Consider the following 246788-nt stretch of genomic DNA (forward strand, 5'->3'; position numbering starts at 1 on the left):
GCATATGGATTATATAAAACCTCAAAAAAGTGGGAGGTGTAACTTTTGCTTGAAATAAGGAAAGCCCTGGGATATAATGGGACTTTGGTTTCTTGAGATCTTTTCAAACACTCATAGATAGTAATAGGGAATTGTTTTCCTGCGACTTGTGAAAAACTTTTTCAGTGTGGAGTGTACATTATTGTTAGCAAGAAAAAAAATGTTCTAACAGTTAATTCTTTACTAAATATTTCTGAAAGCTGCATTTAAGCAACATTCAAAAAATATTAAACACTCCCTGAGTGGTGTGTTCATTTTAAACAACTTTTAGTTTATATATGCACAGGATGAGCAAGCAAAGACTAGCAAGTAAACTGAGAGAGAAGCTACTTGCCTGTGCTTAAAGTAAAGAACCAGAGTGCAGGGTACAGCTCATTAGGATTCCTCTGAATAAGCATTGAAAATTTGACGTTGGACAAGCCACTCAAATTACCTCTCAAGTTATTTAAAAATTGGCCCTAAAAGAGCTTTTGTGGGCCCCAGAAACTCCTATTTTTGAAACTTTCTTTTAAAACATTTTCATTGGGATCCTAAGTTTAAAGTCGCTTGTGACAAAGTAAAGAAAAACATTCATACATAAAACTTCTTTGTTAGGACTGAGGCTCTTCCCCATGTACAAGTTCTAATTGTTTAATTGACGTATCACATTTAAAAAAAATTTCTTTATTGATTAAGTTATGACATATTTGTCATCATCCCCCCATTCCCATCCCAAACCCTGCCCCACGCATGCCCCCAGACCCCTGTTGTCTGTGACCCCTGGTTAGGCTTATATGCATTCATACAAGTTCTCTCACCCTCCCCTACCTTCCCTCTGAGGTTTGACAGGATGTATTACATTTTTTAAATAAACTGGAAGGTTTTAAAAGCAGTTATATAGTCAGTTATGTCAAAAGGATTGTTGTTGATTATAGTTTTCCAGTGAAAATGAAAACAGTTGTAGATTGACTAGGAAGCAGTGATGGCTTTCCTTCAAGAATCTCTTGCGAAGCAGAATAATTACATGATTTAAAAAAAAAAAAAGTCTGTCTAGCTCCTGTTTAAGAAAGACAACTAGAATTGACTAGGACTCCTAACTTGACATCCCCAAAAGTTTCTTGATTGAAAGTGTAATCTGAGCCGAAACTGGCCGAAACAGGCCTGTGGTCTGAAAGGTCCCAGGTTTGATTCTGGTCAAGGCCATGTACCTTGGTTGCAGGCACATCCCCAGTAGGGGGTGTGCAAGAGGTAGATGATCGATGTTTCTCTCTCATCGATGTTTCTAACTCTATCCCTCTCTCTTCCTCTGTAAAAAAATCAATAAAATATATATATATTTTAAAAGAAAGTGTAATCTGAAAACTGAGTAACATGCAAAGTTGCAAGAACAACTTTAGAGAGCCAAGGGAATAATTCTATTGAAAACTGCAAAGGAAACAAAGCAAAACAGACCCAAACCAGCCACGACGGCCTCTGTGTTGAGTTGTTTAATTGGGTCTCTCAGGCTGTGGAACATCTTTCAGCAACCTGCCCTACCCTCCTTGTGTACTGGCTTTGTCTTCAGCTGGCCCCTGCCTTAGCAGCCTCCCTCTGCAGGGTAAGGCATCTTCAGAAGATGTAAATATGCCTAGAAAAGAAGGACTCTGTTCCCAAACACCTTTTTATGCCTGTTTTTATTGGGAAAACAGTACATACAGAGTACACAGAGCATGCACAGCTTACTGAATCTATATAAAGTTAGTATCTCTGTAAAAATAAAGAGAAAAGCAGCCAGAAATCCTCTACTCTGACTGTGAGGCCCCTTCCTAATCACAATTTTCTTTCCCAACGGAAGATAACCACTAGATTTATGTGGTGAATACTTTATTTTTAGTTTTTTTTTTTTTTAATGTTTTGCTACCTACGTGTGCATTATTAAACACCATAGTTTCACTTTGCCTGATTTTGAACTTTACAGAAATGAAATCATTCATTTTGCCTCTGGCTTCCTTCAACCTGATTTGTGAGATTTGTTCATGATGTTGCCTTTGCTATAGTTCACTTATTTTCATGCTGTCTAATATTCTATTATAGGACCATAATATATTTATACATTCTAAAGTTGACATAGATTTAGGCTGTTTCCAATTTTGTTTTTTATAATGCTGCTGCTATATTTAATCCTGTGTAGGTCTCCTGTGCTCCTTTGCTGACATTTCTCTCAGCATATTCCTGGAAGGGGTTTTGCTGGATGACAGGGTAGGTGTAACTTCAACTGTACTAGATAATGCCAAAGAGTTTCAAAAGCAGCCATAACACTTATTTTGTTACCATCAGCAGGATGTGAGAACTTCTGTAATTACATGTTCCCTTCAATAGTTGATATTTTCAATCATTTTAAGTTTTGTCAATCCTATGAACGCGTAGTGGTTATTTTCTGCATTCTCCTGATTACTAATGAATTTGAGCACCTTTTCATATATTGTCTATTTAAAATTCCTCTTTTGACACAGTGGAAAGAATACACAGAATATTATGGGATGCCAAGGATCAGATCAGTGAATTAGAAGACAGGGCAGAAAATAATCACTCAATCAGAGAACCAAAAAGAAAAAAAAAATTAAAAACAAGAGGGCGGCTTTTGGAAGCTGTGGGAACTGTAACAATTCTACATTATAGGCATGCCAGAAGGGGAAGAAAGGGAGCAAGGGACAGAGGATGTGTTTGAAGAAATAATGGCAGAAAACTTCCCTAACCTGATGAAGGAAAAAGTCGCACAAGTTCAGGAGGCCCAAGAACCTAGCAAGAAGCCACACAGGCCAAGACCAGACACATCATAATTACAATGCCAAAAATTAAGGACAGAGAGAATCTTAAAGGCAGCAAAGAAAAAAAAAAAACAAAACACAACACAATTTATTATCTACAAAGGAGTTTCTTTAAGTCTGTTAGCTGGTTTCTCATTAGAAACTCTACAGGCCGGAAGCGAAGGGCATGATGTATTCAAGGTAATCAAAAGCAAGGATCTGAAACCAAGATTACTAGATCCAGCAAGGCTATCCTTCAAATAGAAAGTGAAATAAAAAGCTTCCCAGAACCCCACCCCTCAAAAAAGGCTAACACAATTTACCACCCAAACCAGCCTTGTAAGAAGTGTGAAAGGAACTGCTATAATGAGAAGAAAGAGAGAGGGAAATACAGGCATAAAGAATTAAAACGGTAACAAACAGGTGGCTATTGATGACTTTAAATGTAATGGGTTAAATGCTCCAATCAAAAGACACAGGGTAGCTGAATGGATACAAAAACAGGACCCAACCATATACTGTCTACAAGAGACCCACCTCAGAACAAAAGACTCACTCAGGATGAGAATGAAGGGATGGATTTTTTTTTCCCCAATGCACATGGAAAGGAAAAAAGAAGCTGGGATAGCAATACTCATATTTGACAAAATAGACTTCACAATGGAGGGGAAGTTCCTTTGGAAGTCACTTGTCCACATCACAGAGATCTCCGGGCTGACACTCTCCTGCTACAGCCTCTGCTCCGGATGCCATAGCCATATTCGCCTGCTCACTGTGTAGTGTGTGCCCTTCAGGACAGTTCCTTTTCCTTCCTGTGCCCTCCCTGTGCCAGGGCCACCTCCCAGCCGCCTGCGGAATGGGGCTCTTGGCTGATGGTGCCTTTGATCAGGCCCTGCCTGCAGCCTGCATTGTTCTCTCCGATTGGGGTGGGGCCTTGCGCTGTGACTGTACTTGACAATGAACCAAAAGTGCCTGTTAGCCCTCAAACCGAGGCACATCTTCTGGCCTGCCCCACGGAGTTCTGTCTCCTCCCTCCAGGTCCACATCCCCGAGCTACCATCCCATGACTTCCAGGCCAGCCCGTAGCCTCTCTTGGCCCCACCAGGTAACCCGGGGTGGCCTCAGGGAAGTCACACCCGCTCCCTGCACCTCGGTTACCGCCTTTGCAAAACGGAGATCCGAGGATCTGGACCCTTCAGTCTGCAGGCCAACACTCTATCCACTGAGCCAAACCAGTCAGAGCAAGTCTATCCACATTTTAAAGCACTGGAGGACCCTGGCTGATGTGGTTCAGTTGGTTAGGCTTTGTCCCTTGCACCAAGAGGTTGTGGGTTCAATTCCCGGTCAGGACACATGCCCGGGTTGTGGGCTGGATCCCTGGTGGCAGGGTGTGGGGAAGCAGCTAATGGATGTTTCGCTCTCATATCTTCCTCTTTCTCCCTCTTCCTTTCTCTCTAAAAATCAATAAAAATAACTCTTAAATAAATAACGGCACTGGAGGAAAACCACTGTAAAGGTAATGTACACTGAATCCTTAAAAAGAAAATAATATTTTTAAAAAGGGTATTTTAGTAGAACCATCACCCTTCCCTTTGCCCCGTTCCTTTATTAATGTGTTTGGCATTTTAAACTTTTTATATATTGAATCTTCTTAAAGCAAAACCCACAATTACAGAAAATTCACCAGGGAGGTGGAGGGGGGTAGCTGCATTTGGCCTCCTCAGGGTGTGTTTTTAAATACCAAACGGAAGGGCAGGAGGGAAAAAAAATTACATGGCTTCTGGTGCCAAAAAAAAAAGAGGTTGAGAAACAAAAAGGCTTTTTGCAGTTGGATTGAGAAAAGAGGTACAAAGAGAAAACAGTCTGTTAATGAATGAGCAGAAGCCTGCCATTAATGACGATGGCACAGGTTTCAAATGACAAGTCCATTTTCAAAGCTCATTAAAAAACCTTAAATAAAAATAATCAAAGAAAGAAATACGAGCACTAGGATGCTCTGGAGGCCTCGCAAAAACAGTTGTGGCTTTAATTGATTAGTTAAATGTATTAAGTATATATGTTATTTGTATCAGTATAGTGCCTGCTCTGTCCCAGGCTCTGTTAGACGCACTGGGGATAACACAGTGAACAAAACAGATCAAAATTCCTGCTCTCACAGGGCTTATATTCTGGTGAGGGGGACAAGTGAGAAATACAATAATTAAAACACATAATGTGACAGATAAGTGCTAAGGAACTAAATATAGCAGGAAAGATACAAATTAAGTATGTGGGGTAGAGAGAGATGACATTTTACATAAAGTGTTAAGGGAGACTGTTCTGGGCTTAACTGTGTCTCTCTCTCCCTACTCCACCCCCCTCCCACAATTCATATATTAAAGTCCTATCCCCTAGTATCTGAGTTAGAGCTACATTTTATTTATTTTATTTTATTAAAAATATATTTTATTGATTTTTCACAGAGAGGAAGGGAGAGAGATAGAGAGCTAGAAACGTCGATGAGACAGAAACATCAACAAGCAGCCTCCTGCACACCCCCTACCGGGAATGTGCCCGCAACCAATGTATATGCCCTTGATTGGAATCGAACCCAGGACCTTTCAGTCCGCAGAATGACGCTCTACCACTGAGCCAAACCGGCTTCGGCCAGAGCTACATTTTTAACAAGATCCTTACGTGATCTGAATGCACATTCACATTTGAGAACTACCGTGTTTCTCCGAAAATAAAACATCCTCCGAAAATAAGACTTACTTACAGGTTTCCTTCTGAGTGAACTATAAAGCACCCCCCTGAAAATAAGCCCCTCCTCCCCAGGCTCTGTCTCAGAATGAAAATTAATTTACCATAAACTGGTCGCTAGGGCCGCCCCGACTGGCATCTAGCAACCAGTGACATTATGCGGAGTCCTGACGTCACTGCTGTGTGGAGGTGGAGCGGAGGTCGGAGCGAGCGGTGAGCGTGGGGCGGGAGAGAGGAGGAGACTTTCGCAGATGCGTGTAGAAGAGCAGGAGGATTAGAGCAGACGAGATGCGGGAAGGTGGTGAGTGCTGGTCTGTCTCTGGTGACACTACCTGATGCTCGCGGCCGCCCTCATGATGACTGAAGGTTCTCAGTCAGTGGCAGACCCTGCTCCAGTCCAGATCCAGGCCCCAGCAAGCCCAGTGACAGTCCCCAGGCAGGCCCCAGGGGGTAAATGTCTGATAAAGGTGTAGGGGGGATGTCTGGTGAAGGTGTTCAGTGGCACAGGGGTATGGGGAGAGGGATCACTTAAAATGACACAGGAGGACCAGAGGGGGCAATCAAAATGACACAGGAGGATCAAAAGGGGTTACTAAAATGATAATCCCCCCTCTGATTCTCCTGTGCCATTTTGATTTCCCCCTCTGATCCTCCCTGTGTCATTTTAAGTGATCCCCCTCCCCACACCTTGATACTCCAATTCCTTTTTTTTTTTTTTTTTTTTAACCCCTAGAAATAAGCGCAAAAAGAAAAAGCTACTCTGTGGAGTATAAGAAAGGAATCGTGGAAGACTCTTGAGGCCAAAATCTTACTGCTTTTTGCAAAGAGAAGATGTTGAGTATCTGATTGGTCCAAAAATGGTGAGCAGCGTATGGTAACCTCATTGAAAAAGTGGACAAGGGAAATGCTAAAAAGCGCAAGTGTGGATCAGGTTGGCAACCATTATTTTCCGAGCTGGAAGACCTGATCTGTGAATGGGTTGTTGACAGGAGAGCAGAGGCTTTGGTTGTGAATAGGGCTCAGATTCAAGAGTTTGCCCTTGCAATGGCACCACAGTTTGACATAGCTCCCGAAGACTTCAAAGCATCACAACACTGGCTGGATAATTTCCTTCAGCGACGTAAACTGTCTTTAAGAAGATCTACTGGTACAACATTGTTTAGGTTGGAAGGTACTCAAGTTATTAAGCAAGCACTTGTATTCAAGTCCTTTATTGATGATGCTGACTTCTCTAAATACAATCTTTCCAACATGATTGCTATGGATGAAACTGCAGTGTTTATGGGCCAATCATCTCAAACAACAATTGAACAGCAGGGAGCCTCCTTAGTGTACATTCCCTCCACTGCTTACAAAGTGCATGTGTTTCCTTTATTTTGGCAATTTTTCTGGATCACACTAAAATTCCACCTTTAATCATGTCTAAGGGCAAGAAGGAAAAGATTGAACGTGTTTTGGGCACTTTTATTCTTGAAACTGAAAAAGCCTGGGCCACACTAGCAATTATAAGGAAGTGGGTCGATTTAATGCTGCTGCTTGTTATGCGAGGGAGCCAAAGAGGTCTACTAGTCTGGGATGCAGCCAGCACTCACTGCGCTAAAGACATGAAGACATTTCTTCATGAAAGAAAAATAGATCAGATAATGATTCCCGCAGGAATGACGGCCTATCTCCAGACTCTTGATATTGCAATAAAAAGCCATTCAAAGACAATTTGTGCATGGAAATTAATGACTACATTGAAAATAGAATGTAGAGAAATCAGCGTGAAAACTTTGTGAAACCTAAACTGCAAGAAGTTGTGACTTGGCTGAAGAATTCATGGGAGAAGGGAGAAAATCACTGACAGTTGCATTGTAAATGCACTGTGAGCAGGCTACCTTGACAAGAAGTACTCATTTAAAGACAGTGCTATTGCTAAACATGAGAGATTTGGTCCACTGATTCTGGAAGAAATGGAGTCACAAGAAATTCACCAGGAAATTCAGGAATTGGATTGTTATGATGATGTTCCAGAAGATGATGTCATTGAATAAATGAGTCAATTCTTGATACTGTAGGATTCACAGTTTGTCTGGTTTGTGTTGACAACTACCGTACTACCGTACCATATACAGGTAATAAGTTTCCTTTATTTTCATTTAACAATAAATGTGTACCGTATTCTTCTTCATGGAAAAATAAGACATCCCCTGAAAATAAGACCTAGCGCATCTTTGGGAGCAAAAATTAATATAAGACACTGTCTTATTTTCGGGGAAACAGGGTAGCTTTGAAAAAAGACTCTGGAACCTAGTGGGCAGCAGAACGGGGGTATAAAGAGGAAGTGGGGAGTTTATGGCCCTGGCGAGTGGGTGGGTGGTAGTGCCATTAAGTGGGGGCATTGGGATGCCTGTGACTTCTGATGGTGCTGCTAGGAGGCCTTCGGTTCACTGCTTGTCTCGGACTTAGGGGAGAGGTCAAGCCGGAGTTACAGACTCAGTGTCATTGATATTTGGGTGCTAGTTGTAGCCAAGTTTAAGATCACAGAGGGAGAATCGACAAACTGAAAAAGGGCCAGGGTAGAAGTTTTTATTAATTAGCCCCAAAGAGAACATTCAGGAGACAGGAGGGCAAGGAGAGAGTTGGGTATCAGAAACCAGAACCCTATACAACCAGGTAAAATGCACCAGGGAGTTAAATTGAAAACACAAATGAAGCTACGGGTTCTGTGGTGTGGGGACAGAATTCAGGGTGAGGAACGAGGGGGCTGCTACTCTTCCTGGTAGCTTAGCTGTGGAGGGGAGTGGGAGGATCCTGGCATAATCATGGCTGTGGAGGGTCTGCAGGCCGAGGGGGAGGAGCTGGTGGAGAGGCATGCCGTAATCTGGGAGGAGGAGAGACATAATGGCAGCACTTTCTGAGGAAGTGAGGGGATGAGATCTAGAGGAACAAGCATTGGCAAGTGCGAGATGTACACAAGTATGAATGTTGAGAATGAGGAAGAAGCATTTGACCTGGTGGCCTGCATTTCTCTATGAAGTGGGAGACAATGGCACCTGTTTAGGATGACAAAGGAGAGAGGAAGGGGCAGGGCTTGAGGTATCCAAGAACAGCTGGGAGAGCAGCAGGCAGAGCTACCATGGGGCTCTGAGGGTCCTGGTCGGGTGGAGTGAATAAATGAATCTCATTCCAGCATTTTCTAAGAATCTAAAAATAAAGCATTTTCTTGTTTTCCTGTGTTCTCCGAACACCTTGGCATATGTACTCTTTTACCTCTTCAAATTCCATCCTGGAAAAGGCAGTGATTAAAATGATATGCTGCCTTCATTTGTGAACCTTGAACAGGAAATGAGGAATTCTATTGAATTCAATATTCAAGTGTGACATTATTTTGGACAAATATAGGGGAGACATGAAAGCTCTCCTCAAATATTTGAAGGTATATCACACAGCGGACGGGTGTGAATAATTTATGCGTCTCGCCAGAGGGCAGAGCACAGGCTGATGTGTGTGCACTCCAAGGAGCAGAGAGTCAGCCCTCTTGGGCAGGCTGTCTGGATGCGATTTGACCTGGGAACGTGAGAGTCAGTAGAGGGATCCAATTATCCCATTGGCTGGGAAATAGAAAGGCAGTTCCTCTGGATTCTGAGAGTCTCTGATTTTCCATTGGCTTTCCTGTCCCAGCCTCCACAGTCAGGCATTGCAATGACCTTTCCCCGTTCAAACTTGAACTGAATACCTCCAGGGTGTGACACTAGGCTGGGGGTTAGGGCCCGCAGGTGACAGGGGCAGCCTCTGCCTCAGGGAGCTCAGGTGTTGGCGGACAGTCCTTCTTTTCCAAAAGAGATCAAGGGCCCAGAGACAGACCAACCTCAATTTAGGATGTTAGCTCTAGTAAAAGCATAGACTCTAAACACTGACTTTTTGTTTCAAATCCTAAACCCCATGACTTCCTAGCCAACGACCTTGACCAAGCTATTCATTCTCTCTGTGCCTCAGTTTCCTCATCTGTAAAATGATGATGATGATTATAAAGGCACCTCTCTCATGGAGCTGTTATTAGGGTTACATATTCTCAGAAGAATGTCTGGTACACTCAATATATTTAGCTATTTATATTATTTAGTGCACAGACAGCTTTTATCTTGGGAAGTTTTATTAATAATTGATAACGTTTCTTTTAAGAACGCAAATAGGTCTAGTTGCATAAATGCATGATAGCAGAATGGGGTTGAGGTAACCAGCTGGAAATTTTAGGGAAGAAAGCAAAAATGTGAAAATGAATCCCCTTTCCTTTATTTAACAGCTAAGTCAAAGGAACCCCGCTGAAATACAGAATTTATTTGAGTAACAATGGCCCCAAAGGGAGGAAGAAAGAGGAGGGGTTTCTAGGGAATGTCTTCTGTTTGGGGGGGGGGTGTGTGTGTGGAGGTGGGGGTGGAGGTGTTCAACTTTCATTCCATAGCCTCCACAGCCCCTCCCTGTAGGTATGAGTGAGCAGCTGTCCTCGGCGTGGGTGCACACAGGACTCTGGGTGCAAGAATAAAAGGCAAGCCCAGACTGGATAGCTCAGTTGGTTGGAGCGTTGTTCCCAGGTGCCAGGGTTTCGGGTTTGATCTCCAATCAGGGCACATGCAGGAAATAGCCAATGAATGAATAAACAGCAGGTCGATGTTCCTCTCTCTCTCTCAGAAAAAGAAGACGAAGAAGAAGAAAGAAAGAGTAGGAGGTCGAGGAGGAAGAGGAGGAAGGGGAAGGGGTAGGGGAAGGGGAAGGGGAAGGAGTAGGGGAAGGGGAAGGGGAAGGGGAAGAGGTAGGGGAAGGGGAAGAGGTAGGGGAAGGGGAAGAGGTAGGAGAAGGGGAAGGGGAAAGGGAAAAAAGGAAAGGAAAGGAAAGGAAAGGAAAGGAAAGGAAAGGAAGGAAAGGAAGGAGGAAAGGAGGGGAGGGGAGGGGAGAGGAGGGGAAGGGAGGGGAGGGGAGGGAAGGGAAGGGAAGGAGGGAAGGGAAGGGAAGGGAGGGAAGGAAAGGGAAGGGAGGGGAGGGAGGAGGGGAGGGGAGAGGAGGGGGGGGAGGGGAGGGGAGGGGGGGGAGAGGAGGGGAGGGGAGGGAGGGGAGGGGAGGGAGGGGAGGAAAAGTCAAGGTGAGCCCTACAGGCAAGGCTCAGTGGTTGAGTGTCGACCTATGAACCAGAAGGTCATGGTTTGATTCCCAGTCAGGGCACATGCCCGGGTTTTGGGCTTGATCCCCAGAAAGGGTTCTTCAGAAGGCAGCTGGTCAGTGATTCTCTCTAATCATTGATGTTTCTATCTCTCTCTTCATCTCCCTTCCTCTCTGAAATAAATAAAAATATATTTAAAAAAAAGAAAAAGAAAGAAAGAAAAAAGGCAAGGAGAGCCGGAGGGCCCCAACACCTCCACCTGGTGCAGTGGCTGTGGCAGCAGCAGAGGTGGCACTGACACCTTCAGAGGGGCTGCTTCTTTGACTTTGATGCTATGCAGGGCGCTGTGAGTTCTGCTCCTACAACTTCAGAGGAGTGAGCTGGCCCTTCTGTTGCCTGCCCCGGGATACTATTTCAGTATTTAACTCCAGCAATGACCACCACTTCTGCACTGCAGGAGGCCTCTTTCGGTCAGGCTTCCAGTTAGGCAGCTTGGCTCTGAATTCTGACTCCATCCCATTAGATGTGTGACCTGAGGGAAGCCAGGTAAACAAACTCAGCTTCCTCATGTAAAAACAAGGAACACAAGGCTTTTGTTGTGAGACATAAATGTTACCTAAACGATTAGCAGTGCCTGGGGCATAGCAAACTGTCAATACTGTAAACGGTGAGTATTATTATCTCTTGACAGAAGAGCATCTAGAGTGATTATCTTCTGAGCCTCATAGATGCCCACCATTGCCTGTCCTCTGCTGGGAGAGAGGAAGCCCCTGTAGCTGCTGAGATGGCCAGTCATCTGCGGAGGAACTCAGCTGGAGCCGCTGCCATCCCTCATCCCCCTCCCCCCACCCTGTGTCCAGATCAGCTTGTTGGAGCAAGTGCCTTCAGAGAGCACAGTCCCATGTTCTCTTTCTCAGCTTGCAGGCTCCCTAACATGTAATAGGATCCAAAAGAACTACCGTATTTTTCGGACCATAAGACGCACTTTTTTCCCCCCAGAAGTGGGGGGAAAAAGTCCCTGCATCTTATGGTCCAAATATAGCCTACACATATACTTTAAAAAAAAAGTTTTTTTACTTGCCCGGCTCTGTGTGGTCTTTGTGTGCTTGCCCGGCTCTAAAATGGATCTAAATGCTGCTGTTTACTTTACAGTAGGGGTGTCGAACTCAATCAGAGAAGGGGCCAAAATCTAAAATCCAGCCTAAATCGCGGGCCGAATGGTTTACTGAACAGTCATAAACTGTCATTGTGATGGAAACACAGTGGAGTGCAGTGATGACAGCGCGGTGTGGGCCACATTGCAAGGCCTGGCAGGACGGATTTGGCCCGCGGGCCTTGTGTTTGACACGTGCTTTACAGGGTTGATTACATGTGTTTATGACTGTGATGTTGGGTTTTAATGCACATAAAATATTTTAGGACACTATTTGTTTCAGAATTTTTTTTCTTCATTTCCCTTCTCTAAAAACTGGTTCGTCTTATGGTCCGATGCGTCTTATGGTCCGAAAAATATGGTATCTTACGAGTGAATCCGGGACGTGGGCAGGACTTTCTTCTTGCCCCCGCTTGAGTTTTGGGAAATCCAGAGCCAGAGCTACCACAATTAATTAGGTGTGATGGGTACAGGACCTTGGTACCCATTGCTTACTGATCATTAATGATAATGTTTCCCCTTTGCATTTACAAGACTTGATTGATCTCTAGAAGGACAAGAAATCAGGGTTGTGAAGCTAAAAGGGGTCTTAGACGCCAACTTGTCCAACCTCTTCACTCCTCATCAAGAAACTGAATCTTGGGGAGGGAGGGTATGTACGGAAGGGGAGGGGCATTGGTATATGTACAAAAATAACAATTTAATAAAAAAAAATATATTAAAAAAAAAGAAACTGAATCTTGCCGAAACCGGATTGGCCCAATGGATAGAGCGTCAGCCTTCGGACTCAAGGGTCCCAGGTTCGATTCTGGTCAAGGGCATGTACCTTGGTTGCGGGCACAGCCCCAGTGTGGGGTGAGCAGGAGGCAGCTGATCAATGTTCCTCTCTCATCGATGTTTCTGACTTTCTATCCCTCACCCTTCCTCTCTGTAAAGAATCAATAAAATATATTAAGGAAAAAAAAAAAAAAAAAGAAACTGAATCTTGGTACTACACTTTGTGTTGGTGAATTATTCCACATTCACTCTCTCCCCTGGCCTTCCTGACAGTCCTGTAAGGGAGGTTATCAGTATCCGTGTTCATAGATATGGAAATTGACTAGTGTAGTAGCAGTGTGATGTTAAAAGTATATACTCTGGAGCCAGAGTGCTAGGGTTCAAATTCTGGCTCCACGATTAACTAGAGTTCAAATTTCTAACCATCTCCCTTCCTCTTTGTAAAAAATCAATAAAATATATATTAAAAAAAAAAAAAAAGAAAGAAACTGAATCTTGGTACCACACTTTGTGTTGGTAAATTATTCCACATTCACTCTCTCCCCTGGCCTTCCTGACAGTCAGTCATTAAGGGAGGTTATCAGTGTGCTTGTTCATAGATATGGAAATTGACTGATTTAGTAGCAGTGTAGTGTTAAAAGTATATACTCTGGAGCCAGAGTGCTAGGGTTCAAATGACTAGCTGTGTGACCTGGAGCAAGTTACTTCACCCCCTTGCATCCCGTCTCCCCATCTGTAAAATGTTGCTAATGCCTGGGGCAGTGGAAGTGCTGAATGAGTGTCAGCTAGAATGATATTCCTTAAGCCAGAACACAGCAGACATGCTGATTCCTTCCACGTATGTTCATTGAACCCCTACTATGTGCCAGGCACCATGCAAGGTCCTGAAGGCAGAGGGTGAGCTAGACCAGTGGTGGAAGAACTGATCATTCGGGGCCTTAGAAGAGTTTGCGCTCCATCCCAGAGCGAGAAGGAATGGTGAATTGAGAAGGGACTGATCAGACAGATCTGTGTTTTGAAAAGCCTAGTGTGACTGCAGTGTCGGGGACAGATTGGTGGATGGCAAGAGGATGCAGGCATGAGGGCAGGAGGCTGAGGAGCACAGGTGCCTGGGCCTGGAGCTCAGAGGGGAGGCCGATCATGAGATAAAAATGTGTGCCTTGTGTGTGTGTGAGTGTGTGTGTGTGTGTGTGCAGGCCAATGACAGCCAGCATGGTGAGCTGGCCTGGGAGAGAGTCTAGAAATGTGTCGTCCAGCACCGTAATCACAAATCCCCTATGGCTCATAAGCCACTAAGTGTGCAGCATCTGAATTGAGATGTGCTATTTAAGTATAGACTACACACTGGATTTTGAAGCCTTAGTATAAAAGAATATGCGATATCTCACTAGTAGTTTATTTATTTATTTTGAACTTGTTGAATGAAAGAAAATATATTCTTAAAATTAATTTGACAGTTTAGCGTTTTTAAAATGTGGCTACTTGAAAACTGAAATGGGGCTGGCATTGTGGTTCTCAGTGTGTCAGTGGATCTAGCGTGGGAAGAGCAGCAGGCACAGACCTTACCCTGGGAAAGGACAATGTTCAAAGCAAAGTTTCCACCAGCAACTTAATTACTGGCTCACTTCTAGGTGGAGAGGACTGTGTCTGATAGGGGCATGGGGACAGAGGGTATGTTCGGGTAAGAGGAAAGCAGGAGAGAGAGGAGGTGGGTGATTCATCCACTCCCCGAGTTTGTGCCCAGCTCAGAGCCCTTGGAGAGTCATTTCCGCACAGCAGAGCAGAGATGTAATAGTTTCTAGGCCCTAGTCTGTGGCTGGTTTCCTGTATGCACCAAGCCCCTAGCTTAGGAAGGCAGGAGGTAGCCGACTGTTTTGTAGGCTTCACCAATTCTTTTTATTTTTTATTTTTTATTTCTTTGTTGATTTGAGAGAAGGGAGGAGAGAGAGGTAGAAACATCAATGATGAGAGAGAATCATTGATCAGCTGCCTCCTGCATGCCCCCCACTGGGGATCAAGCCCGCAACCCAGGCATGTGTCCTTGGCCTGAATTGAACCCAGGACCCCTCAGTCCGCAGGCTAACGCTCTATTCATTGAGCCAAGCCGGCCAGGACTCACCAATTCTTAAATATTGTTTTCCCCAAACCCCTCTTTAGCTCTCCGTGGACGAACAGGTCTGACTCACCGGATGGGGGTGGGAGCGGCACCAGACCTCAGGGGCCGTGGTTCCCTGGCCCTGGCCTCAGTTTTCCTGTCTGTTACTCCAGGAGTTGACTAGATGACCTTAAGACCCCCCCTTTCCACCGAAACCGGTTTGGCTCAGTGGATGGAGCTTCGGCCTGCAGACTGAAAGGTCCCAGGTTCTATTCCGGTCAAGGGCATGTACCTTGGGTGGGGGATGTGCAAGAGGCAGCTGGTCGATGATTCTCGCTCATCAATGTTTCTGACTCTCTATCCTTCTCTCTTCCTCTCTGTAAAAAAAAAAAAAAAAAATCAATAAAAAAAATACTGTATATAAAAAAAGACCCAGTCCCCTTCCCGCAGTTTGCTACCCAAACAGACAGGTGTGCACTCTGTACAGCCGAGCGCCCTGCAGGCGGCGCTGCGGAGCGAGGGTGTGTGAGGCTGTTGGGAACGGGGGTGGGCGGGCCGCCGTGCAGAAACCTAGCTGCACGGCCTTCCGCGAGCATCCGAGGAAACTGCTCACTTCATCTTGGACACGTTTTCTATCTATAATTGGTAACTATGCAAATGAAAGGCCCACACGGTCTGACAGGGGCACATCCAGCTCTGAGCGAACGGCAAGGACCGGGCCCTTCCCCGGGGAGCCCTGGCACTCCTCGCGCCCCTCGGCGGCGAGCGCCCTGGGCGGGAAGGAGACGCAGGCTCGAGGCTGGCTGATTGCTGCCCCACAGCGGCCGTCGCCCGGGGGCGCCCCAGGCCGATCCAGCCCCCTTCCACTCCCCCCCCCACCCCCCCGCAAGGCACCCGGGTCCTGCCTCCGTGGCTTCCGCCGCCGCCGCCTCCAGGCGCGCCGGACCGCGGGGTCTCCCAGGCGCGGGGCCCGCCGCATCCTCCCCTCGCCCCCAGGCACGCGAAGCTGCCCGCCGCAGGGGGGTCCCCGGCGGCTCCCCAGGGCTCCGGGGGGCGGGGGGAGCGGCCGGCTTTGTTCCCCCCGGCCCGACGGCGCGGAGCCCGTGCGCCTGGCGGCAGCGGCGGCGGCGGCACTGCAGAGGTGGGAGCGCGGCGGCCTCCCGCCTGCAGCCCGGCGCTCGCAATGCACCAGCGCGGGCGCCGAGCCTCGCCGGGCCGCCCGGGACCCCGGGGGGCGGGCTGCGGCCGCGCCCTCCTGCGCTAACGGCTGGGATCCGTCCCCTCCCCGGCCCGCCCGCCCGCCTGCCCGCCGCCGGGCGCTCGCCGCAGTACCAGCCGCCTCCCGCTCCCGCCGCCACCCCCCTCCCCGCGCCGCCGCCGCAGGAGAGCGGGAGGGGGGGCCGGAGGGAGGGAGGGAGGTGGCGGGGCCGAGCCCAGAGCCCGTCCCGGGCGCTGGCAAGCGAGCGAGCTCTGGCCGCGGCGGGAGGCGCCATCCGGGGACCGCCGGCAGGGCTGCCGCGGCGCGCCTAGCCCTCCGCGCGGCTCGCAGCCACCTCCCCGCCGGCCGGCCGCATCCTCCCCGCGGCAGGGAGAGCAGCTCCCCGCTCCTCGCCGCGCAGAGACTCTTCCTTGCTTCCTCCACGGGAAGCGGCCGCCACCTGCATTGCCACGCGTGAGGGGTCCGGGAGGCGGGGACCCGGGCGGTACCGCGACCCACCATGGCTCAAGCGGCCAAACAGCTGAAGAAAATCAAAGACATCGAGGCGCAGGCCCTCCAGGAGCAGAAGGAGAGGGAGGAAAACAGGAAGCGGAGGAACCGCTCCCGCGACCGAAAGAAGAAGGTAGGAGGGGGCGGCGGCGGCGGCGGTCCGGCGGCGGCACCGGCGCCCGGAGGTGGCTGCTGGGGAAGGGGCTCGTCCGACCCGAGCGAGGTCGGGGGCGCGGGGCCGGGCGCCGGCGGAGTTGGTGCCGCCGGAGCGCGGAGGGCACGGGCGGAGGAGCGGAGGGAGGAGGAAGAGGCGGAGGTGCGGCGGCAGGAGGACAGGGCAGGAGTCTGGAGGGCAGAGCGGGCGGCCGGGAGGCTGAAGGCGCGCAGGAGCCGGGGGCGCTCCGGTGCCCTCGGAGACGTTTCAGCACCACGGACAGCGGCCGCCCGCCCCGTTCTCCAGGGGAGGAACTTTTCTGGCCTCCCTGCCTGCCACCCTCGGGTTTGGTGGGCTCACTCCTTTGGGCTCGTCGCCTCCCTGGCTTTCCAAGGAAGCTGGTTTGGGTAAATGGGGCTCCGGACTCCGGAGGTTCCTCTGCTCGGCGCTCCCCCCCATAACTCACTCTCTCGCGTGGAGAGAGCATCGTTCCCAGGTCTCTGGACAAGTGGGGCTCCTGCCTTTCCCTGTCCCTTCTGGAGCCCGGGAAGCGCCTCTGGGACACGCAGAAAGGCATGAATGACCCTGGGGCATTTGGCAACGTCTTCTGTGCAGTGGTCACTTCAGATTAGCAACCTATGGCCTGGGGGGGAGGGAAGTTCCTTTGGAAGCAGACACGGGTGCTGTCCAGCATGGCCCGCGCGCGGCCTGGTCAGAGAACAGGTTGGCCTTTTTGTGGACACAAGCTATGTCCCCACCGTGACCGGACGGACCTCTTAGGTAACTGTTGATGTGTTCAGCACTTCCCATCTGGGTCTGGGGTCTTCCTATCTCTGACTCAAAGCACCTTTAGAAAATACCTTTGGTGAGAAAAGCTGTTTGGTGGGAAACACCTTGGTTTTGGAGGGAAGGGGCAGTTCCCTTGGGCAGAGGGCTCCAGACCAGAGGTGCGGAAGGCCGCCCCCCACCCCGGGAAGTCAGGAGTTTGCAGTGCAGTTCTGAGGATGGGAGGCAGGGCTGAGCTCCAGCTTCAGGAGAGACATTTTAACAGGAAGAAGTCGAGGGGAAGCATGGCCTGCCAGCCTCCCTGCTGGGGAGAAGGGCCCCTTGGGCTCCAGGGCAGAGGCATTGGTCTTGGTGAAGAAGGAAATACTTTTTTTCCTGAAATTGTCTCACCCTGAGAAAAAAAAATGGGACCTTGTGGTCGACAGCGGATTGTGGGGAACTGGCTGCCTGTGGGTCCCACTCCACTGGCCAGTTGGTCAGCAGGACCAGCACCCAGTCTTTTCCTAAAAAGGAGGTGCCCAGGGCAGAGATATGCTCTGATTGTAACCAAAGTAACCAGTATGCCTAGGCTTTGCTGTACCCTTTCAAAAGGCAGCCCCTCCTCCCTCAGGGATTGCCATCTTGTGTGTAAATAGTAGTTTCACAAAAGTACCACCCCTTTAGCGGGCCAAAAAAGAGGCCTTCCCCAAACCGATGGTGAATCAGAGTTTGGGTTGGTGCCATGGAGACTCTCCTCTCCGCCCCGCCCCCCCCCGGCCTGCTGCTGGGTCGGATGTACCCGAGCCCATCCTGTGAGTCAGGCAGGGGGGAGTCTGGGTATAGCGGTGATCACCCACTGTCTTGGCATGAATGTAAACTTCTTGCTAGGAAGCGTGCTCTCGGTTTCCATTCCTGCCTATTGCGTTAGGAGCTGTGCCAATCCTCTCTCCAAACTGCTCACTCGGTGTTTTTATCCCACTTCTCACTCTCAAGCTTCTTCCTTGATGCTCCTCATACCATAAATATATATTTTTTTGAGCAGTAGTCCAAAGAGAACTCTCCTTCACTCTCTCCTTTGGTTTCTTTTCCTTCTACGAAAAACCCTTTAATGTAGCTCTGAATCATGACTGCATGTAACACACGCATACGAAAGTGCAGTCTCAATGTTCTTTTTTCCCCCTCTGGTCTTTTTCTTCACATTTTTTTTTTTACTCAACTTTACTTCCACGTTCAGTGCTGGATGATGATATACTCCCATCCCCCTTGGGTTGCGTTATGTTGTTTTACTAGCTGGTCACAGCATACTGCGTCAGTAAGCATTCAGAGCTCTTCCATAGGTTTTCATTGTTTTATGCAATATCCTGGGTGCTATGATTGATATTAACAACAAAGTTAATTCTTAGCAATGTCATAAACTCTTAAGGCTGATTCTTTGGGTCAAAAGGAATATGGCACATTGGTATTTTATGATTTTGAGTTACAATATTTTAGCCATTGGCCTGGCCTTGAGAGAATATTCCATAGAATAGCGTTAAAATGTATAGCAAAATACAAAACCACAAGAAGAAGGAAGGCCCAGAGGGAAAGATGAGGGAGGCAGGGAAATGCAGAGAAGGGTGTTCAGAGTAGGTGGAGGAAGCACATAGAGGGGCTGGGTAAAGGGGGGAGGAGGGCTCTAAATCAAAGGTTCATAGAAGGTGAAGCCTAAGACCCATTTTTCACAAACGAAGTCAGTCATTTTTTAACATACTTTAAAACCAAGCAGCTGAGGACTTTGTGGTTGGTCACAGACTCTGGGGATGCTATGGAACCATCAGCATGAAGAAAGAACCTCACCCATGCAGATAAACATGTTATTCCAGTGAACTGGTAAATCCTATGAACATATCGCTAAGCCATGAGCACTCTGAATTCGCTAAAAGAGAAGGGGCTTGTCCTGTGGGGAACCTGCTTCATGGGGACTGGCTGAGCAGAGCCACAGCCCTCCCCATGTGTACATACCATCACAGTTGTAACATCGATGGAGGTTGCAGTTTTACAGTTGATGAGACTGTGTGGGAAGGCGCTTGCTAAGGGGGGCTGTGCCACGGGGGGTGGAGGCTGGTGTTGTGACGCACACTGACTGACACAGATAGAAACCACCTTGACACCGGGAACTGAGCTGAAACTCCGGCGCTCTGAAACGCCCGCATTCTTCTGGGGCTTCATTCAGTTTTCTGCTTGTGTAGCACTGACCTCGTCTGATGCTTGCTGGGGGAGCTGCAGCTTTAAGAAAAAAAAAAAAAAAAAGAAAAGAAAAAAGAAAAAGAAAGAATAAAATCCAGTATTTATGACATGTACCGATAAGTCCCCCTGCTTCTGAAAGGTTGGATGGAAATAAATAAATTGCAAAGCACGAGGAAAGCATGCATTTGCATTAAGAACGGCAGCTTTCTAGGGCTGAGGAAGCCTTGGGCATCAGAAAGCGTGTGCTTTTTATGTTTCCCCAGAGCTTGGGGTTAGGAGAGGAGGACAGGGAGGTTGGGGCGGAAAGTGAATGGGAGGAAGAGGAGCAGAATTAAAGAAAGGAGGAGAGGATGAAGAGGTGAAGGAGCAGAGAGGGAAGAAAGGTAGCTGGCACCTCAGCCCTGCTTTATTCTATTTTAAGAATGTTTTTTATTGATGTTTTAAAGAGAGAGGAAGGGAGAGAGGGCGAGGAACATCAATGTGAGAAACGTTGATTGATTGCCTGCATGTGGCCCCACCAGGGATCAAACCCACAATCTGGGTATGGGCCCTGACTTGGAATCCAACCAGCAACGTTTTGGTGCACAGGACAGTGATCAACCAACTGAGCCACACAGGCCAGGGCTCAGGTATATTAAGGTTAACTACCTGCAGGTCGGGTTAAGTACCTTGGGATAGGTTTACCAAGCTCTCTGTCCCTCGCTGTCTCCATGTATGTCATCTTCGGATGTTGGTGAAGGAAAAGATCATATCCTGTTCGTAGCTGGGCACTCAACACCTAGCTCAGTACCTGCCAAACAGTGGGCATGCCGTAAATGAACCTGTGTACAATGCATGCAAGTATATTTGATGCTTGGATGTTGTTTTGGTCATAGGCATGTGTTCAGGTGAACACTCTTTGATTGGCTGCATTGGGGGGGTGGGTCTGAAGAAAGCCCGATATTGCCTTCTTTTGTAATCATTTGCAATGCAATAGAAATTTGTAGGCAGGCAGCGGAACCATCTAATTTTTTTGGTGCAGTGAATTCTACCACTGAGCATGCAGTGAGTTCCTTGCAGGGTCTCCTGCACTAAATGTCAAGTGGTTTTAGCCATTTGGAACAACAGCAGTGTTTGCCCAAGGCCTCGGGCAGCCAAGCTGAGGAGGCACAGAAAGGAAAAAGCAAGCCCCAGAGTGGGAAGTGACCATCACCACGTTGCTGTGTGCGGTGCTGGCAGCCCTTCCACTGTGTGCAGCGCTCCCAGAGGGCCCTCAGCCTTCCTCGCACAGCTGGACAAGGCCCTGCTCCTGGACCGCAGAGATGGCTTTGGTTGATTCAGTGATTGGAACCTCGGAGGAGACAGGGGGTACCTGCATGAGACTGGAGTGGTTGGCCAGCCTTATCACTTATCACCAGGATGGTGATGGAGGGTTATATAGGCCCATGTTGCCCATTTGTAAAGGTCCTCAAATTTACACTTCTATTGTTATCTCCAAATGAGTTTATACATTTAACACAAGAAAAAACTGACAAGACTCAAATATAATGTTTGGTCTGGTAAGGCTCAGTGCTTGAGTGTTAACCCATGCACCAAGAGGTCACAGGTTTCAGTTCCTGGTCTGGGCGCATGCCGAGATTGTGGGCTCGCTCCCCAGAAGGGGGTATGCAGGGAGCAACCTATCCGCTGTTTCTCTCTTATCGATGTTTCTTTCTCTTTCTCTTTCTCTCTCCCTCTCCCTTCCTCTCTCTGAAATCAATAAATACATATTTAAAAAAGAGAGAATGGTGTTCATCACACATCTTTAAGCCCAGGTTCCATTGCTAAATGACATCACTCGTATATGTTGCAATGTGAATTGATATTCGTTTGGCTTTTGAATACGGTAGTATAATTCTGTTACATTGCATGTTCATTACTAAATGTGTTAATTTATTAGTTGCAAGCTTTAAAAATACAACTTTGGTAACCCTGCTTTGGTGTCTCTTCTTATTTTAGTACCTTGGGAACCTCAAAAAGTGTGGCCCTGTCCCTCCTGAGCTCTGGAGGTGCTTGCAGTGGCTGAAGATGTGGGAATATTCCAAGCCTGCTGTATGTCCATCTTCCAACCCAGTGTCCCCTCCCTGCTGCAGAGGCAGTGAGGAGGGAGGATGTTGTTTCTGGGTGCTTCTGTCATCCCCCCCCCACCCCCCGCCCCAACAACCATCCACCAGACCAGGAGAGCAGGTTTTTGAGGGCAGAGATGTTATGCCCTTAATTATGTCCATAACTATATGGTTTGCACATCATTTGCTTCCCAAAGCCACTGTTTAAAGTGGGGCAGTAGCTGAAATTCAGAGCCTGAAGCAAGTGACCTCTCTGTCAAGGGGACCTCGAGCCAGCCTCTGGGACCTCTCTCTTCTCTTGCTCACCCCAGCAAACTAGCAAACTGCTTGCTCACCAGTTCTGCCTGTCTCCTCTCAATATAGCAATGCCTTTTTTTTTTTTTTTTTTTTTTTTTTTTACTCAGTCTCAGGCCTCCTTCTCCCATCTTCCAATAAAAATGAGCAAGCATTGGGGAATGGATACTGTGTGCCAGGCACTTTTCACACATGTTAACTCATTCCGATGCTTTGCCTTAACCATGCCTTTGTAAGGCTGATCTGTTAGCCATTTCTTCCTCCATCGATGCCAAATATCATTCTCTTCTTTAAGACACCTTTCTGAATGTCCCTCCTCACTTCCACCCCAGTCAGTCTTATTCTACACTCTGCTATTTGTCGAACTGTCCTTTGTTCCAGTGTGTGTGTGTGTGTGTGTGTGTGTGTGTGTGTGTGTCACACCCATTCTTGTTTCCTCCCTTCTACTAAATTGTATGGTCCATGAGGCCAAAGCCTAAGTCTTTGTACATAACCATCAGTGAATATTTATGGCTTGAATGGACTTAGAAGCTACATTTAATAGGTTCAGACTTTTTTTTTTTTTTTAATATATTTTATTGATTTTTTACAGAGAGGAGGAGAGAGGGATAGAGAGCTAGAAACGTCGATGAGAGAGAAACATCGACCAGCTGCCTCTTGCACACCCCCTACCGGGGATGTGCCCGCAACTAAGGTACATGCCCTTGACCGGAATCGAACCCGGGACCTTTCAGTCCGCAGACTGATGCTCTACCACTGAGCCAAACCGGTTTCGGCTAGGTTCAGACTTTTTTCTTGGTCTCTCTATTTGATGTTGGAAGACTTGGTTCTCCCTCCCCACCCCCACCCCCCAAATTCTTCTGACCAAAGCAAAGTCTGCCACCATCATAAAGTTTTTGTAAAAAGGCTGATAAGCTTTGCTTGGCTCCATATCTGCATTTTTGGTTCTTGAAAAAAAAAACAAACAAAAAAAAAAACCAGTTCAGCTCAGTTGGTTGGGCGTCATCCTGTGCACCAAAAGGTTCCCGGTTCAATTCCTGACCAGGGCTTAATCCTCTCAGTAGGGGGAGTACAGGAGGCAACAGATCGATATTTCATTCTCCCATCGATGTTTCTCTCGCTGTCTTTGCCTCTCCCTTCCTCTCTCTCTAAAAATGAATACAAAATATTAAAAAAAAGAAAAACTTAAAAGTCTGCGTCTTACAGAGCATTAGGCCAGGAGTCAGATGGTTCTAGTTTCAGCTCTTGCATTTATCAGCTACGGGTAGTGAACAAGCTCTGAATTTCTCTGAGCATGAAATCTCAGTGCTCGCCTGGGAATGCCAGCACGCTATTATTGCAGTGCTGGTAAATGAGAAAAGGGTACTTTCAGCCAGACCTTCATTTTATTTTCAGGAATGGAATGAGTTTTCTGTTTTGACGAGATTTACAATCGTAGACTTCGTTATCTATGTGATTCCAGTCCATAACTTTGAGATGGGCTTTATTAAAGTCCTGCCTGACAATTGTACCTGTATGTCAAAAGGGGAACATAAAAGTGGTTCCTAGCCCTGGGTGGGTAGCTCAGTTGGTTAGTGTCTCCTGATACACCAAGGTTGTGAGTTTGATCTCTGGTCAGGGCACATACAAGAAGCAAACAATGAGTGCATAAATAAGTGGAATGACAAATTGAGGTCTCTCTCTCTCTCTAAAAAAAAAAAAAAAAAAAAAAAAAAAAAAAGTGGTTCCTAAATTTTCCGAGAATACCATTGCTCTGAGGGCCATGACCGACAAATCAGGAGTGTGGAATATCACAGATAATGGAACACATGGTGCTATGGGCAGTCACACTCCTCCAGGGAGAATCTGTGCATCTTAGTGCAAGCATGATGCATCTTGCAAGAAAGGAGAACTTGTGTTACGGATACCCAGAGCTAAAGCAGAGAAGAGGTACTGGCCAGCCAGTTATTATTATTCTTTCAACAACTTTAAAAAATGTGACTAGATGCTTCCCCTCAGAGAATATTTCTCTGAGTTTTTGCTAAGGTGCTAATATACTAGTAGCTTAAGTTAATCCATTTCAATCCATTTCAGCTGCAAAGCAACCTTCTATGTTGACCAAAGGTGGGGTCTGTATTTACTGAGAGCCAGCACGCCCTAGAGCCATTACCTCATTGGATCCCTCAAAGGGCCATTGGAAGGTTATGATCAGGTCAGAGCTGGGCTCAAACCCAGACCCACCTGACTTCAAAGCTTATTCACCGACCTCTGCACTAGGCCGCCTTCTTAGGCATTTTGTTGGACCCTCAGGAGAGTCAAGGCCGTGCTAGGCATGGCAGGGGAGTCTGCATTGATGCTATTTATTTCTTCTGTCTTCATGTGAAGATCTTTCAGGTTCGTGGGAAAGCTGCCAGAGGAGGAGATGATGAGAACTCAGGACAGAGCGCTGGCATCTGGATTCCAGTGGGAACAGGGCTGTCCACAGGCTCTTCTGTGGCTTCAGGATTGGCCCAGGTGATGGGCAGGACCTTGTCCAGGCACATGGGTAAAGACAAGAGGCCAGATAAAAGAGCCACTGAAAACTGAGTCTTTGTGGTCACCTGCTCTGTGTCTGGCTCCCCTGCCTCACAATACGGCTCTTTCCCCATACTGTCTGTTTTGGGGATTTCTCTACCTATCATATCATCAGCATCTCCTCCAATATAATTGTTGAATACTGTTCTGATATTACACACATAGATACTGAGTAGATGCTGGGACTTTTGCTTGGTATGGAGAGGAACCTCTGGGCCACTGAGGTCCCGGGATTTATGTGACGTGCTTGCCAGGAGCCGGCCTTGGGGTTGGGTGTGTCAGGGGCAGATGGGAGTAGAAGATGAACACAGCCCAGCTCTTGCCCGAAGTTCTCTCGTTCAACTCCTGGATCCCTGAGTCTCATTTCCTGCCCCATGAAGTCAAATGGGTTCAGTAGTAACCATGAAGAACAGTGCAGTCAGGCAGGGATTAGAAGGCACAGAATACCACTAGCACAGGGGATTAGAAGGCACAGAATACCACTAAAGTAGAATTGGGAGAGGAGCGGGTGGATGAAAGGAAGCATTTAAGGAAAAGGGAAGGAGGCGCTTAATTATGGACTGGCCAGAGCCAGAACTCCTAGATCCAATTCTGAAACGGAAGGGACAGCCCCAAATACCAAGTGAGACCTGCAGGAAGAGGACTCTGCAGGGTCGGTCCCAGCGGGCCCTCAGCATTGCTAGTGTCAGAACCACCTGGGAGGGAGGGCTTCTTACAAGCAGATCCGCCCCACCTTCCACCGCAGAGCCTGCTGGGAGCTCCTGGAAAGCCTCTGTGCTGATTGACAGGAACACGTTGATGGGAACAAGTAAGGAAGAAACAAACCCGGAGATGAAGGAAAGAGGTGAGAAAGTAGAAGATTTGCATTCACTTGTTATTTATTCTGCATCCAGTTCTCCAAAGGAAGTAGGCTGTTGATTTTAGTGCTGAGGCCAGTCCCATGGGGGAAGTCAACTTGGCCAGAGCCCCTGGAGTGGGCCTGGGACGGGATGGACTGGAGAGGTTTTTGGGATGGAGGCTGGGTCTTCATAGATTGCTAGTGGTCAGCCTGGTGGACGAGGGGCAGGTCATTTAGCTGAGGCTTGTGTGGAGGGTGAGCAAATGAGGTCTGGAAGAGGAGGTGGTCCAGAAACTGTGGGCCCAAGAGCTGGAGCAAAGTGAGCAGAGCGAGGGAGGGCAGGACGAGGCTGCAGAAGGAGCCGAGACAGAGGCCCAGGCTGGGTCCAAAGGGCAGAGGCAGCCCTGAGGGGCTCCAGGCAGAAGGTTACTTGCCTTCCATGAAGACATGGGCTGGGTGGGGGTCATGCAGTGGTGAGCTGGGCATCTGGATGCTGAGGGGCGATAACCCAGGTAAGGGATTGGCTGGTTTGATCTGGGGTGGCTGGTGGGGATGGAGAGCATGTAACAAACTGAAGCTATTGGGTGGCTGAGAAAGTTGGTCTTTCTGGGTAATAAAGTGGGTGCAAGTAAGTAGTCCAGCACGAAGCTGTAGGTTTCATTTTGACATGTTAACGCGGTGTGTGTGTATGTCTGTGTGTGTATAATTAAGTTTCTACAGGGTCTCATTTCTGACTTGGTACTAGGTAGTTAGTTGGTGGAAAGAGGAGGGGAAACAGGTGAGGAAGAAAATAATTCCTTTTTTGGGGAATATATAGTTAGGTAGCTTCTTGGGGCTCTGACTTGATAGATGGAGAGAGTAATAGCCATGTTTGTAAATATCGGGGAGCCCATCAGGTGGACAGGAGAGGCAGTCAGTGCAAGCCCGAACTCTTCTGGAGTGCAGATCTTTTATTTTTAAAAATATTTTTATTAATATCAGAGAGGAAGGGAGAGGTAGAGAGAGATAGGAACATCAATGATGAGAGAGAATCTTTGATTGGCTGCCTCCTGCACACCCCCCACTGGGGATTGAGCCTGCAACTCAGGCATGTGGTCTTGATTAGAATTGAACCCAGGACTCTTCAGTCTGCAGGCTGATGCTCTACCTACTGAGCAAAACTGGCTAAGGCATTTATTTTTTTATAAATATATTTTTATTGATTTCAGAGAGGAAGGGAGAGAGAGAGAGAGATAGAAACATTAATGATGAGAGAAAATCATTAATGGGCTGCCTCCTATATGTCCCTACTAGGGATTGATTCCTGGCCAGGCATATGCCCTGGCCAGGAATCAAACCGTGATCTCCTGGCTCATAGGTCAATGCTCAACCACTGAACCATGCATGCTGGGCTAGTGATGGCTTTAAAGAGGGCACATGCACGTGACAAAGCTTCCAGGGTCCTGTGGGAGGGCAGAAATCTGACTGGTGGATGCTCACGCTGGCAGGGAGGGCTAGCCCTTGGGGCAGGAGATGGCTGTTAGGAGGCAGGGCGGCCCTACCTCCTAAACAAATGACTTTGACTCCATCACCCTTATGGTGAAATGCTATGCCATTACTCAATGTGATGCTTGAAAAAAAATATGTTTTTAAGAATATGCTTCTAATAAACACACACACACACACACACACACACACACACACACTAGGAATGCACTTAGAGACAATGTAATTTAAAAATGTAACGTAATGTAATTAAAAGATGAGATAGGGATGCCCTGCTGTCCAAGGGCGGAGCTGGGTGCTCCCTGCCTGTGGGTCCTCTGGAGATGAAAGCTGGGATTTATCGATAATATCCCTCCCCCAGGAAAGAATTCCAAGGTGACGTGGACTAGCGCCAAGTAGGTCCTGGCTCCCAGTGGAGCTGGAGTGTGGTCCCGAAAGTCTGGGCAGCCAGGCCTTGGCATGTGGAGCTGTCCATTGTAAACCAACCCGAAAATGTGTGTGTCTGGGTCTGACACTCCACTCTGCCGCCAGAGTGACCTTCCAGAAATGCAAATCAGATCTCGCCAGTCCTTCCTTTAAACCCTCCAGTGGTTTCCTAACTGCCCTTAGAATAAAGTCCAGGCTCATCCCTTCCCTGGCGCCCCTGTGGAGCCCACAGCTGCCTTTCCCATCGCCTCTCGTTCTTCCTGGCGTGCTACACTCTGCTGTGTTCTGAACTTGTTCCAGTGCTTAGAGTACGCGTGCTTTCTCTGCCCTCAGAGATCCCCAGCTGCTGGATCTTTCACTTCAAACCCTGCACTTGCGTTTAAACATTGCCTCCTAACTCCCAGGTGAGGTTCGGCCGCCCTCCCCTGTATTACGCTTGGCGTGCTTGTAGGCAAGGTGACCAGAAAATTAAGAGGACTTTTGTGTGTCATGAGGTCATCTTTGATGGTGATGTCGAGCAGCCATGAAGAGATGGGGGCTTTGGAATGAGGTGGGGTCAGGTGGTCCTGGGCTGGCGTCCTGGCTCAGATGTTACAGCTGGGTGACTTTGGGCTAATTGTTCAGTTACTCTCCCCAAGCCTTCATTTTGCCTTTTTGTAAAGTTGGGAGAATATCTACCACACCAGCATGCAGGATTATTGGAAGGATGATACGAATTAACACACGGGAAGCACCTGGGATGTAGTAAGTACTGAATAAATACCTGGTCCAACCAAGGCCTCAGTTCCCACCCATGCCCGTCTCCTACCCTGGAGCAACCAATAAAATCAAGATATGGGAATTAATAAGCTGTGGATGCGGTGGTGATGGGGGTGTGTGTGTGTGACAGAAACACACATCTTCACCCAGAGCACTGAATGGATAAAAAATATTTAAAAACATGTGACCACCAGAGCTTTCCTTTTGAAAGTTAACTCAGATTTAAAAGGTGAAAGACTGGGCCCACTTAGCTAAATTCTCGGTTTGTATTTAATTTAAACATAGCGAGTCCCTTTCCATCAAGGTTACGTCTCAAGGTTGAGCATACTCATCTGGTATTGCTGCCAATTTCTTAAACGAATTATGAGAGACTGTGGAGGAACGTGAGCCTGATGTAAAATTCCAATTAACGTGAAGAATCGGAAACAGCCCAAGTCAGAAAAGCTTCAAAGTCCGAGATGTCTGTTGAGTCGTATTGAATTTATGGCGATGGTAGATTCTCCGTTGGCGCGGCAATTGGCAAGTTCACTCTGATGCCGTTTGGAGGAGCTGCTTTGGCGTCTGCCACTGTGAAATGAGCACGCCACCCGGCTGGTCTTGGGTGATGCCCCGCCCTGCCAGGGGTGCCTCGGGAGGGGCCAGGCCTGCGATGGATTCAGTCCGAGAGTCTTCTCTGCTTTAGGACAGCACGCGTCACTGAGCGATGCCGAGGGAGCCCTGTGAGGGCAGAGTTCTCCAGCGGGCGTGCCCCACTATCTGCTTTAGGCTTGTCTTTCTGTCAACATTGTCTTATTGCTTGTTGTATGTGTCACAGCCTTTTGACCTCCTTCTTGAACGGATCTGCATTTATTTGAAGGACATCTGGGCTACACACCGTGTGGTTGAATCTTAGCACTTTCACCCACAGGCTTTCAATATTGTCCCACACATGACCGGGCAGAAGAGAGGCAGACAGGGAAAGTGTTCTTTATGATTCTGTGCCGAGGGAAAAGCCAGACCATCATTAGGTTCTTCAGGAAGAACGCTGACCATCTCTCCCTCGAACTCACCTGTCCCCACCCTGCGTGCATCACCTGCTTGCATTGGCGCTGTTCTTGCTGAGCTTCAGTCCTGCCATCACCTCCTCTGGTCTTGCCCCCGCAACCCAGCCTTTCTCTTGCAGCAAGAGTCATGGTTTTTCAGATGCACCTTGGTAGTGGTCACTTCCCTTCATAAGTCCTTCCTGTTACTTCCCATTGCTTTTAGGTCTTTTTTTTTTTTTAAAATTTAATATATTTTATTGATTTTTTACAGAGAGTAAGAGAGAGGGACAGAGAGTTAGAAACATCAATGAGAGAGAATCATCTATCAGCTGCCTCTTGCACACCCCCTACTGGGGATGTGCCCGCAACCAAGGTACATGCCCTTGACCGGAATCGAACCCGGGACCTTTCGGTCCACAGGCTGACGCTCTATCCACTGAGCCAAACCGGTTTCGGCACTTCACATTGCTTTTAGATTCATGCCAATGGCTTTCAAGGACATCAGGATCTGCCTACCCCTGGGCCCTTCTCCCCGCTCCCAGCGTCTGTGTTGCTCTGCACCTCCTGCACCTTCTCCTGCGGCTCCCTTCTCTCTGGAGCTCAGTCCAATCCCTGCTCATCCTTTGCAGCCCAGCTTCCCCTCCTCCAAGAAGCTCTCTCGAGTCTGGGTCAGAGATCCTACAGAAGGGGCGCCTACCCTGAAGGGAGGCTGGTAAGGTGGTGTTCCTGCGTGGGTCCTAGGCATTTCCCAGGCCTTTTAAAGCAAATGACATTCTCAACGGACCCAGTCAGGAGACGACACTAATGCATTGTCTTGTATTTCTCAGTTACCAGAGCCTCAGTGTGATCTGGGTTGTAGGAGCCTCTCCTTTCCCGCCTCAGGTCTGTGATCACTGACTACGTGTGGTTGTGGATGAAAAGAACAGACCCTGGATCGAGAGAGCTGGGCTCGAGTTCCAGATCTTTTCATCTTCTTGTGTAGCTTCGGACGCTTCTCTGAGCCTCAGTTTTCCTACCTCTCAAGTATAAGGGGATTCTAAACCTCTGCTGGGGTACCCGTAATTCTGTAGAGACTCCTCTTTTAGAGGTGAATTTACAAGGCCACAGGGCAAAATGGCTCCCGAGGCCAGCTAGCTTCCTCTGGCCTAAGGTGTGCTGGAGGGGGAGTCTGGGTGGAAGAGGCCGTCCTGGGGTCCAGATCTAACGGGTACCAGACTGGAGGGCCCAGGGAAATCAGCAAAAAATATGAAAGGCCATCAAGGATAGAGTTTGGGTTCAGCTCCTTTATACTCATCCTATCTAACTAATTACTTCCACAACACTGACCCTGGGCAGACCAAGGAGAGGAAGCCATCCTGGTCAAGCTCAGGGGCTGTTTGTTAGAGGTCACTGTGCTCAAGGCACGGCGTGTTTTTCTAGGCCTGTGTAACCAGCACCCCTGTGACTCCCCAAACCTCTTGTGGAGGCCAGGAGGGTGCCTCCTTCCACGCTTGTCACAAAGAGCGGCCTCTGAGAGGGCAGAGCGGACCTGCCCCAGGTGAACAGGGAAAGCAGGAGGCACTGCCCCTTCTATTTTCAGTGCAAGGTGACTGGGCCTGTCACACTCAGAGCTGCTTTCAAGGTCACGAGCACGGCGAGCCTCCTGCTGTGGAGCTTGGCGGCCTTGACTCCAGCGGGGGAGGGGCTGGAGCAGCCCGTTCTCCAGTGTTTTCTTGGAAAGCCAGGCCCAGGCAAACCCACAGCCCGGAGCACGGGCGCCAGCTGTGGGATATATGGTGCGGCCTGTCAGACAAGCCTGGCTCTGCAGAGACTCCTCCTGTAGAGGTGAATCGCCCACGTTGGGGAAATCTCAGCTTTGCCACGTACTGAGCTTCTGAGGAGCCAGTGTTCTCGGGAGAGGTCCGTGCTCCAAGCTGAGGTGCTTTTTCAGGGCCAGTCTCCTGCCCACCGGCCTGTTCTCCCAGAATGCAGCGCTCACTGCCTCAAGGGAAGCCCAGGTGCTGCACACACACCTGTCCCGTCTTCTCAGGCGGCTGCTCTGGGGTCTAGGGAGAGGAAGGCGAGGACTGTCCCCGTGAGGGGCCTCTAGGTCTGGGCTGTTGTTGAACTAGAACCCTCTCCAGGGGTCACAGGGGAATTAGGCCCCATGGAGCCCTGGGAGCAGGGCAGTGGGTGCCAGAGGACAGGAGCCCTCGCTGCGTGGAGCTCGGATGGCCACGTGTGTCCTCCCAGCAGCCCGTGGAGCAGCGGGGGCCGGTCCCCGGCTCAGGCAGACTCAGGAAGACTGAGGGTGCTTCACTCTACCACAAAGCACTGGAGCTGGAGCCGGGAGCTTGGACCGCCTCTCTCCAAAGTCCCGGTGTTTACAACAAGCAGGCGGTAGCAGATGCAGGGTGTTGTGGATTAAAATTCCTGTTGTTTCCTGTTTTTCTCGTCTATCGACTGCCTCCCCAGCTACCAGCAGGGAAACAGCGAGGCCCAGCCAAGGGTGGCTGATGTTCTCTCCACTAAGAGAGAGAGAGAGAGAGAGAGAGAGAGAGAGAGAGAGAGAGAGAGAGAGAGAGAGAGAGAGAGAGAGAGAGAGAGAGAGAGAGAGAGAGAGAGAGAGAGAGAAGGGAAGGCAAGGGCAACAGTGACCCACATGGGGGCCGCAGACCAGCCTGCTGTCCAGGGGAGGACCTTGGAGAGCTCAGCAGGGTTAAGTCACTTGCCCAAGGCCATCCATTGGCTCAGAGCCAGGGCTGGGGGTCATGCTGGCGGCCTGATTTGAAATCCTCCACCTTACTGTCTCTGGGGCTACTGTGAGGGTTAAGCAAAATCAAGTAGATAAAGTGCCTAAGTGGGGAAGAATGAGGAGCAAACAGTAACAGCACTTAACACAGAGCCTAACGCTGCAGTCAGTTGCCTGGACTCTGTGAGATAAGACACCCCTCCCACTTGGGGGGAGGCAGGCTTGCCTCCTAACAGAGCCAGCACCAGAGGTGGGGGAGAGAGAGAGAGAGATGGACACACAGATAGACAGACACATAACAGACTGTGCAGCCAGGGCCTTAGAAAGGGGACATGGGGAACTAAGGACGGCCCTGACTTTGTCCCTAGGAAGTGTCTGGGTGAGCCCGGCGTGGGGTGGAGGGAGTGGGGGGGGGACGGAGGGGGTGCGGGTGGGGGAAGGTGTCTCCACTCTCCGGGCCTGTTTCCCCGCCTGCCTTGTGGAGGGCCTGGAGGAGGCCAGCTGACACAGCATCTGGGAAGGGACCTTGGAGATCTCACCCCCCAGCCCCTTCATGGGGAAACTGTCAGGGACTGACAGAAAGGGACTGACTTGTCCGGGTCGCATAGCTCTTTTCAGTGGCCAAGCAAATACTAAATGCGGGCCCCCAGGCTTGGCTCTTCCGGCCCTGGTAAGACATTCTAGCCCTTAGGAGCTGTGATTTTTTATTTTATTTTTGTTTTTTAGCACAATCTGGTGGGAGGGACTCAGAGAAGGGAAGAGGGCCTGTGGAAACAGCCCTGCCAAGTAAGGGCGGAACGAGGAAGAGTGTGCAGCCGTTGGCTGTGGCCCCGGCTGCGGGCGGAGGGCCTCAGTGATTCGGGACCCTCCAGCTCCTCCGAGAGGGATGAGGCTGCCAGGGAGCGTGGTTTGGGTGCAGAAGCCTGAGCCTTCCCCGGCCCCGGCCCCGGTGGAAGGAACCGTGCCCTGGATAGATTATCGCAAACTGGTCCTCGTCCCACTGCCCTAATTAGTGCTCTTCGGAGCCACGTGTGGCTCTGGGTGTGTTCAGGGCCCGATGGGCTGCGAGTGGCCTGGAGTGGACACAGCTTATTCCATACATCTCTGGCCTTTGGGCCGCATCCATCAAGTGCAGCTGCTCCTTCCACAGTGGGAACCAAGTCCTGCGCGGCAGGAGGGACCACCCCAAGGTTATGGCTGAGTGAGGCCTGAACCTCAGACTTCTGAGTGCTCTTTGGGTGCAAGGTCTGGTTGCCCCTTGAGTGATGGAATGTGTCTGTCTATCTGTCTGTCTATCTAATCTGAGTTGTCTACTATTCTGTCCTGCTTCTTCCTTGGGGAAAGAAGGAATAAGAAATGCTCTTTTGCCTTAGCTCAGTGTTTCCCAAACTTTTGACATATGTGTACCCCTTCTATAATTTTCGTAACGCTGAGTACCCCTCGTACTCATGAGAACGCAGAATTAGGCGCAGCTAAGCATGGTGCAGTGCATATCCCCACCAAACTCCGGTGCAACGCGTACCCTCACCAAACTCTTCCCGTACCCCTGGGAAACACTGCCCCAGCTGGTGTGGCTCAGTGGATAGAGCCTTGGCTCAGGAACTAAATTAGGGTCTCTGGTTTCATTCCGATCAAGGGCATGAACCTTGGTTGCAGACTCAATCCCTGGCCCCGGTGGGGGCTTATGTAGGAGGCAACCAATCGATGTGTTTCTCTCACGTCAATGTTTCTCTCTCCCTGTCTTTCCCTCTCCCTTCCACTCTCTCTAAAAATCAATGGAAAAAATATCCTTAGGTGAGGATTGATAAACAAAGCCTCATCGTAGGTACACTGCACTTTTCATATTTGACTTAAGCCCATCTTTTCAGCTTTAACTCCTTCCTTCCTTTCCTTCCTCTCCTCTAAATTTGTGTTGGGCCATTTCCTACACACTTTCATATCTCCTCCCAGAACCCCTCACTCCCCATGCTCTACTGTCCTGCCTGCCAATGCTGGACACAACCCCCCAAACCCCTCTCCCCTTGGCTACCTGGTAAGCTCCTATTAATCTTTGAAATCCAGAATAAATGTCACCTCTTCCGGGAAGCCTTCCCTGACTTCACTGAGTAGAAGTAATTGCCCCCTCTGTTGTGTTCCATTAGCACTGCTCACCTCGCTCTCACAGCACTCATTTGTTTAAGTCAGAGCTGGATGAGCTTTTTGTGGTCAAAGGCCAGATGGTCAGTATTCTTAAGTCTCTGTTGCAAGTCTTCGGCTCTGTCGTCGTGGCACAAAGGTACCGTAGGCAGCGCACAAACGGATGCGCATGGCTGTATGCCAATAAAACTTTATTTATGGACGCTGACATTTGAGTTTTATTTCATCTCTACGTTACGAAATGTTATTTATTTATTTATTTTGTTTCCTGCAACCATTTGAAAATGTGAAAACTATTCTTAGCTTGTGGGTTATACAGAAATGGGCAGCAGGCTGGATCTGGCCCTGAGTGCAGTGTGTCAACCCTGGGCTCAATGCTTGCTCTCCTTGGTAGACCATGCACAAGAGCTGGACCTCGGTCATCTCTGCATCCCCAGAACCTGGTGATTCATTAAACTCACGTCCGGAGAACAATCATGGCTGGTTTTTTAAACAAACCTGTGAAGGAGGGAGGGAGGCAACATAGGCACGACTGCTTCTATTTCACAGCCGGGAAGACGGAGGCTGTGGGCCTGGTGCCCTGGAAGAACCTCGCTTCTGATTTCCACTCCAGCAGGGGAGCTGCTGCATCCGGTCCTGGGGGAGCTGTGGTTGCTGCGCCCTCCTCAGCCGCTGGGGGCGCTGTGAGGAGGGATGGTTAGGCTGCTGGGTGCAGGAGTAGCCGGCCGCCTGGAGCACCTCTTCCTGCTGTGAAAATAGTTGCCTGCCTGGGGAATAGGGCTGTCAGTGTGGCTTGGTTTCCTGCCTGCGTCTCTGGCGTGGCGCTGCTCACGTGAGAGGCAGCCCCCTGGATGCTATTGAGGGGGAATTGTTACACACGGCTAAAATTAGATGCTTTGTTTGAATTATGTTAATTCGACTTAATTGCCGGGGAATGTCAGTGTTCTTCAGAAATCCCAGGGCTCTGCAGGTCTGGGAGAACAATAGCCCGTGTATTTGTGTCAGGCCTCCCTGTTCCCAGTACTTCCACCTTCATTTTCTCATTTGCTCTCTCACAACAAACTCAGGAGGGCAAGCAGCGGCCCAGACGCGATCCCCTTTTTCCTGGACCAGGAGCTGAGGCCTGGGTGGTGAGATTACATTCCCCAGGCCACAGCGCTGCTTTCTAGGTGGCTTCCATTCTACTGTCGTTTAAAAATGCTGTGGTCTTCCCCCGCCCCCCTTTTTAATTTAATATATTTTATTGATTTTTACAGAGAGGAAGGGAGAGGGAAAGAGAGTTAGAAACATCAATGAGAGAGAAATATTATCAGCTGCCTCCTGCACACCTCCTTCTGGGGATGTGCCTGCAACCAAGGTATATGCCCTTGACCGGAATCGAACCTGGGACCTTTCAGTCCACAGGCCGATGCTCTATCCACTGAGCCAAACCAGTTAGGGCCCCCCTGCTTTTTGAGCTGTGGGCAAGGCTGGCTTCATGCACGGGCAGTTAGTTGCACAGGGTCCTGCCCTTAGAAGGCTTCCAAGTTGTTTTCAATGCTCTGCAAAGGCCATTTGGAGATTATTCATCATTAAAAACAATCCTACTAAAAATATCTTTTAATTGATTTCAGAGGGAGGAAGGGAGAGGGATAGAGATAGAAACATTGATGAGAGAGAAACATCCATCGGCTGCCTCCTGCATGACCCCCACTGGGGATCGAGCCTGAAACCCAGGCATGAGCCCTGACTGGGACTCGAACCGGGATCTCCTAGTTCATAGGTCGACACTCAACCACTGAGTCACGCTGGCTGGGCAAGGTGGGATTCTGCTGTGGCTTTGGTGCGAAGGCCAGCAGGTCAGCCTCCAGCTCCTCCTCCGCCAGAAGCACAGGCATGCCGCCAGGAACAGGCTGACCTGCCTCTCAGCGACCCTGGCCCCGCCCCAGCCTAGCGTTCATGTCGGAGGGTGTGTGTGCTTCCGCAGCTGGGGTCTCATTTTTCTGACCTCAGCTGTGCCTAGTGATGCTCTTCCTGGGTCCTGTGACAGCATGGAGGTTCTGTAACATAGCTTTTTCTTAATAAATAAATAAATAAATAAATAAATAAAATAGACATAGAAATGATTTTGATTTGCTAATTTGTAAATACAAATCTTTCCACTCAATCAGATTTAGGTTTTACATTGATCAAATGGCCTTTATATTAAAAAAAAAAGATATTTTATTGATTTTTTTTGGTCTTTTAACAGAGAGAAAGGGACAGGGATAGAGAGTTGATAGAAACATCAATCAGTTGCCTCCAGCACACCCCCTATTGGGGATGTGCCCAAAACCAGATACATGCCCTTGACTGGAATCAAACCTGGTACCCTTCAGTTCCAAGGCCTCTCTGTCCACTGAGCCAAACCAGTTAGAACCAGATGGCCTTTATTGGGAAAAAAAAAAAAAAATTTCCATGAGGCCTGTCTGAGGCCTTGACGGATTGTTCCTGTAAACACAAGGATGCAGAATTGCTCGGAAAAGTTAAACGTGGTGCAGGAGGGGGGAGATTTCCATTGCCCACACATCTCTCACGTTGGTTTCTAAATAGGATCCATCCATCCGACGAGGACCAGGTAAGGGGACATGAGAGGTTTTCCTCTGGACCTTCCGCGTTCAGGTCGGCAGTCAGGCCTCTCAGTGGGGTCAAAGAAAGTGTATAGGTTGTAAGTGTTGGACAGACCGTGGCTGGATCGGAGCTGTACCACATGCTGAATTAGCTCCTCTGAATCTCACTTTTTAAACCTGCAAAACAGGTCCCCTGTCCGTCCCCCACCTCTCCAGGCTGAAAGGAGATATTAGATGTCTGTCCTCGCCATCCCCCTGGCATGCACACTCAGTGTCAGTCCCTTTCCCTGGCGGGGTCGGCTGAGCACACGGGTGTGAGGACACGGACAGGGAACTGGGGTGGGGAAGCATTGCTGCAGAGGGGGCCGCCCGCCTTTTAGGCCTGGTGGCGGCGCTGGTGGACCTGCAGGCAGCTGGGAACCACCGGTGGGATCCGGGTCTTCCCTGCAGACAAGACCAGGAGCGGGGCTGGGGCAGCCGCTTGCAGCCTGCGGGTTAGAGGAAATGGGATTTTGGATTTGGGCAGCAAGTGCCAGGTGAGGGCGATGACTTAGAAAGATCTGGAAGGCCCAGGGCCGGGCGGGAAGGAGCCTGCCTGCATGTGTGACTGCCCAAATGCAGGGGTTCATATCGCCTTGAGCAGGAGCCTAGAATGCAACCAGGAACTGAAAGCCAAGCAGGCGTCCTTGGGCCTCCTTTCTCTTGCCTGGCAGCCACTCTGCCCTGGGGACTTGCAACATTAGATCATCTAAACACACAGCAAAAAGAACAAAGGACGGTGTTACTGTCCCTGGAGGGAAAGGGCCCCCAGTGAGTGGGGGATCTAGGGAACTCGTCCTCGCCCTGGAACCTCTTAGCTTTCCAGCGTGTGGCTGTGCTCCCCACGGGCTTGGAACAGAGGGCCTGGGAGCAGCTATTCGTTCCGTCAGCAGTGGGTGGTTGAACACCTGGCACAAGAGATCGAGGGAACGTGACGTGGAAAGTGCCTACTAGGTGTTCAGAGAGATGCGTCCTACTGTGGAGCCTTGGCATGGAACCTGGGTGGCCCGTTGGGAAGAGCCGGGTTTTGGAGGCGGATAGATTTGGGGTCAAGGCTAGGCTCCGCCTGGCCACGTCACGGGTGGCTTTCCTCACCTTGTCCGTTCTCCAGGGTCAGTGTTTAGGTCACGCATCCATCTCGTGGTGTGGAGAGGGCCGTGGCCGCTCTCTCCAGGGCACCAGAGTGCAGGATTCGAGCTACATCCTGCCATGCATGCTGGAAATGTGAAGCCAGAGCCCCTTCTGCCAGCCCTGAGCTGGGGCCTGAGTGTTGGGGCCTGGCGTGGCCGTCACCCTGCACTACGGGTTGCAGAGGCCATGCCTGTGGGCCACCCCGGCCTGGAGGGGCAGGAGAGGAGGGCTTGTGGGCAAGGATGGGAGGGCGAAGGAGTAGGAAGGTGGGGACCTGGTCACCCCCATGTCCCTTCCAGAGCAGCTCTGTGCCCTCCCACCTACCACCTTAAGCTCCCTAAATGGCAGGATGAAAGATGACTCCCGTGCGGACCACCACCGACGCCCACCGCCTCTCCCGAGAATGGTGCTGGGACAGAGCGTTTTGTCTTACGTCATGCGGGGAGGGTCCGTCCCACGGGAGAAAGGTGACATTTAAAGGCGGGAAGTCATGGCCGGGAAGGGGAAGCAGAGGGAAACGAGGCCAGAGCTCGGGAAGCAAAATCCTCAGCTGGAAGTTTCCCCTGTGCCTGTGCCGGAGAGTGGACAGCTGTGCCCGGGGCACTTCTGGTGAGGGCCCCGCCGCCTCCTGGTTAGCGCACGGTGCCTGGGGGCACAGAAAGGGGGCGCCCTCCTGCACTCCCCCCGTGCCTCTGCGCCAGCTCACTGAGGGACGGGTATTTACCCGGCACCATGACAGGCCTGCTGGGGCCGGGGGCGCAGGAGCCTGGTGTGCCACCAAGAGCAGCAGGTGAACCTGAGGCAACGGGGACTTGGCTAAACTGTTCTTACCAAAATGCCCTGGCCCTCTTCTGGCCCCCCCAACCCCCCACAACCTTGTACGTTAGTGGAAACAAATGATGGCGGAAATGAAAGAAAGAAAAGATCTGAAATAGAGGCACTTCCCACACCCTGCTGGTCCTTGAACCTGCTGGTCCTCTGAAAGTAGCCACGCAATGCTCCGTCTCTGCAGCTGCTGCTGTCCGATGCTGAGGTGCCCCTGGGAAAAAACTCATGCCTCCTCCACCCAGAATGCAGTTTCCCTTCCCCTTCCTTCGGGATTCCTGAAATCTGAGCTGCTTCAAGGCCCCACGTCACTAGTGTGTCTTAGTACTTATGAGCTGAGCCGTGTGTGTGTGTGTGTGTGTGTGTGTGTGTGTAGGGGAAAGTGTTGGTGTTCTGGCTGCCGTGTCCAGGGCCTCAGAGGCCCCTCACTGTCCAGCTGTGAAGCAGGTGAGGCACAGGACTCCCCTCCAGAGCCGCCCGATCGGTGGTAGCCCCTCACACCCTTGGACTTATTCGTGAACCTCAGCCTGACCTTTGCCAGTTTACAGAGAACTCTGGTCTGCACTAATTTAATCCTTAAAGGGGCATTGCGATCCCAGCTCAAGTTGTGGAGTAGGGTAGCTTGGATAGAAATCCCAGCTTCACCACCAGTCACCTTGAGCCAGTTAACCTCCTTAAGCCTCAGTGTCTTGTCTGTAAAGTGGGAATGAGGCTAACCATGCCTGCCTCATATGGGCACGGTGAGGATCAGGTGAGATCATGAATGTAATTCGCCTGGTTCGTGGTAAGTGCTCAGCGTGTGATGCGCGGATGTTGCTATCACCATCTCCACTGTGCCAGTGAGGAGGGCGGAGAGAGGAGCTGCTCCAGAGGGATGCTGTCAGGCGGTGACGGATCAGATGGGCCTTTAAGAAGCGTTCTCAGAGAGGCGCTCAACACACGGAGGGAGATAATGAGACCAGATGAAACTTGGAGGCGATGGGGGAAAATGTAGGCACGTGTTTCCTTGCAGGTGAAATCAATCAAGTCTTTTAACTAGAAGTGGTTTTTTTTCCTTGGGAAGGTGAACTCCAACGGAGGGGGCAGCCTGAGGTAGAATGAGCAGGTGCAGAAACAAGCTCCTTCACTCGGATGGCTCCAGGCTCTGGCCCTCTGCGGTGTGCTTGCTTTGTCTTCCGTGGAAAAGCGTTGAGAGTTTAATGCTGTTTCCATAAACCCTGTTTCCGGTGGTGCTGCCACAGACGGCTCTAGCTTGGTCACTAGGCCCTGCAGAGGCCCCGTCACGGAGGTGGATGGGGCGGTGGAGGTGCTTAGGGATGCGGGGATCTCAGTCAGCTTTCTCAGGTCAGGACAGTGTGGAGCCAAGATCATTCCAGGGAAAGACCTGGGCAAGCCTCTCGTCTTTCAGAGGCTTTATTAAGCCTTTCTGCAGGCATGCCACCTTTTAAAAAAAATACATACTTTTTATTGACTTATATAAAAAAAATCAATAAATCCTGTGGCTGGAAGAGAAAGTGAGCCACATTGGACAGATTCTTTTTAAAAAACAAAAATCTTTACTCTCCCTGTATAATCCAGAGGGAGGAAGGGAGAAGGAGAGAGAGAGAAGCATCAATGATGAAAGAGAATCGTAGATTGGCTGCCTCCTGCATGCCCCTAACTGGGGATTGAACCCCCCAACTCACAACCTGGGCATATTGTGCCCTGACCTGGAATTGAACCTTGACCTCCTGGTACGTGGGTCAATGCTCAACCACAGAGCCACACTGGACAGGCACCTTTTGTCTTATTAAATCTTTAATCACCTTTAATAATCCAGGTTGAGAATACAGGGAGTGCCCTGGAGGCTTCAGCCCCTCCAAACAGAGCTTGAACGTGGCAGTCAAGAGCGGCATGGCCACAGCTGCGAGCCTGGCCTCTGTGAGCCCAAACATGGCCCCTCCGTCCACCTCTCACCCGCCCCGCCTGCCACCGCCCCATGCTCATTTGCCTGGAGGAGCAGGAGAGGAGGGCTTGCCGTCAAGGATAGGAGGACGAAGGAGTAGGAAGATGGGAACCTGGTCACCCCCATGTCCCTTCCAGAGCAGCTCTGTGCCCTCCCACCTGCCACCCTAAGCTCCCTGAATGGCAGGATGAATGATGCCTCCTGTCAGAACCACTACCGACGCCCACCGCCTCTCCCGAGAATCGTGCTGGGACGGAGCGTTTTGTCTTACGTCAAGCCGGGAGGGTCCGTCGCACGGGAGAAAGGGGACATTTAAAGGCGGAAGTCATGGCTGGGAAGGGGAAGCAGAGGGAAATGAGGCCAGAGCTCGGGAAGCAAAATCCTCAGCTGGAAATTTCCCCTGTGCCTGTGCCGGAGAGTGGACAGCTGTGCCCGAGGCACTTCTGGTGAGTGAGGGCCCCGCCGCCTTCTTGTTAGCACCCAGCCCTCGGTGCACGTTGTCCCATGGCTGCTAGTTCTTCCATTTCAGAGAAACTCAGGTCCACAGAAGCCCGTGACAGGCCAGAAGCCCCCGCACCCGTGGTAATCTGCAGCCAGGATTCTAACGCACGTCTAGTGCCAGAGCCCCAGCCTCTCCCGAGGAACTAAGCCCTGTTTCTGGAAGGTCGTTCCAGGCGAAGGTGACAGGGAGAGCAGAGGCCCAGAGCCACAGACCTGACAGCCACGGGGGCACATCTAGCCGCGGGTGAGTGATCAGTGCCTCTGGGGTGCGTGCCAAGCAGGCTGGGGGGCGGCTCCTTCCCCCGCCGCCCGGTGAGATGTCGGCCGGAGTCATCCTGCAGCATCCTCCCGGAGGAAGTGTTTGGGATGACTAAGATGACGCATCGCCGGGCGATGCTGGGCTCGTCTGTTTCTGAAATATTAAAAACACTCTCAAGTGAGTTAGGCTGAGCAGAGTGATGACAGCGGCTTATAAATAATGAACCAGTCTGGGGCTGCCGAGGCCCTGTCACCTGGGGTGTGGGTGCTGCTGGGACTCCCCCCTCCCTCACCCGGGGGGCTCTCCTCCCAGGCCAGGGGAGGGCTTCCGGCGCTGCTTGTGCTGGGCTTTCCAAGAGCTATGGACCCACAGCCAGCACAGCCCCTGCCCCAGCCCCTGCCCCAGGCCCTGCCCCTGTCCCTGCCCCTGCCCCTGCCCCCTGGCAGCTCCTGTCCCTGCCCCCGCCCCTGCCCCTGCCCCTGCCCCTGCCCCCCTGGCAGCTCCTGCCGCTTTTTGAAACTCAGATTCCAAACACACGTTTCTACCAGGGCTTCACACGCAGGGTGTGTTAGCATGCTGGGCAGAAGTGTGCAGTCTCACAGCTCTGGAGGCTGGAAGCCCAGGATCAAGGCCTGGGCAGGCCGGCTGGTTCCTTCTGAGGCTGTGAGGGAGACTCTGCTCTCTCCGGGCTTCTGGAGTCTGCTGGGAGCCTCCGGCTTCCCCTGGTTTGTAGATGCATCCCCCCCGATCTCTGCCTTCGCATCCCCATGGCCTCCTCCCTGTGCGCGTATCTGCGCCGTGCCCACATGTCTGCCTTGTGGAAAGGACACCCACCCTATTGGGGGAGAGCCCACCTGAATGACCTCACATTAACTCAGTTTTCTCTGTGAAGACCCTAATTTCAGAAAAGGTCACATCCGGGTACTGGGGGTTAGGACGTCAATGCATCTGTTTTTTTTCCTGGGAGAAACACAAGTCAATGCAGAAGTCACAAGCTGTGAACATGTCATCCTGAAACCTGTGACTGACCTTGGAGAGGGCCTCTGGGCTCTGAACCCCTGACTCTCAGAGCTCGTAGGGGCCCCCTCTCGGGACAGGGGAGCTCTAAAAGGGGGCCAGTGGCAGAACGCCAGCTGCCCGAGCCAGGCCAACAGACCTGTCTCCACACTCTGCCTCCCCTGCTGGAACTGTTAGGTGTGGACGCATATATTTCTACCGTCGGAGGAAGGGAAGGAAACGTGCATGTGCCAGAAACTCTCACACCTCATTTGATTTCTGTGAGAGCATCTATGTTGGATATGACCATCCTCATTTCCCTCCTTTTTTAAAATTGTGGTAAAATACATGTGACATGAAATGTACCACCTGGACCATGTTTAAGTGCACACGTCAGTGGCATAAGTGCATTCATAATGTTGCACAACCATCACCACCCTTCATTCCCCAGAGCTCTTTTCATCTTGCAAAACGGAAACTCTATCCTAGTAAACAATCACTCCCCATTCTCCTCTCCCCCCAGCCCCTGGCAACACCATCCTACTTTCTGTCTCTATTGACTATTCGAGGTGCATCTTGTAAATGGAATCATACAGTATTTTTCTTTTTGTGACTGGTTTATTTCACATAGCACAACGTCCTCCGAGTTCATTCATGCAGTAACTTGGGTCACAATTTCATTTCTTTTCAAGACTGAGTGCTGTTCCATTGTATGAACATGCACCATCTTGCTTATCCATCAATCTATCCATGGACACTGGGGTTGCTTCCACATTTTAGCAAATGTGAATAATGCTTCTATGAACATTGTGTACAACTATCTGTTCAAGTTTCTACTTTCAATTTTCTTACATACACAAGAGTAGAATTACTGTATCAGCCCAGCTAGCGTGGCTCAGTGGTTGACCATTGACCTGTGAACCAGGAGGTCCTGGTTTGGTTCTGGTCTGAGTATATGCCTGGGTTGCAGGCTCAGTCCCCAGTGTGGAATGTGCAGGAAGCAGCCAATCAGTGATCCTCTTTCATTGTTGATGTTCCTCTCTCTCTCCTTTCCCCTCTGATATCAATAAAAATATATTTTAAAAAAAGAATTACTGGATCATATGGTAATTATATGTTTAATTTTCTGGGAAATTGCCATACTGTTTTTTTTTACAGTGGTTATGCTATTGTACATTCTCCCCAGCAGTGCACAAGGGTCCCAATTTTTTTCATGTCCTCACCAATACTTGCTTTCTTGATAGTAGCCATCCTAATGGGTGTGAGGTATATCATTGTAATTTTGATTGCATTTCCTTTATGATTTGTGATGTTGAGCATCTTTTCATATGCATATTGGCCATATTTGTGTATCTTTTTTTGGGAGAAATGTCTATTCAAGTCCTTTGCCCATTTTTGAATTGGATTTTTTTTTGTTGTTGTTGTTGTTGAGATTCAATACATCCCCATTTTAAGGATGAATAAAGAAAGGCTCTCAACAGTTAGGTAACTGGCCAAAGAGTGCACTGCATAGGTAATGGAAGAGCTGGAATTAGGACCCCAGCTGGCCCAGAGCAAAGTTCCTTCCCTTTTCACTTTCCACTGTGTGCTGCCTTAGAAGAGGTTGTCGCTAATGATTGCTTGGAAAGAGGGGAAGGAGAGCAAGTCAAACCAATAGGATTTGTTGAAGCACCTCGTGTGGATCCAGCCCCGGCCTAGATTCGATGGAGATGTCAGGAGGGCATGTCCTTCAATGGCTTCCAATCCACTGAAGGAGGCGAAGATTCAGATCCATAGAATCAGAGAACAATAGAGTTGTAGTAAGGTCCACATTGGTCTGAGTAGACAAGTGGTGGTCTTGACTGATGTTCCCTGGGGTAGATAATGCTGGCTGAGGGCCTCTTAGATCAGGACCCAACCTGATGGGAAGGGCTGGCCTGGATGGGTACATAGTCTGGGCGGGGGATCGATGGACTTGCTCCTTTGGCCGTGGAAGCTTCGGGAGGGCCACTTCCTGAGGACAGTTGACTACCTTGGGCATGAGTTTGGAGGACAATAGGAGAAAAGAATGGGAAGGGACAGACAGGTCATGTGATCATGCGAGAGCCTGGAGGGCAGGGAAGGAGCTTGTCCTTGATTCTAGAAGGAGTTTTATCAAGTTTTGCTATATGCACCACGGGGATGCAGAACCTAGATGCCCCCATCAGAACGTCACTGGCAGGACTGAGAGCTCTGTGGCTGTAAGCTTGGGTTGCTGCTTCTAAAGCCCCAGGGATTTGGCTGGTGTGTATATACCAGCCCCAGCCCTAGCCCCAGCCTCTTTCAGCTCAACCCTGGGTGGGCTCAGGATTTATTTCATAGACTTCCTTTAGAACTTGCGTCTGTTCATCTTCCCTAAGGAACATGATGGCCACATGTTTCTCAGGCCTCTGGCAGCCTTGACGAGTTCCTAGATTTCTGTGTGCAGCTCCTTCCATGATCCATGGAGCTAGGGGTTAGCAAGAGGCTCCTTGATATTGTGGGGTCAAGAATCCCCAGCTAACAATGGTGAAGATATAGGGAGTTCTTTAGGATGGAGTGACCCTCATGTCCCTGGTGCCCAGCAGAGGGCATGAATCATGTCTGGAGCTCAGTGTATGTGGTTTGAATGAGTAAAGGTGAGTGAATGATGGAGAAGGTGACTCTGCCTTGTTTTCACAAGTGACTGGGGCCATATTTCATTAAAAAGTGCCCATAAAATTCTTTCCCCCCCTTTTTTTTTTTAGCAGCAAATTTAGCTCAGCCTTTGTTCTTATGATCTTGTTCATGCTCATGATCTCAGGATCTGGTGAATCTTCTCCTTTCTTAGATGACCTTCTACAGGAAACAGAGAGAGGACCTTCTCAGGTGGCTGTGTGTGTGTGTTTCTTGCAGGGTGGTCTCTGGACCACCTGAACCCCAGTCACCTAGCACGGGTTCCTATCACCCCGTCCTACCCTCCTCAACCTATGGAACTGGATTCCCTCAGGGTGGACCTCCAGAAACTCGTTCTTTTTATCCCTTCTCCTCAAGGAAGTCTTTTGTACACTCAAGTTTGAGAGCTACTGCACCAAAAGATCAACATTTGGGCTAGTAGCAATACAGAAAATACATGGAACTCCTAGTTGCCATTTTGACTGAACATCAGCTTTTTGGGGTCCAGTGTCAACAACTCAAATGTGAGCTGCCCGTAGCCTGCAGAGCGTCCAGGTGTTAGAGTGCACCCACCCCCAGGCCTCCGAGGGTGCAGCCTCTGCAGGTTCTCGGGCTTCCCTCCTTCTTGGGGGAGCATTTCACATCACAGTCCTTCACTTACCCCTGTCGGTGTGCAGGGCCTGTCGCAAAAACGCAGCCTCTGGTCCTGCTGCAGAAGGACTGAATGAAGGTCTGACGGTGGGGTCCAGCTCTCTGCATTTTAAACATGATCCCTAATGATTCTTCTGCTCAGGAAAGTTCTAAGAACCACAGCCGTCACCTCCCTGCCTGGGAGCTTAAAGGTGGCCTGGTGAGTGTTAGAGCGCTAACACTGCGGGCTCCTGCTGGTCTGGAGAGACTGGAGGGGCTGGGGACGTAATCTCGTCCAACCACCCCGTTTCAGAGATTAGGGAGAACTCACTGTCCATGATCTTGCCACTCTGGATTTGTGATTGATTTTTTTCCTCCCTCCTCTTCCTTCTCAGCATAGGGGATTCACAAGGGGAGCCATTACGTATCGAGCATCTCCCATGTGTTCTCGTGCTAAGCTCCTCTCTTCTCATTTAATCTCTCCAAAGAAGGTGACGTGTTTTCGGGGGAGTACTTCCCCTGCCCCTTTCTGATCAGGATGTGCTTTCCCTGGGCGCTGACATCCTGGCCAGCCCTCTCCTTTCTCCCCTCCCCGAGCCTCACCCTTTCCATGTCTCTCCCCTTCGCTAATCAGGCCTTCCTTCACTCTGGAAGCCTGACTGGCCACGATAAACTTGTTGCAGGGACTTCGCTAAGCTCTTCAGGAAAGGTTTGGAACAGAGCACTTGTGACGCAGCGTTTCCTCCGCCCGGCCCTCAGCGAGGTTTGTAAATAATGGATCCGTTTTAGAGATCAGGGATCAATACCTGATGGCAAATGATGTCAGGTCCCCACCAGATGATCTGTTGGAAGGGGTTCGCAGGTACACTTCTCAATTATTCACAAGAGATATCAAGGTATAAAGCATTCACGAGATGGTAATAGAAGCGACTGATGAGATGCTGTCCATGGTCCAGAACCTTCCTCCGGGCCCTGCGCTTTCAAAGGTCCCCGAGAGGACGCACTTCGCCTGAAGAATGGCACGCCATCTTGGTGCAGTGGCTCTGAACGGGGACTGGTTTTGGCCCCCACCTGCCAGGGAACATTTGGAAAAGTCTGGAAGCTTTTTTAAGTGGTTGCAACGGGGAGGAAGGGTGCTACTGGCAACCAGTGGTGGAGGCCAGAGATGCCGCTTGAGCATCCTACAGCGCAGCCTGCACAACAAAGTTTTATCCAGGCCCAAATGTCACTGGTGCCAAGGGAAAGAGCCCTTTCTCAATACTATTAACCCCTCCACCCCCACAAATTAAACAGTGTTAGCACATGATCCAATTACTGTCACCAAAACTTGCTTTAGAAAGATCACTCGCCGTCCATTAATATTTGCAGAGATTCAACTGTGTGCCTGGACCTGGGCTAGGTATTGGGGATACAGAGATGAGAAACACAAAGGAACACAGTTTTTTTGGGGGATAATGGAAAAGAAAACCAAGCAGCATCACGGAGGAGAGGTGCCATGCTGCTAGCAGCACAGGTTTCCTTGAGGAGGTCATGCTTGCATGGAATCCTCAAGCATAATCAGGGGCTGAAGAGTGGCTGCAGGGGGTGGGGGACAGCCTGGGTGCAGGTGCTCCAGGTGTGGGAACAGCACATACAAAGGCTGGAGGGAGGCCATGGCATGCTTAGGAGCTGTGAGCCGTTCACTCTGGCTGCAATGGGGAGTAGCGGGAGGAGAGGACGAGGGTGGGAGGGTGGGGGGGGGGAGAGAGAGAGAGGAACTGCCAGGGGCAGAATCCCCCTTTTCACAAGCTTTGTTCCCTAGGCCTGGCTGTCAGCATTTGAAGGCAATCCTGTGGGTGTCACAATATCAGCTAGACACCCCGGGAAGCAGGGATGGGCGTCATTCCTAGTGGCTTATTGATGAGAAAGGCTCTCATCAATAAGCCACTTGGAATGATGAAGAAGGCATGATATATGCACAATTTCCCAGCTCCTCCCAGTTTCCACCCCCTTCAACCCCGGAGCAAGCCCATCACTAGAAAGGTGGGGAGCCGAAACTGGTTTGGCTCAGTGGATAGAGCATCGGCCTGTGGACTGAAAAGTCCCAGGTTCGATTCTGGTCAAGGGCATGTACATTGGTTGCAGGCATATCCCCAGTGGGGGGTGTGCAGGAGACAGCTGGTCGATGCTTCTCTCTCATCCATGTTTCTAGCTCTATATCCCTGTCCCTTCCTCTTTGTAAAAAATCAATAAAATATATTAAAAAAAAAAAGTGAGGAGAGGAGCATCCTACCAGCTGGGGGCTAGCCTGGCACCGACCTTCCCTTGGAAACTCTTGTCCTGAGAGGGCTTCTCCGAGACCTCTTCATGAACTTGGAGCAACGTGCGCCTTAGCTGCTTCTCAGGATGTTGGGGTCTGCTGTCCTCCATGCTTGGACTCCATTTGTGAGGCAGATATAAAAAATGATATTTGGATAGAAAACAGTATGGAGGTTCCTGAAACAAAATGAAGCAAAATCTGCACATGATCCAACAATTCCACTTCTGGGTGTAGGAAAGAATGGGAAGCAGGAAACTCCATGTTCACAGCAGCCAAAACACAGAAGCAGCCCATGGACGAATGCATGGATACACAACACATGGTCTATCTATACAATGGCATATGGATGAGCCTTGAGGACATTACGCTAAGGGAAACAAGCTAGTCATAAAGGGACAGTATTGCATGATTCTGCTTATATGAGGTCTACCTAGAGTAATCCAGTTCATGGAGGTAGGAAGTAGAATGGTAGTTGTCAGGGGCTGGCGGTGGGAGGGATGGGGAGTTGTTGAATGGATGCTAAGTTTTAGTTTTTCAAGATGAGAGGGAGAGGATGGTGGTGATGGCTGCACAATGGTGTGAATGTGCTTAATGCACTGAACTGTGCACTCAAAAATGGTTCAGATGGTAAATTTTAAATCACGTTTTACCAACAATAGGAAGAAAGAAAAGAATTACATTTTGGAAAAGGTGAAGAAGGCATGATATCTCTTTTTTTAAAATTTAATAGAATGACTTGCAAAGTTGTTTTTAAAAAAATATATTTTATGATTTTTTTTTACAGAGAGGAAGGGAGAGGGATAGAGAGAAACATCGATGAGAGAGAAACATCTATCAGCTGCCCCCACCCCCCGCACACCTCCTACTGGGGATGTGCCCGTAACCAAGGTACATGCCCTTGACTGGAATCGAACCTGGGACCTTTCAGTCTGCAGACTGACGCTCTATCCACTGAGCCAAACCCATTAGGGCAAGAAGGCATGATATCTTAAAACAAGAGAGAATGCAGGTTGTTGTTGGGTGGCCCTGTGTATCTGCACTGTGGGTTTTGCAGTGTAGAAGAGAGGGCAGGCTCCAGACCCCTCCGCCCAACTGTGTGAGCAGCGTTCCCTCAGGTTCCAATGAAGCGGCTGCGGCTGTGAGGAGGGGTGAGAGCTGGTGCAGAGAGCCTGGTAGCTGGTAGGTTTTGGCCACGAGGCAACGCTCAGCCAGGGACACTGGAGACCCATGGGGTGGCCCTTTCCACACTTGCATTTTGGAAAGATGTTCTGGGGTTGCTGTGGGCAGTGGTTTTGGAGGCTGGTGCAGGGACAGGAGGGAGAGAGTGGGAAGGAGGAGCCTGGGCGCAATTAGGAGGTGATTAAATGATCCAGCTGGGAAGTGATGAATGCCTGAGGGAAGCTGCGGAGGTGGATGGAGAAGAGGGAATTGATTTGGAGAAATATTTCCAAGGCCCCACACGGGGAGGAGGCGAAGTGTGTAGGCGGCGGTGAGAAAGTTAATGAGTTCCGTTTCGGATGTGTCCGGCCGAGGTGTCGCTGGGTCACCTGCACTGGCTGCCAGTGTGTGGATTTGGCACCGGAGAGGCAGAGCCGGGCCAGAGATACAGATTTGGGAGGCACCAAAGCACAGATAACAGCCGAGCAGTACGTGAAGAAGCCATTCGTGCATTCATTCCGCAAGCATTCATCGAGCTCCGGCTCCGAGTTAAACACTGCTGGGTGGAGCAGGTGCACACACTCGGCTGGTTATGTGCTCAGGTGAGACGGGTTGAGTAGTCGCTTGTGTGGACCAGGAATGAAGACAATGGAAGGCCCAGTTTGGCCCCGTGCAGGCTTGCATAACTGTTGTTGCAAGGAGACTGTTATCTTGGGATGGTGGTTGAAAGTCCCTCCTCAGACTCACTCAGAGAAGGTAGGCCTGGGGCACCTGCAGAGTTAACAGAGCCCCAAAGCATGTGAGGCTTATAACAATTTAAATAAGTAGTGGCTTGATGAAGCCGGTTTGGCTCAGTGGAAAGAGCGTTGGCCTGCATACTGAAAGGTCCCGGGTTCGATTCCGGTCAAGGGCATGTACCTTGGTTGCAGGCACATCCCTGGTAGCGGGTGTGCAGGAGGCAGCTGGTCAATATTTCTAACTCTCTATCCCTCTTTCTTGCTCTCTGTAAAAAAAAAACCAATAAAATATATTTAAAAATAAATAAACAAGTAGTGGCTCCTTCATTCTACCCGATGCTGTTCCTATAAGTGAGCAAAACCGTCCAGGGCTCTCGGCCAGCTATTTAATGCTTTAATCCGTGGGAGTGGAATCGCTAACCCCTCGCAAGCGCAGGGCAAGGCTGCCTCGTGAGTCTGTCTCTTTGCCAAGACTACGGTGGAAGGCTGGCCCCGGCGAAGGCCAACTCAGGCGTTTGGGCTCGTGTTTCCAAACTGGACGCTTTAGGCTCTTTGTGCCTATTGATCCCGGGCTTCTGGAGCCTTTGGGAGGCCAGAGGATCTCAGGAAGTCAGCCCAGGTCATGTCTGCAGCCAGCCTCACCAGCGAGAGCTCCAGGTCCAGCCACAGTGGGGTTGGCAGGAGTGGGGATGATGTGCTGGAGCTCTGAGGGCACAAGGCCTCGTGATAAGGGCGAGTGGATGGAGGGGGGCTGCTAGTCACCACTGGGTTCCCTTCTTTTCACCTCGTTATCAGGCTGGTCACACTCCAGCCACAGACAGCTCTCCCAGGCTGCATAGCGTTCACTAGGAAACAGCACAAACATCCAGGGGTTTGGCTTCGTGAGCACCCAGCTTTGGGCAGGGGAGCTCTGGGCCCCCCGAAGAAGCAGAGAGAGAGGGGTGATCAGGCTTCCGGTCCTGGATGGCTCTGTGCACCCCACCATCCTGGTTCAATGGCAGGCAGCAGTTACGCTGATGAGGTGGCTGAAGTGATCATTTCTCCTTTCTGATCATGTTCACCCTCTCTGTGCTAATCTCTCTTCAGGGCTTAATTTCCCTTAAATTCTCCCATTTATTTTATTGATGATACAGTTACTGTGGCAGAAGCGGATGAGGTTTGCTGTTGTTTACAATGCAGCCCGCAGCCCCTCGCGGTTACCAGACCGTAAATTGTGTGGCTCTGCTACGAGGCGGTTTCACAAGCCAGGAGGAGCGATTGGTGGGGGGCCGGGGAGGGTTAGGCGGTTCCTTCAGCCGCCGGAACTGACCGCCTCCAATGCTCTCATGCGCAGTCGCCAGCAGCTCCCCTCTGCAGAAGAGATTGTCTGCGGGCCCATATGGCCACCACTAAGTGTCCACGGTGTTTCAGGAAACCCAAGTCTGGGCTTTTTCGTTTGTAACCCAATAGGAGAAGTAATATTCCATTCGGCTTCTGGAGGAAATGGTGCATGAAGCCGACTCGTTCCTGGCACCTAATGTTACATAATAAGAGCAAATATGAACTGACTCTGATGCTTTTTCAGTCCCTGGACTCACAGGAACAGCCTGAAAGAAAGAATTTTTTTTTTTATTATTCCAGAAGTAGCACCTCAGTTCATCTTGTACAATTTGTGTGACATTTCCTATGGCACTTTTCTGGCCTCAGTTGCTTCATTTGCAAAATGGAGTGAGCAAAACCTCCCGGACAAGGTTACTACTTAGAATATTTTTCAGCTAGTCCAGCTGGGTCCCTAACTCACCCATAACTAAGATTCTGTGAACATTATCAAAAGCAAACAAGGTTCACGTTCATTATGTGTTAATATGCATAATAAAATGCATGTGTTCGTATGCATTAACGAAAAAGCAAACTGCCAAGCAGAACAGATCCTATTATGCCACTTTGGTCAGAAAATAAGTATTTGCATGCCAAAAACTGCCTGACAGGACAGCCACCAGGTTGAACACAGTTTTGGAATGACCTTCAACGGGTGAGGTTACGATTTTTCTAAGAAGGCATGCTAAGAAAGTAATCTATGAGTCTCCTGTAAGATTTAGCAAGGAGAGCAGTCATCCAGGGGGAGGCTGAGGAACTCCTCGCCCTCCGGTCCTCCCAGATGCCAGTTCTGGAGCACCTCCCCTGTGTGGCCATCTGTCTGGAGGGCTGGAGCGTGCTCCTGCGTTCATTTCCACCGCAGTGTTGGGCGTAGGCCTGGCTGTCTCTGATGCACTCAGCCAGGTCTGGTATACCAGAAGCATGGAGTCCTGGAGACAGGGAAAATCAAGGCACCGAGTAAGAACTAACAGCCAAATTAGCAGAAGAGTGGGGATGCCCAACCACGCTTTTTCTTCTGTAGCTGAGCTCTAAAGTGGGCTTCCCAAAGTGTGTTTCACGGTGTTCCACCAAAAAGCAAAACGCAGTTCTACACTCCAACCAGTTTGACATTTCTTTACTGCAGAGCCTATATTCTGCGCATTGCAAAAGTACAAGAGCGGTTATGTTCTGCTTTGTTGCCAAACACTTTGACCATGGAACGCTTTATTTATTTATTTAAATATATTTTTTTCATTGATTTTTAAGAGGAAGGGAGAGGGAGAGAGAGATAGAAACATCAATGATGAGAGAGAACCATCAATTGGCTGCCTCCTGCATGGTCCCCACTGGGGATCAAGCCAACACCTTGGGCATGTGCCCTTGGCCGGAATCGAACCTGGGATCCTTCAGTCCGCAGGCTGACGCTCTATCCACCGAGCCAAACTGGCCAGGGTGCCATGGAACCCTTTAAGAATGGAGCATGTCATTGAACTAGTTTCCACAGAACACACTTTGGGAAATGCTATTCTCTAGGATTATGCAATACTCTGTCAAACTCTGCATCCTAGCACACAGGGTCATCAGCTACCACCTTGTTGGAAGAGAGCTTTATCCAGTCCACGTGACTGTGCTTTTGAGAGTTAATTCCCACGGAGGGTTGGTATCGTCAGTCTGTCTGTTCCAACAGTCTGTTGTCCAATCAGCTCTTCTCCTCAGCCACACGGAAGCCTTGCCTCCTAGTGATGATCTTCCTGCTGAGCGATGGTTCAGGGGACCTTGCTGGGATTCTCACCACTCTTGCCTGGGTTTCGAGGATGAAGCATTCCTGAGGCTGTGGAAACAGCAGAGGGGTTTCTGGAAGCAGCAGCCACTCTGTGCACAAACTGCTTGAGACTATTTGACTTGCTTTCCATCGTTTCTGTGCATTTGATGTTAGATGTTGCCCTGTGCCTGTCAGGAGAGGTGCTCTCGGGCCTGCTTTATCCCTTACAGGCTCCCATTGGCAACCCTGGAAGGACCCTCCTGGAGAATGCTCTTGTTTACTTATAGACGCCTTCTCTTACTTTATTTGGCCCACACGTGGGCGAGATGCTTATCTTAACAACAATTCCTGTTGGATACCTATTTGGCTCCTGCACTGTTCTGTGAGCATTCCCTGTGTTAATCCTCACAGTGGGCATATGAGGTAGGAGGCACTTTTATTACTCCCGTTTTCACAGATGAGGAACCTGAGGCTCAGAGAGGTTCAGTAACCTGCTCATGTCACACAACTGGAGTTCCCTCCTGCAGCCCACAGCCATGAGTGGAAACCCTTAGCATCTGCGTGTCTCGTGAGTGGATCTGGAGTTCCTCATTTCATCCAGGCTACGGTTTTACAAAGGGTGTTAGGACTGTCCCTTGGTGGCCCCCTTTCCTTGGACAGGGCTGATCTGGCTCGTGTACAGATTGGGGTGCTTTGCCTGTGAACACCTGCAATGGCGCTTGTCTAAGCCCCGGCGAGGTTGCACCTCTTGCTCAGAGGCAGCACGCAGGCAGAGCAGGGCGCTCCAACGTGAGGCATAAATCTTGAGCTATTCTTGGCCCGCAGAGATGAGACTTTAATGATCTGGCTCCTCTGGGCCTTGGAGCCTTAGCAGAATTTTAAAGTGTCTATCTAGAATTAGGCTCCCTCCTCCCCTGCCCCCAGCTGTCTCCTCCCTCTTTTAAGTCATAAATGTTTGAGCAGATTCTGTCTGTATTGGTCTTGGCTTATTTGCTGATAGTGGGTGTCAGGAGGGAGATTGACTTGTCCCAGGTCCTTCTCTCTGACCGTGCTCCCCTCCTCATTTCCCCTTCTTTAAGAGTGGGATCATGCTGAAACCGGTTTGGCTCAGTGGATAGAGCGTCAGCCTGCGGACTGAAAGGTCCCAGGTTCAATTCCAGTCAAGGGCATGTACGTTGGTTGCAGGCACATCCCCGGGGGTGAGGGTGTGTGTGCGTGCAAGAGGCAGCTGATCGATGATTCTTTCTCATCGATGTTTCTAACTCTCTATCCCTCTCTCTTCCTCTCTGTAAAAAAAAATAAATAAAAATAATAATAATAATTAAAAAAAAGGAGCGGGATTAAACTCTCGGTGGCAGAGGCCAGAGGATTGACTTTCTTGAGAATCTGTGCTGTGGACGCGTAGATGCTTCTAGTGGTTGGGGGCCAGGGTTGCCTGTCAAGCTTCCCTTTGTGGTTGTGGCCACCCCCCGTACCGCAGATGGGACTTGTAACACTCTAGTCCCTTAGAGGTCGGGAGACGGACGGCTCCTAACCCTGTGCTTGAGACTCTGCACCAATAGTTTCATTCCTGGAAACATTAGCCAAGGAAGAAATCAATCCGTCAATAAGTATTTATTGAGCACACAGTCTGTATCTGCCCCCAAAGTAGCCACTAAAGCAATATGGACTTAAGAAAGTGAACTCCTGTCAGAGGGTCAGGCCCCAGCACATTTCTGTAGGTGCCGATGGGCTCACTGTCTTCACCTCCCAGCCTGAGGGAGCTTGCTTCCCCATGGTGGCCCCTGTCTGCTCTCCATTCTGGGTGCACCCTGGGGCCTCAGAGACCCCCATGTGGGGCCACCCAAGCCTGCCCTCTTTGGGTGGATAACCCCTTAGGATTTGATTCTGCTGGTCCCTGTTCAGCATCCCTCTCCCTTAAAGCACCATTTCTGAACAGGAGGTGTCAGGGGTGACCTTGGGCAGGTTGAGTCTGTTCTCCCTCTCCACCTTCTTTCCTGTTCTGAATGCTCTCTGTTTTTCAACTAGAGGCCTGAGGCCCTTGGCTTCCAGCGCTGGTTTTCCTCTGGCACCTGGGACCCAGGCCTTCGCTCCAACCTGAGTCTGCCTTCTTTATATTTGTTGCAGACTCTGGAGGCTGCAGTCTTTGTCTTTGCTGTGGCCAGAGTGCTGCTCCTGTAGATCCCTTTGCCCCCTCCTCCCCTTCCCCCGTCCTCCCTCTCATAGCAGGCCTCCTGCCCCTCCTGGCCACTCCACGCCTGGAGCAGCTGGGCAGCCACCATCTTTCTCCTTCTAATTTGCATATCCCTTCCTGGCTGGTGGGAGTAGCAGAGTGATGGTTAATTTGCATATTTCTCTTTTATTAGTGTAGATGTCCGTTATGCGCCCTCCTCTGGAAGCTCCTCTGTTAGCCATACCCCCACTCCCTCCCAATAGTTCATGAGAATGGCCTTAATTTTCTAGGCACTCTGTAAATCGTGTCCTATGTGGGATATTTTACATAAGCGAGTTACTTAACCTGCATAGCAGCCCTGTGAAGTAGGTTTTATTGTTGTTTGTTTTTTCAGACAAGGAGACTCAGATGAACTTACCCTGTGTTTCATAGATGATAAATAGAAGGACCAGAATTCAAACCCAGATCTGCCTGACTTCTGAGCCCAGACTCTTGATCACCAAGCTCTCAGATGCCCCCTACTGTCTCCACTCATCATGTGAGTGGCTGACCTGGCATTTAGTATCCACAACCTGTGCCATTCTTGTTTTTTTTGTAGGGTTGCACTCATTTGTCCGATGGGACTCAAAACAACTGGAGGAATGTCCCACAGTATTTGCCCTGTGGTGCACACATGGACACAGATGCCACCCAAACATTTCCAGACTGATGGTTTGGGTGTTACCAACCCTGGCCTTAGTGGATTTTGAACAGAGTCCATCAATGTTTTCACTAACACAGGAATGCGTGAAAGAGGGCATTCAGGGCAGGTAAAGGTAAAGAGCTTGCTTGGGGAGTTTGTCAGTTCGTTAAGGGAGAGGAAAATAGAAGAGGGACACTGAAATAATATTTAGTAAGCACCAAGGCATCGCAGCAGTACATTAAGCACGAGGCATACATAGAGGTCTCTTTTCATGCATTGCCTGAAAGCCCTGTGAGGTGGTATTATTATGTTTCCTATTTCTCTGACAGGAAAGAGAGACTCGGAAAGATGAAGTGGCTTGTCAAGGACACAGAGCTACGAAATGAATGGGGACTCCAACCCAGGTTTTTGTGATCTTAATGCACACAGCTGCCACTTTGCAGAAGGCCTCTCCTGTCTAATTTCTAAGCCATGCTAAGGGAAATGATTTAAAATGAGTCTTGTGGGCGTGACCATTAGATGAGGTGTATAGTCATGTTTAGAAGACCAGAGCAAAGGCTTTAAGCTTGCATTTCTGTGCGGGATTATTAACCTAAAATATCTGGACACGAGAGACTCCGCAGATGGCTCTCACATGGTTCCCTTGAAACTGAAAGCAAGACGTGTGTGTGTATGTGTTTTGCCTGGGAGATGGAAAGGGGCCATTGCTGTCATTCGGTTCTCGGAAGTGTCCATCGATTCAAAAACGGGTTTAAGGGCTGCCAACTTAGAGGGACAGGAAACAGATTCCCAAAGGAAATTTCACCCATGGACTTCCGGTGGAGATGACTTTGTTCTGAGTTGTTGACATTAGCATTCCACGGGCCTTCAGGAAGGATGAGTCAGAAGATTTCGAAAGCTTTGGATTCAGAACGTCAGGGCTCTGAGTCCATGGAGATTGCAGCCTGCAGGCCCGTCCTACAGTAGGTGATGAATTGGATGTGACAGAAGGTGGACGGTACGGGAGCCAGGCGCTGTAGGCTCCTTCCCTTGGCAAGGGCAGGTCCCGAGTGAGGTGCTGCCCTCTTGGGTTAATGCATTCGGCGTTCTTGCTGATGCCAGGGGAAAGCAGGAGGAGGATGTGCCCGGCTGCAGAATGCACCGAGAGCAGCGTCCAGATTTAGATAATCCTAAGTGTTGTCGTGGTCACTTTATAAAAATAGGGCCAGTTGTCCTGGGAAGGCAGAGACCTTTCTCCCGTCTTGTTTTACTGAGATTGATTTCATTTTCAGCGTGCTTGGAAACAAACACATCGCAGTGCATCCGTTGGCGCCCCCGTGCAGAAAGTGGCTTCTCTAATTGAATTGGTCTGTGAAAAATGCTCTAGGCATGACCCAGTGATCTGAAGTGTTGACCGGAGGAGGATGGATGGCTCTGGTGCAGTGTGGTTTGTTATACATCTTCCTCCACTCAAGCACATTCTACGCGGGAGGACTGGGGCTGGGTTTGCAGCCCACTTTCTTCACCTTGGGATAAAAAGTGGGAAGTGAATGAGTCTAGAGATGACCTGGATTCTAGTTGGGCCACATCATTGTGATTTTGATCATTTAACATTTTTATGCCCTGTCGCAATGCATCTCATTTATTCTATTATCTACCTACCTACCTACCTACCTACTTACCTACCTACTTACCTATCTATCAACCATCTTTCACCTTTTCAACTAACATTTCTTGAGTATCAGCTCCTAACCCACACTGCTGGTGGGAATACAGTGATGAATAAAATAGTCTCTGAGCACTAAATACTAGCACGTGCTTCTCAGTGTTAACGTGCACACAGATACCCGGGGATCTTGCTTGTTAAGATGCAGCCTCTGAACTGTAGTTCTAAGGCGGGGCCCAGAGTTCTGCATTTTCAAAATGCTCGCAGGCAGTGCTGACGCTGCTGGCCCAAACACCACAATCTGAGGAGCAAATGGTTCCGGGTGGCCCCGTCTTCTCAGCATTCCTGTGAGGACCCAGGGTGTTGATGATACAAAGGGACTTTAGAAAAGCAGAGGCGCTTGTCAGATAGAATGTCTGGTCTGGCAATGTGTCCTTTCTGGGTCTCCAGACCATTAGGTAATGTAGGTGGTTTCTTCTGGAAGTGTTATTTGTCCTCCTGGTTGGCTCCTGGTGGAATTGGGGGCCAACCTGAGCTGCATGGATACCCGAAGACTCAAAATTCAATCTAGGCTCAACGTTAGATCCCACAATCACATAAGCTAAGGTCCCTTCTTCCCCTCCTCTCTGTTTCATGTGAGTTTTTCTATGAAAGACATTCTCTTTCTCCTGAGATGGCCCAGAGCAGTGACCCTCTGCAGGGAGATGTGGTTTTGCCACTTAGCTAACCGGAAGGATTGAAAGCCGTAATAAATAGCCAAGAATTTAATCTAAGCTTAATTAGCACATAAATGCTATGTTTTCCTGATAAGAGGAACTCATTTCTGTGTTTTGTGGGGAAATGGTCATGTTGTATATTATCCTAGCGTGAACTAGTAGCCCTTCATTAGCCAAACAAAATAAACCCAAGGGAAGGTGAGGGTGGGGTGTGGGGGGGTTGAATTTATAGAAGACAAGAAGCAGTTTATTCTAGTCTCAGCTGTTTGCTGTCTTTATGATATAAAAATTAAAATAAATTTGATCGTTAAAAGGAATAGCACATCGATATAGCCTAGAGCAAAATCAATACTAAAATTTCAAGTTGAAAAATTATGGAGGGAGAAAAACGTTAGACGTTTAGACCCCAGAAGAAAGAAAAGTCTAAACTATATGTCATTAATCTTGTCAGAGCATTTTCAAGTGTGCTGCATTTTCCTTGCTATGATGCCTTTCCAATGCAGAAACTCCAGAAGTTTATTTGAACATTGCATTAAAGTGACATTGTAAGCAAAGTTGCCAAAACATTTTTGTAGAGTAAATCATTTTTCAGCAAACCCTGACTCTCTTTGGCATGTCAGTATCAGGAGGAGAGCCAGGAAGATCTGTTTTGTTCTCTTATAAATTGACAGTAGTCATGTTCCTGAAAAGTTGAGTGTCAAATGAATTTTGCAAATTGCGTCTGATTTTTGAGTGCACTAGGGGAAACCCATAAAAACAAAGAAGGCTTTTGGCTAAGGGAATGCTTTCTTTTTTTATCTTGTTTTGTGATTTGTACATTTTCCTAAGTCTGGATTTTTGTATAATTTATCTGTTTGAAGCAGGGGCCCCCTGTGGATGAAGGGAAGGGAAAGCAGGATAGTTTGTCCCAATCAGTCTGTGGGGTGCAAGCCGAGTGCTGGGAGGACATTTCAGCGTTGGGCCCGATGCCCGAAGCCCTAGAGTCACCTTTATCCTGGAGAACATTCGGGAGCCGAGCGAGTCTCACGTACTGTGGCCGGGGCGTGAGGAGGGGGCACATCGCAGCTTTGGGGCCAGAGGGACTGGCCCATCACTCCAGCTGTGTCCCCTTGCGGAAGTCATCAGACTTCCTTGCCCTGCAGTTCCTCACCCCTGTGACAGCGCTGAGGCTGTTTGCCTAAGAAGCTGCTTACAGCGTGAAACAAGGTTGTGCTAGCTGTTCAATAGATGCTGGCCACATTCAGAGAGGGGCGGGGCCCAGGACTACATGGTGGTTTAGTCCAACCACTTTCCCTCTGCGCCCCCATTCCCATGCCTACTTTGTGCTGCTCTTATAGTCCACTAGCGGTGCTCTCTCCCCCAGGTCTGCGTAGAGAGTGCCGTGACCAATAGCCTAGAGGCAGGCGGTGACATCAGAAAGTCACTGTTGCCATCTAGTTTTCATATCAAGCTGCTGCTCCCATCTCTACCCCAACCCCAGGCACCCAGACAGGGGCAGAAGCTTAGGATGGCTAGTCCCTCTTACTGACCCACTGACTGTTTCAGGACTAATGACTTAGAACAGCCCCTGCCCTGACCTTTCTGGGCACTTCCACCCTTAATGCCTACCCAAGGCATTCCTGTGCCTTCTGCTTCCTCAGTCAATGCTCAGCTCCCCTAATTCTGCTCCTCTTCCTTCCGCTTGAATTTTTCCTCCCACGGAGGCGGCCTGGTCTCAACCACCCAATAGCTGTATGATATGGATACACTATTTTTTCACCTTAAAGCCTCAATTTTCTTAGTTACAAAATGGGGATGTCGGACTGATAAAGTCTTGAAGATCACAGATAATATACAGAAAGCCCTTGCCATGGTTATTATTATTTTTTAATGTATTTTAGTGACTTTTTACAGAGAGGAAGGGAAAGGAAGAGAGAGTTAGAAACATCGATAGGAGAGAAACATTAATCAGCTGCCTCCTGCACAGCCCCCACTGGGGATGTGCCCGCAACCAAGGTACATGCCCTTGACCAGAATCGAACCTGGGACCCTCCAGTCCGCAGGCCAACGCTCTATCCACTGAGCCAAACCAGACCATGGGTTATTATTAAGAGCTCCTTTGAGCAAAGGTGGAAGGACACAAGAGCTGAGCCCGTTAACACATTTGCTTTTCTTTAGTAGAGGCTTTCAATACTTGGATGCGAAGGAACTATTTCCAGAGGCAGAGTGGGCAGGCAGGAGGGAGGGGCAATAAACATTATTGAGTGCCTGCTCTGTGCCAGGTATGTGCCGGGCCAGCGGTTGGCAAACTACGGCTTGAGAACCACATGCGGCTCTTTGGCCCCTTGAATGCGGCTCGGCGTTAGAACCACTTCTTCAAAATAGTCTCGCCCAGGCCGAAAACCGACTTCTGCGCATGGGCCACGAAGTTTCAATCGCACTGTATGTGCGTGCCCACATGTGGTATTTTGTGGAAGAGCCACACTCAAGGGGCCAAAGAGCCTCATGTGGCTCATGAGCCTCGGTTTGCCCACCACTGTGCTAGACCCCTCCTGCTCAGTTAGCTTCATGGGATCCCTTTCCCCTGCCTTCTGTTCCCCTGGGTCTAGTTAGGACAGTGGTCAGCAAACTCATTAGTCAACAGAACCAAATATCAACAGTACAAGGATTGAAATTCCTTTTGAGAGCCAAATTTTTTAAACTTCAACTTCTTCTAACGCCACTTCTTCAACACAGACTCGCTCAGGCCGTGGTATTTTGTGGAAGAGCCATACTCAAGGGGCCAAAGAGCCACATGTGGCTCTCGAGCCACAGTTTGCCGACCACAGAGTTAGGAGATCCAGTTGGTGGCAGCATGGGCCCTGGCTTCCGTGCTGACCTGCACCACGCCGTGGCTTCACTCCTCCCGTGTTCTCCATAGCTCTCAGGGCCTGGGGCAGCTTCTGAGAGGGAAGGAAAAAGGAAGAGAGAGGGAGAGGGAGATGCGAGAGAAGCAGCTGACTAAGCAGTGGCCATGTCCGGCTGTTAATATTGATCGAGATGTAACCGGTTTCTTTCTGTGAACCCTGCGGCCCCACTAGTGATCCGTCAGCACTAAACTCGCATAGGAAGGCATCTGACTGTCGGAACGCGGGCGTGCATGCCAGCTCAGACGCTGGAGCCAATTCTGAGTCAGAGGACACCGGTTGGATTTCCGTGGAGAGGCCTTCTTTTCCAGAAACCGTGGGAATTCCTCTCAAGGACTTCCCACTGGTGGCAGTTCCTTCTTCCTACCTGAGAAAGAAGAAAGGTAGGTTGGCCTGGGGATGTGCAGTGGCTTTGGAGTGAAGCACACATGTCTTGGCCCTGGCTCAGCCACTGATTCTATCAGCTGTGGGACCTCAGGCCTATGGCAGAACCTTCTCATTAATTTGTCTTTCATTTGATAAGTATTTATTGAATACTTGCTACTTATCGGCTACTTGGGATATTCCAGTGAGTAAGTTAGACCTGATGCATGTTTTAGTCACATTCTCTTTTTTCTTGCTTGGAGAGGTAAACTTTTTATTTTTAATTTTTATTATGAAAAATGTCAAATATACACCCAGTTGCAACCCTCTAGGTGTTCCGGTTAATAATGGCAGATTTTATAATCAAAGAAAACACGATAATTTCAAGAGAAACATCAGAAGTGCTTTATTCAAAGTAATGTCCATCGCTAGCTATACATTTCCCCCATCTTTCAGTTAATTTGTGGATACCGTCCCAATAGAACTTTTCTTGTTTTGAGGGAAACCATTTAGAGACCCAATTTTCCACTTCTTCATATATTTTGAAGTGCTGCTCAGAAAGTACGTGTGTCATAGGTCGGAGCAAGTGGTCATTTGAAGGACCAAGGCCTGGTGAATATGGCAGGTGGGTTAATACTTGCCAGGCAAGATCTTTTAATGTGTCTTTTACTGGTTTTGAAGTGTGTGATGGTGTGTCATCATGAAGCAAAATTACTTTGCTGTGACTTTTGGAACATTCTGGTGGTTTCATGATCAACGCGTGATTAAGATTGATTATTTGTTGTTGATAGCTACCAGAATTAAGGTTTCATTTGGTTTCAGAAGCTCATGATACACCACACCTTCCTGATCCCACCAAACGCAGAGCATTGTCTTCTTTCAGAAACCATTTGGCCTTGCAGTCAATATTGATGGTTAACCTGAATCAACCCATGATTTTATGCATTTGGGATTCTCTAAATAGATCCTCTTTTCATTGCCAGTCACAATTCAATGCAAAAAAAAAAAAAAGACTTTCTTTCTTGCCATTGAAGCAACGAGTTTTCCATCTGTCTTTCATTCACTTGATGTGGCACCCATTTTCCTTCCTTTAAAATCTTTCCCATTGCTTATAAACAATTGGAAATTGTTTTCTGAGCAACATTTAATCTTTCTGCAAGTTGTTTTTGAGTTTAACACGCATCTTCATCCAATAATGCTTGTAATTGTTGGTCTTCAAACTTTTTCAGTTGACCTGGACGTTCTTTGTTTTTCACATAGAAATAATTACTTTTAAGGCATTTAAACCAGCGTTCACAAGTATCTTGAGACGGAGCATGTTCACCATAGTTTCCTGAAGTATTTAACTTCTTTTCAAAACAAAGTAATGAATTAAAACTTTCTGCAAATGCTCTTTCTTTGACACAAAATTCAATACAACAAAATAGCATACATATCAAATCGCATATATGTCAACATATGTGTAATTCCATCTATTGAAAAAATCTGCACTATTAACTGGTAAACCTAGTAAGCAATTGGGCAGAGCTGTCAGTCAGTTGACTAAACTAGTACACTGTATTGAGAGCTAAAGGAATTGACTGTGAGACCTTAAGTGAGTTACTGTGCCTCTCTAGCCTCAGTTTCTTCATCTGTAAAATGGAAAACATGTGCTTACCTATAGAGAGGTAAGGAGGATTAAATGATGTATTTCTCCTAATGTGATAGGACCGTGACTGCAGGACTGTGTGGCCCCCATACATGTGAGCAGTCATACAGCTGTGGGGAGGATTCAGCGAGAGAATGGAGAGCTGTTGGTGTGGGGTGATGACGGTGCCATAGCAACAATGGGATAAAGGAGCATGGACATCAGTGTTCGGATGCTGGCTGCTTAATAGTATAGCAAATGCCTGGCCAATAGCATGCACTTGATTGATAATGATGTTGATGATGATGATGATGGCAATGATGATGTTGGTGGTAAGTTTCTCAAATTTCAGTATGCTTGATGAAAAAGAGTTAAGAGGGTATAAGAGAGAAAACTGTGATTGACATGTGCTAATGAAAGAAATTGAAGAGATCCTTTGGAAAAGGAATTCTGTTAGGTCAAAATAGTAAAGGTACTATTAAATATGAAAATATTAAAATGCTGAAGTGATGTAAAACCCCTAGTGTGTGCTGATATCATCCATGTGCAAGGTGCCGGGCTGAGTTCTGTGGGGCTCACAGTCAAGGTCAAGAGCCTGCCTTCACCTTGAAGGAGATTATTCCCTGTTTAGAGAGATACAACAGAAGCTCCTGATAAATTATGAGAACAAATTATTTGAATAACAGCCCAGAGAAGCTGCTGACACAGATGAAGCTGATTAATTGGTGCGTTAATTGTACAGACATCAAGTGCTCCCGAGTTCAGAGAAAAGATCGTTTCAGGTGAAGACACAGCTCACCAATAAGCTGGTTTCCCTTAGGTCTTTGAGGAGGAGGGGGAGGAGGAGGAGGAGGAAATAGAATGTGCGTCCTTCCAGATGTGGTTCGGAGGTCAATGAAGTAACATCACAGCTGGGTCCAAGCTTCACACAGTTTAGCGAAATTGGAATCATTTTTTAGGTTTGGTTCAAACCCCAGGTGCTCAGTCTGGCACTGCAGAGTAGAAGCCCAATAAATAAAGCACAGGTTTCCCCAGCCGGCATAGCTCAGTGGTTGAGCATCAACCTATGAACCAGGAGGTCAAGGTTTGATTCCTGGTTGGGAACATGCCTGGGTTGCGGGCTTGATCCCCAGGGTTGGTGTGCAGCGAATCAATGATTCTCTCTCATCATTGATGTTTCTCTCTCTCTTTCCCTTTCCTTTCCTCTCTGAAATATATATATATATATATATATATATATATATATATATATATATATATATATATATATATAATAAAGCCCAGGTTTTAGGGGCTGTTGGGCAGGCCCCACTCAGAGTGATGCCGACCTGGGGTCAGGGTCCACACAGGTGAGGGAAATCTTTTGCATGCCAGCCTTGGGCAGTCGACCTCTGCCTTTGGACTTGGGGTATCCAGTTGTAAAATGGGGGTGGACATACCTCTCTGCATAGCAGGAATTGTTATGAGGATGACAACAGAGGACATTGGAGGACAGTGCATCCAGCTGTCTAGACCGGCTGTTTTCAAGTTGGTTTCATCTAATCCCACTTTTGACAAGGGTAAGCTTTTTGTTTACCTTCAGGGATCCATTTCTGCAACCCCCAATATCCTGAGTGGTTTGCTGAGAGATTGCCTGCAAAGGACATAGTCTTAGGGTAGAGATGAGAGGGTCCCCAAGGTGGGAAAGGGGCTAGGGCTGGCTGTTGTGCTTGTCTCCCTCGGTCCAGCTCTCCAGAGACAAATGATATTGAGCTAAGGTGTGAATGACTGGTAATGCCTCATGGCTTACGCTTGCCTTGTGAAGTGCTTGCATTTTAGCCAAGACCTTCCAGCTATACCCTATTACAAAGGAATTACTCTGTGGTGGAGTCTGTGAGATCTGGTGGAAAAACATTAGATATTTATAAGGAGGTGTGATGTGTGTTAGATGTTTGTGGCAGAATAATGCATATAATATAGATCCATTTTTTAAAGAACAGAATAAATCAATTGGATAATCACTGTGAGGACATATCCTATATAATAAAAGGTAATATGCAAATTGACCCTAACAGCAGAACGACTGGTCGCTATGACATGCACTGACCACCAAGGGGAAGACGCTTAGTGCAGGAACTGCCCCCTGGTGGTCAGTGTGCTTTCACAGGGGGAGCACTGCTCAGCCAGAAGAGGGCTCAAGCCTGGCTATCGTAGTGGCAGTGGCAGGATCTTCTCCCACCTCCTGGGGGCACTAAGGATGTCTGATTAACGGCTTAGGCCCGCTCCCCTAAGCCATAAGTCGGACATCCCTCAAGGGATCTCGGACTTCAAGAGGGCACAGGCAGGGCTGAAGAATAACCCCCCAAGTGCACAAATTTTCATGCACTGGGCCTCTCGTATGCATATAAATGCATGAACAAAAAATCATGGGACACACATGGCTGCAGGTGGTGGCTACAGGTTCTCCTATGACAGGAGGACACACATCAAATTAGTAACAAGGTGAATTTGGGAGGGATCTGGGCTAGGAGGTAGGATGGCCAAAAAGGAGTATAGTCTTTTGTATGTTTCTGTTTTCTCCAAGGAGAACATATTCACATGTCAGAGCAGAGGGTTTGGATCTGCATACTGGATTCTCTGAACCTTCTCATGTGTAAAATGAAGATGAATAACCTTCATTGAGCTGTCAGGTGCTCTGCATATAGAACCCAATGATAAAAGTCTGTGTCATTGTCCCCTTCGTAGCAGAGGATGACTGGATGCTCACCTGTACGTTTCTCTTCCTGTGGAACAGGAAGACTATATTTCCCAGCCTTCTTGCAGTTAATAGTCACATGATTGGTTCTGGCCAATGAAATGTGTGCAGAAGTGATTTGTATACCATTTCTATTAAAACATTTTAAAAAATCATCACCTGAGGATATGTTTATTGATTTTAGAGAGCCTGGAAAAGAGAGAGAGAGAGAGAGAGAGAGAGAGAGAGATGAAAGAGAAACATTGATTGTTTGCCTCAACTGGGATTGAATCTGCAGCCTAGGTATGTGCCCTGACCAGGAATTAAACCCACACCTTTTGGTGTTTGGGAAGATACTCCAACCCACTGAGCCACCCAGCCAGGGCAGAAGAGGCCTCATCACAAAGCCACCTGTGCCATCCTCCTCATAGTTACTGTATCTCCCCGGGTTATCGTCAGAGCCTGTGACATGAGCAGGAAGTGAAGCTCTTGTGTTGAGCACTGAGATGGGGCTGTTTTGTTGTCAATACTAGGTGTATTAATTACCCTAAGATAGCTTCTTTCCCAGTAGGACGGAATTTGTGAGTCTGTCCTACTGTCTAAATCTCAGTTTGTTCATTGTAGGTCACTTAAAATTTTCCTCTGGCCTTTCTTGCTTGCCTCGCAAGGTTACATATGAAAACCCAATGAGAGATGGATGGGGAAACGTCTCTGTGGCTGCTGAAGGGATGTGGCAGGCGGGGGGAGGCTGAGGAACTAACTGCCTTTGGGAGTCCTCTGGGCCTGGTGGTGAAGACAGGCTGAGCGGGTGAGGCCCTGATAAGGGGGCCTGGCCTCAGGCCATCTAAAGGGGTGGGGTGGGTTGGGCAGGATGGGGACAGAGTGGCTGGGGAGGAGCCCGTGGCTAGAGGTGGTGGCTGCAGGTTCTCCCACGACAGTAAGATCCACGGGTGGGGCAAGGATCAATTCACTGCAGGCTGATAAGAGACCCGTGTGTTTGGGGAGTTGGCCATTGCCCAGGCCAAAGCAAAAACTTGCACGGTAAGCAGTAATTAAGAAGCGATTTGCCCTTGGCCCCTGTTCCCGGGACACATGCCAGCCGGCCTGGGGAGCCGGCCCAGATGGGGACAGGTGACGCACCTGCGTGTGCTACCGCTCACACGGCCCCAGGCAGAAGCCTGTCCTAACTCCGGCCCCGCTCATCTGGTGCTCCTGTCCCGGGAGTGAATACTGCTGAAAGGGCGCACAGGTGGGTCTGCCCAGCCGCCACGTTGTAGTATCATGGTCAGCGTGGTCCTGTGGGAAGAGCCCTGGACTCCGATGAGGGCTTCGGTGGGCTCCTCAGCGAGCTGCGCGGACCTGGCCATGCCACAGCCATGCTCTGCGCCTCTGCTGGTCAAGGGGGTCTTGTGTGTCCAACCACAGACCCTGGGAGCCAGTGCAGCACGGGCAGACAGCATTCCTGCCCGCACGAAGCTCCTGGCCTGGCTCATGGCTACCTGCCCTGTAGCTCAAGAACAGACCATGGGCTCAGCCATCTGAGTCATTCCATGTGGCAAAGAAGATAGGGGAAATAAATCTGGAGATGAGGTAGGGGGAAAGGATGGAAGGAAGCAGGACTTTTTGTGACTCCAAAATACAAGGCAAGTCTATGTGTACTGCACACACTGATGTACTTTTTATTTAAAAAATATATATATTTTATTAATTTTTTATAGAGAGGAAGGGAGAGGGATAGAGAGTTACAAACACTGATGAGAGAAACATCCATCAGCTGTCTCCTCCACACCTCCTATTGGGGTTGTGCCCACAAGCAAGGTACATGCCCTTGACCAGAATCAATCCTGGGACCCTTCAGTTCCCAGGCTGATGCTCTATCCACTGAGCCAAGCCGGTTGGGGCTGATATACTTTTTGCCCCTGGAAGCTTAAGGTCATTTTGGTATGCTCAAGCAGGTAGTGGGAGAAGAAGAAAAACAGGTGGGGACGAGGAACAGAAAGGCCATTTCCTTTTGCCTTTACTCATGGTCAGACTAATTCTTAGGAAGGTGTAATTTATGTACCTCTATGCAAATGATCACACAAATGAGTCGGTTTCCTAGAGTTAATCATTCCCCCCACCCCCCCTTCCGCCCATTCACAGAGTGAGTAGAACTCAGCAGGAAGGGGGTGACTCAGCAGGAAGGGGGTGACTCACGGGTTCACAATTAAAACTCCGGTGTCTCAAAGCCCTCTCCCCAGACACACACCTTTGCATGGGGGCCTCTCTTAAGCTTTCTGGGGAGCAGACCTGCTGCGAACCACAGCTCCCCAGCAGGTGGGCGCCCTAGCCCGAGGCCACTGAAGAAATGAGAGAAGCACCTAATGAAGAAATTGCTAGTCCCTTTGTTCAAAAATTCACGTTATCCTGTGTAAGAGTTGCTACCCCTCTCCCCTTGTTTTGGGCTAAGAGTGTCTCTTTCAGAATAAAAATGAACTTGGTCAGTTGGCTGCATAGAGGAACCTTTTTTCTTCCTCCGGATCTTAAGCTGGTGCAAACCCAGTCGCTGGCCAGGGAGGTGGGGCCAGAAGGCTCAACCCAGAGGGTGAGTCTCCGTTCTTGCTCTGTCCCTCTCCCAACGCTGTGCCTACCCCCTCCCTTCATCGTTCTTCCCCTGGATGAAGAAATTACATTTCTATCAGCTAAAGCAGAACTGATCACTTAATAACAACAGCTTACATTCTCAGACTGATGGGCAGTGTGCACAGCTCTTGCCCAGGCGTGTTGTCCCTCCTTGCTCTTTGCTGCGTCTCTTTGGAGGTAGGTCTGTCCTTACAGCTGCGGAAACCCCAGCTCAGGGAGGCAGAAGGTTTTGTCAAGGATCAGGTGGTGAGGCTGGGGCCCAGAGCCCCTGACTCTGTAACTGTGCTCACCCTCCACAGCAGGGGTGTGTGTGTGTGTGTGTGTGTGTGTGTGTGTGTGTGTGTGTGGCAGGGGGTGGGGTATGCCTGTGTGCACAGGGTGCAGTCAGGATGTGCAGTGGTGATGGAAGGCTGCCATCTGTGCTGGCCATCCTGACAGCAGGTGCAGAGGCCCGTGGACGTCCATCCACCTTCCTGGCCGGGGCCTGCCTGTGAGCCTCCCTGCTCCCTGTGTCTGGCTGTCCTTATTGGACCGGCCACACCCACCGTTCACCTGTGGATGCCTGAGGGGGTGCCGAGGTCCTCCCGGTGGAGGTGTTGAACAGAGCAAAGCACAGCTGATACTTCAGCCTCCACAGGCCAGGGACACGCCAGAGCCCCCTGGGCTTTCTCAGTTTCCTGACGAGATTGAGGGAAGCCCTTCTGGACCTTCTTTCTGATTCCTGCCTGCTCCTCTCTGGGGTTAACAAGCTCCATATATTTGTGAGCTGCTTTGGTCTTAGATCTCCTCCTTCAGACTTGGAGAGAGATCTGCTTGCTCTGGTGTTCTAGGGTTTGGTAAACAAGTTTGTGTCCATCGGTCCATTTCACCGAGATTTTCTGGACTCGACTCCCATCGTCATCATCTGTCCGGCCTCCCGGGGAGCCCGAGGAAGGTCTCCGGGGACAGAACGGATCTCGGGACTCCCAGTCGCATGGTCTGCACGTGCTGTGCACTTGCTCTGTGTGCTGACACAGGGCTGAGAGCGTTACATGCACCGTCTCACCTAACACAGGTCGTCGCTCATTTTATCAGAGTAATGGGTGCAACAGGGTTAAATGACAGCAACTGTCCCCATCTTTCCCTCCCCCCACCCTGGCCCAGCGGCCCCCTGGATTCTCTGTTTAGGTCTTTGCGTGGTTACCTTCATGTCTGAATATTAATACATGTTCTCATTTGATCTGCACAGAAATGACATGAGATAGGTGTTCTTATTACCTCCATTTTACAGATGAAGAAACAGTGTTAAAGAAGACACGTGGATTGCCCAGGGTCACTTGAACTGGGAAATAGCCTGCCTCCAGACCTTTATTTGAAAGCCACAGTGAAGGAGGGACTCTGCCCTTCCCCTGTCTTTTCACCCTGGTGTCCCCTGGGCCCCTGACCCCCATCGCCATCCCCAGTGCCATTCCCTGGCTTCCAGGGCAGCCTGGTTAGTGATCGCATGGTGCCTTGTCGTTTCTACCTCAAAGCCTGGCTTCCTACCTTCTAACAGGCTAAGCTGGCCCGTGTCCCATCCAGTGCCATCCCTGTGTTCAACCAACCACTTGTAACCTCGGCCCTAGAAACATCAGGTTATTTCGCGCAGAAGGGATGCTCCTGGTAAGACAGAGCCAGGCTGGCTGGGAAGCCCTGTGCCCAGTGGCTTGTGCCGCTCCTGTCCTGCCGATGTGCTCACTGAACTGCGACTGTGTTTGAAGGCCCCCCACCCCCCATGACTGTGGTATTCTGGGATAGCAGCCCACGCAGACGAAGACAAATTGAAATGTGAAAAAGTAGACACAGCGGTCGAATTAAGCAGTATCACTAATGAGTACATATTTCTTATAGTACCCTTTTTTAGAACGGTTTTAGATTTACAGAATAGTCGCAAAGACAGAACAGAGAGTTCCTATGTACATCACACCTGGTTTCCCTTATTATTAACATCTCCCATCGCTATGGCGCATTTGTTACAATTAATGACCCAGCGATGATACAGTTTTGTAACTAAAGTCTATACTTCATTCAGATGGTTTAGTCCTTCTTCAGATCCTCTTCTGTGCCAGGAAGCCACGGTGTATTCCGTCCTCGTGTATCCTCAGGTTTTTCTTGGTTGTGGCCATTTCAGACTTGTTTTTTGTTTTGTTTTTGTTTTTTTATACAATCTTGACAGTTTTGAGGAGTACTGGTGGCCAATAGTTTTCTAGGGTATAATTTTGGGTGATTTGGTTATTATCAGTTGTCGACAAAGACGAGGCCCCAATCCTTAGGGTGCCCAATCCTTACATTGGGGAAACCCCACAATGGGTGAGGATTTGGGGCTAAATACATCGTTTTGTAGGGCAACATTTATTTTTATCTAAAAAATATTTTAAAATTGATTTCAGAGAGGAGGGGAGAAGGAGAGAGAGAAACATCAATGATGGGAGAGAATCATCAATCAGCTGCCTCCTGCACCTCCCCACCCCCTCTTTCCTACTGGAGATTGAATATAAGGAAATATTTCAAGGAACTCTTATCCCACCCATCGGAGCGAGCTGGAGATGGAAGGGCCTCTCTAGGACCCTGGGGAAGCTGAGCCTACTGTCAGCCAAGCACTGTTCCTGGCACAGTTGTCTCCTGGGAAGGGGCTCTGCTTCCCTGTGGTCCCCTGCTTCCCTGTGCCGCTCAGGGAGGGAGCCGGCTGGGTGGCACACGGTGGCTCTGGGTGCAGACTGCCTGGGTGTGCATTCAGCTCTCCCACTTACCGCCTGGGCAACTCAGGCCAAGCGACTCCCTTCCCTTATCTCCATCAAAGTGAGGATAACAGCGGTACCCATCTTCGTTCATTCCTGCAAAGTGCTTGGAGCATGCCTGGCACAGAGTCAGCTCTGTGGCTATTACATAAAAGTACCACTTACAACGGAAAGTGCTGACACAGAGAAAGCAGGTGAGTTCCTCTTTCTGCAGCTCACTCCTAGCAGATGCAGGTGACGTGGTTGCTATTATATATTTGAAGATCTCTTTAGGACACAGCACAGGAGTAGATGGCGCATAGTAAGTGCTTAACGAACATTAGCTGTTATGAGGATAGTATGTTTCGCAAGCACCCTGGGCTCATTGCCACCCCCCAGACCCACCCCGGTGACCCAGATTATATAACTTATGGGCTGTGCAGTCAGATGGACCAGGGATCAAGTCCTGACTGCTTTAACTACCGGCGGTGTGACCTTGGGCAATTGACCAAACTTTCCTGTGCTTCATTTTCCCCGTCTGTAAAATGGGGATAGCAGTAATGCCTCTTATAGAACTGTTGTGACAATTAAGTGAGATGATGGGTTTGGGCAGATAAACGTGCCCAATAAATGGTGCCCATATAATGTTCATATATACACTGAGTGTCCAGATGATTATGACCACCCCATCAGTACTTCATTGGGCCACCTTTGCCTTCAATCCTGCAGCGATTCTTCTTGGCATTGACTCCACGAGATGCTGAAAGGTGATGCGAGGAATCTGACACCATGCCTGATGAATAGCACTGTCCAGTTCTGTGAGATTTGATGGTTGTGGAACCAGCTGCCTGATGGCTGTTTTAACTTTGTCCCACAAATGCTCAATTGGATTGAGATCTGGTGATTATGGGGGCCACCTAAGCAAGGTGAAGTCTCCCTCATGTTCTTGAAAACACTCCTGCACAATATGAGCACTGTATCATGGGGAATTGTCTTGTTGGAAGAAGCCATCTCCATTGGGATACGCCATCAGCATGATAGGGATGAACTTGATCAGCAACAATACTTAGGTATGTTGTGCTATTCAGATGTCGTTCCACATGAATTAAAGGGCCCAAATCATGCCAGGAAAACATGCCCCAAACCATAACACTGCTCCCACCAGCTTGAAGGGCTGTACTCATGCATGTGGGGTACATGCTTTCATGCTGTTTTTCACTCTGCCATCTGCATGATGCAACTGGACCACATGACTTTTTCCCAATGCTTGACTATCCAATTCTTGTGTTCCTATGTGAATTGGAGACATTTTATCTTGGTAACTGTACACAGCAAAGGTGTTCTAATAGGCCTTCTGCTTCCATGTCCCGTACAAAGCAGTGTAGGCTATCCACTCAGTATATAGCTATCGGCACTGTTTTTGTGAGAGGCATTGTTTACTAATGGTAGGAAGGGGTAGAAATGTGGAAGAGGTGACATCTGAGGTCCAGTCCCCACTCCCTGGGGCTCAGGGTGCCCAAGCTTTTCCTACAGCCTCAATCTTTAAGGTGAATATGCTTATGCTCCTGGCATTATTTATCTCTCTGTTATCCGCTAAACTTAACATTTTAAAAGATCTATCCTATGCCACAGACCATGCCAAAAGCTTCCATGCATATTAGTTCATTTCCTTCTCACAGGCAGCAGTGTCCCATTTTACAGGTAGGTAAATGAAGGCCCAAATAACCATCCCTAGGTTACAAGACTTACCAATGGAATGGGAAGCCCACAGTCCATGTCTTTGTTCCCCAACTCGGGAACACAAGGGTCCTGTGCTTGAGAAATAAAAAGGACACCTTTATTTATGAAAAGTAGACTTAAATCCCAGCTGACCCAGGCCTCCTTCTGCCTTGTTCCCCTTCATCCCAGAACGTAGTCTAGGAAGTGGCATCTAGTCCTTGTTTAGGAACGGTTTGCTGAAGGACGCAGGACTGTAGAGGTTTAGGGCTAAACAGCTTGACTGCATCCTTTGTCTCATCCAAGCCTTACAGCCACCGTGTGAGAAAGGGCTTGGCGAGATGCTCTCCCTTTTCAGGGTCAAGGGAATGTAAGGACAGCGAGCCTTTATGCTTTGTTGGTGTGATGTCATGGAATCAGGGCATAGTCTCTGAGGCGTGTCACACAGCTGCTGACTGTAGAGCCAGACAATGGCCAGGCCCATGTACTCCCCCCATCCCCCATCTCCTGCCTTCACAGCCCTGAACTCTGGCGGCGTGGTCACCAGTTGGAAGTGTTGGACAGTGGGAATTTTTGAGCATGCTTCCAGAGAAACCATGGACTGTGCCCCAGATAGAATTGTCAGTGCTGACACCAGGCCAGGCCTTGAGATATGGTCTCATGGCCCTTCCCAGCACGTAGGCCTTCTTTCATAGAACACTGTTGAAAGGGCAGAGCAGGACTGACTCTGTTTTGTACTGTGTCCTCCATCTTGAGTAGAGAATGTGTCAGTTACCCAACCCACCCTTAAATCAGCCAATAGGAAGTAACCCGGTGTAACTGGACCCTGGCCCTCACCCCACCAGTCAGAACCAACCAACTTAGTGGTCCGAGCATCATCCCACTACCCAACCCTAAACCCTATAAAAAGGCTATACTTTCAGAGCTATACTTTCAGAGCCTGCTGCTAAGTCATTGAGGCGGAGAGACCGGGCTCAAGCTTGAATAAAAGCTCTTTGCTTTTGCATTGGACTCAGCTCCCTGGTGGCCCTCGGGGATCTTGAAATCTGGGCATAACAGAAGCCAGGGCACTAAGAACTTGCCTAGGACCCCAAGACCAGCCCGTCCCACACACTACTGTACGGTGTCTTAAAGAGATCTTCAAATATATAACAACCACATCACCTGCATCTGCTGGGGAAAGGCCGGGCACCAGCCCCCGGGGCTGAGACCATGTCAGCACAGGGCCTGCCACGGCATCTGGCGAGGGTTGTGCTCGCCACATGGCGACTTGTGTTCTCGCTCTTTAATCACATGGCACTGGCCATTGTAGATAGGAGACAGAGCAAGACATTACCGGAGGGTGCAAACCGGCCTTCGTTTCTTCATGTCGCCAATGACTTCCTCTCCCAGAAAGAGCCAGAACTGAGGTCTTTGTCTTCTTAAAAAAAAGTACTTTTTTTGGTTAACGAAAGAACTGACTCGTCAGCAGGTTTTCCTTCTTTGGAGGAGATGTGCGTGAAAGGAGGTCACTTTGACAAGGCCTGTGAGTTGAGCTGGGCACAGGGGAACCTTCGGGCAAATCGGGGCCTAGCAGAACTGCTAAAGAATTTCTCTGAGCCTCAGAGAGCCACGTCATTCCTGACAGTTCCAAGCGGGAGCACCAGCTCCCCCCCCCAACCCCCCCAAACCGGAGCAGCTGTGCTGGGCCGGGGCCCACAGAGAGTGTGGGGATCAGCACATTCCACCCCAACTTCTCTCCTTCCAGCCCTCCCCACCCCGGCAGACAGCGGGTCCTCTCCCCTTTCCCTGTGGGGGCTTCCAAGACACTGGCCAGAGGTGTGGAGGGGTGGCCTTTGCCAGATGAGAGGGCCATGGGGGCTGGGAGGCTGTGGTCTGCTCTGGGGGAGCCACAGGCTTCCTGCTGGCGGTGCTCCAGGGCGGCCCTGACCCCCGTCAACACCTCAGAGCCGGAGTGACCTCAGCCGCCCTCCAGTCCGGGAGCCCGAAAACTTCTGTCAAAGGCCAGGCAGTAAATATTTTAGATTTTGCAAACCATACTGCCTGCCACAACCGTTATTCTTGATTGATTTTTTTTTTCCCAACCGTTTAAAAATGTGAAAAGCACTCTGAGAACAACCAGTGACCGGATGCAGCCTGGAGCCGCCGCTCGCCCACCCTTGAACTAGTCTGTGTGCCTCCTCCTGCCTCCTCACTTCCCCCAGGACAGGGTGGTTACCCAGCCTTGGCCTGAGGGCCCTCCCAACGGCCGACTGATCCATCACCCATTACTCCTCAGCCTGGATGTGGAAAGACTCTCAGAGGATGGCTCAGGGACACCTCCTTCCTTCTGGCTACACCCCTTCTGGCTGCTTCAACTGATTCCCTTACCTGGAATTAGTCAAACCCTCTTCCTCCCTCCCCCCCACTACCCCCCATGGCCATCCTAGTCAGTGTGGGAAGGTGCTGGAGAGGGGTGTGTTCAGGGGTGCCCAGTGTGTGCAATGTCAGGAGGAGAACAGTAGGCGGCAGCACTGAGCCGCATTTACTTATCTTCACCCTCTGCAGGTCCTTGGACCCAATAGCACTGTGTAGCCTTTGCAGCCCATCACTGGACAGACAAGGCTGCTGAGCTGCGGAGGGGAAGGCATATGCTCTGGAACCCTTTCCTAGGCTCCATCTGCCATATCGTGCCCCCTAAGATTAGGCCAGGTTCTTATACTTGGTGTCACCTCTTGGATGCCTTCAGGATATTGCTGGGGTGACCACTAAGAGGCTGCCCTGGACCCTGATCACCTCGTTCTGCAGACCCAGGTCCAGACACACTCATGCAGCTCTGGCTGGAACGGCGGGCGGAGGCGGGGCCGGGCTGGAGCCTGGAGAGCAGGCGTGGCTGTGATTTGTGTCCACCTGGGTGTTCTTCAAATCTGTCTCCTGCTCCCTGGCCCTGCTCCTCTCTGCTGCAGGGACTGTCCTGAGATGCCCCGTGGACATGGCACTCGGACATGTGAAACATCCATGCTGCTCAAAAGAGACAGAAGCCCCTGAGTGTCATGCCAGGCCCAGCAGCCCTCCGTGCCCATCTCTGTCACGCTCCGGTTTCATGCTGCAGCCACCCTGCTGTTCCCTGCACAGTCTCCGCCGTTTCTCGCCTCCGTGCCTTTGCCCCTACGGGCCCTGTGCCTGGAGCGCTGGCCCTTTCGCTCTCCAAGCTCCACCCTGCCTCCTCCCGGATAACCTCTGCTTCTCCTTTAAGGCTCAGCACAGACAGGACCTCGGGAACCCAGCCGGAGCTCAGTCTGGCTGCAGCCCTGCTATGCTCCTGTCACTCCCAGCTCGTCTCTGTCATCCTGTTGGCCCCTGTGGTGGGGGTGGTCCCCAGAATCGGACCTCCTGGAGTGCCGGCACTGCTTTATATATGTCTTCACTAGCGCAGCACCTGAACACAGACACGCTCGGTAAACGTTTGGTCATTGAATGCGTGGGAGAATGAGAGGCTACGATGAGAATTCCAGGCACCATCTGGCCCCCCCGTTGGGCAGACGCTAACCTGTGGCTTGGAAACCAGGGACAGGAGATGACCCTCTCCTAGGCAGGGCCCATCCCCACCTTTGGCCATGTTTTCTTTTTTGTCACAACTCCTCTCGCCATATCTAATCTAACCTAAATCCCGGGTGTTTCAGTGTAACCTTGTTCCAGCAGCCTCACAGATGGGGAGCAGCTGCTTAGCATCTGATGGCGCTTTTAATATAAATCCCAGACAGATTTTTCCCCTCTGCTAATGGCAAAATAAAAGGCCCCAGAAAACAAACGCCACCCCCGTCCCTACATTGCGGGGCCTGTGGGCGGCCCCTCCTTCAGATAACTGCTGCAGTCACGGGGCCTGGGGAAGTGTAGACACCACTCTGAGTCACTCAGGGCGGCTGAGAAGACCTCAGAGGTGGGGCGGACCCACCCGAGGCTGCAGAATTCCTCTGAGGAGTGGTCTCCACAGGGGACCCCTGCTATCCTTCGAGCGGGGCTGATGCCTGCTGGGATGGGCTTGGGGCTGCCCTTACCCCAGCTCATGATTGGAGCCTCAGGCTGGGTTTGCCTGCCCCCCCCCCCCCCCCCCGCGTCCCCCCCCTATTTGGCCTTGCAGTCCAGCTTCTGGTGGGGAGTAGAGGTTGGGGAGGGTATGCTATTTGCTAGTCCCTTCTCCCCTGCTTCCCAGCATTGCAGTCTGCTTTGGGGCCAGGTTTCTAGAGAGATTTGCCCAGGCCCACTTCTCTAATCTCCAGGGGACGCACCAAGGGGGAAACAGATTGAGGGAGGAGCAGCAAATTACCTTCTGATGGGGGGTAAGTGAGGCCACACTGCTATGGGTGGAGGATAGTGGAGTCAGGTTTAGCAAATAAAAATGCTTCCTAAGTGCCCATCAGCAAGTGAGTGGATTAGAAAACTGGTACATCTACACAATGGAATACTACGCTGCGGTACAAAAGAAGGAGTTCTTACCATTTGCAACAACATGGACAGAGCTGGAGAGCATTATGCTAAGTGAAATAAGCCAGGAAGAGAAAGATAAATACCACATGATCTCACTCATTTGTGGAATATAATGAACAACATAAACTGATGATCAAAAATAGAACCAGAGACAGAGAAACATCAATCAGAAGGTCAAACCTCAGGGAATGTAGGGGAGGGTGGGGGTAAGAGGGAAAGAGCAACCAAAGGGCTTGTATACATGCATATAAGCCTAACCAATGGACACAGACAACAGGGGTGTGGGGACACGAATGGGAGGTGGGGAGTAATGGGGGAATAAGGACACATATGTAATACCTTAATCAATAAAGAAATAAAGAAATAAGAAAAAGAATGCTTGCAAATATTATACCAAAATGTTACTCATTGTTATCCGAAATTCAGATTTATTGGGCAATCTGTATTTTCTCTGGTAACCCTGGAAGAGAAGTCTCCCTTGAAGGGGATAGGCACTCCGGTGTTAATCAATTAACAAGAAGTGGGTTCGCCCTAGCCGGTTTGGCTCAGCAGATAGAGCTGTCATTCTGCAGACTGAAGGGTCCCAGGTTCGATTCCAGTCAAGGGCACATACCTCCGTTGTAGGCTCAATACCCTGCCCTGGTTGGGGCATCTGTGGAAAGCAACCAATCGATGTGTCTATCTCACACTGATGTTTCCCTCTGCCTCTCCTCTTCCTTTCCACACGCTCTGAAAACCAACAGGGAACTATCCTCAGGTGAGGATTAACAAAACAGAAGAAAAAAGAAGTGGGTCCTCATTCTGGCACCTCATCTGGTACCCAGATTGGTGCTCTTGGCTTTGCTGTCTTGGGGCTCCAGGTCTTCAGCCAGCTCAGTGGCAGAGCAGCCTTTGTCTCACTGATGCTGAGTGGGAGCTGGGCAGGGAGCCAGGAGTTGGGCATTCATTTCTGGGTTTATTGCCCCTTGCTGCCCTGAACCTTTAGCTATGTTCCGTGACACGGTCTGGCCTGGCACCGGTGGTGCTGGGAGCACAGAGGGAATGGCATGGTGGGTGCGTGGGGCAGTGGGGAAGCAGGTCCTGGGGGCCAGAGCCCACTTTGAGGAGCCTTCCCTTTCCCCGCCTCTCCTCTCAGTGGGAAGTCATTCTTTCTCTTCCGTCTTGAAGGATTTGGGCTTGAGTTTTAAAATATTATTATCTTTTAAAATGTAGCTACTTTTCTTTTCTTTTTGAAAAAAAATACTTTTAATGATTTCACAGAGGAAAGGAGAAGGAGAGAGAAAGAAACATCAACGATGAAAGAATCATTGATCATCTGCCTCCTGCATGCCCCCTACTGGGGATGGAGCCCGAAACCCGGACGTGTGCCCTTGACCAGAATCAAACCTGGGACCCTTCAGTCTGCAGGCCGATGCTGTATCCACTGAGCCAAATCGGCTAGGGCTTAAAATATTTTTTAACATTTATTTTTTTAAAATTCAATTACAGTAAAATGTACTCCCCCTTTTCTTCAGCCTTATGAGTTGTGACAAATGCAGTTATGTACCACCACAATCAAGACTCAGAACATTGCTCCATCGCCCCCCTCAAATCCACTCGTGCTGCCTCTGTAATCATGTCCTCCCCCGCCCCCACCCCTGGCAGCCACAGCTCTGTTCTCTGCCACTACAGTTTTGCCTTTTCCAGAAAGTCATATAAATGCATCTGGCTCTTTCTGCTTGGTATTTGAGATCTGTCCAGGCTGTTACAAGTATCAGTGGTTCATTCCTGAGTAGGAATCCCAGGCATGGGGGTGCCAGTTTGTTTGTTCACTCACCCACCAAGGACTTCTGGGTTGTTTCCAGGTTGGGGTGACTGTAAATAAAACATGTAAAATGTTTTGGGTGAACCTAGGTTTTCGCTTATCTTGGATACCTACCCAGGAGTGGGGTTTCCAGGTCGTGTGCTGAGTATAGTATATTTGATGTTAGAAGAAACTCTCTGAGCTTGATTTGTTACTAGGGAACTAGTGGGTACCCACAGCCATCCCTCATGTTTCAGATGATGGGGAGGTCCAAGAGAAAGTCAGTATCAAGATCCAGGCCAGAATCTGGCCCCCTGCCTCCCAGGTCACTGCTCTTCTGCCCGTACCTTCCCTTCATCATCTTTCATGGCAACTCCATTCTCAGGAGAGATCCTTTCTGGAACACATTTGGTAACCACTGAGCTTCTGCACCCACTGATAAAGAATGTGACCAAGCCCGGGTGGTGTGGCTCGGTGGTTGAGGAAGTCACAGTTAGATTCCTGGACAGGGCATATGCCCAGATTGTGGGCTTGATTCCCAGAAGGGGGCGTGCAGAAGCAGCTGATCAATGATTTTCTCATCATTGATGTTTCTATCTTTCTCTCCCTTTCCCTTCCTCTCCGAAATCAATAAAAATCTCTCTATATAAAAGCGTAAGCAGCCATTATGACCGAATGACTGGCTGGTACCTATGACATGCACTGAACACCAGGGGAAAGATGCTCAACACAGGAGCTGCCCCCTGGTGGTCAGTGCACTCCCACAGCCAACCTCCTGTGGCCCTTCCTGCAAACCACCCCCCCTCCAGACTGGGCAAGACAGCTGGGATCCCACCTGTGCATGAATTCGTGCACCAGGCCTCTAATAAATATATATATATTTATAAAATATATATATATTATATAAAAATTATATATATATATATATATAAGAATGTGACCAAAAAATTAATCCACTTGGTGAAAAAGCCTAAGTGGCCATCTTGATGAGCTGACTTGCTCTTCAAGGGTTCTGAGAGGACTGTAGACTCAGCCTTGGCCCTAGTTGTTTGGCATGATGGCGTCTTCTACAAAATTACTCTCCTGTGATTCACCTACAAAATTATCCTTCTGAGACCTTCTCAAGCAGAACCGACACAGAACTAATTTTCCGAGTTTCCTTGGGCACTGGGTCCTGTTTGCTTTGTCTTGTTCCGTTCTGACTGTATCACCCTTGTATCTGCCATTTGGGATGTCAGTCCTGTCCCTGAAAGTTGTAGTCCCCGACAGCCATTCCTTTATCAGCGGCAAGCTTAGAAGGAAGATGGCAGGCTCCGTACTCCCTGGGAGTCTTGGCTCTGCCGCAATTCCAGCGTTTGAACGTTTCAGTGCAGGATTAATTGTTATTCAGGCTGTCATTGTTATGTAGGTCACTTTTTCTTTGGAGCAAGTTGATGGGATTTTATTATCTGTGGAAAGCAGTCTCACCAGAATGGATAATACGTTTGACGGATGATTTAGCTTAAAAATAGTTTCCTATTTTAATAAAACCTCATCAGGAACAGATGACCCCAGAAAGGAACTGCCTGCTTATCTGGTGGCCTGTGTACTTTGTAGAAATGTGTGAGTTTTGAAGAAAGGGTGAGGGGCTGTGGCTGTATGGTCTCGGAGGCTGGGGCCCGAGGCCTAGCATCGGGGACATGGATTGGCTGTCCCCGTTTGACCCACTTGCTTCTGCATAGAGCCCAGCCATGTCCCTCACGTTGAGAAGAGGCGGGTTATGGCTGAGCGGATGTTTCCAGTTGGATTCATGTGGGCACAGAATGGGATTCCACACGGAGGTGTTTAGGACTCACTGCGTGCCAGGCAAGACGAGCTAGCTACTGTCACGTACTCTGTCTGGGGAATGAACAGGCGAAGACAGAGGAACCTCACTTGCAGAAATGAAAAACCGTGCCACCTCAGATTTCTTTGCAAAAGGCCAGTTAGGGGACGGCAGTCTTTTAAACAAGGAGCTCCGTTAATGCACTTCACTTGGAGACTCAAAAAGAGAATCTGGAAGTTGGGAACTGTAGATGCTGGATCTTTATACAGTGGGTTAGACTAGGAGAAAGGAGGTCATAGTGAAGAGGATTAGGACTCGAGTTAGATCCAGCTCCACTCAGTTCCTGTGAAGCTTTGAGCACATAGCACTTAGCCTCAAAAGAAGAAATCTCATATAGCCGAAACCCAGTGGATAGAGCATCGGTCTGCGGACTGGAGGGTCCCAGGTTCGATTCCAGTCAAGGGCATGTACATTGGTTGCGGGCACATCCCCAGTGGGGGGTGTGCAGGAGGCAGCTGGTCGATGTTTCTCCCTCATCTATGTTTCTATGATAGCTCTCTATCCCTCTCCCTTCTTCTCTGTTAAATCAATAAAATACATTTTTAAAAAAAGAAACCTCAGATTTTTCTTCTAGGAAATGCCACAATTGAGGCTTTCCCTTGTAGCCTTGTGAGGAAGCTTCTGACAACCCACTCAGATGCCCCTGGACACAGTGGTGGTCCCCGTCCGAGGCAGAGGAGGGTGGGAAGGGACATCAATGAGATGCAGGCTGTGCAGTGAGCAAGGGACCATAGCTCTTCACCATCGGTCCTCAAGTCAGAATAGGATTTATTCGATTTTATTTTAAACAGTGAGTCTGCCCCGTTTGAGGCCAGTGGGACCCAGACAGCCCAGCGGCCGCCAGGGGGCGCTCTCTCTGGGCCCCGTGGTGTCAGGGTAGATGGCGAGGCTCAGCCCACTTACCAGACTAGGGAAAGGGAGGCCCTCTGGGTCTCCGCAGGTAGCAAAGCGCGGAGGTTTCTTTGGAAACGGCCCTTGCCCAGCTGTTTCCAGATCCTCTGGAGGAACAGCCCGCCAGCACCTTCCCCTCCCGCCGCTTTTGCACTGTCTGCAAATGACTGTCCCCAATGTCTTCGCAAACCGTCTGTGGAGCATGGTCAGGGCAATGGAAAAAAGCTCCCCCACCGCAGAGGTCAAGGACTGTGAGCAGGCGTGTCCCTGTGCCCTCTCCAGCCCTGACCCTGTCCTGTGCGCGGGCAGCGCCCAGTTCACACAGCACCGGGCCTCTCTGCCACTGTGGCAAGGCTGTAAGGGCTTTCGGTACAAAGCTCACCTCAGAGGAGCACACACAGAGGAGAAGAGTCACCCCTTCCGTAGAGACCATGACGATGACAGCTATAGGGAAAGAAAGGCTCTGTAGGATGACTTCTGGAGTGCACCTGAGCTGCTGTTCAAGGAAGGGGATTCAGGCAGGAAAGGTGATTTCTGGGGTGACTTAAAAAAAAATAAATAAAAATTATGATGATTTTCCTCAGAGAGGAAGTGAAAGAGATAGAGAGCTAGAAACGTTAATGAGAGAGAAACATCGACCAGCTGCCTCCTGCACAAACCCCACTGGGGATGTGCCCGCAACCAAGGTACATGCCCTTGACCGGAATCGAACCTGGGACCTTTCAGTCCACAGGATGACGCTCTATCCACTGAGCCAAATCGGTTTCGGCTCTGGGGTGACTTTTAAGGTGACTTCTGGGTTGCACCTTTGCTGCTGTTCAAGGAGGGGGATTCCGGCAGGAAACAGAGGCTGGTGGCCATGATGGAACCTGCAACCCCCTCCCCCACAACTCTCCACCATACCCTCCCCCACCCCTGCCTACCTCCACCCCCACCACACATCTCAGATTGGAATATGGAGAAGGTGAACGTGGAGGGGGTTGTTTCACAGAAGGTTAGACCATGTGCTGGACGGAGGCCACGGTGCATGTACAGATGCGGACACACGGCCCAGAGAGGTAAAATGATTTGTCTGAGCCATGCAGCCAGGCCGGTGCAGGGCTGGGGAGCACGGGAGGGGACGGTGGGGTGTCTGGAAGGAAGAGGGAATGGCACCCAGACTTTCTGCCCCCCGCCACCCCCCTTTCTCCTCCGGAACACAGCCTTTACTACAATATTAAGCATTAAACACGGGTGAGGGAGGACTGATAACTCCAAGCGGATGCCGAGGGTATGGAGTTAAAATCCCCCTTGTGAGCTAGGGAGGAAGTGTCCTGTGTAGTTTCTGTGGTCCTGGAACTGAACTAGAGTGGAATGTTCTCAGTCCCTTGTTTATATAGAGGAGTTGCAGAAAGTGGGGCGATTACTCTTTCTCACTCCAGCAGGGGGCGCCTGTGTGGATTTGTGTTTGGGAGCAGAGGGGAGGAATCTCCTTTGCAAAAAATGGGGTCAGAACGGTGCTATTTTAATATTAGAAAATAGCTGTCACTCATTCGCAATCCCCTCTAACCTGGATTTTCTTTTAAAGAGCTTTTATTTTTATTTTTAAGTTGTGGAGAGAGTATGAGAGTTTGCATCTTTATTATTTCTTGGATGTTTGAAATAGTCCAGCTCTAGGGTGACCCACCCTGGATAAACTCTAGCCCAGAGAGTTCCAGAAGGGTCCTAGCCCCGGTCCATGCTTCCTCGAGAATTCTGCTGGGTCCACACCAACTTTAAGGAAAAGGCCAAATTATGAAAATACAAGGTGCGAGCCTATATTTTTCCACATATACGTGACAGAAGCATTTTGCAAAGATTGCAGCTTTGTTCACCGCATAGAAACACCAAAGGTCAGAGGGAAGGATGGATTCCTCAAAATATGAACCGATCTGCAAATCAGCACATCTTTACTGAGCACCCACTGTGTCTGAGACGGGGCTGCTGACTTTAGGGACTTCTATTCCTTCCAGGAATTAATAGACCAATTCTCAGAGTTATTAGAAAAGACAAGACGATAGATCAAGCGCTGCATTATGCATAAACAAAGCCTGGACATATTGACAGGAATGAAATGAATACAGATGGGGATTATTAGGCAGGGCTGCATAGGATGAGGAACTAAAGGTGGGGAAGACGTGGATGAATTGGGGAGGGGAGGAGAAGTGGAGATACAGGGGCGCCAATAAGAGCGATGTGTTTATTGTCAGAGGGAGGCTTGAGAGAACGGCAGCCTACAAACCATTATACGTGGGATAAATCCAGTTTTGAAGGAATGTGTCTTATTCATATGCAAAGGAAACAGACGGTAAGCAAATGTATCAAAATCTAGTAGTGTTTATCACACGAGGGAGGGAATAGGATGATTTTTTGTTTCCTCGTTTTACTGGGTATTTTCTACCTGTTTACCATGGAAATGATTTATTCTCACAGCCAGAAGGAAAACAAAACCCAGTGTTCCTTGTTAAGAGAGAGGCGGCCCCCCCACGCAGCATGCAGGAGCACAGTGAGCATCACTGGCGAGAGTGTGAGGAAGTGGGACCCGAAGGCCAAGTCCACGGGGGACAGAGGCTGGAGGAGTTTCCCAACTTTTCAACAATCGCAACCAAAGATTCATAAATATAAGATTGATTACTTATATTTGTAGAAGTATTTTTCATTACTTAATCCAAAGAACAAGGAACACCATGAATTTAAAAATATATATATATATCTTATTGATTTTTTACAGAGAGGAAGGGAGAGGGATAGAGAGCTAGAAACATCGATGAGAGAGAAACCTCAATCAGCTGCCTCCTGCACACCCCCTACTGGGGACGTACCCGCAACCAAGATACATGCCCTTGACCGGAATTGAACCTGGGAACTTTCAGTCTGCAGGTTGATGCTCTATCCACTGAGCCAAACCAGATTCAGCAAATTAAAAAAATATATATATTTTTAGCCGGAGTCTGTATAACAGAAAACTAGAATGGACTGAAGCGTCACATGGAGTTACCCTGATGGTCATTTGTGCAAGTTGCCTCACGTTCTTGCTCCACCCACTTGGGACCAGTGGAAGGTAGGAAGGGAGGCCTGTGAGGTGTTCACACAGCGGGAGCCTGTGAAAGGAAGACAGACCCTAGAGCCCGATGGAGCAGCCTGGAGCCAGCCCCCTGCACTCACTGGCTAAGTGTGGGTGGACCTGGGAGGGTGAGGAGTCTGTTTGGCGTAAACTCGTACGCAGATGCCTCTGTAACTAAACTCCCCTGGATGGCGTTCAAGAGAATCCCACTCTTTTCTAAACTCCGCTGTCTAGAAAGTCAGACTTGTGAAGGTGGGGGCGAGCTGCCACCTTTCCTAGACACTCGGCCTGCTTTCTCTGGGGAGAACTCCCACAGGCATCCCTGACCTGTCCTTGGGCCCCACTTCGTGAGCCACAGCACCCGTCGTGGCTCTGCCTCCTAACAGAACAGTGGGTTTTCTGTTGAAACAGTGAAATGGAAGCAGTAAAAATTTGCAAAATCCAAAAATGATTTTGCAAAGCTATCATTTTTTCATGTCGTTTGTGCTGACATCTTCCCAGGCCTAAGAAGGGAAGAGATTTTTTTAAAAAATTATTATTACAATTAATCATAGCACAAGGAACATAGTAGGCACTTTATACATCTGTTGCATGAAAGAGTTATGAAACCAAAGGGATAATAATAATGTATTAATAAGACATATTTTTAAGTTTAAAATATGTTTTAAATGATACTGTGTACTGCTTAGGGATACCGATGTGTGTTATTAAAGTGAATAGAAGTGTGTGGAGGGATAGATACTAGATTCATAATATAAGGTAGGAAGGAGGTGATGGAGAAGGTGGATTTAACTGTTTCCAATGTTTTACTTCTTGAGCCAAGTGTTGGATACATAGCTATGTGTTGTGTTTTTCTTTGTCATCTTTGTATGCTTTAAATATAGCATGACACACTTTAAATATAAATAAAACTACTTTTTAAAATATCTCTAGTATAAAAACTGCTTTGCTGGAGAAAAGGGGAGGGCGGTAAAGTTGACTAAATAGGCCTGCTCCTTCCCTGAGTTGGGCGCCTTTTTTCTCATGTTGCTCACTGTCTTCCCTCCCTTTCTTATCTACACCAACCACTTCTCTCCCCTTAGATTGTCCCGTCCAGCGTTTCTAAGTAATTATATCTTCAACTACCGGCTAGGAAAAAAAGTAGTTTCATGCATCAAATGGACGCTCTTTTTTATTTTTTATTTCTTTATTGATTGTGGTATTGCACATGTGTCCTTGATGAGAGCCAAGCGACTTCCTATCTTATGGGCACCATCATCTACATAAAACAGGCGTGCTTCATACATGAGAGGAGTCAGTCATTGATTGGGCACCAACTCTGAGCCCATCTTTCACGTTACCTCACTTAACCTCCCAACAGCCTGAAGTGTAGGTGTTAGCTTTCTTATTGTATAGTCGAGTGATGGCAACTTGGTGGTGCTCAGAAACTGGTCCAGGATAAGGTGCCCATGTTCTCACCCTGTGCTTTCTTTCTTTTTCTTTTTTTTAAACTTTCTTTTTCTTTTTTTTAAATATATTTTATTGATTTTTTACAGAGAGGAAGGGAGAGAGATAGAGAGCCAGAAACGTTGATGAGAGAGAAACATCGACCAGCTGCCTCTTGCACACCCCCTACCGGGGATGTGCCCGCAACCAAGGTACATGCCCCTGACCGGAATCGAACCTGGGACCTTTCAGTCCGAAGGCTGACGCTCTACCATTGAGCCAAACCAGTTTCGGCTCACCCTGTGCTTTCAATGAAAGGTTGGAGGTCCAGTGTTTTGACTCTCCGCTCTGTGACCAGTGGCACACATTTGGGAGGTGCTTGGAGGATTAAGGGTACAAGCTGGGTGATTCCAGAGGTCAGTGAACTTCTGTGGTCTACAGGGGGTTCAGCTCATCACCCTGATGGTGATGGCAATGGTTCTGTGGTCTCCAAAGCAAGCGGGGACTATGTACCCCAGCAGTGTGCAAGAAAATGCAGGAAGAACATATTTCATCCTTTCTTAAAAAAAAAAAAAAAAAAAAAAAAATATATATATATATATATATATATATATATATATATTATTGATTTCTGAGAGGAAGAGAGAGAGGGAGAGATAGAAACAATGATGAGAGACAATCATTGACTGGCTGCTTCCTGCATACCCCCTAGTAGGAATCGAACTGGCAGTCTGGACATGTGCTCTGACCAGGAATCTAACTGTGACCTCCTGGTTCATAGGTTGATGCTCAATTCACATTGGCTGGGTGATATTTCATCCTTTTAAAATTTTTGTTTTATTGTGTGTTTTATAATGCACATAATGTTTTGGCATAGTAGTACATGTATATGATTTGTAGATAAGTAAATGCCCATATATTGTATGCATATGCTAAACAATATTTTTTATTAATAGGAGTGTGTGATTTTAAGTTTGGAGACTTTGCAGAATCTACTCCACTGAACTGGTCTGTCTTGTTTCCAATCAGCCAGTATCTGAGTGTTCAATGCACTCGAGTTTTCTAGCCCCAACACGTGTCCTTGCTGGTGCTGAGTAAAGTTGGACGTGTGGTCACAGACACCCTCTGGGGAAATGTTGGTGAGTCCTGAAGAACTGGAGAGGAAAACTGGAGGCAGGTAGCTATCTCACTTTTTTAAAAAAACACACACACAGATTTCACAATGCCAAACTCCTGAAAAAAGATGAAGAATGGATTATTACACAGATGGCTTATGACCAGTGAGGGGAAAATCGTGATCTCTGGCAACGAGCATGGGTTCATCAAGAATGAGTCACACCCAACTAACCTCATTTCCTTTGTAATACTCGACAGCAGTTTACTGACAGAAACCACTGTTCGTTCATTCTTTCATGCATACATACATCCATGGTCCACTTGGCAGGCAATTACTGAGCAGCTCTTGTGTTTAAAACCCCGTGTTTCGATGGCATCTGGCAGTGAACATAGTGTACTATCTGCCCCCAAAGAGCTTTCTCTTTTAATGAGACAAACATGTACACAGATAACTATAATGAAATCAAGTCACTTCTTAAGAGCCACACAGTGGTTATAGCACAAACAACGCAGTTGTGTTGTAAACAGATGTGTCCGGGAGTCAGCAGGAGGAGAATGCTGTGAGGACAGGGACTCCTGGCAGAGAGTAAGACCATCCATTTCAGCAAGAAAAGAAAACAGAACCTCTCCCTCTATTTTTTTAATATCGTATTTCAGTTTTCTGTTTTGCCCATGCTTTATATTCACAGAGTCTCTTAGGAAGTTTTTATGGACAACATGAGGAAAAGTGAAGACATTTGGCATGGATGCTGGTAGTTTAGTGACTTGAAGCTAGTTGAGGAACCGTACTCAAAGTGGGTCCCCTAAGGGACCAGTGCCAGCCCACAGAGAGGGCTTTGGTGACGTGCTCTGGGGCCCCATCCTCAGCCAGGTGCTCACGAACTCTGGGAAGGTGGAGCATTACATGTACATCGATGAGTGGAGATCATAATTGCTCCCTGTCCTGTGTTTCATCGGGATCTCCAGATGAAAGACTCTGAGAAACATGGATGAATGAAAGGTGTGTTTGGATAAAAGAAAGGTAGTCCTAACAGCTACATCGACTGAGCACAGGCGAGGCGCAGCCAGCATGGTGAGCGCTGTGCAAGCATGATCTCGTTTAATCTTCACAGACGCCTGTGAGGTAGATGTTCTTGCTTTTCTTACTGGATAGTGGGACACGTGGAGGTTTAGGGAGGTCACCCAACCTGAGATGGAGCTGAAATTTAAGATGGAGGCTGTCCAACCACCCAAGGCAGGGTGAAGGCCCCGGGCTGGTGGCCGGGATGGAGGCGAGGCAGCCTGCGCGAGGTGGGGCAGCAGCTGCCCAGTGTGAGCATGGAAGCTGAGAGGAAGGTGGTGGCAGGTGGAACTGGGACCGGGAGGAGGGAGGCACAGGGTGGTGACCTCTGTATGTGAGCCAGGACCTTCCGAACCTTGGGGACACATCGTTTTGGGGAAGGTCAAGGGGAGGAGGCACCCCTCCCTGTCGGGAGAGGGGTTCTGGTGCTAGATGAATTCTCACGGCTGTTTCCACATTGAGTTCTGTGATCCTGTTTGACTTGATGGACCTGTAATTCCTGCGTGTAGACAGTGAAACCCATGGAAAGAGACATGCTCTGGCTTCAGGGCCGCCTCCATGGAGGAGCCGCAGATGGCCGCACTGTGGAAACCCAGTTCCTTTCCAGAGAGGCCAGGTCCGTGACCCGAGGGGTGGAAGGAACAAGTCTGAGCTGCTAGCACCTGAGATTTGCTTTCTGGGAGGAATAAAAGATAACCTGCCACCTCTATACCTACTAACATGGAACTTTGCATCCACTGATTATTCTGCTGAATTTTGAACATTCAGCTTTTCTCTTTGGCTGACTTTCCTCCCCAAACACTGCCTCCCGTTAGGAAATGGCAGACCATCCATAACCAGACAAACTGCCGTATCTGAGAGCACAGCTGATGAGTTGAGGAGTCTAAGTACTCTCCAGGTTGGAGAATGACCCTTGAACGGAATATTCAACACTTTAAATGTAATTGTCATTACCTCAAGGGTTAAGCTAGAATTTGGGGCACCTGAAGCAAAATTAATCCCTCTCTTTCTCTTCTTTCTCCTCCCTCCCTCTCTCTCTCTCTCTCTCTCTCTCTCTCTCTCTCTCTCTCTCTCTCTCTCTCTCTCCTTCCCTTATTTCCTCTCTCTGGTTCCCTCTCTCTGTTTCTTTCTCTATGCCTCACCCTAACACCACACATACCACTCTTTCTCCAGTACTTATGGGTTCACTGTAAAATGATGGTGAGAGGCTGAAACCAGTTTGGCTCAGTGGATAGAGCATCAGCCTGCAGACTGAAAGGTCCCAGGTTTGGTTCTGGTCAAGGGCATGTACCTTGGTTATGGATGGGCACATCCCCAGTGCGGGGTTTGCAAGAGGCAGCTGGTAGATGATTCTCTCTCATCGGTGTTTTTAACTCTCCATCTCTCTCCCTTCCTCTCTGTAAAAAAAAAAAAAAAAAAAAAAAAAAAAAAAAAAAAAAAAAAAAAAATCAATAAAATATATTTTAAAAAAATGATGGTGAGAGAACTCGAGTGATAAATTAACCCCAAACAACACAATGAATTTATTTTCACAAAGCAGGAGAAGCAGTGTGGCCTGGAAGAATTTGGGATTTTGTCAGCAGAACTAATTCTAGCCTCAGTCACTGATTAGATGTAGGACCACAGGCAACCCTCATTTTGTAAAACAGAAATAATACTAATACTTGTTAATGATCATAAAAACTCCAGGATTGCTTTGAGTATTACATACAGTAGTGTCTGTCAACGTGTTTGCAAATGGCAAATTGCTCTATGAATGTACGCTGTTACCATGATTTCATGAGACGGAGCCTCCCGCTGGCTAGGAGGTTCCCACAGAGGTGTGGATTTGGTGTAAATGCAGTGTTTGTTTTATGGGTCCTCACAGGATTGGGGTAATTAGAGGAATAAATCTCTGCTAAGCCAGCATGAGGACCTGCCAAACGAGGTGGTCATGCCCTTGACTTGCAGTCAGTAGGAAGAACTGCAGGCAACAGGATCGCAATGGGCATTAACACTACCCCTCAACTGCCCAGCCAGTGTGGCTCAGTGGTTGAGTGTTGACCCATGCACCAGGAGGTGGCTGGTTTGATTCCAGGTCAAGGCACATGCCTGGGTCATGGGTTTGATCCTCGGAAAGGGGGTGTGCAGGAAGCAGGCGATGGATGTTTCTCTCTCATCGATGTTTCTGTCTCTCTCCTCTTCCTTTTCTCTCTCAGAAGTCAATAAAACCATATATATATTTTTTTTGGGGGGGGGTGAGGGCAAAAAGACTACTCCTCAGTTAAGGACAGTTCTTGAAAGCATGTCACCAGGCAAGTGCAGTTCCTGGAGGGAGCCGCATTGCTGTGGTCAGTCGGGTCTGGCTGCCTGGGTGCAGGAAAACAGTTACATACATTTTCTGGAGAAAAATCAACCAAGTCTCAGAAATGTTCATAACCTTTGACACCAATTAGTCTTGAAAAATATCTGGGAAAGACCTTAAAAAAATAATCACCTTCAAGAACACAAGGTATTCATTGTCATGTTTAAATTGGCAAAAGAATGAAAGGGAGGACCTAAGTACTCGGCAGTAGGGGATGGATTAAATGAAGTCGCCAACAGCACTAGGATGGCTTACTTTGCCATCTCTAAAGATGATGCAGATTTGTATTTTTCTCATGTGAAAGAAAAACAACATTCCGATATTGTTAGCAAAAGCAGGTGAGAAAACTCCGTGAATCCTATTTTTGGAACTGAATAGGTATGTTAATATGCATTATGTGTGCATTCTTAAAAGTCTGCAGGGGTGGTCTCTAGAATAACAACACCATATAACATTTCTGGAGCACTTCCTGTGGGGCAGGGCTCCCACCATTTCGTCCTCTCAGCAGCCCTGGGAGTGAGCATTCCTGTCTTCTCCTGGCGCAGGTGACTCAGGGACTGAGAGGGGTCGGCAAGGTGCCCCGGGCCATGCAGCTCCTAAGGGGCAGAACCCCGTCTGTGTGACTCAGAAGCCCCAGGTTCAGGACCCTGCTCCCACACAGCCTTTGAGTCATAATAGTGGTTATATTGGGATAGTGAGTTTGTGAGTCATTTTATCATTTTCCTAAACAATCTGATTTTTAAACCAAGTTTGTCTTACAATAAATCCCATTATCTGTGTATTTAAAGAAATAAGCGTGTTCTCACCAAATGGATAGGTTGCAGAAATCAACTCAGGGAAATCTGTGATGTTCATGGAGATAAATGGGTACCAGAGGCTGCTGGGATTTTGAAAAAAAGAAAAAAAAAAACTCTCAAAAGCTCATAACTGATTTGTTGGAAACAGGGGAATAGATACATAAGCCAGGTCGTTTGTCACTGCTGACAGACACCATCGAGAAGCATGACTACTGTTTCCGTTGATGATGATAAAGTGCTTTCTGATCCAGCACTTATGATCCTCATAAAAATCCTGTGAGGCAGGCAGAGAGGTGTCTTATACCCATTTCATAGATGAGGAGAAATGAGGCTCAGAAAGGGTAAGTGATATGTCCCAGATTCCATAGCCTGAAGTAACAAAGGCTGATTAATAGATATTTTTTGTATTGAAAATTCATGGGACTGAGAAATACCAAATTCAGGCTAGTTATTGCCCCTAGGACAGAGGTGGATGGGATTGAGGTGCATTGCATGGGGGCTTCCACAATATATAATATCTTATTTCTTTTAAAAATCTGGCCAAATTTAACGAAGCCGAGAAGTAGACATAGGAGTCTTTGTACAGATAGTTCCTGTAATGTTCTTTTTGTGTGAAATATTTCATAATAAAAATTTTAGCCCCGGCTCCATGGCTCAGTGGTTGAGCATTGATTTATGAACCAGGAGGTCACATTTCCATTCCCGGTCAGGATACATGCCTGGATGTGGGCTCCATCCCCAAGGGGACATGCAGGAGGCAGCTGATCAGTGATTCTCTTTCATCATTGTTGTTTCTCTCCCTCTCTCCCTCTTCCTCTCCTAAATCAACAATAAAAATGTACTTTAAAAAATTTTAAAGTAAGAGATACATGCGTAGAAGGAAAGGCTGCATGGAAATACATCACAATGTAGGGGGTGCTGAGGGAGACTGAAATTACACGCAATACCCTCTGTTTCCACATTTTTGTCAATGAGGATGCCATTACTTTTATAATAATAAAAAAAATCTACTAAAAATCTCTTCTATCAACTTATTTATTCATCATCTTGTGAAAACAGGACATTGAGACAAGAACACTGGAAACATTCAGCAGCCAGATGTTGAATTCCATACTTGTTAGGGAAAATGGATTGGCCATGAACTAAAAGTGTTAATTCTAAAGCAAAATGGCAGACTTGGCCTCCGGACCCTAGATCCAGACCTCCTGGTTTGAAAACTGGCTCCTCCTCTCCTGGAGCAGGTTTCCTGCTCTCTCTGTGCCTCCATCTCCTTGTCTGTAAACTGAGCCTAACGACAAGGAATACCTCAGAGTAATTAGAAGGATGATGTGAGTGACTGCCAAGTGCCTAGAACAGGGCCTGGCACACAGCGCTGTGTGTGAGCTGGTGCATACAAGAATGGAACCAAGAGGAGAGAGGCGTGTGAAGAGCTGGGTGGGGGAGGAGGGTGTTGCACTTTTATTTTATTTTAAAAAAATATATTTTATTGATTTTTTACAGAGAGAAAGGGAGAGAGAAACATTGACCAGCTGCCTCTTGCACACCCCCGACCGGGGATGTGGCTGCAACCAAGGTACATGCCCTTGACCGGAATCGAACCTGTGACCTTTCAGTCCGCAGACCGATGCTCTACCACTGAGCCTAACCGGTTTTGGCGGGTGTTGCACTTTTAGGGGATCCTCACAATCCTTGCACTTCACAAGCTGGGACAAATTTTAAATATATATATATATATATATATATATATATATATATTATTGATTTTTTACAGAGAGGAAGGGAGAGGGAGGAATATAGTATTAGCAACATCGATGAAAGAGAAACATCGATGAGCTGCTTCCTGCACACTTCCTGCTGGGGATATGTCCGCAACCAAGTTACATGCCCTTGACTGGAATCGAACCCGGGACCCTTGAGTTCGTAGGTCGACGCTCTATCCACTGAGCCAAACTGGTTAGGTCTGGGACAGATTTTGTGGCTTCCTTTCAGAGATTAAGAAGAAAGAGCCCTGGCCGGTGTGGCTCAGTGGTAGAGTGCCAGCCTGCGGCACTGAAGGGTCGTGGGTTTGATTTCCAGGGAAGGGCATGGACCTGGGTTGCAGGTTCATTCCCCAGCCCCTGTGGACTGGGGCCCATGTGGAAGGCAACCAGTCAATGTGTCTCTCTCACATCGCTGCTTCTCTCTCTCCTTCCCTCCTTCTACTCTCTCTAAAAATCAATGAGAAAAATATCCTCAGGTGAGGATTTAAAAAGAAGAAGAAGGATATTATATGGCAGAGAACCCGCGAAAGCTCTTGGCAGCAGTGAGTGACAAATGTCATGTCAACCCACATCATACCATGTGCCCATCCTTAGCGTGACTGTTACGGCCAACACTGTTCCAGGGATGAACTGGGGGGTCTCAAGCATGTGGTGAGTCCAGTTCCTTAAGGTCAAGCTGCTTGTGTGACCTGCTCAGTTCCCTGTAGCCTGATGGTTTGGTTTTTCCCTTCTGTGTCTGGCTGTTTCCCCTTTGATGTATCCACGAGACAAAAGCTTAGATGGCCCTACTCTGGGCTCAATTCCGAGGCACCTTGGCTCCCAGGGACTCTGAGCTGCTGGGGTTTGGGGGCTCAGGGAACTGATGGAGACCGTCCTGCTGCCAGAAGCACCACCCGAGGACCTTGCAGAATCACCTGCCTGGCCAAGGCTTTGAAATTACAGTGTCTACGCACAGAGCATTTTCCAAATCACTGCTACGCCCCGTGATTACCTGCTGGCGTGTTCTCCTTCCAGCTTGGGAAATCTGGGCAGAAAGCTGGTGTTTTGTCTTCTGGATGGTGAAGTGCCTGGTTGCTCTTATCCCCCTGCTGGTGACATCCCCGGTCCGTTCCGGAGACTTCACTGAACACTCACCTTGCAGCAAACCTGCCGAGACTCCACTCAACACCATGCCTGCGCCCAAGTGTGGCTCAGGGCAGCGCTCAGCCACGTGGCCCAGCCTGGCCCAGTCTGCTGCCAAGTGAGACCATTTGTCCTGTGGTGGAGTTCTTTGACTCCATGCCTACCATGTCCTGCTGCTTCTTCTTTTAAAAAAATAAAAAATATTTTATTGATTTTTTTTTTTAACAGAGAAAAGGGAGAGAGAGAGTCAGAAACATCGATCAGGTGCTTCCTGCACACCCCCCACCAGGAATGTGCCCACAACCAAGTTATATGCCCTTGCCTGGAATAGAACTTGGGACCTTTCAGGCCGCAGACCGATGCTCTATCCACTGAGCCAAACCGGTTTCGGCATGTCCTGCTTCTTCTGTACATGTTAGCTTCCTGGCTGCCTCAAAACAACAACAGCAGCAACCACAAACCCCCCCACAACAAGACATTGTTTTGAATCCTGCGCTCCCAAAGACACCGGCCAAGGACTTGTGCTCTCATGACTGTGGGGATGTTATTTTTAGTCAAAAATGTAGCCTCGAACGTGCTCTGCCCTCCCCACGCCACATCAGGCGCTGGCCGCTCCCAGATGGCCCGGCCTCCGCTGAGGGCGGCCCGGCTGCTGGGCACACGGAGGGTCACGGGCGGACCTTGGCAGGCGGGTCTGGACCCGCGGGAGGGAAGGCTCTGAGCCAGATGGCTGCCTCTCGGGGGACCTGGAGCAGCCTCAGCCCAGCAGGGGGCGGAGGGGCAGGGGAGGGAGGCTGGACAGGGCCCAAAGGTGTATTGCAAGCATGGGGCGCCTCCGTGTTGGCCAGCCCGCTCCCAGACCGCGGGGCACTGCTGCCGCCCTCCAGGCTCCGTGTCCGCTCCTCTGGGTCATCCATGCCCTGGCTCCTCACCCCAGGGCACAGTGTTCTCACCGGATAAAGCCACTGGATGCTTTATCTCAGCCCCTGAGCGATGGGTGGCCGGATGTTACAAAAGAAGCCTCCCCAAGCCAGGCCTGCAGGAGGGCCTGACGGGGGCTGGCAGGGGCTGGCCGGGCATCCCCACGTCCTGGCAGTGATGTGGGGCGCTGCCTTGGCCCCCAGGAGCGCGGTTCGTGGTGACTCACTTCTGGTTCCCAGGAAGGTGGTTATTTTGGGGCCCAGTGTTTTAGGATTGTGCCTAGATCCCCTCCCATCAGCAGCCGAGGCACAGACCCCCGTCAGGCATGTGAAAGGATGGAGGTCAGGCCCCGGGTCCTGAAGACCCAGGGCTGGGTGTGCAGAGAAGGCCATTGGCTCCGGGGAGAGTGCAGTGGCCCTGGAAGGAAATCTGCCCTCCCCCTGGGGGCCGGTGTCCTCCAGGAGCCAACTCCAGGCAGCCTGGCCTCCCAGGCCTCCTGAGTCCCGTGCTCTCGGCAGCCAGCAGAGGGGAGAGGGCGGCCGGGGCTCCCCTGCAGCACAGGTGGAAGGGCTGCCCTGCCTTGCTCCCGCCCGAGGGGCCCCTCAGCCAGCCCGGTGGGTTGAGCGGGAAAAGACGAGGGCAGCCCTGTAATCTGCAGGAGCCAGGAGGGCGCCTCCCCTCTTGCCAGCGCCTCTGCTGCCGATAAGCCTGCCCCCGGGCCTCAGAGGCCCCCAGCGCATGCAGAGCAGCGGTGCCACCCGCAGCCCCGGCTGTTCCTCCAGCAAAGCGCCCCAAGGGATCCTGGTGAGGGACCGCCGGCCGGCATGCCCTGCCCGATGGGCCACTGCAAAGTGAGTTCTCAGCGGCTGCTGGGAGAGGGTGGGTGGGCCAGGGAAAGGTGAGGAGCCAGGCTGTGCTCCCTCCCCCACCCCGGGATGGGGATGTGACGGTGGGACCCAGGGTGGCTCTGTGCCTTATAATTACACCTGGATTCACTCGTGCTGTCGCTGAAGGCCGCTCGACTCGGTTAGTCCAGCTTGTCCCGTTTACAGCACAGGATTTGCTGTCAGATTGAGTCCCGGCTCCCCGGGTCTCTGAGTCATGCTCTCTCCGTATTGAAGGTTGCGAAGAACTGCCTTTGTATGATAGTTTTTCGGTGCTTCTGTTGAGATTCTGGAAGTTCCTTTTGCCTTTACTGAGCAATGTGTTTTTGAGGTGTGTTATCACAGCCCTGAGGGAGAATGAGGGTACCGTAAGGGTGGGCTGCTCTGCCGGGGGGGCCTGGGTCACCCCTGTTTGGAAGGAGGCTTGCTTGTTTCCTCAAAGACCCACAGAAGCCAGCCACCTGGCTGTCACACCTTCTCCTTTCCTGAAACCCGGAATGTGGGGGTTTATGTTGCTAGGGAAGCGTGAGGCAGAAGGGCAGAGAGCGACGGCGTGGCGGTGGGAGACAGGGTCCGATGGATATTTTTATAGAGATAGCGGAGTGCCACAGAGGGCCAGGGTGCTCCCTGCGACGATAGCCCGTATCACTGTCTGGCAGCGCCTGGCTGTGCTGCTTTTTGTGTCTGGTGCCAGGGGGAGGCTCAGGGTCTTGGTGGTGGAATTGGAGGCCAGAGTTGGACCCCAGGCCACGTGCTCAGAGGACCCTCGCATAGTGGCCAGCGTGTGCTCTACCACTTGTCTGAGTCTTTGGATGTCAGGATGCAACTTTAAGTGGGAATTTCTTTTCAGTGGTTTGGCATCTTTGAAATTTGTCTTCTTGACGATTGATCCCCCACCCCTTCCTGGGGGGAGGTGGGGGGCGGTCAGAATCAGGGTCTCCTGCTTTTAGTTCCCAGCAGTGCGAGCCAGGTTCTGTTCATCTGCGTCTTTTCTTTCCACGGGACACCCCCAGGCCGCAGCTGCGTGCTCAGTCTCGGAGGCTGCTCCTGACAGGTCTCGGATGCAGGGGAGTGGCTGAGCGGGGCAGGGACCCGGCGGCTGGCTCCAGACCCGAATGCAAGCCCAGCGCTTTTTCAGGAATAAGGAATGGCTTATGAACAAAATACTGTAAATTCCCATTGATCACTTTCACCAACCAAATAGCCGTGGGACAGCTGCTCCATGCTGCTCCGTGTTTTTTAAATCCGGGAACTGGGTCTGTTGTGAGGCTGACGCTGAGACATCAGAAAAGGAGACGGAAGCCTTCAGGGTTGTTTTCATAAGCAGGGTCACCTAAGCTCAGCTGGCCCTTGACTTCCGGGGTCAGTTGTCATTCGTTTTTAAACTCAGGTTCCACCCCTCGCCTCAGTGGAATTTGGCCAGTGGCTGCAATGTCAGCTGACTTAACTTGGAGTTTAATCTAAGCAAAACATATTTAGAAAAAGGTGGGTTTTGTTGTTGTTGCTGAAAAAATAAAAGGGAGGAAGTCAGGAAGATAACAGAGTGCTTTCTAAGGGCAAAGGAACAGAAACTCTCTGACCTCCAGGTCTGCTAACTCTTTTTTTCTTTTTAATATATTTTATTAATTTTTTACAGAGAAAAAGAGAAAGGGATAGAGAGTTAGAAACATCGATGAGAAAGAATCATTGATCAGCTGCCTCCTGCACCCCCCCCACTGGGGATGTGCCTGCAACCAAGGCACATGCCCTTGACCGGAATCGAACCCGGGACCTTTCGGTCCGCAGGCCGATGCTCTATCCACTGAGCCAAACCGGTCTCAGCCTGGGTCTGCTAACTCTTAACAAACATTTGCCACATCCCTGCTGTGTCGGTCCCGTTGAGGGCACTGGAAATAGAGCAGTGAGAACCAAGACACAGGTCCCTGCTCTGGGGCGCTCCCATTCCAGCAGGACCAGGAGACAGACTCAAAACCAAACGCACGAGCGCTCGTTTCCTAAAGATGAGGAGTGCTGTGGGCCGGGGGCAGGCCGGGGGAGAGGAAGCGGAGTGGGTTGTGCAGTTTAAGTGAGGCACTCTGGGAAAGCCTCGGGGCGGTGTGTTATGTTGCCAAGTTGGGTTCTGCATGACCATTCCTCAGGATGAAACATTAAACTTGGTTGATTATCAGAAACTACAGATTTCTCCGTGATGGATTAGCTTTAACATCCAACAGGATTCCCGATGCTCGTCTATGCTGCCCACGTCAGACGCTTACCGTATTGGGGCATCAGCTGCTTTTCTTTCTGGCCGGCCCAACCTGTGGATGGTATCTTAGTCTGGCCTCTGTCCTTGGGTTGGCCAGGATTTCTTATATCAAACTGCTAATGAATGTATGTGTCTGTTACGGTTTTGGTAGGAAACTTTTATAAGGTGGCTCGTTGAGTGTGGTGTGGACACTGATGAAACATGATGATCTTGGTTAGCTGGCAGCATTCTTAAGGATAAAGAGCATTGCTTCTCAAAGCTCCTTAAAAAATAAAAAATAAAACATGGAGCAAGACATGAAGGAGGGGAGGGAGAGAGCCATGCCTAGCTCTGGAGGAAATAGCACCTGCAGAGGTCCCAGTGCTGAGGGAAGAACCAGGAGGCCAGTGGGGCTGAAACAGAGGGAGGAGGACATTGTGGGAGGGGGTGAGGTCAGGGGGGGGAGGAGACTGGGGAGGGGGCAGGGAGCAGAACATGTAAGTCCTTGCACAGCATTGTAAAGACATCACTTCTGCCCTGTGCAAGACCAGAAGCATGAGATGGTCTGGAGGTTAGACAGACGGTATGCTTTGACTTCTCCCTGCATCTGTGACTTCCTAATGCCTTGAACCACAGGCTACCAAACAGAATGACCGACTGTAGTGTGGCGAGCGGAGTTATCCCCAGACTCTGCTGGTGCCGTGGTTCTCGGCCTTTTTTCCTCTGGGAACACAGGTACCCAGGCTATATTTCACGGCCCTTCCCAGGAATTGATAATCCTTGTCTCCCTTGCACTTTCCAATTTAATGAGAACATTAATAACGCCACAGGTGCTCTTTACTTAAAAAAAATTACCATGGGTAAAATTAAAAAGGAAGTGGCAGCCACTATCTAGTCACAGTTCGCATGCAGCACGGTAATTTGTAATCACAGCTGCTGGCGGCCCTTCATGGTTTCCCTGGGACCTTGGCCTACAGCACAGCTCTGGAGCTGTGGTTCTGGAACACCAGCTATTGAGAAGGTGTATCCGGTATAAGCATGGCAAGGCAGAGTGGCCATGGCGGGGAACCTTGAATTTGCTCTTAGTTTTAAAAGGTAGCAATTGTCTTCCCATAGGTGGTCTGGCTTTCTAGGATCCTTTCTTTAAAAATAAATAAATAAATAATAATATATATATATATATATATATATATATATATATATATATATAAACATCAATGATGAGAGAGAATCATTGATCGCCTGCCTCCTGCATGCCCCCTCCTGGGGATCCAGCCTGAAACCCAGGCATATGCCCTGAGTGGGAATTGAACCGTGACCTCCTGGTTCATAGGTTGCTCAACCACAGAGCCATACCAGCCGAGCTAGAATCCCTTTTTTATGGACAACAAGGGGATTGTTGTCAGAGCCCTGCTTTAAATCTTCAGCGGCCTCACATTGCGCTTAGGATAGGGTCCGGACTCCGTGTGTGATCCCTCCTGCCCCAGCCTGCCCGTCATTCCCGCTCTGCTTCCTCCTCCTGCTCCTGAGAGAATTGCTCCCGGCACAGTGCACACCTGTCAGCTCCTCCTTCTGAACTCTCCTAGGTCTTATTGGAACTTCCCTTAAGGCGCTTCTCATTTTCTGCCCCCTGACGTTTATTTACACTCGTCATCCCCTGCAAGCTGGGGGTGGCAGCCCCGGCTGACTCACCTCTGACTCACTTGTCCTATTCCCCCCCTCCCCCGCTCCCCTCCGGCATCGACCAAGGACTTGAACATGGGGCTGAAAAACTAGATCTGTTCAATGAAGTCATTCCAAACGAATGGATGAGTCTGAGCTCTTGCTTCCCTTTTACTTGCACAAACCTTGAGCGTTGCCTGCGTGTCAGGAATGGATTGGGTTGTTTATCTGGAAAACAAATCTCCCACAGACCCTGTGCAGAGGTCAGGGGTCCCAGCTCGGTCTCTGACTCACCGGAGTTCTGTCATCATTGTCTGACAGGCAGCGACAGCCAATTAGAGACATGACATTGTCTGCTCCCCCGTCTCCCGCTCACCCTTGACCACCAGGGCCCTCTGAGGCTGATTTTTCTCCTGATTTCCCGTCACAGCCCTGCACGGATGGAAGGAAAGTGGTTAGTGGAGGAGGGGGCCCGCAGGTTGTGGGCCTGACCCACCAGCTCCTGAACACTAGGCCCTGGAGTGGGAGAGGGTCGGGGAATGGAGAAGGGGTGGATTGCTTCAAGGGGAAATTTGCTTATGGCCAGATTAGAAAAAGCAGAGCAAGCGAAGCTCCCCCGTGCCAGCCTTTCTCTCCCACCCGGGGCTGGAGCGCAGGAAGCTGCCGGCACCAGTGCCACCAGGAGACTGAGAAGGCAGCGGGAAGCCAGGCTGTCCCTCCCTGGGATGATGCTGGTCGGAATACTGCTCTGTCCTTCCACAAGTGGATTGAGAAGCCATCTTTTGTAAGAAAGAAAACCTATCTGGTTTCAGTTTCCTTCCCAAAGTGAGTGCCTCTAAAAGCTGAAAAGGAGCTGGCCTGAGGTCAGTCCTGCTGGTTCTCCGATGGCCCAGCTGTGGATCAAGGCTCAAGGTGGCCAGTGGCTGCAGACAATGGAGCAAGTTCCAGCTGCTCAAAAAACCGGCTCCAGGCACCACTCCCTTCCCACCCTGGCAACCTCACCTCCCAGTGGGTGGATGGGTCCGGTGACAGTGCCAATCTGAGCTGTGGGCTTTCTCCAAGGGGAGGGCATGGCTCGGGGTATCATTTTTAAGTCTCTTCAGGGCTGGGTAATACTTCTGTCTACACGGTGTGACTTGAAGGCACCGGAAGACTCCCCTAGTCCTCCAACACCTTCGCCACCGATCTCCTGGGAAGCCTGGAGTTCCATTATTAGCCATTATTTCTTAGGCTCTTCAAGGGGTTTTGATCTCTAAAAAATTGCATGCATCCATTCAAGCCTTTATAATCGGATCTTGAGTCATACAGATGCAAGGAACTAATTATTTTTTTCTATTAAAGCATAGTTGACATACAATATTATATTAGCTCTAGGTATACAACAGAGTGATTCAACATTTATATACGGAATGAAGTGATCACCACAATAAGTCTAATAACCATCTGTCACTGTACAAAGTTATTGCCATATTTTTGGCTCTCTTCTCTCTGCTGTATATAACATCCTGAGGACTTATTGATTTTATAACTGGAAATTTGTACCTCTTATTCCCCAACCTACACATGTTTTGCCCATTTCCCCATCTGCCTCCCTCTGGCAGCCATCAGTTTGTTTTCTGTATCTATGAGTCTGTTCCTATTTTGTTTTGATTTTTAGACTCTACCTATAAGTGAAACCATATGGTATTGTGTTGTTCCTCCACTGTCTGACTTATTTCACTGAGCTTAATACTTTCTGGATCCATCCATATTGTTTCAAATGGCAAGGTTTTATTTTATTTTTTTATGACTGCGTAATATTTCGCTGTACCTGTATAGCACATCTTCTTTATCCAGTCACCTGTTGATGGACACCCGTGGTGCTTCCATTTCTTGGCTGTCATAAGTACTGCAGTGACTATAGAGGTACATATATCTTTCTGAATTTGTGTTTTCATTTTCTTCAGATAGATACACAGAAGTAGAATTGCTGGGTCATATGGAAGTTATATTTTTAATATTGTGAGGTACCTCCATACTAGTTTCCATAGTGGCTGTACCAATTTGCAGTCCCACCAGCAGTGCACGAGGGTTCTCTTTTCTCCACAACTTTTGGCAGCATTTATTGTTGGAGTTTTTTGATAACAGGCATTCCAACTGGTAAGAGATTGAAAACTCATTATGGTTTTGATTTGCATTTCCTGATGATTAGAGACATTGAGCATCTTTTCATATGTCTGCTAGCCTCTGGATTTCTTCTTTGAAGAAATATTTATTGAGCTGGTCTGCCAATTTTTAAATTGGGTTGATTTTTTTTAATGCTTGTAGTGTGAATCTTCCTTGTATCATGTACTGGTTGTATAGGAAATTATGATTTTACATGCCTTTCTCCCCACTAGTCTGTACCCCAATACCCAAACTGCACAGTGCAGGCATACTCGCTCGAGAGCACTAAGGACCAGCCATCTGACTGCCATGGTCCAGCCCCTGGGCTCTGCAGCCAGTTCACCTGAATCCCTGTTCTTCCACTTTCTAGATGGCGCTGGTGAGCCAGCTGTACACCCTCCCCATCCTCCCATGTCCTCGCCTGTAAACGGGACAATGTGAATGCCCTAGAGTTGCTGTAAGGCATATACAAGATTGGAGTCTGGCATATCAGGAAATGTTGGTTATGATAATATTTTGAAATCACACATTCTTCTCTGGGTCAATAACTTTAAACATTCTAAGAAATTAAAAAAAAAATCTTCCTACCTTCAACATTGCTTCAGTTCAGGTAAGGGCTTCGTTAGTGGGAGACTGGAATAGGGAAATATTAATTCTGCTTGTCAGTTGAACAAGGGTGCTTATCAGGGAGCTTCATAGAGGAAGATAACTTTGAATGGGCTTTGAAGAACCAGTAGAATTTTTCAAAGCAGAGGTTGTGGAGGGACTGGCTGCACATGATCAGAAGGATGCAATGTGTAGAAGTGCCTCGCATGCCCGGGGAAGGTGCACGATCCAGGCATTTGGGGACAGGTGTGGACAGCGGGGGAGCTGAGGATGAGGAGGTAGGCAGGAATGAGCTTGTGAAAGATGCTGCATATCAGCCCAGGATTTTGGACTTTATTCTATAGGCGTTGGGGAGCCAGCAAGGGTTGAGTAGGGAAGTATAATGATCAGAAGCGTACTTTGTCAGGATTGAGGGAGAGGGTTCATTGGAGTGGCAGGGAGTCGAAACCAGATGGGAAAATGTGATGCCTGTCCAGGTGAGAAGTGACGAGATTCCAGTTAAGGGGAATGGCAGACAGTTAACATCATTGAGTAGCTACTGTGTACCTGCCATGATGCTGTGTGACTCATACACCTCAGCTGCTTTAATGCTCACAGCAGCCACCTGGGGACAACCACCCATGTTACCGGTGAGGAAACTGAGGCTGATGCCATCAGGAAGAGGGAGGAAATCAGGTTGCTGTCTGAGGGTATTGACAAACTGTTCATAATGGAGCCCTGTGGCCGGGGGTCAGGTCCCAGCTTGAAGTCCCCATAACTTGATTTTGAGGCACAACCAGAGAACAGCCGATTTGGGAATGGACTTAATACTTATCCCACTCACAGAGACTGGTGTTGACACCAGCCTGTCAACTTCACGATGAAAAATACAACTTCTCTGATTTTCTTGTGGGGTTTGTGTTCTTGTTCACTTGTGTTCTCTGGCCATCGAATTCTGTCCCATTAAGAAAACCTAGCCCTAGCCCTTTTGGCTCAGTGGTTGGAGTATCAGCCTTGTACTGAATGTTGATTCCTGGTCAAGGGCATGCAACCTGGGTTGCAGGCTGGATCCTAGGCTGAGTTGAGGTGTGTGCAGGAGGCAACCAATCAGTGTGTCTCTTTCACATTGATGTTTTTTTCTCTCTCCCCCTTCTCTCCTTTCCACTCTCTCTGAAAATATATATATATAAAAGCCTAAGAAACCATTATGACCGATGACTGGCTGGTAACTGTGATGCACACTGACCATCAGGGGGCAGATGCTCAATGCAGGAGCTGCCCCCTGGTGGTCAGTGTGCTCCCACAGCCAACCTCCTGCAGCTGGCCAACCTCCCACAATCCCTCCCCCCAGTCACCCCATCAGGACTGGGTGAGACAGCCCTGATTGCCCCCGATCGCTGGCCAGGCCGAGGGGCCCCACCTGTGCCTGAATTTGTGCACCAGGCCTCTGGTAGTAAAAATAATATATCCTCGGGTGAGGATTAACAAACACACACACAAAAGAAAATCTAAATGGCAAGTCAGTTATGTCAGTGTTCTGGGAAATATGCAATCAGAGAAGCAGGGGGCGAGACTCTTAAAGAATATGTCATCAAGACAGTGGTGAGGCCTGATGAACCATTCATGCCCCACAGCCGAGAGCACTGCATTTGTTACAAATTGCTGATTGAACAACATTGGATTAGAACATGAATTGCATTGCCCGTGCCAGCGCCAGTCTGGTTGGTAGCAGCTGCCTGGGATGCTGTGATGAGAAAGATTCTGGAGCCGCTTTTAGCCTGTGGGCAAGAGCGTGTGATAAAGCAGCAGCCGCTGCCAGGCGCCAGTCAGGGGGTGTTGGGGTGTAGTAGTGGGAGTGCTTCAGTATGTGTTGATTTTGTGGGGTACCTCTCAGGAAGTAATATTATGTTGCAGATTTCAAGTTTCTTATCTATCCTAGCTACCACTAATCAGGTTCTGGGGAGTTAAATTCGTTTGGAGAGCCGGGAATTGGCCACTTCTACACTGAGACGTAGGCAATGGCAGTAGAGGTCTTTTCATTGCCAAGTGTGTGCGGATTGCCATTCAGCATCACCTATTAGGCTAGAGGTTTACAGCCCAACTTCCTCAAACTTTTGATAGGATGAGAACAAACCATGACTGTTGGCCTCCAGGCTGAGCCTTCCCTCCACCTTCATCCTTCGGTGACAACCCAAATGCTACCCATCCTTTGGGCCAGAGAAAGTTCCACCATATTCCTTAGCTCATAGCTTCCCCCATCCTCTGGTTTCCTCAAGCTGTGGTCTTAGTAGTTGATCCATCTCTACTTTGGGGCACTAAATGACTGCTGTGGAGTTAAAAAAGTACATGATTACTATCTGTGACTCGTGTGTGTGTGTGTGTGTGTGTGTGTGTGTGTGTGTAAATATGTCAAGATTGTTGCAATGGGTGATCAATTAAGTGGAACCTGTTCCATTACTACCTTTTTTCTTCTCTTTATAGATCTCTCATAGAAACTGCCTTCTATTAGCAGTCTCTCAGATTTGGTTAAAAAAAAAACACCAAAAAAACATTTGCAGCAGGAGTGATGAACTGGCAAATTGGCAGTTTTGGATTTTCAGTTTCCTTCTGAATTGTCTTCCCCATGGGGTTTTGAAATGTCCTTGTGTCTCCATCTGAAAAATGCAAATGTAATAATAGCACTTGGCACTGACAACCCCAAAGACATTGGGTGTCAAGTGCTGAGTTAGTGTTAGCAGGCTGTTGTGATTTGTCAGGCACTAGTGTGCAAAGTGGATGGGGGGAGCCTGCATGTGGCGATTTGGATGTGGATGCTGAATGGTCCAGGTGAAAAGTAATGGAGATTCAGTGTAAGGTATTAGCGTTAAGTGGAAAGCAGTGAGTGTGAGACATGACTCAGGAAAAGGGGAAATGTGAGGGCCCTCACTCACACTCCTGAGCCGGCGTCAGGCCCTGTTCTCCTAGCCGTACAGGCGCTCACTCATGTAATCCCTGTAATGGCCCTATGAGGCCATTGCTTATTGCATATAAGGAAACTGAGGCACAGAGAGATATTTTTAAATTTGCTCAAAGCTATATAGCTAGTGAGAGGTAGATCTGGGATATGAAGCCGGGAAAGTCTACCTTCTTACCTAGTACCTTATTCCGCTTTTATAGAAATGGTGGAAACAGAAGACTCAGGATGAGAAGCGGGGGTTGGTGAGGGCTGGCACCACTCCTCCAGGTCACACCGTGGCTTTTCACACTGACTCCTGGAAGCCCACGCCCCAAATGCTCCACTCTGGAGGTGCAAGCATTTGGCCCTGTGGCACGGTCCTGGCAGGGCACCTTTGGCCCTTCATATCACCCACTATGCTCATGCACTGTGCATGGTTGCTCTTCCCTGTGCTTTGAAAACCCAAAGCGGAATGCCCTCAATTATTGGATTAGTATATATGCATCCGAACCTACAACTGATGTATGACAGGATGTTTGCTTAATGTGCAAAAGCTTCCCCATGGGGTTTCTTTACGTAGCTAGCTTCCAAGGGCCTAGGAAAATGGTTGTACATAAAATCTGTTAAAGTAAAAGTATATACTTTAACTGAATAGATTCAGATACACTATATGTGCTAACAGTATTTCCAACTCTCTCCTTGTCTTTCATATTTGTCAGTGAAGTTAATGACAAACATCAGTCACAAAAAAAAAAAAAAAAAAGCAATGCCCTGTGATAGGTGGTAGCACTGCATTCATTGTGTTACAGGCATGCTGAAGAGATGAAATGTAGTAAATGAAAGTTCACATGTACAAAACAAGGACATTATGGAATTGGTTATTTATTTCCCCAAAGATGTTTTGCTTTAAGAAGGAATTTACTAACTACAGTTGGCTAGTGCAATAGGGTTCTTTGTTCTTATGTTATTAGATCCTGGATGTCAAGGAGACTTGGGTAGGTGGGGGAGGGTAAGGTCAAAGAGAGTGGGGTTGGGAAATGTAATGAAGTGTTAGGAGTCTTAGCTAGCTGGAGGTCAGTCAGAGTGAAAATGCCCAGCCTTTCCTGAAATTGTGTTACGTGGGGGAAATAGAGTCTTCAAGTCAAATATCGCTGAAGCGTATTGGCATAAACTTCACTAATCAGGTTCTCTCCACGACTGCTCAGAACTCTAACATGCTTCCTTGTTTTGAGACTCTCTAAGGATAAAGTCTGTATTTCTGACACTTATGTGTCTAGTGCAACCGTTGGGGTGGCATTGCACAGGGCTGGTGTTCCTGGGAATACACTTTGGGAAATGTAGTATCAGGCTACTTTGAGAAGATAGTGTTCTGATTTCATTTCAGGAGAGAACTTGGTAATCGGAGCGCATATGTAGGCAGGAAACCACCAAGGAAAAGGGTCTGGAATGGTGGCTGCAGGAAACCTTGAAGGAACAAGGAAGAGAAGCCAAACTAAAGAGGCTGAAAGTCCCTAATTGTCACCAGGATGCCACTGGCAAGAGCAGAGACTCACTTCATGGGGTTTCAAGGTCAGCACAAGGTAAAGGGTCAGGCAGACATCCTGTGAAATCAGATTGCAGTTTTATATGAGAAAGAACTTTCCAACAATTAGAATTCTCCAAAGACGAGAGCATCCGATCAGAGGCCTGTCAAGCATTTCCGAGGAAGGCTAAAATTGCATGGGTCAGGAGTAGGACTTCGATGACCTTGAAAATGACAGCCTTGAATGACATGATTATAAGATACACAGCTCAAAGAAGAACTGGGGTTTGGTTGGCATAAACTGCATGAGCTGCATTCACTTTGGTGCTAAGGGTTGACTTACTGAACTGTCTATGGGGCCTGGATGGTTTGCATGGCTGGTTTAACAGCTCTCTGTGGAAATGAGAGAATAATTTAATCAGGGGGAATGGATTTTGGGTGAGGACAAGAGCTTTTTCTGTTGTGGATATTTTAGGAATGCCTATACCATGTAATATACAGTGGTTAAAAATCTTGGGTCTTTCTGATCTGCTGGTGTCTAATGACCAAGTCAATGAACTACTTGATATTTTATGGAATTCTTGCATCCAACTTGGGATCCAGATTTGCACCTTGTTTACTTCGATTTGTGTAGGTGATTAGGGAGACCCTTACTCCAAATGTGTAAGCTGAGATAAAAATGAATTTATGCAATGTACTACCTATATCTTGATCCATGTAAAATGCTTAGTGTTTAATTCACCAAGAATCCAAGACCATCTGAAATGGTTCTCCATAGGAGGCACCTTTCCCCCAGGGCTGCTGGGAAATGCCCCAGGGGCAAGGATGGCTTGAGAGATATTTAGGGACCGGCCTACACGGTAAGGAACTGACTCACTCAGGATGATGCTCCCACTGGGAAGTAAGATCTAATTTTGTGGAGGGGGAGACTAGGGAGCGGAATGGTTAGGTGACTTGCTTGCTGTCATTCCCTGGTTAGTGATAAACAGGTCAATGAGACACGTGAAGGGGTGACGTTGGGGGGCCTGAAGGATAGCAGCTTTGATCTCGCAATTTGAAATACCCGCCCAAGAAATGCCAGGCACATCCTCACCCAACACAGATGGGCTTCTCTACAGCATGCCAATTTCTTTTTGGCCCTGTGTCCTGGCCTTGAGATTTGCATGTTTGATTTAACAGCTCTCTGTGGAAATATTTCTTCTTCCATCAGCTGCTCCATGAAGGGGTAGACTTTTCCAGAACTGGGGAGGACTGGGGGGCTGGGGGACAATTTGGAAATAAAGGGGGAAGGGAAGTTGGAAATGAGGTGAGATCAGAGCTTGAGCACCCCGGGCTCAGAGAGCCTGGAAAGGAGGGTCCACTCCATGATCACTAGGGTGTGGACCCACAAAGAAGGCACGTGGCACATCTGCTGGGTGGGGCGCTCCTGTGGCACCGCCCTGTGGGTGTCTCTTGGATCGCACAACATGCTGTCCCTCCAGGGAGGGAAGAGCCACTAGGCAGGGGGTCCTTGCTGTGGGCAGTCCAAAGCTTATGGACTGCCTAGGAATGCTGCAGAGGGCAGGGCAAGGTGGAGGTGGCCAAGGAGATTTGGGATGAGGTTCAAGGCCACAGTCACCAACAAAACCTCCAGCTGGTTTTCATCTCTTCTCTCAAGCCTTCCGAACGGAGACCCCAGTTAAAACAGAAAGTGATACATTTTTCCCCAGAGAGGGAGACATCCCACAAATATAGAAGAACAGGGCAGAGGTGCTTCTCTTTAGCATTTCCCATTAGGGATTTTCCAATTTCTTAGTGCGATGCTATTAGAAGTTAAATGCCAGCCCCTCCGGTATGGCTCAGTGATTGAGTGTCAACCCCTGAACCAGGAGGTCACAGTTCGGTTCCTGGTCAGGGTACATGCTCATGTTGTGGGTACGATCCCCAGTGTGGGGTGTGCAGGAGGCAGCCAATCAATGACTCTCTCATCATTGATGTTTTTCTCTCTCTCTCCCCACTCCCTTCCTCTCTGAAATCAATCAAAATATATACACACAGAAAAAAGAAGTTAAATACCAGATCACTTTTGATTTTGTGTGTGTTATATTCTCTTCCCACTCACAGCCCTTCCCTCCCTCAACCCCACTGTTAAATTATAATACATGACCTACAGGAAAGACAGTGAATCCAGCAGCCCTCAAACCAATCCTCATCTCCTGGAGTCTAACACCCTTGACCCACTGTTTGTCTCAATGTCTGAAGTTGCCCTGACAGTGATGATCCACACGCACATCCAGGCGCGCACACACGAACATGTATGCATAAACACATACATACAGACATGGACACACATGCACATGTGCGCACACACACATACATACACACTCTCTCAGAGTTGCCAGGGCAACTATTGGAGGCACCCAGACTTGGATTCCAGGAAATCCATTGCTCTGTGGACTTGGGTGGGAAGAATTTAATAAAAGAGGCGTCTGCTCTCTTCCTCCCCCTTGGGTGGGTGTGGGGGGGGGGTGTCTCATCACCAGGAGGAAAGGAGAATGAGCTGATGCTGCAATAGTGAGTCACTCAGGTTAATTCAACAAGCGCCTTCAGGCATTTGAAAAATGTTCAGGCTGTTTGTAAAGTTAATCCGATTCCAAGAGGAAATAGTTGGAAGTTGGTGATTCAAAATTGAGAGCTAACTGTGGGCCTCCTGTCTGGTCTGCTTGGCCAGAGGCCTTCAGGCAAGCCAGGGTGGGGAGGTGAGGGGGGAGAGGTGTGACCCTGGAGCTCTGTTTCAGCTGCCTGTGACTTCAGCTTCCCTGCTTGGCCTCCGGACAGGGTATGCACTTAGCAAAATGCCACATAATAATTAGAGTAAGTGGCTTGGACCAAGCCCTGGTGTAGGACACACCCAACTGTTAGAGAACAGAGACCTGTCCAGGCTTTCTCTCATCGCTCTCCCAGCCAGACCTGACTTCTCGTTTGTTTATCACTTCCTCAGAGTTCCCAGGTTTCTATCCTTATACTGCCTTGTTGTCTTCTAGAGCAGAATGCTTACAGGAAGAGGCTTGGCTCCAGATTGCTGAGTTCAAATCTTGACTCTACCACTTATGTGCTGTGGGACCTTGGGCAAATTTCTGAATCTCTCTGTGCCTCTGTTTTCCACTCATAAAATAAGGACAATTAGAGCATCTACCCTCTAATGTTGCTGTGAGGATTGAGTTAATACTTGTAAGATGCTTAAACAGTGCTTCACATTGTAAGTACCCTCCACAACGTTAACTATTATTATCTTTCATTCTTATTTTGTTCCTCTACCAATTCCTCTAATTCCTTGTCCCAGTGGGCATCAAAAGGTGCATAGAATGTGCAGGTACACCTTGGTGATGGGAGGGGATGGAGGAGGGCACTAGAATGTTCCTTCCTATGTCGGGCTGACTTCTTACAACCTGTGCATTTCCAGCGACCACAAGGTCCATGCCTGCCTGCATCCAGGCCTCTGCGCCAGTGTCCTCTCCTCAGAGGGGTCTCATGTATCTAGCACTGCATCCCCCATCACTCTCCATTCCCTTCCCGTTAGGTTTTTCTTTATGGCTCTTATCGCTCCCCATATCTCATTGCCCATCTGTCCACAGCCCCTCTGGCCCTGTCCCCTGTCTCCCATTAGAATGCAAGTTCCATGAGAGCAGGACTGTTGTCTGTCTGTCTGGTGCTGGATCCTAAGTAGTGCCTGGCACCTAACACGTTTTTTAAATAAATGAATGAATCGAGCAACCATCATCTCATTTCCCTCTTTGTGTAACGTCTTTATGAAGATTGGAAACTCCCTTCAGTCTCATGACAGGAGGCATTTAAAACTTAAAAGCTGCACTGTTGTTAGAAATGAATTATTCTTTTGCATAACATTCACACAACGCTAGAGTAGGCATATTTATTTTGTTGTCTAATGTACATACATATATATATACACACACATATATAATTAATTTGCAAGCATTTGCTTCTGGACCCACGCTCTCTGTCAGAAGCATGTATTCTCTTTGACTGTCTTCTATAACCAAACATGTGCACAGAGGTGGCCCCAAATAAGCTTTGGTGGTGTTAACACTGATCCCATGATTCCTAAAAACTGGCAGACCTGAAGGTTTGGTTCCAACCTCACTGCTCATAAAAAAATCCCCCCTCTGATCTCATCCCCTCCTTTGGATTCCTCCTTTTGATCAGACACTGCCATGGGCATCTCTTGAGGTATTGTCTCACCGAGTCTTTAATGTGTACATTGTGCTCTTTATGTTCGATATAGCTATATCTTCACCTCTAGTAGTCTGCAGTCTTCAGCAGGATCGGAATCATAGAGTAGAAATATTGTGTTTGCCATTGGGTTCTCACATTGCACATGGCAATTCAACAGTTCATGTTTGAATGGAAGAATAAAGGAATGAGGAGAAGCAGACCTATTTGTACCACCAAGTCTTGTATTGATAACTTACCTGTTACCCTCACCCTAAAATCATTTGGGGGACTAAAGATTGAAACGGATCTTGGTAATGGTTTTCCTTTGGAAACAGTTACTAGCATCTTTGTATCTTATTTCAGAAGTCCTGGAAATGTCTCTCTCTGGAGGCTAAGAATCAGCTCAGTCATTATGGAAATGATAATGGTGTTGTTGTTGTTTTAGTGATACTTGGTTTGCTGTTCATTTCTCTCTCAGTCATTCTCCAACACATACCATTCAAGGTCAGAGGAGCTGAGAAAGGTCATTTTGAAAAGCAACTTGTGGATATTAGAGTAAAAAATAAGGTCTTCATTTTATAAAGTCATAAAATTTTAGAGATAGAAGACCAATATATCCCATACATTTTATTTACTGAAAAGATAGGAAGCCAGGGTTTAAAAAAGGGATCATATAGAGGTGATTCATCACTGTGCAGATTAGAAATGTCCAAACGAATAACATACTTTGGGATTCACCCAGTTTGTGAGTGTGTGAGTGTGTGTGTGTATGTGTGAGTGAGTGTGTGTGTGTGTGTGTGTGAAGGGTGGGTGTGCTTCTGCAGATAAGCAGCATGAAGAGAAATGTAAAGGTGATTTCTAGCTTATTTCCTTGTCTCTTTTTGTTTAAAAAATAATCAAATGGGTGATATGAATACTGTATGAAAAGATATTTGAAAGAGAATCCAGCCAGAATTCATAAGATGATTAAATAGAAAGATAATGGTCTCTATTCAATTATTAAGAATGCGATCACCTGTGTAATATACGGTATTGTGTGTGGCACCTGCTCCTGCTGCCTTCATAGTAAATAGACAAAAGGATGGGTGCAGACGGCGATGCCCAGGTGTTCTTCAGGGGTAGCCGCTAAGGGTCCTGTTGAAAGGAGTTTAAGAGGATCTTTTAAAAAAAATATATATATATATTTTTACTGATTTCAGAGAGGAATAGCAGGGAGAGATAGAAACATCAATGATGAAAGAGAATCACTGATTGGCTGCCTCCAGCACGCCCCACATCAGAGATTGAGCCTGCAATGTGGGCATGTGCCCTGACCCGGAACCGAATGTGAACTTCTGGTTCATAGATGAGAAAAACGGATCAGTTGCCTCCTGTATGTGCTCTGACTGGGAATCAAATTGGAGACACTTAGGCTCCTGGATGACACTCCAATCACCGGAGCCACAACGGCCGGGGATCTTCTCTTTTTTAGATTGAATTGATTGGAGTGATATTGGTTAACAAGATTACATAGGTTTCAAGTGTTCAGTTCTATAATACATCATCTGTTTATTGTGTTGTGTGTTTATCACCTCAAGTCCAGTCTTTTTCCATCACTATTTATCCTCCCTTCACCTTCTTTTACCTCCTTCCCCACCTTGTTCCCTCTGCTAATCATCAGGCTGTTGTCTGTGTCTACTAGTTTGTTTTTCTTGACCCCTTCACCTTTTCACCCCGTATCTGACCCCACTTCTCTATGACAGCTGTCGGTCTGTTCTCTGTGCATCTGTGCTCTATCTTAAGAGCCTGTCAAGTTGCGAGGAATGGCAAAGTGCAGGAGGTGGTAGGTAGGCCAGGTAGTAAAGTAATCGGATTTAATTGCTTTGAAGAATTTTGGCCAGGAAGAGAAAGGAAACCCTTTCAGCAGCATTTGGCCAGCGAGGTCTGCCCCTGGCTGCCAGGCCCCGAAGGAAGGGGAAAAAAGCTGATTCCACAGCAGAGGGTGCCCGAGGACCCCACGACCTCATTTCCCCTTCTTGGGGTTGAGGACCCGGGGCCAGCTGGGAAGGCTTAGCACCTGCTTCCTGGAGCTGCTTTCGCCGGGTGACAACAGGGTGTTGTGACTGAAGTTACAATTCTAGAGACGTCAACTGGAGTCCATGTAATGAAAATCAACCTGTTGCTTCAAAACTCGCCATGTCCCCAAACCTCTGGGAAAAGACAGTCTCAGCTCGGTCATCTCTCATCAAACCATTTAGGGCCTGGGTTCAGCCAGTGGCCTCACATTTTTGCATTGAACACGCTTCATTCCGGTGGTAGTTGGGGTCTTCCCTGCAAAGAGAAAACAGCCAAATTCATAAGGCGGTCCTAGTGTCACTCAAATTTCTAACATCGACCAGTTCTTCCTGAGGGATGTTGAATTTCACTTTTCTCACCTACCCTAAAAGTACCTTAAACTTCTGCCAGCAAGCAAAACCCGGCTCTCTTCCCTCTGCTTTGTGAGACACCCAAAGCATCATCACACTCTTGGGGTGACTTTGGGCAAAGCACTTACTATTTTTGTGCCTTGGCTTTGTCTTTTGTCAAATGGGATGAATACAGCAGTTCCCTCATTGGGTGATTGCACAGATTAAATATGTTGAGATATTTAGAATGTTTAGAATAGTACCTGGCTTGTAAGTTTTAGCTATGATTTTCCCATCCTTTCCTCTTTCTTGCTCTTCATTTGTATTCCCTTGTCCCTGCTAGGAGGTATTATGGGCCAGAGGGCATGGGAGGGGTCACTTAGCAGGTCTTCCCAGGCCCCAGTTCCCAGGGGATGTCGCAAGGCTGCCCCCCTCTAAGCTGGGAGCACTGGACTCACTTTGGGGAGCACAGGCCCCTCTGGGAGTCTTCAGGCGGGTTAGGCTGGTGGTGGGTCACCCATCTTGGCTCCGTCCCTTCAAATAAAGGAAAGGCCTAAGCGGACCTCCTGGTCAGCCAGCAGGGCTGTCTGAATTGATGCGTGGGCATCCATCAAAAACTCTGGGACCATAGGGCTTGCTGCTGGTACGCAAGTCCATTTGGAAACACCAAACGCTTTCCATATTAGCACATCTCAGTGAGTGGTGAGTTTGGGCTTCCAGTCTCCTCCCAGGTCAGCAGGTTGCAGAGTGAGGTTCCCAAGCAGTGGACCCCAAACGTGTAGTAAACGGGACCATTCGGGCAGTGCATCTCACACACGTCCCCCAAAATGTGTAATCTCCACCCGAGTCTGCACTCCCCTGTCTGCCGGGCACTGTGCTCTCCAGGGTCGCTTCTGGATGCAGCCAGCACCTCCCACAGTGGGGGGAATGAAGCGTGGAGACAGGGCATGGGCCAGTGCACTTGATGATGGGAATGCTGTTACAATTCTATGTGTGTATCTCATGACATCCCAACAGCGTCTCACCCTTGGCGGAGGGAGGCGAACTGTTCAACCACCTCCACCACTGCCTCGGGAGCTGGGCCTGGACTGGCCGTGTAGTGCTGATGGAGATTGTGGGGGAGAGGCTGGAGTGAGGGATGGGGTGCAGGGTCCTTTCCTGCAGCAGAGCCCAGGGCTCTGGGATGGGCAGCGCCTGTGACTTGCCCATCTCGAAGATGGCGGTGCTTCCAGAGCCGTTCCCACAGGGGCCATCACAGCTCGTGAGGAAATGAACAATTTGGTCAACCAGCCCCGAACATCTGATTGTTACCCGCCACCCCTGCTCCGCTGATGTGATTCATTTTAAAATCAGAATTGGATTCCTTCGGATTCCAATTCAGCTGACATTGATTGAGCCTCTGGCGAGTGGTCAGCATCATGTGAACACCAACCTGTGTTGTTTTGACGCAGCCTGGCCGAAGCTCCATTTGGTTGACTTGGGGGGGTGAGGCAGTGGGCAGAATCCCATCCTCCAACTCCAGAGACATGCAGTGAGGGCTTCTTTTGTGCTGGGCATGGGATTCCAAGAGGAGTGACTAAGGACCTCACCTCATAGTCCGTTCGCGGCCCGGGTGGTCCTGGTTGGCCCTGGAACCGCTCAGCAAAAAGCATTTGCTTGTTCTCAAGGCATTTACTTCTCTAGGAATTCTGGTTCCATTTCTTATTCAAAAAGAGAAATGGATATTGATGCTGAAATTGGTTCCTGTACATAAAACATTCTGTTCTCTTCATCTGGTTACAGTGGCGCCTGGATGCCTGTTTGCTTCTCGCTGTTTTCTCACTGTTGGGGAAATAATCCTGTCCCCTGCTGACTTGCCATTCTCCGCCCTTCTCTCCTGCCCAGGGACAGGGTGCTGGGCACAGAGACCACTGGGAGCGCTGGCCTTGCTCGGCTCCTCCCATTTGCCAGGTCCTGGCTGTGGGCTCTGCAGTGTTGGGGGGATATTGGTGTGAAGGAGGGTGGGGATGGATCCAGAATATGTGATTTGAAAACCAGAAGAGGGGAAAATGAGAGATCTATTTAAAAAGAATATTGATTTTTCACAGTGGGAGTGGGGATATAAAAACAAAACAAAACAAAACAAAATCTCAATACTGCCCTGACCTGTTTGGCTCAGTGGATAAGAACATCAGCCTGCGGACTGAAGGGTCCCGGGTTTGATTCCAGTCAAGGGCATGTACCTTGGTTGCGGGCACATTCCCAGTAGGGGGTGTGCAAGAGGCAGCTGATCAATGTTTCTCTCTATCCCTCTCCTTTCCTCTCTGTAAAAAAAATCAATAAAATATATTTAAAAACACCCCCCCCCCCCACACACACACACACAAAAAACCCAAAATCTCAATACTGAAATTTTGACCCAGGGGACAAAACCCTTTTCCAAGTCTCCAAGGATGCAAATTCCACTGAGGACAGGTCTGAGTGGGCCTGCAGCCAAAGACGTACTTTTGGAAGGACAGTCAACATCTGGTCCCAGAAATAAGGGGAAGCCCTGTGTGTATGCGATGAGAAAATCCTAGATTCAGCTTTGCTCTCTCCCACCTCCCCCCGCAGCCATCTCAGGTTTAATGTTGGCCCTCTCCGGAATCCATGTAACACCTTTTTCATGGGTTTAAAAATAGACTCCGGGCTGGCCAACCCTCTTAAAAGGAACATGATAGAGATCAGTGCCAGCACGGGGGACCTGACACCGGACTCTGACCGCCTCCCTAAATAGACCCACACTCGGGATCCCTTGCTCCGATGAGGCGGGGCACCCTCCTTGGCCACTGGGAGCTCACCGCACAGAGTTAGACAGAAAAACAACCAGGACTCTCTTTTTCCCCTCTCCCTTTCTTCTCTCGCTACTACAAAGGTTAAAAAGGAATGACAAGGCCTGAAGGGAGACAGGCTAGATTTCTTAGTCCACTCAATGGTGTATATTCTATAAAGTTTCTAAGTAACAGGGGAGCAGGCTGGTGCAGGAGGGGGCTGTGGTGTCTGTAAGAGGAATAACATTTTCCCAGCAGCGACGCTCTTGATGGTTTACAAGCGCCCGGGGTGGTGGATGGCTGGCTCCCGTGGCGATAACCCAGCCTGCCTTTCTTGGTAAAGGGTGGAGCTCCTGGTACCCACCCTTATCGGCTGTGCCCAGAGACTTTGGGAGCGGGGGCCACTCCCTCAGTGGGTGAGGGGCGGGACAGATAGAAGAATGGGGGAGAGCCAAGCAGCACTTGTTAGCAGACCACGACATAGCACTCCTGCAAGAGTGGCTGTCACACTCCCCCTGGGGAGCAGGGCTCCGCTGTATGTACAAGTGGAGAGTTGTTGTCTCACTGCAGTGAGAATGGGCATGGAAGATGGTGCGTGACAAACCTAGGAGGCCCAGTTGCTACGGTGGGAATTCTGGGGGGTCCTGTTTTCAGAGTTCGATGTTTGATTTTGGCTAAGCAGTGACTAGGCCCTAATTTCCTGGGGTTGAAACTGATAGATCCTCCCTTCCCCCAGCTGATGGACAGAGTATGACATGACCTGTACCTGCAGCATAGACATTCCTGAGCACCTACAAAGGCACCTTATATGGACTGTACATCGAACCACCAATCAGCACCTGCCAAATACCCTAAGCCCCCAATTCCTAAGTCCCTAGGTCCCTAATCATGTGCCTTACATGAAACCACCAATCAGCATGTGCTGAGTGCCCTAAGCCCGGTCCTTTCCTTTTCCTCCCCTCAAAAGGCGTGTTCACCCCAGCACTAGTGCTCTTTCTCCTCTGGAAGGCAGCCTGGCAGGGGTCTTCTCCTCCAATAAAGCCTGTGTCCTGCTCTCCGGCCCCTCTGTTTCATCTTTCAGAAACAAGATCGGTACCACCCCACACATCTGGGGGTTGGGTGGGGAGGTGTTTACCTTTGACAAATGCTTTGGTTGAAAAGAAAGAAGGGGGAGGCAAAGGACGAAAAAAAAAAAAAAGAAAAAAAAAGAGTGTCTGCTGTCATTTATTGAGTACCTACTATGTGCCAGAAGCGGTGCTAGGCATTTTCATATTAGTCTCAGAATACCTGGAGAGATGGGCCAAATTATTTTTGTTCAGCTGTTGAGGTAATCAATGAGGAGTTATTTCCCTTGTCACAAGTCATGCAACTCAACTGCAGGGGGCTTATTAACTTCGAGTAATTTAAGGCTGCCTGCCCAGAAAAGCAAATAGTGCTCTCGTGATTGTGTCAGTTCCAAGTCTGAGTAGATTACAAAGAGGGTTGGAGCAGGGGCAGCGGGAGGGGCCGTCTGTCCTCCAGTGAACTATGGGAAGCGCAGTGGTGGCTGCCCAGCATGTGAGGGGCCAGGAGGCTCTTCTCTGGGATCCGGCTCTGCCCTGGATCTCAGCCCTGATGTTCCTTCAGAGAGGGCAGCCGTGGGCAGGCTGGCCCCCACCGGAAGCTGCCTGCTCCCGTTCCCCTAAGTCTTCAGGGGAGGCAGAGTCATCTGAGAATCCCACCCAACTGGGATTCTTTGCCTTGGCGTTTGAGCAAAAAAGAAGTTTCTGGAAGAGCTAAAGATTCACAGGAGAATTCAGAGCAGGGGGTGCCAGGCTCCCACGCTATCCAAGGGTTTTATGGGCTGCACATTGCATTTCTTGCACTGTCTCTTCCTGGTGTAGCTTCATGTGGCCTGGAGGCCAGAGAACTCCAAAGACGGAGCCTCCAGCATTCCATTATGCTTGTCAACTTCGAGAGAGTTGGTAAAATATTTAGCAAGATTGAAAAAAACGGTGGACGGCCATGAACCTGTAGGATGGAACAAGTGGTCCAGCGTCATTTTCCTGTGGCCCATCAATCCCTGTCTGTCCCTTTGCCTTAGTTTCAGTGACTCTCATGGCAGATGTCCTGGGCACACTGACTACCCGCAATAAGAAGCTGAAGGATGAAGAATAGTAGGAAACCGGCAAGGGGCAGGATAGTTATTCATTGTCTAAGGGTGTGGCAGCCGTGGGCAGGAGGCTGAGGGATGGAGGGATGAGAAGGGACAGTTACTTAAAGAGGAAAAAATAATGGCTTCTCTTTTTGAATTCCTAGAACCCAAAGAGACCCTTACACGTTAATTTGTATATTCTCTGATTCTATATACCACGTCAAATGATGAGTTTCCCTTTTTTTCTGCTACCCTGAAGGATCCCAGCAAAAATGCAGGCCTTTGTGAATAATGAGTTTTATTAAGTCCCATCCCTTACAGCTGGAGAGTTCTTTCTATCTAATCTAAATCTTCTTTATATCAATGTAACCCACGACTTACAGTGTCCTTATCTAATGGAAATGGTGGACATGTCATCTTCAGTCAGCAAGTGTTTATTTGGTACCACTGCCCAGCTAGTCACACAGGGAGCCGGTGAGATGGTGAGGGGGAGGGAAAGGGGGAAGGCTTACTGACTGTTTGAAACAAGCTGCCTCTGCTTGTGAGAAGCCTATAATGGAATCCTGGAGACTTGGCTACCACAACTGGGAAAGAAGGGCACCATGCAGTTAGCCCCATGGCTCTAGAGTTGGAGGAATTTACATCTTTAAAAAAAAAATAAAAAAAAAAAATATATATATATATGTGTGTGTGTGTGTGTGTGTGTGTGTGTTTAAAGAATATATATTTTATTGATTTTTTTTTTTACAGAGAGGAAGAGAGAGGGATAGAGAGTTAGAAACATCAATGACAGAGAATCATCGATCAGCTGCCTCCTACACACCCCCTACTGGGGATGTGCCTGCAACCAAGGTACATGCCCTTGACCAGAATCGAACCTGGGACCTTTCAGTCCGCAGGCTGATGCTCTATCCACTGAGACAAACCGGTTTCGGCTATATATACTTTTTAATTCATTTTTTACAGAGAGGAAGGGAGAGGGATAGAGAGTTAGAAACATCAATGGGAGAGAAACATCCATCAGCTGCCTCCTACACACCCTCAACTGGGGATGTGCCCACAACCAAGGTACCTGCCCTTGACCAGAATCGAACCTGGGACCCTTAAGTCCTCAGGCCGACACTCTATCCATCAAGCCAAACTGGCCAGGGTAGAGGAATTTATACCCTCAGGGCATATCCTTCAGTCTTCTCTTCTTTACGTGTATCTGTCAACTGAGTTCCTTTAGTCTCTGGCCTTACTGAGCAAAATGTCTGTAATTGTTGTCTTTCCTCTCCTCTTGGGCTTTGCCTGACTCTTTGCATATCTCAGTTGCAAAGCTTTAACCCTAATGAAGTCATGGCTGATGTAAAAAAATTCCTTAAAGTACAGCACGGGGAGTATAGGCAATAATGTTGTAATAACTATGTATGATGCCGGTGGGTACTAATCTTATCAGGGGATCCTTCATAAAGCATACAAATGTCTAAGCACTGTACACCTGAAACTAATGTAACATAATATTGGATGTCAACTGTAAATGAAAAATTAAAAAAAGATAAAAGAGATAAAAAGCAGGCACAATTAAAACTGTCATCTTGACAGTTTGCAAAATTAAGACCATTGAAATGACTTTACCAGGAAACAAAAATAGAAAGAATTCTTGGCAGTCCTGAGTATTCAACCCCCCTGATAATACCTCAGCATCTTTCCTGTTGCTCTCGTAATACTTTGGATTGCATTCTGCTTCTGGTCCGTTGTGACTATCTCTTCTATTTATTTTATTTTTTGTGATGGTATATACTACAGCATTGTATGGAATAAAGAGCACTGGGCTAAGTGGTTATAGATCTGGGTCCTGATTTTAGACTGGGAATTTTTTGCTATTTAACATTGAACATTTCTTGCAAGTTCTCAGCATAGCTCATCTTTAAAAACAGGTATTCTTAAAATTCAATGGTGGGAAAACAAACAAAAATGGTCAAGAGATTTGAACAGATACATTATAAAACAAAACACTACACACACACACACACACAAACACATATAGGGATGGTAAGTGAGCCCCTGAAAAGATGTTCAACATCATTAGTTCTTAGTGAAATACAAATTAAAACCTCAGTGAAATACTGATATACATCTATTAGAATGTCTAAATTAAGACTGACCATACCAAGTGTTGGCGAGGAAGTATATCAACTGGGCAGGAGGGAAGGATTAAGAAGGAACAAGAGGAAACTTTTGGACATACATTACCTTGTCTGTAGTGATAATTTTATGGGCTATACATAAAACTTACCAAATTATACCTTTAAGTATGTGGTTTATATTATGTCAGTTATACCTCAATATAGCTATTAAAATAATAGTCTTTTAGTTCATTGAGTGAGTCAATTACATCAGTGTTTTGAAAGTATTGTACATACTATTCATCTTCCATTTGGGTAGGGCATTTTCTCTCTCTCTCTCTCTTTCTCTCTAAATATTAATGTTGGATCAGTGCTTTGGAATCCCTTGAGCTATTCCACTGGGCTATGACAGGGCTGTTCCAGTAACCATAATTTATTAATTGAAGCTCTTGATGTAGAAGATGGAGCAGATCTGAGAGGCACGGGGCAAGAGATCTGTAGCATGACCTGTGTTATAAAAATGGGTGCGTGGGGCAAGAAGGGGCTGCATCCAAACAGCCTGCCCTTTGGATTTTTTCAAATGTGGGCGTTTCCCAGCCGCCTCTCAGAGGTGGCCCGTCCCGAAATGAAATTCGTCCTCTGATGACATCGAGGGTCTTGGGCCCGGAGAATTCTGATGCTGTTGTCATCAAACACCAGTGTTTTCACCCAGCTGGGGAGGAGTTAGTTGCCCTGTACATTTCAGATCATCCTTTTTTTGGCCACCTTTTCCCTTGATCTTATCTATCCCACTAATTTGGGACTTTCTCCTAATTGTGGAATGGCACCTTTGGGAAACTCAGAGTTTTTTCCTACCCTTCAGTAACATCCTCCACATGAGCCCTTCTTGGCCCTGGCCACGTGGTTGTTGGTATGTTTCTCGGCAGTGCTGTTCATAGAACAGCTTTGGGTCAGTTGGCCCCTCTACGCTGAGTGGCCAGATTATTGTGATCTCTGAACGCATAATAATCTGGCCACTCAGTGTATATCCTATATAATAAAAGGCTAATATGCAAATTGTCCCCTCAACCAGGAGTTTGACCAGCAGGTAAGCTGGCCAAAGGCCCATGTCCCCTCCCCCTGGGCAGGCTGGCTGGACCCCCACCCATGCACGAATTCATGCACCAGGACTCTAATACACACACACACACACACACACACACACACTCTGTGTGTGTGTGTGTGTGTGTGTGTTATGTATTATTATGTGTTCAGAGATCATAATAATCTGGCCACTCAGTATATTTATCAGTGACCTTGGCCCTAACTCTTAACCTCTCTGGGCTAGGTTTCCCTGTCATGCAACCATCCTAGCATTGTCTACTTTATGGGGTGGCTGTGAGGGTTCTTAGTTTTATGTATGCCCATAAAACTATCACTACAGTCAAGGTAGTGTATGTCCAGAAGTTTCCTCTTATTCCTTCATAAACACTGCCTCCTGCCCAGTTGATATACTTCCTCGCCAACAACTCAGTCCTAATTTAGACAATCTAATAGATGTATACCAGTGTTTCACTGTGGTTTTAATTTGTATTTCACCAAGAACTAATGAGGCAATGAAATATGTCCATCACCTAAGGTGCTCAACGTGTTAATTCCTCACCGGCACACAGCTCTCCTCTGCGCATGAGCCAGGGCAGGAGGGGTGGAAAGGAGTCTTTGGTATTGTGTCTAGAGATGCTATTGAAGAAAACATGAAGCCAGGCTCAACACAGAACAGCTGTGATTCAACAAGCAGCATTGTCAGAGGCCCAGGCGACAGGCATTGCTGACCATGTCTGTGACTCAGTGTGGAGTCTGCTGTTAGCAATTCCTGCTGTCACCCCCAAGACTTGGCCAGTCTCCACATCCTTTTGACATGTGCCCCTGAAATGACCTCAGGGAATGGCGAGGGTGGTCTCAGAGCAGGAAGCGGGGCGCTCCCTCCAGCCCTGGGTGATATTTCATTAACACGGGCAGGCTTCAGGGCTGAAGGAGACATAGGAACAGATCTGCGTCCTGCCTCTCAGCTGCATTTCACGGCGTCTCCGCTCTCGGCAGAGGAGTCCGGAAGAGGCTGATTAGCTGGCATCTCAGGAACCAACCGATGGAAGAGCCCAAATCATGCAAACTGGTGAATGGGGCACACATAGACTGTGCTGAGCTCACCGGGCGGTCTGTGCAGGCTCCGGGGCCATTCATTAGGGCAGCCCTGCAGCTCGGAGCTCCTCACCTCCATTGGCCGTGTGTGTGTGCGCCTTCCTTCTGCGGCGGCAGGACGCCCGCGGCTCTCCCTCCGCGCAGGGCCGGCACCTGCAGCTCGGGGGCCGCACCCCACCCGCCCCTCCACGCACCCCCTCCTCCGGGCTTGGGCTTGGCAGCAGGTGCCTTCCCTCCGGAGATCGCTTCCCATTAACTTTCCCATCTGACACAATAATGGAGAGAAAATGAAGAGATCCCATTAGCGGCTGGCTGGCTGGCTGGAGGGCGGGCGGAGGGCGCAGAGTCCGCACGGAGCCGGAGCCCGGAGCCGCCGGGCGGGCGGGCGCAGGGAGCCTGTATTTTTAGCCAGATGCCGCGCAACTTGCTGGCGCTCCGCGGGCCGCCGCCGAGCAGATAACGGGGGAGGGGGAGCGGGTAGCCGGGCTCGGATTGCAGCGCCGGACGATGGCAGCGCGACAGGGCAGGTCCCGTCCAGACCCCGCGGTGAGTGACGACCTGCCCGCGGCCGGGCCGGGGACTCGGCGCGCCGGGGGCCGCCGCCTGGGCCCCTCGCTGCGGGCTCGGCGGCGGCGCCAACTTTCAGGAGGGTGCGGGGCCGCGCTCCGGGCGGCCGCGGAGGCTTCCAGCAGGATCCAGAGGAAAATTCCTCTGGCCCGGAGGCTGCCCAGGCCGAGGGGCCGGGCTGGGAGGCGGCCCGGCTGGCGGCGGCGCACACGCGGGAGCGCGGAGCCTCGGCACACAGTCCCGGAGGGGTCCCATCCCGGCGCGCGGGATTGTGGCCGAGGCCACGTCCCCCTCTCGCTTAGAGGAGAGTCCCACTGAGCGGATTCTGCTGGTGGGGCCTCCCGGGGACCGGGCTGGCATAGCAGGGATGCCATGGACTTGGCCTTGGCCAGAGAAGGGTCCGCCTCGCTTGCTTGCTTGCTCGCAGCGCTCCTGACCCCTAAATCTTAGCAATACGATGGCCAGGAGGACCCACAGGGAGTAGGCAATGAATGGGGTGAGAGGAAAGCAGACCTGTGGTGTGCCCAGGAGCCTGGGGCTCGCCCAGGTCCTTGCCATCCTTGCAGCACCCCCAGCAAAGCTGTGTAGTTCCCCCATTTTAGCAAAAAGGGACCTTGAGGTTTGGGAACTTGGGCCGGGCAGAGCATCAAGTGGCTGAGCCAGGGGTGCACACCAGGGCTTCCCGACAGCGGGGTCCACTCTGGCTTCCCACATCCCTGCTGCAGGCGATGCGGGAGGAGCACAGGGAGTGGACAGGGTTTCCCCCGCGGCTTCACGGCGGTGTTGGGAGATAAGGAACCAGGACTCTTGCTTGCATTTTGTTTCCTCAATGACACCTTTAACTTGTTCATTTATCTCTGCCAATGCCAGTCTGCTGGGGGCACCTGGAGACAGTGTGCCAGGCTTTACCAACACAACCTCTGGAAAGGAGGAAAGAACTCCCCATGGAAACACACAGGCCGGCCCAGGGTTCACCTGTTTCTCTGTAGTGGGTGGGATGGAGGCAGGGCGCACAGGTGCGCTGGCTGGCGGGCTGGAGCCGTTCCGGGGAGGCCTGCCTTGGGCTCCGGGGACACCAGGCAGGAGTTTGGAGGAGCACTCAGATGTGGAGGGCGGCCCCCCTGGTCCTGCTGATGGGGATGCTGCCTCCTGTCCTCAGCCTGCTGATCTGCTGCAGAGCCGGCAGGGCAAAGGACAGGGACTCTTCCTGAGTCTGACAATGACTTTGTTCAAGAAACGGCATTTTGCCCAAACAAGACCCTTTGGGAAAGCGATCCCGCTGTATCACTGCGGACAGAGATTGATAATAGCTCAGTTCCCATTCATCTTTTGAGATGAGCATGTTGCACCGGGAGACCATGATCCAGTCCGTCCTGAGTTGTCGGGGGAAGCGTGAGCCATCCCGCACCCAGCGAAGGTGAGGGGCCTGTGTTCCCCTCCTCGGCCTGAAGCTGGACTCTGCCTGTGCCTCTGAAACCTCCTGGGTGACAGGCACGCTGACATTTAGAGGCTGCTTCCGGCCTCCCCCTCCCGGGACACTGGACCCCCCTGGGCCACTCCCCTCCTGCTGTGTTGATGTCACCCCACTCAGGAAGTGCAAGTTTAATAATAGTCTGGGTGTCTCAGGTAACCGCGGGCTCACCTCCCTTTCCTGGGCAGCCCGGGGGGCAGCTGGAGTCCCAGGAAGAATTCCATTCCCTTCCCTTCCGCTCAACTGACTTCCTCAGCCCAGGCGGAGAAGGGCTTCCTCCAGCCAGAGCTGAACTTGAGGAATCTTACCAGGACTAGAAGATGATCGGCCCGAGAGGCAGGATAGCACCGGGGTAAAGAGAAGAACGAGGAAGCAGACTGCCCAGATTTAAGTGCCGGCCTAGCCATGGATTGGTTGTGACTGGATAAACTGCTTAATATCATGATGACTCATTTACCTCATCTGTGCAAAGGAGACAAAACTACTCGCCTGATGATGTTATTAGGGAGACCAAAGGAATTAATTTAAGTAGAGTGCTTAAAACATACTAAGAGGTTTATACAACTTATTTTGGTAGGGAAGGAATTTCAGGGAAATTACATGGATTAACCAGCAGAGCTGGTTAATATAACCAAAGACAATACAATAGAATGTATTACCCCCCACCCCCACCCCTCAATGCAAGCACAAGCCATTTTCTCACAGGTAAACTGGATTAACATGAAGCCCAAGGTGAGGAAGGGGCAAGACACACGTGGGCAGCCTGGGTGGGGTGCCCAGAGTGGGGGACAGGCCCTCGGAAGTGGCGCAGGCCTTGGATATGTGGTGGCTGATTCTCTGGACACAGGGAGCAGCCTACGTTAGGTCCTCTAGTTTCTCTTCGTGGACAGTGGAATCAGAGAGGGCCAGGGACCCCACTCCAATGGGTCACAGCCCAGAGGTACTCTGGTTAGTGTGTTATCTTTATTATCACTATTATTATTGTCATTGGTGTTTCCCTGGTTACTATTTACTCAGGTAAATATTCTAAAAGGAACATACTGTATTCTTTTGAGTCTCTTTCTGTCCTATTGAATCAGACAGGCCATTCCTGGAATCACCAGGAGATTGCACCTGGGACAGGCCATTGAATTGCAGGTAATTGAATTAGATAGATGGGGAGTATGGGCTCAGTAGAGCAAGATGGTGAGAATGGCTCTCATATTACAATGAAGGCCATTTGCTCCGGAGCGTAAGTATTCCCTGGCACCTGGGTGGGGCTCAGGGAATGCGTGTAGAGTGAATCAGTGGGCGCATGCATGCATAGGGGACCTCTATATAACTGAGCCACTTTGTCAAGTCACAAGGGCAGGGACCAATACTCTGATGCATTATTGCCTCTCCCTTTGCCCTAGCAGGATCCTGGACTGAAAGTAGAACCTCAGTAAATATATTGTAGGCTTGCTGAAACTGGTTTGGCTCAGTGGATAGAGGGTTGGCCTGCGGACTGAAAGGTCCTAGGTTCGATTCTGGTCAAGGGCTTGTACCTTGGTTGCGGGCACATTCCCAGTAGGGAGCGTGCAAGAGGCAGCTGATCGATGTTTCTCTCTCATCCATGTTTCTAACTCTCTATCCCTCTCTCTTCCTCTCTATAAAAAAAATCAATAAAATATATTTAAATATATTGTATATATATTGTAGGCTTACACTGAGGGATGCACAGCAAGAATGGCATCATTATCCTCAGGTACCCTGAGGATCCTGCTCACGTCCTGACTGCTCCATGCCTAGAGAAGCCCAAAGAGAAAATGAAAAAGTCTTAGCCATGGGACTTCATTTCTAACTGTCTAGGTCTGTGGTCAGCAAACTGTGGCTCTCAAGCCACATGCGGCTCTTTGGCCCCTTGCTTGTGGCTCTTCCACAAAATACCACGGCCTGGGCGAGTCTATTTTGAAGAAGTGGCGTTAGAAAAAGTTTAAGTGAAAAATTTGGCTCTCAAAAGAAACTTCAATCATTGTACTGTTGATATTAGTCTGTTGACTAATGAGTTTGCCGACCACTGGTCTAGGTGACCTTAGTCAGTCACATTATTTTTGCCATCAGTTTTACTATCATTGAAAGGAAGCCTGGGACAAGATGATTCTTTTGTAGAGGCCTGTGTTGGCCTTGACACAGGCTCAGGGGTCAGAGACCCTTTCTCTGTCATGGATTAACTGTTTGATTGGCAAGGCATGTGGCCCATCCCAGGCCCAGGAATCTGTCAGGGTTGTCTAGACACCTTCAGGTTTGAAATTGCTGAGAACACACCTCAGAGTCAAGGGCATGGAAAGGCATAGGCTTTAGTCAGGACTGATTTCCTGACTGTTAACTAACTGCAGAACTTGGGCAAGTTGTTAACTTCTCCTCAGTTTCATCACCTCTAGAATGGGCATGATAATTATGCCTACCTCACCAGGTGTGATGAGGATTGAAAGACATTATTAATATACTTGCCCAAAGACTGGTAATAGTGTTGTAATTGCATCATTATATCATACAACTGTGGAAACTGTTTAACCCTCTTCAGCCTAGTGTAGATCGGCTTTCTCTTACCCTCTCTTTATCTGTGTGTCTGTCTGTTATAAATACAGTATTCTCCTTCACTTCCTAGCTTCAGGGCTTTGAACAGTCAAGCAGTATCTTTAATAGATATTGCATCTATGTTTACCCACAGTTCTCAGGTTTTCATCCCAAATACGATTATTGTGCTTCAGAAGATAGTTTGGTAGACATATGTCCCTCTAGCACTTTCATTCTTGGGGAATAAGATAGTATTTTCCCTAATAGTTGGATATACATACTAATTGATACACACACACACACACACACACACACACTAGTTAACAGAACTTCGGAATCAGAGGCACAACCAGATGTTTTTCTGAGAGACTAAACCTTGAGCCTGATTTCTCTAGGAAGCCAATAGATTGATCCTCGTTTCTGAAACATTTCCTCCACCACAGATAACCTTGCTGAGGAACTTGGTGACATTAAGTGCCTTGTGTTTTGGACCAAGGGAGTTCTTGGCCCAGTAGGTACTTCATGTTTTGAAGGATTCAAAAGAGGTAGAAGATTTGGTCCCTGCCCCAAGAAGCAAACAACTTGGCTGGGGAGACAAGATGTGCATAAGTCAAATCACTTGGGAAAAATGTATTTAAAATTCATTAAAAAATAAAAAATCAAGCTCCCATTTCTACATTTCAAGATGGTCAATATTGAGTATCCAAGGACAGCATCACAGAAGAGATAGTTGTGTGCACCTTGAAGAAGGGAAAGATTGGAATTGTTAAATCAGAGTGGCAAGAGGGCTTCAGAGTCCTGGGAATAATCAGGGTGTGGCCCTGGAGGCAGAGAGAGATGGGGGTTTGGGGGGAGGGGTGCGAGGCAGGGAGGGCAGTGAGATCCCAATGTGCCTATATTGTGAACAGGCAGATGCAGAGCTTCTGAGAAGGGGTGGGGGAGGCAGAGGGAGGAATCGGATCTTCTAGAGCAGGGTGTAGGCCTGAGATGGCTCGTGGGAAGGGCAGGCAGCCCTCACTGTGAAGGGGGTGTCTGAAATCTCTTCGGCCCCATGTTGACGGTTTAATTGGCAAAGGCATGAACCCAGGCTTTTAATTGTAGAATCCTGGGACTGTTGGCTGTAGATTTGAGGCTTCTGTGTTTCAGGATGATCATCATTAGCATGTGTATGAGTTTCCTGTGGCCACCGTCATAAATCACCACAAATGTAATGGCTTAAAACAACCGAAATGTATTCTCTCACCGCCTAGGTGGCTACAAGTCTGAAAGCAAGGTAGGGAGAGGGCGTGCTCCCTCTGGAGGCTTTCAGGAAGAGTCTGTTCTTTACTTCTTCCAATTTCTGCTGGCTGCTGGCTTCCTTGGCTTGTGGCCGCGTCACTTCTGTCTCTGCCTCTGTCTTTCCATCATCTTTCCATCATCAATCTGTGTAGCTTCTCGGATATGTGTTTCTTTTCTTTTCTTTCCTTCCTTCCTTCCTTCCTTCCTTCCTTCCTTCCTTCCTTCCTTCCTTCCTTCCTTCCTTCCTTCCTTCCTTCCTTCCTTCTTTCTTTCTTTCTTTCTTTCTTTCTTTCTTTCTTTCTTTCTTTCTTCTTCTCCTTCTCTCCTTCTCCTTCTCCTTCTCCTTCTCCTTCTCCTTCTCCTTCTCCTTCTCCTTCTCCTTCTCCTTCTCCTTCTCCTTCTCCTTCTCCTTCTCTTCTCCTTCTCCTTCTCTTCTCCTTCTTCTTCTTCTTCTTCTTTTTGAGTCCTCACCCAAAGATATGTTTTTATTGATTTGAGGTGGGGGGTGGGGAGAGGGAGGGAGAGAGAGAGAAACATCAATGTGGGAAAGAAACATTGATCAGTTGCCTCCTGGACGTAATCCGACTGGGGATAGAACCCGCAACCTTTTGATGTATATGGGCCTGCTCCCACCAACTGAAATCACCCAGCCAGGCCTCTGCTGTGTTTTGTTTTTGTTGTGTGTGGGTATTTTTTTTTTTGTAATTTTTTATTATTTTTTATTGAATTTATTGGGTTGACATTGGTTAATAAAATGATACCTATTTCAAGTGTTCTATAATCTGCTGTTTTTTATAAGGATACTTGCTGTTGTCAGATTTAGGATTCACCTAGGTAATCTAGGGCAGTTTCACTCCAAGACACATAACTCAATTACATCTGCAAAACCTCTTTTTCCAAATAAGGTTCCAGGGATTAGGGTGCAGACATATCTTTTGGGGACCACCATTTAGCCCATTAGAACATGCTTGCTAAGGAGGGAGCCTAAAGAAAGGAGACAGAGTGCCCCAAGGGGAGAAGCAGCATGAGGCACGGCCGGGTGGTCTGATGAAGAGGCACACACCTATGGCCTGTCACGTGACAATCTTACCTGTCGAACTCACCTGAGTGGGCACATGTGCTAAGCCCTGTGCTGGTACAATAATTATGTATTATTCCTTTTAGCTTCACAGCTGACATAATAATGATAACAGCACATATTGTTTCCTGTTAGCTTCACAGCCAGGGTACGAGGAAGGCCTTACCCTCCTGGCTTACAGATAAGGAAACAGGAGGTGCCTGTGCACAGAGGGCCGAGAGACCCGTAGGGGAGCTGCTCTGAGCCTCCTCGCCCCTTCCAGTCCTGTGCTCTTCTCCCTCTCCCCCCCTCCCCCCAACTTGTCTGCCTTCGCCAGCTTTGGTTGTCCCCAGTGCTCACTCTCCCTGGCTGTCACTCATCCTGAATCCAAACAGATGTTCCTGGGAGAAGCGTCCTGAAAGGTTGGTGGAGGTGGCTGAGCGGCAGCCACGGAGCCAAAGTGCTTTACACGCATTCAGGTTGAGCGGGTTAGAGCTCACAGGATGCTGGCAGCTGAGCAGGGAGGTCGAGTTCCCTGGTCTCAGAGCCAGACGGCCTGCAGTGGAGCCCCGGCTGAGCCTGGGGGTGCTGGGGGGCCCTGCACCCGTCATGTCAGCTCTCTGTGCCTTGGTTCCCTCGTCTGCAAGTGGGGACCACAGTAGGACAGACCGTGGGTGTTTTGAATAAGGATGAAATGCGTGCGGATACACGTGCGTGTAAATATATATTACATGTAAAGTGATCGTAATGGTTCTTAGCGCACAGTAAGTGCTATGTGCTGTGTACTTAAAAAACAAACCCACCAAATAGCAGTCGAAAGCATGTGTTTGGTGCCCGCGGGGCCTGCATCTGTGACTCGCTGAGTAGGGGCTACGTGATACAGCCTCCTGAGTAAGGGCAGAGAGCCCTTGGAGACGTCAAAGCAGTAAGGTGCCAGGCTGTGCTGAGCAGGCAGCTTCGAATGGAGTCCCCTCGCCACGACTGGTGCCGCCTGCATCCTGGCCAAGGGGCTCTGGAACCCGTATCACACTTGGGTACGACAGTGGGCACCACCATGTCGTAACGGGAGGGTGCAAAGCTGCCTGCCACCGTGGCCTCGGCCCTGAGTGGGATCGGGCGGTTGTTACCAGGCAGAACTCACTCACAGCCTGTCTCTCTCCTCACAGGGCGATGCTGCTACCAGCTTTCTCAGGGCAGCGAGATCAGGGAACTTGGATAAAGCTTTGGATTACCTGCAGAATGGGGTAGACATTAACACCTGTAACCAGGTAAGTGGGATGGGGATGGGCAGTGGTCTCTGAAGAGCGGCTCCTGCCCGAGGCTACTCCCTGAGAGTTTTAATCCGCTTCCATTAACCTTCTTGCCTCAAAACTCCCCCAGGGCTTCCGCCTGCTGACGGCCCCGCCTGGCTGCTCACATCCCCGACCGAGGGCAGAGCCCAGGGGAGAAGGGCTGGTGCCCAAACAGTGTGGGCTGGCCCTGGGCTCCATCCCCTGCCGCCTCTTCCCTTAGAAGTCGCCTTGGTCCCTGCTGCAGCCTTGGACTACGCGGCCTTTGAACGTGGGCAGGAGGAAGGGCTTTGAAGGGTGTTGAGTCAATGGTGACATTACACATCCTTTGTCCGCAGCGGCCTTTGAGGATTCTCTGCAGGCTGGGAAGGAAGGAATGACGCGGTCTCGCCCACAGGCGGTTGACAAAGGCGAGGCTGGCTCTGGTTGAGAACCAATGTGGCTGACACAGCCTCTCTGGAGGTTTCTGCCGCTGCCAAGACTCTTGTTTTCTGGAGGGCGTGCTGAGGAAGCCGAGTTTATGCCACCTCGGGACTGGCTGGAGGGCAGGGTCAGACCAGGATGGAGGAATTGGCGGAATAGGGAGGAAATAAACCCCTAGCATGAGAACAGGGTGCGGCTTGGGCTTGTGGATTGGGTGGCATTTGTTTGTTTTTGCCAGCCGGTTAAGCCGTCCAGGTGCACATGCAGTTTCTAATTTAGAATAAATCTACTCATTGTGACTTTTTTTTCCCTTCCATTTAAACCATATAAAGATTGTTTTAAATGATGCTGAAATACCCATAACTTAGAATTTGCCATCATAACCGTTGTTAGTGTACGGTTGCATGGCATTAAGCGCATTCATATAGTGGTACAACCATCCCCCCCACCCTCTACCCCAGAACCTCTGCACCCGTTAAGCGGTAGTGCCTCATCCTGCCTCTCCCCAGCCCTGGCAATCAGTCTACTGTCTGTCTATGAACCTCACTTCTCTAAGGCCCTCATGGAAGTGGAGGCATGCAGTACTTGTCCTTGTGCGACTGGCTTATTTCAGGTAGCCAAATGCCCTCCAGGCTCATCCGTGTCTCAGTAGGCTGGATGATTTTTATAGGCCAGCGGGGCCTATAACTCTGCCTCCCCTCCCCTTCTGCGCCCTCCCTCTTACTTAAAATGCAAAATACCACTTGCTTTCTCTTCCAGGGTCAAGACCCCATTTGGATTCAGTTGGGCTCCTGTGGAGTAAATTCGCAGCTAAAGGATCGGAGGGAATGGAGCGGGTGGTGTGTGATGGGAAACAGACGTAGGTGTGTGATAGGAGGCAGGCACCCGTGGCAGTGAACTTCAGAGGCGAGGTGAAGCGTGTGGATTGCACTTCAGGTCAAAAATTGGATGAGTTTTTTTTCGTCCCTCTGTCCAAATATACAACACGGACCGAAGGACATGTCTCACCAGCCATGCAGAGCTGAAGGTTGGCCTTTGGATAGCAGACTGAAACTCCGAACCCATTTCTTTCCTGGGAAGAGGCGGTAGGAGTCAAATACAGGGCAGAGTGACTTAGGGGATGGGTCCCAGGGACCCCTGCACAGTTCCCCCAGAAACAGCTGGAGGTCCTGTTGGTCTCTCTCCCCAGGGGGATGTATTGCTGGTGCCAGAGGCCAGGCCTGAGGCTTCCTCTGTTTAGCTCAGAGCTGCAGAGACCCCGTGCACGCTCCTCTGCAGTGCAGCTTCCGGCCGGGGAGCTCCAAGCCTCAGAGGCCTTCCAAGGGTTAAGATGCCAGCTCTCAAAGGAATCCATTTAGCAGAAATGGGGACAACCTAACGCGCATAAGCCTGGAGCCAGGGCTCATTTTCGGTGTGAAATTGGAAGATTTTGATGACACCTGAGCCACGGCTTTGTCCTGATTGGCCCTCCCTGGGTGAGCCCTGAGCGTAGCTGGCTTCTCCCTGCTCCCCCAACTCTCCTCAGAGCACTTCAGGGCAACCAGGCATTATTTGCACTTTATTGACACCATTTCCTATCGATCCATCGGCTCGGTGCCAGTGACAGGTCGCGCTTGGCCCTGCCGAAGACTGAGGGGAAGCTCTGGCCTCAGCCTGGAGACTGCAGTCCTGGCTGGGACCAGCCTTTTCTCTCAAAGAGCAGAAGGCTGCGAGCAAGGCAGTGAAGGTCAGAGAGAGGAATAGGAAGGTTTCGCCCTGGAGCAGAGCTCCTGGCTGCTGGCTTAGTCCCGGCTCCCCAGATCCTGGCCCTGTTGGTCTTTGTCTAGTTCCCTGACTGCAGGGGGAGGGAGCTGCCGGTGGGCTGCCCCTGGGGACTGCCAGCGTTGCCCGAGCCTCATTCTGGTTGTATGGGGCATTATGGTTTTTGCTCTTGAGTGGAGAATATGGGGGAAGGGCTATAGCAGTTGAACTTATGCCCTCACTAAGCACATTAGTGCACCCATCGGGACAGGGCTGCTGCTGGGTAATGGTCACAGGGCTCGCCTCCTAATGGCTCCAGCGCCTTCTTCTCTTTAAAAACATCCACTCGTTGTTTTGGGGAAGATGAAAACAGGCTCTTGTCCTGAGGTCATGGTTTTGAGAATGTGTTTTGCTTGAATCTTTTGAGCTGGTGGACTGTGACAGCAGCCATACAGCAAATGCTGATCCTTATGTAAGAAACACACTTTCAAATAGTATGTTTTGTGGAAAGAATGTATGCTGCTTGCCATAATAGGAAGTAATTACTCTAAGTAGTGTGAAAAGAGGAACTTGGCTTATATAAGAGACATCTGAATATTCAGGGCAGTTTCCTTATTGCATATCATGTCTACTCATTTTTACAATCGTCATCATTTCTATACTTAGAAAACAGAACAAGTTCACACATAAGGACACACATGTACATATGCACACACCAAGATCTTTATATGAATGCTGGATTCTTTCATTTAGTCAAGCATTCCTCACGCATTAGACCCATTGTCTTTAGCCAGTGTCTTTCTGTACATTTCCACCTAATGTGGAGTGCTAAGCTTTAGGGATTTCATAGTAAAAAAAAAAAAAAAAGTCCTGTCTTTATCTTCTCTGAACTGTAGTCCATTGTGCTGAGGACTATCAATCAAATAGCCACATAAATAGATATGCAAACCAAATTATATTAGGCATGGTGAAGTAAAAGCATAGGATTTTATGAGACTACTAGAGGCCCAGTGCACAAAATTTGTGCATGTTGGTGGAGGGGGGGGTGATCCCTCAGCCTGGCCTGCACTCTCTCCAATCTGGGACCCCCTTGGGGGATATCCAACTGCCAATTTAGGCCGTATCCCACAGTCGAACATCCTTCTTGCAATCTGAGACCATGGGCTCCTAACTGCTCTCCTGCCTGCCTGGTCACCCCTAACTGCCTTTGCCTGCCGGCCTGATCGCCCCCAAGAGCTCTCTCCTGCGGCCTGATAACTCCTAACCACTTCTGCCTTGGCCCCACCACCATGGCTTTGTCAGGAAGGATGTCCGGAAGGTCTCCTGGTCTAATTAGCATATTACTCTTCTATTAGTATAGATATGAGAGAGACTTGACCTAGAGTTGGAGGTCAGGGAAGGCTATTGTGTGGAATAGATAGCTGAGCTAAGGGGTGAGTGAGGTGAAGAAAGGGAAGAACATTCCAATCACAGAGAATAGCCTGTCCAAAGTCCCTGAGGCAGGGAGAAACTCAGAGAGTTTCAGAAAAGCTGAAGTGGCTGTAGTGCAAAGAGCAAAAGAACCAGCTAGGCTGGAGAGTGAGGTTGGGATTGTGCTGGACCTTATATTACAGGCAGGGGCACTCATCACAACAGTCTACAACTGGGACAGCATGCCCCAGGGCCCAAAGCAGTGTGTGTGTGCTTGTTTGTGTGCATTGTGTTAACCTATAGTTGCTGATTGAGAGGAAAGATCTACGGGATGGGGGTGGGGGGTGGGTAGAGACAGAGCAGCAGCAGTGATGGTAACTTAAGAGCTTGAGGCAATGGGAATTGACCAAGAGGAATGGATGTATTTCATCATTTGACAAGCTGTACAGCTGTGTCGGCGTGTCTTGATAGAATATCCCTCTGCTTACAGATATTCACAATTCTGACCCTTATCCTAAGAGCAGAGGGAAGGGAACCACAGACGGAAGCACAGGAGTGACGTGACAGGAGGTGTGCTTTAAAGGATCACACTGGCTACTGCGTAGAAGGCATATGGAGGGGCCCAGAGGTGGATATGGGGGGGTGGGGACAGTTTTGAGACTCTTACACTAGCCTGAGAGAGAAGTGTTGGCAGCTTGCATAGAGATTATGAGTGTCGAGATGAAACAAGGGGAAGAGTCTCAGTGAGGAATTGGAGGGGGCAGGCAGTGAAGGAGCCCCTAGGGATGACTTCTGATTTCTGGCTTATTCAGAGATGGAAGCACCATTCACTGAGACCAAGAACACTGTACTATAGGGAAGGGGGGAACCCAGTGTGTGGAAAGAGGTTGAGAGGGTAAGGACAATGTTGTGTGGAGATCCTCCTAAGGAGTCTTTGAGGCATTGACATGAAAACTGATATATAGTAAGCAATTGGATATTTGAGCCTGGAATAGATAAAGATAGAGACTTGGAAGCCATTCAGCATTCGAGGAAGTCAAATGCTGGCATTGGCTGATGAAAACTGGGATGAGAGCATGCCGAATATAATCCCACCAGTGCCTTTGTGGGATCATTCCATATGTATTTATTAAACACCTACTCTGTGCCAGGTACTATTCCAGGCACTGAGCAAGACAGACAAAATAGACCAAGTATGTGGCAGTTATATGCTGGTAAAGAAGACAGACATAACCGAGAAAATGAACAAATGTATGTCAGCTCATGAGAAGCACCATGGAGGAGAAAGGTATTTCAGATGCGGTGGTAAGGAAGGTCTCTCTAAGGGCACGGCTTCTGAGAGACCAAGAGAAGTAAAGAAGACCAAGTGGCTTCTGGGGAAAAGCATTCCTGGAAGAGGGGAAAGCATGTGCAAAGGCTCTGAGGTAAGCTTGGCTGGTTTGGGGGACAAGAAGGACAGAGTGGTGCAGGGGAGTGATTCAGGGGAAAAGTAGTGGGCACGGAGGTGGGAGAAATTTCCAGGGCCAAATCTTGAAGAGCTTACGGGCCACCGTGAAGACTTGGATTCCACAGTAAGGTGATGGAAAGCCATTGGAATGTTTTGCACAAGAGAGGTTCAGTCTGATGTAAGTTTTTAAATGATCATCCCAGGTGCTATGCGGAGAATAGACTTGGGGCATAGGGACAGAAGCAGGGCGACTGGTCAGGAGGCTGAGGCAGTGGACCAGGGAGATCCAAGGGATGGCCTTGAATAAGTAGGGACACTGAAGGTGAGGAAGCCAGAGGACTTGCCTCCCTGGGTTTGCTGTGTTGTCGCCCTGGCTATGGCGGTCTCAGCACACACCATGAGGCTATGTAGGGGCCAGGGGCTCTCTACTCAGCCGGAGACCATGTCATTCTTGCCACTGCAAGAACCCTGTACAATGGGATGACTCATTCAAAATCTCAGCTCACAATCCATCGTGGAAGACATTTCTGACCCCCAGAACCTGGAGTATCTCTGCCTTTGAATTGATCAGCATCTCTCTTGCAGCTCAGCGTAGCATAGGAATGTTGAGCACATCTCACATGTCCTAGTAGAGACTAAGCCGCCTGAAGGTGAAGTCCATGGCTGCTTATTCCTCACAGCACCCAGTTTAGGGTCTGTCATAGAGTACATGCTCAATATTTGTTGGAATAAATAGCTCCATAATTACGCACATTCCAATATCAGCTTCATGTGTTCCATTTCCAGGATTATTGCTAGGTTACTTAATCAAATACAAGTATTTTTCTGGAGGCCATAGCAATTAAAAAAAACAAAACACTTTCTGCAGTGAGCTAATTGATCTTACACGTTTACCAGTCAGCCCCCCATAAAAAGAGAACAAGAGGAGAATGCTCAGGGCCTCTGTTCTCCTGAACTCCTGGAAATGTTGGGTCCAATTAGATGCTTCACTGGGAACCACCAGCTGTAACTCCAGGAGCAAAACAAAAAACAAAACAAAAAACAAACAAAAAACCCCCCACCTCATTATTTTAGTTTTCTCCTCTATTCTTATAATGCTAGCAAACACAGGCTTGCTTGGCCTTCCTCATGAGAGCGTTATTTGAGGTTCCAGGAGGAAGTTCATGCCAAAAAGTGAAGCCTTGTTGTCTGCAGTGTTGGCATCAGGTTAGCCCTGTGGAGCCTCCATTCCTACGGCCTGTCCTATCCTCTGAGTCTGAGTCTCCTAACTCCCAGCCCGAGGCTCCATGCTTATTGCTATCCGACTTAGGATGCATCTGCGTTCCTCTCCATTTTTTTCTGCGTCTTTTCCCACTAAAAGGCAGGCACCTCAAGGGGAAAGGGCTTCATTTTATTCAATGCTTCTTTTCAGGATTCTGCCTGGCACATAGTAGGGGCTCATCAATTCAGGCAGTAGATGTTAAGCCTGCCGTAACCACTAAGAATTGACGCGTAGCCCATGGAGGATTGCTCTAAGCACTGCCACTTTTAGGAGTGTTGTGAAATAGTCATTCATAGGATAATGACTTTGTTGTTCTGATTCTGGCACTGGCCCCGCTCGCCAAGTATGTGGCAATATTTACTGCAGCATCCAGAAGCTGGAGCATCTGAATATTCACAAAAACATAAACCACTTCCAGCGCCAAAACACAGCCAGGGAAAGCATGCGAAGCCATGCTAGTCTTACTGACTAAGTTCCCACATGCACCCATCCCTGCTGGGTACTTGTTGATCGTGAAGGTAAAGGGTTTTCGGCATTTCTAATAAATGGAGCACCTGTAGCAATAGTTTCTGCTGGAGAGTAATCTTTTCTGCAGAAACCAGATGCCAAGTCTTTTGATCAGGATTTCCGAGGCTCTGGTGATTGTGATAATTGCTCCCTTTCCAAATTATAGACTCTCAGCGCTTAGAGGTCATGGCATTCAATTCTCTCATTGGGCATCTCAGAAAGCTGAGGTCTAGAGGTTACTTCTGAGTATCATCTGAGCTTTATGACTCTGGGTTTGATGAGATGGGCTTGAGAAGACCACCTAAAACTTCCTCTGCTCATTTATCTATTCACAAACATGTGTGGAGCACTTACAAGGCCCGAAGCAGCTTGCTAGAGACTAAATTCATTTATCCCCTGCTTTCAAAGAACTCAGAGGTAGGGAAAGAAGTTCAGTTTGTATATGTGAGGTGGACAGAGCAGAAGCAGGACAAGTGAGGCCAGTGAGACTGAGAGGCGAAGAGCTGAAGAGTCTTCCTGAACTAGAGTCTGAGTCTGGGTCTCCTAACTCCCGGCCTGAGTCTCTACACTGCACTCTACAGGTGGACTTGGGACTTGCAGCAGAGCCTTTTACTCCCTGAGCCACTTTCCTGGAATCAGTTTCCTATCCCCTTCTTCATGGTAAAGGAAGAGTTAAATGACCAGTTACATGAAGACGTCCAGTTGTAATGACAGTGGGGACATCTCTGGGATCCTAGGGATGAGGAAAAGTGTGAAGAGCAGCCTCAAGAATGATCTGGAACATGTTGCAAGGAAAGTGCTCCTCCCCCCCACTCCTTTTTATGGCTTGATTGCTGTCAGTTTACAGTGTGGAGACCTGATGTGATATACCTCTTCCTGGAAGACTAAGAAAGAAGATCGTGCTGTGTGTGTGTCAGACTGTACAAATGTGCATTCAGTTCCGCAGACTCTTAGGGACCATGTACTGTGTGCTAGCCCCCATGCTACGACCTAAGATACATGTATGCCAGTCCCCATACTATGACCTAAGATACATGTGTGCCAGGCCCCATGCTATGACCTAAGATACAAAGGCGAGATAATATTGTAAACCTCAAAAAGCCTATCCATTGAAAGACGCAGACACAAGGGCAGATAGATGCAATTCTATTCGATAAGGGACCTTGCTAGAGTTGTCGTCAAGTGTCATGGGAACATGGTCGAGAGAAGAGTTCGCTTTTGGGGGGCTGGAAATAGGGTATGATGTGCCAAAGAGCGAGGGACAGGAAATGTCCCAGAGAAAAATGGCATTTGACCTGGGCCTTGGAGGAAGGTTTGCCTCGCTCGTTATTAGAGGAAATGTGAAACCCAGTTCCCACGCTTTCTGATCGGAATGGACCACGCATGTACGTCTGCCTGCGATTATTGACATTTGATTGTGAATTCCTTGATACAGTTTTTTTTTGGTCATTTTTTTACAGTCATGTCCCTGATCTTAATTGTTTTGTGACTTTTTTAATTTAACAAGAAAATTAATCAATGACGGTTATTTAAAAATTCACACTGTGCAGAAATATCAGTCTTCTGTAAGTCTGAAGTCTTCCCCTGCACCCCAAATCTCTGTGAACAGTGGGGTGTGAATCTTGTCAGACCCTTTTCTGTGCATCTCTACAAGCTTATCTTAATTGGTTCCTGGGAGCAGTGACGTTGTTTTATTCTGGAATTGTGGAAGGAAGAGGAAGCTAGGAGGTAGAGCAGTTCTAATACTTGGAAGATGTTTGGGAGATGAAAGGAGGAGGACTGGTCAGGAGGATAGTTAAAAGGCCTTGATTCCTTATCTGATGTGCTTTTCCCCAAATCCCACTGCCCTGCTTCTGCAGGCCTGGCTCTTTTTCTCCTTTTAGAGGAATACCGAGATCTCGGACATAGAAACGGTTTCTAGTCCATAGGAGATATTCTTAGCTGCTGAGCTGAATTTCAAAGTCCCGTTCTCTCATTAACTTGAGCTCACACTTCCTCCTCCAGTCTCCCCAAGGGCCCCAAGCCCTGCAGCTGATCTGCGCTGAGCCCTGGCACTTCGCAGAGCGTGGAGGCTGTGCAGGTTTCCTAACAGAGTGGAGGGAAGGTGATCTGGGGTTGATTCATCTCCTTGCACAGCTTTGGAATAGCGTGGGCTCCTTTCTTTTTTTTTAAAAAATAGCCAACGAAAAGGGTTAGAGTGTCTTTCCTCCTCATGAAAGTATCTAGTAAACTATGAGTCTTAAGAGCTACCTGGATGGGTCTAAACTTAGATCGCAATAAAACAAAGGAGGGGAAGTGCTTGGATCCGGTCTTGTTCCTTTCCATCTGCATCACCTCTTCCTTCCGAGTTCGTCCTTTCTTCTCTGTTTCTTTTCTTATTCTGTTTTCCCCACCCCTGGATAAGAGGCAGGTTGGCAAAGGAGGTAAGTTATGCTTTTCCTCCAGGGTTATGGCAGTTGCTCCAGTCCATCTGGCTTCTGGTCCGTTAGCTCCCAGAATCATACATGTTTAGCAGACCTAGCCCACCAAGCAGTGCCTGCGGAGCCAGCCGTGTCTGGGTGAGGAAGAGGCTGCAGGTGGGATGGCCCTGCAGAACCCGACACCTGCCCTCTGAGACAGGTTTTCCCATCAGCTGGTTCCCACGTGGGGCTGTAGGCTGCTCTCCTGCTCTCCTGTTTTCATCCTGGAATAACCTCTGAACTCCGGCAAAACTTGCACCTCTCCATTAGACAGGAGGCATGTCTGCTCAGCACCTCACTTTGGCTCCGAGTCCTGAGACAAGCAGAACCCTGACGGCCACCCATCCTCTACGGCCCTAGTCAGAGCCCAGAGTTACACCCTGCCTCTGCCTCTTCCACCACTACTCTCTCCTACTTTCTTCTTTAAAATTTAATTAGTTTCAAACATATAAAAATGTTGCAAGAACAGTACGAAGAACTCCCACATCTCTTTCACCCAGATTCTGTTACCATTTTACTGCATTTGTTCTATCATCTATCTATATACTATTGAAGTAGCTAGCTATATACTAGGGGTGTCGAACTCAATCAGAGAAGGGGCCAAAATCTAAAATCCAGCCTAAATCGCGGGCCGAATGGTTTACTGAACAGTCATAAACTGTCATTGTGATGGAAACGCAGCGGAGTGCAGTGATGACAGCGCGGTGCGGGCCACATTGCAAGGCCTGGCGGGACGGATTTGGCCCGCGGGCCTTGTGTTTGACACATGTGCTATATACGATATAATTCTCCATCACCCTAAACATTTCAGTGTGCATCACCCAAAAGTAAGGACATTTTCCCACATAACTATCCTACTAGCCTTCCGATCAGGAAATCAACATTGATTAACACAACCATCCAAGACTCCATTAATGTTTGCTGGCCATCCCAACAATGAGAGATTGTTGTCCCTCTCCCTCCCTTTCTCCCTCGCTCCATCCTTTTTCCTTCATTCTTCCCCCTTAAACTCTCCTTCTATCTCTATCTCTATCTCTATCTCTATCTCTATCTCTATCTCTATCTCTATTTTCTCTATCTCTATTTTATGCATCTCTATCTCTATCTCCATCTCCATCTCCATCTCTAATCCCCTCTTTTGCAGGCGTCTATCTAGAACACACTGTGCTCAGTTGTCGTGTCTCATTCATTTTCCCAGCCCTTGCCTGTCTCTCATGTTTATGACAGTCTTCCATTCCATAACTTGAACCTCCATTGTATCTGCTGATGTTTCCTATGACCCAACTAAGGCAGTGCATTTCTGGTAGGAATACCCCCAAAATTATGCTCCCTTTCTACCCCTCCTGATATTAGCCCTGACCACCTAGTGAAGTTGGTGTCTACTAGGTTTTTCTACTATATAATTATTGAATTTTTTTCCCTTTGTAGTTTATCAGTATTTTGTTGGGGGTATGTGTGTGTGAGTGTGTGTGTGGGGGGGGGGGGGGATATTCTGATGTAATGCCAATACCCTCTTCCTCATCAAATTTCCAGCCACTAGCCTCGGCATTCATTTGTCTTCTACCCATATTAACAACCACTATGAGATTCCAAAGAGTGATTCTCCATGTTTGTCTTTTAGTCCACATTTAAGCTATTTCTCCTCTCTCATTGATTTGTTGTGCACTCCCCCACTCACCCTATTTATTTCTACCTGTAGTAATCTCATATTTTTCATTTTGATGTTCAAAGCTTAATTAAGCCAATAGGAGCCCTTTCAGTCATCTGGCTTCTTTGTTCGCCGATGTGTCTTCAGCATTCTTGGAGCATGTTCTTACTTTTTGGCACAAGTTGTCCCAGGGCCATTTTGAGAGCTTGTTTGGAGGTTCTAGCAGGGGAGCACAGCTACTCATATACCCTTGACCGAAGACCGGTCCTCTCCTCTGGGGGGAAAGTCGTCCTCTTCGACCGAGCGCGCAGCTTCGGGAGGGACGCACATGGATCGGTGAGGGAGGAGGGGGACACCCGCCTAGCCAGCCAGATCAGCCGAATCAACCCTGGCGATCAATGGGGTGACAGATGTCACAGCCAGATCGCCCTCACATCCCCAGGGCCATTTTGTACTTTCCCTGCCCCAACCCTGGATCAGCCATTTTCCCAAGGTTCCTTTCAGTGGAGGATGATATTTAGACACCAAAATCTGGTCACTGGATGTGCCCATTGCTGCTGGTTGCAGCATGTGCCTGCGTGTACGCACACATCTGTACCTATTTCTACATCTATCTAGGCACATGCATTTTAAACATCCATGGCAGTATGCCAATACTTCCCATTCAAATCTGACACCTCAGGTTTCTTTCTAGCCTTTCCTCTTTCCAGGTTTGTGCGTCCCTACGAACAGTGAGAAACCCAATTCCTACTAATTAGCATCATCCTCTACGTATTTATTTACAATATCCAAGCCACACCAGTGTAGCCCTCCTCTTTTTCACACACCAGACATACTTCTGCCCCAGCCTCTGCAGGGAACCCGCTGGTTCACAGCCCTGCTTCCTCAGATGCCCACATCCCTGAACTGGGAGTGGGAGGGAGGGGAGGAAAGGAAGAGAGGAAAAAGTGGAAAACTCTCATTCACTTTTGATTTCATTTCTGTTGTGGCTGAAAATTTAGTGCAGGCAATTTGGGGAAAGAAATCAATATTTATGTTGGTGTATTAGTGATTTTGCTAGCTGCTTAATTCATTTCCTTATATAGTCAACCGTAGGGATGGTCACTCCCTCTTTCCTTTCTTGTCATCTCTTGTTTGTTGGGTAGTGGACTGAAATAATGAGTGTCAGGGATGCTGGGTGGGAGGGGGCAGGTGAGCCTTGAAGTCCTCAGCTCAGAGCTTGAGTTTGCCAGTCCATGGAGGCTGTGTTTGCAGGTAAAATAAATGCCTGTGAGAATGGCAATGCAAGGGTTGTTTGTCTGCTCAAGAATGTAAGCACCGGCTTTTGAAATGTTCTTGCAATTTTCAAAGACATAGATCTTAGGGTACCACATCCTTTCTATTTGAATCCATCCTATGCTGTGGACAGGGTAAGAGTTAAATTTCCTATGACATGTCTACTGTATTTGTACATTTAGAAATCAATTAGTGTAATTGGACCAATCAGATGCTAAACAGAAGAATGATTTGCTGAGAACAAATGTCTGGAATTGTGTATTTTGCCAATGGAATTTCTCACAGTTGGTGCAAGAAAATGCTCCAAATTAAATCATTCAGGCTGAATATGACTTTTTTCTTCTTTTGAAAAATGTTAAAACAAACACCGCCTGGCTGAGATCTCCTCTGTCTCCTACCAGACAGATTGCTTCTCAGGCAAATCCTCTCCATTGACATTTTACCTGAGAAAGAGCAAAGGCAGATGAAGAATTCCAGGTGTGTGTGCTTGGCATGAAGATTTTTTCCAAAAAAAAAGGGAAAAAGAACCTTAAAGGATTGTCCGCTGCATTAGAACCATGTGGATGAGATCATGTGGGGCTAGTGAGCCTCAGAGGCTCAGTGTAAGGAGGTAAAAAGCTCCCAAGAACATTGCTCCCACCCTACGGATGAGAAAAGGCTGGATGTTGTACAATATTATAATTTTCCCTATCCTATCGGACGGCTGAAGTAGTAGGGCCACCAAGTTAACTGGATTCCAAGGAGGGACAAGAGGTCCCTCCAAGGAGAGGGCCACAGTTTCACCATTGGCAGAGAATAGAAGGAAGAGGTGGTGACCACACAAGCTAAAATCAAAACAAATTCTTAGAGGCTAGTGTGATCCAGTGTGTCTGTGACAAGATTTTCTCCACAGGCCTCCCTGAGGTGCTCATGAGAAATATAGAGATAAGTCAGGATACCAGAGAGAGCCTCCCGTGTTCACTGTGGAGGCGAGAGGCAGAGGCGCGCACGGGTGTGTGTGTGTGTGTGTGTGTGTGTGTGTGTGTGTGCAGACAAAGCCTTGCCTGCTTTCTAGACTCTTCCTTCATGTAAAGCAAAAGCACACTCTCTTACTTTCAGACCACAGGCAAAAATTCATTCTCCATGGGATGGAGTAGAAACAAACTCCTCTGCCCTGGGGAAGGGAGGAATCAGTCCTGCCCCAGGTCACAGGCAGAGATCCAGGGCTGCCCCAGGGTTTTGCCTCTACTCCTGGGCAAGGACAGGAAACAATCCTGAACCAGGATCCTACACCAACAAGGAGACCTTGCTCCTCTGTTATTGCTGGAGGGAGAACAATAAACTCCCACCCAAGACCAAGTGTAAAAATAAGGGGAAGGAATGCTAAAACAAACAAAAATAACCCAAATTCCAGGCACACAGCCTGCCTGCCTGAAGCTGGGCCAGGCCTAAAAGAAACTTCTGTACTTTCCCCCACATGCTCAGCATCTTGTAACAAGGAAGAGCATGCCCCTGCGGGGAGAGGGGCAAGAACATGGAGAAAGACCCCGTTTTGAGGCACAGGCATGCAGGGATAGCTGGAAGCTGAGGGGAGACTGAGAACACAGAAAAACCCTGTCACCCAGTTCCTCCTCTAAGTTCAAGGTAACAGCAGCCTACCTCTAGAGGAATTTGAAGACTGTGGTATACTAAAGGTAATAACAAAACCCAGACCTAGGTCAACTTTTGATTAGATTGATTCAGCTCCCTCACCCCTAACCCCCCACCCTGCTATACTAAAACTTCACAAAAGAAGAGGCATTTCTATGTGTGAATGCTATTTACTTCAGTGTCTGGTTGCTCTTTCTACACATAATGTTTGGCATGCAATTAAAAATTACAACACACACATAAGAAAAAAAAAAAAGTATTGTCAAGAGACAAAACAATCCATAGAACCAGGCTCAGAGATGTTCTAGATATTGGAACTGTGAGGTGGACTTTAAAATAACTGTGATTAATATGTTAAAGGGTATAATGGGGAGAGTGGACAACATTCATGAACAGATGGGGAATTTCAGAAGAGAAATAAAATACTATAAGAAAGAGTCAAACAAGTTGCTAGAACTAAAATAAAACCACTTCCTTGGTGATGAGGAATTTCTTCAAAAGCTTATAGCTGAGGAAAGAATCAAGGAATTTGAAAATAACTCAATATAAGTGATCAAAATTGAAACAAAATATACAAAAACAGTGGAGAAAGAAAAGTAGAACAGAGCAGCCAAGAATTGTGGGACACTATTAGCTAGGCTAATAGCTGTAATTGGGACCCAGAAGGAGGCATCTTTAGGAAGAGGAATCTGACAAGCTGGTGTTTTCCTGAGAAAGGCATGTGGTTAAAAAATGGCCACAAGTAATTTCTACTTTGCTCCCCTGCTTCCAATTTAGCTGAATTATTTACTCGCATATTCCTCTACCTCCTTCTTGCTTATCCTCCAATTATTTGGGGAAGATATGTGTGGTTCACTCTCCACACTGCCCCCCTCCCCTTCCCTAGCTACTTCCAGCAGTCTGTCTACTTCCAGCCATCTGGTGTCAAGAGGAATGGCTGAGAAGGTTACTGGTATATAGCATAAATGAAAAGATACAAAGCAAGACTCAGCAAGCCTGCCTTTTAACAAAAAACAACTTAATTTAACTAAAACAAGACAGCTGGATCCTGGCTTTGAAGGGGTGGGACATTATAGTTCACCTTCTTTTTATAGTTACAGCTAAGAGCAAATAGCTCACAGATCTTGTTCTCCTGTCCCCCTTCTTATTTTAGCAATAAAAAAATAGACTTTAAAAATGAGCATTAAATACAGTATTTATCCATGAAACACTCCTTTGGTACCGTAGGTGATCTCCTGTGTAGACCAGCTATGCATCTAATAAGATCATTGTACAAGCTGCTCTGTATACGTGTGCAGTGTGTTAGCTTTCAGGCATTCTGCGGTGTCGGCCACTGGATGGTGGCCAGCCAGCTTCCCGCTGAGGCCCGCTGCTGGAGAAAACTCGCTACAGTAGGTTGGGAGCTGGGCATCCCTTGAATTCAGATGCTTCCTGGAAGAAAGAGGAAGGCACTTGACGAGGCCGGGAGCATGGTTTCTAAAATTTTACCCGTTGGGTTTAGAATCTAAACTCGGGCACGGCTTTGCGTGTTGCCACTGTTAATGACCTTGGAGCCCTGGCTGTGTAGATGCTGCCTCCTACAGCCTCCTCGAAGCTTTCCCCAGCTCCTTGACGGAGCAGCTTACGCAGGCCGTCTGGGGCATGTTCACGTGGCTTCGCATTTATTTTTTTAATGCATCTATTTCCTTCGCCAAAGTGAGTTCTTTAAAGCTAAGGGTTCGTGTTTTATTCATCTCTAGCCTGGTGCCAGGCACAGAGCAGATTCTCAGCAAACATTTGCTTCATGAATCAGACTGAGGAAGTGCTCAGCATGAGGTGACTGCTGTGACTACACTGTAGTTGAGACAGATGTTTGTCGGAACGATGCTCCTGTGTGACTGTCCACAACGAATCCCTGGGCCTGACACACCTGTCGTAGCTGGGCCCAGGTGATGAGGACGTTGGATTCAGATCATCACCGTCAGACTTGAAAGTAATGGAGGGTGACTCTGTTGAAAACAAACACATGAAAATAAAGTGAGAAAAAATTTAAAACCATAAAGAAGGAAGAACATTGAGCCAGGACCGGATGGGAGCTGAGTGAAACTATGAGAGATGCAGCTGCCTGGTAATAAAAAGGGGGAAGCATGCTTTCATCATCTGATAAAAAGAAACATGCCTGTTCCTGGGGGGGGACCCCAACCTGGAGGGGACCCCCAACCCTCTTTTTTCCTGGGAAATCCAGCTTGGTTCTATGTGTGGCTGTGCCCTAGAAAGGCTGTGTGACCTTAGCTCATCATTTGACTTCTCTGGTCTTTGATTTCCCAGCATCCAGGGCCTCTAATATCCCTTTCCATGCTCTGCATAGACAGTCTGTCTAGAATCCCCTCTGAGTGAGATCCTGACACTGGCTCCAGACTCCAGGGCCAGCCTCCCGGAGCAGTAGCAGTAAGCCTGAGGTGCTTTCCTTCTAGATTTGCCAGTCTGCCTCCTTTGAGGCATTCACAACCAAGAATGCTCATGGAAAATAATTGTGCTGTGCAAGTGAGCATGAGAATTCCCCCACCCACCCCACTCACCCCACCCCACCCCCGCCGTCAGCACCCACCGCCACACTGGCTGCTGCCACAGCTGAGTCCCCTGCGATAAGCGCCTGCAGCAGCTGCCCAGGCTCCTGCAGCTAAAAAAACGCCACCCCAGGTCCCACGTAATCACAGAATGCTGTGCTCAGCGCCAGAACCGGCTAGATAAGGCGCTTTGCAGATCGTAGTACGCGGGAAGGGAGAAACTCCAGTGCAGACCTGCGTGAGGGGTGGGGGTGGGGGAGTGGAGTGGGGGAGGGGTAGAGAGGTAGGGGGGTAGAGGTGCTGGAGGTGGTGGCGGTGGTGGTGGGCTAGTTAAGGACACAGAGCTGGAGAAGTGGCGTCCAGAGCAGAGTCACTTGACAAATTGCTTTTCAGTGAATTTGTGTTTTGCGAATTGCTTTGAGGGGAACTGGCTTCCTTCAGCCCAATGGTCTCCACGCTTCCCCAGATTCCTGTCCTAACAGATTGCTGTCTTGCCTTCAATCACTTTCTCCCTTTCTGTTATCAAAACTGGCTTTGATCTAGACTTCATCTGATAAGCGTATTCTCACTGGGGTGTGAATAATTCACACCGATTTGGACGCTGTGTTTAATGGTGTTTGGAATCTCCAAAAGGAGGAAATCCCATTTGCAGGGGGAGCTATTAGGTGAAGGTGTCCTCCCGTCACCCACCCCCACCTCTTGCCCCTCACCCCCACACGCCTTGGTGCGGCTGTCCCTGCTGATGTGCAAAAAGATTTGGCCACTGCGGGTGGAGTCTGATCCGAATAGGAAGTAGGTGAAGTTCCCTTCGGAGCCCACTCTTCTCGTTGGCATCCAGGGCACCTGTTCTGGCTACCCTGTCTGAGGATCCGAGGCAAAGAGATCTGCAAACACCTTCCATTTCCCATCACGGGAACCTGTGCTGGTCTCTGCTTCAGCAATTCCTCATTCCTTTCCTTCGCTGGTTTTAGCAAAGCAATGGGACTAATTTGTGAAGGGCCAGTGCACTACCATCCCCAGGTAGAATATTTGTTTTTTGTTTGTTTGTTAAATATATTTTTATTGATTTTTTACAGAGAGGAAGAGAGAGGGAAAGAGAGTTAGAAACATCGATCAACTGCCTCCTGCACACCCTCTACTGGGGATGTGCCCACAACCAAGGTACATGCCCTTGACCGGAATCGAACCTGGAACCCTTCGCAGACTGACGCTCTATCCACTGAGCCAAACCGGTTTTGGCTAGAATATTTGGTTTTAACAGGAATCTCCTGGAAACGACGTCCTGACACAAAGGGAGAATAGTATTAATAGTTTCAGGAACCTGTGATGGGGCTGTGGAGATATTTGAAGATAGATGAGTAAGGGACCCCTCAAGTTACACCATGGTGGCCAGGCTCTGTCTTCTGGGAAAGGAACATGCTAGAACATAGTTGACCAAAACAGGAGCAGGAAGGAGGGATGGGAGAAGAGGTGAGAACTGTTGATGGGGAAGGAGCAGGAGAGGAGCGAGACACAAATGTCAGGATGGAGATTGCTTCGTGACTAAAACCATTTTCTCCGTGGAGCCAAGATCTACTCATCCGTTGGAAATGAAATTTAGTGCACTGGAATTAGTTCCGTCGTGTTGTCAGGATAATTTGTGGCTCTGAGCAGCGCTCTTTGAAGTCAGCTTTTTCCAGGAAGTTTGGAAGCATCGAAGGGCAGGTCTCTGAAGACCGGGAAGCAGGAGAGGGATAGGAGCACGTGGGCCAGGCTGCTTTCTCCGGGCGCAGAAGCAGCTTCCCCAGGGAGAGCTGAAACTGTCCTTGGCTCCGGAGAGCTCCTGGTGGCCTGGTGATTGGACATGGAAAAATGGTTGCTCCCTTTTTTTCTTCCTTTTCCCTACAATGTAACTGCCAGCTTTGGTCACGTTTGAATGGCAAGGTGGCAAAGAAGCGATTTTCATACTAACTCTTTTTTTGAGGTAGGTGGTTGGTGGCATTTAATTTTCATATGCCCTTCTTTCAAAATATATTATTTTATTAAATGGGCATCTAGCTCTGCTCATGTTTAGGGTGCACTGGTATTGCCTCTTTCCTTTTTCTGGTTGCTGCCGTGACAATGAATGAACGAGGGGGTTGAGGTTATACCGTTTCTATTAAGTGGATGCCTTAAGCCTGGGCAAGATCTGAACTTCAAGGTCATCCATTGGCTTTGTGAGAGTTTCCCACACTCAATTCATATCGAGGGGGTGTTGGTCTTGTTGTTATCCCCTCTTTCCCTGCTCCCCTGTTATCTGATGCTCTTACAGAAGAGCTGCTCGCAGAGGCTGGCCCAGCCCTGCGTGGCCTAAGCTGATACCACTCAGGGCCCCTCCAGCTCTCCCCTTCTGCGCTTCGAAAGGAAGCAGGACACGCAGGATGCACAGTCCCACTAACCACACCCTCCCTGCCTCTCTGCTCTTTACAGAATGGGCTGAACGGCTTGCACCTGGCCTCGAAAGAAGGCCACGTGAAGATGGTGGTTGAACTTCTGCACAAAGAGATCATTCTAGAAACCACAACCAAGGTACGTCTCTTGCGGGGGGAGGTGAGGAAGCCTTACATTGACAACTCAAATGTGTGGGTCCTTCAGGTGTTGTTCGAAGCCTTGGCATGGAAAACAGCCCTTCCTGAGCCCATGTTTGCATCCTTCTGATGTTCTCTTGTCTTCCCAATCATTTCCTGGTTCTGTGAGTCCCTGAAGTCACAGGCTCCTGTTTCTGCAAAGATTCAGGAGGCCTTTACTTTATCCGGATCTTAGACTATCAACCTAAAAGTAAACTCCATGCTCTGGTGGCTTCGTGCTTCCTCAGGGTCCTTGACTCGAATACGGGGACTGAGAGCATCGTGAGCCCCACAGTCAGGTGCCCTGGGTCTGCATCCTGAGATACTTCCGACTCTGTGACCTTGAGCAACCTACTCTGTGACCTTGAGCAACCTAGCCCGTGAAGAGCCTCCATCTCCTCATCTGTGAAATGGAGAGTATATTACTCAGGTGCAGGGTTGGCGTGAGAATGAAATGAGATAGCGTAGTCTACGAAATGCCTGGCCCTGAGGGCTGCGGAAGGGTCCAGAGACCTCTCACCTACCTTCTTCAGCAAGTCTTCATCCATCTGTCAGCCCCAGGCTGTCTCCTCTCCTGACACACAGCCTTCTCTCTTACCGGGACGCACCGGCCCGGGGCTGAGTCACACCTCTCCCAGCGTCTGCTCTTCTCCGTAGCCATCGATTATAAACACCGGTGGCTTCCGTCCAGAAACCAAAGTCATGAGACGAATGCATCTACAGGTTGCAAACTCGGTTTTATTTCTTCTATCCATACATCTTTGCTGTTCAGTAAGCAGGATGCAGCCAACATGGAAACACGAAACTAAGCAAAAAAAAAAAAAAAAAAAAAAAAAAAATTGCCTCCGATTCACTAACTCGAGTCCTGCTTCCTCTTTCCTTCCTTCCTCTGTCGATTCCCGTGGTTTTTCTCTTGGGCTTCCCCCTCCAGCCTCTTGTCTTCCATCTGCTATTGATCCATCGGCCTCCATTTCAGTCCCAGGCAGCAAACGCTCTGCCGCCTCTCCAGCAGAGACTCAGAAGAGCGCTGTGCGGAGAACAGATATAATTTGTGGTTAGGAAGTGAACTACCCAAATATTATGAAGGTAGAATCATCTCTCGAGATAAAATTCTGTAATTTTCATGTCACTTCCCGGAGGCGGGAAGATCTCACAGGTGAAACAGACACAGCTGCTCTTCCTGAATGTGTGCGGGCACTTTGCTCTTGAAGTCCTCAACAAACACCCACTGTGTCTGCCCTGCTCCTGCTGGGGGGGGGGGGGGGAGGGTCAACTGTGCTCTCTCCCACGCTCTCGCTCACCTGGCTGCCAGCAGCGTGCCATCTGCGTGGGCCGGAGCTGCCTGCCTTCCCTGGCATCCCCCCAGGAGCTGCAGAAACACTGTGCTTCAGCACTTCTGCTCTTTCCGAATTTCCCCCCTTTATTTGTTATTTTGCAAGCGAACCCTCGGCGGCGTGTCTTTGTTATTTATAGAAATGGTATCAGTCAGCGTGGTTTCCGAATGCCATCCGGAGGGAAAGGGGGGGTGGGGGGGGAAGGTGAAACTGAAACCGTGGGCTGAGACAGTCGTGCAGATCGGGGGATTGTAACGGGCCTCGCAAGCCCGGGAAAGGTTTAGAAAAGAATAAAAAGCTAAAACCGATACAGTTTTCTAAACCGGGCTTAGGAATTGTAAAAACAAAAGACAAATGCATTCTCCCCGCATCCTGCCGCCCGCACCGCTCCGAGGCTGGAGCTCGGCATCTGGGCTGGGGGTGCCCGGGAGCAGCGCTGTCCCTCCCCTCACCCACCCACGCTGCCTGGGCCACCTCCCGTCCCCGGGCTCCGGAGGCCCTGGACATGGCGACGGTGGGCCCGGGTGGGGCAGGTGTAGCTGAGCCCTCCTTCCTGCACCTCAGGGGTGTGCTCCTTCGTATGAGGGAGGGGCAGGGGACACAAGGCCTGTGACTTCTGGCCCAGGGCCAGGGGCCTTCTTGAGCCTCACTGTGTGTGCACAGGCTGCTTCCCAGGGTCTTCCCTCGGCTTTTTAAAATATATATATATATTTTATTGGTTTTTTACAGGGAGGAAAAGAGAGAGAACTGTCGATGAGAGAGAATCATCGATCAGCTGCCTCTTGCCCACCCTCTACTGGGGATGTGCCTGCAACCAAGGTACATGCCCTTGACAGGAATCTAACCTGGGACCTTTCAGTCCGCAGGCTGACGCTCTACCACTGAGCCAAACCGGTTTCGGCTTCCCTCAGCTTTTATTTGTTACCAGTGCTGCCCTCAGCCCCGATCTCAAAGATGACGTGGGCCCAGATCCACAGCCAGGGTCCCCGTCTAACCAGCTCCCCTTCACGGTGTAGGCGGGCAGCTCTGTGGTAGAGTGATTTCTGGCGGGAAGGGGCAGGGGAGGGAAACTTTCCACACAGCGTCCTGTGGGCGAGGAGCCCGAGAAGCGGTGATCTCTGCCCCTCCATGCCTGACCACACGCGTGCCCGCCACACACGTGCCCAGCCAGCGCCCAGCGAATGCGCCTCCTTCCTCTAATGGGGAGGCTTGGACTTCGGAGGCCTGGCTTCTAGAGGAGGTCCTGGTGGCAACGGTCCTGCCCCACTTCGTACAGCGAGCGTGTCGGACCCAAGGGCCAGGGCCTCTAAGCGTGGGCTCTGTGGCCTTCTATGAAATAGGATTCATTAGCACCTGTACATTCGCTTCTGGCACTGACTCTCTGATGGGTATCTGAGGAAGAACGCCCTTGTTTGTCAAATGAGACTTAAGGAGACAGCAGAAAGACAAGTTTGGGGAGCACCAAGCAGCAGCCTCCTGCCTGGTGCAGGGCACGGGTCAGAGGCAAAGATCTGAGCCCCTCCCCAGCCCCAGGGCACTTGTAGTGGGGCCGCCTCCCCCACTTGGGGGCGCTTGTGGCAGCAGAGACTGGGTGGCCACAGAGCTTAGGCCCCCTGCTGCTCAGTTCCACCCTGACGAGGACGCTTCTCTCCCAGGAGCCACGGCCAAAGCGCATGAAGTGGTCTAAAGTCCCGGCTTATAGGGGCATGAGTTTCCTGAGACGGACAGCCTAGCATCGTTAAAAACTCGACACCACCTGAACCAGGAAAAAATAGGTCGATGAGATCTCTGCTCCTAAGTAGTGGAGGGACAGAAGGGTCCAGCTGTGGTCCCGTCCCCCTTCCCCAACCCCTCCCTATTTGACAGAGGTTGTCAGGTGGGGCCTGTCCTGCCTGCCTCTCTGAGCGTGGGTGCCAGTGGGGACACATAGGTGAGTCATCCTCGGAGAGAGCGCTGACGCTCCAGTCCCAGGACATCCAGGCAGGAAGGAGCCGGGCAGGGAGGCTGGCACCCTGGAACCCACAGAGCCTTCTGGACCCGAAGGCCATCCGTCCAAGAATTCCTGTGAAATACCTGGAAGAGTCCCAATCAGAAAACCTGGGTGTTCCTCTTGCCTCCTCAGAACCCCACTGGTTTTTTAGACTCAGCTGTGGGTTCTTAGCTTTTAAAAAGCTGACATTAAAACCACTGTGTATCTCGCTTTCTTCTACTGTCAATTCGTTCCAGCTCTTCTCTCTGATTTGGTGAACACTTGTTCATAACATGTACTTATTAACGTTTCAAGTAATCTTTTTTTTTTTTGTATTTTCCTTTGTCAGGTTTTTTTCTATTTATTCTTCCCCATGGATTTCATGTTTTTCTTCTTTCCCACGATATGATTTCTCCCCCTTTTATTCTGTTTGATACTTTACTCCCTCTCTTCCTCTCTCATTCCCTCTGTTTACATGGGTCCAGCTTTCGCTTGGTGGGCCACAGCATCCGGGGCGCTGAGCCTATAGGATCTTCTGGCCTCCTTTTCCACAGAGCCCCCTGTCCTGCAGGCACAGGTCAGAGGCGCTGGAAGTCCAGAGGAGGCCTCGAGCCTGGCACACTGCCGGGGTGGGTCCTGCAAAGGCTGGCTGAGAGCAGGGGACAAGACGCTGCACCTGCCCGCAGCCCATCAGTGTTGAGAAGAAGTTGGCTTTCTTATTCTTTGGCGTTAGTTTTCCACAGAGAACAGGAGGAATGTCCCTCTTGTGCTTTCAGCACTATCGCAGGATGGATGGTGGGTCAGGGGTGTTGTCTGCCCCCTTTGACCTTCAAGAAAGCCACTGCGCACCCCCAAACAGTATCCTCGTTCCTGTACCTTTAACATTCACATATTGCCGAAACCGGTTTGGCTCAGTGGATAGAGCGTCGGCCTGCGGACTGAAAGGTCCCAGGTTTGATTCTGGTCAAAGGCATGTACCTTGGTTGCAAGCATATCCCCAGTAGTGTGTGTGCAAGAGGCAGCTGATTGATGATTCTCTCTCATCGATGTTTCTAACTCTCTATCCCTCTCTCTTCCTCTCTGTAAAAAATCAATAAAATATATTTAAAAAACAAACAAACAACAAAAAAACCAGCCACATGTGAAGGCGTGGTGGGAAACCTCCTCTTCTCTCTCCGTGTGTTTCAGAAAGGGAACACGGCTCTGCACATCGCCGCCCTCGCTGGCCAGGACGAGGTGGTCCGGGAGCTGGTCAATTACGGCGCCAATGTCAACGCCCAGTCCCAGGTGTGGCTCTCCCTGGTCCCTGCGCTAGAGGGCGCTCTTTCCCTCTTCCCCTGTGTGTCTGTTACACCGCGGGCACATTGGCTACTGGCCTGCACACGCTGCACAGCCGAGTCTAGATTTTGCTAGTGATATGTCTCCAAGCAACGAAGAAGGCGTCTTTAGTATTTTTTTTTTTTACACTTCTACGCATTCTAAGCATGATGTGGTTGGTCATGGTGGGCTTCGACCCTGTTCAGTCAACCAGCCAGATAGTATATTTAGTGGTGACCCATTTGGGGAGAGAAGCTGTGTAGGGGTCTGGGACATGTGAAAATAGAGGCGAAGTGTGTGGGAGAGGCTGATTGATGGAGACGAGGGGCAGACACAGACTTCCATGTAGTATCGTGCCCACCTTGTGGCCCTTTATAATCATCCCAATGGGCATTTTAAAGGGCAATGAGTTTTTAGGCATGGAGAGACGGAGGGGATATTGCCATGTGAGCTGGGTGAGAACAGGGGGTGAGAGCCCTGTCCTCAATTTAACTTGCTAAACCAGTGCAAAACCAGAGACTTTTGCACTGGTTTTAGCCTCTCTCACTGTGATGGGTGGCGTGCAATGACTTTTCCCTTGGCTTACAGAAAGGCTTCACACCCCTGTACATGGCAGCACAAGAGAATCACTTGGAAGTGGTGAAGTTCCTACTGGAGAATGGAGCTAATCAGAATGTAGCCACAGAAGTAAGTACCTTGGGAAGTGGCCTCATGCTGGAAGTCTCCAGGGGTCGGACATGATTGCGGGGCGTGTGTTCCTAAGGCCTGGCTGCAGGTGCAGCCTGTGTCAGTGAGTGCCTGTGACCTTCAGGTGCCTGCACTCCTCCTGGCTGCTGTGGGCTCTGCAAGGCAGGAAGAGAAAGAGCCGTGGGCCTTGGGGAACGCCCAGGCACATAGCAGAGAAATGACATCAGAGTCTAACATGTCGCTTCCACTATAACCAACACTGAAGGCTGGACAGGGGTGTGGGGAGGTGGGGCAGCTGCGTATGATTGACAGGTCTGCTCTGGACCTTAATGAGAAAGTCTCTCGCCATGAATCCACGATGCACCCTCAGACAAGTTAATTCACGCTGATCCTGAATTCTGTCATTGATGAAATGATGGCGTTGAACCTGACTGATGCTAAGGCTCTGTTATCGTTCTGCTTCGCCAGTTCATGGGGTCCTTGTGTACAACTGAGGGAATGAGTAACAGTAATTCACAACTAAATTCTCAGTGCCTGACATGGTTTCTAGCTTTTGGTAGGTGTTCGTTAATTTTCGTGATATAAATAAGTGCATACTCGTTCACCATGTTTAAGGCACTGTCCTGGCACCAGGAGTTGCGATGAGAAGAAATAGGAAAAGAAACAAATGCTTCTCATAGCACTCAGACTGGGAACCAATCATAGAGGCAAAGTGAGTCAGTGCTTAAGAAGGACTGTAGGTTCTGTGAGGTTGCAGAGGAGAGTGGGGTAGGGAAAGTCTTCCAAGAAGAGGTGGCATTGACGTGGGATTTAGAGGATTGAGGGAGGGCTTTGAGGAGCAGAGGACTGGAGGCCGAGGGCCTATTAGGAGCAAGAGCCCTGAGGTGTGGTCACGTGGGTCCTGCCTGAGGCCAGTCGAGGGTCGGCCACAGTCAGAGCAAATCGACCTTTCCTCCTCCCCTCTGGCCAGGACGGCTTCACCCCGCTCGCTGTGGCTCTGCAGCAGGGCCACGAGAACGTGGTGGCACACCTCATCAACTACGGGACGAAGGGGAAGGTGCGCCTCCCTGCCCTGCACATCGCGGCCCGCAACGACGACACCCGGACGGCGGCGGTGCTCCTGCAGAATGACCCCAACCCAGACGTGCTTTCCAAGGTGAGGGCAGCCCGACGGAGGAGCACCAGGCGAAGTCTAGAGCCGGGACCATGGAGACCTGCAGGTGTCAGAGGCAGCTCACCCCGACCAGAGGTGGTGCTAGCCGTGGCACGGAGCACCAGCCCCACGGTGGCTTCAGGTCCCCACTAGGACAGCTAGGAGCCCCGCTTTAACCCCCTGGTGGACACTGAGGGAAATGTGCTTGGAGTGGAGCAGGGAAGGTCTCTGTTGCTCTCGGCCATTCAGAAAGTGTCCAGGTGGACAGGCTGGGTCCCCCGCCAGAGGGAAACTTTGGAATCCCAGCAGGTGGTGTTCTAGACCAGTGGTCGGCAAACACATTAGTCAGCAGAGCCAAATATCAACAGTGAAACGATTGAAATTTCTTTTGAGAGCCAAAAACCAACTTTTGCACATGGGCCACGAAGTTTCACTAGTACTGTACATGCGCGCCCACATGTGGTGTTTTGTGGAAGAGCCACTCTCAAGTGGCCAAAGAGCCCCATGTTGCTCGAGAGCTGCAGTTTGCTGACCACTGTTCTAGAATATTGTTTTCCTGGCTGCCCCCTGGTGGAGGGAGGGAGTGACCCCACATGTGGAGAGGAGACCATGGAGGGTCATCCTGCAGAATGACGGATGGGTTGGGGGGGCCTGCACAGCTAGCCATCTGGACGTGCTGTCTGACGTTTTGAGTCATTGCTGACCCACTCTGTGTAAGTGTAGGTAGTTCATTTCTTCTCTTGCTGTGGGAATTGACTTGCATTTGGGTTATTCTTAGAGGCCCCTCACCCATGGTCCATGGGTTTGGTCTGGAAAAGTGCTGACTGGGTAGGTGAGGTCTGAGGTTATGGAACAGAAAGATGGCGATAGACCCACCAAGGGGTCGGATGTCTGCGTTTGACTAACCAGCTGTGCCATTATACCCTGTAAGGGGGCTGAAACACCCCTAGAACTGAGATTGTGGACCCAATCCCACTTCTGACTCATGAATTAAAATCTCCTCATAAGTAAGCACTCCGATGAAAGGGCCCACAGAGTTGGAGGCAATCCTAGACCATGGTTTGTCCTTGTGATTCACAGAACAAAGAATGTGGGTCACTCAGGGCCAATACCTATTTTTTTAAAAAAATATGTTTTTATTGATTTCAGAGAGATGAAGGGAAAGGGTGAGAGGGATAGAAACATCAATCATGAGAGAGAATCATTGATCCGCTGTCTCCTGCACACCTCCTAACTGCAACCTGGGCATGTGCCTTGACAGGGAATTGAATCGTGACCTCCTGGTTCATGAGTCAGCACTCAATCCCTGAGCCACACTGCCAGGCTCACTTTTTATCTTTTAGGTTTTTGTATGGTGGTAAGTTGTGTGTGTGTGTGTGTGTGTGTGTGTGTGTGTGTGTTTAATTTATTGGGGTGACATGGTCAAGAAGATTATGTAGGTTTCAAGTGTACATTTACATGATATCCGTATATTGCTTTGTGTGCCCACCACCCAAAGTCAAATCATCTTTCTTCCCCACATATTGGGTCCCCTGTTCCCCTGGTAACCACCATCCTCTTGCCTGTGTCTCTGAGTTTTTGTTTATTTTTGTTGGTTTACTTGTTGCTTAGAGTTTCATACCCCAAATGGGAGTGAAATCAGATGGTTCTTAACTTTTTTCCCTTTTGCTTAGCACGATATTCTCAAGGTCCATTCATGTTGTCGCAAATGAAAACATCCCATCTTTTCTTATGGCAGAGAATGTAGCACATCTTCTTTATCCAGTGATCTATGAAGGACACTCTGGTTGTTTCCATGTCTTGGCCACCAAGAATAATGCTGCAATGAATATAGGGGTGCACATAGTTTTGCAAATAATTTTCACCTGGATTTTGAATGTAACCTGTCACAGACTCTCTGGACCCCTCCAGCAAATGTGCTCATCAGCCTAACTCTGCTTGATGTGTGGGGTCCTATGACCTGGCCGGTGTTGTCGGAATCCCTGGGCTGATGCTGAGATAGAAATGACAGTACATGGCACGTGACAAGATGTCCCCCCTCTGTTGTGCCCCAGACAGGATTTACCCCCCTCCACATCGCAGCTCACTATGAGAACCTCAACGTGGCCCAGTTACTCCTCAACCGGGGAGCCAGTGTCAACTTCACGCCACAGGTGAGCTCTCTGGCTGGTTAGGGCTCTGGGGGCCTAGAGTCTAGATGCCCCCACCTCTCTCCTATGGCAGCATGAATTCCCCTGATTGCAGGAGGGGCTGTGGCTCCTCTTTGGTAGGTTTCTACTCACTCACCTTCAGTCTTCCTGTGCCCCTTCTAGAGGGGGAAAACCTGGAGGGTGGGACTGGTTGGCTTTCTCCATGTGATGACTCTGGGAGACCTGGGCTGGGCCAATGTGCTGTGGTTAACAACAATAATACAGGTTTTGAATCTTTCTTTGGCAAGACATGTCCTCGCCGTAGGCTTAATGTGGCTGTTAGTTCTGCTGCCGTTGCGGGGTGGGCAAGGGGCAGGAGGGGTAGGGGAGGGAGCAGCTGCTTTCCCCAGGAGGATGCACACCCTTGACTGGTCCTGTTCTCCCTCCAGAATGGCATCACGCCACTGCACATCGCCTCCCGCAGGGGGAACGTGATCATGGTGCGGCTCCTGCTGGACCGCGGGGCCCTGATAGAAACAAGGACCAAGGTGGGTGCCAGTGGGCCCCGTGGCAAGGCCAGGGGAGGGAGTCTACCTTCCAGAGTCTAACCCGGTTGGTGGGTTTGGGTGATGAGCTGGTGGTGGGCCTGCAGCCTCCCGGATCGGCGCACAGCGGGAGACAGGGGGCAGCAGGAGGCAATAACAAGACAGTAATGGAGCCAAGCTGGTCCTTCAGGAGGCATTGTGCTCCTGCGGTGGGAATGATGCTGGGCATTCTCTCCAGCGGCCTCTGATGGGTGCCTTTGGGGCTTTTTCTCTGTGACTCTGTTTTTTAAAGGATGAATTGACACCTCTCCACTGTGCAGCTCGGAATGGGCACGTGCGAATCTCAGAGATCCTGCTGGACCACGGGGCACCCATCCAAGCCAAAACCAAGGTGCGTGCCTCCTTCCCATGAGGAGTGTCTTGCAGGCGGGACTCCAGGCCAGGCCAGCTCGGGATCCTAATCCTGCTAACTGAGTCGGAGTGTGTGACTGCCCAATGCTCGTTGCATATGAGGCATTCTGTATAGCCCTAATGATTATCTTGACCGGGGTCAGCAAAATTTTCTCTAAGGGCCAGGTAGTAAATATTTTCAGGCTTTGCAGGCCATGGTCTCTGTCTCAATGACTCAATTCCACCATTATAGCAGGAAAGTAACCATGGATGATAATATGCAAACTAGCAGCCATGTTCCAATAAAACTTTATTTACAAACACAGCCAACAGGCCAGATTTGACCCCCAGGCTGTGATTGTCCATAGCTTTAAATCATTCCTTGTCTGTTTCACCCTGGCTCCAGAAAAGACAGGAGCTAACACTTGGAAAAGTCTTCAGAGCCGGGCCAGGCTGGAGTAAAGTTAAAAAGAATACAAAGCAGTTGTTTTCAGTGTCCATTAGGGACCAGAGCGACGGCCCATCCATCAGTTCTCATAGCAGGTCTTGAGTCTTCCTGGGGCTAACACTGTCAGACCACCCGGTGTTGCCCACCAGGCCCCATTCCCCATTCTTCAGGATGAATTGAAAGGATGTGAGTTTAGAATAGGGAGGCAGAAACCAGACCCAGTAGGGCCACTCTGGAGATTTTCTGTGAGAAGTTTTCTGTCATAAAGTTATAGCATAGTTCTTACCCATGCAAGGCAATTTATTTCCTGACAAATGATCATGTGAGTATTCTACAGAGCTCTCTGCAATTTGGGTCATGATTCACAGCACCAAGCTGGCGTGTGTGTGTGTGTGTGTGTGTGTGTGTGTGTGTGTGTTGGGTGAAGGTATCCTCGACTAAGCAAGTTTATATCTCATTGAATCCTCCATCCAAGGCTGCTGTGCCTCTGTGCCCCTTTGAGCTTGCCTCTTACTCCCTCTGTGCCTCCATTTCTTCATCTGGAGAGCTCTCCTCCTCTCTCCCAGGGTTACAGGGATGATGACATGAAATAACATCTTTGAAAGTACATCTTTAAAAGCAAAAGTCCTCAGAGAAGTGGAGGTATAATTGCTACTACTGCTTATTAGGTCAGGAAATTCTCAACATGTTTCCACAGAGGGCCTGTTTTTAAACTCACAAATGCCCTAACTTAGTAATGCTCTTATATTATCTAGATTATTAAAATGGGACTAAAAAAAGATGGTCATGAAAATTCTTTACTGAGAATTTCCTTCTTTTCAATTGGGAAATATGGTATGACCTGTTTAAATGCAGTGAGTGGAATGAAGTGTGTTATGCTAGGGCTGCTATAACGAAGAGCCACACCTTGGGAGGGGGGCCTTAAACCACAGACGGTTATTGTCACACAGTCTGGAGGTCAGGGTCAGCAGGGTGGGCTCCTCTGAGGCCATGAGGGAGAATCTGCTCCTGGTTGTCCCCCCCCCCACACCCTGGTTTCTCGTGGTTTTTGGGGAGTCTCTGGCTTGTAGAAGCATCACCAAGATCTCTTCCTCATCTTCACACGCGTTCTCCCTGTGTGTATGTCTGTGTAAAATTCCTCTTTAAAAAAAGAAAAAGTTTTTATTGATTTCAGAAGGAAGGGAGAGGGAGAGGGACAGAGAGAGAAGCATCAATGATTGGAGAGAATCATTGATCATCCGCCTCCTGCACACCTTGCCCCTCTTCCCTCCACTGGGAATGAGCCCACAACCCAGGTATGTACCCTGAGCGGTAATCGAACCATGACCTCCTGGTTCACGGGTTGATGCTCAATCACTGAGGCACACCAGCCAAGCCAAATTTCTCTTTTTTATAAGGACAGCAGTCAGATGGGCATAGGCCCCACACTAATGACCTCATCTTAACTAACTGCATCTACAGTGACCCCATCTCCACACGCCGCATCGTGTGGGGAAGAAGCAGGAAGTGAGGGTGGAGTCATTGCCCTGAACCACTGTGCTCTGTCTCCAGAAGCCTTTGTGATTGCTTTCTTCCCTCTCCACCCAGAACGGCTTGTCCCCAATTCACATGGCGGCTCAGGGAGACCACCTTGACTGTGTTCGACTTCTATTGCAATACAACGCAGAGATAGACGACATCACCCTGGATCACCTGACCCCTCTCCACGTGGCAGCCCACTGCGGCCATCACAGAGTGGCCAAGGTCCTTTTGGATAAAGGGGCCAAACCAAACTCCAGAGCCCTGGTGAGTGGGAGGCTGTTGGAGAAGGTGCCAGGGGGGCCAGGACCAAGGGAGGCAGGACCAGAGCTGCTCAGCCGAGGGGCACTGACCTGGAAGGTGGCGGTGCATGCTCACGGGGCATGGCGGTGCACAGGCAGGACAGCGACCCCTGCTGGCGGCAGCCCCAGGAACAGGCTGAGGTCAGGAGAGGCTTTGGGCCCAGGAGCCCTGACTCAGGAAGCAGAGTTCATGGTTTGCACCTGGGCTGGGGGTGCTACTCCCTTTGACCTGGGCCTGAAGCCGAGAGATGGTGATTCCTCAGAGACTGCCTGGCTTCATATGCTTTGTGGGCGAGTAAATGGCCTGGGCCAAGTAGGCATCCTTCCTCTGCAAAGAATTCATGCTGCTCCTGCAGAGGTGAGTTCAGGCCTAAAGCTCATCCCCTCCTGGATGGTTCAGGGACCTGAGGGACCAGAGCTCTGCTCAGAGCCTGCCCAGGACCCCTCTCTAGAAGGAGAGAATTGGGAAGGCACAGTAGCCTCCAGAGACTGCAAGGATGGTTCAATCACTCATTCAGAAAACTCATCCAGCTCATGCCACGTGCAGGGCCCTGTTCCAGGTGGTCCGAGTGTCTCAGCCTCAGCGCGGCTGACATGTTGAGCCTGATGCTTTTTGTGCCCTGTGCACAACAGGATGTGTGTCAGCAGCCCTGGCCTCTACCTGCTGGGTGCTCATAGCATCTCTCTTCAGTGGTGACCATCAAAACCTTTCCAGACATTGCCACATGTCCCGGGGGTGGGACACACACACACACACACACACACACACACACACACTTTGAGAACCACTGCCCTAGGGCAATGGTCGGCAAACTGTGGCTCTCGAGCCACTTGTGGCTCTTGAGCTGTGGTTTGCTGCTCTATTGAAGAATGAGTTTGCCGACCACTGCCTTCGGGAAAAACACTTAAAAAAAACATGTTAATAATGTACTAATGTCTTTAACCTGAAGTCAAAACCTCTGGGTAAGGGTAATGCCTCATGCAGTGGTCGGCAAACAGCGGCTCGAGAGCTGCGTGTAGCTCGTGAGCCGCAGTTTGCTGACCACTGCCCTAGGGGGGTGTATCACCGAAAAAACACCCATGAACAGACAAAAACAAGCAAGCAAATACCCCCGCCCTGGTGGCATTTACGCTTTAGCGTATCACTGTAGGGCAGAGCTGATGCGCAGAAATCCGTTTTACTAAACATGAGCATCGGTCTCTGGGAAGAGGGAACATGATTGGCTTCGCAAACACACTCTTTCGTGTAAATTTCCCCTTGAGGAAACGTTAAACAGCAGGCTCTTTCCTTGCATCCAAGAAGATGATTACATTTCCAGAAAAGGTTTACAGCCAACAAGCTCAGGAACGTGCCTGGTGCCGACAGTGAGCGCCACCTGCCTCTGTAGTGATCTGCAGCCGTTGACGCTCTGGTCCTTGACAACTCTGGTGGGAAGTTGCTGACAGGCTGGGGCAGGCTCTCACTCAGCCAGGCGGCCTGGGTGCCCCTTGGCCTGGGTGCCCCTTGGGCTGGCGTGTGAGCGCCTGCTTGTTTGTCTCCCTTTGTGCGGGGCTGCAGAATGGCTTCACCCCCTTACACATCGCCTGCAAGAAGAACCATATCCGGGTCATGGAGCTGCTGCTGAAGACAGGAGCCTCCATCGACGCTGTCACGGAGGTAGGAGAAACTCTGCAGGTTTCCTCCCGTAGCCTCCTGGAGAGTTTCCTGTGTAGCCATGAGTGGCCACAGGAGTGTGCATGTCATGCAAGTCTAGGCCAGCGTTTTTCAACCGCTGTTCCGCGGCACACTAGTGTGCCGCGAGATGTTGCCTGGTGTGCCGTAGGTGCAGACAAGACAAGAATTTTATAATTTTTCACTATTTTGTTTACTAAATATTTCATAATAAAGTAATTATAAAATACTTTCTTTGTGTTTATTTGATTCCTATTCAAGAGAATTACTTTATATATAGTCAATATAGGCACAGAGTTAAATTTTTTAACATTTCCTAATGGTGGTGTGCCTCGTGATTTTTTTCATGAAACAAGTGTGCCTTTGCCCAAAAAAGGTTGAAAAACACTGGTCTAGGCTGCTCCAAGGAGCATACTGGGGGTGACCGAGACAAGGGAACCTGTGCCAAGTATCAGGGAGCTACCTTTCCAAGATCAGATACGATTCTTTGAGTTGTAAAAGTGGGCAGAATCATCCTGTCGTGAGTGACGGTTTCCGTCCAGCCATTTTCCTGGAGATGAACCCATTCCATTTAATTCCCTTTTCTCGGAAAACTAGTCTAGAGCAGCTGGAGGCAGGAAAGCCATAGCGACATCCGGCTATCTCTTCCTTGGAGGAGGGGGGCAGTCCTCGCCTTCTCACTCCTCTTTTCTGTTCCAGTCCGGCCTGACCCCTCTCCACGTGGCCTCCTTCATGGGGCACCTGCCCATCGTGAAGAACCTCCTGCAGCGGGGGGCATCGCCCAACGTCTCCAACGTGGTAAGCCCGGGGGACGGCAGGGGCTCTTTTCTCCACACCAAGAGCTCAGAGGGGCGCTGACACACTGGCCAGGAGCACTCAGGGGGCAGCTGACACACTGGCCCATGAGCACTCAGGGGGTGACTGACACACTGACCCAGGAGCACTCAGGGCCGCTGACACACTGGCCCAGGAGCACTCAGGGCCGCTGACACACTGGCCCATGAGCACTCAGGGGGTGACTGACACACTGACCCAGGAGCACTCAGGGCCGCTGACACACTGGCCCAGGAGCACTCAGGGCCGCTGACACACTGGCCCAGGAGCACTCAGGGGGCGGCTGACACACTGGCCCAGGAGCACTCAGGGGGGCTGACACACTGGCCCAGGAGCACTCAGGGGGCGGCTGACACACTGAGCCAGGAGCAATCAGGGGCGCTGACACACTGGCCCAGGAGCACTCAGGGGGCGGCTGACACACTGGCCCAGGAGCACTCAGGGCCACTGACACACTGGCCCAGGAGCACTCAGGGGCGCTGACACACTGGCCCAGGAGCACTCATGGGGCGGCTGACACACTGGCCAAGGAGCACTCAGGGCCGCTGACACACTGGCCCAGAAGCACTCAGGGGCGCTGACACACTGGCCCAGGAGCACTCAGGGGGCGGCTGACACACTGGCCAGGAGCACTCAGGGGGCGGCTGACACACTGGCCCAGGAGCACTCAGGGCCACTGACACACTGGCCCAGGAGCACTCAGGGCCACTGACACACTGGCCCAGGAGCACTCAGGGGGCGGCTGACACACTGGCCCAGGAGCACTCAGGGCCGCTGACACACTGGCCCACGAGCACTCAGGGGGCCTCTGACACACTGGCCCAGGAGCACTCTGGGGGCCTCTGACACACAGGCCCAGGAGCACTCAGGGGCCTGACACACTGGCCCAGGAGCACTCAGGGGCGCTGACACACTGGCCCAGGAGCACTCAGGGGCGCTGACACACTGGCCCAGGAGCACTCAGGGGGCGGCTGACACACTGGCCCAGGAGCACTCAGGGGGCGGCTGACACACTGGCCCAGGAGCACTCAGGGCCACTGACACACTGGCCCAGGAGCACTCAGGGCCACTGACACACTGGCCCAGGAGCACTCAGGGCCGCTGACACACTGGCCCAGGAGCACTCAGGAGCGCTGACACACTGGCCCAGAGCACTCAGGGGGCGGCTGACACACTGGCCCAGGAGCACTCAGGGGGCCGCTGACACACTGGCCCAGGAGCACTCAGGGCCACTGACACACTGGCCCAGGAGCACTCAGGGCCGCTGACACACTGGCCCAGGAGCACTCAGGGCCGCTGACACACTGGCCCAGGAGCACTCAGGAGCGCTGACACACTGGCCCAGAGCACTCAGGGCCGCTGACACACTGGCCCACGAGCACTCAGGGGGCCTCTGACACACTGGCCCAGGAGCACTCTGGGGGCCTCTGACACACAGGCCCAGGAGCACTCAGGGGCCTGACACACTGGCCCAGGAGCACTCAGGGGCGCTGACACACTGGCCCAGGAGCACTCAGGGGCCTGACACACTGGCCCAGGAGCACTCAGGGGGCCTCTGACACACTGGCCCAGGAGCACTCTGGGGGCCTCTGACACACAGGCCCAGGAGCACTCAGGGGCCTGACACACTGGCCCAGGAGCACTCAGGGGCGCTGACACACTGGCCCAGGAGCACTCAGGGGCCTGACACACTGGCCCAGGAGCACTCAGGGGCGCTGACACACTGGCCCAGGAGCACTCAGGGGCGCTGACACACTGGCCCAGGAGCACTCAGGGGGCGGCTGACACACTGGCCCAGGAGCACTCAGGGGGCGGCTGACACACTGGCCCAGGAGCACTCAGGGCCACTGACACACTGGCCCAGGAGCACTCAGGGCCACTGACACACTGGCCCAGGAGCACTCAGGGCCGCTGACACACTGGCCCACGAGCACTCAGGGGGCCTCTGACACACTGGCCTAGGAGCACTCAGGGGCCTGACACACTGGCCCAGGAGCACTCAGGGGCGCTGACACACTGGCCCAGGAGCACTCGGGGTGACTGACACACTGGCCCAGGAGCACTCAGGGGGCCTCTGACACACAGGCCCAGGAGCACTCAGGGGCCTGACACACTGGCCCAGGAGCACTCAGGGCCGCTGACACACTGGCCCAGGAGCACTCAGGGGGCCGCTGACACACTGGCCCAGGAGCACTCAGTGGCGCTGACACACTGGCCAGGAGCACTCAGGGACGCTGACACACTGGCCAGGAGCACTCAGAGGGCCGCTGACACACTGGCCCAGGAGCACTCATTGGGCGGCTGGCACACTGGCCCAGGAGCACTCAGGGGCCCTGACACACTGGCCCAGGAGCACTCAGGGGGCCTCTGACACACAGGCCCAGGAGCACTCAGGGGCCTGACACACTGGCCCAGGAGCACTCAGGGGCGCTGACACACTGGCCCAGGAGCACTCAGGGGGCGGCTGACACACTGGCTCAGGAGCACTCAGGGCCGATGACACACTGGCCCAGGAGCACTCAGGAGGCCACTGACACACTGGCCCAGGAGCACTCAGGAGGCCACTGACACACTGGCTCAGGAGCACTCAGGAGGCGGCTGACACACTGGCCCAGCAGCACTCATGGGGCGGCTGACACACTGGCCCAGGAGCACTCAGGGGGTGGCTGGCACACTGGCCCAGGAGCACTCAGGGGGCCTGACACACTGGCCCAGGAGCACTCAGGGGCGCTGACACACTGGCCCAGGAGCACTCAGGGCCTCTGACACACTAGGCCAGGAGCACTCAGGGCCGATGACACACCGGCCCAGGAGCACTCAGGGCCGATGACACACTGGCCCAGGAGCACTCAGGGGGCGACTGACACACAGGCCCAGGAGCACTCAGGGGGTGACTGACACATAGGTCCAGGAGCACTCAGGGGGCCTCTGATACACTGGCCCAGGAGCACTCAGGGGCGCTGACACACTGGCCCAGGAGCACTCATGGGTGCTGACACACTGGCCCAGGAGCACTCATTGGGCGGCTGACACACTGGCCCAGGAGCACTCAGAGGGCGGCTGACACACTGGGCCAGGAGCACTCAGGGCCGCTGACACACTGGCCCAGGAGCACTCAGGGGTCACTGACACACTGGCCCAGGAACACTCAGGATCGGCTGACACACTGGCCCAGGAGCATTCAGGGGGCCTCTGACACTCTGGCCCAGGAGCACTCAGGGGGTGACTGACACACTGGCTCAGGAGCACTCAGGGGGCTTGACACACTGGCCCAGGAGCACTCAGGGGGCAGCTGGCACACTGGCCCAGGAGCACTCACGGGGGCTGACACACTGGGCCCAGGAGCACTCAGGGGGCCTGACACATAGGCCCAGGAGCACTCAGTGGACCACTTTAGCCAGTGGTCCCTCGATCTCCTCTTTGGGGATAGAGAATAATTCTCAGAAGAGCAGAGGCTTCAGACTTGGAAGAACATCCATATATGCTGACACTTTCCAAATTAGACTTTGCACACCTCTGCAAGTTTTAGGGGATATATTTTGGACAACAATTTGGGAACTTCTGTGTTATCTGGGAATACATTTGCATTTTTTATCATTCATGAGCTCCTGGGTTTACCTGTGTGTATACTTAGAACACACACACACACACACACACACACATACATACAAGCACACACACTGGGCATCAGCAGGCTGAAGGCTGAAGGAGCTGCTTGCTGGGGCAGCCCCGCCTCTTGGACAGAAACCTGCCAGCCTTCTCCAGGCTCACACTGTGGAGCCCTGTGTGTACTCTTTTGGAAGCCCAGCATGTGTTAACAGGCCTGTAATTTCCTTATTTTACAGAAAGTGGAGACCCCGCTACACATGGCAGCCAGGGCAGGGCACACGGAAGTCGCCAAATACCTGCTCCAGAACAAAGCCAAAGTCAATGCCAAGGCCAAGGTGTGTCCTGGAGGTGGGAAGGACCCTGGGACGCGAGCAATCCAAGCCCCATGCGGAGACACCCACCCTGATTAGAGGCCTGGCCACAACGCTGGGGGCACAATGATTCCCTGACATTCCCATGGCCCTCGCACCAAACACTGGGTCCTGCTTGGCAGGGGTCCTGCCAAGGCCAGAGACGGGCTTGCTCGGAGCTACGTGTCTTCAGGATGATGCAAGTCCAGGAGCGTGGCTGGCCTGCAGTGCTAATTGGGCTGGAAGGGTTTCAGGATGGTTACAGTCGTGGTATAAGAAGAGAAGCGACTTTTTAAAGAAAGTGTTGCCAGTGAGAATCAGTCAAAAATGACTTGATCTAAACACGGACGCCTCCCCCTTTGTTGTAAGAGGCATGTCGAGGGGCCGGTGGGTGAAGACTAAGACTAGCTGCTGAGTCAGGAGGTTGGTTGGCTTTGGCCAAGACCAGACTTTCCTACCCCACAGGCGGCAGAAGCTCTGCTTAGAATTAAGACTCTGGTTTCTGGCTGGGCCATGTGAGGGAGGCCCCCCCAAGCTGGGCCCGACAACACAGAGACCTCAGCCACTGAACCCCTTCAGCATTAGGCATGAACAGGAAGGGTTGGGATGGGCTGAAGAAGTCATGTTTCCCCTTCAGCAGTTTAGACTCTAATGACCCTTGGCATAGAGAAACCCAAAGCAGTGTCCAAGACGTAGATGTGGTGTCCACTCAGATGTGACTTGGGATGCGGTAATCACCACTACAACTTGGTATCACCTCCCAAAGGCTGTGTGAAACATCTTATCCACACTCGCTGCTTGATCCTAACCATAGTCTAGGACCAGTGTTTCCCAAAGTGTGGTACGTGTACCCCCAGGGGTACGGGAAGAGTTTGGTGGGGGTACGCATTGCACCGGAGTTTGGTGGGGATATGCACTGCACCGTGCTTAGCTGTGCCTAATTCTGCGTTCTCATGAGTACGAGGGGTACTCAGCGTTACGAAAATTATAGAAGGGGTACACATGTGTCAAAAGTTTGGGAAACACTGGTCTAGGAGGTTGATATTATTATCCCCACTTCACAGAGGGGAAGGCTAAGCCTTTGGGCAACTAGGTAGAAATAACTACTAGCTTGAGAGGCTGTTGTAAGGATTAAATAAGCGATAGCATATCGGTTTCTGTAACTCAGAGATGTGATGTGAATGCCACCTCTCTGTAACTAGCTGTGCGACCTTGAGAAAGTCACTCACCTCTCTGGGCACCCCCTCTCCCTTCTTTGTGAGACGAAGCGTTGGATTAGTTAACCTTGGTGTCCCCTCTTCTTCTTTTCCACTCCGGGTTCCAGGATGACCAGACCCCCCTTCACTGTGCAGCTCGCATTGGCCACACAAACATGGTGAAGCTCCTGCTAGAAAACAGTGCCAACCCCAACCTGGCCACCACTGCCGGGCACACCCCCCTGCACATCGCAGCTCGAGAGGGCCACGTGGACACGGCGCTGGCCCTTCTGGAAAAGGAAGCGTCCCAGGCGTGCATGACCAAGGTACAGCCTCCTCCTCCTGTTCTCTGGCGGTGACTGCCCCAGGCCACTCACTGCTGGGCCTGGGGGCAAGGGAGTGGCATTCCCTCCTGACCCTCTGTGCTGCCTTAATCGTGCTGGCAGCAGAGGCGGGGGTAGCGCTGGGCCAGCGCTCACAGGACTGGCCACCACTTGGGAGCCTGCTGTGTCATGGTTCTGCCCCAGAAAGGGGTGGATTGTAGTTTCCTATTCACCCTCTCAGCCTTCATGCAAATTTATCTCTCACCATCGCTATTGGCTCAGCACCTGCTCTAGACAAACCAGCCGGTTCTGGAATATTAGGAGTAAGACTCAACCCCTGCCTTCAACGAGCTAACGGTCAAATCACAACCAGACATGGTTTTCTGCTCACTACGGGAAGGGCGGGCTGGGGTAGGGGGAGGAGTCCTGTGGCTGCGGCCTCCCAGAGGGATCAGAAATTCCTCGTCCTTTATTTGAGGGCGTCTCCACGCTTGCTAAGGGGGGACACCGCCTCTGCCCCGGACCCTGCTCCAGGGAGAACGGCTGTGGCTCCCGGGGCTCTGACAGCCCGTGTTTCTCCTCAGAAAGGATTTACCCCTCTCCACGTGGCGGCCAAGTACGGGAAGGCCCGGGTGGCAGAGGTGCTGCTGGAGCGGGACGCGCACCCGAACGCCGCCGGGAAGGTGAGTGAGCGTGCCCTCGCCGCCCTCTCTCGGACTGGAAGCCGGAGTGAAAGGCAGACGTGCTGCTTGTGAAGGGCACACGTGCCTAAGCCCCTCTTCTCCATCTCCTCCGGGGCAGCGATCCAGAGAGAACGACCTTTAGGAAGACTGGTCTTTCTGTCAAGGGTCTTGACCTTATCTAGAAAGACCTCGTGGTCTTCTCGGAGTGAGTGTGCTGATGGCGCTGCCCCATCGGGCCCAGCAGGAGTGAGGAGGTGGCCCTGGGTCCGGCTGCTTGTGCCCTTGGTGACTTCTGATCAAGACTGGTTCTGGAATGATTTTGTTGTTGTTTTTGTTAATCCACACAGGAGTATTTTACTGTCTCCTTTGATTGTTTTTAGAGAGAGGGGATGGGAGGGAGGGAAGGAAGGAAAGAAAGGGAGAGACACCTTGATGGGTTGCCTCCCGCACACGCGCCCTGACCCAGGTATGTGCCCTTGACCGTGGCAATCAAACCTACAATCCTGTGGTCCGTGGGCCAGTTCTCTAACCACTGAGAAAACCAGCCAGGGGGTCCTGGAATGGTTTTAACCAGATTTTACCTGCATAAAATAAGTGAACTGGGCCCCAGCGTGGTGCTGCTACAGCTCAGGGGGCCTCTAAGAAGCAAGTGCACTGAGTGAAGGCTGTTCTCTCTGTCGACCCCCCCCCCCCCCCCTGCAGAACGGCCTGACTCCCCTGCACGTGGCCGTCCATCACAACCACCTGGACATCGTCAAGCTGCTGCTCCCGCGGGGCGGCTCCCCGCACAGTCCTGCTTGGGTAAGCCTCCCCGGTTCCCACAGAGGAGCCCGGGGCCCAGCTGCCTGCCTTCCTCCCGGGAGGGCCATTCCGGGAGCAACCAGCGGGCTCCGGTGTTTCGCTTTGATTTCTGCCTCAGAAATCTCGCCTCCCTTTCTCAGCTCTCCCCTGCGGTGTGTTTGCCGCTGTTTGGGGACCAGGAGTCGGGTGGGAAGCGGGCAACACTCCTTAGCATCAGGTCACCTCACAGAGGTGGGTCCTTTCTACACAATAACGTGTCCCCGGAGCGCGGAGTGTCCGCTGGGTTTTGCACGTGGGCCCTCCCTCCAAGGTCAGCTCGCACAGGCGCCTTCACGTGGGGTTCGTTCACTACTCTCGCCCAGGCGCAGTGACTGCACGGTGAGAACTATGCAGGGCTGTGAGTGAACTTGCCGGAACCTTGAAGAAAGGGACCAATTTTGAATGTGAATATCCCTCCCCCACCCCCAATCTATTCCCCTTGTGAGTTCAGACTTTTAGGTCATGGTGTTTTTAGACGATGGATCTAGGACTACATGTATGTCACGTGTAGACACATGACCAGTGTGCCGGCCTCCTGCAGCCTCTGAAACGCCAGCTTGGGGCAGCAGCCTCCTGGCCCCGGGAGGGAAGGAAGGGAAGGGAGGGAAGGGAGCGGACAGGCTGGCTTACGTAAGACCAGCCCGGCGGGTGGGGGTGGGGTGATCCAAGGTGTTGGGAGGAAGCTGGACAGAGGATCGATTTTTGGGGACAGGCTGCCCCCTGTGGGATGAGAGGGTAGCTGTGGGGCTGGTGGCCGCACTGGGAGGAGGGACCGGGCGAGGGAGGGAGCAGGGCTTGGGGAAGGACACAGGCAGTCCCTGCGTTCCAGAGCTCGCCAGTCGCCAGCAGATACTCGGAAGGATAAGTTCTGGGGAGCAAACTCCAGTGCTCAGCTAAGCGGCAGGAGTGTGCCTGCTGCCTCTGAGGAGGGAGCTGTCGGGTGCGTTGGTGACACCTGCCGACGTGGTGGGGACTCAGGGCAGTCAGGGAAGATGAGTGTGGGGGCTTTCTGTTCGTCCTCCCTCTTCGGAATGGATGCTCTGAATTTCACAGCATCCCCGTGTGCGGGCGGTGTCTCCCCTGCGCCCCTGTCTCCTTGGGCTCCGTCCCCGCCGCCGTTGTAGCAGAGCCCACGTCACGGTGTAGACGGAGCATGCGGCCCCGCGATGATGTGACTTACTCCCGCGTCTAAAAATAAAAGGCTGGGCTCCCCTCCTCCTCCCGCCCCCTCCTTGCAGCAAAGAAACCAGAGCCAGGTCCCTGGTATTTAAGGAGAGATTTTATCCAAGCACAAACACTGTACAGATGGGTTTTGTTTCCATGGCAAAAAATAGTTTACCAAGTCGTCTGGCAATTTTGTAGAATTTCTCATGCAGATCTCTCGGCACCCAAACCAAACCCTTCCCTTTCTAATTTTGATGCTAATGTTGTTCTAACATCCCAGCAGCTCTCTCTCTCTCCCTCTAGCGGGCACGCCTTTAGGTGAGCTCATTTCCTGGGGAAAGCAGAGCCTTGGATGGGCACCTTGCTCTCCCTGACCTCTCCCTGACCGCTCCCTGCCTCCTTGCTCCTCGACCTTGTCACCTACAGGTCATTCGTCCCCTTCCGTCCTGGTTTCGGGAGAGCTCAGAGGGCCGGACCCTGTTTTGAGACTGGCAGTTGTATCTCAGCTTTAACCTCGGTCACCTGGCAGCCAGAGCCACCGCCAGGGCCCACGTGCTCTTTGGCAGGACAGGGGACTCTCCTTGCCAGTGTGACATCCACAGATGCCCAAGAGCCTGGGACTCCTAACATACTTTCCCGAATAGACTTCACATTGCTCCAGTGACTGCCCTTTGTACATGGACAGAGTCCTAGTCATCGCTGCTTTTATGCAGCGACTGCCTGCTGGGGGCCAGGCACCCCGCAAGGTGTTCAGCTGCCTCCTCCCAGCTCACTCTGACCGCTGTCCTGAGCAGACACTCCCGGCACTCACCATAGAAACAGAGTGATCTCTTTTAGGGAATGCTCCAGACTCAGGCCTGACCCACTGAACCACACTTCTTTTCTTCACGGCTCTCTTTTGATATAGTACAAAACTCATTTTGTTTAATTACCTGTATTATATCAAAATGCCATCCTGTTATGGGAAAACAACCTACACAGAAGAATGTAATGTGTTCTCGTAACATAATCAAATTAAAAAGGAGAAACGCTCCCAATGAATTATCTTACATAGTTATTTAAAGGAAATGCTTTTTTTAAATTCAATTTCTTTTTTTGGGGGGGTAAGTTGCAACTTTTCATTTCTCCATGAAAACCCACTTGGCAGATGGCTCTGCCCCTGTCCCCCAGTGCTATAAAACTCTATTGGTCAGCCCGTCTCTCCTCCCCTCCCCTCCTCCCCTCTCACACCTTTTCCTATTTTCTCATCAGTGATCCCGGCAGAATCAGAAATGTTGGATTCTCCAGGAAGACCGGGGCTGGCAGGAGAGACTCAGTTCTCTGGGCCCCCACGAAGCATGCTGGCAGGGTGGGGGCCCATATGCCTTATGCCATCTGCTCTGGGGCTGGGTGGACATGTGCTCACACAGTCATGATCCAGCTCCGAGGCCCTCAGGCCTGGCACCCACCCTGGGCCCTGAGTGTTTTGGGACCATGATCCTCAAAGTGTGGCTCTCAGACCATCAGCATCAGCATCACCGGGGAGCTTGTTAGGAACGCAGAATCTTGGGTTTCCCTAGAGCAGTGGTTCTCAACCTTTCTAATGCTGCCACCTTTTAATACACTTCCTCATGTTGTGGTGACCCCCAACCATAAAATTATTTTCGTTGCTACTTTGACCGCTAGCAGGGTCGCCTCAGACCATCAGAAAACACAGGTATGTACATTATGATTCACAACAGTAGCAGAATTACAGTTATGAAGTAGCAACGAAAATAAATTTTATGGTTGGGGTCACCACAACATGAGGAACTGTATTAAAGGTTTGTGGCATTAGAAAGGTTGAGGACCACTGCCCTAGAGCTTCTGGGTCAGGATCTGGATTTTAACAAGACCCCGAGACACACTGAAGTGTTAGATGCGCAGCTCCCGCTGGAAGAAGCTGGGATCTGGAGTCAGAAAGCCAGGCTCGGGCCAGCGGCTGTTCCATTTACTAGGTGACATCGGATAAGGCACTTGGCCTCCCAGAGAACTGGCTTACTTATCCACAAAGTGGGGAAATAATCAAAAGGCCTCCTTGGTGGCGGTGACGATGTAAGGGAACGGTGATGACCAGAGTCGTGGTCACCTGCCCGCAGTGGGGTAAGGAGCCTACTCCTGAACGTAAATCTACACGCTGCTTCCTTCATTGAGAAAGTCCTACCACCAGGAAGAAAAGGAAAAAGGAAGGGCGGCTGAATACTGAGTGCACGGTGACCAAGCTGACACTGGGGCCAGCTCCTTTAAACACATCTTGTGGGCCATACCAAGCTTTCTTACTCTTAGATCTCTCTCTCTCTCTCTCTCTCTCTCTCTCTCTCTCTCTCTCTCTCTATATATATATATATATATATATATATATATATATATTGATTTCAGAGAAGAAGGGAGAGGGAGAGAGAGGCAGAAACATCAATGATGAGGGAGAAGCATTGACTGGCTGCTTTCTGCACACCCCACCCTGGGGATCGAGCCCGCAACCCAGGCCTGTGCCCTGACCAGGAATCGAACCGTGACCTCCTGGATCATAAGGGATGTTCAACCACTGAGTCATGCCAGTTGGCAAATGACTCTTATATCTTACTTTTGGAAAGTGCCTTCAAATATTATTGTATTTGATCTATTCAACAACTCTGAGAATGAGGTAGATGTTATTATCCACCTTTCATGGCTTAAAAAATACAAACGGAAGTCTAGACGTTGCTGAAGAGCTTGCGTGCATTGCACGGCTCGTCAGAGCGGAACAGAGCCTACTTCATGTCTCCAAGTCCCTTGCCAGGCAGGCGCATGTCCTCTTCCTCCACCTGCCTGACGTCGGCAAGTCCAGGGAGCACGTGGCTCAGCGCACAGGGATATGTTGGGGGGTTGTTCCTAAAGCAGGAAGGAGGGAGAAGGAATCTTGCATTTTCTTGCTTACCTAGTTTCCTAGGGGTTCTATAGGCAGCCTACTTGCTGCATCTGTCAGTGAGCTCTCCCTGCACAGCGGTTTATCAGAGCCCAATAGAAGACATAGATGGTGAGAAAAGGCACAGGATTTCACTGGCCCCAAATCACATAGACATGGCTTGTTTATTTGTTTCCTGAAGTTGCCCTCCTGGGTGACACCAGCCCTGCTTGGGGGAGGGGGGTGCAGAGGGGGCGGTGTCCAGCCAGCCAAGGCCCAGGCCTGATCCCCCCCATCCCCAGAGGATTAAATGTGAGGCAGGTGCTCACGTCCTCTGCTCAGCAGTCCTGGAACCATCCCTCTGTTCCAGAATGGCTACACCCCTTTGCACATCGCTGCCAAGCAGAACCAGATGGAGGTGGCCCGCAACCTGCTGCAGTACGGGGCGTCCGCGAACGCAGAGTCGGTGCAAGGCGTGACACCCCTTCACCTGGCTGCCCAGGAGGGCCATGCAGAGATGGTGGCCCTGCTACTCTCCAAACAAGCCAACGGCAACCTGGGGAACAAGGTAAGCACAGGGCCTCCTGTCTGGCCCTGGGGGCTCAGCCATGGTTTCGTGTTGGCTAGCTGGGCATTATGTCTGAAATCAGGCACTCCCTGGGCGCCCAGGTTCTGAATTAGGTGGTGTGTGTGTGTGTGTGTGTGTGTGTGTGTGTGCAGGTTCTGAATTAGGTGGTGTGCGTGTGTGTGTGTGTGTGTGTGTGTGCAATCCTTACAGCAGCCCTTTGCAGCTTTTATCTTAGTTTTGTAAGTGAAAAAACTGATTCCGAGAGGTTGCATATTCCCAAGGTTATATGGCCCTAGGCCTCTCTGATACCAAAGCCCTTGCTGGCTCCTTTTCAATAAATGGGTGGGTTCAAGAATCAGCAAAAAGGTCAATAATAAAATCCATACTACACATTCCCAACTACAGGCCAGTATGACATTCAGGAATATATTTAGTAATTTGGTACTAACCATTCTTTTTCAACAGGGAGGATATTTTTTTTTTAAATGTCAATCTATACATTAAAACAGGAGTTCTCTATCCAGGGATTGCTAGCATCTGAGTCAAACCTTTCAACTTTGTACACAACATTTTGGGAGGATGGGCCTGTGAGCATTTTTCTGGATGAAGTCTTCATGGTTTTCACTGGCTTCTCCGAGGGATGCATGACCAAGAAAAACTAAGCGTCACTTCTTTTTAAAAGCAGTTTTATTGAACTGTAATTCACATACCGTAAAATTCACCCGTTTGCCTTGTACTGTTAGTGGGTTTTGGTTTAGTTGTAGAATTGGGCAGCCATCACCACAATCTAATTTCAGAACATTCCCATCACCCCCGAAAGGAAACCTCATACGTGTTAGCTGCCACTTCCCATGTCCACCAAGCTCCCAGTCCTCTATCGTTTTTACAGTGCAGCACTGGCTGTGATCTAATTAGATGGCACATCGTACTTTTCAGGGCATTTTCATCTTTTTCAAGAGATCTTGAAATACATCGGTGATAATCCATATTTTCTAGATAAGGAGACGAAAGGCTCCAAGGTTCATTTTGAATCTTGGGAATAGTACATAAAGCTCATCTGGTTCAGAGGTCAGCAAACTTGGACCTATTGGCCCAACCCGGCCCACCACTTGTTTGTGCAAATAAAGTTTTATTGGAACACACATGCCCCATTTGTTCATATGTCGGCCATCCCTGCTTTCTCACTGTAACCAGCCCAAGTTGGGTAGTTGCAAGAGAGATACAAGCGGAAAATATTGACGATCTGGCCCTTCATAGAAAATGTTACTGACCTCTGACTAACTTTAACCTCATGTTTTAAAGGAGGGTACAAAGGCCCAGAGCTGGGGGAGGTTTGCAGGTTGGCGGCCGCAGAGCCAGGTTCGGCTCCCAGACCTCCGCTCTTCCTTTGTGGCCTGGAACACTTTACTGGCTATGAGACGATGTAATTCTTTTATTTTTTTCTTTCCAGAGCGGACTCACCCCCCTCCACCTGGTCGCACAAGAAGGCCACGTTTCAGTGGCCGACGTGCTGATCAAACACGGTGTCACAGTGGACGCCCCCACCCGGGTAAGCATCCCCCACCCTCCCTCCCTGCGTGCATCCATCCCCCTGCCCAGTTCCTGCCTCCCTCACACTTCAGAACTGACTCCTCCTCAGAGCTTAGAAACACCAAGGACGCAGCGACATATTCTGCTCTACCCCTTCCTGGAGGTGGCAGTGGAGCTTGAAGACACCAGTCCTCATTGCCTCACTTTTCCGTTAGGAATTTTGAAGTTTGCTAGACTTTTGAGCCTCTATAGTGAGAAACTGAGAAAAACGTTTAATCATGATTCCAAGACCTGTCTTACTGGTACATGAGCCGGGTGTCAAAACGCCAGGCTTCCCAGGATGCACTAGAAAATGCAGTATTTTATTACAGTGTTCAGTCGAATGCTTTCTATGGAGCTCTCTGTGTGCAAGATGCTCCATGAGGCGACTGAGGACAGCCATGCACAGCCCTGGGCAGTGAATCTGCACACTATAGCTCAGTGAGGGGGTGACTGTCCGAGGCAAGAAAGATGGCTTACCGTGATTTCCTGAGTAAGGGAGGCCTCAGAGAGCCACTCGAAGCACAAAGGAGGAGAGTGTTTCCACTTGGTAGAAGGAGGAGGCTGCGTTGAAGAAGTGGCACTCTGTTCCTTTTCGCCACAAGGCAGCTGTGTTAAAGAAGGGACAGTGCGCCAAAACCGGTTTGGTTCAGTGGATAGAACATCAGCCTGCGGACTGAAAGGTCCCAGGTTCGATTCCGGTCAAGGGCATGTACCTTGGTTGCGGACATATCCCCAGTAGGGGGTGTGCAAGAGGCAGCTGATCAATGATTCTTTCTCATTGATGTTTCTATCTCTCTGTCTGTCCCTCTCTCTTCCTCTCTGTAAAAAATCAATAAAATATATTAATAAAATTAAAAAAAAGGAAGGGACAGTGTGACACCCCTTCAACCCACCCCACCCCCGAAGTTCCACAGGAACACCAGTCAACAACATGACATGAGGTCTTCACTGAGAAAAATCTAGAAACTGTATTCTATCCCCAGTTGTTTGCAGCCTCAACAGGAAACTGCTTGGAAACCAAGGATGTCCTGTATTTCTGAAGCTTCTTTTGTGGGCCCAGTTTAGTCTTTGGGGTCCCTGGCCTGAGAGACCCTATTTTGTGGGTTAGGACCTGGTAGGTCCCAAAGCCATGTCATGACTCAAGGTTCAGCGTAGGGACTGTGTTGACAGGGTGTCTGAAATCTGGTCCCGGCCCTCCAGGGGCACTTAGACCACAGGGCTCAGAGGGCCTTGGCTTGTCGGACTTTGGAGGGAGCACCAGAATATTCAGCAGAACCGAGTCCTTGAAAATTAGCTTCTTTGTGTCCAAAATGCAAATGAATAAATACCCAAAGCCCACTCATTTCATACAGTGACCAGTTCCTGTAAAATCCATTACACTGCAACTCAGCGACGTGGACAGCCTTTTGGGGGAATTTACAGTGGGATTTCCCACCTTTCTAGTAGGGATGCATCTGCTCTTACCCAAGTCACAGTGATCTCCATGCCACCAACCAGACTCACCTAAGCCCCCTTCCCGGCAAAGGGCCTGATGGCTGTCCCCCCTCAGCAGAACCTCTCTCGGCTTCTACAACAAGCGACTTCTGCTTTCCTCCCACATCCAGTCCCTCACAGTCCTCTGCTCTGATCTCCCTCTGTGTTGCTGCAGCCCATGGGCCCCCTGTTTCTCTCTCTGCATGTATCCTAGGTGACCTCGCTCATCTCCGAGGCTGTAAACTCTTCCTAGGTGTCTCTTCACCTAGAACTCTTCACCGGGCCCCGGTAGTGCTCCAGCTGCCTGCTCCCGTCTCCCCTTGGCCCGCTCCTGGCATCTCAGACTTCACTTATCTGATACTGAGCCCTGTTCCCTCCCAGGCCAACTATACCTGATTGGCCATGGCCGTACAGCTCACACCTCATCACAGCTGTCAGCCTTCCAAAGGGTTTTTCAGAGAGAGAGAGAGAGAGAGAGAGAGAGAGAGAGAGAGAGAGAGAGAGAGAGAGAGGCATCCATGTGAGAAACAATGATTGGTTGCCTTCTCACATATATCCCGACCAGGGATTGAACACAACATTTTGGTGTACGGAATGGCACTCCCAACCAACAGAGCCACCGCCCAGGGCCATGCTCTCTCCATCAGCTCTGTTGTAAGGGTTTTATTCATGCACATCTTACAGAGGCTCTTGGTGTGCCCAGAAGCACTGCTGGTCACCCGTTCTCCTCTCTTGCTTTGCAGATGGGTTACACCCCCCTCCACGTGGCCAGTCATTATGGAAACATCAAGCTGGTGAAGTTCCTGCTACAGCACCAGGCAGACGTCAATGCCAAGACTAAGGTAGAGGGACGCCTGAGACCTGCCTCCTATACTGACTCTTCCTAAGGGCCAAATTAGCATGCAGCCGGGGTGACTCTGGGCTGCCTTGGGGCTCTGCCACAGTCCTGAGCTGTGCCCCTGGAGGAGGAGATGGGGGGAAAGCGTGCTCGTGTTGCACACGGAAGACGGATAGACTCTGTCCTGTGTGGGCAGGTCTCTGTCTCAGGGCTAGCTAATCCTGCCAAAACACCTACCTCGCTTCACAGCTAGGATACAGCCCCTTGCACCAGGCTGCCCAACAGGGACACACAGACATCGTGACACTGCTTCTCAAAAATGGTGCTTCCCCCAACGAGGTCAGCTCGGTGAGTACCCACCTGGTTCCTGATTTCGGAATACTGCGCCCCTGGACAGCCCTGGGAGCTGTGCCTTCACCACGGGGTCTCAGTCTGGGGCCTGGACGGGCTGCTGGACCATAAAGGCATAGCTGTCTGGGCCCGCCCAGGCCTTGGCGTGCTGTGATTAGATTCTCTTTCTGGCGAACGGAGGTTATCTTTTCAAGCACCGTTTACCCTCCCCCCCTTTACTTCTGCTTAAATGCAGCTGGTGAAACTCTCTCTGCAGTATGTGGAGCTGCTGTCAGTGTGGCACAGTGAGCAGCACCAAACGCCTTGCGTGGCTCACGGCATCACAGGGCCTCAGGGTGGTCCTTAGCAACACCGGTGGTCATTGTGGAGGGCGACCTTCCTTACCTGGCAATGCACAGGCTGTGCTAGGTCATCTCTGCGGCTGCTTGCAGCGCGGAGAGTGTGCGGATTTTGGTTATGGATGTGGTTGCTGAGATCCTAACTGTGGAATGGGCTGACTCTGAGGGCCCGGGGCACCTCCTGGAACTAGAGAATTTAAAAGAAAAAAGAAAAAAAGCCTCAATATCAGTTTACTCATTCTAAGAGAAAGATCGATCTTTCTCTTAAAATGAGTGTAGAAGATACATTCCCCCACTCCCCCCATTTCTGGTCATTTGTGATTTCTGATTGGCCTGGGGCGTTTGTTGAAGTGTATGGATGACTGTAACCATCGTATTGCTCCCTTACCGACACCCAGAGAATTGGCATTGAGGGCAGTGAACAGCATTGCCCTGTATCCTCATCTTCTCAATGCCTTCCTGTCTCATTTTCCCCCCGTTGGCTCCCTCATGGAAGTTTCTGACGTGTCCTGGCAAGATTTCTCTGCTCATGTGTCAAGGTTCTTACACTCATCGCTGTAGATTTAAAGTATCCCTGCCCTCCTCCCCCACATGCCTGGCTAACGCCTGGCACATGCCTGGGCTCGCAAGTGTGCAGGGGTCCGAGGTGCCATCTGCCCACCTAGAACCCTCATCGCAGTTAGAAGGTGAGCTTGTTCTCCCAGACGCCGTTTCCTTGCCTGATCTCCCCCTCTCTCTGCTGTTCTCCCCAGAATGGAACCACGCCTCTGGCAATAGCCAAGCGCTTGGGCTACATCTCTGTCACAGACGTGCTCAAAGTGGTCACAGATGAAACCAGTGTCGCGGTATGTCTGCTTCTTTGCATCCTCCACCCCAAACACACCCTGACTGGGTGCCCCTGTGGGTTACTCTCAGAGCTGGGCTCTTCTTGTAGACAGAACCAAGCCTAAAGGCAGGAGGGTCTTCTCCGACCGATGGAGTTGTACTGCCACCTAGTGGTAGGAGGAATTGGGGGCGGACCTAAAGGGGCAGCAGGACGATGGGCTTGGGGCAGAGACTAGGCAATGGGAAGAGGGTGTGCCATGTTCATCTCCCCTGCTTCTAGGCTGGGAGCCTCTTAGCTCTGATTATTTTGCCTTTGGGACAAAGCTCCTTTCCCTCCTCCTTCCTGTCTCCAGGGTCATAACCAGGTAACCGCTGGGTCAGTGTCCTATTTGGGCTGAATTCTCTGCTTTTCCTCATTTTAGTTAGTCAGTGACAAGCACCGGATGAGTTTCCCGGAGACGGTAGATGAGATCCTGGATGTTTCTGAAGATGAAGGTAAAGTCTGGGGTTTGACATGAGTCGGGGTGAAGCCAGGGGCCACGGCACTGAGCACTCCCTGGGTGCTTCCTGACCCTCTCAGGGGTCCCCAGCACAGCACAGCTGCTCGGGTCTGCTGGGAAACCAGAGAGAAACTGCTTCTCAAAGATGTTCTCTGCCCTCAAAAATACCTCATTAATGTGATCTTTTAGAAGGAAAATCTACGTCTCGGAGATTAAAATGCAAAATCCCATGAAGTTTCATAAATATGTGTTTGCATGTATTATGCACAAACTATGGTTCTCCTCAGATCAATTGTCAGAGCTGTAAAGAACTGCCATAGAATTCTGCCTGGTGCTTTCCTTGAGCTTTGAGCAAACGGCAAGCTGTTTATTTTTCAATTCTGTATGAATCTGTTTAATAAGCTGCTCTACTGACCGCACCAGGGGTCAGAAAGTTTGGGGGTATGTCCATTTCCAACTTCTGTGAACCAGGTGCTGGTAGCTTCTTACTATCTCCTCACTTAAGTTAGGAAGGAACCCTTGGGATGTCCGAGGTTGGACTGGACTGGTTTTCTCTCTGGCCCTCAAATGAATAATGTTGCAACTAGGTGATGAGAGCTGTGCTCGTGTCCCTTTTGGTGATATGCCTCTCGCTTGAACTGACTGCAATCCTGTCCTTTCTTAAACTTGGCTCTTCTTTGCTTTCCAGGAACTGCTCATATATCTATAATGGGTATGAAACACTTTCTGTTCCCTGTGGTCCTTTCTCACAGTACATTTCACCCCCAAGCAATCCAAGCTCTCACTAATCCATTCCTGCTTTCCACCCTCCTCTGGCAGCTAACCCCCCGGAGCCGGGAGCTTTGACTAAAAACAGGAAACGTACACCCATACATTCGATCCATGCCCTGGCGGGGAGCTCCTGCCTGTCCATCCCTGTGTCTGTGCCCATGCCACTGTGTGTGTGTGTGACCATACCTGCATGAGCTGTTGTTGTTACTTCATTCTGTCAGCTCCAGATCAGAGTCAGGACACTCCCTGCTAAGGGACAGCCAATGACACTGCAGAGTCGAGGGCTCCAACTCCAGGGCAAGCAGGAAAAGGGGAACAGAGGCAGTCCGGGCTGTAGGCATAGTGAGAACTCGTGGTGACGGGCTTAGGAAGCAATGAGGCCCCACCTGCCGTGGTTACCAGAACCCGCCAGCCCTTCACGCGGATGGGTGCGGGTCCGTGGGAGCTTGTGCCTCTGCGATGTGTGGAGCAGAAAAGAACAGAAGCAGCCCTTTGGCGCCATCGCACACTCTGCAAGCGTTCTTTGGAAGTAGCATTTGCCAAGCCGAAAAAAAAAAGTTCTTTCTGGGTTTTTTTTTTTTTTTTTTTTTTTTTTTTTTTTTTTCTTCTACAAAGCCTGGCACAGACTAAGATGCTAGGAGCTGCCGCCCAGCTCTGGGTACCAGCGCTGGAGGAACAGGGCTGTCGAAGACATTGCTAATGGGCGCCCCTTCAAGCATCTGAGCCTTCCTCCACTCCTCGGCACTGAGGACTGGGCAGAGCACTTTTTAAAAAATATATATATATTATTGATTTTTTTACAGAGAGGAAGGAGAGAGGGATAGAGAGTTAGAAACATCGATGAGAGAGAGATATCAATCAGCTGTCTCTTGCACACCCCCTACTGGGGATGTGCCCGCAACCAAGGTACATGCCCTTGACCAGAATCGAACCTGGGACCTTTCAGTCCGCAGGCCGACGCTCTTTCCACTGAGCCAAACCGGCTTCGGCAGGCAGAGCACTTTTAAAAAAGAAAGCGCGGGTCTCCATTCTGTCACTCACTCAAACTCATGTGGTTTCAGGGGAAGAACTCGTCGGCTCCAAGGCTGAGAGGCAGGACTCCAGGGATGTAGATGAAGAGAAGGAGCTGCTGGACTTTGTGCCGAAGCTAGATCAAGTGTAAGAAGTGCCCGCCCCGTGGATGGCTGAGGTCCTGCCCCGGACCTCAGAGCAGAGAAAAGTCTCTGGAAGGCCAGCCCCTCGGGGTGCCCCTGGCAGGGATAGTTGCCGGCCGCTTGGACTGTGGGTCCAGCACCTTAGGATACACTAACTCTGTACCTTGAGCATCAGGTGGGGAATGGAGGCCTCCCTTACAACATATTGGCCGGAGTGTCTCCCCTCCTCTTTCAGTACCTCTGCCTCCCAACTGTCTTTCTCCCTCACTCACAGTCTCATACGCACACCCCTTCTCCCTCTCACACATGCTCAGTTTCTCACCCGGAAAATCCACTGAGAAAATTCACATGAGAAACTGGCTCCTGAGCTCTAACACTGACCGCATCCTTCCATACACGAGGGAAAACACACAGAGAGGCTGTCTCTGCCCGGAACACATTTCTCACTCCTCCCTGTGACGCTGGGAGTCACTCTGCAGTGAGCACATGAGCACGCAGGAATATCCCACAAATAAATCTAGAAGAGACCACTGTGTGGAAACACTGAGCCCTCGGCGTTTTCTGGAAAGACAGATGCGTGCCCACGTAGTCCCACGGCTTATATAAAGCAGGACGGGGGGTGGGGGTGGGGGCAAGCAGGAAGTGAAACAACAAGCATATGTAATCAGTTAGTATTTGTTGAACATCACTGAGAAAAAAGTATAAGACTTGTCCCCTGGCCATAAAGAAGCTACAGATTTATTTGGTAGGATCAGAACACACACCCAGAGGTCACATAGCAATGCAATGGAGGCCAGAGCGAGGATTCTGTCAACACGGGCTCCGAGGCTAAGAACTGGGCTGGTGAGAGCGGGGAGCATCCCCGGAGCAGGTGGCCCTTCAGTGAGGCTCTGAGGGACGGTGGGGCTCCGGGGAAAGGCTTGGAGGCGAAGGGAGGAAGCTGGTCAGTGGTGTAGGCTGAGTTGTATTGCGTGTGCAAATAGAGGGGAAGTGGAGCGGGTCCAGGCTGTGGTGAGGGAGCAGACTGGGTAGGTGGTTACGGGGTACACAGGTGTTTCCCTGAGGCCTCTCGTGGAAGAAGGGGGACCACTTGGAAGGGTCGCCTCTTTGATTTTCCAATTGTCTTGGTGTCCAGGGTGGAATCTCCAGCCATCCCGAGAATTCCCTGTGTCACACCGGAGACAGTGGTGATCCGATCGGAAGAGCCAGAACAGGTAAGAAGCTTCCTGTCTCTTGTTTTCCATTTTGTGGAGAGCAGAGCCCCCCCGGGACAATGATTGCTTTGAGATGACCTGGGGCAGTGGTTGGCAAACTCATTCGTCAACAGAGCCACATATCAACAGGACAAAGATTGGAATTTCTTTTGAGAGCCACATTTTTTTAACTTAAGCTTCTTCTAACGCCACTTCTTCAAAATAGACTCGCCCAGGCCGTGGTGTTTTGTGGAAGAGCCACACTCAAGGGGCCAAAGAGCCCCATGTGGCTCGGGAGCCGCAGTTTGCTGACCACGGACCTGGGGTGTGAGAGGAGCTAACAGTTGAAACACGTATAGCATTTACTGAGCCCTGCAGATCCGAGATTCTGCGTGTTCCTCGTAGCCCCTGGGGTGTCGGTGTTCTCATTATCCCAGACGTGACGGGCATGGCGTCTCGCAGAGCCCATGGGCGTGGAAAACACCATGATGCAGGTTCAGTCACGAGCAAGGCTGAGAACTAATGCCAGACATTCTGCTCAAAAGCCCATGTTCTCATAGCCACAACCCTGGTGCACGCATGTGCTCTCTGCAGCCACGGGGGCAGCAGGTCATGGCACTGGAGAGCAAGCCCCAGGCTGCACCTGCCCCTGCAGCGAAGTTTTGGGCACATCACAGAACCCTGCACTCCTTTTCTTTTCCATCAGGAAAAGGGAGCAGCTTCTGCCTCACCCTCCTTGAGGGATTATTAGGAGCTTAAACACCAATAGGAGTAGAAGAGGGTGTCAGAGAGATTGTTCGCACTTGGGATATTGCTCATTGCAGTGCCCTACGTTGTGGCTCCCCTGGATGGCATCTGAATTTGTCTCCAACAAGGGTCGGATGGTTTAAGACAGTTTCATTTTCCCTTGGTTACTTTTATGCCATTGGCACTCTTTCTCTCCCCCCCTCCAACCCCCTCTCAGAACAAGGGGTTTTTCTAGCATAAAAAGAGAGCAGTGTGGTGTTTGAGGTTGGGAATGACAGCCTGAGTGAGGCCTGATAACTGAGCCAGGCAAGTCTGTGTCCCACAAAGGCTGGTCTCTGAGAGGGTGTGTGTCTGAGTGCAGCAGCCATACCCAAGTAGCTGTGAAGCTGTCCAGCCAGCCATTCTAGGCTGGGTATATCGTGGTGGCGGATATTGGTGTCACTCATTGGGTGGCATCTGGGGGTCATGGTCAGATACAGCCCTGGTCCTGCTGGGGCACATGTTCTGGTTGCTGCCTGAATCATCAAAAGCAGCTGGGTGGAACTGTGTCCTGCTGTTCCTTGGCCAACCCATTCTCTTCGACTCCTCAAATCAGCAGGTGTTGCTGGAGTCCTACTGTGTGCCCTGCGTAGGGCTGGATGGCAGACTAGGAGACCCATACCTGCCTCCTGGGAGCTGATGGTCCAACCTGCAAGGGTGGACTCAGCTACAAGGAGCCATTTAGCACAAAGTGAGGGAAGCGTAACTCTCCAGGTGCTCAACGGTGTGGTGTGAGTTTTTCCAGATCAGAGTCAAAGGGAAAGATTCATGGAGGAGGTGAGACATGGAAAGTGAACAGCGAAGGAGAGGGGCAGGGCGTCTGCACCTGTGGGAGAGCATGAGCAAGAGCAGAGTTGAGAACAGGCCTGGAGGGGACAGAGATAGGATCAGACCCTGGTGGCTTTCAAGAGTCCTTGTGTGAGGCAGCCCATATCCTGTAGCTGCAGCATTACTGTGAGGCAGGGCCTGCCCCATGGCAGGTGAGATAGCAGGAAGCCACCCCCCCCCCCACACACACAAACATACACACACACACACACACACACACACACACACACGGGAATGGTCTGTTCCAGCCACCTCATGGACCTCAGGTACCTACAGGACAAGGATTTTGCCCAGAGCCAAAGAACGAGTTGGCGATGGTGCAGAGTCTGTTGCTAACTCTAGTGTGAAAACCAAGCCAGCTCAAGCAGAAGTTTCAGGCTGGAGTGTAGCTGGAGAACAGGGGGGTAGGTCAGCAGTGGGCACAGGACCTAAGATTGAAGCGAGATGGAGGGAGGACCTGCTCCGTCCGTTCCGAGACTCTCTCCCAGGGGCTTGAGCAGAGGAAAGGCCATGCTAGGAGGAAGCCGCGCTTCCATTCGCTCCGGGCACACCTGCGCCCACAGGCTCAGTGCCTGTGGGGGCTCTTCCTCCACGGGTCCCCCTGGTTCCTGGCAAGGAGGTGCTCCTGAGCACCCCCAGCTGGGCTCAGCATTGGCTGTCCCCCGACCAGCACCTGTGGCCTGGGCCGGGCTGAGACACTTGGCCTTTTTCTCCTCCTCAGGCATCGAAAGAGTATGATGAAGACTCACTCATCCCCAGCAGCCCGGCCACAGAGACCTCAGACAACATCAGCCCGGTGGCCAGCCCCGTGCACACAGGGTGAGTGGGCCCTGCGAGGGACTCAGGCCCTGCGTCCCCCTCCCTACCCCCACCCCCCCGTTCCCTGTCTCAGAGGGAGCACGTGGACACCCAAAATGGCTCTGCCTGTGCCTAGGTTCCTGGTGAGCTTCATGGTGGATGCCCGGGGAGGCTCCATGCGAGGGAGCCGGCACAACGGCCTGCGAGTGGTGATTCCGCCGCGGACGTGCGCGGCGCCCACACGCATCACCTGCCGCCTGGTGAAGCCGCAGAAGCTGAGCACGCCGCCCCCGCTGGCCGAGGAGGAGGGCCTGGCCAGCAGGATCATCGCGCTGGGGCCCACGGGGGCCCAGTTCCTGAGGTGCGAGGCCTCTCTGTGGGTGTGCGGTGCGTCCCTAACCTGTCCCTGCCCCGTGGGTCCGTCGCTGCCACCTCGGCAGCAACCACAGAGCCACCCGCCACAGGGCAGAGAGGGGACGAACCTGGTGCCCCCGTCACCTCATTTCTCTGCTGTCCCGGCAGGAACAGCATCCCGAGTTCCCCCCCACTCCCAACCCCGTCCCCTTGAACTGCCTGCTCCTGGGTACACCAAGAAGTCCATAGCCTGGGTGGAGCTCAATGCTCTCCAACCTCGTATGACACTAGAGAAGGGAAGGGAAGACAGAGCAACTTCGGGACCCCGCCCCCGCCCCCCAACCCCAGGTTTTAATTATTTCAGCTTCAAAATGGTCTTACTAGAGTCTTAGTGACTAAGACAACGAAGTAACTAGACTAAGACAACTTAGTAACCAGACTAAGACAACTTGACAGCATCACCCCACGGCCGGCAAGATCAATGGGCTTTGAAGTCCATTCATTCCTCACCTCGTCGGAGGCAGGCAGATGGGGGCTTCCACCCAAGCTTTGTTATTCTTCAGGCACCATGGCCGGATGCTGGCCTTGGCTGGCATGCGGGGACAGGTCTTGCCCAGAAAGCCCTGCCTTCTCATCTCTGTCCGCTCCCTTATATCCACCCCAAGGCTCTCACCCACCACTTGTAAAGCAGCCGGCAAAGGCCTTTGTGCTGATTTCCCCTTTCGAGTCTAGTCCTCCCGTCACGATCGTCGTGCTAGGGGGGAGCCGGGGCTCGGAGAGGCGCTGTGCAGAGATGTCAGCGGGCTCAGCATCAGGTGCAAGGGCAGAGCGATCTGCCTGGTGGGGACTGACAGGGGCCATGGGGCGGCCAAGGAGCCTGAGGCAGGTCTGTTCCACGGTCAGGACTTGCCCCACTGTGGCACCAGGACCCCTTCTTCCCTCCAGGCAGGAACCCGCTGCCCCACAACCCCCCCTGCCCTCCCTTTGCCACCAAAGGCACGCACCCCGAATCCTCACACCCTCCCCGCCCTCCGCTCTGTGCCCGCAGCCCTGTGATTGTGGAGATCCCCCACTTTGCCTCCCACGGCCGCGGGGATCGCGAGCTCGTGGTGCTGCGCAGTGAGAACGGCTCCGTGTGGAAGGAGCACAAGAGCCGCTACGGAGAGAGCTACCTGGACCAGATCCTCAACGGGATGGACGAAGGTAACGGCGCCCTCCTCCTGGAAGATGGCATTGGAGGCTGTCCTTTGGGGGTGGGCTGTTGGCTGCCTGGGGTTTGGAGAGGCCCGGGGCCTGGAGATGGCCCGTTAGGTGCAGTTCCGGGTCCCTGAGTGAGCGCCTGACCCCCATCTGCCACCTGCGTCTGCTTCTGGGCCGTCTGGATGCAGGGATGTCTCCCTCCCGGCGGCTCAGCCTCGCCACCCCTCGCCTCCCCCCGGAGAGAGCAGTGCGGAGGGGGCTCTGGGACACGCCGGGGGCCGAGCCTGGGCTCGCATGGCGGGGCTCACGGCCCCGTGCCCTGTGGTTCCAGAGCTGGGGAGCCTGGAGGAGCTGGAGAAGAAGCGGGTGTGCCGCATTATCACCACGGACTTCCCCTTGTACTTCGTGATCATGTCCCGGCTCTGCCAGGACTACGACACCATCGGCCCCGAAGGCGGCTCCCTGAAGAGCAAGCTGGTGCCCCTGGTGCAGGCCACGTTCCCGGAAAATGCCGTCACCAAGAGGGTGAAGCTGGCTCTGCAGGTGACGTGGCCTCCTCCTCGCCCGACGGGGCGCCCCCTGACCCCCCCTGCCGCCCCCACCTCCGCCCGCCGTACCCAGACAGAGTTCACGAAAGGTGGAAGGTGAACAAGGCCCTCAGGAAGACAGCCCTCACTCCACACTTTGCCCAGTGCCTGACACTGTCCTTAAGAGATTTGACATGAAAGCTCAGAAGGCCGCTGGGTGGGTGGGATGCGGCAGCAGCTCCCTGGGAAGTTGCTGAATGTTCCGGATAAGGCATTAACCTACAAGGTACCTTCCCGGGAATGAGGCGTCACAGGGAAATGGCGGGAAAAGGCTCAGAAAGGAGAGCTAAGCAGTGCCGTCGGCCCTGGGCAGCCTGGGTCCCACCTTTGCACTCCGTCTAGACAGGCCCCTGGGGATGTGCTGTCTCCTGTCCATGGGCCCCTCAGAGGCTCTGGGGCTGAGGGTCCCCCGTTCGGCCCTTCGCAGGCCCAGCCTGTTCCAGATGAGCTAGTCACCAAACTCCTGGGCAACCAGGCCACCTTCAGCCCCATCGTCACCGTGGAGCCCCGGCGCCGGAAATTCCACCGGCCCATTGGGCTGCGGATCCCGCTCCCGCCCTCCTGGACGGACAACCCGCGGGACAGCGGGGAGGGCGACACCACCAGCCTGCGCCTGCTCTGCAGCGTCATTGGTGAGAGGTGACCCCTGGCCTCCGGCCTGTCTTCCGTCCTTCCAGCCACTCGTGGGGAGACAGGAGAAGGCAAAGATCGCCGCCGTCTCGCATTTTGTTGGCCTGGCCTAGGGAGGTGCTCTCCAAAGGGATGGAGGGGTGATGGTCTGAGTAGAGACCACGCCCTCCGTGGGAGCACCCCAGCTGCTCTGGGAAGGGTCTAGGGGGCACTAGGAGGAAGAAGGGGAGGAGGGTATAGGAGAGCAGGTGTGCTCAGGGCTTCACCAGATGTGCCTGTCTCTGCCCTGCACCCCGGCCTCACTGCTTTGGCAAGCTCTGTGTCTGTGTCTGAAGACTGTCTCCCAGCCCGTTCTCTGGTCCTGTTCTAGGAGGAACAGACCAAGCTCAGTGGGAAGATATAACAGGAACAACCAAGCTCGTGTATGCCAACGAGTGTGCCACCTTCACCACCAACGTCTCTGCCAGGTGAGATGCGTCCCAGCCCAGCCCAGCCCAGCCCAGCATAAAGGACTTCGGGCCCTACATGGAGGGGTCAGCGCTGCCCCTGGCAGTAGCCACCCTCGTGCCCCACCTGCCCGTCCCAGGCTTGAACCTCAGTGTCCTCTACATCGAAGCACCACCAGCAGTGCCAGAGAGGCCCTGGCATGGCTTGCCGGTCGCTCCTGTCTGCGTGGCAGTGAAGCTCTCCATGGGGCATTCAGGAACCTGCTCACGCTTAGCCCTCTCTTTGCAGGTTTTGGCTGTCGGACTGTCCTCGGACGGCCGAGGCCGTGAACTTCGCCACCCTGCTGTACAAGGAGCTGACCGCGGTGCCCTACATGGCCAAGTTCGTCATTTTTGCCAAGATGAACGACCCCCGCGAAGGGCGGCTGCGCTGCTACTGTATGACGGACGACAAGGTGGACAAGACCCTCGAGCATCATGAGAACTTCGTGGAGGTGGCCCGGAGCAGGGACATAGAGGTGAGCACCCGCGCCCCTTTGCCCTTTGTCACTGGGCACTCTCGGGCCAGCCTCATGTCCCACGGGGAGACAAAGCTGAGGAGCCAGGAGGTGCCACGTGTGAGCTCTGTCCTCCAGGACTGCTGGGAAATCCTTCCTCAGGTGATGGAGGAAGCTTCCTGGGCTCTCTCTCTTTTTTAATGTATTTTATTGATTTTTTACAGAGAGGAAGGGAGAGGGTAGAGAGTTAGAAACATCGATGAGAGAGAAACATCAATCAGCTGCCTCCTGCACACCCCCTACTGGGGATGTTCCTGCAACCAAGGTACATGCCCTTGACCGGAATCGAACCTGGGACCCTTCAGTCCGCAGACTGATGCTCTATCCACTGAGCCAAACTGCCAAGCTGGTCAGGGCTGGGCTGTCTCTTTAAAAAAAAAAAAAAAAAAAAAAAAATATATATATATATATATATATATATATATATATATATATATATATTTGATCCATTTCAGAGAGGAAGAGTGGGGAGAGAGAGATAGAAACATCAATGATGAGAATCATTGATTGGCTGCCTCCTGCATGCCCCCTACTGGGGATTGAGCCCGCAACCCAGGCATGTGCCCTTGATGGGAATTGAACCCCGGGACCTTTTGCTCTATCCACTGAGCCAAACCGGCTAGGGCCTGGGCTGTTTCTCTGATGCCCCTCTTGAGAAGCACCCGAAGGTGAGGAACGTCATTGTTGGCCCAGGGATTTGTGACGATGAGAGCTAACATTTGTTAAAGTCCTTAGGTACTGGGTAACAGTAAAAGTGTGTGGCCAGCATAATCTCACCTGATTCTCATAACTGTGTGTACCTTTATCCCCAGTTTACTGATGAGGAGACTGAGGCTGAGAGAGGTTAAGTAACCTGTCTAAGGTCACATAACTAAGTAAACAGTCAGGAAACGATTTGTCCAAGTAGCCTGACCCCAGAGCCCACATCCTGACCTGTGCTAGGGTTTTGGTAGCGTCCAGGTGGGGAAGCGGGAGAGAGGGCGGGACAGATGATGACTGGATTGGAATCTGCCACTGACCCCAGAACACTGGCTCATGTGAAGATGTGTGATAAGCCACGACCTTCCCAAAAGTCTGGTCTCAGAGTTTGTGCTGAGCCTCTGTGGGTGGCAGAGGGAATAGAAGAAAGAACTAAATAAGCAAAGCATTTATTCTGTTTGGGCCTCCATTTCCTCAGCTGTCAAGTGGGTTCAGTTGAAAGTAGTATATGCACAGCAGGGCCCCTTTTGTTAGGGGTGAGATTAAAATGTCGCCTGGGCCCAAGCCGGTTTGGCTCAGTGGATAGAACGTCGGCCTCGGACTGAAGGGTCCTGGGTTTGATTCCCGTCAAGGGCACATACCTCGGTTTGGAGGCTCGATCCCCAGCCCTGGTGGGAAGCAACCAATTGATGTTTCTCTCATATCAATGTTTCTCTCTCTCTGTCTCACCCCCTCCTTCCACGCTCTCTAAGAAATAAATGGGGGGAAGGGATATCTTCTGGTGAGGATTAACAAAACAAACAAACAAACAAACAAACAAAAACTTGCATGATCCTTCTAGCACTTTGCATACACTAAACATTTTGGATGGGTGTGGAAAACGGTTTGTTTTTTCAGAAGTCATTTTATGATATCCTAGTAGGGTTCTAGGGCACTCTGGCGGCCATCCTGGTCAGCCAGACAGGGATATAGGAAGGTTTGTGCTTGCTGTAAAAACGCTTTCCAGTAAGAAAGCATAATAACCTGGCAATAGAACCTTTTCCCAAACCAAGAGTGTGCTTTCCCAGAGCAGACCCGTACATGGAGCTGCAGGAGGAGTGCGTCCCGAGGGGGAAAAGCCAGAGCTGGAGGCAGGACAGCACCTCTGGGTGCTTCCACACGACAGCTGGATCGCTCTCCCTCCCCTGCAGGTGCTGGAAGGGACGCCCCTGTTCGCAGAGCTCTCCGGGAACCTGGTGCCCGTCAAGAAAGCGGCCCAGCAGCGGAGTTTCCAGTTCCAGTCATTCCGGGAGAACCGCCTGGCCATTCCTGTCAAGGTGCCGGCCTCGCTTGCGGGTCTAGAACGTTTGGGAGGCAGAGAGATCTCTCGGCCGGCCTCGTGGCCTGTGGAACAGCTCCCCACCCACTGAGCTCCCTTTGTGTGATTGGATGTAGGTGAGGGACAGCAGCCGAGAACCGGGAGGGTCCCTGTCGTTCCTGCGCAAGGCGATGAAGTACGAGGACACGCAACACATCCTCTGCCACTTGAACATCACCATGCCCCCCTGCACCAAGGTGAGCGGCCCCCCGAGGAGGGCCCTGGGCCAGAGGTGGGGTCCCTGAGGAGGTCGCAGGTCCACCACGTCCAAAAGGCTTCCTCCTGTTGAAAAGCTGCCTTTGGATTCCCCGAGGCTCGGAGCGGCTCCTCTGTCTCTCCGACATTTGGCTGTGGCCTGGCAGGGACAGCATGCCTGGCCCGCTCTGCAAAGCTCAGAAACAAAACATCAGTGTCAGGTGGCAATGCACGTGTTCACCCTGGGGACTCTGAGCTCTCTAGTATGTCCCTTCTAGGGGGTTCGAAGGAACCTGAAAAGCATCTACCCAGGGACCCCTCGTCTGAGGCCTCTGAGGCGTAAACTGGGCATTGGGTTGCTCAGGGTCACCCAGCCATTTGATAACTTTTTTTTTTTTACCCTTTTTTTTGGGGTGCTTCCCCCAGGGAGGCAGGCCCTCAGAGAAGGGGTCCCTGGAGTCTCAGCCAGTGCCAATACTCAGATTTTTGAGCTCAGCAAAGGCGTCGTGACCAAGTATGGCCACTTATTGGTATCCGTGGGAGTATCAGCGTCAGCACACATCACAGGGACTTGGGAGTGATCATATGTCTCCGTGTTTTTGTTGGTGTTGTTTTAATAATCAGCCTTCCCTGCCAAAAGAGAAAAGCAGCAAGGTTACATTCGTGCACCTGTGGCTCAGATTTTCTTTCCTGTCTGGGGGTCGGGGGGAGCCAACTTCTTTTTCAAAATAGAATTCCTGCATCCTTGAGCAAGCACCTGGGTGCTTTTCCATGGCGTTAGGCCTTGGACCAGTGTCACAAATGGGTCTTTTGAGCAGAAAGGAACTCAGGAATTTTTTTTTTTTTTTTTTATCAATAGTTCAAACCCCAGCTTCACCATTTATTAGCTGAGTGAGCTTGCACTGTTGTTTAGCCTGTCTGTTCCTCAGTTTCCTCATTGATGGCCTGGGAATAATAATAATAATAATATCCACCTTGTAGGTCATTGTGAGGATTATATAGGGCCTGGAACATGATAAGGGCCTCACGGGTTTGTAATTATTATTATTATTTTAAATATATATATATATATATATATATATTTTATTGAATTTTTAAAGAGGAAGGGAGATGGGTAGAGTGATAAAAACATCAATGAGAAACTTCATCGATTGGCTGCCTCCTGCACGCCCCTACTTGGGATCAAGCCCACAACCTGGGCATATGCCCTGGTGCGGAATCGAACTGGTGACCTCTTGGTTCCTGGGTGGACGCTCAATCACAGAGCCACATCAGGCAGGCCTTATTACTACTATTATTATTATCACTACTACTGTTGTCATTAAAGTATGTGAGGATTAGCAACTCCCTCTCACCCCCACACTTCTACTTGTGTCAGGCTCCAAAGAAGTGGAGCCTTCCTGTTCTCTGCCCCACAGCTTATAGCTCGAATCCCCTTCTCCAAGCAGGGGAGGGCCCGAAACCCACAGCACTTTTTCCTTGTCGTCCTTCTGCAGGGGAGCGGAGCCGACGACAGGAGACGGACTTTGACACCGCTGGCCCTGCGATACAGCATTCTCAGCGAGTCCACACTGGGTATACACCTCCCTGGCATGCTATTGTGCCCGCTCCCTTTTCCAAGGAGGTTGTGAGTGAGCCCACGCCTCTCACCCTCACAGCAGCTCTCTGCTGAGAGGATTGACGCAGTGTGTCATAAACACAGCAGGTGGAGCCTCTGGCCTGGGTCTCCTCCTCCTGACCCTCACAGGGTTCTCAGTTAATCTGGTGCACACTGGGGTTCACACCTGACCTGAGCATCATCTGAGGTCATTGACTCACCCCGGTCGGTTCTGTGTCCTGCCGAGGCTACTCAATGAAATCCCATGCTTCTCCCCAGGTTTTCTCAGTGGGACGGACCGAGCAGACATGAAGATGGCCCTCATATCCGAACACCTTGGTCTCAGCTGGGCAGGTGAGCCATGGAGTTTGAGGTAGAAAAAGCACCTTGCCTGTGTATACCTCCCTCTAATGAGCACCCGATGAAAGCACTTCTAGACCCTCTTTTTACTCTCCATTGTGCTGTGATTGTCTTAGACAGGCCTGTTGCCCAAGCAACACCTTTGGGGCTTCCTCTCTCTCTCCCATTTTCATCTGGATTTCCTTTGTAAGAAAGAATACAACGTTTGACGTTACAAGAGACCTTAGACTTGGTCTGGATAACCTCATTTTATAGGTGGGAAAACTGAGCTCCCACTAAATGGAGTGGCTTTTAGTGTGTAGCTGGTTAGTGACAGAGCCCAGAAGAGCCAGCATACAAATAGCAAACCCTCAGGCAAAAGCTAGGCCACCTGGCGGCCTGCCCGCCGCCCCCTACCCACTTCCCATTGCCTTTCCTCCAGGTTGGTGTTGCTGAGGGGAAAGGGGGATTCAAGGCTAAACCTCAACATTTTTTCATTTACAATCCCCGGCCGTCATTGAAATCTACCACACGTCTTGTCAACAATAAGGGTGGGCCACATTTGAAGTTAAGAGGGAGCAAAATAAAGTGAAAGCTGGGAACATGCTTTGCACAGTCATAGGCCCTATGACTGAATTCTCCCCCGTCTCTTGGTGAGAATTTATATGAATAGGCCCCACAGTCCCCCTGCAGGAGAGCTCCAGACAGACTCAGAGACCTAAGCAAGAACTTGCTGAAGGGCAGGTGACAAAGGTTCCAACAGGAATTCTGAGACTTCTTTCTTTAAGCCAAAAAAAAAAAAAAAGAATGTTGACTGCTGCTTCTTAAGGGTGTCTGTGTGTGTGTGTGTGTTTTACAGGCACCTTCTGATTCTCACTGTAACTTTCCCTCTGGTCTTTCTCATCCTTGAAATTAGATTCTGATGCTGTTCTCCCTTCTAAAGCACCTGTGAGACATGACAATAAAAGTAACGGGAGGGAAAATAGGCAAACAATCTGTGTTATTGCCTTGCTTTTAGATGGGAGCTTGTATTTTCACTTAAAATGTAAATAACGCCTTTCCCTGAAGAAACGTAACTACAGAAATGCATTGCCATTCTAATTGCTTCTTTGTGGGGTGTAAGTGGCCTCCTGGTGCAGGACAGACAGCCCTGGAGTGGGTGTCTGCAAGCTGGGCCCTACTCCTGGCTCCGCACCAGCTTCTGTGACCTTGGATAAGTTGCTTACCTTTCTGAGAGGCTGCCTGGTCAGCTTAGGTTTCACTCGGTGTTTCTTGGTAAGAAGGAATATCCAGTTCAAAGGTGCTCCCGGCCGGATGCCCAGCGTGGCCGCTGGAGCCCAGCTCCGGCTTGACTCACGCTGGGGCTTGTTCTTGGCTTGCAGAGCTGGCCCGGGAGCTGCAGTTCAGTGTGGAAGACATCAACAGGATTCGCGTGGAAAACCCCAACTCGCTGTTGGAGCAGAGCGCCACCTTGTTGAACCTCTGGGTCATCCGCGAAGGCACAAACGCCAAGAGTCAGTACCCTGAGGCCGAGGACGCCTCTCTTCCCAAAAGCCTGTGCCAGGACCTAGTCTTCTCCACATAGCTCTCCTCTCAGAACCCATGTTTCACGTTAGCCTCCGGAACCCATCTGTTTTTGCACTCTGTCCCTCTCACGCACACACCCCTCAGGCTTGCTGGGTCTTCTGGGCAGAAGAGGATGCCAGGGAGCCTTGGCCTCCAGCTCGCTCCCCTTCTCACAGTGGCACCAGGACCCCTAGGTAGCAGCACACGCGTAGGGTATGTGACTTCCTGTTGAATTTCTCAAACAACTGAGGGCCGACTATCCTCTCAGGACAGTGCATGGGTGAGCGAAGTCTGTCCTCCTCCCAGAAGCCTTTTTTCCCCTCCAACCTGGGGGAAGATTTTTTTCTCACCCTTTTTAGCTCCTCCTCAACCAAATCCCCGTAGTCAAAACCACTAAGAGGCAATGGGGTGTCTCCATTGGCATCTCACGTCCATTGGCCCTGAGATACAGCCTGCTCAGCCAATCCACAGGACCAAGGATTTCTAACTAGTCTCACGCTCCTTCTCTTGTAGTTTTCTTCCTAAATGACGGAAGTCTTTCCGGGCTTTGGAATTGGCTACTCTTAGGGGCTGGAATAGATCTCTTCAAGGGCAACGGCATCTTCTCCACAGAGGCCGTTTGCTTGGATTCTCACCCAAGAGGAATGCCCCCCCCCCCCATCTCCCGTGTACCCCTCCCGGTGTTCAGAGCCCCGTGCATTCTGCACCGCCCTGCGCTCATCAGCGCTCCCTTGCAAGCCCTTCTTTCCTTCTCCCCGACAGTGGAGAACCTATACACCGCCCTGCGGAACATCGACCGGAGCGAGATCGTGAACATGCTGGAAGGCTCCGGCAGACAGAGCCGCAACCTGAAGCCGGAGCGGCGGCACACGGAGCGGGACTACTCCTCCTCGCCCTCCCAGATGAATGGTGAGTGTCCCCTGTGAGGAGGTGGGGCTGGGCCACGCCGGCCTCCCAGCCTCCAGCCGGAGACTCTGCAGGAAACCATCATCTCTCCCGTGGGTGGGAGGCCTGTCTCCACAACTCCCTGCCCAGGGCGGTGAGGAAAAGGTGAACAAGAGAGACAGGCCTGCCCCTCTCTGCAGAGAGGTCCCCTGAGGCTACCCCAGCAAAAGGCTGCCACGGGGACCTGGTGTCGTGGTGGGAGAGTTTGGGGCAGCTGCTGGACTCCTGCCCCTGCCGGCCTGGGCGCTCTCTGGGCATCCGTGTCCCCGTGCGTAAAACAGTCAGTCGCTGAGGAGCAAAGGGCATGGAGCTGCTGGCCCAGTAGCTGGGTGCTACTTTAAAATAATCTTTTTATTATTATTATTATTATTATTATTATTATTATTATTGTTGTTTTTTTTACAGAGAGGAAGAGAGAGATAGAAAGTTAGAAACATCAATGAGGGAGAAACATCGATCAGTTGCCTCTTGCACATCTTACTGGGGGATGTGCCTGCAACTAAGGTACATGTCCTTGACCGGAATCGAACCTGGGACCCTTCAGTACGCAGACCAACGCTCTATCCACTGAGCCAAACGGGTTTCGGCTGGGTGCTACTTTAGAAGTCCCATCACAGGGCCCACCGCCCCCTCCCCCCGTGAGGCTAAGCAGGTTACTTTACTTTGAGTCCAATGTCTCCTTTTCTCTCTCTCCCTTTTTCCTCACCCTGCCTGTTTCCCTCTCACTCATTGCGATGTGGTTCAGCATGCACAGGAGCCCCCAGTGTGACCAAAGGCCCCTGGGGGGTTGACCTTTGCCCTCAGCACTCCTACTGCTGTCTCTTGAGGCCCACTTTCCTTTCAGCAGCCATGGAAGGAGCCAGCGCATGAAGGACGGGCCAGAGACTCCCGCGCCCGGCCTTCAGCCGCCCTCCTCTAGCCGCGGGCACAGAGGCAGAGCAGAGACCTGTCTGTGGTGGGAGCAGGGGGCCGGGGTCTAGTCCCTCTTCCCTCCTGACTCTGGGTGCGGCTGTCATCGTCTCTCCTTTACCATCAGCAATTGGGGTAGATCCCTCAGGCTCCTTACAGACCCTGAAAAACAGTGTTTCACTTTGTGAACTATCATCCTCCGGTGCCTGATGTTACCGTGGAGAGCTGCTCTGCGCTCTTTCTGCTCCCCGAGCTCCTAGTTTAATGCTCGCCCCCTAGCCACTCACACGTGTGCTCCTGTGCGGGCACCAATGGCGCTGGGCATGGTTCTGAGTGGGTAAGTCCTGGGCCGGGCTGGGCCGGGCACAGGGCCTCCTGCCGGGTGGAGCTGGCTCAGGCCGAGCGCCTCCTCACACCTTCCTCTCACCGTGTCCTGTGTCTCCCGGAACATGCCATCCAGCGCCCCTGGGTGCAGGGTTCATCGTCTGTTGATCATGTCCTGTCGCCTCTCTCTTCTGCCTCTGACCTCGTTGGACCTGTAGTCCACTCATCCTCTCCCACCGCCTGTCTCCACTGTCTCTCCAAATCGGCCAGGGGTTCGGGGCCGTCCGCCTCTGCACATGCATGTCACGGGGGACTCCTGCGTGCCAGGGCATGTGTGTGCGTGTGCAGGGCTTGCCTCTGGCTCCAGGTGGAGGCTGCAAGCTGTGCACCGCTCACGCCTCACATCTGCGAAAAGGGCTCTAAGGAAGTAGCCACCTCAGTGTGCCTCGGGGGACCGGGCTGGAGCGGGGCAGGGCTGCTAGGTAGACCTGTGGGCTTTCACACAGGAAAGGGAGGGTGTGTGGGAATGCTGCCAGCTCTGGGAAATCCAGCTGACAGCGTGCTTCTTGTCTGGGTGATAACGCATCCCTTGGTTGGTTTTCTTAACATCCCAGGCTTTTTAGTGAAGTCAGATCAGAAAGTGTTTGTTTTCTTGTGCCGCCGTTATGTACCTACAGGACCATGGGCCCGTAGAACTACTAAAAAAAAGGCATTACAACAATTAAAAGACTGTTAAGAGGGTAGGCCCCATGTTAAGTGTTCTTACCTCAATAAAAAAAATTTTTAAAGAGTTACTGCCCAGACATTTATGAGCGCCTCACGTTGGCCATTATCTGTAGGCCTCCCAGCCCGTCAGGCCTAGAGGCTCAAACGCCTAAACAGAGCTCTCAGTCCCTGTGGGACTGGGTCCCCAGAGGAAGGTTTCTGTTTCAGTTGGCCAGCTCATCTGGCAAATATTTTCGTGTGCCAGGTGCTCTTCTAGGCAGGGAAGATAGATCAGTTCTCAAACAGCCCTCTCCCCCCGACAATAAACAATCCCAAACTCTGCCTTCATGGAGTTTACCTCCTGTTTGGAGAGTCCAATAGGAACTGGTATTACCATTATTATGTCAGCGGATTGTATCATGTGCTGACAGGTTACAGTGAGTGGTGTGGAATAAGATGGGCCCCGGGAAGGGGGGTGGGAGTGCTGGGGCTGGGGGTAAATGAATGGTGGGAGTGGGAGCATTGGAACAAAGCCTAGGAGGCGAGGGCATGAGCCAGAGGAACGTGGGTAAAGGACACCAGACAAGCTCACATTCAGAGGCCCTGAGTGGGAGGCCGGTGTGCTCATAGAGCAGCGAGGGCCACAGGGGCTGGGCAGAGAGAGGGAGGAAGAGAGGAGTGAGCAGAGACCAGAGGGCCACAGGGGGCCAGCTCTTACAGACTATCCTTGGGATATTGGGCTTTACTTGGAGGGAGGTGGAGGGCTATGGGAGGCTTTAGAGCAAAAGAGTAACATAACTTAAGTTGTTGCAGGGGTGGGGGGCTCGGGAGGGGAGTTTGTTTGTTTGTTTGTTTGTTATTAATCCTAACCCAAGGATTTTTTTTCCATTGATTTTTAGAGAGAGTGGAAGGGAGGGAAGGAGAGGGAGAGAAACATCAATGTGGGAGAGACACAACAATGAGTTGCCTCCTGCACACGCCCTGGGGGCCAGGAATCATTCCTTCAACCCAGGTACATGCCCTTGAGTGCGAATAGAACCTGAGACTTTTCCGTGCACTGGCCAATGCTCTAACCACTAAGCACACCAGCCAGGGCCTAACTTAAGTTTTAAAAGGATCCCTCTCACTGCTTTGTTGATTGTAGACAGCGACAAATGGAATGTTTCTGTGCTTTCTCGCTTCTCTGTCCAAACTCATCACCCCTTCCAAAACCCCTCCTCCAGCAGGTCTCCTGATAGGCACAGGCTGTGTGCCCTGTGTGCATACCCCCGCCAGGGCCTGACAGACAGGGTGGTCCCTTCTGCCTCTCTGGGCGCCAGCATTGGCTTTTGTTTCTCTTCCCTACCTTCTTCCCTGTCCCAGGAAGACCACCCCACATCTGGGTGTCCTTCTGGCTTGGAAAGAAGAAGGAAGGGTCAAAGGTAGAAGACTGGGAGACAGCAGCCTCCTGCAGTTGCTCTGGCTTTCTCCCGGGCAGAAGCAGTGATGGCGTGGCCTGAGGCCAGCCCAGCCCTCTGCACAATGCTCACGGTCAAACCTTGCCTCCTTTGTGCTTGACCTCATTTCTCTGCTTGTCTGAGTCTCCTTTTGAAGCCATGGGGACTAAGGGCAGGGATTGGTTGCTCCTTGTGTCAGCGGAACAGGAACCTGAGGTCTGTTTTCCTACCTTCCTGGCTCCTCTTGCCATCTGTACCGGGTCTGGCCAAAGCAGAAGGGGGCTGAAGCCAAAAGGCCACTTGCTTCCCCTACACAAGAGGCTCTTGGGTGATACCAGTAAATGTGTAGACAAAAATTAACTAAAAGAAGGGGGTCGGGGGAGGTAGCATGTTCCTAACAATAAAACAGTTTCTCCTATGAAAGGAGAAATGGATACCTCACACCCACACTTGTCAGCTCCATTTGGTTTGATAAATTGAACATATATTAATGTCTACTTATAAATCAAATGTGTTTTCTTTCTATCTATCAACTCTTAACAAATACAACTGCTGAATTTGGCTCCTGTCTGAGGTTAGGTTGTCTGTCCACTCCTCGTCTAGAATGCTACTGACATTAATAGGATAATCATTACATCCAGATAAGCAGGGACCCACATGATAACCTGAGATGAGGACAGACCTGGGGAGGAACCCCTGGACTGTCCTCTGTCCAAAAGCAGTATGTATGGTTGCCTTTTACTGGGTTTCCCCAACAAGCCACCCAAAGGAGAGGCCTCCAGACTGAAGGATGTGCTGGTGACTAAGATCTGGCAGCATCGCATGAGACTCCTAGAGAGACAAATACATATGAAATGTAATCCGGAGAACTCAGTCTGGGTGCCACCTGTGAGATGTTCCTTATGAGTTTGCACTCAAGCCTTAAAGAACATTGCTCAGACATAGTAGTAATCCCCACCGGCACTGAGTGTGGCCACCTACAGCCTCAGATCCAAGCTTGTGAGGCTGTGGGTTGACCAGTGAGGTCCTCTGAAGTCTGAAAGGGAGCAATGAGGCATAGCCCCTAAATTCTTTTACCAGGGGAGGGTCTCCAGGATAAATACAAGGTGTCAGAGGGTGTGCATGAATTAGTTATCTTTACAGACATATTTTCATTTAAATGAAAATGTATTAAAGTGAACAGCATGGAGTTTTAAGGTGGAAAAGTCACAAAGAATACCCAGGAATGAACCTTAGGTATTCTGTGGCCAGTAGAGCTATCATCTCCCAGTCTTTATTAAAACTTACTGAGAATCCCAGGAATGACAGAATGTTCATCTGGCCATATTTGAGGGACTGTTTAAGATGCATTTCACATCTGACCAAGATGAGGCACTGAATATACCCTCCTGTTTAAAACAGACCCCAAATGGACAAAATATACGAAGAAAACATTTTCAAGATATCAGACATCTGGCAATAAAGGGCAATGATCCATGAGACCTGGAAATACACAAAGTGAACCGTATTGCTAGTTTCTAGTCATGGCATGGGAAGAGAAATCCAAGAGGACTCCCTGGATTGAGGAGAAGTTGCTGAAAGTCCAAGGAGATTAGGGCAGCTAGAGGTCCCAAGATAGATTACCAGAGAAGAGAAAGCTGCATGGACAGAGAACTCTGGAGATCTGAAGAGATTGCCTCTGGAAGTTTTGGTTGAGATAATCAGCTATACCCAACAGGCAGACAGATCTCTTACAGGCATTGCATAGGGAATAAAGAAAGGTTCTGTCTCAGAAATGGAGAATAGCAGGCCCTAGGTTGAGCAGTATTCCATTCCCTGCATAATCAATCTTATATAAGTAAAATTTAAAAGGATCAAACTATTTCCAAGTAATCTAACTGCACAAAAAAAACAAAGCTCAGAAATATTTATGAGAATATGGAAATATCCTGCACCAAACAAGAAAACAATCACAGTGTCTGACATTCAATTAAAGAGGCAAGAAAGCATGACTCATAATGAGGAGAAAAAAGAAAAAAAATCAATCAAATAGAAAACAATAATAAATATGATAGATATTAATCCAACTATGTAGATGATCACTTGAGTGTCAATGGTCTAAATGCATCAATTAAAAGATGGAGATTGTCAGAGTGGATCAAAAAACACAACTCAATTATTATCTACATGAAACCCACTTTAAATATAAAGACACATACAAATTAAAAGTGAATGGATGATGAAAAATATGCCATGCTAACACTAATTTTAAAAAAGCAGGAATAGTTATATTAATTTCAGACAAAGCAGACTTGGAAACAAATAAAGTTAGGGATAAAGAAGGGTATTACATAACAATAAAGAGGTCAGTTTCTCCTAGAAGACAAGACAATCCATAATGTATATGCATCTAAAAACAGCATCAAACTGTCCAAGGCAAGTACTGATGGAACTGCCGGGGGAATAGATGGATCCTCTATCCTAGTTGGAGACTTAAGCACCCTTCTATCAGAAATGGACAGATCCATCAGACAGAAAATCAGGACATGGGTGAACTCAACAACACCATCCATCAACTCTATGTAAGTGACATTAATGGACTACTTCACCCAACAACAGCAGAATATACATCCTTCTCAAGCTCAAATGGAACATTTGCCAAGATAGCTGCCTTCCGGGCCATACAACACACTTTAAGAAATTTAAAAGAATAGAGATCATGTAATAAATCAATATAATTCATCACATTAACAAAGTAAAAAACAAAAACAAAAACAACCATATGGTCATAATCATAATAGATACAGAACAAAGATTTGACAAATCCAACATCCATTCCTGATTAAAAACCAAAAAACCTATTGGCAAGTAGGAATAGAAAAGAATGTATTCAACCTGATGAAGGGCATCTAAAAATAATCCCAAAAAACTAAAGCTAACCTTACATTTAATGGTGAATGCTTTTCCTCTAAGTTCAGTTACAAGACAATGACATATACTCTTACTGATTCTGTTCAACATTTATTAGGAGTGCTAGCCAGTACAATAAGGCAAGTGAGAGAAATAAATGACAACCACATTGAAAAGGAAGAAGTAAACCATTTACTCAGACAAGATCACATGTATAAAAAAATCTAGTGGAATCTACAAGAAGTGATTAATAAGTTCAATAAGCTTGCAAGATATCAATTGAATTTATATACTAGCAATGAACAATTATAAAATAATATTTACAGTAGCATTGAAAAAATTAAAATACTTGGAGATATATCTGATGAAAGATGTGAAAAACTTACACATTGAAAACTACAAAACATTTCTGAGAGGAACTGAAGAAGGCCTAAATAAAGGTAGAGGTACACCTTGATGGACCAGAAGACTTGATATTGTCAATGCTCTCAAAATGATCTATATATTTGATGCAATCTCAATCAAGATCCCAGTATGTTTTTCCCCACAGAAATTAACAAAGTAGTTCTAAAATTCACATGAAAAGACCTAGAGAATGAACAAAGTGAGAGGAATAAACAAATTTGAACTCACATTATCTAACTCCAAGATTGATTACAATGCTATGGTAATCAGTACAGTGTGCTATTGTCACAAAGATAGATAATCATTTATTCTTCCAGTCCGTGGGGTTTCGGGAGCTGCGGGCTTCTGCAGAGATGGCCAAGTCCAAGAACCACACCACGCACAACCAGTCCTGAAAATGGCACAGAAACAGCATCAAGAAACCCCGGTCACAAAGATACGAATCTCTTAAGGGGGTAGACCCCACGTTCCTAAGGAACATTCACTTTGCCAAGAAGCACAACAAGAAGGGCCTGAAGAAGACACAAGCCAACAATGCCAAGGCCATGAGTGCATGTGCTGAGGCCATCAAGGCCCTGGTCAAAGCCCAAGGAGCCCAGGCCCAATATCCCAAAGGGCAGCAGCCTCAAACTCAATCGATTTGCCTACATCGCTCACCCTAACCTTGGGAAATGTGCTCGTGCCCGCATTGCCAAGGGTCTCAGGATCTGCGGGCCAAAGGCCAAGGCCAAGGCATAAACCAAGCCCCAGGTTGCGGGTGTGGCTGCACCTCAGACTCCCAACAGGGCGGAACCCTTGTGCTGCTGTCTGCATGAAGCTGGTGTTCTCCTATGCTGTTTGGATCAGTTTGAAGATAAGATAATCAGTGGAACAGAATAGAGTCCAGAACTAGAACCACATGTGTATGAGGAACTGATTTTTACAATGGTGCAAAAGCAATTCAATAGAGAAAGGAAACTGTTTACAAGTGGTACTGGAACAATTGGATATCCATATGCAAAAATGAACTTGGATTCATACTTTGTACCGTGTACAAAAAACTTGAAATGGATTATAAATGAAGTCTAAAACCTAATATAAAAATTTATTGAAATAAACATAAAACTATAAAACTTTTAGATGAAAACATAACAGAAAACCTTAATGATCTTGGGTAAAACAATGATTTCTTATATAGAACATTGAAAGCACAATCCACAAAAGAACAAGTTGATAATTTGAACTTCATCAAAACTTCTTCTCTTCAATATACGCTGTGAAGAAAATGAAAAGACCAGGCACAGATTAGGAGAAAATAATGGCAAGTCTTATATAGGTCTTGTATCCAGAATATATAAAGAACTTTCAGAACTCACAATAAGAAAACGGACAACCCAAATTTTAGAATGGACAGATACTTAACCCATAAAATGTTCAGATGGCAAATAAGTGCATGGAAAGATCCTCAACGTTAGGGAAATATAAATTAAAATTATCAGGAGATACCACTACACATAAGAATAAAATGAAAAAGACTGGCCATACCAACTGTTGACAAGGATGTGGAGGAACTGGAACTTTCATACACTGCTGGTGGGAATGTAAAATGGGACAATCACTTTGGAAAACACTTTGGTTATTTCTTGAAAAGTTAAACATATGCCATATGACCCTGCCATTCCACTGCTAATGATTTCCACAAAGAAAAGACAGTGTATGTCCACACAGGCAAGCAGCTTTATTTGTAATAGCCCCGTGTTGGAAACCCCAAATGTCCATTAGCAGGTAAATGGATAAACAAACTGTAGTCTATCCATCCAATGGAATGCAACTTAGCAATAAAAATGCAAAAATCATCAATTCATTAACAATATGGGTTATTCCCAACTATCAAGCTAAGTGAAAAGCCAGACAAAATGAGGGCACACTGTATAATTCCATTTATATAAAATTCAAGGAATCCAAACTATAGTAACAGAAAGCAGATCAGTAGTTACCTGGAAATGGGGTGGTGAAAGAAAAGATTACGAAGCATGAGGAAACCTTTCAGAAATGATGGATGTTCCTCTCTTCATTGTGATAATGGTTTCATGGGTGTATACCTATGTCAGAACCTATCAAATCATCTACTTTAAAAACAAGGTTGTTGAGCATCAACCTCTGAACCAAGAGGTCATGGTTCAATTCCCAGTCAGGGAACATGCCCAGGTTGCAGGCTCAATCAGTGCCCAATGTGGGTCATGCAAGAGGCAGCCAATCAGTGATTCTCATCATTGATTTTTCTCTCTCTCTCTCCCTCTCCCTTACTCTCTGAAATCAATCAATCAATCAATCAATAAGTAAATAAACACAAAGTGGTGCAAAAGGAGGCTTACAGTTGTTAGTATGCAAAATACAGAGTTCATAAAGCTATTTTAATCATAACCTGCATGTCTTCCTCCATACAAACAACTGTAAGCCTACTTTTGCCCTACAATAAGTATGTGCACTTATTGTGTGTCGACTGTTCCTCAATAAAGATATCTTTAAAAGATATTAATGGAACCTGGCTGGTTTGATCATTGTTTAGAGCATTGACCCTCAGACCAAAGGGGTTTGATTCCTGGTCAAGGGCATGTACCTCAGTTGCAGGTTATATCCCTGGCCCCATCTTGTGCAGGAGGCAACCAAAGTGTCTCTCTCATAAGAATGTGGTGGGGGTTTTTTTGTCTCTACTCCCCTCCTACCTCTCTTTCACTTTCTCTAAAAATCAATAGAAAAAAATATCCTCGGTTGAGGATTAAAAAAAAAAAAAAAGATATTAATGGCAGATTCTAGTGAAAAGACCCACTCTGACTAACGGTGCCTTAAGCAAGTTGCTGAATCTCTAGTTTCCTAATGTTAAAGTTGGAATAACATTACTTTCCTTGCAGGGTTGTTGAAATAACAATTTAAAATAACATGTTAGATATCTTTTATACAAAATAGATGCTCCAATAGTAATAGAATATAATAGTTCTTTCAAAATAACAAGGAGAAAAGTAATTAGCTGAATCTAAAGCACCCTGCTTGCATATATCTGAAGAGATTTCTTTGGAGTGTTTGAAGGCCATTGCCCCTGGCTTCCCAATTCCTTTAGTCACAGATTCACATACAGTGACTTGCAGTTCATATCGAGGTAAAATTTGACCTACCCATTTCTCTTACCCTGTTCCCATATCTCACCCACATCTCTGCTCCTAGTTTGGTCACATCTGAAAGGATAGTACCTTAGTATCTGCCATTACACAACCCTACCCACCGGCCACCCCACCACCTCATGGTCTCTTTCTCCTCCTCCTAATGTTGAGACCTAGAACACATAGACTTGTAGCAATCAATCAGGAAGAAAACTCTCCTGGGAAGATTAAGAGAAGATGTGTGTCAATCACACAGCATGGTTCTTGGCTCACTGAGATATGTAAATGCTAGCCACTGTGGTTTTACTGAATGTGGATGAGGTCACCTGTTCCTGCTTCGGTGTCTCCCTCCCACACACAGAGAGCTCTGCCGTAGTCTTTGGAGCCAATGAATTGCCAATATGGTCTAGGCACGTGGGTGGAAAAGGTAGACACCGTTCCTGCCCTCAAAGAGTGCAGAGTTCATGAGCCACTTAGTGGGGAACATGGCTGGGTTCAAAGAGGGGAAAATCAACGTGAATGGAAGTTGTTGGGAAAACATCATGAAAAAGAGGAGAAAGAGAAGCTGCTTGTTTGTGTGTGCTGTGTGTTTGTAATCCTCAACCCTTTAGCCTGGTGTACGGCTTGTAATTTACCTTAATTAACATGTTTTTGTTGAACACGTGAATGAGGATAGCTGGAGATGGTATTGTCAAAAAGGAGAAGATGGTATTGTCAAAAGCTGAGGCCCAGAGCTGGGAATGAGGAGGGCCCATTTGGCTAAAGAAAGGCCCAGCCCAGGAAAGAGCTTGATACAGGGGATGGGATGGGGGTGTGGGTGAATGGCAGGACAAAGATCCTGGACATTAGGTTAGAGTATCTAGGAAGGTCAATACTCTGCATGGAGCAGTGCCACCCATACCCAGGTCTTTTCTTTGGCTCTATTGGGTCTTCAGAAGCTGTAGGCACACATCCGCTCTCTAGTTCCCTAGACAAGGTGAGCCAAATGGAGAATTTTCTAGTTTCTAGTTCCTTCTCCCACCCACAGATTGGCATCTCCTCCTCCCTCCCCCATTCCTGGCTAGAGGAGCTGCCTGACAGGACAGGGCGGCTGGCACACAGGTTCTCACACATTTACACGTGCCACTCACTCGCGCTCCTAGTCACTTCTGAACATCAGGGAACCAACACCAGAGCCAATCAGAAAACCAGCAGGGACTCCTGGCCGAGCCAGTCAGGAAGGAACAGACGTAAGAACAGGCTGTGCTGACCAGGGTGCCATGCACAGTGTCCTGAGCCAGCTGGCTCCGGACCCACCTGCTCACTGCTGACCGGGAGCTGGAACACGGCTCAGGGCCTACAAGCAGGGAGCTCAGGGCAGCCGACCTGCCTGGTGCCTCCTGGCCCCTGATTTGAACCCTTAGAGCCCTCCCTTGTGCCTCTTGAGATCATTCGAGTTTCTAGAACCTTTTGGCAACGTGAGGAAAAGTTACGTCATCACAAACCAAATGATTTCCCATTTGACCACTGCGCCGAGGCTTGTGGGTGTTCAGTGTGCCCACGAATGCCCTCCAAGCAGCTTGGGGTCTGACCCTGGGTCTGGGTGGACTGCTCCCTCCCTTTGAGGTGCATTCCTGACAGATACTCCAAGGACTGTGCTAAAGGGACGGTTGGAGCAAAGAAAGAACAACATGTCTTTCTGCCCAGCCGTGGAGAAGTGGGCTTTTCCTCCGCTGGAGACAGAAGGGAGCACAAATCCTTTGGATCAAGGCTCCTTGATCTGGCGCTCTGAGCTGGGACGGAATTCCGTTCTCTTTGCCATCCAGCGAAGGCGCCCTCCTCTTTGCCCCTCTCCCCGGCTGCCCCCACCCAAACCAGAGCCTTGTTTCTCCTGCTCAGGTGCTCTGGGCAGCAGCCACAAGGCCTGAGCGGTGGAGTCTGAGCTTGGAAAGCCCCTCGCCCGGAATGTGCATGCCTCTCTGTGGCCGTGCCCGTGTGTGCGTGTGCATATGTGCGCGTGCGTGGAATTGCACGTGAGCGTGTGTGACAAAAATCGCTTCTGGAGCATGTTGCCCTCTGTCTGCCCATCCAGGTTACTCCTCGCTGCAGGACGAGCTGCTGTCCCCCGCCTCCCTGCACTACGCGCTTCCCTCTCCGCTGCGTGCAGACCAGTACTGGAACGAGGTGGCCGTCATAGACGCCATCCCCTTGGCGGCCACGGAGCATGACGCCATGCTGGAGATGTCTGACATGCAGGTGTGGTCCGCGGGCCTCACACCCTCTCTGGTCACTGCTGAGGACTCCTCTCTGGAGTACAGCAAGGCCGAGGACTCTGACGCCACCGGCCACGAGTGGAAGCTGGAGGGGGCGTTCTCCGAGGGAACGCAGGGCCCCACGCTGGGCTCCCTGGACCTTGTGGAGGATGACACAGTGGATTCAGATGCCACAAATGGCCTTATTGATTTGCTTGACCAGGAGGAAGGTCAGAGGTCAGAAGAGAAGCTGCCAGGTCATGAGAGGCAGGAGGACTCGACAGGTGCAGGGCAGGACTCAGAGAATGAAGTGTCTCTTGTTTCAGGCCAGCAGAGGGTGCAAGCCCGCATCACAGAATCCCCCACTGTGAGTCGGGTGATGGAGACAAGCCAGGACAGGTAAGGGCTGGGCTGCCGGGGTGGGATGCCTTGCCTCTCCCTGGGTTTCCGGGGGAGTTGTGCCTGGCAGCTCAGGTGCTGCTGCCCCCCCGGACTCTGTGTTCTAAACGCCCTGGGACCAGCCCATTCAGTATCACCAGCTGGCCTCTGGAGCTGCCCAGAGCTCAGTCTGACCCTGGTCCCGTGAGAATGGAACTGTGTTCTGCAAAGGCCAGTTCCTCCCCAAGACACCCCTGGCTTAGGGCGTTGGAATGGGGGAGCACCCTTAGGAGAGAAGGTCTAGGCTTGGAGGAACCGTGCCTCTAAGTGCAGCTGGGGCTGGGTGCCCGGGCCCCTATCACCGCCGAGCGCTTATCATTGAAGACCATATTTAGAAACCTCCAAGCCCCAGGACCCGGGAAGTCATTTGTACGGTCACACAGCGTGCGTGTGACAGAGCTGATAGTGGTGCCCTCTCTCCTTTCCCTTTTTGAAACAGGGAGGCTGGTGGGTTTATCTGGGGCAGGACAGAGCTTTCAGCTGTCCAGAGCCAGCTGTTCTTGTGGGTGACTCCTCACCAAACTCCCTGTGGCCAGAGGCCTGGTGCCGAGCCAACAGCAGTGAAGCATCGGTGGCAGTTCGGGCAGAAGGGCCTTCTGCACTTCTGGGACCCAGAGAGCCCTCAGACCCTGGCCGGGCTCGCAGCCACGTGGTGGACACCACACTCTGGGGCCTCATGGCGAGAGGGAGAGATGAGCCAGGCATGTAGTGGGTCCTTTTGGACCAGCTGGAACAGGAAATAAGCGGTGGCAGCTGTTTCTTCCATGTCTCTGTGCTTCCTCAATTCTCCCTAAAGCAAGGACACTGAATGTTCCAGAGGCTGCGGCCACCCAAGGAGCTCAGGCCCGGCCAGGCCGTGGGAAACCTGTTCTCATTTCCTCTTCCCATCCACACTGCTCTGCTCAAAATGTGGAGCTGCCTGGCCAGTCCCCAGGGTTCACTCAGTGTGGCCCTAATCCCATTGGTGGAGGGAAAGGAAGGTCGTTTAGAAGATACAGAGGTTCTAGGCAACTAATCCTTTGAGTTGGGGGAGGGGGAGAATTGGACAGCCTGAGGCTGTGAGGATTCAGAGTGAAATACTGGCTTCCCTGTGAGAGAGACCGTCTTCCAACAACCCTGATTGATGGCCATTCATCCAACAGCGCTGATGGACACTTCGTTGTGAGCTGGCCTCTGCGCCATGGCCACAGCGGGGTCACCAGATGAGGAACCAGAAGGCCTGGACGCTGGGCCTCAGGGTGTCACAGTGTGGCTCTGTGACCTTGGTCAGCCCCCTAATGGGGATAAATTTTGTTCACTCACTCAGCAATATGTCTTGAGTGCCTACTAGGTGCCAAGCATGTATAAAAAATGCCTAGGTACTGGGGATAGGGTACTGAACAAAACTGTTTCTACTTGTAAGAAGTTTATATTCTAATGGAGAAACAGATGGTAAACAAGATACATTAAATAAAATTAAAAGAGAAATGCTCACCAGTGTCCTTGACCTGACAACTGAAAGGATGAAGGTGCCCTTCACCACAGACTGGGGAAGACTGGGCGGAATTGGTCTGACTGTGTCCTCAGGGTGCCTGCTAGGAATCCTGTCAGAGGAGAGGTGTTGAGGAGGCCATTTCCCACCTGCAGTTGAAGGAAGAGGTGCTGAGGCCAGGCACTGGGCATGAGCAGCAGGAGGATGGGGTGTAAAGCCATGGCCTGAACACGCTCCTTTGGGAAGTGGGTGTAGATAGAGCTGAGGTCTGAGAATTGAGCCCTGGGTGCTCCAACGCTCAGAAGTCAGGGAAATTAGGAGGAACCAACAAAGGACACTGAAAAGGAGAGGCCAGAGAGTGGGGGGGGGGGGGGGGGGAACCAGGCAAACAGGGTGTCCCAGAAGGCATGGGAGAGCGTGTTTCCAGGGGGAGGGAGTGGCTGCCTTTCAGGTGAGCACAGAGATGAGGACTGTTGCCTGCAGGGCTGGAGGGGAGGTAAACAGTGATGGGTGCAGAGGCCCCAGGACTGGATCTTTGCTGTGAGCCTAGTGCCTTGGGAGCCCAGAGTGGGGTCATCCATTCAAAGGGAGGGGACCAATGGCACTGGTACCCGTGGCCCTCCCCACCTGGACAGCATGGATGGCCCAGCAACCAGCTATGTGATTTGCCCCCACTCTCCCGTCCCTTGGGTGGGCCGAATAGGATGTGTCCTGGGTGAGCCAGAGCTCTGGAGGGGGAGGGTATCTCCAAGGGCAGAGACTGAGGGTGACTGGGTGTCCTTTCTCTCTTCCGGGACCCCAGACTGCAGGACTGGGATGGGGAAGGCTCCATCGTCTCGTACCTGCAAGATGCGGCCCAAGGTTCCTGGCAAGAGGAGGTCACGCGAGGCCCACACTCCTTCCAGAGAACCGTCACCACCGTCAAAGGGCTGGAGCCCAGTGGGTCTCGGGAGTATGAGAAGGTGCTGGTGTCTGCGACCGAACTCTTGCAGCCGGAGCAGCCGGAGGCCGAGGGCCTGCATGCTGACCAGGAACGGAGACACCGAGAGCGGCTGCAGGAGGCGGAGAGCACCTTCTCCCAGATGCTAAAGGTGAGAGCCCGCAGGGAGGGGCCTGCCAATGCCTGTCCCAGCACCCGGCGACCTCCTCACTCCGCGGGGAGCTGAGCGTGTTTATTTGCTTTAAGCATTATGGTGGTGACTTCGCTTTCTCTAGCAGCTTTCATGGTCTTGGTCTGGCTGGCTGGCTCCTTGACCCCCTACTGTGTGGAGCTCCTGAGCATTCAGGCACAGACTGTGCTGTTATCATCCTCACAGCTCCCCGGCTCCCAGCAGTTATTCCCATCTGCAGCTGATGGTTGAGCAACATGCCCGAGGTCACAGGGTCAGAAGTGGGCTTTGAGTCCACTCTGGCTGACTCCAAAGCCATGGTTCTTGTTTTCTCTTTTCGTCGTGTTTTAGAAAGGGCTTAGAGCCGGGTGTCGGCTGGTCCAACCATGGTCTGCGAGGCTGTGGACAAGCCCCTCTCTTCTTGGCACCTTGGTTTCCTCGCTGGTAAACGAGGAGTGAATGGATGCAAGGTTCACCTAGCATCGTGGTTGGCAAACTGCGGCTCACGAACCACATGTGGCTCTTTGGTGCCTTGAGTGTGGCTCTTCCCCAAAATACCACGGCCTGGGCGAGTCTATTTTGACGAAGTGGCGTTAGAAGAAGTTTAAGTTTAAAAAATGTGGCTCTCAAAAGAAATTTTAATCGTTGTGCTGCTGATATTGGGCTGTTGAGTTTGCCGACCACTGCCCTAGCAGGAATTCTGGTTCCTGGGTGGGCTCCTCAGGGGACACAGGAGAGGGATGGGGAGAATTTCCCAACAGAGACTTGCTCTCCTCTCCGGTTCCTGGCCTCCACCAGCTCTCCCTCCTTCCATCCCTTTCAGTTTGTCTTACTGTACTTTTTCTGATCGTTCACTTTTATCTTCTTGCTCCATTCTCATTTTCTTGCCCCTCCTCATTCCCACGGGCTTCCATTTTAATGTGGGTTTTGTTTGTTGGTTTGTTTGTTTAGATATATTTTTATTGATTTCAGAGAGGAAAGGAGAGGACGAGAGAGAGAGACATCAATGATGAGAGAGGATCATCGATTGGCTGCCTCCTGCATGCCCACACGAGGGATCGAGCCTGCAACCTAGGCATATGCCTTGACCCGGAATTGAACGACGACCTCCTGGTTCATAGGCTGACACTCACTGAGCCATGCCGGCCAGGAATTAATTTTTTTTTTAAGTTTTATTATGAAAAACTGCAAATAAATATAAAAACAGACAGAATATCATCTTATCTCTCTATGCATACACCCAGGCTGCACAATTCATGGCCAATCTTGTCTCATCTGAAACTCCCTCCATTCTCTCTCACCTCCTCATATTATTTTGAAGCAGATATCTTCTTTTTTAAAAAATATATTTTATTGATTTTTCGCAGAGAGGTATAGAGAGCTAGAAACATCAATGAGCTGCCTCCTGCACATACTGGGGATGTGCCCGCAATCAAGGTACATGCCCTTGACCGGAATCGAACCTGGGACCCTTCAGTGTGCAGGCCGACGCTCTATCCACTGAGCCAACCGGTTTAGGCCAGATATCTCCTTAATGTGTCTTTTAAATGTATGGGTTCTTATAAAATTTGCATTGCTGGTCTGTGCCTAGGGCTTTTTAATGTGTGCACAAGCGGTGTGTTCTGTGTCTCCGTTGGTTTCTTACTGTTCAGTCAGCACCGTTTCCTCACCCAGCATCCGCTTTCTTCCTCCCTGTCCCATCTGCTTCTTTCTCCTCTTCCTGTGCGCCTGTCTGAGGCCAGGGCCTGCAGGCACCCTCAGGACCACAGGACTCGCTAGCTCAGTGGCCCCAGGCTGCTGACAGCCAGGAGCTGCTAGGAATTGAATCCGGTTTTATTTAGAATGCGTCCTTGCCAAGTATGCGCCTGGGACAGGACAGGCAGCTGCGTCCGTTTTTAACCCCAGCCCGCCCATCGAGCTCGTCCTCGGTGCCCACTGCTGCTGCCCCCGGCAGCAAGTGCTCGGCCCAGAACAAAGGAGCTCTTAACCGGGTTTGGACTCCTGACTCCCGGGGAAAAAGAAGTCTGCAGGGGCGATGTTTTCCACCTTTTCTCTGCGGTCAGCCGTTGGTGAGGGAAACCTGGGGAGAAAGCAGGATCACCCCAGAGGTTCAGGGGAGAAGCCCTCCAGGTCATTTGGTCCATCTGACTCATGTACCAACGAGCAAACTGAGGCCCAGAGTGGCTGAGGGTGTGTCCAGGGTCACATGAGACGAACCAGCCACAGAGCCAGGAGCGTCCAGATCTCCTCCCATTTCCCAGTGGGCGTGTCATTACGGGGCAGGGGGAGGGGCGCAGGATTGGAGGATGTGGATGAGCTGTTGTCCTAATCGTCTGGCAGGACCCGGGTGTGTGTGTGTGTGTGTGTGTGTGTGTGTGTGATCACCAGGTCTGTTTAAGGTGACGGTTTACAAAGCACCCATTTGCCAGTCTTGCCAGTGAATCTCTGGAAACAGTGGCAGAGATATAGAGAGATGCCTGGGAGCCAGCCAGTCCTCCCCTAAGGACCTGGGGGGAAATACCTGAAATTGGGCTCTTCTTGGCTGGACCAAAACCAGATAAATGCGGCTTCTATTTTTCCAGTGCTTTCTTGTTGAAGTGAGGCAGTGCTGTGCCGTGGTGGGAGTTTGAAATCTGACTCCTTCGTTTACTTACTCTTTCACATAGGCAAGTGCCTTAACCTGTCTGTGCCTCCTTTTCCTTTGTGGAAGGTGATAGAGACTGCAAGGCTAAAGTGATTAGTATAGGAAGTACATGGGGGTGATGCCTGCAGAGCAGTGCACACTGCAGTATTTGCTGTTATTATTGACTAGAGGCTCGGTGCACAAAATTCGTGCACTTGGGGGTCCTTCAGCCCGGCCTGTGCCCTCTCACAGTCTGGGACCTCTCAGGGGATGTCTGCCTGCCAGCTTAGGGACAGAGCCTAAGCCGGCAAGTGGACATCTCCCAAGGGCCCCTTAGCACTGCTGCGGAGGCAGGAGAGGTGCCTCCCACCACCAGCGCTGCACTCGCCAGCGGCGACCCCGGCTTCTGGCTGAGCAGGGCTCCCCCTGTTGGAGCGCACTGACCACCAGGGGGCAGCTCCTGCATTGAGCGTCTGCCCCTTGTGGTCAGCGCATGTCATAACGACTGGTTGTTCCGCCGTTCGGTCGATTTGCATATTAGCCTTTTATTATGTTTGATAGTGGTGGTACTCACGGCCCTGTGGTCTTCGAGAGCACTGTAATTCATCCTCTTTTGAGGGATGAGGAAACTGAGGCCCAGAGCAGGCACCCAGCTTCCCCGAGTCCCCACAGTGAGGGCACTGTCAGGTCAGTGTGCTGTGTCCCAGATCTTTGTTCTCCCTGCCACGCGGGGGAACAGCCTGATCCCAAAAGTGAATTCCTTTTCAGCCGCAGCTGCTGCGGCCGCGTTTGTGAATCAGCTCCGTAAAGACAGGCTTCATGCGCGTGGTTCCTGCTCCTCGTGGGCGGGCGTTGACAGCCAGCATGGGAAGAGCCTTTGAGGACAGGCCTGAAATAGACACGCCGCTTACACGCTTACATGTAGGGTGGCTGTGCCCGGGGAAGAGGAGGCTGATGGGAACTGCACGGCCCTGCCACCTGTGCTGGACCCTGCCACGCTGGGCCCGGGCAAATCGCTTACCCCAGGGCTATTTTTGAAATAAACGCCTAACTCTCCAGGGTATGAGCGGGTCCCATCCCCACGCCTGGGGGGTGGACATCGTTCTGCACAGGCAATAGCAGCCCAGAGCAACACACGCGTAGCTGCCTTCTCCGGACACTTATTTTCCGGAGTCCCTGAGCGAGCACGCTTCCCTGGGCAGAGCTGCCTCTGGTTCCATGGGGGCGGGCAGGCAGGAAAGGTGGGGGGCCGTGTCCCCCCTCAGGCTCTTGGTGGGGCGGGGCAGGGTCTCCCGCAGTGACTTTGACGTGTGCTCCCAGTGCCCGGGACACACACACCTGCCGGCTTTCTTCTCGCCCCGTCGGACAGCCCAGCAGCTGGGTTGGAAGCTAAAATTATCAAAGCCTGACGTCACCCGGGCGTGAGGGCAGAGCCTGGGCTGCGCGGCAGCAGGACACTCGGGCGGGCAGTTCTGGGGAAGGGCCGGTCGGTCGGTGTTCTGCCTGGAGAGAGAGAGAGAGAAAGTGGGAGACTGAGGAGGGGGGATGGGAGGGGTCCCAGGAGGCCTCGGGGGTCCAAGAGGAGAATGAGCGCTTGCACCCTCGCAGCCGCCAAAGCCCCGGCTCCGCGGGCGCCCGGAGGGCGGGCTGGTGAGGATGTGGACTTTCATCACCCAGCTCCTGGTCACCCTGGTGCTCCTGAGCTTCTTCCTGGTCAGCTGCCAGAACGTGATGCACATTTTTAAGGGCTCTCTGTGCTTCGTGCTGAAGCACATCCACCAGGAGCTGGACAAGGAGCTGGGGGAGAACGAGGGCCTGAGTGACGACGAGGAGACCATCTCCACCAGGGTGGTCCGGCGTCGGGTGCTCTTCAAGGTAATCGCTGGGCAGGAGGCAGGAGGCATGAGGCAGGAGGCAGGCCTGGAGCTGGCGGTGGGAGCGCGGAGGCCAAGAGGCCGGGCTGAGGGCACAGTGCAGGGATGTGGAGGGATGAGCTGGGGCAAGGCGCCGGCCTCCGGGTCAGGAGAGGTGTTGGAAGAGGAGGGACAGGAAGGCCTCAGGGGACAGGCTCTGCCCTGGGAGTGGAGCCACCCCTCAGCCAGGGCCCAGAAAGCTCAGCTCTGGGACTCAGCAGGCCGTTCTCATCCTGCTTCTGTCCTCAAGTTGCACACAGTGTGGTGGTGTCTGTGGAGGGGCTCCTTCACCGTCAAATGTTGCAGAAATGCAAATTAGGCGCCTCACATCCTCTTGGTCTTCTCTGTAAAACTTGCATAACGGGCCCTGTTTGCCGGCTCCCAGGTGCTGTTGTGGGGCCCCCCACACAAAGCTCTGGGCACTGGGAGCGGTGGTTTGGCTGCCTCTACCTGCTGCGTTGGAGTTCCTGCCCACATGGGGACTTGTCGGACTGTCGCTGTGGCTGCTGCTGCTGCAATTCCACCTCCTTGTTCTCCAGTCCTGCTCCGAGTCTCCCGCTTCTCCATCTTGAGTTTTCCCCCTTTCTCTCATTGCAGGGGAGCGAGCTTCAGAATATTCCAGGGGAGCAGGTGACTGAGGAACAATTCACAGACGAGCAGGGCAACATTGTCACCAAAAAGGTGGGTGCAGAGATTCCCCTGAGCTAGCGGGGAGGCACGCAGGCACGCAGGCTAAGGGGCAGGCCGCGGACCCGCCTCCCTCACAGAGGGGGAAAGCGTGGCTCAGCTGTCCTCCGTGATCCGGACGTGACTCTCCTCATGGCCACTTTGCCCGGATTCAGCCTGAACTGAGCTCCTGCCCGGAAAATGGCTGCAGGACAGCAGTATGGTGGTCCCCAGACTACCCCTGGCCTCTTACAGTGAAAAGGACGTGGGCGTGCATTGAGTTGGCAGCAGATTTTAACTCGGCAGACATGAAGTTGCCTGTCCAGGGTTGGGCACTCTGCTAGGTTCGGGCAGAAGGGAGGAGGAGGAGCAAAGGGAAGACTTTGTATGGGCTTCCCTAGGGGGCTGCTCACACTACATCGGAGCAGGTCCCTTATGGCCGTCTGTCCTTCTGCGCACGAGCTTCGTGCGGGCAGGGGTCATGCTTGTTTATGTTTTCATCCCCCACCCCTAGCCATGGTAGGTGCAGAGTAAACAGTTGCTGGACTATTTTGGATGAATGAATGAATGAGGGAATGGGGAGATGGCATTGGATTACCATAGTTGAAAAAAAGAAATGTCCTCTGCCCTCAGGAGCTCCTAAGCATACAGGCAGCGTAAACTGCCATCGATACCGAGAGGCAGAGGAGCTGCTGTTGGCTAGGACAGAAGTGACGCACGTCCCACCCGTGGTCATTGAAAACCTGCCAAGACCCCCCCCCTGCAAATTCTAGTCCCTCCGAGGCTGTCCAACGCGCGTGTTTCCACAGGGCGATGGGAGCGCGAGACCCACCCCTGTTCTCGAGGACACAGGCTGCCTCTCCCCCAGCTTCAGTCCCGGGAACCCGCTCCTCTCCAGCTCCGTCCCAAGGGCTTTGCCAGCCCTTCCTCCCTGCCCTCTCTTTTCCAGATCATCCGCAAAGTGGTCCGGCAGATAGAGTCGTCTGGTGCCGATGACACCCAGGAGCGCGAGGAGGTGATTGTCGAGGGGTCCCCGGAAGATCCAGGGGCGGTGCCCGTTGATATTGATGACTTTATGAAGCACATCAAGGTACCGTGGGGGCCACAGCCTCTGAGGCCCTCGCTCTTCCGAGCGGCCCGGCACCTGTACCTGCTGCTCGCCTCTGTGCCAGGCACTTCTGGTTCTGGTCTGCGCTGTGCTCACTTCTCCGGGTTACCCTTCCAGCCTCCTCTCCCTGGAAGGCGGCGGACACGCCTTCCCTTCTCCTGCCTACTCGTTGCCTGTCTGTCTGTGCGATCTGTCCCGTGTTCTGTCTCTGCTGCTGTCCCCAGGTGGAGCGGAGAGGGAATAGTCTGCAGCCGGACCTGATAGAGGGCAGGAAGGGGGCTCAGATAGTGAAGCGGGCGAGCCTGAAAAGGGGGAAGCAGTGACCTCGAGCACCACCCCCTCAAACGGGCTCTTTGGAGGTAACACGGTCTTCCTGCATCCTTTCTGCATGGCGTGGTCTCTCTCGGCGGAGTGGCTGCTCACATCCTCCCCCGCCCCTCCCAGCATGACGCAGGGGGGTGGGGGCAGCGTTGCCGTCGTCCAGAGGCATGGACTCCCGTCCCCTACCTTCCAGCTGTGTCTCTGACTCTCGGTTGTCTCGTCCAGAAAACAGAGTCCACCCTCTCTGCCGACCTGCCTCTCAGGAAGTGCAAACATAACAGAGTTTTGAAAAAACGCTTGGATGCGTGGCAGGGCTTGGTAATCGCAGGAGTGGCATTACCCTGGCAACCAAGCAGTGGGGACCTGGAAGATGGGGAGACAGGGCACCCGAGAGGGCAGCTGAGTCTGTCTAGCCTGTGCGAGGCCAACCCGCAGTGACAGGCCTTGAACCCGGAGCCCTGCAGACGTCCCCTCCGCCCGAAGGCCTCCCTTCCCCTCGGTGGTTCCTGGAACCTGTCACTCCCGTGCTTTCTAGGAAAGGGCGAAGTTCGCGGGCCCAGAGGAGGTGGTGTTTTCCCGACAGGCCTGGAGGGCCTTGGGGCCTGGGTGCATGGCGTGCGTGAGCATGGGGCTGAGCAGCCGGGTGTGTGGTGACGTGTCCTGACGCAGGGCCGTGAAGACGGGCGGCGGAGGCCGTCCAGCGGGCCCCGCGGTGCCGGGGGCTCCAGCGGCCACTCTGACCTGTCCTCCCTGAGGCATCCTGTACTGAGCTGCCCCGAGGCTCTTCACTGTGCCCGGCTCGGGGCAGCTCAGTACAGGATGCGTCGGGGTGGGAGTCGGCAGGACGCCAGGAAGCCCTGTGGCCCCAGCACAGCACTAACCCCGTTAGTTGTTGCCATTTCAACCCCCAGACCCCGGCTCTGGGCTGGGCGGTGGCAGCGAGCCAGCTCCGGCTCTCTGCTCTGGGCAAAGAGCAGGGCCGCGGCTGCTCCCAGCCGCCAGAAGTGCTGACTCTGCCGCACCTCCTCGGCACTTGGCAAAAAGGGGCTGGCAGATCCAGCTATGGGATAAAATTAGACCTGACTCCTCAGCAGCTTCCCTTAAGGAGGTCACGGCGTTAACCCCGGCATTGCCGGGGGGTCCCACCAGGCTGCTGGTTTGGGAGATGAGCTGCGATCAACCCTGGAAGTAATCCAGGTCATTAGAAACCTCTCTGCCTCATGCTCCTTATGGCGGCAGCAGGGGCTTTGGACTTCAGCTCCCGAAGAGAGGCAGCCCGAGGCCAGCCTGGGGAGGAGGGCGGTGCCTAGGGATTTTCTTCTTTTTTTTCCCTGTAGATGCTCCAGCTGCACCACCCACTGGGATGTGGGTCCAGACCACTGAGTTGGGTGTCGGGGACACACACAGCGCAGCCTGGCTCCAGCACAGTGCTGGGGCCTCTGCCCAGAAAAGGGCAGGGGTGTGTGGTGGGTCCGTGGGGAGGGAACCAGGAGTGAGGCGGGCACCTGCCTGGGTCCCAGAGGGCCTACGGCACGCTCCCCTCCCAGCAAGGCAGGCTGCAGAGAGGACGGGGAAGGAGCTGACAGCGCTCTGCTCCTTTAATGCTGCCACCCACTCGCAGGCATGTGCAGTCGGCCTTCGTTCCGTGTGGACTCCACACTTGCAGCTCCACCCACTAACTCAAGTTTAGTTTCACCCCCAAACCAACCCGCACAGCACGTCCACGGTCACTCACGGGCCCGCGCACAGCGGTGAAGAGTTTGAGTCAGTTCCCAGCTGAAGTCTAACGAGGTGGCGCCCTGCCCTCTGGTTTCAGCTCTCATGCCATATATAAACACCTGTCTTTTTTGTGGTGTATTTAATGCCACGACTGATTTTTTTTTTTTTTTTTTTTTTTTTTTTTTGGATTTTGGGACTGTTTGTGCCAATTGCACAAATGCACCTTGTGATTTCACTGTTTAAAATGGCCTCCAAGCCCAGCCAGGGTAGCTTGGTGGTTAAGCGCTGACCTATAAACCAGAGGTCAGGGTTCAATTCCCAGTCTGGGCACTTCCCCAGATTGTGAGCTCAGTCCCCAGGAGAGGGCATGCAGGAGGCAGCCAATCAATGATTCTCATCATTGGTGTTTCTACGTCTCTCTCCCTCTCCTGTCCTCTCTGAAATATATATTATGGCCTCCAAGACCCACAGAGCTGTCTAGTGTTCCTATCCTACGTGTGGGAGGCTATGATGTGCCTTACAGGAGAATACATGTGTTCCATGAGCTTCATGCAAGCATGTGCTAGAGCACTGTTGGCCAGGCATTCAATGTGAATGAGCCAATGATACATATTAAAGAAGGTGTCTTTAAACACACATCACACAAGGTTACGTATTCATTGGTTGACAAAAATATTGCGAAGAGAGGCTGGCTGGAGCCTGGTGCTGTACTTTCCTCAGGAGCAATGGTTCAGCACTGGCTAATCCAGTGTTCGTGGCCAATTATGTATAGAATATTACTGCAGGTAACGAGAATCAGAGCATACGTTTCAAAGAGGGTGCAAGCTGGGGCTTAGGTCTAGATTGAGGCCTGGCACCTCGGGTTTACAGGTTGTGAAGGGCAAAAGAGAACATCTGTTCTGGCGCTTAACCAGTCACAGGTCTTATTTGTACTCTGACCTGGACAAGTGGACTGGTCTTTCAAAGCCTTGGGCTCCTTGGTGAGAAAATAACAATGACACAGATACCCCCCTCACAGGGAGGGTGACTGCTGAGTTGATGTTTGTGAACGGGCTTTGGGAAGTGTAAATTCTAATCCGCTGTTTCTCAAAGTGTTAGCTGCATCCCTGAGAGTCTGAGTCATCTGAGAGTCTGGTTGCAATGCGGACTCCTGGTCCTTGCCCAGACCCCCTGGGTTAAAGTTCTAGGACCCAACTTCTGCATCAGCTCAAGTGATTTTTACAGGCATACGGAAGAGTGGGTTATGATGGCTGATTTTGGTTTTCCCTTACAAACCTCCCAGTGGCACACTTGTAGACTTTAGATTTAAAAGGTGAGCTGAAAGGAATGATGGTTGGAGTTGATTCCGAGATGTGGAACACCCCCAAAGGGCAGAACACCCAACCCCCGTGAGGACCGAGTGGACCACAACTGCCCCCTCTGATGTCCCCACATCACTCCCTCCTTGGGAAGATGTTTGCATGTAAGGCCTGGCGTGTTGGGGAGGGGAGCTCCCGGGGAGTTTTTAAGAAGTTAGACAATTGCTGTTCTGTCAAGGCCTGATTGATTGGGACAGACCATAGCAGCTGGTGAGCTTTGCTTTGTGCCCAAGGATTTAGGGCCAAGAAAAAGGGTGTCTGAGCTGTTAGAACAACAGCACGGAGCTGGGCAGCTGGAGGGCTGTGGGCAGAGCGGGGACAGGGCCCCGGTTCCTGGCAGTCAGTCCCCTGCACCTATCTGGCTCCGCCTTCTGGACTCTCGGAAAGCTGCAGCGTGAAAAGGCTGCTGGATGTTTTGTTTGTTTTGTTTCCTTTTTGAGAGACACTTTCTATTCAAACAGTAGGGTTGCAAGACTTGTGTTGGCTCTGACAGTAGAATATACGTAATAATCTCAATAGGAAGGGAGGCAAGGGGTCATGGGTTTTTTTTGGTTGTTTTTTTGTTTTGTTTTTGTTTTTGTTTTTTAAATATATTTTATTAATTTTTTTACAGAGAGGAAGGGAGAGGGATAGAGAGTTAGAAACATCATGAGAGAGAAACATTAATCAGCTGCCTCCTGCACACCCCACACTGGGAATGTGCCCACAACCAAGGTACATGCCCCTGACCAGAATCGAACCTGGGACCCTTTAGTCCACAGGCCAATGATCTATCCACTGAGCCAAACCCGTTTTGGCTAGGGGATCTTGTTTTATTTGGCTGTTTTAAGTTACAATCTGCCGTCTCTCTGGGATGTTGTAGGTGTGTTGAAGGCTGGGCTGGGGGGAGAGGAGAGAGCCACAGACACTGAGTAGAGGGTGGGAACAGGTGGGACAGCACAGAGAGCTGCCCTGAGGAAAAGGACCTGATTAGTGCAGCCACTGCGTGTGGGGGGCTCCGTACAGGGTAAGACTTTTCTCAAGGGAGGCCCCCAGGAGAAGGGGTGCAGGACTGAGGAAGAATACTGAACTTGGCCGGAAGACTTGCATTCTGCCCCTCCCCTTGCTGCTGTCTGGGCCTCCCACTGGATCTGTCCGAGCCTCGGGAGTCTCAGCTTACCCGCAGGTGAAATGAGCAGTCGCCACAGAATGATCCCTTCTGCTCCCTGCCTGGGCAGGAAAGCGGGTGAGAGATTGCTGCCTGACTTCCCCAAGCTCAAGATTTCATAAGGTCTCTTGTTCGAGGCATGCTTAGCACTGGGGCAGGTGGTTGGGGGACCATCAGGAAGGGTAAAGCCCACTGTTGCCCTCAGAGAATTTGTATGGGCAGCCAGGGGAAGAATGCAGACAGGAAAAGGAATGACATGGCGATAGCATTTCCGGAGAGTCCATCTGTAGTTTCATTCACATACCGTTTACTCTCCGAAGCTCTTTACCTAGTATATACCTTTAGTTCTTCTAAACATCATAATAACCTAATGAGGTTGTTGTTCTTCTTCTTCTTGTTAATCTTCATTTGAGGATATTTTCACATTGATTTTTTTTTTTTTTTTTTTTTAAGAGAGTGGAAGGGAAGTGGCGGGGGGTCAGGGGAAGAGAAACATCAATGTGAGAGAGACACATCAATTGATTGCCTATCTCACGTGCCCTAACCAGGGCCCAGAGCAGGGTATTGAGCCTGCAACTGAGGTACATGCCCTTGACCAGAATCAAACCCTGGACCCCTAAGTCTGCATGCCAACACCCTACCCACTGAGCCAAATGAGCCTGGCTGAGGTGCATCTTCTTATTGCCCTTGTTCTCTAGCAGGGGAAACTGAGGTATAGAGAGGGGAAGTAACCTGACAAGGTCACACAGCAGGAAACTGGGTGAGACAGGAAGTGAACCTCAGGCAATCTGGCTCCAGAGTACACGCTCTTAACCACTACACTGTGTGATTGCGCTAAATAAAGATAGTGGCAGGAGGGAAGTTTCCAGGGTTCTGGGAGGAGGAACAAGAGTGAGCCAGAGTCATCAGGAAGGCTTTGTGGAAAGCTTTCCCTTGAGGGCGGTGGGCAGGACTTTAGGGGAGAGGAGAGTGCATGGTACCCTTGCCGGGAGAGCCACGGACAGAGGTAGGCAGCAGGTGGGCACTGGGGCTCGGAAGGCAGGAAACGATGACGGAAGAGTCTTGCCCTCCAGGGTGACGGCTCCTTCAAGCCACAGCAGTAGAATCTCTGGCGAGGAACTTACCAGCACCCTCCCATTCCTGGAGAACCATTCAGAGAGAGTTCACCTTGGTCACCTCCAGCTTCCTCCCCAACCCTGTCACCCATAGGGCCCCAGACAGCTCTGTGTGGCGACAGAATGAGGTTCTGTGTTCCTGTGTCACTTGTGCCACCCAGGAGATCAGCAGCTCCTCTTTATTTAAGTCCTCTTTCTCCTCGTCCATCCCAAGGTCCCTGCAGGCAATCGCGAGTGGCCGCTCTTGGACACAGAGTTTCACTCCTGGTTGGGGGTGAGGCACTGAAGGGTGGCAGGAGTAGGGTCTTGCTGTGAATCCCAGGCTTCAGAATGTGGAACTGATGCTGCAGGCAGAGTGCTGTCTTCTAGCCTGATGCACAATACCAGTGTCTTAGGGAGCCTGCACCTGTCCAACGACCTCATGGCCACCGCGGAGGCTGTCCATCCTCAGGGCATGGGGAGAGGAGCTACAGGCCCTTGACAGTAAGAGCTGTGGACCAGAGCCAAAGAGGCACTGCTGTCTCTTGTAGCCATAATCTTGTCTACGCCATCTCCGGGGTCCCGGGGATGACACATAGCAGATATCCATGCGTGTTGGCTAACCTGAACTGAAAAAGTAGAGGGTACCACTGCCTAGTGTAGCCCCTCTCGGCACAATCCGTGGCTCGTGATCATGACCCCTTTCCTAAGTACAAGATCTACTCATTTCTCCCCCAGGTGACTGCGTAGGCCGGAGAGCCTCCCGCCTCCTCTCCGAGGCTCTGAGCACCCACACAGGAGGGTTTTGTATGGGAGGGATCATCCACTCGGCAGGGGAACTGGTACCGGGCAGGTCAGCCACCCCTGAGAGGCAGCCTCTGGGTTGGGGAGTGGAGGAAGGATGGCTGGTATCTCAGGAAGATCCGGGGCTTCGAGCTCAACACCTTTCTGCTCATCCATCGCCTTGCTTGGGGAGGCTACTTTTCCTGAATCAGACCCTGCCTGAGTAGCCAGCACAAAACTCAGCATTTGGGGTTTTTTGCTAGGAGTTGCACCTGTACATTCTAAGTGTCTCCTTCTCTCTTTGTGCCCCTTAGGATCACACCTCGACACCCAACCCTTGAACTCCACACACTCTGCCATGCACACGGGAGGAGAGCTGGACCGGAGGGCAGCACAACTGCGCACACGCTCCTCTAGGCTAACGGCATGATCTCCGTAAGGGACTTCCTCTAGTCTCCCATTCGCATGAACGACCGACTGTAGACGCATGACCTACAGTCCTCAATCCTGCCTCTAGCGACAACCGATCTCTGTTCTGTTGGGAATCAGGACAAAAAAAAAAAAAAAAAGAAAGAAAGAAAGCAGCAAGAATGAGGGGGAGGGGGGAAGAGGGATGGAAAGCAAGCGCCAGAGAGCGCACGAACGCAGAAGTGAACAAGGGCTCTTTGTGGCTGGGGATGATCTATTTTTTTAAATCATTTTCATTTTGACTTGTTACAGGGTACTTATTTTTTCAATATCTGTAAGAAATCTATATGGGCTTCCTGGAAAGGAGAGAGAGAGAGAGAGAGAGAGAGAGAGAGAGAGAGAGAGAGAGAGAGAGAGAGAGAGAACATGGCATGGAATCAGTGGAATCAGTTCACCTTAATCCCAGGTCCTCATCTGCCAGTCTTCCCCACCCACACATCCCCCCATTCCATGTGTGCCGGCTCCTCCCTCTCCCCAGGGGACTGTTACCCCCAGAACTCCCTACATGGCATTAAGGACACACACATGCACACACACTCTCTCACACACACAGAGGCACCTCTCCCCTCTACTCAGTATACACACAGATTTTACTGTGATGTCTGAAGCTGTATAGAATCTCCTGTGGATAAACTGGAATTTTTTTTTTTTAAGTTGCCTCTCTCTCTCTCTCTCTCTCTCTCTCTCTCTCTCTCTCTCTCTCTCTCTCTGCCAGTTTCAGTATTAATCATCTTCCAATGGAAAATCATTACCTTTGGAGTGCATTTGGGGCTCCCTGTGTTAGGGACTTAAGAACCCGCGGTGGGGACCCCAGGCGTAGGCGCAGGGCTCACAGGGAGCCAGTGCCCGTCCGAAAGGGCCGTGGCTCTCCGTTGGTGGCTGTCCCAGGATTGCACCAGCATGTTCACTAGAGAAGAGGTTTTTCTATATCTTCAAGCACTTATATCCTAGTCCGTGTTCAAAGTGTAAACTGTACAGTAATCAGCCTTGTGTATATGAAAAAATAATAAATACTATGCAAACCAATAGAAACACGTTAGCAGTATGTGCACAGCACGAACAGCTCAGCTCTGGGGCTTCTCCGGGCTGCGGGAGGAGCCACAGCCTGTCTCCGTGCCAGAGGGAGTAGGGCTAGGGAGTGGATCTGTGGGTTCTCAGAAGTCAGCCGCCCCCAGGGTCTCCCAGAGCGAACTCGGTGCTCTATGTCCAGGCAGCCGGCAGGATGGGGGGCCCAGGCTGACAGCCTCAGTGTCCCCACTCTGACCAAGCCCCTCTGCCCACCTTAGCAGAGAGGAGGGTGAGGGGCCCACTCCTGACCCCATGCCCAGGGGAGGGCCATCTGGAGGAGGAGGAGGAGGAGGAGAGAGCTGACCACCTGGAGGCCTGGGGCTAGGAAGGAGACTCCCCTAGGCCAGGCCTCCGGGCAGGGCAGGGCAGGGCAGGAAGGAAACAGGCGGCTGGCTGTTCCTTGCCTCGGTGCCACCAGGGAAGAGCCTTAACGTTCCACTAGAGCCTCCGGCAGAGGGAGGCCCGAATCAGCACAAACCGCCCGTCCTGCGTCCTGCGCGGCGGGCGCCCCCCAGGGCCAGAGGGAGAGGGGCCGGCTCTGCCGGCTGTCCCAGAGCCGCTGTGCGCGGGCGGCCGGTCACCGTCCTCCCTGCCGCTCTTCTGAGGTCCTCAGAACACGGTCACACTCTCCAAGTAGCACAGAAGCCCCTCGGTGTCAGAGCCCCCGCCGCCAGCCCGCCCCGGGCCCCGCAGGTCCTGGCGCGCAGGCAGGGCGGCTGGGCGGCCGGGCGGGGGAGGGAGCCCGGCTCCGCGGAGCCCCGCCAGCCCGGCCCAGGCGCTGCTGGTCCCGCGGTTTCGCTTTTTGCTTTCAGAGGGGCCAGCCCGGGAGGGAGGGGACGGTGGAGCTGGCGGCCTCAGGCCCCCCGGGCTGTGCCCCAGCCAGTGCATCGCCCGCCCTCCTTGCCCCCCTTGCGGGGCAGGAGCGCGGAGCTGCTAGGCGGCGGCAGCGGCGGGGCCCCGGGCCCCGGGGGCGGCCGCTTGGCCCGGGGAAGACAGGCACCCGCCGCTCAGCCCCGTCTGGTCCCCTCCTGCCCCGCCGCCGCCCAGCAGCCCCCGCAGAGCCTGCGGCCCGGCCTGGCCTTTGCTTTGGCACCTCCCGCTCTGTACGGCTTGGCTGCTCGGCCCGCGGCCCGCCCTGGCTGCCCGCTCTGGTTGCTAATAGATAGGAGCTGTTAGGGGAGGGGTCCGGGGTCTCCACACGATGCCTAGAGAATGCTGCAGTCTGCACATTATTAGACGCTTTTTAGAAGTTTTGGAATCACCTTGATTTTTCTAATTGTTATGAAAAATAAACCTTTTTTTCTCGACTCTCTCCCACATGCTCTGTAATCGGGAAGAGAATTCCCCTTCCTTGCCTACGATGATGTATAGACCATTCTCCCTACACCAGCTGAACAAATGTCAAAATTAATAAAGAAACTGACTCCATGGCACACGGCTCCATCTGTCCTTCTCGGTTCATCCTTTGGGGGGTGGGAGGGGGAGGGGTTTGAGGGCCTGAGGCCGGAGTGAAGCCTGAGGGTGGACCGGTCAGCAGGGTGGCCTGCACCCCAAGGAGGTGCCCAGCTTCCAGAAACCTGGACGGTCCCCCTTAATCATGGCCACCCACTCTGGGAGCAGCTCTCCAACCCCTGAGATGGTGGAACAGATTTCCGACCCACCTAAGGGTACAAGATGGGGGCTAGTCCAAGGTGGAGGGGGGCATCCCAAACCACCAGGGTACATGGCTGAGCCCAGGGGTTGGCATACACTCGGGGAGCCCCTGGTACCTCCTGTGAAGGCGTCTGGCCCCTGCACTCAATGCTACTCCAAGTTGAAGAACTTTTGGGAAAAGCACCCTATTCTTAACAATTAGTTCTTAACATTGCATGCAGCCCTGGCAGGTTTGGCTCAGTGGACAGAGCCTTGGCCTGTGGACTGAAGGGTCCCAGGTTCGATTCCAGTCAGGGGCACATGTCCTGGTTGTGGGCTCAATCCCCAGGAGGAGGCATTTGATCAATGATTCTCTCTCATTTGATGTTTGGAGGCATTTGATCAATGATTCTCCTTCATTGATGTTTCTAGCTCTCTCTCCCTTCCCTTCCTCTCTGAAATCAATAGAAATATATTTTTAAAAAACCAAAACACAAACACTGCATGCAAAGCCGGCCATCAATCGGGCCTCAGTTTCCTCTTCTGTCAAATGGGAGAATGGATGAAGGGCTTGTGTGTCCTCCTGGGATCCCGGAACACGAATGCCTTTGTCCAGTTGACGTTAAATAAGAACCAAATCACTCACGGCAGCTTTTCTTTCTCAGAAGTTCCCATCGCTGCCGGTGACGAAGTCACAGTGGTGGAAACACTCCCAGCCCTCACTCTGAAGCTGCTCTCTCAGCATCAGAAAAGCCGCCCGACCCCGGGGCCAGCCAGGGCTGCGCCACCGCACGCACGGCCCAGAGGTTTTCAAAAGCTCAGGTTCCGTTGCCCGGGTGGGGCCCGGGGGCAACCCTGGGATTTGGAACTAAGTTTCCTAAAATAGCAGCTTGCTAGCACAGCCCACTCCGCTGGATTAGAACCTTCCCCGCCCCCCCCCCCCTGTTTTTAAACCAAACTTCTAGAAAAACAATCTCCACGCACAGCCTATCGGAGGCCTTCCTTGCACTGAGCTATGGGAGAGAGAGCGTGGCCCCGAGACCGGCTCTGCCATGAGCAGCGGACGAGTCAGGGCTCTGAGCAAGAGGGAGCCACTGACTCCCAGGCCCTCGGCCTCCCGCTGGGAACCAGTTCTGGCTAAAGGGCACTTCCGGCCTCCGGCCAAAGCACGCCTGTAGGAGTGAGATCGAGGCGCCCACAGCCGGTCAGGAAAGGCCGTGGGGGGCCAGGCAGAGGAGCGAGAGAAGCCCACCTGTCCAGGAGTCACCCTTTTTCCTGTCATTGGGTCTGTTCAGACTGGTAGCATGCTGGTTTCCATGAACAAAAGCAAGCACTTCAAGAAAGGATGCTCATTAAAAAATAATAATAATAAATAAACACTGAAAAAAAAAAAAAAAAAAGAAAGAAAGGATGCTGCCCCCTACAGAAACAACCCAAGTTACTCACTGCTATTTCCCTGTTTGTGAGAGGAGAGCCCGGAAAAGCCTGGTCGGTTGTAAGAATGTATTGGGGGGTGGAGGAGAGGCGTAGGTGCTGTGTGATCCAATCTAGTTTTATCCATCAAAAATACACCGAGCGCCAACCAAATGCCCGGCACAGGGGCGCACGGCTTAATCCACAGCTTCTCGGCCAACAAGATCCCAAACCCAGGGCCACGCCAGGCAGGATCCGGCAGGTGCCCCAGCAGAGGCACGCTTGAGTCCTCGAGGGGGGAGGAAGGCACGGCAGAGGTGATCAGGGGAGGCTGCCCAGAGGCAGGGGCGGGAAGAACACACACCCAGCCTGCCCAGAGCTGTCCCTCTGCCCGGCAGACTCCCACCCCCGGCTCTCAGGCCGGCCACAGGGACCCTCACCCCTCCCGAAAGCCCACCTCCCCACTTACCCATCCCAGCACGGAGGAGGGAAACGGGCAGCATCCGCGCTCAGACGGCACACTCCCCCGGAGGCTCAGGCATCGGCTCTGGGGGCCTGGCCGAGCCCCTCAGGACGGAGACCCCCGACACGGGGCCTCCGGGCCTTTAGGAGAGCAGCTGCGAGACCCGAGACTGACAGCCAGCAGCTGCCTCCGGAGCCTCGGGCCCCCGCCCGCCCACCTTTTCCTAGATGCTGGACTCGGGGACCAGGAGCAGGTGGACCCTCTGAGCATGAACAGAGCTTTCAGACTCTCTCTCTCTCTCTCTCTCTCTGACACACACACACACACACACACACACACACACACGCACACACACACTCACTGGCTGATTTTACAGTCAATCTTTCAAAGTGCAATTTGTCTAGGAAAAGCCAATGTGAGGCCCATGTGGATTTCAACCAATGGCGACGCGGCTGGCGCGGCTCAGCCAGTCTCCGGTCTGTATTCTAATGGGCCCGATCTTTATCAGGGAAATGTGGCTTCTCTGAACTTCAAACTTCTCAGGAAGGGTCCCCAGACTCGGAGGCAGAGGAGGGGTCTGAGCGGAGGCGTGGGGCACCGCCTTTCCCCAGGCCTGGCAGGGAGAGAGGGAAGGGGTGCGGGCCGGGCTCTCGCCGGGCCCGGAGCACCTGACTTCCGAGCAGGGGACGCGGGTGACAGTCCCCGTGCAGTGGCTGGGCCGATGCTTTAGACCGGAAGGCAGTTGGGATCCGGGGGCCGCTTTCGACCCTCCATGCCTGCCATGGGGTTCTGGGCCCGATCTCGGGGTCTCAGGGTTTAAGGAGCCTGGATCTGGGCTTCCTGCCTCCCCCTCGCCCTGAGCCAGGGAACATGGAGTCCAACCTGCAAGGGACGTTCCTGCTGAACAACACACCGCTGGCCCAGTTCCCGGAGATGAAGGCCCCCGTGTGCCAGTACTCGGTGCAGAACTCCTTCTACAAGCTCAGCCCCCCAGGGCTGGGCCCGCAGCTGGCCGCCGGCACCCCCCACGGCATCACGGACATCCTGAGCAGGCCCGTGGCCACGCCGAACAGCGGCCTGCTCTCCGGCTACCCCCACGTGGCCGGCTTTGGGGGACTGGGCTCCCAGGGCGTCTACTACGGCCCCCAGGTGGGGAATTTCTCCAAGGCCGGGAACGAGTACCCCACCCGGACCCGGAACTGCTGGGCGGACACGGGCCAGGACTGGAGAGGCGGGCGGCAGTGCAGCAGCAGTGAGTACGATGGGGGGTGGGGGGGGAAGGGGGGGAAGGGATCATAAGGAGACACTCACGGTGGGCTCACCCCCACCACCCACCTCTCCTCCGTGGCCATCAGACAGCCCAACGCAGAGGCCCAGGCACCTGGCCCCACCTCTCAGCTGGGTGTAGGGTGCGGTTCTCCCCCCCATGTCCCACGGTTCTCCCCTCCATCTTGCTTGGACAGGGCATCTTCCTCCCACTCCCCACCCTTCCCAGCCTTCACCTCGGCTGCCCTCCCAGGGCACTGGGGTCTCTGGGTCTGGGGAAGACCACGTGGCCCACCCCCACCGGGCGCAGGGTCCAGCTGGCAGCTCACCTTCCTTCTCCCGCCCAGACACCGTGTCCCCACTTCCTCATCCACAGCAGACGATGCTGTCCCCTGCGAGGAGCGGCTGCCTCAGCATCGTCCTCCCAGGCAGCCCCCTCGTGCCCAGCTCCGTCCAGGGACACAGGGTGCAGTGACCTCGTTGCAGTCCCACCTGCAGGGGCTGTTTCCTACCGGCCTCCTCAAGGTTTAGGTCCATACACAGCGACCCCTGCCCAGCCCCCAGGGGCAGCCGCTGAGCCGGACTCCGTGTAGCTGGGGTGGGGCTCTCCTCCCCCTTAGCCATCCCCAAACCTACTTTCAAAGAGCCGACTGGAGGAGGGGGCAGGGTGTGCACAGACAGGCGAGGCTCACCTGGGAGGCAGGGAGGTGACAGCGGCCGCCAGGGCCACCCCATGCCACAAGGCCCTGCCTCCACTCCTGGCCGCCCACTGCAATGGGTCCCAGCCCCAGCATAGGAAACTGGAAACCAGCTCCTTCCTTCTGCTGCACTGCTCCCCGCGGCCACTGCCTGGCAGACCGCCCCCCACTCAACCTGGAACAGCCAGTTCCTGGGGGTGAAGACCCCGTCTCTTGAAACATATTTTATAACCCAGTTTGGGGGGCAGTCTTCCCTCTCACCTCCACCTTCCTCCCCACGCCGAACACACACCTCCCCTACCCTCCTGTTCTTCACTCCTGCTGCACACCCACACACGGGAAACCTCTAAGAAAGTCAGTGGTTGGATGAACAAAGGGAGAGAGGTCTCTCCACCTTTCCGTGCCTCAGTTTCCCCACCGGTAGCATGAGGAGGCAGGGCATGGGCCATCAGGCTGCACTGAACAAGGCCCGGCAGGTGGGCTCTCTGCTTATCCTGGGGCCTGCAGCCCTCCGGCCCCCTCCTACCTGGCAGGCTGCCGTGGCGGGGCGGAGGGTCAGGCACTGAGCCTCTGTGTCCACACTCTCCGGGGTGGATGACTGACCCCCAGGCCCGGGGGCAGGGGAGAGCAGTAACTTGGGGCTTAAGGCTCTGGTCTCTGGAGACCTGCCTGGGAACTAAGATCCCAAGAACAAGGAAGCCAGGAAGAGAGGAATTCTCAGGCCCCTCAGCCCTGATTGTGGGTGGAAGGTGCCTGATCCCTTCCTCAGTGTCCCTGAGATGGAGGGGAAACTCCTCTGGCCCCAGGGGGGAAGGTCAGCATCGCTGAGTAAGAACGTTAAACACAGGGGTGGTCCACGGCGGGCCCTCAGCCCCCTCTGTCTCTAAGTAGCTGTAACCGGGGGCAGGTGCCTCTCTAACAGGTGTCTGCCCGACTGGATATGGCAGAGGTCACAGTCACTAGCATCAGGATGTCAGGAATGCTGCTCATGTGAGAGGTGTCATCATCCACCCCCCACCCACCCACCCCCAACATCAGCGGCTTCTCCGTAGGTGGGGGAGACACAGGGCGGGCACCCCACTCACCCCGCTCACCACACTTGTCCTTCCTCCTGCCAGCCCCGGACCCCCTGAGTGACAGCATCCACAAGAAAAAGCACACGCGCCCCACCTTCACGGGGCACCAGATATTTGCCCTGGAGAAGACCTTTGAGCAGACCAAGTACTTGGCTGGCCCTGAGAGGGCCCGGCTGGCATACTCCCTGGGGATGACCGAGTCGCAGGTCAAGGTGAGTGTGTGTGTGTGGGGGGGAGGGAATGGGAGGGGGAGAAGGTGGCTGCTGGCAGAGAGGAGCGCGAAGGTCAGGATGCGTCCTTGCCCTCCCGGCAACCCCCAGCTCTCAGCGAGGGACCTCCTGTCTGGGCACTGCCTGCCCACCCAGCCCCAGAGATGGAGATGATGACCCTTAACCACACAGTGGCTGTCAAGACTGAGCCCAGATTTGAAAGCTTTGTTTGTAGCAGCTCATTTGACCTTTACAGCCACCTTGGTATGGGTATGAGGACTCATTTTACAGATTTAAAAAAAAAAAAAAAAAGTCTGAGCTGAGCCTCACTCAAGGTCACCTGGGGGGTAAGTGCAGACATGGGCGTCAACCCCAGATCTGGGGGAGTCCAGCCTCAGGCTTTCTCTCTTCTGCACCATCGGGCCGGAAACTTTGAGAGCTGATGGCAGCCTCTGCCCCGATCAGGAGTGAGCCTCCGGGCCCTGTTGGGGCTGGATTCAGGCTTGTTCTATCAGCCGGCAGAGAAAGCAACAGTTGGTGACGTTCGGATGGGATGCCAGGTGTAGGGCGCCTGGAAGACCCAGGCAAGGGTCATGCTCATGCCCACAGACACCAGGGAGCCTGAACTCTGTAAGGGCTTTTGCCTCCTGAGGCTGCTGGGGTAACTTCCATGCTAGATCGGGGCACCAAAGAACGCTTTGAGCGGTGCTGGGGCTGAGGGCTCTGTGCCCGGTGACAGGCTTAAGGGTAAAGGAAGTGCCTGGGAAGGTGGGGCCTCAGGACAGGCTCAGAGCTCTGGATCTGCAGCACCACCCTCGGCAGCCTCCTGCCGGCCCAGCAGAAATCTGCTGGAGAGCAAGCTGCGCATCTGAGAGGAACGAAACCCTGTGGCTCTCTTACACATTTTTCTGCTTTAGGTGCTTGACTCTTCAGCTGCCTCAGGCACGGAGACTAGATGATTTTTATAACTAAGCCGGGAACCTGTGAATGAAGTTCAGAGAGGGACGGTGGAGCTAAAAGAAGGGGTGACTCTGAGCACCCACTGACCTGCCCTCACTGGCTACACCCTCCCCATCCCCTGTCCCAGCATCTTCCTCCGGAGCGCCCAGACGGCAAACCCCAGGGAGGGTGACAGCTCAGCCTAGAGGGCTGCTGCTTATTTTGTTATTGCCCCCTAAGATGCTTATTTTTTTTATTGCCCCCTGAAAATACTCGCGTGAACATTACAAGCTACTCCAGTGTCTTCCAAAGTGTGGTACGGGTACCCCCAGGAGTATGGGAAGAGTTTGGTGGGGGTACGCGTTGCATCGGAGTTTGGTGGCGATATGCACTGCACCGTGCTTAGCTGCGCCTAATTCTACGTTCTCATGAGTACGAGGGGTACTCAGCGTTACCAAGATTATAGAAGGGGTACACATGTGTCAAAAGTTTGGGAAACACTGGACTCCGTGAGTTAGCCATGTATTTATTTACTGTAACAGTAAGGACTGCGTGCACCTGCCGCCGGGGCGGTGCGTGCTGGGGTGACCCGGTCCCTCTGCCCCAGGTGTGGTTCCAGAACCGCAGGACCAAGTGGCGGAAGAAGAGCGCCCTGGAGCCCTCGTCCTCGACGCCCCGGGCCCCGGGAGGCGGGGCGGGCGCGGGCGGGGACCGCGCGGCTTCGGAGACGGAGGACGATGAGTACAACAAGCCGCTGGACCCGGACTCGGACGACGAGAAGATCCGGCTGCTGCTTCGCAAGCACCGCGCCGCCTTCTCGGTGCTGAGCCTGGGCGCGCACAGCGTCTGACCCGCCCCCCAACCCCCAACCGCCCCCCTCTAGCATCGCGGGGGCCGCCTGCACCCCTGCCCCTCCCCGCTGCAGGGGACTGGGCGCCTGCTAACCTGGGGGCTGCAGAGGAAGAGGGAGGGGAGGAGGAGGGGAAGGAGGAGGAGGAGGAGGGGTCAGAATGGAGTGGGGAAGACCAGCCTGGCTGAGAGAGAAGGGAGCTAAGAGGCAGCCACACACTGGGCCTGGGGCCTGCACCCTCTCTGCCTGTTGGCCCTCTGGGGGGCCCAGGCCTTTCCTTGCCAGCTCTGCGGGTTCCTAAGTGCACAGGGGGATGAAAATGACCAGGCTCTGCACCCGCGAAACTGGCTGTGGGACCCCAGACTTATCACCCTGATCCAGCTGTGGGCCTCCCCGCAGGAAGGCGGCTGGCCCCGCGTGCAAGCGGCTCCCTTCCGCTCCCAGAGTTGAGAAACCAAGGTCTGGGCCCAGGGCAGCTGCTGGCTGACGGGGAAGAAACGATGGCACGTCCAGGATGGTACCCTCCTCAGACTGGAGGGGCCAGAGGCAAATACATAACCCAGGCTGGAGGAAAGCCACCTCAGGGAGGGGAGGTGGCTCCCAGGGAAGAAGAAGAAACACCATGAACCCCAAATCAAGGATCACTCCCCTGGAGGGATCAGGCCTGGCCTCCTCTCTCCTCTTTGCCCTTGATGGCGATCCCCCCAGACTGGAAGAGACAGGAAGGCCCACAGCTGGCAAGGACGGAGGTGGTAGGCAGGGGCAGAGGAAAGACTAAAGAGCCCCAGTAGCTGATGCCACACCCCAGAACCAGCCACCTGGCTTTCCTGGGTGCTGATGCAAGAACCACCCAGAAGGAGGGGAGGGAAGGTAGGGCTGGCAGGAACCTCAGCATTGGGTGCCCACACAGGAAGGGAGAGGCCGAGGCCGCAGAGAAGGTGCATCAGGGTTTACAGGGACCCACAACCTGTCCTTACCTTGGACCCCCTGAGCCTGGCACTGGAGCTGATGCTGAGGCACTGGGGGAGGACACTGGCCAGCAGGGTGGTGTTTTTCATCCCAGGGTGGAAGTGGGAGGGAAGTAAAGTAGGGCTGACCAAATGAATGCAGCCCAATAGGAACCAAGCATGTGCCCAACTTCATTGGCTTTTTAAAAAGGAAGAGTAAAGCTGCGGCCGGTGTGGCTCAGTGAGTTGGAGCATCGTGCTGTACATTAAGAGGTGGCAGGTTCAATTCCTGATCAGGGTACATACCCAGTGTGCAATCCCCGGTGGGGGCAACTGATGAATTGATGTTTCACATCGATGTTTCTTTCCTTCTCTCTCTCTCTCTCCCCCCCTTCCTCTCTCTCTAAAATAAATAAATAAATAAATATATATATAAGTAAAAAGTAAAAATAAAAGTCCCAGAAACCTCCCCGTGGCTCCTACTCTTCTGTGGAACCGGCTGTGGGGTCCCAGGCATGCCAGCCCCGAGGGGCCCTCCCAGAGGACAGGCCTCCCTCCCAGGGGGAATATCAATGTTCTGGGAGTCCCAGAGCTTTGCATGATATTGGTCAACTTGAAATCTCATTGGTATATGCCAGGTACTGTCCTAGGTGCTGAGAAACCAGAGTTTATTGGGGTCCCTAACCTCCAGGAATTCATAGCCTAGTGGGGGAAATTATCTGTTTGGGGAACAAGGTGCCCCATAGGAAAGAGAATAGGGAAGAAAATAAAAGAACTGACACCTGCTAATTTCTCCCAGGATGAAGGCCTAGATTACTCCACTTCCAAGAAACCTAGGAAGTTTCCTCGTTGCACAGGTGAGAAAACTGAGGCTCAGAAAGAGCCTGACCCAACTCACAGAAATGGGACAAGTTGACTTCAAGGCCCTCACACTTGTTTTCCCCACAGCAAGGGACAGTCTTTTCTGCAACAGGAAAGGCTGAAATGAGAGGTGCTTTCAGGGCCCTTCCACCTTTATGATCTCTGCAAACACCCAGGCCCAAGTAGCAGCGCGCAGCCTGCCCTCTCAGCTGTCCCATCTGGTCCTTCAGCCTGTGCCTTGGGCCCGCAGGCAGGTGAGTCTGGTCGGTGGAGTCAGCTCAGCTGGAAGGTGAGAGGAAGACCCAGCCAGGAAACTGAGGCACCAGCCTGATGAACCCAGAGGACAGGGTAGGGTGACAAAAAAAACAGATTGCTTTTAAGCTCTAACCCTCAATATGCAATGAAGGCCCCATGTGGAGTCTCGCCCCATGAAGGGGGAAGGTTATAAGAATTGAGCACCACCTGTGCTCCTGGTCACACGGTGCATTGAGGAGCCCTCCGCCCACAGGGGTGTCCTGATAGTGGGGCCCTGTGGCCACACCCAGCAGAAGGGGCAGCAGCCTGGGGGGACCTAAGGACTCACAAAAAAACCAAATGCTTCTGAAATCTCGGGGAGCCAGGCATGCAAAGTCATCAAGCAAGTATGGAGAGAAAGCCAGTGACCAAAAACCTGTGTGTGTTCGCCTTTGTTGTAAGTATATTGTCATCCTAACTGCTCTGTCATCACTATAATTCTTGCATCTCTGATTCAAGTCCTTTGGAGTCAGTATTAAGTCCAGCCTGGGGGGGAAGTTGTTTTATTTTTCCTGGGAGACGTTTGCTGAGCTAAACAAGACCTCCTCCAATCAAGGCTCTGGGACAGCTGCCACGGCCCCGTGGCTCCAGGATGCCAGCCTTCCGGGCGTTGCCCCGCCCTCACTGCTGTCCTGAGCACCGGGACCACTGCGCGCATATCTTCCTCAGGCCTCATCAGGAGACTAGATGCAGAGTTTGGAGGCAGAGAAGAGCCCAAGGGGAATGGCTCAGACTCCTGCGGGGAATTTGGAATGTCTTGCTTTCTGCAGATGTCCACATTCGTGTGTGTGCGTGCATGTGCATGTGTATATGTATGTGTGAATATGTGTGTGTATGTTGCTAAAGAACAGAGGCTCTGGTTGGTGTGGCTCAGTGATTCAAGTGTTGGCTCTCACACTGAAGGATCTCAGGTTTGATTCCCTGTAAGGGCACATACCTGGGTTGCAGGTTTAGTCTTCATCCCCGTCATGCAGGAAGCAACCAATTGATGTGTCTCTCACATCAAAGTCTCTCTCTCTCTCTCTCTCTCTCTCTCTCTCTCTCTCTCTCTCTCTCTCTCTCTATCTCTATCTCTATCTCTATCTCTCCCCCTTCGATTCTCTCTCTTAAAAAAATAAAATAAAATCAATGGAAGAATAAAGACTATCTCACTTCTTCCATCACAGAGAAATCATAAGCCATAAACCCACACCCATAAACCATTGTTTATGTCTAGTCATGAAAGAGACTCCTTACACATGATGAGTTAAAAAAATAAACTTTTAAGATATTCATGCTTCTTGCAACTTCTCTGCCACCACATCACAAACTTTTCAGGGCTGAGAGAAGGGGAAGGAATTAAGTCCTGCGCTCCCACAGCCATGGAATCCTGCTCTGACAGGCAGCCAGGAGGCTCCGACAGACAGGCCCAGATCCTGCCACATCCCACAGCCCGCACACTTGTGGTTCCCAGTGTTAGAAGGACACGGGACATGTCCCCAGCAGGTCGGGGGTGAAGGCAGAAAATGACAGTGGGTCAGAATGGCGATATCCTTCCTGGTCCAGTGAGCGGTCCCCACCATTTCTCTGGCCATTCCACATACTTGGGCTTCGACATTAAGTCATCTTCCTGGCCCCTAAGGACATCGGGGTGCGTGCGTCCTGCTAACACCGCGGTACTCAAACACATGGACCAGCAGCACCAGCAGCGATGGCCTCACCTGGGAACTTGTTAGAAATGCAGACACTCAGGCTCCGTCTGAGACCCTCGGGATCAGAAGCTGCATTTTAGCAAGATGCCCGGCAGTCTATATGCACACAGCATATAGTGTGAGAAGTTTGAAAGTGTGTGACTGGGTGAATGTGTCCAGCTAACACTCCTCTTCTCAAAGCACAGAGCCTGGCCCAAATCAGGGCTCAGTAAAATATTCCTGGACAGCTGTAGATGGGTGTAAGTAGATGCCTAGCATTTGTGACCTTTGGAACCAGATGGTGAAGGGGGAAAGTCTCAGAGGACAAGAAAGTAGCAGCTACAGGGCGTGCACACACTGCTTTCCCAGGCAAGGCAAGGCTGCCTCAGGTAGAAGACTAGATTCAGAGAGGTCCAGAGCCAAGACACAAGAGTCCCAATGGACTCCTAGCAGCAGGCAACAAGCGGCAAGAGGAACTGCAGAAGCTCAGCCATCTGTGGGCATTGGTAATAGGACCGAAAACCCAGCTTAGGTCAGAGGCCTTTGAGGACATCATTGTGGTTCATGTTCATAACGATGGCCCAGAGCCTTCAGAAATAGGAAGCTGTGTCCTTTGCCTTCTGCATAAGATGGCCAGAAGAGCATACCTTTTTTTTTTTAATATATTTTATTGATTTTGTACGGAGAGGAAGGGAGAGAGATAGAGAGTTAGAAACATCGATGAGAGTCATCGATCAGCTGCCTCTTGCACGCCCCCCACAGGGGGTACGCCCGCAACCAAGGCACACGCCCTTGACTGGCATCGAACCCGGGACCTTTCAGTCCCCAAGCCTATGCTCTATCCATTGAGCCAAACCAGTTTCTGCCAGAAGAGCATATCTTATAGGGGTGTCGAACTCAATCAGAGAAGGGGCCAAAATCTAAAATCCAGCCTAAATCGCGGGCCGAATAGTTTACTGAACAGTCATAAACTGTCATTGTGATGGAAACGCAGCGGAGTGCAGTGATGACAGCGCGGTGCGAGCCACATTGCAAGGCCTGGCGGGACGGATTTGGCCCGCGGGCCTTGTGTTTGACACATGTGTGAAGGATTTTCACTGGGAAATTATTTTGCTTAGAAGAACTCACCATCTGATGATGCTCAGATAAACCGAATATACCAGATCAAAATCTACAGTTGGATCATGTCATTTCAACTTGGTCAGAGGTTGGGTTGAGAATTTATGGAGGAATCCTGTATAATAAAGAGGTAATATGCAAGTTGACTGTCATGCCCTCGCACAAAATGACCGCCCCCATGTGGTCACAAGATGGCCATCCTTAGGTGGTCACAAGATGGCCACCACAAGATGGCTGGCAGGGGAGAGCAGTTGGGAGTGAGTAGGCCAGCAGGGGAGGGCAGTTGGGGGGAACCAGGCCTTCAGGTGAGGGCAGTTGGGGGTGATTAGGCTGGCAGGCAGAAGCAATTAGGGGCAATCAGGCAGTTAGGCAAGCAAGTGGGTGGGAGCCAGCAGTCCCGGATTGTGAGAGGAAGATCAATCTGCATAATCTGTCTTTATTAGATAGGATTTTATAGCCAAGGACCCTGGGACGCAGAGAAGCTATGTAATTTGCCTTAGGTCACACAGCTTAACCCAGTCTGACTGACTCTGGAGCTTTCATTCTTAATTACCACAAAAGGGAAAGAGAGAGGGCCATTTGAAGTGAACTATTTAAAAAGAGAACATCTGGGCTATGAACTATTTAAAAGAAGAATTAGGATTATATGTGTTATAAATTAAAATCCATGCAATCAATGGGAAGTCCTCTTTTTGACTGGCACTGTGCTCGTTGCTGGGGATACAGACACAGAACGAGCTCCCTGGCCCCCTGCTACTCAGAGTCTAGAAGGAGACAGGCTGACAAGAAAGAAAGTGAACACAAAGCTATTAGTGCATGAGAAGTGTCTTCACAGGGAACAGAAACCCTGCAGCAGGCAGTGGTTACAAATAAGAGAGAATTTAATTAATAGCAATGTACCTTAACAAAATGCAGTGCACACAATACCTTATCTCATCAAAAGCATGACATCCTTTAACATATAAGGAGCACTAGAATGTAGGCAACTTTTCATCCGTAAGAATCACTGCCTCGACACCACCTGAAATTAAGAATTTATGGCGTTTGGATGAAAAGCAATGACCAGATCCCCATGTGATACAATCCTGTGCTCACTATGACACACTATCTGCTTCCGTGGACGTTATTCCATTTGGTCCTCAGATGGACTGGTCCTCAGGTTTCGTCCCCAGGGTGCGTAAGAGGAAACTGAAGCTTGGAGTGCTGAGGACACCTGTCCAAGGTCAAAACTCCTTGTCTTCCAGCTCCAAATCAGGGCTGTGTCTACTCCCCGGGTGTATGAAGACTTGAAAGCTACAGAGGGCACAAGAGGACCAGATAACGTTCACTAATTAAGACACACTAATCTATTTGTTGTAATGCATGATTGCAGTAAAAGTCGTTTTTCTTGGAGTGGTTCCTGGATAGAGCAGACATACCACAGCCAGATACTCATTTAGGCAGTTTCCCAAGCTTACCTGACGACAGGACTTAGACATGCAGATTCCCGGGCCTTTCTCAGCTATTTGCTTCAGTTGGGCAGGGTGTGGCCTTGGAATGTGCCTGGTTAACTAGTGCCCCAGAGCACGGGGCGTAGGCAAATTTGCCAAACAGTGAGGAACACACACACACACACACACACACACACACACACACACACATTTGAGAAGCCCAACTCAAATTTAAACCCTGGAGTTGTTCATAAAGATGTCCACTGAGTTATGTAGCTTTTCCTTCTTCCCCAGGCGACAAAGATTCAAAAAGGCAGGGAAGGCAGGCAGCAGGGGTGCACCAAAGCTGCAAAGGTCTGGTCTTCTTCCCGTAGAAAGAGGGAGGATGGCAGGACCCCTGAGGTTTCCCAAGCCACTTGGTATCAGCCCCGTGTCTGTGATGCTTGTGGGAAGGTCTGACATAAGCACACCTCCAAGGGCCATTGGGAGAGACCCCGCTCTAAGGAATTAGCTAAACCACTGCCAGTACGTCTTGGAAAAGAATGCAACGGTGGGCTTGCAGGTCTGGTACTGCTTTGGCCAGGACCATCACATGCCCAGGAAACCAGGCAGAGGGTCTGTGCTGCAGGATAACATTGCCCAGTGAATGGCAGTGTGCTTCTGTGGTCTTGCCTTGCCTGGCACTGATCCTGGCCTTCTTCTGGTAATGCCACCTGGACTTTCCTAAGGAGAAACAACCCTCCTGCCATGTTTGATTGATCCACTGTGGGCAGGCTGACCCCACCCCCAAATCCAGGTGTAGATGAGTGGCACAGTCCTAGGCCAATCAGTGAATGCCACCTCTCTGGTTATGGGATGGGTAAGTTCAGGGATGCCAGGCTCAATTCCAGCCAGTGAGCCAAGGACCTAAGTTGCTCTCAGAAGCACTTCCCTTACCTCTCTACCTGGAGTTCTTTATGGCTGCTGCAGCCACCTTGCTTCTGTGAGGGGCACCTGCCTGAGAGAAAAGCCAACAGGAAGAAAAATAGATCTGAGAGAGGGAGGGAGAGCAGGATTGAATTGGTATTATTGTTTCAGGCACAAATGCAGCCAGGCCTGATCTACTCCAGCCTTTTCAGGAGACGATACCTTTTTGTCTTAATTGAGTTGGGTTTCTATACTTTACTAGAGGTCCAGTGCATGAAATTCATGGATAGAGTGAGGGGTTCCTCAGCCCAGCCCAGCCTCTCCAATCTAGGACCCCTCAGGGGATGTCTGACTGCCAGTTTAGGCCCAATCCCTAAACTGGCAGTCCCTCCAGTTGAACATCTCTCTCACAATCTAGAACTGCTGGCTCCTAATGGCTTGCCTGTCTGCCTACCTGATTGCTCCTAATCCCCCTGCCTGCCTGCCTGATCACCCCTAACTGCCTCTGCCTGTCTGCCTTATTGCCCCTAAACTCCTCTGTCAGTCTGCCTGATCACCCCTAACTGCCGCTCTGATATTGCCTGATGGCCCCTAACTGCCCTCCCCTACTGGCCCGATGCCCCTCACTACCTCTGCCTCAGCCCCCACCACCATGGCTTTGTCTGGAAGGAAGTTGGACATTTGGAAGATGGACAGTCGACCTGGTCTAATTATCATATTACCTTTTTATTAGTATAGATAACAGAAAGGACACTAATAAAGTAAGAAAATAATTTTTAAAATATATATTTATTGATTTCAGAGAGGAAGGAAGAGGAAGAAGAGATAGAAACATCACTGATGAGAAGTCACTGATTGGCTGCCTCCTGCACATCCCCCACTGGGAATCGAGCCCATAACCCAGCCATTTGCCCTGACCGGGAATAGACCCATGACCTCCTGGTTCATAGCTTGACGCTCAACAACTGAGTCATGCCGGCTGGGCAAGAAAATAATTTTTTTTAATTGTGTTAAAAACACACACAGAGAGAGAGAGAGAGAGAGAGAGAGAGAGAGAGAGAGAGAGAGAGAGAGAGAGAGAGAGAGAGAGAGAAAGCCCTGTTGCTTGCTTACAGGCTGCCCCTGTAAGGGAGTCCAATTAGGGAACATATGAGAGAAGGGAGCTACCCTGGGTTAGAGTTTCCCGGTGTTCCCCGCCTGGTAACAATGACCTGAGAGCTGGGTCCTGCTACCCGTTCTCTCTCTTCATTCCCAAGCTCTGCACTCCGCTCAGAAGGCCAGGCTGTAGTGGCCCACCCTTTGTGACAGAAAGGAACTGGATTCAACAAACAATTTCTATCACCCCCAGTGTTTATTGGTTCTGAGTCTTGGACAGCTCTCCTGGGGAGTGACCCTGCGGTTCCGTGGAGGTCTGCTGATTCAGGCTGCCTTACAGGAGATGGCCTGGTCTATCCCCCGCCCCCAGGAGACCATGACAGTCCTGGGCTTCGGAGGAGCGGCTCCAGCCCCGGCACCTCCGTCCTCTGCCCACGCTGTTGTGAGAAGAGTGTGCGATAGGCTGGCTCCTTTTTGCCCTTTAAGCTGTGCTGAACCTACACAGAGCAGAAGCGGCTCAGATCCCGTTACCACATCACCTACAGGCCCAGGAGGCTCCCACCTGATGGTCTGGCCTGGGGCAGCCTCACTTGACTCAATGCTCCTCTGCCAGTGCCCACCTCAGCCCGACCTATCTGTCACTCCTTAGTGGGGAACTTTTTTTTCTGCCCAGGGCCATTTGGATATTTATAACATCATTCCCAGGCCATACAGAATGATCACCTTAAAAATTAGCCTGCTGTATGTGGTCAAACCTTTCATTAACTCACCCCTAATGCCTTGGCAAAGCCAGGCCAAATGATTTCATGGGCCTTATGTGATTCTCGGGCAGAATGTTCCCCACCTGTGGTGTATAGCAATGAACGAAAGCCTGGCCCTCCTTTGGGCACAGCCTTGGGTGCAAATGGGGTGAGGACCCCAACTGCCCCGATGGGAAGAAAGGCTCAGGTGACCGGTGGGGGGAGGAGCTGGCTGACCTCCGGCCCCCCAGTGCAGGTCTGCAGAGGTGTCCTTGTCGGTAATAATGCCCTGGGACAGGACACAAGTAGCTCACGTTCTGTTAAATATTCATTTCCTCCTGTTTCTTCCAGGGCAAGGTGCCCCCGCCTGAGCAGGGACAATGCGGTTGGCAGTGGTGCAGGAGGCCCGTCCTCCAGCAGGTAGAGCATTTGCCCGCCACTTCCCCCGCGGCCAGAGGGCATGCATTCAAAAGCCCCTCACTGGGCCTCTCCGTAAAACATCATTAATCTTGGTAAAGTGAGTGAGGGCACATTCATCCGTCCAGGCGAGAGAATGAACGCTGTGTCAATAGGAAACTAGTGTTTACCTCTGGCCTTTGCAGCCCCCGCCACTCCCCCCCACCCCCCTCGCTTTGCTACAGAAAGCCCAGGGCAGACCAGCCCAAAGGTGGAGCCATAGTCAGAGGAGAGAAAATACCCCCCACCCCCAGCCCCCAACCCAGCGGCAGGCCTGGGGCTGTGTGGGGAGGGGCCCCGCTGAGAGGAGCTCCCTACTGCAAGGAGAGGATAAGAGTCCCTGGGGCTCAGACAAGGTGAGAGGTGAGAGCAGGACCTCCGGTCAGAGATGCTCATGGGACCGTGAGCCCTGGGAGCCATGCTCTCCCACAGGCTCAGTCACACAGAGGTGACGGGAGACTCCGTTTCCTTCCCGGTGCATGTGGCCATGATCTCTCAGAAAGCAGGCCTCCCACGGCTGCACAGGCTGAAGGGGACGCTGTTCCTGACCAAGCTGCCGTTTACAACACACCCACCCACACACCGCCAGGCACCAGGTGTGATGACTGACGGACAGTCTCTAAAAACCCCACGAAGCAAGGATGCTGCCCGTCTCTCAGAGGAAGACCGCACTGCCATGCAGATCCATTCCGGAGGTTAGCTGCAAGGCCATACTGGGGGGGAGGAGGATTCGAACCCAGGGTGACTCCACAGCCACACACTTCCACGCCAGGAAGGATCAGCCAGGGGCACCAGAGGTCAAGTGTAAAGACAGGAAGTTGCTGAGAAAGCCCATCAGAGGCATTCTCCTCCCCTCCACCCAGCAGGAATGCCTCCTGGGAGGCGGGGAGAGGCAGGGCTGGGCGTGAGGGTGTGTGCGTGCCTGTGTGTCCCAGGAAAAGAAACCCAACCGCCCGATAAGATCTCTCTGGTTTCCAGAGCAAAGCGCCAATTAAACACCAGGCAGATGTGAGCAAATAGAGCTGCGGCGTCCAGAGAGAAAATCAATACCGGATTACACGTCCCTAGCCCAATCTTATTCCAATTAATACAGAGCGGGTGGGGCTGGGGGCTGGGCACAGGTGAGTCCAGCCAGGCTGCGGGGGCTGACCTGCCTGCCCCCGGCTGTCCTGCGATCCGGGCCTCCTCTGTCGGGGGAGGAGGGGGCTGCAGGCCTTGATTCTAAAGGGCCGGTGTCTGAGGGCTCTGGGGAAACCTGTGTGGTTGGGGAAGGAGGATAACAGGACCCTCCCCTCGGTTGTGTTGACACTAGGGGGAAAGAAGGAAGGAAGAAGGGCGAGGTGGGGAGAGAAGTTTGGGAGTCTGGGACCCCCTGGGAAGGGACAGACAGCCAGACCAGGCAGACCAGCTGCTTGATGTT

At 50.8% G+C, this 246788-nt stretch overlaps 2 protein-coding genes and 1 pseudogene across 14 annotated transcripts; all 3 read left to right on the forward strand.

Annotated features, from left to right (window-relative positions):
• The first annotated feature begins 16178 nt into the window (after nucleotides 1-16178).
• ANK1 (ankyrin 1) lies at nucleotides 16179-226540 on the forward strand. 13 transcript variants are annotated; one of them, XM_036456820.2, is made up of 44 exons: nucleotides 16182-16552; nucleotides 131098-131199; nucleotides 150014-150112; nucleotides 154642-154740; nucleotides 155359-155457; nucleotides 156428-156613; nucleotides 158665-158763; nucleotides 159189-159287; nucleotides 159577-159675; nucleotides 161710-161907; nucleotides 163501-163599; nucleotides 164314-164412; nucleotides 168294-168392; nucleotides 169732-169929; nucleotides 170511-170609; nucleotides 171312-171410; nucleotides 175886-176083; nucleotides 177534-177632; nucleotides 179872-179970; nucleotides 180216-180314; nucleotides 181408-181500; nucleotides 181903-181975; nucleotides 182669-182692; nucleotides 183813-183909; nucleotides 185041-185119; nucleotides 187434-187531; nucleotides 187647-187871; nucleotides 188913-189067; nucleotides 189396-189607; nucleotides 190079-190283; nucleotides 190652-190748; nucleotides 191017-191245; nucleotides 193174-193299; nucleotides 193418-193537; nucleotides 195032-195110; nucleotides 195412-195486; nucleotides 196854-196985; nucleotides 197800-197946; nucleotides 209859-210417; nucleotides 212730-213018; nucleotides 218170-218253; nucleotides 219188-219253; nucleotides 219571-219705; nucleotides 226083-226540. In XM_036456820.2, exons 1-43 carry the CDS (start codon nucleotides 16430-16432, stop codon nucleotides 219667-219669), a joined length of 5754 nt encoding a protein of 1917 aa, XP_036312713.1. In that variant the 5' UTR covers nucleotides 16182-16429; the 3' UTR covers nucleotides 219670-219705; nucleotides 226083-226540. The 13 variants fall into 13 exon arrangements, with proteins under 13 accessions (XP_045444812.1, XP_045444813.1, XP_036312718.1 ...); XM_045588856.1 differs by lacking the exon at nucleotides 219571-219705 and having other exon boundaries at nucleotides 16179-16552; XM_036456825.2 differs by lacking the exon at nucleotides 219571-219705 and having other exon boundaries at nucleotides 16180-16552; nucleotides 210345-210417; nucleotides 219188-219328.
• LOC118729361 lies at nucleotides 204989-205440 on the forward strand (annotated as a pseudogene).
• Nucleotides 226541-231328: 4788 nt separating the features above from the next.
• Nucleotides 231329-235936, forward strand: NKX6-3 (NK6 homeobox 3). The gene is made up of 3 exons (XM_036459253.2): nucleotides 231329-232064; nucleotides 233895-234064; nucleotides 235608-235936. Exons 1-3 carry the CDS (start codon nucleotides 231683-231685, stop codon nucleotides 235848-235850), a joined length of 795 nt encoding a protein of 264 aa, XP_036315146.1. The 5' UTR covers nucleotides 231329-231682; the 3' UTR covers nucleotides 235851-235936.
• The last annotated feature ends 10852 nt before the right edge of the window (nucleotides 235937-246788 follow it).

This window comes from Pipistrellus kuhlii, unplaced genomic scaffold (genome assembly GCF_014108245.1).
Source record: "Pipistrellus kuhlii isolate mPipKuh1 unplaced genomic scaffold, mPipKuh1.p scaffold_m20_p_3, whole genome shotgun sequence".
Taxonomy (NCBI): Eukaryota; Metazoa; Chordata; class Mammalia; order Chiroptera; family Vespertilionidae; genus Pipistrellus; species Pipistrellus kuhlii.

Excerpts from the sequence above, each read along its gene's own strand:
- ANK1 (XM_036456818.2), top strand. The coding sequence starts at position 16,430 with ATGGCTCAAGCGGCCAAACAGCTGAAGAAAATCAAAGACATCGAGGCG. Across the intron at positions 187,872-188,912 it reads ACGGGGGCCCAGTTCCTGAG|CCCTGTGATTGTGGAGATCC; the intron begins GTGCGAGGCCTC and ends CTGTGCCCGCAG. Across the intron at positions 193,538-195,031 it reads CCATGCCCCCCTGCACCAAG|GGGAGCGGAGCCGACGACAG; the intron begins GTGAGCGGCCCC and ends GTCCTTCTGCAG.
- NKX6-3 (XM_036459253.2), top strand. The coding sequence starts at position 231,683 with ATGGAGTCCAACCTGCAAGGGACGTTCCTGCTGAACAACACACCGCTG. Across the intron at positions 232,065-233,894 it reads CGGGCGGCAGTGCAGCAGCA|CCCCGGACCCCCTGAGTGAC; the intron begins GTGAGTACGATG and ends TCCTCCTGCCAG. Across the intron at positions 234,065-235,607 it reads TGACCGAGTCGCAGGTCAAG|GTGTGGTTCCAGAACCGCAG; the intron begins GTGAGTGTGTGT and ends CCTCTGCCCCAG.